Here is a 288,358-nt window from a genome sequence, read left to right as displayed (position 1 = left end):
TAGAGACCTAAAAAGAGATTTAGACTCCCACACAATAATAATGGGAGACTTTAACAACCCACTGTCAACATTAGACAGATCAACGAGACAGAAAGTTAACAAGGATATCCAGGAATTGAACTCAGCTCTGGACCAAGCAGACCCAATAGACATCCACAGAACTCTCCACCCCAAATCAACAGAATATGCATTCTTCTCAGCACCACATCACACTTACTCCAAAATTGACCACATAATTGGAAGTAAAGCCCTCTTCAGCAAATGTAAAAGAACAGAAATTATAACAAACTGTCTCTCAAACCACAGTGCAATCAAACTAGAACTCAGGATTAAGAAACTCACTCAAAACCACTCAACTACATGGAAAATGAACAACCTGCTCCTGAATGACTACTGGGTACATAACAAAATGAAGGCAGAAATAAAGATGTTCTTTGAAACCAATGAGAACAAAGACACAACATACCAGAATCTCTGGGACACATTTAAAGCAGTGTGTAGAGGGAAATTTATAGCACTAAATTTCCACAAGAGAAAGCAGGAAAGATTTAAAATTGACACCCTAACATCACAATTAAAAGTACTAGAGAAGCAAGAGCAAACACATTCAAAAGCTAGCAGAAGGCAAGAAATAACTAAGATCAGAGCAGAACTGAAGGAGATAGAGACACAAAAAAACCCTTCAAAAAATAAATGAATCCAGGAGCTGGGTTTTTGAAAAGATCAACAAAATGGATAGACTGCTAGCAAGACTAATAAAGAAGAAAAGAGAGAAGAATCAAACAGACGCAATAAAAAATGAAAAAGAGGATAACACCACCGATCCCACAGAAATACAAACTACCATCAGAGAATACTATAAACACCTCTATGCAGATAAACTAGAAAATCTAGAAGAAATGGATAAATTCCTGGACGCATACACCCTCCCAAGACTAAACTGGAAAGAAGTTGAATCCCTGAATAGATCAATAACAGGTTCTGAAATTGAGGCAATAATTAATAGCCTACGAACCAAAAAAAAGTCCAGGACTAGACAAATTCACAGCCAAATTCTACCAGAGGTACAAAGAGGAGCTGGTACCATTTCTTCTGAAACAATCAAACCCACAGCCAATATCATACTGAATGGGCAACAACTGGAAGCATTCCCTTTGAAAACTGGCACAAGACAGGAATGCCCTCTCTCACCACTCCTATTCAACATAGTGTTGGAAGTTCTGGCGAGGGCAATCAGGCAAGAGAAAGAAATAAAGTGTATTCGATTAGGAAAAGAGGAAGTTAAATTCTCCCTGTTTGCAGATGACATGATTGTACATTTAGAGAACCCCGTCGTCTTAGCCCAAAATCTCCTTAAGCTGAGAAGCAACTTCAGCAAAGTCTCAGGGTACAAAATCAATGTGCAAAAATCACAAGCAGTCCTATACACAAATAACAGACAAACAGAGAGCCAAATTATGAGTGATCTCCCATTCACAATTGCTTCAAAGAGAATAAAATACCTAGGAATCCAGTTTACAAGGGATGTGAAGGACCTCTTCAGGGAAAACTGCAAACCACTGCTCAACAAAATAAAAGAGGACACAAACAAATGGAAGAACATTCCATGCTCATGGATAGGAAGAATCAATATCGCAAAAATGGCCATATTGCCCAAGGTAATTTATAGATTCAGTGCCATCCCCATCAAGCTACCAGTGACTTTCTACACAGAATTGGAAAAAACTACTTTAAAATTCATACGGAACCAAAAAAGAGCCTGCATTGCCAAGACAACACTAAGCCAAAAGAACAAAGCCAGAGGCATCATGCTACCTGACTTCAAACTATACTACAAGGCTACAGTAACCAAAACAGCATGGTACTGGTACCAAAACAGAGATATAGATCAATGGAACAGAACAGAGGCCTCAGAAATAACACCACACATTTACAACCATCTGATCTTTGACAAACCTGACAAAAACAAGAAATAGGGAAAGGATTCCCTATTTAATAAATGGTGCTGGGAAAACTGGCTAGCCATATGTAGAAAGGTGAAACTGAATCCCTTCCTTACACCTTATACAAAAATTAATTCAAGATGGATTAAAGACAAATGTTAGATGTAAAACCATAAAAACCCTAGAAGAAAACCTAGGCAGTACCATTCAGGACATAGGCATGGGCAAGGACTTCATGACTAAAACACCAAAAGCAATGGCAACAAAAGCCAAAATTGACAAAATGGGATCTAATTAAACTAAGGGCCTCTGCAGAGCAAAAGAAAGTACCATCAGAGTGAACAGGCAACCTACAGAATGGGAGAAAATTTTTGCAATCTACCCATCTGACAAAGGGCTAATTACCAGAATCTACAAAGAACTTAAACAAATTTACAAGAAAAAATCAAACAACCCCATCAAAAAGTAGGCAAAGGATATGAACAGACACTTCTCAAAAGAAGACATTTATGCAGCCAACAGACCCATGAAAAAGTGCTCAGCATCACTGGCCATCTGAGAAATGCAAATCAAAACCACAATGCGATACTATCTCACACCAGTTAGAATGGCAATTATTAGAAAGTCAGGAAACAACAGGTGCTGGAGAGGATGTGGAGAAATAGGAACACTTTTACACTGTTGCTGGGACTGCAAACTAGTTCAACCATTGTGGATGACAGTGTAGCAATTCCTCAGAGATCTAGAACTAGAAATACCATTTGACCCAGCCATCCCATTACTGGGTATATAATCAAAGGATTATAAATCATGCTGCCATAAAGACACATGCACATGTATGTTTATTGTGGCACTATTCACAATAGTAAAGACTTGGAACCAACCCAAATGTCCATCAATGATAGACTGGATTAAGAAAATGTGGCACATATACACCATGGAATACTATGCAGCCATAAAAAAGGATGAGTTCATGTCCTTTGTAGGGACATGGGTGAAGCTGGAAACCATCATTCTGATCAAACTATCCCAAGGACAGAAAACCAAACACCACATGTTCTCACTCATAGGTGGGTATTGAACAATGAGAACACTTGGACACAGGGTGGGGAACATCACATACAGGTGCCTGTCATGGGGTGGGGGGAGGTGGGAGGGATAGCATTAGGAGATATACCTAATGTAAATAACGGGTTAACGGGTGCAGCACACCAGCATGGCACATGTATACATATGTAACAAACCTGCACGTTGTGCACATTTACCCTAGAACCTAAAGTGTAGTGATAAAATAAATTAAATAAAATTCACCTGTTTGTGGAAAAAAAAAAAGAACTACCATGTGATCTAGCAATCCCACTACTGGCTATATATCCGAAGGAAATAATATCAGTATATCAAATACATACCTGCCCTCTCATGTTTATTGCAGTATTAATCACAATTCCCAGGATATGAAATCAGCCTAAGTGTCCATCAATGGATGAATGGATAAAGAAAATGTTGTATATATATACATATATATATGTATATATATACACAAAGAAAATGTTGTATACATATACATATATATGTATATATATACACAAAGAAAATGTTGTATATATACGTATATATGTATATATATACACAAAGAAAATGTTGTGTGTATATATGTATATATGTATATACATATGTATATACATATATATGTATATATGTATACATATGTATATACATATATATGTATATATGTATACATATATGTATATATGTGTATATACATATGTATATACATATATATGTATATATGTATACATATATGTATATATGTGTATATACATATGTATATACATATATATGTATATATGTATACATATATACGTATATATGTATACATATATACGTATATATGTATACATATATACGTATATATGTATACATATATATGTATATATGTATATACACACGTGTATATACATATATATGTATATATGTGTATATACATATGTGTATATACATATATGTATATATGTATACATATATGTATACACATATATATGTATATATGTGTATATATGTATACATATATGTGTATACATATATGTATACATATATACACACACATATACATGTATATACATATATATGTATACATAATACACACACATATATACGTATATACATATATATGTATACATATATACACACACATATATATGTATATATATACACACACATATATATGTATATATATACACACAACATATTCCACCATAAAAAAGGAAGAAATCTTGTCATTTGTAGCAACATGGATGAACCTAGAGGACATTATGTTAAGTAAAATAAGCCAGGAATAGAAAGAGAAATGCCACATGATCTCTCATAAGTTGATCTCCTAGAAGTAGAGAGTAGAATAGTGGTTACCAGAGGCTGACGGGTAGTGGGGCGATAGGGAGATTAGAAGATTGGTCAATGCGTGCAAAGTTACAGTTATATAGGAAAAATAATCTCTGGTGTTCCATTGTACAGTAGGGTGACTATGGTTAACCATATTTTATTGCTTCTAGCAATTCAAAATTGCTAGAAGAGAGGATTTTGAATGTTCTCCCCACAAAGAAGTAATAAATATATGAGGCTGTGAATAAACAAAATACTTTGATTTGATTTTTATACAATGTACACATATATCAAACATCACACTGCACCACATAAATATGCACAATTATGTGTCAGTTAAAAACAAAAAGTTTAACAGAAGTCAGTAAAAAACGTGTAGTCAATGATTTCAATTATATAAAATTCTAGAAAATGCAAAACATACTACATTGACAAAAAGCAGATCTGTTATTTCTTGGGTATGAGGGAAGAGCAGGGAGTGTGGAGAGACAGACATGGATTTCATAGAGGCCCATGGAAACTTTTGGGTTTGGTGGATATTTTTATTGTCTTGATTGTAATAATGGATTTTGGATATGCACATACATAATAATGAATTATAGATTTTAAATATGTGAAGAGTATTGTAAGTCAGTTATACTTTAATAAGGCTGTTAAACATAAATAAATAATAATTTTTAAAAATGTTTTGCTTTCATCTCTAACAGATATTTTCACTCAGTTCAGAATGCTAGCTTTACAGTTATTTTCATTCAGTTTTTTGGTAAGTTTTAATTTTGAATGGGTGTACATTTTTTCACATTTTTTTCTGAATTGATTGAAAACATCATATGATTTTCCCTTTATTCTATTAATATGATGAATTACAATAATTTATTTTTGTATGATAAATCAATCTCACATTCCTAGTGTAAATCCTTCTTTGTCATGATACATATTATGCTTTCTCTGTATTAACGGATTTGAATTGTTAAGAGTTCATTTCTTTTCGTAGTCTTTTAAAGGTTACATTTATATTTGATATGGCTTAATATTCCTTTTATCATTATAAATTGTTTATTTTTTTATTTTTTACTGTGAACTGTGTTTTATATGATTACTCGAATGACAATTTTGTTTACATAAATTTTTCATTTGTACATTTTGTTACCCATTTACTTTTTTTTTTTTTTTTTTTGAGATGGGTCTCACTCTATCTCCCAGGCTGAAGTGCAGTGGTGCAATTTCGGCTCACTGCAACCTCCACCTCCCGGGTTCAAGCAATTCTCCTGCTTTAGCCTCCTGAGTAGCTGGGATTAAGGCACATGCCACAATGCCCGACTAATTTTTCTTGTACTTTTAGTAGAGATGGGGTTTCACCATGTTGGCCAGGCTGGTCTCGAACTTCTGACATCAGGTGATCCACCTGTCTCGGCTTCCCAAAGTGCTGGGATTACAGGTGTGAGCCACCATGCCTGGCCCACCCATTTACTTTTACCTTATCTGTGGCTTTATATTACAAAAATGCATCTTGATGGCAGTGTAAAGAAAGGTCTTGCTTGTCTGTCTGGAATAACATTTAATTAATTATTGATAGTATTATAAGAGACATAGGTCTACCATTTTTTTCTGTTTTTCTCTTCAGTATTTGGTTTCTCTCTGTATTCTTTTCTGCCTTCTTTTGAATGATTTGAATATTTGAAATATTGCATTTTATCTATTGGCTTCTCAGCTATTATCATTTGTATTTTACTAGTGGTTTCCATCGGGATTATAGTACTTATATCCATATTACAGTTAATGTAGTAGTTAATAGAGGTAACATACTAGCAAGGAGTTAATATAGTAGTTAATAGTAGTAATTAACAGAGTTAATATAGTAGCTAATACCTGCTTAGAGTTGTTATCATACCACTTAAGTAAAATGTAGAAACTTAGGAAGTATATAGGTCCCACTAACTCCCCTCCTCCACTAACCTTTATGCTATTGTGTTACATATTATAACCTCTTGCACTGTAAGCCCTTTCACACATAGTTAAAATTTTTATTTTCAAAAGCTTCATGTATATTTAAAAACTTGGAAGAGAAAAAATAGTCTTTTATATTTAACTATATATTTATCATTTCCATTCTTCTCCATCATCCCAGTAGGTTCAAATTTCCCCTGATATTTTTCTCTTTAGCCAGAAGAACCCACTTTGGCATTTCTTTAGAGCCTGTGATCTGAGTTGTTAGTATTCCCTCCTGTGAGAGAGCTTTTATTTTGCCTTCATCCCTGAAGAAAATTTTGCTGAATGTAGGATTCTCTGTTGGCAGTTTTTTTTTTCTCTCTACTTTTAAAACGTTGTTCCACTGTGTTCTGGCTTCCATAGTTTATGATGAGAAATCCATGATCATTGAAATAATTGTTTCTCACTATCTAATGTGTATTATTTTTTATATATTTTTGGATTTTTTCCTTTATCTTTGGTTTCCACTATCTTCCTGTAATGTACATAGGCATAGTTTTTGTTTAGTTTATTGTATTTGGGGTTCATAGACTTTGTTGGATTTGTAAATTATGTCTTTAAACAAATTTGCAAAGTTATTAGCTATTATTTTTTAGTTTTTTCTGCCCCAATTTATGTCTCTCTGGTTTTCTCTTTTTAGGGAAGATTATTCTTCAGATTGTATAGCTTGTACTGATTTCTATTGATTCATCCTTACCACATTCACTGACTCGTTCTTGTGTGGATCATTCTGTTACTGAGTTCATCTAGTGAATTTTAAAAATTTCAGATATTTTATTTGTTTAGTTCTAAAATTTTCATTAGTTATTTTTAAATACTTTTTATTTCTTGCTTAGTAATCCTATCTTTTCATTTATTTGAGCATATTTTCCTTTATTATATAGAGTATATTTATATTAGCTTCTGTAAAGTATTTATATGATCATTCTAGCAAGTGCGTCATCCCAAAGCCAGCTTCTGTTTACGGTATTTTCCCCTGAGAATTGGTTACATTTCTCGAGTTCTTTGAATTTTGATTAATTTGGATTTAAAACTGAGCATCATTAATATTATATTATATAGCCCTTGGGTCCTGTAATCCTTTGGAGAATAGCGATGTTTTCACTTATCAGGCAGTCATCATGCTTAAGTTCAGACCATAAGTTCTGTCTTGCCTTCTGTGAACAGTGGCTCAAATTTTAGCTCAGCTCTCAAAGATATTGATAAACTGGTTCAAGTCTGTTCAACACGTTCCAAAACTCAAGAAAGAACTTAAGATTTGTATAAGTCCATGAATAGTATTAGGAGATCCCCTTCTCTGATTCTCTCCCCATTTGAATTCTCCATCCACCTACCCTGAGGAGGTTCTTTTCCTAATTTATCTAACCACAAAGACTGGGTTTCTAACAGAATACATCACTTGTGCTACTTTGCCACTCAGGTATCAGGTCCCACCCTTAAGGTAAATGTCATGAAAGAGAGAGAGAATGAAAAAAGAAACTTCAATCCTGTGCTGTCACTTTTTCAAGTTGTGAATTGCCTCCCTGTAATCAATCTACTTTTGTTCAATTTTCAGAGATGTTTTGATAAATGCTTTTGTATTTAGTTCAGGTTTTCTGTAATTAGTGAGAAGTAGGATCAGGCTACCATGCTGGAACTAGCACTTCTATATTAATAATTTTTATTAAACTCAGAATTGATTTCATGTCCTTTTTTCATAACTCTAGTAATTTTTGATAGTTTTCTTTTATTCTGGTATACCAAGATGTGTCAAGCTTATCTTATAATTTTCCCTCTCCTGATTTGGATTCAAGAAACCCTGGTTTCTTTAAAGAAGTATATTATTAGAAAAACGCTATATATGTATTAGGGGTATTTGTACAAACTACATAGGCTATTGCTTTCAGGTATTTTCAGTGATTAGAGCTAGGAAACTGTTTCTGAGTGACTATAAACTGTGAGTTTATAGTTTCAACTTTAAGTTTGGATTACAAAATTTTAACTGAACTTCATTTTTATATCTTTTTGTCTTACACCAAAATATGGATTTGTAATTAGATTTATTTATTTATTATTATTATTATTTGAGACAGAGTCTCATTCTGTTTCCCAAGCTGGAATGCAATGGCATGATCTTGGCTTACTGCAACCTCCACCTCCTGGGTTGAAGCGATTCTCCTGCCTCAGCCTCCTGAATAGCTGGGATGCCGGCATGTCCCACCACGCCAAGATAATGTGCATACTTTCAGTAGAAATGGGGTTTCACCATGTTGGCTAGGCTACTCTCGAACTCTGGACCTCAGGCAATCCACCTGCCTCAGCCTCCCAAATTGCTGAGATTACAGGTGTGAGCCACTACACCCAGCCTGTAATTAGATTTAATATTTACTTATTTAGTTTAGTTTACAATGTGCATACATTATTATTAGTTAAAATATATTACTGAGTGATTTAACATTTCTTTGCAGTTTTAAAAATACTTTTAATGTATTCAACTAAGAATGAAAAATCAAAATATGTTTGAAATCACTTGAAAACAAATGAATGAGTCCAAAAAGATTGCAGGAAATGATTAATATACAAAATCAACTGTATATCTATGTACTAATAGTGAACTATCTAAAAAAAAAAAACCAAAACAATTTTCTTTATCAATGACATCAAAATGAATAAAATGCTTGGGAATAAATTTAACAAAAGAAGTGCAAGATTTTTACACTGAAAACTACAAAATATCATTGAAAAATTAAAGAAGACATAAATAAATAGACATTCCATGTTCATGGATTGGAAGGCTTACAATTGTTAAGATGTCAACACTTCCATATTGATATGCAGATTCAGCGTAATCCATACCAAAATTCCTGCTGGCTTTTTTGCATAAATTGACATGTTCATCTTAAAATTCGTATGGAAAGGCCAAGAACACAGAATAACCAAAAAATCTTGAAAAAAGGATAACAGTGTTGGAGGACTCATACTTCTTGATTTCAAAACTTAGTGCAAAGCCACATTAATTAAGATTTTCTCCTCATTTGAATTATTCATCCACTTACCCTGAGGGGCTTCTTTTCCTGATTTCTCTGACCACAAAGACTGAGTTTCTATAAGAATTCATCACTTGTGCCACTTTGCCACTCAAATATCAGGCCCCACCCTTAAGGTAAATGTTATGAAAGAGAGAGAGAATGAAAAAAGGAACTTCAACCCTTTGTTGTCACTTCTTCAAGTTGTGAATTCCTTCTGTAATCAATCTACATTTCTTAAATTTTCAGAGATTTTTGATAAATGCTTTTGTATTTGGTTTTGTATTTATGCATTAGTATAAAAATAGACATATAGGTCAGTGAAATAAAATTGAGAGTTCAAAAAATAAATCTTCACCTTTAGGTTAACTGCTATTCAATAAGGGAAAAAACTGCCTTTCCAGCAATCATACTGGGGTATCTGTATATCCAGATTAAAAAAATAGTTGGACTTGTACTTTCTCCACATTTTATTAAAAAAACCTCAAAATGGATTCAAGACCTAAATGTTAGAACAAAAACTGTAAAACTCTTGGAAGAAAACACAGTTGTAAGTCTTTGTATTGTATCAAGTGGTAGTTTATTAGCTTTGACACCAAAAGTACATGCAAAAAAAATAAATAAATAAAAATTCAAATTACACACTTAACTTCTGTGCTTCAAAGGACATCATCCAGAATGTAAAAAGAGAAACCACAGAATGGGAAAAAATATTTGCAAATCATGTACCTGATAAATGTATAGTATTCAGAAAATCCAAAGAACTTTTATAACTCAGCAATTAAAAGACAAATTAAAGTGGCTAAAGGATTTGATATATATTTATCCAAATACAATTATTATGTTCAAAAAGCACATAAGATATTTAATATCATGTTTCCAATATCAAATGGAAACATACGTTTTCACACAAAAATTGTATGTGAATTTCATAGCAACATTATTAATAATAGCAAAAAAGTAGGAATAATCTAAAAATCTATTAGTAGATGAGTGAAAAAATAAAATGTGATATATCCATATAGTGAAATATTATTAAACCATAAAAATGAATAAAGTGCTGATACATGCTACAACATGGATGAACCTTGGAAAATGTTAGGATAAGTGAAATAAGTCAGACAAAAGGCCACATTTAGTAAGGTTCCATTTATATGAAATGTCCAGAATAGGCAAATACCTAGAGACAGAATTAGCGATTTCCAGAGCAGGGCCAGAAAATGACAGAGATTGACTACTAATAGGTACAGGGTTTCTTTTTGGAACAATGAAAATGTTCCTGAATATTTAGTGTGAAACCATTGTGTGATGGTTTCACACAATAAAAATTTAGTTATAAATAACAGCAACAAAAACAAATAAAAGAAATAGTTATAGTCACAATTTATAGATGATACAAATAGAAAAGCATGCCACGCTCATAAATCAGAATTAATATTGTTAAAATAACCATACTGCCCAAAGCAATCTATAGATTCGAAGTAATACCAATTGAAATACCAATGTCATTTTTCACAGGTTTAGAAAAAACAATCCTAAAATTCATACAGAACCAAAGAAAGAGCCTGAATAGCCAAAGCAATGCTAGGCAAGAAGAACAAAGCTGGAGGCATCACATTACCTGACTTCAAATTATATTACAAGGCTATAGTAACCAAAACAGCATGGTGCTAGTATGAAAATAGGCACATAGATCAATGGAACAAAATAGAGAACCTAGAAATAAACCCATGTATTTATAGCCAACTGATCTTTAACAAAGCCAACAAGAACACACAGTGGGGAAAAGAATACCTATTTAAACAAATGGTGCTGGGAAAACTGAATTGCCATATGCTGAAGAATAAAACTGGACCTCTGTCTCTCACTGCATACTAAAATAAACCCAAAATGATTCAAGACTTAAATGTAAGACCCAAAACTATAAAAATACTAGATGAAATCACAGGGAAAACTCTTCTGAACATTAATCTAGAAAAAGAACCTATGACTAAGACCTTAAAAGCACAAGCAAGAGACAAAAATAGACAAATAGGACTTGGTTAATCTAAAAAGCTTATGCATAGCAAAAGAAATAACAGAGTGAAGAGACACCTGCAGAATGAGAGAAAATATTTGCAAACTATTCATCTAATATCTAGAATTTACAAGTAGCTCTAACAAATCAACAACAACAAAAACCAAATAATCCCATTAAAAAGTGGGCAAAGTGACTTCAAAGTACACTACAAGGCTACGGTTACTAAAACAGCATGCTACTGGTACAAAAATACACACATAGACTGATGGAACAGGTTAGAGAACCTAGAAATAAAGCTGCACACCTACAACTCTGATTTTCGACACAGTCAGCATTAACAAGCAATGGTGAAAGGACTTATTATTCAATAAATGGTGCAGGGATAACTGGCTAGCCATATGCAGAAGATTAAAACAGAGCCCCTACCTTTCACCATATACAAAAATCAACTAGAGATGTATCAAAGACTTAAATGTAAAATCTAAAACTATAAAAACCTTAGAAGAAAACCTAAGAAATACCATTCTGGACATTGACCCTAGCAAATACTTCATCACAAAAATGCCAAAAACAATTGCAACAATAAAAAATTGACAAATGGGACCTAACTGAACTATAGAGCTTCCATCCACCAAAAGAAATTATCAACAGAGTATACAGACAACCTACAGAATGGGAGAAAATATTTGCAAGTTATATCTCTGACAAAGGTCTAATATCCAGAATCCATAAGGAACTTAAGCAAATCAACAAGCAAAAACTAAACAACCTCATTAAAAAATTGACAAAAGACATAAACAGGCACTTCTCAAAAGAAGACAAAAAATGGCCAACAAGCATATGAAAAAAATGCTCAATATCACCAATCATTAGGGGAAATGCAAATCAAAACCACAATGAGACACTATCTCACACCAATCAGAATGGCTATAATTAAAGTAATGGCAACAAAAGCCAAAATTGACAAATGGGATCTAATTAAACTAAAGAGCTTCTGCACAACAAAAGAAACTACCATCAGAGTGAACAGGCAACCTACAGAATGGGAGAAAATTTTTGCAATCTACTCATCTGACAAAGGGCTGATATCCAGAATCTACAAAGAACTCAAACAAATTTACAAGAAAAAAACAAACAACCCCATCAAAAAGTGGGCAAAGGATGTGAACAGACACTTCTCAAAAGAAGAAATTTATGCAGCCAACGTACACATGAAAAAAATGCTCAGCATCGCTGGCCATCGGAGAAATGCAAATCAAAACTACAATGAGATATCATCTCACACCAGTTAGAATAGCAATCATTAAAATGTCAGGAAACAACAGGTGCTGGAGAGGATGTGGAGAAATAGGAATGCTTTTACACTGTTGCTGGGACTGTAAACTAGTTCAACCATTGTGGAAAACAGTGTGGCCATTCCTCAAGGATCTAGAACTAGAAATACCATTTGACCCAGCCATCCCATTACTGGGTATATACCCAAAGGATTATAAATCATGCTGCTATAAAGACACATGCACACGTATGTTTATTGCGGCACTACTCACAATAGCAAAGACTTGGAACCAACCCAAATGTCCATCAATGATAGACTGGATTAAGAAAATGTGGCACATATACACCACAGAATACTATGCAACCATAAAAAAGGATGAGTTCATGTCCTTTGTAGGGACATGGATGAAGCTGGAAACCATCATTCTCAGCAAACTATCGCAAGGACAAAAAACCAAACACCGCATGTGCTCACTCATAGGTGGGAATTGAACAATGAGAGCACATGGACACGGGTGGGGAACATCACACACCGGGGCTTGTTGTGGGGTGGGGGGAAGGGGGAGAGATAGCATTAGGAGATATACCTAATGTAAATGATGAGTTAATGGGTGCAGCACACCAACATGGCACATGTATACATATGTAATAAACCTGCACGTTGTGCACACGTACCCTAGAACTTAAAGTATAATAAAAATGTAAATAAATAAATAAATAAAAATAAAAAATAATAATAATAAAAGAAAATGTGGCACATATACACTATGGAATACTATGCAGCCATAAAAAAAGATGAGTTCATGTCCTTTGCAGGGACATAGATGAAGCTGGAAACCATCATTCTCAGCAAACTATCACAAGGACAGAAAACCAAACAGCACATGTTCTCACTCATAAGCGGGAGTTGAACAATGAGAACACATGGACACAGTAAGGGGTACATCACACACCAGGGCCTGTCAGGAGGTGGGGGCTAGGGGAGGGATAGCATTAGGAGAAATATCTAATGTAGGTGATGGGTTGATGGGTGCAGTAAACCACCATGGCACATGTATCCCTATGTAACGAAACTGCACATTCTGTACTTGTACCCCAGAACTTAAAGTATAATAATTAAAAAAAAAGAATTGCAAAAAAAAAGAAGTAAAAAAATAATGGATGCTGGCAAGATTGCAGAGAAGAGGGAATGCTTATGCATTGATGGTTGGAATGTAAACTAGTTCAGCTGCTGTGGAAAGCAGTCTGGAGATTTCTCAAAGAACTTAAAATAGAACTACCATTCGATCCAGCAATCCCTATTGTGTATATAACCAAAAGAATGTAAATCATCCTACCATAGGGACATATGCATGCGTATGTTCATTGCAGCGCGACTCACAATAGCAAAGACATGGAGTCAACCTAGATGCCCATCAATAGTGGACTGGATAAATAAAATGTGGTACATATACACCACAGAATACTACACAGCCATAAAAAAGAACAAAATCATATCCTTTGTAGTAACATGGATGGCATTGGAGTCCATTATCCTAAGTGAGTTAATGCAGGAAAAGAAAACCAAATGCTGCATGTTTTCACCTACAAGTGGGAGCTAAACATTGAGTACACATGAACTCAAAGAATGAAACAACAGACATCAGTACCTACTTGAGGGTGGAGAGTGGGAGGAGAATGAAGATTGAAAAACTGCCCATTGGGATATTATGCTGATTATTTGGGTGAAAATTTCTCTGTGCATCAAACCCCCATGACACACAACTTATTAATGTAACAAACATGCACCTGAAATAAAAGTTGGAAAGAAAAAAACTAAATAAAAAAATTAAAATTGGGCAGAAGACATGAAGAGGCATTTTTCAAAAGAAAGCGTACAAATGGCCAAGAGATATATGAAATAATACTCAACATCACTAATTATCAGAGATGCAAATTAAAACCACAATGAGATATCATCTTACGTTAATCAGAATTACTATTATTTAAAAAGTCAAAAACGAACAGATGTTGGTAAGGATGCAGAGAAAAGGGAACTCTTATACACACTGTTGGTGTAAATGTAAATTAGCACAGCTTCTGCGGAATACAGTGTGGAAATTTCTCAAAGTAGTAAAAATAGAATTATCATCTGATGCAGCAATTCCACTACTTGGTGTCTATCCAAAGGAAAACAAATCAATATATCAAAAAGATACCTGCACTCTTATATTTATTACAGCACTATTCACAATAGCAAAGATATGGAATCATTCTAAGTGTCCTTGAACAGAAGACTGAATAAAGAAAATGTGACATATATACACAATGAAATACTATTCAGCCATAAAAAAAGAATAAAGGTATATCTTTCGCAGCAACATGGATGGAACTGGAGGTCATTATAAATGAAACAAGCCAGACAGAGAAAGACAACTATCACATGCTCTCACTCATAAGTGGGCACTAAAAAATGTTTATGTATGTATGTAGAAGGTGGAATGGTAGAAAATGGAGACTCAGAAGGGTGAGGGAGTGAGAGGGTGTGGAGGATAAGAAATTACTCAATGGGTACAATGTATGTTATTCAGGTAATAGAGTCCTTAAAAGCCAGGATGTGACCATTATGCAGTCTATACATGTAACAAAATTGCACTTGTACCCCGTAAGTTTATATAAATAAAAAATTATGGGACATTGAGTATAGTACTCTAAAGGATATTGCCTCAGTAGTAAGGAACAATTAGTTGTGAAATAAACACTTCTCTGATCCCTGCCTAACAAATTTTAAAAGCAAGACCCAAAATTTGCCAACGGTTTCTAAGTAAATTAACTGCACCTCAGAACAGAGCTCATTTATTTTTATTGGAGTAAAAGAAATCAAGCACACAAAAAGGTAAAATTTACAATGTCTGTCATATAATAAAAACATGCATGAAAATAAGCAGAAAATAAGCAATAAAATATAATGCATAATGAAGGAAAAAAATCAATGGAAACTGACACAGATGTTAGAACTCATAGACAAGGACAGTAAAATATTTAAGTATATTTCATATGTTCAAAAAAGTAGGTAGAAGCATGGAAGATTTTTAAACATTTGAAATTCTAGGGATAAAACTCCAATAATGGAGATGAAAAATACACTGATGGGGTTTAGGGCAGATTAAAAGGGTTACTGAGTCTAGGAAAGACACATGTTTGAAAAAAGAACACAGTTACTCTCATCTCCCCTTCCTCTCCAGCAATGTGATGTGGCTTTGGACACATTGGGATTGTGTCACAACTGAAGACCTCTGAACTTAGGGACCTTGAATGTTCTATAAAATGTAGTAAACCTTCCTGATGTTTACCCAAAAAGAAGAAATTGTCTGTATTATTTTGGACAGATAACAAATCTGCCCTTTGCTATGAAGAGAGACACTGTCTCTGTTTCCCAAGGCTATTGGCTATACAAACATCCTTGAAAATATAGATGCCTTTCTGAACAAAGATGCCTTTTCTGATAAGATATCCAGAAATGTGAGAGTCATGTAGAACTGTTTTCCCGCAGATAGCTATATGCAAAAAAAAAAGAAAAAAAAGAAAAAACTTCAATCCATACCTTATACTATATGCAGATACTAACTCAAAATGGATAATAGACCTAGACATTAAATCTAAAACTATAAAGAGTATAGAAGAAAACATTTAAGTAAAAATTTCTTAACTGTGAAACCAGAACCCCTATTAATAAAAGTTGATAAGTTGGACTTCATCAAAATTTAAACCCTCTGCTCTTTGCTGCTCTTTGCAAAACGCTGATAAGATAATGAAGTGGCAAGCCACAAACTAGGAGAAAATATTTATGTAACATATACTTGATAAAGGATTTCATTCAGAACTTTTAAAAATAGGCAAAAGATTTGAATTTACACTTCACCTTTGAAGATATAAAGACAACATGGGCACAATAAGGCATGTTTAACATCATCAGTCATTAGGGAAATACAAATTAAATTCCTAATAAGGTACTACAATATTGTTACTAGAATGGCTGAAATTAGAAAGACTGACTATAACAACAAGTGTTGCTGAGGATGTAAGGAAACTGGAACTTTCATACATTGCTGGTAGGAATGAAAACTGTTATAATCACTTTGGAAAACAGTTTGACAATTTCTTAAAAAGTTAAATATATATCTATCTTATAATGTATATGATGTAAGTATTTACCTAAGCATAATACTGAATTTTTTAAAACTATAGCTTTCCCCTACTGTAACATTAAATATCTCTTCAGAAGTGTGGCCTCTGCCTTTACTGTCTTCTCCTTTCAGAATTCTCTTGGAGAATTATTATATGTAATACTTGGTTAGCCATATCACATACAGCTCAGTGTCTGAGAGGCATCCTGTTTTAAGAAGCACTGCCCCCAAATGAATTTCAACATTTATACATCTCTCCTAAACAATTAAGTGGAAAAAAGCACAGACCTCACAGCCTAATTTCTTAAAATACCTTGTCTTTTCACTCCTATTCTTTATCATGTTGAATGTTCTGGGAATGTCTCACTTTCCTAGACTCAAATAACCCCTTTAACCACATCAATCTATCAATGCCATCTTGGTCTTCTCATCGTTTCACCCCTCCGCTGTTCCATATAATGTGTCCCATCACATCAATTACCTCTTCCTCCATTAAAACTGTCTTTATTACTTAAAATAATCCTCATTTGGCTTTTGAGTCTTTTACTTCTCAGAAGAGTAAGCAAGGGAAAGGTGGTAATTTGCCAGGAGTCAGGGAACGGGAAACACTGTGAGCTCATTGAACATAAATAATTTTTATATAATCTCAAGCAAAAGTTGAGGAAAGGGTAGAGGAAGGTGCCTAAAGCTAGTGATTGCATATTGTTCAAAATAGACTTTAAGACAAAAATTGTTACTAGAGACAAAGAAGAACATTTTAAAATGGTAAATGGGCCAAACCGTCAAGATGACATAACAATTATAAATATAAAAGTACCTAACAACAGAGCTCCCAAATATTTAAAGCAAAAACTGACAGAGTTGAAAAGAGCAATAGATAATTAAACAATAATAGTTGGAGATGTTGATACCTTTACTTTCAACAACAAATGAAACAACCAGGCAGAAGACCAATAAGGAAACAGAAGACTTGAAAACACCATAAACCAACTACACCTAACAATAGCAGGATATACATTATCCTCAATGCATATATAACTTTCTTCATGATAGAAGATATGTTAGACTATAAAACAAATCTAAAATAAATTTTTAAGGATTGAAATCTTACAAATTATGTGTTATATTCATGATGGAAAGAAATTAGAAATGTATAACAGAGAGAAATTTAGAAAATTCAAAAATATGTGAAAAGTAAATAACACACTCCTAAATAACTAATGGGTCAAAAAATATCACAAGAGAAGTGAGAAAATACACCTAGATGAATGGAAATGAAAACACAGCACGTAAAAAGTTGTAGATACAATTAAAACTGTTCTTAGAGGGATATTTATAGCTATAAACACCTATATTACGAAAAAAGAAAGATTTCAAATCAATAACCTAACCTTGTATCTTAAAAAAAAAACCTAGAAAAAGAAGAACAAGCAGGTAGAAAATAAAGATGCACATAAATGAGTAAAATAAAGAGGAGAAAAACAATAGAAAGAATACATGAAATCAAAATTTGGTTCTTTGAAAAGATCAACAAAATTGACAAACTTTTAGCTTGATTGAACAAGAAAAAAGGAGAATATGCAAATCACAGTAAAAAGAAATGAGAGAGAAAACATTACTTCTGACCTTACAGGAATAAATTTAGTGACTGGAGAAATAAAGTTTCCATAAATTCACTTCTGCCTTGGGCCAGCAGTGCTTAGGTAAAGACCTGATCTGAACTTTTGAGGCAGATGTAAGGATTGGGGCATTACAGATCAGTGAGTTTGTAAACAGTGACCCACAGTCCAAACTGAGCTGGCAGATGTTTTTCAGCTGACTCACCTACTGATTTTTCAATTTTTAAAATAAGTTAGTGATATTAACAATCAGGAGATATCACACCGTAAAAGATTTCTGGCTTCTTTACAAAAAAAAAAATCTAAAGAATTGGTTGCCTACATTTCTACATAACAATATCAGGCATAGCTGAGAAGCACCATGCCCTTTAGAGGAGACATGTACTTCCAGTTGTTTACAGCCCCATCAACCCTTGTTGTCTTATATCTGGTCATTTCTCTCATATACTCAACCTTCTGGCCCTTCTAAGAATTATATTTCAATTCCTATTTACAGACCCAGATCTATGACCCATTCATCCCAATATTCAGCATATGAGAAAGCTCATTTCTCTTAATATCAACATCAAATATTAGTTTTAGAGAATATCAAACCAAATCTTTTATCTTACAGATGCACAAGTAATGTAAGATGCAAGAACATAAAATGCTTTACCTAAGGTCACACAATCAGCTAGTGGCAGAGATGGGATTAGATTCCAGTCATGTCTTCCAGTTCTTTTCCTCTGCATTCTGGTAAATTTACATGTATACCAAATCCTTTTGACAACTATTTAAGTATTATCTATACTAATTCTTTGAGCTATGAGTTCCATGTGGTTAACCTCCATGTAACAATGCCTTCTTATCAATTATCTTAAATTTGACTCTTTCTCATGGATGATATAAAAAGATTTGGATTTAAAATAAATCCATATTCATCCCTTCTCTATGGCTTCTGATTTTATAGGATTTAATCACTTCTCCCTCTGCCTTTGATTTTTGGGAAAAAGAATCCTAACTTTTCTATGGGGCTTGTCTTGTAAGTGTTGAGAGGCCAGTCAACTTCAGGATTTTCTGTTTTATTCTTTAGGGAGACTGAAGGGACCTAAGTTTATAAGATTGTTCTCCATATCCTTGGTGCCTCACCTGTAAAGACCACCCACTTGAAAGGAAGCCCCTTGTGAAGGGCAAGAGGCTCAGCCCAAGAGCTATTTACTATGCCATATCACACTCCATTGGGGTCCACCCTCATGCCCTGACATTTCTGTTCAATGATTTCTCTAAAGTTTTCATATTTAGGCCTTTAAACATAATTTTCCTTAATACTCCTTTTTCATATACTATATTTTCTACTTTTACCTTTGTATGTCCTAATTCCTGCTCTTAATCCTTAATCTCTCACATTTATATGGATTTTTGTCTAAAATTTTGTTTCATGGGCTTTTCATCCTTTATCTCTTTTGCTTTCAGGATTTTATTTTTTAATCTCATTGACCACTGGCCTTTTATACTTTATTCTAAACATCATGTATTTTCTTTTATTATTTTCAACAGTTAATCTCTTGTCTTCACTGGGATTTTTATTCTCCCATTTCAATTTGTACTTTACTCTTTCCTTCCCCCTTATTCTCAGTGTTTTAATGTTACTTTATTTCTAATCTCCTATTCTTCTTTAATTAGTAAAAATCAATCACATATTTTTCCTTAATTAATTTTATGTCATGACTGACAAGAAGTGTGATTATAGATGCGGTAGCCACAGGGGGGACCTGTGCTAGAAATAATAAGAGGAAGCTTTCCTCTCCTCTTGGTCAATCCTGTCTTCGCAGAGCCCCTCTTAGAAATGTCATTGCCCATCTTTCTACTATGCTATTTCTTTCTTATGATTTCATAAGAGTATTTAACATTTATTGATTATGCATTCATTACCGTGGAGTTATTCAGGTCTCTGGGGACCTGAATTTGGGGCATAGCAGTGGTCTGATAGGCCCCACCTAGAATCAAAGGGAAGAAGAAAATTGATTAGCTATAAAACATTCTTTAAGTAAAAAATTTCTCACAAAAGGCACCTATGAACTGAGATGATGGTGGTGTATATAGTTGCTTAGGAAAATATTTCAGATTATTTCACTCACTCACTGGGTGACTACATTGTAGAAGCTTCCAGGCTCTCTCCTAATCACCATCCTCAGTATGATTTTTTACCCCATGGAAAAATAAACACATTTTAATATGTAGCCATGCTGGCCCACAGTCCGTTACCCATACCCAGACCATGAGCTTAGGGAGCTGAGGGAAGTGGGGTTAACCAAACCTTTAAAACTCTCTTGTGACCTATTGCTAGCGAAAGCCTGTTTAAAACTTAGCTCCTGATGCCTCGATGGAAAGCTTATCCCTTCCTTTTCTGTCAATGATTTGAGCTTAAAATAGGTCCTTCTTCATTGTGTCATGCAAATGTGGTACTCATCCAAGTGCCTGCTTCAAAATAAACCTTGGCCAGTTTAGAGGGGAAAATGAGAACATGAAAAGACTATCCAAACCTTTTGCTTAAGTCAAATTTAAATATTATTATAAATTCCTTATCACCTTATAAAAACCCTCAGGTTTAATAAATTGATGTAGGAATAACTGAGTTTGGATAAAATGCTTGGCCATAAGGGCAGCCTATGAGAAGCAGGTACCAGATGTATGAAGCTAAGATCTTGATGGCTTCTTGGCAGGAGGGGTTCAGACTGTTTAGTTCTAGAAATCAAACTCAACACTCCAAACATTGAGTATCTAAAGATGCTAATCAGCTATTTAATTGCACAGCTGACCAAACGAGCAAACAAACAGAAAATCTTACAGTCCAGATGAAACATCTTAGGAAGATTTCTTTCCAATGAGTTCACCTTTGTCAAAGTAATGGCAGAATCCCATTTGGCTAGACCCAGAATGTGGTTATTTCAGTGTTTTTCAAACTATGTCCAGAAACATAATCTATAAAGTCCATATATTTTCTGTGAGAATTTTGAGTACTTTGTACTGATTTCAATTAAAATTTTTTAAAAATAAAATTAAACAAACCTCCAATATAAGCACTGTCTGGATTATCTGAATGGCATCCTGAAAACCGAGCATTTCCAAGACAGCTCAGCTCGTATGTTGGCAATTGTGTTAATGTCCTTGTGGCGGGATATTAAATTGGAAATTTATACTGAAATATCAAGAAATAGTAGAGTCAGATAAAAACAGGATGGGGAACCAACCTCCAGGATGTAGGTTTTCAAAGAGAATATTTGAGAATTGGTTATGACTTTTGGATTCTTCAACCATATGGGGGATAGTAAAGAATAGAAACACTGGAGATTCAGTGGGAATATTTTGAGGATTTATTTGGAGTAAGCTGTGCTATGTAATATTCACATGCACACATGTGCACATGAGCATGCACACACACAGACACACACACAAACACACAAGATAGAAGTGCTTCTTCCATCACTATGAACATTTTGAGGGATTAAGTCCAGGAAGGCTGTAATAGCCTACACAGCCTAGTATTAAAACGTGGATGCAGAGTGAGCTTGTGTATAACTCACACCCAAGAGAACCCTGCATTTTTTTTCTTTATAAAGAACATATATATTACTCAAGCTTTAAAGTAAAAATGTTTCATTGCTTGAAAGGACATCCTTTATTCTTTAAAAAGTAATATCTATTACCTTATTATTACACATTTATTTTACCTTATTCATGTAAAATATGTGCTTCTTTCTTGATTGCAGCTCTGGGTTTTGGGGGCTGGGAGCCAAATTAAAGAGCAAATAAATGCTGTTTTACTCATCATCACCTGGAGGAGAATGCTTTCAGGACTAACTGAAGCAAGCTCAGTGCTTTTATCCACTTTTCCTCAGCCTTTGATTCTAGGCACAGATATCAGTTGTGGGCTCAGTTGATGAGCTCAAAATAAACTCTTTGTTTCTGATACATGTACAGACTTAAAATGATTGCAAGTGTGAGAGTTGATCATTATGTTCTTTTGATTAATCACATAGCAATTTTCATCTCAGGAGTGTGTTCTGTCCATTTTCCTTTTAATTCAAAGCTCCCTGATTTGAAGCTATTTTGGTTAAGATAGAGATGCACCTCCTTTCCATAGCATGTAGAAGAATAAACATTTTTTATATGGAGATGTCATGATTTTATTATCATGAATCAGCAGTGCCCTCGATGGATAACCAAACCAGGCCTGTAATTACTGCCAAAAAAGAAGAGATTCAGATCAAATATTTCAATATCAAGGCTGGGCACAGTGGCTCATGCTATAATGCCAGTGCTTTGGGAGGCTGAGGTGGGAGGATTGCTTGAGGCCAGGAGTTTGAGACCAGCCTGGGCAATAGAGTGGGACCCAGTCTCCACAAAAAAATTAAAAATTAGCTGGGTGTGGCGGCCCGTGCCTGTAGGCCTCGCTACTTGGGAGCTGAGGCAGGAAGATCTCTTAGACCCAGGAGTTTGAGGTTACAGTGAGCCATGATTGTGCCACTGCCCTCCAGCCTTGGAGACAGAGCAAGACCCTGCCACACACATGCAAACAACATTTTAATATCGAAGATACTATTCCAGAAGAATGAGATTTGCCCTAACATTTAATTGTGTTGTAACCAATACTTGTATACGGCAAGTTTTAACTTACCAATTATGTCATATCATATTTTGCAATGGATCGATTTTGGAGGGTAGATCAGAGTGTACAGTTTAAATATTCTCTGGCTTTACTGACAGTTATAATTTTAATGGCACTGGTGGACATCTGATGCTTTAAAGGTTTTCCAGTATAAAACTATTTTCGCTATTAATTGGTGGTATGGAGCAGAGGCTCAACTTACTTTTTCATGTGTGTACTAAATAAGAACCCAAACAACCTGTTGAGGAGCCACCTGCTGGTGCAAAGGTCTTCTTTCAGCTCAGAGGCAAGAGTGATGCATTCTTGTCAGTCTCCATGTCTTTCATAAGAGAATATTAGCCTCACTGAATCTCTGTCGGTTGTTAACATCTACATTTCCACATCTAACAAGAAATTTTGAGTAACTATAGTCCAGGGCTTGACAGCAAGTACTTAGGCCATTTATTGCTTCGTCATTCAAGCCCTGCTTCCCTTTTCTGGTAGCAGCAGTTGTCTTCCTTAGAAAATCACTGACCCACCCTGTTATGTACTGACTGTTTGTGTCCCCAGCCACCAAATTCATATGTTGAAGCCTTAATCTCCAGTGTAGCTGTATTCATAGATGAGGGCTGTAAGGAAGTAATTAAGGTTAGCTGAGGTCATAAAGGTCACTCCTGATCTAATAGGATTAGTGTCCTTCTAATAAGAGGTACAAGAGAGCTTGCTCACTCTTTCTCTCTCTCTCTCTCTCTCTCTCTCTCCACAAAGGTAACAAGGAAAGGCTACGTGAGGACACAGCAAGGAAGTGACCATCTGCAGGCCAGGAGGAGAACCCTCCCCAGACACTGAACTGGGGACTGCTAGCCTTTGAAACGTGAGAAATTTCTGTTCAAACCACCCAGTCTGTGGTATTTTATGTCAGCCTGAGCTGACTAATACACATTCCTTACTCCAGCCAAGTTTTTCTTGTGGGCATTTCGTTGTATAATGCCCTCTTCCCCTGACCACAGTGTGGCCCTGACTCAAACTGAGCCAATCAGAGTCCCTCTTGAAGATTTTTCAAATTGAGACAAAAAGGAAGAGGGCACAGGGGAAGTTGAAGATGTCATTTTAAGAGTTGCCAGTGGTGAGGACTCAAGCAAGGCACAAGAAGCCAGTCTGGGAGAATGAAGCTAAAATTCCAAGAGAAGCAGAAATAACAGAGAGAGAGAAGGAGAGATTCCTGGTTGTGGTCAGGGCCTTGGTTCTAGTTGTTTTTGTGGCCCAACTGCATGTCTCTCCTTCAGTAATTTGATAATAAGCCTATTAATTCCTTTTAGCCCAGGCTAGCTTAAATTGGGTGTCTGTCATTCACAACTTAAAGTGTTCCTTAAGGCAGGAAGCATGACTCCTGAGCTTAATGTAACTCAAGACTCAGAGACATTTGGTAAGAAGCAAATTGCCTAATGGATATGCAGCCCATTCACTCTCCTATACATCTGCTTTCCCAAAATTGTGCTTCAGCATAGTATCAACATTCTACATTGGTGCTCAGTATTAGAAGCAAACCCATAACACTGTTATAATTTTTTAAGACTCCTGGAGATGTTGTACATGATACAGTGTCTTTTTTAAAGACGAATAAGATAAATATATTTCTAGTTGGAGGCTCTAAGTCTGTTTTTGAGGAATAACTTTAGTGAAAGGTGAATGGGATTGGATTCAGACACTAGATTTCAAGTCAGGCCCTGCCACTTAGAAGCAGTGTGAGTGCTCAGAAAAACTAAGGGCATTTGTGAAGTAAAGTAAATACTGTGTGTCCTACATATCTCACATTGTTGTTGTCAGCCAATGTAGGTGCAAAGTGCTTGGTAAAGTAGGAACCATAAATAATTGTGATTCATCGGTTCCAATCCTCCTTTGACCATGAATTTCAAGATAAATTTTTCACTGTCTTTTTTTTTTCTTTCTGTACAGGAGCTCCAAATATTGCTGTTTGGAGAAATGTGCACCTTAATAAGAGCAGTTATTTGTGAGAAAAAAAAAGACAAGAATATATATGAGATGGGTAAGCAATTCTATTGGCCTGGGGTGATGACGATCTTTTATCTGCCATCTAGCCCCAAGCTCTGGGCTCTGACTCCTTTGTGCAGGTAAATACCAAGTTAGGTTTTGAATGTTTATAGCAGAATAATTTAATTTGACTCACTCTAGGGTTGATTGATTATCAGCATGTTGTTCATTCCTATTTTAAGTCTATTTTGATTCAAACCTTGGATTTCTCTCTTCAGGACTGTATGTTTACATGTGGGGTTGGGGGTGACAGAGAAAAGGAGAAAGAAAGATTTTTATTTTTCCTTCTAATAAATACTCATTGAAAAAATCATAGAATGTAAAGGAAATAGTGATATAAATTAAAATTTACTCCATAACTCTCCTATACAGAAATCCTGTTAGCTGTGAGTTTCTTTTCTATATACATTTATATAGTTGAGGTTCTGCATATATATATAATTCTGCATCCTAGCTTTTCAAAATGATGTGAGAGCTAGATAATTTCCCAAAGTCATTAGAATTCATTGAAAATATAATTAATGGCTATAAAATAATTCATAATAGATGGAGTATACATAATATTGATTTCTATTTCATTATTACCTTATTTTTTAGGTGAATTACAAATTTTTGCTATTATATTAGGTTGGAGCAACAGTAATTTCGGTTTTTGCCATTACTTTTAATTCTGTGATTAATATTTTTGTTCATAAAAATCAGTACTCTTTAAAAAGAACTTCCCATATATTTGCAGCACTTCTTTTACTATGTGTGGAGACTCCTCTACTTACAAATAGATTCGTCCTGAAGATAGTGTGTAAGTCCATTTGTTCTCAAGTCTGAAGGGACCAGTAAAGGTATTACCATCTGTTGGTGGTAGGCAAAGATAAGAGTTCTTTTTCTTTATCTAGATTTCTAAATAGAAAGTTCATAAGCAGGCGAGCTTGAGTGCTAAATTCTTAGACACTGAGTTTGCTTCTAAACTATTACATAGAGCTAACCATTTATCTAATTTTCTATCTTATTTTTTATTCAAATAACATACTACACTGAGTATATAGACATATTTATTGCAAAAACATAGCAAATATATAAAATTGTAAGAAGAAAGTTAAAACTAACATTATGTATTGCCGTACTATATTTAACCTTTTGGTATATTTTAATCTCAGTGTGTATTTGTGTGTATTTGTATTTTCCTCCACATAATTAAATTTATACTATTTATGCATTTTGTTTGTTTATGGAAGTCATCCTATAAAAATCAAGCCTGGTGGTATGCATTTCACATCTGAGTATATGAGTTACTATGGTCCAGCTCTTACACTGTGTCCTCTCACCTTACACAGTCGTATGATCTTAAGGCAATAATAATGAAGGAGTTGGTGCATGGAGTATGTGTTGTGGTCTATGGAGAGAGCAGATGTGAGGTCAGACTCCATACTACATCTACTAACTCTGTGACTTTGTGCAAAGTTTAACTTCTGTGAGCCTTAGTTTCTAGACCTAGAAAGTGAAATCAATAATAATACCTACTTTGCAGGGTTGGTGTGAGTATCAAATGGAATAATGTACATGAAAAGCAAAATATGACCTATTACCATTGTTGACTGAGAAGAAAAAGATTTTGTTAAGTGGAAAAAATGGTGGGTAGAGCATGGAAAACAAATATCAGTACAGTCTTAAACGACAGAAGCATCAAATCCAATATCTGTTTGATTTCAGGGAAGATATTTACATGTTGCGGTACTTTGCTCATCTTTTACACCTTGCCAAATCCATGCTGGCTTAGAATCTTGTGAAAAATTTATCTTTGTGAGTAATAGCACTAGATTTACATAGTTATACTTTCACTCATTCATTAATTTGCTCATTAAGTAAAATATTAGTGAGTATCCTATTGTGTGTTAGGTACTGTGGAAAGCCCTAGGAATAGAATGTAAGTAAGACATAGAAATTGATCTCAAGGAGAACACAGTCTGGTATGGGAAACAGATGTGTAAGCACAATCTCATGACCACAGTACAAACAACTTACAGAGGGAGCAAAGATAGGGAAGAAGTTAATTCTGACTGGTGGTCGTGGTGGATGTGGGAGTCATGGAAGACCACACACACACACACACACACACACACACATACACAGTGGCACTTGAATAACTTGTGTATGCAATGAATGAGGAACGTTTCTTCTCAACTAGGAGGAAAACATATGCAAAGGCCGGAGAAAGCATGCTTGGAGAAGAAAGAAGGAATAATGGGTAAAGCCAGAGCAGGGCAAAAAAAAAAAAGATTTTGTAAGAAATGAGGAAATTTAGTCTGGGATTTGTCGTGGATGTGTATATGTCAGCCCAGCAACTTGGAAAATTCCCTTTCTCCCATTCTTAGTCCACATCATTTAAATAGAGCTGACTTTTTCTCCTGCCTTGAGTGCCAATAGATGTGTCTTTCATTAATTAAAAATTTAAAAAGTAGATTATTTAATAAAAATATCTCGTTGGATTGACAAAGTCTTGCAAAATGAAAAGGTCATGGAGAAAATTAATTAAAGGAACTCCTGACTTTGACAAAGTTTGAGAGGCACTAATCTATACGATCATGAACATGCCTCCAACTCTAATATTCAATTCACTGTCATATAAATTAGGAAATATATGTAATCCTGGCAGCCAAAGTGAGAAATTTAATTTGTGGAAGAGGAAGCATAAAGTCACACTGACTAGAAAATTAGAACGTTTGCTCTTGTATGAAAGAGTCATAAAAAAATAGGCCAACCCATGTCAACTGTGTGGTCCTCAAAGATCACATGTTTATTTTTGGTGTTAACTATTTAAATAAATCAGGTTAGAATAATTCTTTTTCCCGTGATATCTCTGGGGTCAAAGTGTATTTCTCTACCTTTTGCCCAATTTTTGGCAGAGCAGGTTAATAATTAGTTAACAGTGTAATATGAAATGAGAGAATATATTTCTAGCAAATACCCCGGATTCCCTTAGAGCAGAGTTGGATATTCCTATAAACGTTGGTTCTAATAATTTTGAAATAGGGACATTCTCAAATTGTGTCAGCTTTTTAGTGTTTTAATGCCATCTTGGAAAAAAACAACAGTATTGAGTAATAATTTACTGCTACTTTCTTAGCCTTGTCATCCAATTTAAAATGTAAAGCTGGCTTCCCATCTCACAACAAGGACAGAACAATGGTGAGAACAATGGCCAAAACAGTACCAACAGCTCCAGTAGTTAATGGAAGAAAGGATTTTGAGGCACAGAGTTCAGGCTACATGGGAATTCCCAATGAGCTACAATTAAGAGGAAAGAAAATCTGGCCCAGAATGCTTACTTTTCCATTAATAATAAAAGTATTTATGTCATCATTGTTACTGTTCTTGCCATACTTGTTAATCTTAAGGTTTCTCAACCATCTGTTGGGAGTGAGAAAATAAACGGAGTGGTTCTTTTTAGGCGGGATTGAATATAGGACTTAGTTCAGAGAAACTATTCCTAATGCCATCAATTTGAAGTTAAGATAAAAGATTTTCAAGGCATCTCACCAGCAGTGACATGGTAATGGAAGCGTTCCTTTTTTTATCCAAGAAAGGTATGAGACTAGAAATAAATGTATAGGTATAAAAAACATTTTGTTAGAGGTTCAGGTGGGAGAAAGGTTCTCTGGGTGTCTGAGTCACACTGTTTTGCTGATTTCTTTTAAACAGGAAAAAAAGGAGACATTTTAGCTTGACACAACTCAGTGAAATCAGCTTGATCCAGCTGTCTAAAGCAGCAGAAATGATTGCAGCTGGCTAATCTCTAATTATAGAATCTCTATTGCTGGTGATGTAAGTGGCTGAATCTGTGGTTTGACTTCTATGATCCCTGGCTTTATGAAAAGCTGGGATTTTTCGATAATGTTTTTTCCCTCTGCATAATAAACTAAACAAATTTAAATTAACTCTTGGGGCAAATATAATTAAGAAACTGCAGATGATATTTTTGTTCCTTTTGCTGACCAGAGTATGCCCTAACTGTGACTTTGGATGAAGCTATTAAGTGCTGTTTCCATGGGATTCAGTCCAGAGCCTTCAGCTCTGACGTCCTAAGGTATTTGGAGAGGCCAAGGTCAACATCGGCAATTATGAGTTTTAAAGAAAGTTTATTTCTTTAGTGGTTTGTATTTAGAGAAGATTTCAGACAGAATTATTGCATTTCAACTTTACTCTTAACTCTTCATCAATCATCTGCCTTTCTCATTCCCACTCTGTCCACCGACTGTTTTGCAAAGACTGGTTTAATGAGAAACAAGCATCAAGGTTCAATCTAGGTAAGTTATGAATATTAATATACTAGCCTGTGAGGTTTGCTATAACAAATATCATACACTGGGTGACTTAAACGCAGACATTTATTTCTCACAGTTCTGGAGGCTGGGAAGTCCAAGGTAAAGATACTGGTTGATTCATTTCTGGTAAAAGCCCTTTTCCCAGCTTGCAAGTAACTGATTTCTTGCTGTGTCCTCAGATGGTGGAAAGAGAGAGCTAGCATTCTGGTCTCTTCTTATAGGACCGCTACTTTTATCATGAGGACACACCCTCAAGACTTCATCTAAACCTAATTACTTACAAAGGTTCTGCCTCCAAATGCCATCACATTGGTGATTAGGGATTTAACATATACATTTTGGAGGAACATAAACATTCATTCACTCCGTAACAGGAAAACTTTAGTTAGCTTAGGCTTGTCAGACTATAATCCTCAACTTGTCACTTTGAGAGAGGAAGCAGAGCAGAGATTTGTTTGGTTAAAGGAATCTCGAGCACTCCCACAATGATCACCACTCAATGTCCCATAACATCTTTGTGTTTGGTATTACACTATCATAATTCATGTTGGAAATGTTGCTCAAAACACTGAAAAATTTTTAGATACTAAAGAGTTAATAAGCAGTGTGTTCTCCGTATAAATTCATAAACCTGGACTCATAAATTAAAAAGGTTTTCAATTTGTTTTGGAGTAAAAAATTTCAATTACAGGCAAGTCAGGAATTTTATATAATTGGTATGCTCTATTCCCTTAGTATTTTAGCAATACATCATCTGGCTATCATAAAATATACAATTTCTCTTTTGATTTTTAAAATAGCCAATTGTTAGATAAATTTAGCCATTCCTTGCCTCCCAAACCAATCTGTTGTTGAACAATCATCAATCCTAACTTAGGAAAAGTATCTTTTTCTTCATCCATTAGAAAGCAGAGACTAAGGCAAGGATTAAAGTGCTGAAACTTTATTTAGGAGGTATAAGCCTGGGATAGCTAGGGTAAGGAAGAAGGAAGTAAGTCATAGAAAGATGTGAAGCTATGTGATATGATGTTTCCATGCTGGCTACTGTGTCCCAATGAACCATGAAAAGAAATAGCTTGTCATTCAGCAGGCATGTTCACTTAGCACGAAGGATTTCTCCAGTAGGGCTTGGAGGACATGCACCTAAATGTAGCCCATGGAAATGGGAAAGGAGGGCAGAGGTGTCCATGGCTTGCTCCTGTTCCCTACTTTCCACTGGTCAAGCTTCACTCTGCAGGTATCGAACTCCCCCACACTTTGCATTGTACCATCAGACCCCTTGACAGCTTAGGAAGCCACTTAGGCATTTGCATCATGAGGCACAGGGGTCATTTGGCATGAGGAACATAAGGGCCATGGAGGCCCAAGAATTTAACTCACACCTTCCATCTCAAAGACCTTAGTGATAGCAGCAGTAATTGTGTGGTCCAGAAGGCAGATGTTGCCCTGAAAGCAGGGGGAGTCAAGTCAGTCCAAGTTAGCATACAAGGTTCAGTCTGACACAAGATACTTCTGCCTAATTTGAAACTTTGTAATATGAGAAATTTAGAAAATGTAAAAAGATAAAAGAGGCATGAAGTTGAGTATTGTGTAGGGAAATTAATCCATTCTGAAACATTTGGGGGAAGAGGATTAGATTAGTCAGGATTCTCTAGAAAAACAACACACATGCACAAACACACATAATGAGATTAATGATAAGGTATTGCTGTACACAATTATGAAGGCTGTTAAGTTCAACATCTGCAGAGTGGGCCATTGGTATGGGACACACACAGAGAACTGATATTCCAGTTTGAAGGCCATCAGGCAAAAAGAGCTGATGTTTGCAGTTGTCTGAGGGCAGTCTGTGGGGAAAACCTTTCTTACGGGGGGGAGGATCCGAGTTTTTGTTGTATTCAGGCCTTCAACTGGATGAGGCCAACCACATTATATAATAGTAATCTGCTTACTCTACTGATTAAAATGTTAATCTAAATTAATGTTAAAATCTACCGATATAAACGTTAATCTCATCCAAAAACATCTTCGTAAAATCATCCAGAACAATTTGTGACCAAATATCTGGGCATCCAGTGGCCCAGTCAAGTTGACACATAAAGTTAAGCATCACAGGGGTTTATTCATCTTGCTAAAAAAATTAGTGCGAAATAGTAGGAAGGTATTAAAGCTAACGAGGTCTGAATCTAAGCCCAGTCTCCACCAGTTACTATCTTTTTGATCTTAGGTAAGTCAATTGATACATTTGGACCTTAGGCTCCTCATCTATAAAATGTGGAGGATTTGCTGTCTAAGGACTTTACAGCTCTAGAATTCACTGACTATTTAATTCATAGCATTCACCTACCAAAAATGTGTTGTAAAATGATGAGAAGCCATATTCTACCTACAATTAAAGCTGAATAAAATAAATTGATGTAAATTTATAGCAAGATAGATTTATGCCAGACAGACATGTGGTAGAATCTCCTGATTTACTGAAGGGGATGAGGGAGACTGTAAAATGGTTAACTGGAAAAGATGAGGGAGACAATGATACCTCTACTTTCTGATTTCATATACTTTTTGCTTAAAGCAGGACCAGTCATTCCGGGATTGTGATTCAAGACACTGTAATTCCTGATGTCGTTCTACAGATTGTATATTTTATGTTTAAATGTTTGCTATTTTAAATATTATTTGACATTTTAAATATCTGATCTATGAAAAGCTGCTTAGGGGAGAGAAATGAAGCTACTACAAACAGTGGAAACGAAGATTTCAGAGAAAGAATTGGGGAGATAGATTTGAAAAAGTCAATTGTTGGAACATCAAGCAAAATGCAATTTGCCTATCCTATTTAGTCTTTTATGGCTAGACTGTAGGACCAATGGTATTTAGTTTACTAATTCTCTTGCTAGGTTTTGTGTGATGATTTTCTTAGCACCTTTTTCTTCTTGCCCCAGTTGCTTTCTATTCCATTGCTTTGTGTGGGAGTAGCTGCGTTAATACACAGAATCTAGCTCTAATTGTACTCAGCTCTGCCAGGCATAAACATACAGAATAAATCTTCTCTGTCTGGGTGCAGTTGCTCACACTTGCAATCCCAACACTTTGGGAGGCCTACGTGGGAGGGTGGAGGCCAGATTGAGACCAGCAAGATACCACCTCTACCAAAAAAAAAATTTAAATAGCTGGACATGGTGGCATGTAATTATAGTGCTAGCTACTCACGAGGTTGAAACAAGGGGATCACTTGCCCAGGCTTGAGCCTAGGAGGCTGCAGTGAGCTATGACAGTGCCACTCCACTGCATTCCAGCCTGGGTGATAGAGCAAAAAATAAAATAAAATAAGTCTTCTCAGATATGTAACAAAAGCTCTGAGAGTATGCAACAATTATATTACATGCTGTAGTATATACACATATAAATAAAAATAATTGTTAATATCCCAAGTTGGCTATTGTTATTCCAATATGAGCATGTGGAGGTTGAGAAGTTTGGCAACTTTGTGTAAAAAATAGTAAACTTGAGAAATAGAATATATTTGGTCATTTGGGTACAAAAAGTTGCTTTTTTTTTTTTTCCAAATATGCCTCCTTAAGGCAATTTAATCTTAGATCAGTCAATTTGCCACCATCCTGTAGGGGAAACCTTTGATGCCCAAACCACGTTATCTAGGAACTCCTCTTCCTTTTCACACACATGGTGCATGGAGACTTCTCTCTCCTTAGCTAGTTACTTTCTAATTGGGACTGAAATGACAATGTATGTGGCTGCCGTATTTCACAATGAACAGAGAAAGCCAAATTGGAGAAGGAGAGAGAAGAGGGGAAGAGAGGAAGAAACAGAGTCAGAGAAGGGCAGAGGATGAGGGGAAGGAGGAAGGAGGAAGGGAAGAGCAGAACACAATAACAAATACTCAGTGAGAACAAATGAGAAATGGAAGAAGAGTACAAGGCAAGTGTTAGTTCACATTCTTGTTACCTTAATCCATAGTAGAGATGGCAAAGTGTTAGTTTATCGGCTAAATCTAGCCTACAGACACATTTAGTTCATTCTACATAGTTTTACATTTTTATTTCAAACTGAGAGATTTTATACGAAAATATCCATATTTCTAGATTTTTTTGTTTTTAAAGCATAAGCTTTGGCAAGCCTTGCCCCACATTCCCGTGTGGCAACAATGGGCTGAGCCTGAGCAATAGGTGTCCCTATTTGATGCAGCACAAACTCTGCCCTGTTCGTCATAGTCACCACCACTCCCTAATCTCTTCCTCCTCACTGGCTGCACTTGTTGATGACACCTGCCTGGCCTCCTTGGCTTTTTGAGTTAAAGACTATTACAGAAGCCTCTTCTATGGCCTAATCACCTTTAAATATTTATTAGCTCCAATTTACTTGTCATGTCATGGGTGCCAATGAGTAATTGCTGTTAATGAATGAAGATATTGCTGGAAACAGGCCTGCATCTAGCATCTGAGAGTCCTGGAGTGAAAGTACAGATATTTAAATGTTATAAAGCAAGTTAACAAACTGTTAAGTAAAAATCTGTTCTATCCTCCTGCTGTGGCAAATATATCTTCATTATAACAAATCTAGACTACCTTTTAAATTATAGTTTTAATAGAATGAAATATGGCAAAATATCAAAGATGACTGAATTTACTTTTGCATTTATAAGGTTGTTCTTTGAATGGGCTAGTGGTGTTTGTACTAGTAGCAAAATATAAATTATTTTATATTTATCTCATAAGATTTTCATCTCTTGCTTTTACTTTAACCAAATAAATAATTGTATTGTTACAATCAAGATTTTTAAATGATTTGTAGTCTATTCTCAGCAATGCCAATTTTTTGAATCATTATAGTTTTTAGATAGCTTTTTATTAAGTTCATTTTAGAGAAACCTCATTCTCCTAAAACAATAGTAACTGGGATTGTCAAAAAAATTCTTAAAGCAATATTTTGATTTGGAAGTAATAATGAATTTTATGTATCATATCAAAGTCATGAATTTACATATAATGTTCAAATATTGCAATAGGATTGTATATGGTAAAACATGATTGCAGAAAATATTACAAAATACTTTAACTTAATTATATATATCCATAACACATAATCCTCAATTTTACTATCTCTTAAAGCAATTTTGGACCTATACAGGAATATAAAGGATTGTTATCAGGATTCATGCATGTTATGTCTTTTGATAAAAGATTGTGTGTATGTGTGTGTGTGTTTGAACCATGCAGGTTGACCTACAAAAAACTGGATACTTTTAAATGGTTCAATCTAATACACATTTTAGAGTTGTATGAATTGTTTCATATTGTAAAATATTCCTCAGCTGCAAATACCTTACTAATTTTTGAATACTTCTAGAACTATGAATAGGAAAGAAGAGCAGCAAAATGGATATTCAGCCCTCCTGGGAAATACTTCGTTATGCAAGAGTTTAGTGCATTCATGCTCTCTGAGAGGAAGGATTGACAAGTTAACTAATTTATCTTTTCTCTTACCCAAGCTGTTCTGTCATTCAAATTCTCCTAGCTCTCTGGAGCAATGCCACACAAACCACCAGGGCATTTGGACACAGTCACCTTTCTTTTCAAGTATATAAGGCAACGATGAGGATAAATGTCTCTCTGAGACAGAGGTGGTGTTAGACACAACAGTTGTGAGTCACACTCAACCAGTGCTGAGACCAGGTCCTGAAAGACAGCCACCATGTGTTTGCTAATGGTCCTTTAAAGCCTGGGGCCCAGCACAGAGCCCCTTTTGGGAGCCCATAAGTGACACTGGCAGTCAAAGTCATACTCCTGGAGTATGGTTCTTATCATTCTAGAATCCCACTCAGAAATATTCACCAATGCACAAAATACATCAGACATAGCATTGTGGACCCTAGATGATTGGACTCCAATACAACCTGCTGTTCTGCCCTTCTATTTTTGACATTTTGCAAAGTCTCCTCAAGGGCAGAGATTGCAGTTGAAACAATAATGCATTCTAGATGCCAGGCTCCATATGTGCATTTCCTCTTCCTGTCTTTAAAGGCCTGCGAGTTTGTGTATAGTAAATTTCAAAATTTAAAGACATTAAGAAATTAGATACTAAGTAATTTCTTCAAGATTCTCATGCAGGTATCATTTCAAAAGTGGTGATTTTTCCACCAAGACAGGCTTTTCTCAGAAACATTGACCTTTCCCTCTTTGCCCTGCATTTAGAGCATGCTTAATTAATGTTTGTGGCCTGAATACATTTATATTTTTACTAACCCCAAAGGAGTGGATGTCAAAAGCCATGATATATATTCTTTAAGGCATTTTTTTTCCTTCAGAAGAATGGCTTAATTTACTAAAGAGGAGCTCACTTTACTCAGCATGCTCCCCACAAAGCCCACATTGAACTTGAACTTGCTGACTCTCTGCTCCTGTTATCATGGCTTAGACTGGCTGTTTGCCTAATAAGGCAATGATTTCTGTTTAGAGCTCTTTGAGATTCTGAATAGTCCTCAGCAATTTTTTTTTTTATTCCAGAGCGTCCGACAGTGAATTTTTAGCATGAGAGTTATTTCCTTGGCTTTCCTGATAAAGCAAAGAACAGAACAACTGAAAATATAAGACAAAATAGAATGTATATGAGATTTCTGGTTATTAGAGATTTTACCTAGTTACAGAGTGTGTTTATAACCTGGATACCATTGGCAACTTTTAAAAATAAACAATAAATTAAACTATTTTAGGGAATAACAAGAACAATGAATGTGAGTGGGGGGCTAGATGACACTGAGAACCCAAACCACATACACCCAAAAAACTTAATGCATACATTAACATAACTTTACTATTTAGCTGCTACACTAATATGACTTTACCATTCCACTGCCTTCATCAATCCGATTTTACTATTCCAGAGTACTCTTGCCCAGGAAGATATGTGTAAATAAGCATATTGTTTGTTTCAGGAACTTCCCATAAAACCCTTTTAACTGAACACTAAACTCTCCAACAAATAGCACCAAGCCAGTATTTATACCCCAAGACTTTTCAAATCACTTACCTCAAAATCCTCACCTTGAAAATCTTCATCTTGTTGTGTTCAAAGGTCATAAATTATTTTATCTTGATCCTTACTTAATCCTAATCATGTTCCCCTTTCATTGAAAGATCCACCTTGAATCAGACTCCAAAACCTCATATATATGCCAAGTTTGCCATCCTCACTTCAAGAGGGTATTAAAACTCTGGCAAGACAGTATCATCCTTTATCAGATCGTAATAAACTCAGCTTTGTCTTATCAGTTGGCTTTGATGATATGTTGGGGCAGCCAGCAGTTGGCAAAAGAATGGCTAAATGCTGATAATTGTTGAAGCTAGGTGTTAGGCATATGGGGGTTTATCATATTATTCTCTAGATTTGTGTATGTTGGAAAAGTTTTTTTAAAAAACCTAAAAACTTTGATTTAAAACTTAGCTGGGCTGGAGGCCAAGGAAAGGAGCTGCTGAGTGAGTGATGAGAGCTCAGACAATGTGATAAGCGGACTGGAAAATGTAGCCCTGGCATCAGCTTCCTAAGGCCCGTGACATGGTCTCCTTCAATTTAAGGAGTATGAACATGAAACTCCCAACCCAATTTTTGACAAAATACAGCACAACAAAGTCTCCCTGGCTGCTCATGAATGGTGCAAGGCAGACCCCAGTCTACACCACCATTCTTACGAGCACATGCTGTCAGTCAGTGGTCAGTGTTCATTCCAGAGCCTGGATCATGTGAAGTGAATCCTTTTCCACTATGTTACTTCTTATGATGGTAGGAAGAAGGTGGATAACAAATAGGTAAGACCAGGGGATCCTTACTATATGAAACAACATAGGAGGCAGGCAGTTTGGAGAATCCCAGGGTCTGATTGGAAATCCAGATATCCAGATACCTCCATTGCCTCTTTATTTTATTACATATTATTTTTATACAATGATTCCATTGAACCCCCATTGCTTTTTAACCTCCACACATAATTTGCCTATCACTTCTTTCCTCATAGTCTTTGATACCTCTCAGTTTAGTTCCTTCTTCTGAGCCTTTTCCCTAATCTCAGTAGGCTCAAAACTCTTCTGCCCCTCCACTTCTACTTACAGACCTTCAGTGATTATAATGGAAGAGAGATGCCATGTTAGTCCCTTCAGCTCCCTCCCATAAAAATAACTTGTGGATATGGAGTCACACGTAGTCAGGCACCCACAGAAGCCAATTTATCCATAATGTTGCAGAAATTCAAGTCCCTCAGTGGAAAACTGAAGCAAATAGTACTGAAATAGTCCCATGTTATTTGCAAAAATAGAATACGATTTTTGATTGAATTATTGATGCTTCCTAGAAGTTCATAAGTAGAACTCACAGGCCAACATTCTGTATAATGAGCCAATGAATGTTTAGTAGTATTGTAAGGCCATCAGTTGAATGGCCAGTTCTTTACCACTTTCATTGAGTCATTTATTATGTTGATGTTGTCATTATCTAGACAGAGTTTTAACTTCAAAGGTTTTTCCCCATATACATAAGCAGTTTTTCTTAGTCTCCTCTCTTTTCCTTTCTTTTCCTTTCCTTTCCTTTCTTTTCCTTTCCTTTCCTTTCCTTTCCTTCCCTCCCTCCACCTCTTCCTTCCTTTTTTTCTTCCTTTTTTCCTTTTCAACATGGGCCATGTGACTTTGTTTTTATATCCCCTCACCCCTGCCACCAATAACAGAACTTTAAAGCTGGCCAAGTCATTAAAGATCCCGTTTAGCTGTCTCATATTTTAGGACACTGAGGTGCAGAGAAGTTTAGCCTCTCACCATGTAAGGTCAAGTGTGTTAATGGTACAGCTGAGGCAGCTTCTAGGCCCAGAACTCTCTGCCTTATTATTTCTCCTTATATTATGCTTCTTTCTAGGCTTTTACGATTTCAGCATTTTATTTATTAGATGAAATAGTTTAGAGATAGTTTAGAGATGAAAACTATCTCTAACAGGTTTTGCACATATTAAAATAATTTATATTTCTTTATAGCTTGATTCTGAATATTCTATTTTTGCCTAGGAGACTGACCATTTCTGACCAATTTTGTTGCAGTCATTTATGTTCTACTGCTTCTAGAACCTGATATTTACTATTTGATTGAAAGTCAGAACATCACACATGGATTTTTAATGATTTCTTGAGGATTATTAAGACATTAGTTGGTTTCTGTACAAAGTCAAGCCCAGTGACGGCAGGCCTAGCAGTGACCTGAGTTGAATCCTGCACTGAGGGACTGATGCCAAATATAGAAATGCAGCAGCCCCTACTGCTCCAGGGCCCAAGGGAATGATGCTTTCTCTATATGTGTGTAAACCACCTACAAGTGAAAAGCAGCTCACAAGGTCCATGAGAGACAGAGCCAACTCATCGTCTCAAGAAGGTGATAAGGGCAAATTTTATTTTACAGTAATATATGCTTAGTCATTAGAAATAGTTGTGGAGTTAGACATTATGCTTTTGGAAATATAAATACATCTTCTGTTTTCAGTATTAGGAAACAGTATTCCGGACCCAACCTTAGCAAAGTATGACTTTGAGTTATTTTTCCAGTATGATTGGTAGCTGGTATATTTCACTAAGTTTTGTTAACCCAAATTTGTGGACTCACTAGGGAAAGATCTGGGGGAAAGTGAGAAAGGCAGAAGACAGAAGGTAGGACAAGCCTATAAGATTTTTTTTCTATTGCTACTGAGCAAAACAAACTTCAAGATTGCTTCATATTTAGATTTTATCCAGCTTTTATCTAGCTAACTCATACTGGCTCCTTTGGTAATATTCTCTAAGCTATGAGCTTTTAATCTTTTCTTTTTTTCTTCTCCAAGTCATACAAGACAGATGACGGCTGGGTGTGAAACTTTTCCATCAGTACACCAGAGTTATGAGCAGTTCTCAGTGGAAGAGCTGCAACAACTCCACCCCTTAATATCCACTGAAGAATGCAGTTAGGAATGCATGTGAAGGAGAGTGATGCTCTTGTAGAGAAAAACATGGATCTGCTCTACTTTATTATTTAGATATAGAATTATCCACCATGCTAATATTTGACAAATGACTTGTAAGTTGTAATACACCTTTGAGCTAATCATGGCATGCCAGGGTACTGAAATAACACTGTTGAATACTGTTGCTTGAATTAGCCAAATTAAGTAGTCAGACTTAAATTCTTGGGGATATCAGAAATTTGCCTCTTTTCTTAATAACTATTTCTTTTATCCACTCATTCATCTGTACATACTTCCATACATGTACAGTCATGGGCCACATAATGATATTTTGGTCAATGTCAGACCATGTAAATAATGGTGGTTCCATAAGATTATAATGGAGCTGAAAAATTCCTATTGCCTGGTGACAGTATTTTGCAACACATTACTCATGTGTTTGTGGTGATGTTGGTGTAAACAAGCCTACTGCGTTGCTAGTCATATAAAAGTATAGCACATATGGTTATGTACAGTGCATAATACTTGATAATGATAGCAAATAACTATGTTATTGGTTTATGTATTTACTATACTTTGGATCATTATTTTAGAGTGTACTCCTTCTACTTATTAAAAAAAAGGTAACCATAAAAAAAGCTTCAGACAATTCCTTCATGAGGCATTCCAGATGAAGAAATTGTTATCATAAGAGATGACAGCTCCATGCATGTTCTTGCACCTGAAAAATTTCCAGTAGTAGAAGATGTGGAGGTGGAAGACAGTGATATTGATGATCCAGACACAGCATAGGTCTAGGCTACTGCTTGTGTCTGTGCCTTAGCTTTTAACAAAACTGTTTAAAAACAAAAAACTCCATAATTTTAAATAGAAAAAAGCTTATGGAATAACTATATAAAAAGGAAAATGTGTACAGTTGTATATTTGTGTTTTAAGGTAAGTACTATTACAGTAGAGTCAAAAGGTTAAAAAATTTAAAGTTAAAAAGTTACAGTATGCTAAGGTTAGTTTTTTATGAAAGAAAGAAAACTATTTTTAATAAATTTTGTGTAGCCTAAGTGTGCAGTGTTTAGAAAGTCTACAGTAGTGTACAGGAATGTCCTAGGCATTCACATTCACTCACCATTCACTCATGACTAACTCAGAAACTTCTACCTCTGCAAGCTCCATTCATGGTTAGTGCCCTATACAGGTATGCCATTTTTAAAAGTCTTTATACTGTATTTTGACTGTATTTTTTCTGTGTTTAGATACACAAACACTCATCACTGTGTTCCAGTCACTTGCAGTGTTTGGAACAGTTTCATGCAGCACAGGTTTGTAGCCTAGGAGAAACAGGTTACATCACATAGCCTAGTATGTAGTAGACTACATCATCTAAGTTTGTATGAAAACCCTCTATGATATTAATTCACACAATGACAAAATTGCCTAACAATGTATTTCTCAGACTATATCCCCATTGTTAAGCAATGCATGTTGGTATATATAGGTGACCACAATGTATAGATTAATTGTCCATTGAAATGAAAAGTGTAACTATGACTTTGCTTACATGACCCTTTGCTATCATGACCCTAAGGATAAGGAAACCAACAATAACAATTCCTAGATGCATCATTGTAGACTTCTGTAGCAGATTAAAAATAGTCACAAATTCTTTGACATTCTTCTCATCAGGAAGTTGGGTCTATTATCTTGCCATTGAATATGAGCTGACTTTTATCTGCTTTGGCCAGTGGAGTATGGCAGAAGTAATGTTACACCAGTTCTAGGTCAAGCCTTTAAGTAAAATGGCAGCTTCTGCCTTGGTCTCTTGTGCATCAGCTGCTATTTAAAAAGGTAGATTGCCTTAAAATCACTATGCTGTGAGAAGTTCAAGGCACATGGAGAGGCCCTGAAGGATGAGATTCCATGTGGAGAGACAGGCCAGGGAGCATTGAGTGATTGGCTCTTTGAGTGAAGAAACCCTTTTGGAAGGTGGTCCTCCGGTTCCACCTGTCCCAGATGTCACCACATGGATCAGAGATGAGGTGTCCAGCTGAATTCTCTTGGAATTCCTGACCCTCACAATCATGAACAAAATAAAATGGTTGTTAATGGTAATAAAATGGTAATTAATGACTTAAGGTTATTAATACAATATATAACAGGAATAATGTTCAGAGGTTGAGCATTTTAAAGAGATGCAGATTATCATATTGCAAGCAGACAAAGACATTTATGTAAGGAGATTACCAGTGAAAACATAGGCACATTTACTTAGGCCAAAGCTCAAATAGAATGTGTAAAGAAAGAGGTTGCTATCAAGATTTAAAAACAGAGTAATTAAATGCAATCGTGGAATGAGAAAGAAAAATTTAGAAACTTCTCTTTGAAGGTACAGGAGAAATTTGGGGGATAAATTAACCTTTCTCCTTCTTAGATTAGGGAATATTTGGCTGAATGGGGCCCAGACACCTAGGATGTGTCCTGACTTACACCCGCACAGGTGTGAGACTGTCTTTCAACTGCATGACTTGTTAAATTGCTATCTGTGTTAGACTAGAGCTTCAACTATTACCACTTTGCTGGGAGAAAGAGTATGATAAAGAGGATGGAAATGCCACTCCCACCTTGAGCCATTTTGTGCCATCATGATGTCACATGTAACCCTGCAGCCTCAATTTTACTCTCATCCTAGCAGCACCTCAGATATTGGGTTTAAGCCCCTTTTTCATTGCTTCTTCTCCCACCTACCACCCCTAAAGTAAAATAATTTTAAACTTTCTAAATTTTAATATAGTGGATAATTATGTGATATTTTCTGATTGATATAAGCAAAAAAACATTATGAATTGAATAAAAGTGTATTTATTGACTGGGCCCAGTGGCTCACGCCTGTATTTCCAGCGCTTTGGGAGGCCGAGGTGGGCAGATCACGAGGTCAGGAGATCGAAACCATCCTGGCTAACACAGTGAAACCCTGTATCTACTAAAAATACAAAAAATTAGCTGGGAGTGGTGGCGGGTGCCTGTAGTCCCAGCTACTCGGGAGGCTGAGGCAGGTGAATGGCGTGAACCTGGGAGGTGGAGCTTGCAGTGAGCCGAGATCTGGCCACTGCACTCCAGCCCGGGCGACAGAGCGAGACTCCGTCTTAAAAAAAAAAAAAAGTGTATTTATTATATGCCTGAACTTTTTGAAGGACTATTTTCATATAACATTGATTCTATGAAACTGTAAGGGCTAGCCGACATAATTTTGGCTAAAATGTGTATTCTAAAAGATCTGAAAAGTTGTATTTAATAGTATAAAATGTCAGATCAAACAATATAGAATTTCAAAGGAATATACGCCAAGCTGGCACTTAGGCTCAACAGACCAATTGCTTGCCTTCTGGAAGGCACAGGTATGGCTCTGGGGTGTCGGCGGACTCTGATAATCTGGGTCTGCCTTATGACGTAACTGCCCAAACCATTCACAATGATCTTGGGCCACATGGAAAAGTATAATGTTAAGAAGAGAGAGACACAAATTCTGTTTTACTCTTCACTGAACAGACCACAACCTGGAGTAATATGTTCAGTGTAGGGCTGCCCTTTACGAGGACATCATCACACTTTACCCGGGGCTACACAAGATGCTGAAGGTCTTCTAAGTGATGTCATATGAGATTCTACTGAAGGAATTGGATCTCTTTGGCTGGGATATGAGGGACATTCAAGCCACAGGTGAAAGTAACAAGAGATAGGGGAAGGTTTATGTGGATTTTTTTTTTTCAAGATTTGAAGGATCCAATAAAAGAGCTTCCAAAGTGTGAATTTTTGGCCTCTGAAGGTCTCAAGCAGCAGTTGGAGATTGTCCTGGAAGTTTAGGTATTAAAAAAATAAGTAGGCCGGGTGTGGTGGCTCACGCCTGTAATCCTAGCACTTTGGGAGGCTGAGGCGGGAGGATCACGAGTTCAGGAGATCGAGACCATCCTGGCCAACATGGTGAAACCCCATCTCTACTAAAAATACAAAAATTAGCTGAGCACGGTGGCATGTGCCTATAATTCCAGATACTCAGCGGGCTGAGGCAGGAGAATTGCTTGAACCAGGGAGTTGGAGGTTGCAATGAGCCGAGATCTTGCCACTGGACTCCAGCCTGGCGACAGAGCAAGACTCTGTCTCAAAAATAAAAATAAAAAATAATAATTAAACTAGATAACTCCCAAGGTTCTAAAGAATCACATCAGTAGCAAGGATGTATTTGATTATCTGAAAATTAATTCAAACCAAGGTGTTGACAACCAACTGTGCTTTTCCCAAGAAAATTTTTTCTTTTAATAGGGTGTTCTAGGTTGACAATTCCACCAACATGCCCACATTCTGCTTCCACTGCAAACATTGCTGAACAGTCAATCCCAGTACCCTTTCTGGCTGGACTGGGACCACACCTCAGAAATAGACAACATTCTGTGCAGCCAGTATCATCAATCAGGTTGGCACAACAGCAGGAGATCTATCTGTTATCCCTGCGAAGGAAAGGAAGGAATGTCTGATATAGGAGTGCATTACCTGAAGGTAAAGTGTCTTGGAAAAACCTCACTTATAATGAGTCCCTTAATCAGGAGCTAACATTTCCTAGATAATAGAAACAAAAAAAAGGGGGTGAATGAAGTATTATCTTGAAAATGAAACTAAATATTCACTCATTAATTTTATTCCGCAAATATTTATTGCATATCTACCTTGGTAGACACTATTGTTGACCATGGGGATATAGTAGTGAATGAGGCCCAAAAGTCTTTTTACTCAAAGAGCTTAACCAGGGGTGTCCAATCTTTTGGCTTCCCTGGGTCACATTGAAAGAAGAATTGTGTTGGGCCACAAATAAAATACACGAACACTAATGATAGCTAATGAGCTAAAAAGAATCACAAAAAATCTCAATGTTTTAAGAAAGTCTACCAATTTGTGTTGGGCTGGATTTAGAGCAGTCCCGGGCCCCAGGTTGCACAAGCGTGGCTTACATTGTAGTGGAGGGGGGAAAGTATACAACAAATAGAGAAATAGCTATTAAATATATGGTAGGGACAGATCCTATGAAGAAGATAAAGCAGAATAGAGTGATAGGAGAAACTAACTTAGGGAGTTAGTTTTCCCCAGGGGAGGACGTTTGTGCATATTACAGGTGGTGTTCCCAGCAAAGGGAACAGCAGGTGCAAAGGTCCTAGGGCAGGATGAGGTGCACCTGTTATAATAACAGGAGAGAGGCCAGTGTTTTGGAGATAAGTTCAGTAGTCTCCAGGGCCAGAGCACATAGGGCCTGAGAGGCCATGGTAAATGGTAAAGAAATTATAGAAATATTACTATTTTACATCCTGGGTATAATTCAAATAGTGAACCAATTCTTAAAAATTATAGAGACTAAATTTTACCCATTGAAGGGGTTATACATATTTTTCTCAAAAACATTAATAGCTCAAAGTGATAATCTTCACATCACATTTGATACTCATTACATTATTATAAAAAGGGAAATTACAAAATTAATTAAGGGCTCCATAAATTTTTCCAAGGGCCACTCTTAATCCTTTGATAATTGACTAATTCCCTTTGGAATTGGCATCTCAGCATCCTTGTCAATTTTTATTCTTTTGTTGTTACTGCCAATATCTCACTTGTCACTGGTTTTTAATGTGATTCAAGCTGTTCTGCAATATCACTTCCACTGGCTTCAAGAAATCCTGACTCTTTTGTAAAAAATTGAAATTTCACTTATCAATCAATTTACATTGCATCTGCATTTTATTGTCAGATAAATCAGAGAGAGATTGCCAAAGATGGACTTGATGTACACTAGCATTAATTGGGGAGGGTTGTTTGGATGAAGACCAATATCACAAACAGTCTGTCGCTAGTACATGTTTTTGGTATCACAACTTTGCTTCCCTGGGCACCTTTGAATCTTCAGGAGCTCAGTTACTGACCACTCAGATAATAAGGACTCTTGATATGCTGTCCTCATTGGAGCTGGTGAAGAAATAGATTAGGGGACAGGGATGGGAAGAAGTTTTTTTTTCTTCTTTTTTTGTGGAAAAAAAATTATCTCTTCAGGCAAGAGTCCTCTCTTTCACAAGGAAGCCTGGTCATTCCCAAGGGTACTGACAGGAAGCTACAAGTCACTCTGTCCAGGCCAATAGAGCAGGCCTCTGTTGATTTCCTGGCATTGTAAAGATTCTGGCTTCTTGCCCCAGCATCTTGCAGAAAGTGATTTCTCAGAATTGTCTGTTCCTCCAGGGATGCGCAAGTATTTTAAATTGAAGAGTTGTAAACTGAGCACAAAGCCAATCTGGATGAAACCCATTTCATCCGGAGCAGCCCATCCGCATTTAGTAAAGTTTTAAATTTTATTGTTCTTAAAAAAAAAAAAGCTGTGTAAACACTGCGCCATCATAGGAAGTAGAAAGAAAATATCATCTGTAAGCCTACTATTCAAGCACAGTGGCATTGTTCATCTTGTCTCAAGCTTTGTTTATATAGTCTTATTTATTATAATAATACTAATGAAAATAAGGATAATTAGCAGCATTTATTTACTATTTTTTAAATTTGTCAGGCATGTCATTTAATTTAATCTTCATAAGAACCCATAAAATAGGTCATTATTATCTTTATTTTACAGATGAGAAAATTGAGGCAAAAGAGGTTGTTCATGTTTAAACTATTAGTAAGCGGTGGGTCTTGAGTCTTGGCAAATCTGGAAATTTCTTTCTTGACCTCTACACTGTTGCTTTATATTTTGCATATAGTCAAGTCAATACATTAGAATTAACAATTTTACAATTAAACTAAACTATTGGTATTAGATCTGATATTCAGATATTGGTTTTAAGAGCACTGATAGAAAAATGAGCATTTAAAATTGAGCACTTTTAACATGTAAGTGAATTAACCATATTCAAATCTAGCATCTTCATTTTTCCTTTATTTTACTTATATTGTATACAATAGAATTGTACATATAATATACATTATGTATTTTACATATATAAATATGCAATATATTTATATTAAAAATGTTATGATGTCAGGGACTCTGTCTGTCTTATTCATAACTATGGGATAGTGATAAGCATGTAGAATCATTTGTTCATTCATTCATTTGTTTAATAAATATACCACTTAATTCCCTTTGCATTTTTTTCCTGATATACTCAGGAGTTATTTTCTCAAAATTCCTAGTTATACGTGATGCTAATTGATGATATATTTAACAAAAAATTATTTTGGTCGTCAATGAATTTGAGGAACACTGGTTTAAAACAGATGAAAAACTTCTCTTTGCTACCTAATGTGCATTGTGAATTTATAATATGCATCTTTTCCAAAACTTATTTTTGACCATGTAACTTCTAAAACATTTTCCTGGATTTTCTGGAGACTAGAATTTCACTGCCACTTGGGAAATACTGGCCTAGAACTTACTTCTTCATAAACTCAATATTAATTTTTCTGCTCCCCTTTTCAAACCCTCCTGGAATTGTTCTTTAGTAAAGCTGAGGGTCTCCAAAATAATCATATGTTGTACGATATTCATCAGTATTGTCCTATTCCAAGTTGAACAGTACAAAACATCATACAAGCCAGTTAAAAAGCCACTTATAAAGACAATTTCTAAACCTGATTTAAGATGAAAACAAATGTCATAAGAATTAATTGAGAAGTAAAAATTAAAATGGTTGATTTTGTTATATACTGCCAAATAATGTTTTTTCAGGGATGTTTTGGTTTTTATCCATAATCAACTGTATCAACCAGTTGTTTTCATTGTATGTGGGTACTGCCTAAAACCTAATTTTGGTCCTTCCTATTCACGAGTTGCTGAGAATTTTTATTTCTTTTCCTTGGACATTATTGAATACTTGCATTTATTGGGTACATTTGTTATTTCATTTTATTTTCAAAGGGCCCAATTCATTTCATAGAATGAAAAAAAAACCAGTATTTGGCAGTATATAAGAAAATCAACCATTTAATTAAGGTTGTTCTTAATTAAATGTCCAAGTCCTATTTCAAATTAAAAGCATTGAACATTTCCATTACAAGTGGATCACTGGGAGTATTTATAGGAGAAAAGTGTGATCTTTCTCCACACTGGAACACTTGGAATAAACACCATAGTCAATGAGTACAAGGGGTTTCTGGAAATTAACAACCATATGGGAAATTAACAACCATGTAATCTATGAAACCATAAGTCAGTCAGAAGGCTGAATATAGACTTACCTTCATCAGTCTGAATAAACAAAGAACAGATCTCACTTTGAAATGGCTAAATAATGAATACAGTGAAGCAGCGATGTCTCTTACTCCTGAACCTAGCTCAAATGAAATAGTAGGTGGCTTCGGAACAAATATGTACTGTATAGTTATACATACAAAGGATTAATATTCCTGAACTTATTTTAGTCCATAGAATTCAGTCTAAGACCATATTAGGTTTTTATTTAGCTGATTTTAAAAATATTTGGAGACAGGAAAGCAAAATTGCAAAGAACCTTAATGAAACCTGTTTTTCTTTGAAAACTCAATTTTTATTTTTCAAGGTATAAATTTAAAAAGTTAAAATACGACTCTCATACAAACATAGACAGGCAGCAGAGATCTATTCACTTATTAATGGGGAAAACTGTAAGATGATGAAGCTGGTTCCAAGAGCATTTTGAGGATCTGTGGATTTACAGGTATTTAGAAAGAAAGTTTCGTTAGATGCAAAATGATTATTTGGTTAGATGCAAAATTGGTTATCTTCCTATATTACAATAAAATCATAAACGCTGCGATTATCTTTTTCTCTGAACAGGCTGAATAAAATGTGCAAGTGACCACAGAACTTCACTGTGGCTGGAATCTGATCAATAGTGAAGAGCAAAGCCAAACACAACTGGAGAATTAACTGGCCCCTGGGTGGACTTGTTAACCGATGTCTCAGTTTGACATTGAAAGGTCATGCTTTTCCCCATTATTTCCAAGTTTTGGTAAAGTTTTTAATTACCCAATTAGAAAAATTATGAGTTTTTTGTTGTTATGTTAACTCATAAACTTACATAGGTTTGGACTAAAAACCACTATCCCAGCTGCTTCTGGGAGTAGAAAGATTAAAAGGGGGATGGGAATCTTATTTCAAAATTCAAATAAAATAATTCAAATTCAAATAAGAATCTTTAATAGATGCTACATCCCATATCCAGGTCAACATGGCAGGAGAAATGAACAATACAAAGAGGGCAGGACAAATATCCCCAAAGGAAAGAAGCCAGTGGGGGAACTGACAGTCTTTCCTTTCCCTAACAGGGCTGCCTTTATTCAAAGGAATAGCGTTTGCGGATTCCCGTCTCTCCATCCTTTGTAAAGGTGCTAGCTAGGGAGCCGAGCTCAAGCGGGCTGCTCTAGGCATAGCAAGCCCCACCTCTTGCACGGTGTCCTAATCACCAGCTAACCCCTGGAATAAATTCTCCACTCGCCCTGCGTGGGTTCATTCACAGCTCTGTAGTCAGGGGCTGGGCGCTTCCTCTCTGGGACTGAAATAAGAGCGCTCTAGACAGATCAGGTGTGATGCAGCTAGCCCTGCTTTAGAGCCTATTCTTTTTCCTAGGCAACAAAAAACATACACAAAATAAAACACCAAACAGCAGCAATATCCCCCTCCCCCTTCTTGTTCTCTCCTGACTTTTTCTGAACGATGGATGAATCTCTGCGAGCCTCCATCCCTGGGGGTGGGGTGGGAGTGTGGGGGTTGGGGTGAGCTCTGTAAAATTGGTAGGAGACATGTGGAAGAAAGCAAGTCTCCCGGGTATTTCAGCACTTCGGCAGAAACACTGGGGCATTCTCATTGCCAGCCTCGGGGGGTGGCTGGCACAAAGAGCCCAAGATTAAACGCGGCGCCTGGGCTGGCGAGGTCGGGGTCGTGCGGTAACTCTCCAGGTGCTCCTCGCTGGATCCCGGGGTCCCAGCCCCGCCGCCGCGCCCCGCCCAGCTCTGTCCCCGCAGCCTCGCGGGCTGCCGGGCTTTGTGGTTCGCCCGTGCCGCTGGGCCCCTGCTGGGGGTGTCGTTACGAGCATGTGCAGACAGCAGCCCAAGGTAGAGCGAGCGTGCCGGGCGAGCCCGGAGACTTGCCTTGCAATGCCATGTTTGTGTATGTGCTCTAACTCCCGGAGAGCAATCAGGGAGACGGCTCCCCGGCCAGACTTGGCTGATGTTTTCTTGTTTCTGTTTCAGCCTTCAGGATAATTCCTTCAGCAGCACCACTGTAACAGAGTAAGTGATTCTTACCATTAAAATTAGACTTGCATGCCTTTCTCTGGAAGCAACTATCGTGAAGGTATCCTCCACCGTTCCCAGCCGCTGTTCGTTTTAGATGCATTGTCTCCCGGAATCTGGGGCTGTGAAGACCGTGAGACGTGCTGACTGGTGGGGCCCAGAAATCTTTACAGGTTGAAACCAGCATTTTAGCAGCTGCGGGAGAGAAATTAAAACCAGCTGATTGCTTGCAGGAGCTCAGTGCTCCAAGATATGTGTTCTTGGAGCTCAGATTTTTAAAAATCCATTTGATGTGTTAGGAAGCTTTGTTGTATTTTGCCAACATTGGTGTCAGTTTTCATGGAGTGCACACTATATACATTTACAGCAATAGAAGATAGATGTGAAATGAGCTGAATTCCAGCATGTGGTAAACAGGCTAAACTTATCTTGGCCCTCTCTTGTCTACAGATTTTTAAGGCATATCAGAGTAAACTTTTTGTGCATGCCCTTTGTCATTTTTGTCTTCTGACTACAGAGATGTGACTATGGGACGAATGAGTCACCTGGTCCTATGGTTAAAGCTGTTGATTAGGGCAACTAACACCCTTCAAACATGGAATGAAGGAGTGTAAATGAAGGAGCGTGCCAGCAAGCACAGTATTTTTTTAAAGATATTTATATGCTATAGTTTTAATTTTTGACATCCCTTCCTTAATATGTTTTCCTAATATTATACTATATTTGTTAAAAATTAACAGGTAGTGTATTTTGCTAATACTGTATGTAATTTATATATACATATATATATGAATATGTACTTCATCTAGCATTCTTTCTCTAGGCTAATTCATGATGTTTACTTCCGGGACCTTTGTAGAAGCCACTCTAAACATCTTTTCAGGAAAAAGGCATGTGTAAAGTTGTATCCTCAACTACATTTAAAAAATGTTATGAGTTTGAGATAGAAGGCCTAACTAACTGGGGAGCTGTTTGCTAAAATTCCCTAAAAAGCAAATAAATGTTTTGCTTTTGGCTTCCAAGTCCTGCCACTATCACAATGACTTGGTGAGGGAGGGATAGGGTTTACAGTGCTTCCTAGGCCCTCTTGTTTTCCACATTCTTTTGTTTCTCTCTTTTGCTGTGCTGCTCCTTTAGTGTCCAGTTTTGAGCAGACTTAAGTGGAGTCACTTAAAAAAAAAAAACAGGATTGACTTTAGAAGAAGCAATGTAAAATACTCATTTGGACCCACATTCTGTTTATAAGATTGCTTGGTAACCTGTGCTGAAATGTTGCTTTTCTAAAGGCCTGAGAGAAGGGGAGAGAGGTGTGCCAAAGTGTGCATCTGCAGGCCGAAGATGAGGCCTGGACTTCCTGCTCCAGGTGCACAGGTACTGCTCTCCTCCCTTTGCTGTGCTTAAAGTACTAAGTGCTTTCTGGCCCCGATTCTCAGGAGCCCGGTGTGGCCAAATCCTCGGTCAGCCACAGGCACGGCAGGTTCAAAATGGAGACACTTAGCTCCAGATTTCACATGGACTTTTTTTTTTTTTTTTTCTGTAGAGGTTTCATGGTTAAATGCTGGGGAGAGCCTGATGCCTTGTCTTTGGACACTCCCCAGGGAGTTCTGATTGCATAAGATCATGTTTTTACTTTCAGAGGAGTGACAGTGATTTATTTTAAAAGGCACTGAGAGATAATTGGTATGCCATCTGGCTAATATAAAAATCTAAGGAGCCTATTGAGAACATACCAAAAGCTTCATAGGTATAACACATCATTGACTAGGACTGTTTAAAACTAGTCATTGTCCACAATAACATTTTCCCCTCACCTCAGTAATATGACCCATATCCCATGCTTCTCTGGGCATGACCCCATAGCCCTCAGGACCAAGGTGCTATATCCTGAGACATAGACATAGCAGGTTCTCAGGAAATGTTTGGGTGTGGTCTTGGCCTACATGGAGGAGGGACTTTTCTCCCCTTTATGTTCTGGATACAAGAAGAGCTCCTCTGCCTCCTGTCCCCACCCCATTCCTACGTCCTTCTACTCACACCCACTTATTTTCTTCGATGCCTGAAATTTCACCTAGAGATGATTTCTTTGGATGAAGGCCTCTGGTAGTGACCCTTATTAAATTGGAAATTAAAAAGTTTGTGCCCTTGGGAAGTGGATTCAAATTGTCATGAATACTTTAATATGAATTATTTTACCTAACCTATTTTCTAACCTGTTATGGTTATGGTTATGCTTGGCCAGCTGGGAGTCTTAGAAGAGTCAAGGGGAAAGGGAAATTGGGAGGGACTCAAGGACAGATTTTATTTTCTTCTTGGTTTTTCCCAGGCCTGGCACTATCTATGCAGCTCTAGACAAATTCAATTTCTTTTTCCACCCCAATGTTTTCATCATAATGGCTTTGGCCTTTTCTTCCCTATCTGTGGCACCTTTTCATCTAATATTTTTCCATGGTCAATTGTGACATTGCCCCAGCTAACTTGCTATTTTAAATGAAGCCTGCAATAATTCTGATTAGTTATCATTCAAACCAGTGGTTCTCAAAGCTAACTGATCATCAATATCAACTGGGGAAGGGGACTGCAGCTTGTGAAAATTGCAGTCTCCCAGGTTTTATCTCAAAGTGGGAACCCAGAATGGGTGATTGTATTGGTGTCAGGACAGTGCTGTTTTGGGGTTTGGAAACCTTTAGGTCAGTGTTAAATGTTTAGAAACATAGTAGTTCTATAGGTAGGCAGTCTGTTTTAAAAATCCACATTCCTGGGCTCTGCCCTCAGAGAGTTGATGTAGTGGGGCTGGAGACTTCTGTTTTGACCAGGTACTTCAGGTAGCGCTAATGCAAGGGGCCACATTTTGAGAAACCCCACAGGAGGCTGTACCTCTGCAACTTTGCCTTCAGGGAACATGGTACTATAGGGCAAGCGTAAATATCTTTATAGCACAACTACATTTTATCTAACAGTCAGTCTGAGGCCTCTCTTCTGTTTTAGGCAGCAAAGAGAACTTCTTGTGGGTATTTCTTTCACCACCATTATTCTAAGAAATGTCATGCCCTGTCTCTTGTGATCCTCTGGCATATAGACTGAAGAGAGTATTTGGTTCTTGCTTTTTGGGCTTAATGTGGTGGAGCAGAAACAATCCAGGCTTCACCGATTGAGGCCTTGGGATCTTGACTTACAACTTAGCCCAGGTGCAAAGGTAATTCCTACCTTGGAGCATTCTCAGGCTGGATTGAGATTATGTGAAAGAGCAGGTGAGCTGTGAAGTACCACACAACTTTTTCTTGTTTGTGGCTGATTGAGGGAGCAAAAGTTCAAATAGGAAGAAAAGTAGCAACCCTGAGCATTTCACAAAGAAATAAGGGGTTTCAGGGAAAGGACAGAAATGATTTATTAATTGAATAGAAGTTGATGGTCTTTACCAAGGTAAATGAGAACTCAAATGAACTAAAAGAGGTTGTAAACATGTGCCATGTAAGCCAGGAGGTAGCTCTATTTCAGTTGCTCTGTGAGCTTGGAATTGTGTTCTTTGAGTGGCAACTGGAGTTGTTTAGTAGACATGAATATTGGATCAACTAATCAGCTCCAGCTTCATACTTCAGAATCTTCTCCAACTTTGTATGTTTTGGTGCCAAGTTTCCATTTTTAACTGATTGTACTTTGAGGAGAAAGATTAATAAATCAAATGAGGGGGAAAAATAAGTTCTTGCCAAATCCCCAAACAATAGGTATTGTTGAGCTCCAGAATTGAAGCTCCAAAGCTCTGCTTAAGCCCTAGATCTTTGAAAGAAACAATTCTAGATTTTTGTTCTTCATTGATGTTGCTACTTTGCTATTGAAAAACATTTTTATCCACATTACAAAGCCCAGGTGATCTATTTGCTGAATGCTGCTAATGAAGGGGAACAAAGCAGTACTTGGGGATTTGTTTTCCCTGAGATGGACAGAGTGGACTATTGGCAAGAAAGTAAAGAAGATTGGTTTATTCTAGTCAAAGCAGCATTTTTTTTTATGAGACAGAGTCTCACTCTGTTGCCCAGGCTAGAGTGCAGTGGTGTGATCCCGGCTCACTACAGCCTCCACCTCCCAAGTTCAAGTGATTCTCCTGCCTCAGCCTCCTGAGTAGCTGAGACTACAGGTGTGTGCCACCACACCCAGCTAATTTTTGTATTTTTAGTAGAGACGGGGTTTTACCATGTTGGCCAGGCTGGTCTTGAACTTCCAACTCAGGCCCACCTTGGCCTCCCAGAGTTCTGGGATTACAAATGTGAGACACTGCACCAGGGAAACCAATTTTTTTAATTGCCAGAGGTAACAAAATATTTCAGTAAGTAAAAAGGGTTAGAGTCTGTGGGTGGCCTTTGTTTAACTCACTACAAAACTATAAATTAAAGATTTTAAGGGAAGAGGACTGGATTCATTCTGTGGGTTAATTATACACCATTGCCAGTAAAGAATACTTTAAAATGTTAAATTATTTCATATAGTATAAACAGTATATTATGGTTATATTTATGTATGCAGGCATTTGTTTGCTTTATTTTTGTCTGCTGATTACATTGTGAATTTCTTAGGGCAGGATTCAGATCTTTTTCAAATTCTGTGTCCTTTAGAAGCAGTGCTACATAAAATGTGAGTCTCCAAATTGTTTAAAACGTGTCTGAGACAAGAAAAAAAAAACAGAAATAGGGAGTAAGTATCTCATAACTTTAATAGGAATTTGACATTGCTGTGACATTTTTACCAAAGTGTTTGTCCACAGTGGTGTGAAAATAAAAAACAAACTGGTCTGTCCTAAACCCTGAGAGTTTGCGAAGCACAGTTCCAATGTCTAATGCAGTGCCTGGATTCAGTAAATACTCAATAAATGCTGGTTAAATTATTTCAGAGACAAGACCTCTTAGGGAACAAAGTTAATATTTCAATTCAAGTATTTTTGACTGTCTCTGGGGTACTCTGGCACTGTGGCAATATATCTAGAAAATAAATTACAGTTATTTCTACTCATGGAATTAATAACTAATCAAAAAGATCTCAGTGGTACAAAGGATTACAAAGTGATGTGTGGTGCGATATAGTTGTTTACCAAAACCTCAGAATGAAGAGTAAATGTTTATGAATTAAGGTTAAAGTAGGAACTTGGCATGTGTATTAGTCAGGGTTCTCTAAAGAGACAGAATTAATAGGATATATGTATGTTCGAAGGGGAGTTTAGTAGGAGAGTGGACTCACATGATCACAAGGTGAAGTCCCACAATAGTCCGTCTGCAAGCTGAGGATCAAGGAAGCTAGTTTGAGTCCCAAAACCTCAAAAGTAGGGAAGCCAACAGTGCAGCCTTCAGTCTGTGGCCAAAGGCACAAGAGCCCCTGGCAAATCACTGGTGTAAGTCCGAGAGTCCAAAAGCTGAATAACTTAGAGTCTGATGTTCAAAGGCTGGAAGCATCCAGCACAAGAGGAAGATGAAGGCCAGATGGCTCAGCAAGTCTGTTCTTTCCAGCTTCTTCTGCCTGCTTTATTCTAGCCGCATTGGTAGCTGATTAGATGGTGCCTACCCAGATTGAGAGTGTGTCTGCCTCTCCCAGCCCACTGACTCAAATGTTAATCTCCTTTGGAAACACCCTCACAGACACACCCAGGAACGACACTTGGCATCTTTCAATCAAATTAATACTCAATATTAACCATCATAGCACATGACTGAGAACATGGCACATGGGCGACCTTGGCTGGGAAGGTACAGAGCTGGGGAAACGTGACTTGGGCAGTGAAGGATGAGTAGGAGTTGAAGATGGAAAAAGTATTCCAGGCTTGAATGGGGCTGGGTGGGAATGGTTGGGAACAGGAACAAAGGCTTCATCCTATACAGTAGAGCGAAAGGATGGTCCTACTCCTGGTTCCTCTAGGCAGGATGGAGCACTGGAGATTTTTCAATATGGAAGAGACAAGAATTTTTCATGCAGTTAATCCGGAAGTTTTATGAAAAGGAACCCCTTCCTTTTCACAAGATCAAGAAAATCTGAGACCAATAGAGTAAACTAAATGGAGGCTGGTTTGGTTTGGGACTGCCTGAAGCAGAAAAAATGCAAAGAGGCATGTAATGGAATCTCTTTTGAGCCAACTACAGGCTACCAGTATTGGTGTCCAATGTCCCCTCAAGTGCTGTGAACGCTTAGGTCCTTGTTAGTTTAGGTGACACAGGACAGTGGAGGCAAAAAGGAGAGTCACATCTGGCTCTGAGCTTTTAAGCTCACATGATATGACAACATTTGCATCATAAACTGGGAGACATAGGAATCAGAACTTATTTGGGAGAGAATGATAGGGAGTGTTTCATCTTTTAGTTTTCCATGGTAATCTTGAGACAATTCTAGATTATTGCTGCTACTGCTATAGCAGACAATTGGATCTGATGTGATTTTTCTTCCCGCTCTCCAGGTGTGACGAAGATCCAGTCTCTCTACATGAAGACCAGACTGATTGCTCCAGTCTCAGGTACAAGCCACCATTGCTTGGTTCATATTTGTGAGAGAAAGAAACCATCTAGGTCTGGTGGCTTTCCTTTGAATTCTAGTCTCTTCTTTGAATTCCAATTATTTGTTCTCATGTCTCATATCTTCTACTAGATTTTTACCTCTTGACAAAATTTTTATCTTTTCCGCTTTTGGATACCACCCTCTTAGCAATCAGGACAGTACCTTACATATGGGAACACTTGATAAATGCCTATTGAACTGAGTATTGATTAGCCTATCTCAATATTCTCATCACACACCCTAAAGGAAGAGGCTGTAGATTATTCACCAAACATATTACTGAGTGTCTGTAGTATGGTCTTGGTCATCAAGGGCTTATAGTATCGTGGAAAAACCTTCACTGCTAATCATTTCTTCTACATTTACTTTGTTCCAAGCCCTTTCATCTACATTTTATTATTTAATCTAAACTGAAAGGAAGTTGATATTTCCCTTCTCATCCTGTAGATGGAGAAACTGACACTTAGGAATGATAGCTCATCCAAGATAACATAGCACTATGAGGCAGAATTTAGACCCAGGCCTCTCTGACTTTAAAGTCCACTTACTGGATAACAAATATTTGTTGAAGGCCAATTTTGTGGGCAAGGAGCCAGCCAGTTAAGATTTGGGATGAAGAAAGACAAACCAATGCTGCTCCTAAGAATTCAGTTTGCTAGAGGAGATAGGCTAGAATATAGATGTGGATGCTACAGTGCATTGAGTGCTACTATACTAGAGGTAAATAGTGGATTTACTTAGAAGAATCAAACAGCCCAGAGAGCTTTCTTGGATTGATTCCTGAAGAACATTATACAAGGCATATGGATTTTTATTTATTTTTTAAATTATTATTATTATTATTATTATTATTGGTGAGGTCCAAGGCTAAGAAAAAGAGAATGCCACCAAGCAGAGGGAGCAGCTTACTGGAAAGCCAATAGAGGGTAGAGAGAATTGTTTGAGTTGCAGGAACAGCAAGTGGTTCAGGATGGTAGGAACCCTGGGAACCTGGTGGAGTGAGGAAGTAAGAGGTAAGATAAGATGTGAAGCTCTAGAGGTAAACAAAGAACAGATTTTCCTAGGGTTTGTGTTCCTTGCTAAGGAGTTCAGAATTATCTTGGAGGCATCAGAGAAACCAAAAAGAACTCTCTCTCTCTCTTTTTTTTTTCCTTTGCAAATAACCACATGGCTAAGGCCCTGCCTGAGAGTAACAATAGCTTTCATTTATTGTGTTGCAGCCTTGGGTCAGCTTTCTATGGTAGGCATTTCAGAGAGACTGTATTATCTCTGTTAAGCAGATATTACATCTATTTTATGAATGAGGATCACAGAGGTGAAGTGATGTTGCCCAGGCCACACAACTAATAAGTGGGAGGATCTTTCAGACTCTGGCTTTTTTCAGGACACCATGCTTTTTCTCAGTCATGATTTATTCCGATAAGTAGTGGCATAAATTACATAACCTGTGCTTTTCTGTTTCGGAGATCCTGAGGAACCAATAATATGTGAGAAAATATGTTTCTAAATATGACTTTTGTAACCAGGTTTTACATTTGTGTAATGCAAGAAAGATGCTTTTGGCCCCCTCTCCCCTTTCCTGGCTTTCCAAGTCAAGGAAGTAAACAAAATTACATTTCTAAATTTTGATTGACTTGAAAACATGATATACAAACAAAGTTCAGGTATTATTTTGGGAATGAGTCTATCAAAAGAGTCATTTTAGATTTGAAAAGCTATTTTTTTTAAATTCTTGAGTGTTCTATAATCCTACTCGAATGAGGTCATTTAGGTAACTGTAAAGGCAGCTGTTCTTTCTTTTGTTTCTCATGCAGGATCATGGAGTGGATGGGTTTCTAGTGAGAAAAATGTGCTTCAAATGAACTAGTATAGTTTCCAATTCATGGTTTGATATTAATTTCCAAATCTATGAGTGACTTAGAATTTTTTTAATTGTAAATGATCTCACAGCTAGAATATTGACCAGTGTCATTGGCATTGATTTGTTTTTCAGTTACTAACATTAAATAATTATTGTAATTGTTGGATTCTCCTTTACCAGATAGCACTACGTTTGTTCTGGATTCAAGTTTAACTATGTCGCGCAGTTTTATTTTTATACCTTGTCCAACTGCACCCTGGTCATGTTCCAGACCACCTATCTTGATATTTGCTTTGCTCTTTTCCCAAAGACTACCTGGAACTCATCCTTCCTGATGCCAGCTCAGTGAATTTAATCTGCCTTTTATTTGTAAAAAGTCATCTTGAATGGTGGGCATTCCTTCTTTGCTGGTCTTGCTTCTTGGCTTTAGGTGTCCTTGAGCAGCTAGGAATTGCTTTCCAGGTGACTTTGCAAATGCTGTTTTATGGGTGCTTTTGGTAAGGAAGCATGAGGGAAAAACAACACCTGGAGGAAGCGGCCACTTCTCATGCATTTCATGTTCTAGTGACAGTGATTGTGGTAGATTAAGGTTAATGATATTGATTACATAGAGAAGGCCCCTTATGGTTATGTCTGTGTTGTTTGCTTGATACTTAGCAGAATGAAAAATAAAATGCATCTAGATTTAAGTGGGAAGAATGGCTTCAAATAAGAGTGTTATCATGTCAGTATTTTTGAGAAAATTGTAACTGGAGTGGGGTAGGGATACTGTACAGAATTTGATTGTTGAACGAAGAACACAAGTGCCATCCCAGCCCTGAATATATGAAGATAACATCACCCTCTTCCATCTTCTTCAGAACCAGAACCTGGACATTTGGATGTTTGACTTTGCATTCAGGGCATTGTTCAGAGGGCCTGGTTGGGTAAAATTTGGCCCATGCCTATCAAAATAGATCCTGTTAAATTTCTAAGTACCTCTGAAAGTTGTAGGGAGATGATTATAAACTGACATTGCCAATGAAGAGGAAGCATGGTGCCTTGAACCAAGAACACAGGTGTGAGTCTGGAGACCCACATGAGGCCTCTGGGTCTGTGTGGATTAGTCCTTCCATTAGGCATGTGATTTAATCTCTTAGAGTCTTCATCTATAAAGTAGAGATGATGATATCTCACCTGAATATGTCACATTATTGTTGTGAGAGGGAAATATGATATATGTGAAAGTTTCTTAAAGTGAAAATTAGAAAAATAATAATAATGATATGTGTATAGTTACAACTACACAAAGTATGTATTCATTAACAAAGATCAGAAGGGAAGGTGAAGTGATATAGAGTGAAATTCACATTTAAGTTTTTGTTCATGCAAAATTGTCTAAGTGTAGGCTAAAAATTTTGCGAGGTGTCTATCCTATAAATATAGCAGCAATGAATATCTCCAGCCCTCTTTCCTGCAGCAGTTTATTCATCTTTTTTTAAGGTACTTTCTAAATTGGGTCTTTCCTGTTTTAGAGATGAAAACAATAAAGAGAACTACCCCGACGCAGGGGCTCTGGTAGAGGAGCACGCGCCGCCCTCTTGGGAGCCGCAGCAGCAGAATGTAGAGGCGACCGTGCTGGTGGACAGCGTATTGCGACCCAGCATGGGCAACTTCAAGTCCAGGAAGCCCAAGTCCATCTTCAAAGCGGAGAGCGGGAGGAGCCACGGAGAAAGTCAGGTAGCAGCTCTCGCTTCTCAGGCTTTTGCCAAGACGGGTGATTCTTAGGCTAGGGCACACGGTTCTGGCAGACGATTTGAGCGCACTGTTTTGCGGCAGGGGATTGGCACGACTTGTCATTGCGTGCTCTGCCGACCTGAGACACGGGGAAGCTCCTGCAGGTTAAAAGTTGGGTGCTCTGAGCCGGCTAATAATTTGGTGCCCCTTAAAACGTGTTCTTAAATATTGGACTTTGATTTATTTTTTAATTTTTATTTATTTATTTTTATTTTTGGAGACAGAGTTTCGTTCTATGCCCCAGGCTGGAGCACAGTGGCGCCATCTCGGCTCCCTGCAACCTCCGCCTCCTGAGTTCAAATGATTCTCCTGCCTTAGCCTCCTGAGTAGCTGGGATTACAGGCGCCTGCCACCATGCCCGGCTAATTTTTTTGTATTTTTAGTAGAGACAGGGTTTCGCCATGTTGGCCAGGCTGGTCTCCAACACCTGACCTCAGGTGATCCACCCGCCTCGGCCTCCCAAAGTGCTGGGAACAGGCGTGAGCCACCACGCCTGGAGATTGGACTTTGATTTAAAGGAGCAGCTGCATTCTTTTGCGGGGAAGATGGAGGAGGATCTCTGTGTTGTCATTCATCCAGGATGTTTTCGTGCTTCAGACGTGGGGATTCTGCTCAGCAAAATCAAAAGTCTCAGTTTCATCCAGAGCTATTCTTTTAGGCTGAAGTTTAGCAGACTGGAATAAACATACTAGTATGTATGTGTGTGTAGTATCTGGTTTTCTGACGTCAATAAGTATTTAAATGAATAAAGGAAACATCTTTCCAATACATTTTGATAGTAAATGGATATTTTATTAATTAAAACTTTTTTGTATAAGAATGTAGCAAAGACTATTAAAATCCCTCATACATATGATTCATGATGCTTTTTTTTTTTTTTTTTTTTTTTTTTTTTTTTTTTTTTTGAGACAGGGTCTCACTCTGTCAACCAGGCTGGAGTACAGTGGCACAATCTCAGGTCACTACAACCTCCACCACCGCGTTCAAGTGATGCTCCCACCTCAGCCTCCCCTATTAGCTGGGACTACAGGTGTGAGCCACCATGCCCAGCTAATTTTTGTATTTTCTTTGTAGAGACGGGGTTTCACCATGTTGACCAGGCAAGTACTGACCTCAAGTGATCCACCTGCCTCAGCCTCCCAAAGTGCTCGGGTTGTGAAAGTGAGCCATCACGCCTGGCCTTTCTGATGCTTTTAAAAAAGATTGAATTATCTACTTTAACTCGTAATTACAAAGTGGTGAATATTTCTATCGTTGAGATTTTACGTGTAATGCACCTAACATATTTTTGGGAACATGGAAGTTCCATAAGTGTTAACTTTGCTTTTTTGTTAACATTTAGATGTTAACTTTAAAAATAATGTGGGAGGCTTTAAGTGTAATAGGTTAATTTTGTAATAGCTTTTAAGCCCAGTCCTGTTTAGCAAACATGCATCAGGAGATCTTCCTGTTATAACAACTTTGGCTGGGCAGGTGTTTTAACCTTGCAATTTTGTTATTTGCTTTGTGATTTTTATCTTCTTTCTTCCTTGGCATTGCAACCTCTTATTTAGTCAGTTAATTTCATAGTGAGATGAAAATGCCCTCTGCATTAATGAAGGTGTGTTGTGATGATCTTAAATAGAGGGTAACTCTTGTTGCAGCGAAGTGAGTGTGAAATACCATTTGAGTTATGATAAGCTTGAGATTATTACTGAATGCACTCCAGCACCTAACTAATTAGGAGAGTCATGCTGGGGAGGGCACAGGTTCCCCAAAGGCTGCCCCCAGGTCTGACTGATCCCAGGGATGTGCTGATCTTGAATCTCCTACCAGGAGTCACGTATGACATAGTAAGGTTCAGGGTGACCAGCCATCTCTCCTCAGACTACCCTCTTTCTTTTCATCCTGTAGTCTAGCCTCACAGAAATTACACAGTTGTCACTTGTAATAAGGTGCTAATGGGGCATGTAATTCCCAGCCTGTTGCTCATACACAGGTAGATTTCAGGGGAGAAATGTGCTTGTATAGTCTTTGCTCATAATACAGCATTGGAATCCTGGACTGCAGGTAAAATTCCCACTGGAATTTAAGTGGCCTGTTCTATCTGATACAATGAGTTTCATTCTCAAATGCCTTCCATTCCAAGCAAGACATTTGTTGAATAATGGAATTTTCCAATTATATTGGGGATAAAAGAAGACATTATTATTGAATGTATACAAATTATCCTATTGCCGTAAGAATGCAAGGACATGGTATAAGTTTCTGAACTCTGGGGATCAGTGAGACTCGGATGCCATTTTTAAATGTTTTATTTCAGTTTATATTAGCAGCATCTACTAAATTGTTGTGAATTACAGATAGTTGAAGTATAGAGAGGACTTCTTATATATTCAAAAATAGAACAATAAAAATAATATACTAAATAAATAACCAACATAAACTTTTCCTTAGTAGTCCATTCAATCTTATTATTATTTTTATTAATTGAGACAAAATTTCCCTCTGTCACTCAGGCTGGAGTACAGTGGTGTGATCATGGCTCACTGCAACCTCCGCTTCCCAGGCTCAAGGGATCCTCCTGCCTCAACCTCCCAAGTAATGGGGACTATGGGCACATGCCACCACGCCCAGCTAATTTTTTTTTTTTTTGTATTTTTAGTAGAGATGGGGTTTCACCATGTTGGCCAGGCTGGTCTCAAATAAGCTGCCCTCTTCAGCCTCCCAAAGTGCTGGGATTATAGGCATGAGCCACTACACCCAGCCTCAGTCAATCTTGTGTAATTAATTCTTGTTCCTCTTGATCTTGGGCTAGTGGTATCATGAAGCTCTCTGCTTCTCCACTAAAGTTCTACAAATCCTGACTCAGCCCACTGGTGTCATCAGATGCCTGTATCCAAGAGTCTGTCATTTGAAGTGTCAATTGTTTAAAGTGTCTGGTCCTTTACTATGAGGCTCTTGAGATTTATCTTTGCCAAAGACACAAACTGTAGCCTAAAGCTGAATAAAACCTCAGGCAACCATTGGAGGAAAATGTAACCATCTATAGATGACAGAAATAGGAATCACTGTGGTTAGTTTACTACCGATAATTTTAAAATGTGAAAGGTCTGATGAGAGTTTATAATAAGCATAGCACGTAATGTGACATGCAAAAAAAGACAGTAAAATCATTCCACCAAAATTAGAATGTCTTGAAGGATAATGAGTAAGCCGATTTTTAAAGAAGTCAAGGAATGTTATTTCTGATTTTATAAAAATGAATGAATATAGTTTTTACAGAGAAAAAAAACCTCAAGATATAATACTCTTAAAAGATTCAGCTGGGCATGGTGGCTCACGCCTGTAATCCCAGCACTTTGTAAGACTGAGGCGGGTGGATCACAAGGTCAGGAGTTCGAGACCAGCCTGGCCAACATAGTGAAGCCCCATCTCTATTAAAAATACAAAAATCAGCCAAGCATGGTAGTGCACGCCTGTAGTCCCAGCTACTCGGGAGGCTGAGGCAGGAGAATTGCTTGAACCCGGGAGGCAGAGGTTGCAGTGAATCAAGATCACGCCACTGCACTCCAGCCTGGGCAACAGAGCAAGACTCCATCTCAAAGGAAAAAAAGATTCATGAAGTCTGGAGTAGGTCATTAAACTCAATAGGCAAGTCTCATATACATCCCTGAGTAAAAGCCAGTGGCCTAGATGTAGCTAGATTCAAATGAAAGAAATAACTGTGGATAAGTCAACATTCTAAATAATAACTACAGTTTTCACTGATCAGTGTCATTCTCTAATATCAGGCAAAGCTCCACCAGGACTTGGACAAATATGGGAGAATTTGATAGAACTATTCCATAAGAGTTTTGATCGCAGGGTAAATGTCACATTAATTAGGTTTACCATGCAGTATGGTTGAGAGAGTGGTTCTGTTTGTAAAGGTGGATTTATTTGGGGCAACTTGGGCTTATGTTGCAGCTATAAATCTTACCTGATGCTTGCTGCCATCATCAAAACACTGAGTTCTAATGAGTGTGCTATGGGATCATCATTCCCCAAAATCACTTATAAAGGCCCTATGGGCACAACCTTTATAAATTTAAAGACAACCCTCTTTGAAACTGAAAAGCACCATCATAGATGTTGTGCTACTGCCATATTAGGGTTCTTTTTTTCACAAAGTTTGGATGTAGGACCTCAGAGTGGCTCTTCAGTCTGATCCTAACCAGGTTAAAAACAAAGGTGTAAATAATCCTACTATAAAGACACATGCACATGTATGTTTATTGCAGCACTATTCACAATAGCAAAGACTTGGAACCAACTGAAATGTTCCATCAATAATAGACTGGATAAAGAAAATGTGGCACATATACACCATGGAATACTATGCAGCCATATAAAAGGATGAGTTCATGTCCTTTGCAGGGACATGGATGAAGCTGGAAACCATCATTCTCAGCAAACTATCACACAACAGAAAACCAAACACCGCATGTTCTCACTCATAAGTGGGAGTTGAACAATGAGAACACATGGACATAGGGAGGGGAGCATCACACACTGGGGCCTGTTGCGGGGTGGGGGGCTAGGGTAGGGATAACATTAGGAGAAATACCTAATGTAGGTGACGGGTTGATGGGTGCAGCAAGACACCAAGGCACGTGTATATCTATGTAACAAAATTGCACATTCTGCACGTGTACCCCAGAACTTAAAGTATAATAGTAAAAAATTTAAAAAAAAAGGTGTGGGGCAGATAAAAGGAGCCAGATGGTAACTGTCTAAAGTTTGGCCTAATGCTCCACTTTTCTTACCTTTATTCTGATCGCCAAAGTCAGAATCAGAAGTTCTACTTCTGGAGGATCAGATTCAAATTTTAGTTTGAGCAACTTTCCTTTAATGTTGGCAATGACCACTTATATAAGAATGAACCATGGGTGGGGTGGAGGAATCTGAGATTTTGTGTGTATTCATGAATGAAAGATTCCAGTTTTGCACCAACTTTGAGTGAAAAAATGGAAAGGGGAGAGATTTAGTTATATTTACTGATAGAACAGAATACCAGGAACTGGAAGGCAATGCAAGAATGCCCTCAAATAAGTTAAGGTATTTAGAAGGAGGAGAATGCTTATTTGAATTGGAATCAGTTTTCCTTTCTGCTTGTTTATCTCTTTTTTCCTTAGACAATAGGCTTTGCAAAAGAATGCCTTAAATAAAGAATATTTAATGACCTGTCTCCTGGAAAGATAGGTTTTAGGGATGCTATTGCCAGAGTTCATTGAGATAATGAATCCTGAAGTTAGGAGATGTTGAGTTGGTTGGTGCTAAGCATAAACTCCTGATCAAAGTGGAATCCAGTGACAGTTTGCCCTTACGTGATATCTAATTAGATAGAAAACACCCTTTCCAAAAAGGAGAACTGATTTAAGGCACAGATTATATGTTGTAATAGTTTGTGAAAAATTAACAATGATCCTGTATTGATCACCATGTAAATCATAAAATTAATCCCTGACAACCAAATTTGGGGAGGATGAGACTTAACTAATGGAACCAACTTCCTGTAATGGACCTCATAACTGTCCAGAAGGCACTCATTTTTAGCAATGGTAGAGGCAGTCTTGTCATCCCCACTCCGTGCCATCTCGCATCATGCTATGCACTGTCCTGCTGCCCTCCCCTCTGGTGGCTATTTTAGCAGAAGACAAAAAGTAGGAGGCTATATAGAGCTTTTCTGCAGTGAGCTGTACACTGTGATCATACTGCTAATCCACTTCCTTGGGGAGACCAGCTGTTTGGTCTGGTGTATATCAGCATCAGGTTTCTTCCACTTGGCCCTGTAGACGTGTTAAGAGGCTGAAGAGAAATCTAAGTCTGATTGTGAAATCTTCATTTTTATCTTTCTACAGACACAAAGCTCCCTAGATGCTTTCAGGCAAAATAACCTAACTATAAAATATTTACTATATTTCTAGTATTGTAGAGCATAGTTCTTATTCTTACTGTATTACACTATGAATTAAAATAAGGACAATAGTTAATTCTGGGCCATTTCTTTTCTACCCTCCCCTGCAAAAGAACTAAGATTATGTTTTCAATTATGGACGTACTTTATATGCATTTTTTTCTTGATGTATTACTGATCCGGTGAGCAACTTCAAACAGTAAAAGCAAGAAAACCAGTACAGCTTATTGACTTTGAAAGCACTGGAAAGCTAAAATAAACCTTGAATAGAATTCCACTCCCTTTTCAGTGAGAGGAAGACTTAGGTTCTGAATATGGCTTTGAGGGCTAGCTTCTTGCAGTGTGTCTAAAGTATGAATTCACTGAGATCCTAAAAATTGGTCTTAGACAATTGTTTTGACACCTTAGTTCATGTTGTATTATTTCTCATGCATGATTTAGCAGCTCCAGTTTACATGTTTTACTTCAGTTTTTGATTAGGTGTGGGTTTGCTGGAAGATTTGTTCCTTGTCAGGAAGAAAAGTGGTCCTCTGGGTTTATCTTCCAAGTTCTCCTTCACTCTTCCAAGATAAAATGGTGAAGATTCGGGGGACAGGGCTCTGAGAAATGCAGCGTCCTTGAAAGTGAGATTAGCTGAGTCAAATGTTTGGGTTTACTGGTTTCCTGTGGTCTATCAGATTCTGATCCTCCTCTTTGAATTAACAAGTCTATTGTTAAGGCTTAATGATTAAGCCGATGAAAAATGGTATTCTTAGGAGGGAACCTGGGATGTCTGTAAAATCACTTTATCACTTTGTTTTTGGAAATATACAAATATATTCAGCTTAAATACTGACATGAAGGAATCTTAAAATGAAGTGATGTACTTAGTTTGCCTGGGCAATACATCTCAGAAATGGAAAATCCTAGTACTCAGACAGAATTTGCATTCAAAACAATGTAATTTATTTGAGACTTTTAAGTTAACCAATGGAGAATTTGATAATTTGATATTGTAGCACTCAGGGCCGCATTGCATAACTGATATTCCATCTGTGATGGAAGTTACAGAAGAATCCTCCTTGAAATAATAAACACAAGCATATCGATGGTGTTGGTTGAGTATAGCAATGGAGGATGGCAAGGACTGATCTCTGCTTACATGCTGCTTGGAATATTAAACAGAGTTGCAGGTGGCTGCCATACAGGATGACTGTTAAAATTGTCCATTTGCCACTTCCTATGCATCTTTTGCATACTTAAATAAATTCTAATTTAAAGAATTTATGGTTTTTCCTATATAGTTCCAAAGAGAGTTTCTAACATTATATAGCCATATAAATTCAGGCCAGTCAAGATCTACCGACACATAGAGAGAAGAAGAGTGTCCATGGGGCACCTTTGTCCTATTGGTACCTGTTGTGCCTCCATTGGGTTCCGAGACCTGCTGCCTCTACTATGGAGAAGTTTCCTTTAATAAACTCCAGAGATAAATAGTTGAGTAGCCGTTTAGTGATGTGGTAAAACGCATGGTCTATAGCTGCAGTTGGATATGAGTTCAAATTCCTTCTGCTACTTTCTTTCTGTGTGACTTTAAGCATCACTTACTAGCTCTGTGTCATTTTTCCTGTCTTTAAACTGGAGATGGCAATTGTATCTATCTTAAGAGGTTGTTGAGGATTAAAGTTAAAGTTAATGATATAAACGTAAACATTCAAATTTTAGGGGATTAGAAGTAGTTTACAGGCCGGGCGTGATGGCTCAGGCCTGTAATCCCAGCACTTTGGGAGGCTGAGACGGGCGGATCACGAGGTCAGGAGATTGAGACCATTCTGGCTAACATGGTGAAACCTTGTCTCTACTAAAAAAAAAAAAAAAAAAAAAAATCAGCCGTGCGTGGTGGCAGGCGCCTGTAGTCCCAGCTACTTGGGAGGCCGAGGCAGGAGAATGGCATGAACCTGGGGGGTGGAGCTTGCAGTGAGCCGAGATCGCGCTACTGCACTCCAGCCTGGGCGACAGAGCGAGACTCTGTCTCAAAAAAAAAAAAAAAAAAAAAAAGAAAAGAAAAAAAGAAGTAGTTTATAGAGGCCGGGCGCGGCGGCTCATGCCTGTAATCCCAGCACTTTCAGAGGCCAAGGTGGGCGGATCGCGAGATCAGGAAATCGAGACCATCCTGGCTAACACGGTGAAACCCCATCTGTACTAAAAACACAAAAAAATTAGCTGGGCGTGGTGACGGGTGCCTGTAGTCCCAGCTACTTGGGAAGCTGAGGCAGGAGAATGGCGGGAACCCAGGAGGCAGAGCTTGCAGTGAGCCGAGATCGCGCCGCTGCACTCCAGCCTGGGCGACAGAGCAAGACTCCATCTCAAAAAGAAAAGAAAAAAAGAAATAGTTTATAGAGTATTTTATAGACTCATTTGGCTGGCAAAAACACGAAAACCTCCTTAATTGCATATTTCATGTGGTGGGCTAGGCTGAACTCTGCTGCAATAACAAATAACCTAAATACTTAGTGATTTAAATCAACAAAAGTGCATTTCTCACACATGGTACATAACCATCATTGGTCACCAGTAGGTGTCTGTTCACCTCAGTCAACTAAAGACTCAAGTAAATGAAACAGTTGCAGTCTTGAATGTTACTAGTTTCCAAGTTAGAGAGCAAGATTTTTTGAGGGTCCTGCACCAACTATTACAAGCTCCAGGCCTGAAGTAACACACAGCATTTCCATTCTCTACTAATTGTCCAGAGCTGGTCATATGCTTTGCCGTAACCATAACCCCATAACTCAATGGACCAAGAAGTACAATTCTATAGTATGTCCTAAGGGTGAGAATGAAATACTGGACAATAGCACTAATGACTTCCACATCCTCTACTCAAAGTAGCACATAATCCAAAGCAAGATGAAGTTAATTGGTCTTTTTTCTTTTCTAGCCCTTCGCACTACTGAAGTAATGTTATTAATGTCAAGGACTAAAAGAAGAAAAAGAATATTAATTAGGTTAATTAAGTATCACCAAAGGATATACGTGCTATTGTATTATTGTTTTGAACAGGAACTGAAGTTTTGTAGAAGCATCCCTTCAGTGAAACACCTGCTTCATTATGATAGGGAACAAAGAAGTTGGTCTAGCATTGATTTCTTCTTTACTTCCAAATGAAACTTCAAGCTCATTAATTTTGCTATTTTATTTAGGAATAATCGTGGTCTTGCTCTTGCTATAAGATTGGAGTGACTTTGGGTTATGCCAGCTGAACCTGTGGTGCCATGATTTAGAGACATTTTAAAATTTGATTCAAAAATACTTTCTAAAGAAAGGGGATTTAACAATCTGGATATTGTCAGATATGGGAGCTGGGTTTCTGCACACACATACATATGCAAATGCACATCCTCGTGTTCTTTGTGATATTTATCCAAGAGCAGGGTGTTCTTTAGGCAAAGAAAACAGCTTATCAAGGACTTAGCCTGTTTTGGAGCTTAGAAGTAAAGCTGTTTGGAAAGTCTGGATAGCAGAAACAAAATGAACTGACATTTTGGGTAACTAAGAATTGCCCATCTTAACTTTATTAAACATGGTTAAATAACACTCAGGAACTGAGACATAACATATTAACCTCAAGTCTGCAATTTCGGGCCCCATAGTTTTCAAGAGATGTAGTTGCCAGATAAAATATGGGATGCCCAGTTAAATTTGAATTTCAGATAAACAACAAAGAATAGTTTTAGATTAAGTATGTCCCAAATATTGCATGGGGTATACTTACATGAATTACTTACTAAACATAAATTCATTATCTATCTGAAATTCAAATTTAACTGGGCATCCTGTGTTTTTATCTGCTAACTCTGGGAGACCCTATCAAAAATGAATGGCATGAACATTTAATCAAACGCACCTTCTCCTCCCAAGGTAGAAATAACCAGTTGTACTCATGTGGTCTGAGAGCTGCCAGGATTTTTTTTTTTTTAGTTCAAACTTTAAAGGGTAAAGTTTGAATGGAAAGGAAGTTAGCAGACTAAGTCTAGGAGGTTTGTTGCACTATTTATTTTATCTTTAGTGTTCAAACAGCACAAAACATCCTGGAAAAAGCTGCTCACTCTCTTGGGATAATAAAGCCTTGAAAATTTGATAGATGTTCTCAAAAAGTTTGAAAATCTGCCCTCAAAGTCTGCACACCACCTTCCCATTGGATACTGCTTGCCATGAGCAGAGGTTGTCATCAAGTCAATAGGAAGGCCGACTTTCATGAGCCAGCTTCTGTGTTAAAATGATCAAAAGTGACATCGCTCCTGGCACAAATAGACAGAACAATGGTGCCATGTTTTGAGTATTAATCCTGTTGGAGATAAGCAGTCAGCCAGAACACTGTGGCTTTGAAAACTGCTGCTCTAGACTGAGGCTAGTGTCACAGGTGAGGATAAATTTACTACTTTAAGCATCATTTTATTATGTAGATACCTCCAGGCACAGGTAACTGATGTGCTTGAATTATGAAGGAACTTTGCCTTCCCACCCAACAAAGCTCATCGTGTTTTGTTATTAATCATTTTTATTTTTGCTGAACCCTCTATACCTCTACTGCTTATCAGTTGTGGCCACAATTAGGGGATTTCTTTCTTTCTTTTTTCTTTTTTCGAGAAGGGGGAGTTTTGCTCTTGTTGCCGAGGCTGAAGTGCAATGGTGCGATCTCAGCTCACCGCAACCTCCACCTCCTGCGTTCAAGTGATTCTCCTGCCTCAGCCTCCCGAGTAGCTGGGATTACAGGCATGCGCCACCATGCCCAGCTAATTTTTTGTATTTTCAGTAGAGACGGGGTTTCTCCATGTTGGTCAGGCTGGTCTTGAACTCCCGACCTCAGGTGATCCGCCCGCCTCGGCCTCCCAAAGTGCTGGGATTACAGGCGTGAGTCACTGCGCCTGGCCGGGGATTTCTTACAGGAACAAAGATGTTCAGCACTGCCTCTTTTGTTCTTTAACATGCTGAGCTACAATATTATGATTGCTTGGCTTGGTAATGTTGCTGTGTGCCAGGGAAATTTCTAATAGGAAAGGTCATTCTGGTGTCAGATTTTTAGGCTTTTCAGCTGTAGGTAACATGAAATAACCAAAGGGAGACCGTGAAGGTTTAAAGGTAAGTCGATTTGCCAGCGTGGTAGGGGTAGCAATTGGCGTTTAGAGTGTTTAAATCCAGGAAACACTGACCCTACTAAAGGTGCGACCTACCAGATTTAAAAATCACCAGGAGAAAATCAGTGAATGTGGTGCTTGTGGATCCACAGGAGGGCATTACGCCTCCCACCTCTTCCCTCTGCCAGGTTTTTCCTCCCAGTTGCTTACTGTCTTCTCAGCTGTATTGAAACTGACATTTGATTTAGGAACCCAGAGAGCGTGGTCCTCTGAAGACCCAGATATTGCTCTCTCTGAAACTCAAAAGGTTGAAACAAAAGCCTGAACCAGTTTAACGCTAAATATTACATTGGTGCAAAAGTAATTGCGATTTTTGCCACTTGGCAAAAACCGCAATTACTTTTGCACCAATCTAATATAAAATAAGCAAATACTAATGGTTTAAGGCTATTTCCTTTTATATTTTATTTATTTTTTTTCACTGGTTACCTATAAAGACTTTGACAGCTGTGACCTTTTCTACTTGATGTGAAGCATCAAGATGGAAATAGAGAAAAAAAGTACAAAACCCTATTATATATCTCTGAGTACCCCACTCCCACTTCATGCTAAAAAACAGAATAGGGACTCAGCAGCTGGTTCTTGATGTAATGGAGAGTCCGAAGGAACAAGGGTCTGGATGTTAGAGTCATTCTTGAGCCAAGTGCCAGGCAGGAATCTGCTGAGCTACACTCTAGCCCATGCAGCCTTACTGTCTCCAGGATTTGGGGGTGAGTGAGGAGCCCAGGCAAACAGTTCACCAAGAGGTAATCAACTCTGTGCTGCGATAGGGATGGGCTCAAGGTAGACATCCGAATGAGGGAGAAAGAGGGAACTGGCACTAGAGGAGACAGGATTATAATCTCTGGGCAATGGAGATAATATTCTAACTCAGAAAATAATAAAAGTCTTAGCAGACTCTTTTTTAAAAGAAAGTTTTTTACTCAGAAAATTCAGTAACTGCAACAATTCTTGAGCATTATTTTCCTGTAATTGAAATGTTCATTATTTGGTTAAAATTTCAGAAATGACACACCTAGGGTTTATTACAGTATCTGATTGCAAGGCCATAACTGTGAACACATTTTGTTGTTGACTAAGATACTTTCGAAGTTGGTTTATTTTGGCTTTCTCTTACTTACTTGTGAACTAATTGCTAAATGTGATTTGTCTCAGAGCCTTTTAGTGTTGTGTTCTTTAGAAGGAAATGTTTTCATTGCAAACAAGACTAAAAAGCCTATCTTCAACACACACACACATAAAATAATCCTCTACCTCCTTATTTTGGAATGGATGATTTTAATCAGTCATCTTTTTTAATGCTATGCTGGGACCTCTGTTATACTTTGAAAACAACCTGCCCTATGCACACTGAGCTGGCCTTTCCTTTCACTTCTCAAACTATCAGTTTCACTAGCAATCCCTTTTGGGGCAAAACTATCAGTGAGTTTTGCTCAATTTGCCAAATTAGGTTTGGTAACGTGGTGTTTCATCAGTGATGCTGGGTTGACTGTGCCTAAGGGAGCCTTTGTTTTCCCTCTTGTAAGTTGAGGGGAGTAAAGACATGAGTGATAGTGGAATTCAAGAGCTGCCACCCAATTTATCATCCCTGTACTGTTGGATGTGGAAAGGATGGGAGGATGGAAGCTAGACAGGAGGTTTGTAGGGGCTGGATTGTAAGGGCCTTGGATTTCATCCTAATGAGTTTTCTTATTCTGATACTTCACAAACATTTTTCTATTTCTACTTTCTAACAGCTGAGGAGACTGAACTTTTACCATAAGAGGGAATTTCTTTGAAATCTCCCTATAGGGAATATTTTCCCTCTTGTATGTTGAAGGGAGAAGTAGGTCGAGTAGTGTCCCCCTTCAAATTCGTGTCCACTTGGAACCTCAGAACGTGACCTTTAATAGCAATAGGGTCTTTGCAGATATAATTAACATAAGAATTCAGATGAGATCGTCTTGAATATTTAGGGTGAGTCCTAAAGCCAACGCCTGGTGTCCTTACAAGAAGAGGAGCAGACACAGAGAGACATGCAGGGAATAAGGCCATGTAAGGATGGGGGCGGAGGCTGGAGTGATGATGCCAGAAGCCAAGGAGTGCCAGCAGTCACCTGGAGCTGGAAAGGCAAGGAAGGATTTTCCCCCAGAGCCTTTGGAGAGAGCATGGCCCTGCTGAAACCTTGATTTTGGACTTCTGGCCTCCACAACTGTGAGAGAATAAAGTTCTGCTGTTTTTAAGCCAACAAATTATGGTAATCTGTCACTGTAACCCTAGGAAACTAATACAAGAAGGGGCTTCCTGAAGTTAGAGTGGGCTGGCTCCTTGCTGCTCCAGGGGAACTGGCAGGAACTGATGGGATTCTGTTCCAGGAGGATGTGAGGCACTAAGTAGACTGGCAAGGCAGAGACATATGGGCATAGGGCACTATGACTGGGATCCAGTGACTACACAATGGTATGGAGTGGGGACTTCTACCTTGGGGAAGCTGAGGCAGGTTGATGACTAGTCATTTAGATTTAGTAGTTGTATCGAAGATGGAGAATTAGCTACAACATGGCTGGTAACCAGGTAGAACATATGATCTTATGGCCTGACTTTCTCAAAATCATAAATGTAGTTGACGCTTTGTGCAGGATGTTAGTTTTATTATCAATTTTGGCACAGTTAGATGGCAAGATGCAGAATTTATTGACCATCAGTCCAGGTTTTGAACTAATAGAATGATTCAGGACCCTCTTTCTTCATTCCTTTAACAACCGACATTGGGGGGTGCCTCTGCTTGAGAGGCCATGGACTTCCGTAGTTGTGGATGCAAAGAGAGATGAGCCCTGGTGTTTGGGCTTGGGACAGGCATGTTATCTGTCCTGGGGAAAGAGTGAGAGGAACAGGCAGTGGAGTCCTTAGCATGCACTGGCAAGAGCACTGCCTCTGTTGTCATTTTTTTCATTCCTGCATCCCAGTGAGGCATCTAAGGTTAACAATCTGAAAAATGAGGGATAATATGACCCACCTATTAGGTTATTTGAAAGATTAAATGAGATAATCCTTTTAAAGTATCTACTGTAATAAATAGTACATAGTAAAAGCTCAATAAATGTTAGAATGTTAGCTGTTAGTATGGTTATTGTATCCTAATACATTATGACAACAGTGAGAATGAAAATGAAAAGTTCAGGCTGGGCATGGTGTCTCACACCTGTAATCCCAGCATTTTGGGAGGCTGAGGTGGGTGGATTACCTGAGGTCAGGAATTCGAGACCAGGCGGGCCAACATGGTGAAACTCTATCTCCACTAAAAATACAAAAATTAGACAGGCATGGTGGCAGGTGCCTGTAATCCCAGCTACTCGGGAGGCCGAGGCAGGAGAATTGCTTGAACCCAGGAGGTGGAGGTTGCAATGAGCAGAGATCATACCATTGCACTCTAGCCTGGGTGACAAGAATGAAACTCTATCTCAAAAAAAAAAAAAAAAAAGAAAGAAAAAGAAAAAGAAAAAAAAGAAAATGGAAAGTTCCTATCCTGTCTGGAAAAGACTGATTGTTCTGTGGCCACAGTGACAAGTGACCAGTAACCATCAGAATGTGTTGTTTTGTACCTGTTTAACTGGGTCAATAACAACTTGCTCTGGCAATCATTTGTGCTTTTGTAAGCTAGCCAGTCACTTGCTTCTGAAAGCTAGCCAACACCACACACAGTTGTAAAGCCAGACAATTGGCAACAGCTAAACTCTAGTGCACATGCCCAGGCAAGTCAGCCAGTCAGCAACATTCTCACTCCAGCTTTACTTCTGCAGCTAAAGGTCAACTAATGCCTAAACATTCCAGCTTCTGGAAGTCTGCCAGTGCCTGCACTCTAAGGGTCTCCAAGCCCTATAGAAGATCAGCTCTCTCTGCTTTGCTCAGGGAGAATGCCTCTGAAAGTACAGTTCTTCCTTGCTAATTTAGCAAGCAATGAATTCAGTTTTTTGTTCAGATATTGGGTAGAGACCTCTTTCTTCAATGATAGAATTACAAATAAAGTGCTAAAAGATCACAAAAAAGAGGGCTATATGGAAAAGTTCACAGAAGAGATGATTTTTGGCTCAAGTAGTAAAATGGGAGTTATTTAAGTAGAGAAAATTCCAGGAGGAGGGAGGTTTTCTAAGCTGAGGGAACACACTGTGAGTGAAGACATGAGTGATAGTGGAACTCAAGAGCTGCCACCTAATTTGTCATCCGTGAACTGTAGGATGTGGAAAGGATGGGGTGATGGAAGATAGACAGGAAGTTTGTAGAGGCTGGATTGTAAGGGCCTTGGATTCCATCCTAATGAGTTTTCTTATTCTGGTGCTTTGCAAACGTTTTTCTATTTCTAAGTTCTAACAGCTGAGGAGACTGAACTTTTACCATAAGAGGGAGTTTCTTTGAAATCTCCCTATAGAGGATATTTGTCATTCTATTTTGGCTGCCAAGCATCTGAACTCTGTTCTTGCACTTGGAGAATTTCCCATTGGAGGGAGAAAAGCAGAATGCTTTATTCACTATAAAAGCTGAAAAGGCCACTGTTTTTCCAGCCTCCCTTTCAGCTAGGACATGGGCACAACTGGGGTGATACCAGTCAGAAGTACACACCCTAATCTTGGCTTGAGAGAAGAAGCCAAGAAGTCAGCTCTAGGAGTGGAAGTGAATGCAGCAAGAAATGAGATCTGAGCCGTGAGCGGTGGTCATAGTGGTGGTGCCCATTGTTGAGTGCATGGTGTGAACATTACACACTGCAGAATTGACCTCTTTTCATCCATCCTAAGATTCACATATTTCCAACACTTTAATATCACTGAAGTCAGGATGCTCCTTATAAACAATGCTGTATAGAAGCTGATAAGCAGCATTATGTTTTTCTTAAAAAATAAAAAACAATGATATTAGGGTCAGTGTCATTGAAGATTTAGAATGCAGAAGAGTCTGCATTAGGGTGGCAGAAGAGTCCATGTTGGATTATTTTTGAGCACAATTTTACTGTGCTCTTTGCCTAGTAGTCCCTTGTCTGGTTTTCCAACCATTTAAGTTATTCCATAAGCTTCTTAATAAATTCATCCTTTGGTTAAGTTACTTAGAGTTTGTTTCTATTGTTTGAAGCTAAGAACCCTGACTGGTATATGCTTGTCATCTGAAGAAGTCATGAGCATGCTGTAGTTTATTAAAATATCTGCTTTGATTCAAAAAAGCTTTTCTCTCTAAATCATCACTTAAATTTGATGTCCCAAGATACTATGTCATGTTAATGATTTATGCTAATAACTCATTCAAAAATATTTATTGAGTCTCTGTATGTGAGATTACGGAGAATGAGTCCTATGAGAGAGTGGCCTTCATGAAGCTTTTATTGCATTGGGCTTACCTTCCCCTGCAGAGCATTCCTGCTATTCCTATCCCCTGTGGACTTGACCCCAGGTAAACAAACACAATGTAGGCCATAGAAAGCTGATAGACACTTGAACTTAGGGAAGTGATGTTACTGCATCTGTTGTTAGGGACTGGTCCTTTCTTCAGTTATTCTCAACATCATTCACCTGGTGAAATTTTGTCTGCCTCCAGGGATTTCCTGTATCTTGAAGCTGTATGGAAATTAGTTTGAGGAGTGGCGCTGGTAGGGGGTGGGGTAGCCTTTGGGTTAGAGACATGGGGTATCTATTGGCCAAGCTGCAAATGCCTTTGGGTTCAATGTTCTAGGTATTAAGCTTTTCCTTTATTCCAGATAATTGCTATGTATCAAATTAAAGACTTCCTCAAAGTGAATGGTGCTAAAATTAATATTTGGGTCTCGTAGGTCCTTAGGCTTTTCCCAAGTCCACATAAAAACTTGCCATGTGTTACCTTTACGTAGAATATTCAATTCAGTCTGAATGTATTGTCTGATCTTATTGCATAGAAGGAAGCATGCTTTCTAAAGGGAGATCACCTCTGGGGGAATATATTCTACTTGTGGCTGAAGAGTCTGATTAAAGACTTAGCAATAAACAGCCCTAATGACTGTTAGTTGGGAAATTAGACATAGAGGCTATTTGAGCAGCATTTGATAAAATGAAAGTTGGCCACTGTAGAGTTTGTCCTGCTTTATGCTAACATTGTAGCTAGAGACCTTTTAAGAGGAGCTAATATTTTGCACCTTTGTGGAACCTCATTCCCCAAATCTAGCACCTTGGGTATTACTGAAGGTATACTGGAGTATTACTGTTTATCTAACATTAAAGTCCTTTTTTAATTATTATTATACTTTAAGTTTCAGGGTACATGTGCCCAACGTGCAGGTTAGTTACATATATATACATGTGCCATGTTGGTGTGCTGCACCTGTTAACTCGTCATTTAACATTAGGTATATCTCCTAATGCTATCCCTCCCCCCACCCCACAACAGGCCCCGGTGTGTGATGTTCCCCTTCCTGTGTCCATGTGTTCTCATTGTTCAATTCCCACCTATGAGTAAGAACATGCAGTGTTTGGTTTTTTTGTCCTTGCGATAGTTTGCTGAGAATGATGGTTTCCAGCTTCATCCATGTCCCTACAAAGGACATGAACTCATCCTTTTTTATGGCTGCACAGTATTCCATGGTGTATATGTGCCACATTTTCTTAATCCAGTCTATCATTGTTGGACATTTGGCTTGGTTCCAAGTCTTTGCTATTGTGAATAGTGCTGCAATAAACATACGTGTGCATGTGTCTTTATAGCAGCATGATTTATAATCCTTTGGGTATATACCCAGTAAGTTTTGACATATTTAAATTACCATTAACATGCAAGTGAGTCCTAGGCATTCACAAGATATCACTATTTTCAAAATGTCTATTCTCTTTAGATATCTTAGAATAATTTTCTTGTCAGGATTTGCTTTATTATAGTTGTTAATTTGTTTTTAGTTTGAGATAGCACCATACATAATATTCCATTTCCTCCTTATTTTTATCCCAGTTTTTAAAAGTTTCTTAAATTGGTTTGCATGAAAGTGAAATCCATGTCAGCATTTCTGGTTTCTGATACAATACTATTTTCCTTTCTCATTTCCCCTGCCATCTCTTGTCTCTCTCAAAGAAAAAAAACAAAACAAAATACAGAACCATGCATTCATTGTAAGATGGGAGAGCTCTGATGCTTCCACAATGTCTTTAAAAGGGGAATGCTGGAATGACATGATTCTCCTTTGTTAACTGTTCCACATTTTGTCAGAACAGTTGGACTTGCTCTAAAATCCTCAATGACTAGTTCAGCAGAAGGAAAGGCAGAGACGTCCCTTGTTGATACAAGAATATAAGGAGAGCCTAGTGTTGAAAGCTGTGGCATTAGTGCAGCAGCTTTAGTAGCTGAAGTAATATTTGTGATGGTAAATTTGGATTTTTCTCATGACTGCTTTGGAAATAGAAAAATAATTTGATTCTTGCTAAACTAAATAAAACAAACAAGGGAGCTTGAGAAATGAAACACTGAGGGATATTTGAAAGCAAAGAATAACAGACATACTTTAATAATTTCAGAAAATAACATGGTAGAGATTCCGTATCAACAGGCTGTTTGCCTTCTCAGCCCCCAACAAAGGAATAAAAGGTGGGCTTTTCCCAGGAAGGTAGTGCTGGCTTTTAAGTAAAAGGGTTTTAAAACTTATTTTTATTTATTTATTTATTTTTTGAGATGGAATCTTGCTCTGTCACCCAGGCTGGAGTGCAGTGGAGTGATTTCGGCTCACTGCAACCTCCCTCTCACAGGTTCAAGCGACTCTCCTGCCTCAGCCTCCTGAGTAGCTGGGACTACAGGCATGTGCCACCGTGCCCGGCTAATTTTTTGTATTTTTAGTAGAGACGGGGTTTCACCATGTTGGCCAGGCTGGTCTCAAACTCCTGAACTCAGGTGATCTGCATGCCTCGGCCTCTCAAAGTGCAAGTAAGAGGTATTTAAGGGATCTTAAACCTCAGCTCAGAGGGAGATGATTTAAAATATACATATTTTCTTAATTCATATTAAAATCACAGAAATTAAGCCTGGCATGGTAACGTATGCCTGTAGTCCCGGCTGTTTTGGAGGCTGAAGCAGGAGGATCACTTGTGTCCAGAAGTTGGAGAGTCCAGCCTAGGCAACATAGCAAGACCTTGTCTCTTACCAAAAAATAAATAAATAAATAAATAAATAAAGAAGTGACAACAATAACAAAATACTCCCCAGAAATTAGCATTTCCTATTTTTAATATCATAGTAACCCTTTGAAGCCAAAATAATTCACTTGCTTCTATACTAGACCTAACAGGCCATGTGGCTGAGAAGTAAGGACAGACTTGACAAAGGGGCTTTCTTGTCATACCTCTGCTCTGTGCATAGGAATAAGTTCTAGCAGAAAGGCTTAAGCTTGTGGTGCCATATTCATAGGTGCTGACTCACTGCTCCAGTTGTTCCATTTAACCATGATTTTTGATTGCTTGCTTTTGAAAATTGTATTCCCTTATGAAAGTTTAACACAAGTAGAACATAAGGAACAGAGGCACCTATTTTAAAGAACAAGACAGAAGTCATACTATTGAGTGTACTTTTACTAATATTTAATGTTTCTTTTATTGTCTTGCCCTGATTTTCCTTATGAAGTTAAAATTCTTTAGCATTTCATTGCATTATGAAACAAGTGGGTCAGGCAATGAGCTTCCTTCTTGAAGATTCCATGACAACCCACTCTGCATTTTCTTCCTATTTCTCTTTCTTGGTCTTCTCTGCAGTATCCTTTCCATCTGCCTGTCCCTTAAATGTTTTAAAATGAAATATTCTTATTTTAGATTATAAAAGCAACACATACTCATTAAACAATTCAAGCAATTAAGTAACGTATAAATTAACATATCCCACATAAAAAAACCATAACTGCACAGTAATAATACACACACACACACACACACACATATATATACAAACATATTGATCTACCCCTCCACCTCTCTCTGTGGGTTCTTACTATATATACATTATTTTGCAGCTTGAGTTTTGATTTAACAATATACCATCAGTGCTGTAAATATTGGCATTCCTCAGGGTTTTCTCCCAAGTTTTCTCTTCCCTCTCTGCCTACTCTGAATTGTGTTACCTGACTTGTGGTTTTGGTCACCCTCCTGATCGTTCTCAAATATGTGTTGCCAGCCCTAGTCTGTCTGTAAGATTCCAGCTCCTCTATTTATCATTGCCTACTTAGATGCTGCATGGGTCCTTCATACCCAACTCTCCCTGAACACTGTTTCTCTTCCTGTGTCCATCTCATGGAGCAGCAATCGCTTTCACCACATTTTCCCACTTAGAGATTTGGCATCACCATCTGTCCTTCTTTTTCATTCAACCACATCCTGTCAATCACCAGGTCTATTTTTTCTATCTCTTTAATATCTTTTTAGCTAATTTGTTATTCTCCATACTGCCTACCACCTCTGTCATCCAAGTGACAGTCATCTCTTGCTTGGGATGCTCTACCTTTCTAACTATCCTTCCTTCTTTGATTCCTCCTCTTCACCTTCTAATCCATTTGCCACACAAGTCCAAGAAGATTTCTTCCAGTGCAAATCTGAACATGCCTTACTTATAATATTCAGTGGCTTGCCATTGCCAATGGAATAAAGCCCAAACTCTTCAAGACTAGTAGGTCTTCATACTTAGAGGTTTCACATGATCTGGCTTCTGCCTGTCCCTCACCTGCCTGGTTGTTCACCATCCCCACCTTTGACTCTCACTCTAAAAATAGTCACCCATCCGGAGTTCCTTGAACATTCCATGCTCTCACTTACACATGTTTGCCTTGATACATTCTGCCTCCGCCTCATGCTGTTTCCTCCAGTTGATGTTCATTTATCCTTTAGGCCACTTCAGTGATACTTCTCCCAAGAACTAGGCTTGGTGTCATTCCTATACGTTCTCAAAGCATCTCACACTTTGTCCTTATCCTATCGTAGCACTGATCATACTATACTTCAATTGCCTGTTTATAGTTTGTGTCTTGCCACCTCTTCCATCCCCCACCACCATTGCCACTGCTAACTTGACTGTGAGCTCCCTGAGGGCAGGAACTAGGAAGAGCACAGAATGTAGCCCCTGATAGGGACCAAATATTTGAATGATGAATGAATGTCATCAGAAAACCAAGAATCCCATAAAGCTGCAGAGATGACCAGTTTATGAATCCTAGGAGTTACAGTGGTCAAGTCTAGGACATCTCATTAGCTGTGAGGGATCAGGCTGGTTCTAAGGTCAGGGTAGGTATATTTCAGGGCTCAGGCATGGTAGTTACAGATACTAGTGCTATGAGGGAGTGAAGCAATGTGATCATAATCAGAAACTGTTTGCCTTTTGCTTTCCTTCATGCTTTTTGCTGTTTGGAGCCTTCTGTAGTCTTAGCAATGTGTTGTAATTGGAGAGTTGGAGACCTGTGCAAGGCCTAACTCCTCAGTGGGGCAGGAGGAGAAATGCAAGGATTCCTAGAGAGGGGTAGCTAGATTTTGGTTAGCTGATTGTCAAAATACTCAAGGCAGCTATCTTACATCTCACAACTGGTAAATCCTGCCTCCCTGCCTCCAATCTCTAGCTCGTTAGAGAGAAGACTAGGTTTTTATGAATCTCCCTCACTTCAGAGTCCCTGAGTCCTTTAACCCACATGCTAGAGAGGAGAAAAAACAAATACTAGTGAAAACTCGCATGCCTCATGACTCTCTTTTTTACTCTTGTGTATACTCCATTGATTTTACATTTGAATACCACCCACCCCAGCTGTTACATTTTAACTGTGACTGTATTCACATTGACTTGCATGGGATATTTCTCAGTTCTATAGTAAATGTGGGTGGTTAGAATATATAATGGAAAGAACTCTGGGTTTGGGTTTAGGAGACTGGAGTTAGGAACTGGGTGCTCTAGCTCAGTCATGTGATCTGGTGTGGTCCTATTTTATACAATTTTTAATTAAGTATTGAATATAAAGTATTAAATCACTTTTAAGGCAAACAACTCGAATTAATGCAATTCCTCCCAAATCGATCAAGAACTGTATATCAAAGCTGTTTGGGCCTATTGAATTATAAGCTGTATTGATTTTATTCAAATATTTCCACACTAGCTGGTGAATGGAAATACTCAATATCCGCTGTCATGAGAATAGCCTTAAAATACACAAATGTCAGTCAGACTCTGCAAGGTCTTCAGAAAGGCACCTCATGTATAAAAGGCAATCTTTCTGGCCTCAGTAAGTCATCTGCCTTTTCTTCACTTCATTTTTCTCACTGGGGAAAACTGGGGGACTAAAACCTACCTCCTAGTAAATGAGAAAATGTACATAGAAGGTGCCTAGTTTAGTACCTGCTACAGAGCAAGCGCTCAGTGAATGTTATTAGATTTGGAAAATATATATGATATGATAGACAGCATAATTGAATGTCTGTTTTCTACTAGAAAGTCTTACAACAAAGCAGTAAACTGGGTAATATATATTACAGCTTAAAAAAATAGAATCAGTCCAGGCGCAGTTGCTTACGACTGTAATCTCAGCATTTTGGGGGCCAAGGCAGGTGGATCACCTGAGGTCAGGAGTTCCAGACCAGACTGGCCAACCTGGTGAAAACTCATCTCTACTAAAAATACAAAAATTAGCTGGGCATGGTGGTGGCACCTGTAATCCCAGCTATTCAGGAGGCTGAGGCAGGAGAATTGCTTGAACCTGGGACGCAGAATTTGCAGTGAGTCGAGATCGTATCATTGCGCTCCAGCCTGGGTGACAGAGGACATCCTACTTCATGGATATATGTGGATTTTGAGCCTATGCCTGCATTTTTCCATGATTTATTTTATTTCTTTGTTGAAATAATGAGTAAGATGGCCAGAAATGTTTTAAAAATAGATCTGAAGAAACTGCTCTCTTGGTTCCCTATTTCTTAAAGGGCCAGAAAATTTTAAATAATAGACACACATTTTTGAAAGGAAATTTAAATCAACTCGTACAGGACGCTCTTTACCCTAGTTACGACATGAATGTAATAGTCCAATAGCTTCTTTTATCCAGGTATAAACATCTTTAAAGTTCCCCAATTATTCAGAAGGACATCAAGTCACTTTCACAGATATGTGAAGGTTAAGAAAAAAGGGACTCTTGGGTGATGTAGGATAGGGTAGATTTACAACACTTTCTCTTGTTCACCTTAAGAACTGAAAATATAAGATTTTCCAAATTATAGTGCTATCAGATATATTAATCATGTCTTAATTAGAGATTTTGGGAAATACTTACTCTCATAAATGCAAGGCATTAACAATGGAGTGATTAAGCTACAGAACCATTTAATTTAAAATTTAATCCAGTAGTTGAAGAAAATAAAGTTTTATCAATTTGGGGAGAGTGGACACAGAGAAAACCTCAAGTATGAGAAGATGAACATTTGATGTTTTGATTGACCACATCCTGGAGGGAAGATATACAGGATGTGTACATCCTTGAGGCCCAAAGATACATTTCTGACTTTCAGACAGAGAAGATGGGCAAGATCTGGGATTAGAATGGTGGGATTAGAATGGAATATTGTTTTGTTTTGTTTTGTTTTGTTTTCTTGATGGCCATGGATTTGTACAAATAAAGGAACTTGGAAGGGCCTGAAGCAATGGCCATGCCATTTGATCAAAACTAGATGATCTCAAGTGCTACAAGAGTCAGCTGAACTCACTAAAATTGCAATGAGAACAAAATATCATATTTCACCATTCTGGTTTAGGGGCAGCTAATTTTTCCTTAACTAAGTTTGAGTTTTGAGCCTCTTGAGTTAATAGCTTTCCTTTTGTTATCATGCACACTCTCCTAGCCTCTGTACCTGGATGAGATAAATAGCCTAAATTATGTTTGCTTCATGGACAGCTTTCTTATGAACTGTCTCAGAATGTAGTCAATTTGATGGTCCCTGCATTTGGCAGAGAACCAACAAATCACCCCACTGAGGTGGACTTGGGACATACTAGGGGTGAGGTGGAGGGTAGATGAAGATGGCTGGGAACAGGAAAAGATGTGGGATGCCTTTTCTTCCAGGTGCCCATCTGGGCTACGCTTGGCCAGGTGGCAGAAAGACCAAGCATGGAGCAGAGGATTTTGGCTTCTTCCCTCAGTCCCCTTGGTCAGTTTGGATCTGACCATTTGACAGACACGTTAACACAGAAGTAAAAAGTTAGAATCTGCTCTCTTACCCTTCAGTCTGTGTCAAACAGTAGATTTTAAAGTTCTTTGGGGGCAAGAATGTCTTATTCACTTCTCTATAACCCTCTCAACTATAAAAGTGCTTGGTATATAATAGTGGGGTTTTTTTAGGTAAAAATATATCTTATTTATTTCAGAATACATACCCTACTTTAATGTTTTACAATTTTTGAGCTGAATGTTACAGCCGATTCTAAACAGAGTGATGAAGCTTAAATGGGCAAAGGTAATCAAATGTGTTATTTATTTCCTTTCTTGATGTTGTCACCTTTTTGGGGGGGGGGGGGTGGGGACAAAATGTTAACTCTCAATCTTTTACAAATATGTTATTTACTCTAAGGACTTTCTTTGGCAGCCCTAGTTAACCTTCACCAGGTGGTGGAGTCCCACTGGAGCAGAGAAATGGGCTTACCAAGGAAGTAAGCCTTGACTTCTCATGCATCTGGCTAAATCTCTTATAGAGGCAAATACATTTGATTGAGTACTACTATTCTTGTTTTGTACTCTTTCCTTTATAACTTTATGAATAAATGACAGCTGGCAGCACAAGACCTTTGAAAGCTACTGTTCTGTTAATTCAATAAGATGATATCCCCATTTCTTCTGTCTTCTTTCTTTAAGAGAAAACATGAAATTATTTTTTAAAGCTGGTCAACTAAGGCTTGGGTTTTCCTCCCCTATTCCCTGTAAGGTACTTGGGTCGGGACGTCTTGTGTTGTTACATGCCAGGCTGTCCTGGGCATGCTCTGTCGTTCCTTAATGCCAATGCACACATCTGTTCAAAATTTCACCTTTCTCATTTTTGAACGTTTCTTAAAATTGATGGATGCATTTAATGTGGCATTATTTTTTTCCTAAAAGACTGTTATGTAATCAAACCAATGATGGTTTATAATTGATGATATCTTAGAATACAGGAAAGGTAATGTGTTTTAGTTATCTATTGTTGCATAACAAATAACCACAAAACTTAAAATTGCAATAATCATATATTATCTTTCATGGTTTCTGTGGGTCAGGAACTTACCTAGGGCACACTAGAGAGGTCTGTGTCTGCTTCAGGCTGTCTGGGGTATCAGCTAGAAGACTTAAAGCCTAGAAATTAGAAGCATCTGAAGGCTCATTGATTCCCATGTGAGCTTTGCTGGGGCTATTTGCCCACAGGTGATCATTCCATGAGGAGATAATGGAGTAGAAGGAACTAAACTAAAAATCTTTATTCCTTTTCTTATGAGTGAAATATTTTCCAAGATCATAAGGATCTCTGGAAGGAAGAATAAATTCGGTATTTTCTAAGAAAGGCTGTACTTGGGTTTCTGATCTGAGTGGGGCTTATAGATCAGAACTTTCATGATCTAACTTTTGGCATTGGGAAGGGCAGCCTGTCATGACAATCACACATACATATCACATCAGAGCCTGTTCCATTCATCAGTATTCAGGATGATTTGTACCAGACTCCTTACTTAGTCTTCCCCAATTCTCCGTACCATCTTGAGGTTTGAAATTCTTGGTGGGGAAAAGAAACATAGGTGACAGTGCCACTCTTTTCCCAATTTGAATCAGGGACTTGATAGTCAGCTGTGTTCAAATACTCCTTATCTTCCCATTTTAGAGAAGAGTTCTTCTCTTGCAGTCCTTTGAGATCTCTGATCTAAGCATATTAAGGAGGCACTTTCTCTAAAGTTCTTGTTATTCATATCTAAGATACATCCTAGGGCCAAGAGAACCCAACAGTGTTTGGCCTCTCTAACCCTTCTCAACTTTTGAAGATTCAAAGAGTTAGATAAAATACTATTTTCAAAAAAAAAAATCAAACACTACTCTTTCCTAAAAGGATAAGGTTTTAATAAAATGGGCATTTTTGGTTTAAACCTTTTAGAGTTCAGAGGGGCCATTTCTTAATGCCTGCATCTATTGAGGCTTCTAAATATAATGTTTAAAATAATATTGCTATTAGTATAGAAATGTGAAATAAGCATTCCACCACAAAAATAGGCTTTCTTTTGCTGAACTCATTTGGGTTAATTCTGCAAGGATTACCTGAGCACTAGGTTCAGAATATTGAGCTTTAAGAAAATTTTTATAAAAGCAATATTGTTATCAGTAGTAGTTCATATCTGCTGTGTGCCTCCAACTGGCAGGCACTTGTGGAATTGATGGTATTATCCTCATTTTACAGAAAAGGAAACTGAGCCCAGATAACTTATGTAATTTGGCCAAGGTCATACACTGAGCAAGTAGCAAGCAGAACTCTGTCTCACATGAAAACCATTGTGTGGGAGAATTTGACCAGTATTTTGGTAGCTGTAGAATTTTTCTCAAGCAACTACTAAGTCTAGGGGACTAGTGCATACTAATGGAAACTTTTCATGTGGCATGTCTTCTTATCTGAAGCTGGAGGCTTCAAATAATTAAAGAGGGGATCTTGATAGGGCTAATTCTTTTCTTTCCCACAGCTCTGCCCAGCTGTTCCCATTTTACCCCTTTTGTATGAAGGCATTCATATGATTTTGTTGTAGAGGCTTGTGATGATGACTTCTTGGCAAAAAGCCTCACCATGTTTTTCTAGTGTGCTGGAAACATGATTTCTAAGACACCTGACACATTGACACTTGTACTGACTTCAACCCACACCCTTAATAGAGGAGCTGGCTCTCTATTGTGACCATAATATATTGCAGCAGAAGACCCAAATTCACTGCATTGCTTGAATAATTTGCCTGTATGATGGTAGCCACCTGGAGCTACTGAATTTCTCGCAGATTTTTGTTTTAGTATCTCATTTATTAGGTTAAAGAAGGGCTATTTTATTCTAAAGAAAGTTTTTCAATTAGAGGTTTGACATGGCTCAAAGATGATAGTAGTGGAACTGTTGGATATATATAAATCTTTCATTTTTGCTATGTATGCATGTCTTTGTATTGAATCCAGATTAGTTTTAGTTTTGGTGTGTTTATTCTGTAGAGTGTTTAGCACTCTGGAGTTTTTCTAAGTTAATGAGCAATTGCATCATGGATAACCCACACTGTGGTTTCTTCAGATGCAATGTGGCCAATGGCAATAGTGTGTGTGTATGAGGGGGTGGTGGCAGGATGAGGGGAGAGATATCAAGGACTCTTGAGATCTGGAATTCATAAAAATGATTTGTTCTTTAGTTTTTAGATGAACTTAAATTTTTCTCTTATTATACAAATAATGTTTATTGTAGAAAACTTAGAAAATATATATGGACTCCCAAAAATAAATAAACATGATGTCTCAGAGTTAGTCACAGTTAAGATTTTGGTTCAACTTATTCCAATCTCATGTGTGTGGGGGGTGTGTGTGTGTGTGTGTGTGAGTATGTGTGAACATTCATACATATGTTTATTCTTGCATAAATAAGCCTATAGTATAAATATTCTTCTATGAATTATCTTTTCAGATGTGTCTATTCATTCAATATTCTTCCATGACATCATTTTTAATGTCTGTAAAATTCTTATTGTATGGCTATACCATATCTTTTGGACATAAGATTTATTATTATGATTTTTGTCTTTATTCTGTAATCTTGCAGCAACTGACTGATAGAAGCTTTTAAAATTTTGGACCAGTGAATTGGCTCCCTTCCCACACTACAATCAGCAGAATGTGTTATGCATTGCTGCTTCCCTGCCCCGAGACCCACTTCCAGCATAATAATGCTATGGAACTGATTGCTGTTGACAGCTCATCTACTTTTGCTCTTTCTTCTTGCAGGAGACAGAGCATGTGGTATCCAGCCAGTCAGAGTGTCAGGTGAGAGCAGGAACACCAGCTCATGACAGTCCACAAAACAATGCCTTCAAGTGCCAAGAAACAGTGCGACTTCAACCAAGGTGGGCCCTTTGTTATCAGAGGCTATTCTGTGCTTGTGGTTCCTTTCTCAGAAATGCCAACTGTGTGCTTGCCACTCCCACACAAGAGGCAAGGCTTTCTGACTTTTGCTGGCATTCCTTATAGTCAGAAAAGCTGCTTAAAGGGGCCTAGAAGAGGAATCGCTGAGTGAGTTTAAGATAAATGTAAATGACCTACTTTCTCTGTCTTCCATTTGAAAATAATCTACCTTAAGGCTCAGGGGGAAGTGGAGACAGGTCCTGCCCTTGGAGAGGAATGCTGATTTCATCTATTCTTATTCTTTATTCTATGCTAGAGGGAATTAGATTTTCCTTTGTGATAGCGATAAATTTGTGATGACCATGTAGGCACCATAGCAACTGATTTTTACGTAGTCTCTCATTTAGCCTTCTCTACTTTCTCGTAAAGCTGTGTACTCATAGTCTGAAACATATTAAGGCACTTGCCTGATGTTGCACAAGTGAAAAGGACTGAGCCAGAATTTGAACCCACAAATGTCTGATTGCAGCATGGCAGGTGCAGATTCTGTGCTGACCCAAGTGTCTTCCAGTGACCTTAGCCCTGACATAGCCCCAGGATGGCCTCTCTAGCCTGCTAGACCTGCTGGAGACAGCCCTGGATCCAGGGTAAGGATGTGGGTGGAAAGCAGCCTGCAGAAAGGTTGGCATGACATTCTGATGGGAGCCTGGCATTGCAGCTGTCTATGGAAAGTCTCTTCTGGAAATAAACAGAAGAAAGAATTCAACCGCTAGTTGTGTCAGCTGTCTTTGTAGGATCTTGTGTACAGTGTAATCATAGCCCTCACTCAGTGGAAAGGGAGGGCTGTGCTTCTGAGCCTGACCTTTAGAATTGTTTTTCTAAGGCAGCACAGTCTAAATCAACAACTACAGAGAAGATTGGCTGTGCTATGCAGTTGTACTTTTAAATATCCAATATACTAAATTTAGAATAATAGAACCTCAAAAGGTTGGAGGGGACCTCAAAGGTAAGGTGCTTCCCTATCCAGGCGGATTCATGGGCACCTTTTATAACCCTCTTCACAAGCTGACTTCTTTTGTGTTTACTCTTACCTGACCTCAGGTAATACCTGTTGGATTCAGCCTTGTAATTTCCCCAGTAATCAGGACATTCTCCCTCCTCTTTGAGGTATTATTGTAAGAAAGCTATTTTTTGGCTACTGGAATCAGTTTAGTCAGTGGCCCACCAGCCTGATGACTGTCTCTCTCAGAAAGAAGAAAGTCAACTATTATTCCCATGCATATTTCAAAATAATATAAAAGCAAAACAAAACAAAACAAAAAAATAAAAAAAAAAGTCATTCATGCTTGTGTATGGAATGTATGGTGGTCCTGTAGGGGTAGATATTTAACAGAGACCAACAGGGGAAAATGGTGTTAGCAATTAACCTTCTCAAAGATGCTTGATGTTCAGTAAACTTAAAACCATTGTGTATCCCATTTTGTATTTCTCTTCCTCTGCCTCTTAGCAAACCTTCATAGGATCCTAAATACCTTGTTGTCTTTTTCGCCTCCCCATCTCCCATCTTTCATGTCCCACTTTCACAGAATTGAGCTTTCTGACCTAACAACATTCCAGACTGTTCTGTGCACCACTGTCAGCAATCGCAGGATCTGGTGATAAGTCACATATCAGGAGTGCTGTGAGGGCAGTTATGTCTAGTACTCTTAGTTAAGTAACCTTTAAACTACAATTATTTATCAGAACCATGGTGACATCACCAAGGGACATTCTAATGGAACTTTAAAAAAATCCATCTCAAAATATTACAGGGATTGTGAAATTTGATGAACTAGTGAAATGAGATCTGAGGCTAAAAACAACTTTGAATCAGGTAGCTCACATTCCTGATAACCTTCCTCTTCTGTTTTAAGCATCCATCTGGCCAGGTTTGGACATATCATGCCAAATAGAATCTTGATAGAGACATGATACTGTAATGGGACACTCCAGACCTAGGTCTGGTTCAGAGTGAAAGAATAAGCCAGGCTAAGTCTCAGCAGGTGTAAAATGCCACCTTCTTTGGGGCAGTGGGTTGGGGAGAATGCTATTAATTTAATGAACACTGTAAGAAAAGGAAGAAAGCTCTCTCTGTAGCAAGAGGCCACCTTACTCCTTGGGGTCACACATCATTTTGGTGAGACTCGAAGGAGTAGTCAGTCTTCAGAAAACGAATCCATGTTTGTAGAGGTGAGATTTTGGAGCAGATTGAGGTCATGAGGTGGGCATTGATCTTTTCACGAATGCCAAATAGTTTCATACCTACAGCTCTCAGAGTCCTCATGTTGTATATTGGGCTCTTTTGAGCACAAGGAACCTTTATGTATTTATGAGGATAAGACTCAGGAAGGTCTATGAATGTGTTTGCCCAAGTTTCTGTGTATATATACTCTATTATTGCTACTGTAATAACTGACCACAAACTTGTGGCTTTAAACACAAATTTATTATCTCATAGTTCTGTAGGATAGAAGTCCTACATATGTCTCCCTGGGCCAAAAAAAAAAAAAAAAATAGGTGTTGGCAGGGCTCCATTCCTTTCTAGAGGCTCTAGAGAAGAATCTATCCATTTCCATACCTTTTCCAGTTTCCAGAGGCTGCCCACATTCCATGGCTTATGGTCCCTTCCTCCATTTTCAAGCCACCAACATTGCATCTCTCTGATCATTCTTCCGTAGTCACATCTCCCTCTGATCATGTGGGAAACATTTTTTGATTTTAAGGATTCATGTGAATAGATTGGGCTCACTCAGATAATTTCCCTATCTCGAGGTCCTTAATTACATTTTCACAGTCCTTTTTGTCACATAAGGTAAGGTGGCAGAGGAGCGACAATGATGAAGACATGGACATCTTTGGGGAGCTATTATTCTGTCCACTACATGTATGTTTATTTTTTTCTAGTGAAAATCTCTAAAACATGTATCAGACTCTCATATGGCACATATAACCCCAGAAAAATATTTAGAAACCCTGTCCTAATGTCTTTCTACCTCCAAGTTCGAAAACACATGACTCCAGAGAAGATTCAGAACTGTTAAATCAAGGTTAGCCTAAAGCTGCCTCATTACATATTTTAAGTTCAGCCTAAAGGTTTCTCTGTACATTGTGAACTATAACCTAAATGGAGTTGTATACAAACTGTAGCCTACTTTTGTGCCAATTACCAAGTTGTGGCCAAAGGTGGCCAGCTGTTCAAACCATGTTCAAATAAGGCAAACGCCGAGCTGTAACGAATCCGGCTGTTTCTGCACCTCACTTCTGTTTTCTGTATGTCACTTTCCTTTTTCTGTCCATAACTCTTCTTCCACCATGTGGCTGCGCTGGAGTCTCTGAGCCTACTCTGGCTGGGAAGGCTGCCTGATTCACGAATTGTTCTTTGCTCAATTAAACCCTTTTAAATTTAATTCAGCTAAAGTTTTTCTTTTAACAGAACCCTCGTCCTAATGTCTTTCTACTTCCAAGCTGGCTTGCTCTTCTGATTTCCCTTAACAGAGCCAACCTCAGATACAGTAAAAGCCACTTCCATCTTCTTTCACTGCACCCTTCCTCCCATTTGCCATGCCCCGCCCTTCCCTATATTATATTCCTTGGCCTTACAGTGCCACACATTAGAGGCCTCAAATTTGGTGTCCTACAGGTGTATCTGGTGTGGAGACATATTTGGCTTGTACAAAGTTAAACTATTTTGAATCAACATTTTAAAATCAAGAGTTTTTACAGATTTTTGGCTTTCTTTGGAAGAGTCTAAAGGAGGGATAACCCAGGGCCTACATTCCTCCAAGGCAACAACTAGCTGGAGCTGAGGAGTAGATTTCAATTTTTTTCACAATTCCTACCCAGCTCTCCTCATTTATTTATGCTCTTTGCCAAGCTTCTATAGGCATTTGATTTATAATGCCTGCTTCAATCCTTTTCTTCCTGGCAACTGCTGCTCCTGGGGACTCTGTAGCTCCCTGGAGCTAAGTCCTCCTGGATGAAAATGTCTTATCATATGGTGATGGCTGATATTGTCTTAATGCCATCTTTTCCCCAGATGACATGTTTTCATTTTAATATGGACTTCCAGTGCATGAGTGGAAGGGTTGGGTTATTATACTACTCTGCATACTCCTCAATACCTGGTATTTTCAAAACATGTAAAATTAAAGAACTGCAGTTAGTTAGAGCTGGAAGAAACCTTAGTAATCATTTAATACAACTATCTTTTTCTTCTTTGACACCCAGTGAGTCTGTGATTTGCTCAAGTTCTCTCTTCCCTTAATAATAGAACCAAGATTAGTACCATCAATCTGTATTGAGTTGCCACTTAATGAATATGCATTAGTTTGACTGATTTTTCGAGCTAAAGCCACTGCCAATCCTATAAACCCTCAGATATGACAAAGGGAAATTTATGAATGTAAGAGAATATTAATGCAGTTGGGGAATTCTTACTAAGCTAAGTAAATTTACTTTTGAGAATGATTAACTCACTTATATTTAAAATATTATATTAAAATTTATGACGACATTAAACCTTTAATGTTGTTAAAGACCTTGTCTGTGTAAACAGGAGTTATTCTATAGCATTGTCTTACTGTTAATTAGGTTGGTGGTTACATTGTAAGTTCCAGTTCATTGGCCTCTTCATCCAGATTCCCATGTTACAGGAGGTTGAAGATCCTTAGCAAGGATAATGGCCTTGGATGGCCTCCACTATTTTTTGACATTCCAGATGAAAGAGAAAGCTGTGGGCTTTGTTGCTTTATAGAAAGAGGAAGTTTTGTTGGCAGCAACTTTTCTATGGGGGATAAATCCTTTCATCTTTTGTTTTTGAGATAGACAATGTGTGTGTGTGTGTGTGTGTGTGTGTGTGTGTGTGTGTGTGTGTGTTTGAATAGCTAATTGTTTCTTACTTAAATGTTTTTCATAGAAGTAAGCAGAGTCTTAATGAGTTCTGCTAAACAGAGACAGAATGAATAAGAGAATGAGCACTGAGATTTTTAGTATTAATAATACAAAAGACATATCTCCCTTCTTGGACTGTACCTGATCTCTGCATATTTCTAGGATCTTCTTCTCCTTCCTCATTAGTGTGTTCCTAGGGTTTTGTTTTGTTTCTTTTAAAAGGGGAGCAGGGATGAGGTAGAGATAAAAAACAGCTTGCCTTCACAGTGCTTTGAGACTCCCTGGTATACGGTTGGATAATGAGTGGGTATTGACCTAGTTCATGTTGAGTATCCCACATAGAAAGGGAGCTGGAAAGGACGGCTCTCCTTCACTGCCCACACCCACTGCCTCCCTCCGTGGATGCAGAAACAACCTGGTGGAAGGAAAGAACATTCAAATGAAGAGATCCAGGGTTTTATCTCACATCTCTCAGGTGACCATGTCATTTCACTCAAATTCCTAGGCCCCCTCCTCTAACATAAGGAATTTGGGTCAAATGATTTCTGGAGCTTCCTCTGGCTCTAACATTGAAAATGCTCAACACTCTAGATATTTAAAACATTAGACATGGGAAGGCTATAGCTTAAGAATACGAGCTCCTGAAGATACAGATAAAAATAATTCCCCCACCCCTGCTGTAGAGCACAAAAATCCCACACCCAGTCCGTAAACTGCTGATTGAAAAAAGAGCTCACACTTGATTATTTTGGAAATGAAATTCTCCTTTTTTGTTGTTTTTTAAAGGAGATTACCCTTGGTCATTTGATAAATTGTTAGCACTTTCACTGATAATTTGGCATAAGGATAAAAGGGAAACTTAGAAACATTCTCTCATTCAAAATGCTACTACTACCACTACTACTAATAATCAAATAAGTGAAACATTGGAAAATATAGAGAATCCCAAGGATGTAAAAATGACTTGTTATCTTACCTCCGAGATATAACCACTATTACCATTGTAACACACATTCTTATATTGTTGCTATTGTTTTAATGTTATAAAGAGAAATTGTGTATGAAAGGGGCTTCTGGATGCATTGGGCTTTAAATCTGCTAGAACACATGGACACAGGAAGGGGAACATCACACTCTGGGGACTGTTGTGGGGTGGGGGAAGAGGGGAGGGATAGCATTAGGAGATATACCTAATGCTAAATGACGAGTTAATGGGTGCAGCACACCAGCATGGCACATGTATACATATGTAACTAACCTGCACATTGTGCACATGTACCCTAAAACTTAAAGTATAATAATAATAAAAGAAAAAAAAAGAAGCACTATTTACTTCAAGCAGATCCTAGAATAGAAAGCTAGACAAGAATGCATTATGATTATACAATAATCATGTATAGCAGTGTGCTTTTCTACATAAGACCAGTAAGATGAGTAATAAGCAGTAGGTTAATTATCACAAGGTTGGTGAGTTCATTTATGGCTAAATTGAACAAATTTAATTTTCCATAGCAAATATTCTAACATACAATTTCTATAAGAAACATGTTTTGCAAGCTTTGGTATCATTATAGCCCTTTGTTAGAAATTATATTTCTAGGAGACCAAACAGGAAACTTTGTCCTTAACATCTGAACATCTTGGAAAGTTTCTTGGCTTAACATAAAATAGGTTTAAGAGAAATTTCAATAATGATTATAGGAGACAGAGAATGTATAAATTTAAACCTAATTTAGAACTTTGACCAGCTGGTTAAGTGTTCAGTGTGCCTGAGGCCACTAGAATGGGGCTAATCTTTAACTTACTCTTCATCTTCCCAATGAAGTCATGGCTACTCCCATATTTCTGTTATAGTTATTTGTCAATGAGGTATTCCTTTTCAAGATTTACATTAAATACTACACACACACACACACACACACGTTATGTATAGTGACATACACATACACACAGAGCTCCTACTCAACCCTCCATATGTATTTTTTCTTATATTATTAATGCTAGGTTAAAACATTTTTGGGATTGGATAGATAGATGTATACATACATACACATATATATAAATTTGTCTCTAAGAATATATTATACATAATTACATTGCTTTGTTACATTATATTATACATTGCTGTATGTTACATTGTGTTATATGTAATTATATTACATTGCTATGTAACTTGTTTGTCCTGCTTAATATTATATTTTCCATATCATAAAATACACTATAACATACGTAATGGCTATAAAATACAGTCATGTACCACATAATAACATTTCAGTTAACAACGGACATGTATGATGGTGGTCCTATAAGATTAAAATACCATATTTTTACTGTACCTTTGTATGTTTAGATATGCAAATACCACTGTATTACAGTTGTCTACAGTATTCAGTACAGTAACATGCTGTAGAGGTTTGCAGCCTAGAAACATTAGACTATACCATATAGCCTAGGTGTGTAGTGGGCTATACCATCTAGGTTTCTGTAAGTACACTCTGTGGTGTTTGCACAACAACGAAATAGCCTAAGGATGCATTTCTCAAAATACATCCCCGTCACTAAGGGATACATGACTCTATTTCCTTTTATGGATATACCATCATTTATGTAATGAAATCTAAAGTATTTGATATTGCAGTTACTTATAGGATTTATATTTGTGTTTATTGCTGTAGTAAACATCTTAAAAACAATATCTTTATGTGCATCCATTATAGTTTTCTTGGTTTGTGCTTAAAAGTCAAAGTTGTCTAGGCATAGGATTTGGAGTAGCTAACTGTAATGAAACTTAAGATATAAATTTTTAGCCAGGCACACTGAGATTACAGTTCACGCCTGTAATCTCAGCACTTTGGGAGCCTGAGGCGGGCAGATCACTTGAGGCCAGGAGTTTGAGACCAGCCTGGCCAACGTGGTGAAACCCCATCTGTACTAAAAATAAAATACAAAAATTAGCTGGGCACGGTGGCACACACCTGTAATCCCAGCTGCTTGGGAGGCTGAGGCATGAGAATCGCTTGAACGTGGGAGGCAGAGGTTGCAGTGAGCTGAGATCATGCCACTGCACTGCAGCCTGGATGACTGAGTGAGACCTTGTTTAAAAAAAAAGAGATATACAATTTTCAGTTGTCCGATCATGGAAGAAGATAGGAATATAATACACAACTAGTAACTTTGAGAGAACTAGATAAAAGTCATGTGGCTGGATTTCTATGTGTTAGAATCATAGGATGGTGGCTCTGGGTGGAATGCTGGAGACAATCCAGTTTAATCTCTTCCCCTTCCTTGTGTATTCACTAGATATTTCTGTTTCATCCACTAGCCTTCATGGTGTTCTAGTTCACATTGTGCTAAGGGCAAAGTGCTTCTGGCTCTAGCATTCCCAGAGGACATTTGGAAGTCATGTGGGGGATGGAAAAATTCTTCGTTGTGTGGGATGCCTCATTCATGTCAGGGACTCTGACACCTTTGGCTCTAGCCCACAGAATGCCAGGAGACAACTCCAGCTTCTGTAATAATCACAAATAGCCCCCAGATTTTCTACATGGCCCCTAGGGGACATACCATCACCCTGTAAAAACACAAAAACAAAAAAAAAACCCACTGAATTTCATGATAGATACCTTATCTAAAACCATGTTTTATGTGAGTCTTTATTAACATGGGGACATGATCTATTTATAAGTGGAAAAAAAGCAGTTACATAACAGTATCACAAGATGTTCTTATTTTTGCTTAATATATAATTATTTACAGAAACATATACTAGCAAGACAGAAATCCATATTTTAGTGGTGGTAATTTTGGGGGGAGATGAATTACAGGTGATTAAAAAAATTTTTTTTGTGCTTTTACTTTCCAAGTTTCCCTGCTAGCGATCCCCTATTAAGCTTGTAATTGGCAGAAAGTGATAAGTTTATATTATTTGCAAGACAAATAATAGTACCTACTGTTTCTCTGGCTTTATTTATTTAGTAACAATTGAATCTTACTTTGGGACAGACATGACTATTAGCAGAATATTAGGAGAAAACAGATTTATTTTTTATTTTTGTTAACTGGGAAAACTTAAAATGAATTTTCAGTGACACTTGCAGCCTTTGTGGTTAGGTCACTTGGGATCAGAAACCAAATACTACAGATGATTTTATAGGTTTAAATAATGTTTAAAGCCATAATTTGTATCATAGATGCCTCTTTTCTTCAGCATTTGCCTCAGTAGAGAGTCTCTTCTTATACTCTTGAGCAGCATGCCAAGCCTCTCAGGGGTCCAGTAGCACAGAATTCTTATCAAGAGCACTCTGATGATCCTGCAGATGCAGGGACAAGGGAAATATCAAGACCCATTTAAGTGGGGGTGGGGTCCAAGGGGAGAAAGATTGAGAAGGGGTAGATGCAGGAATAAGACAGCTGTTGAAGTCTTCTTAGTGCCTTAAGTTTAGCACCAACACAAGAAAACAGTTTTGACCAAACCCAGCCTATTGAATAAATCTAAAAACACATAATAGAGCCCCTGGGAAGGGCCTAGGAAATATCCAAGATACTGTAGTGTAAAGAGGAAAGGCCTTGACAGTATGCAGACCTGGATGCTAGTTCCAGCTTTGTTGCTTCCTTGGACAGATTCCCTAACCTCTCTGGGCTTTGATTTCTTCAGATGTGTGATGGAAATGAAAATATCTACTTCCCAGAGCTACTGTCGTAAGGATTAAATGAAATGCATGTTCAGCTTCATTCAGGGTCTGGCCCACAGCAGGGGCTCGAAAGATTAATGTTGCTATTCCATAAGAGAGGAGATCCTTCCTCCATGAAGGTTTTTGCTTAGCTCCACAGTATTGATCTATGGCTTGCCAACACATCTATCTTGCTGCTAGTGTTCTCTCTTCTCTCCACCATTTATCTAAATTTTAATCTCATCTCAGAGCCCAGCTCTCTCCCAGCTTTTCATGCACCTTCTCCTTTCTCAATAGCCCATGTTGATCTCTGTAGTTAGAACATATTCAATGTAACTAGATACATGGTACTAGTATTCAAAGAGTTTGGTTTATCTCTTCAAATAGGATATATGCCTATTTTCTGTAATTCTTTTGACTGTGCAGTTTTCAGCACAGTGCTGAACTCATAGGTTCAGTAGTTTAGTAAAGTTTCTGCTTATTGATTCTTAGGTAAGCAATCCCATGGAATTCTGGTTTGCCCTCCATAATCTCACGCCTCTCTTGGCCATATTTCATTATGGTCCTTTATGTACCTGGTCCTTTACAAGCTCTAGTTTGCTTTTGTGTACACTGGCTAAATTCTTGTGCTTCCATATCCATCCTGCACAGAGCCCAGGTTACCTTCATAGATCTGTTTTTCTGCACATCTTTAAGCTAGACCTTAACTTCCCTCTAGTTGAACCAAAAACTATGCATACCTTGGACAAGTTGGTTTCCCAACTCAATCTCAACTGAATTGCCAGTTGAGATTCCAGTGATTTGGACTCGCTTTCTCAACTTGGACATGTGATTCAGACAATTTCAAAAAGGTTTTTAAAGGGGTTGTACATGACAAAGTGGTCCTAGTTGGCCATGAATAGTCATGGTTGGAAAAGTGGGGATCAAGAAAGTGGTCATTTTCAATGTGTAATTACTGTCAGTCTTGCTGATCTTGCTCGTGTGCAACAAAGGAGACCCAGGCTATTGCATGACAAGTGGTTGTTTCTTGGTAATGTAGTTGGTATTCTCTGCAAACAATGGAAACTAACTGTGTTTGATTCAGGCAAGGAAAGGAATCTAAATGAAGGCTATTGCTTAGCTTTAAAAATTGAACTAAGGGCAAATATGCTTTGGGAAGGATAAGAACCAGGCCTGGTCCATGGATTTCTGGAATCACAATGACAGGGACATGTTTCTCTGAGGTGTTATCACTGGATGATCCCATGCTAATACAACAGCTTTTCATTCCCGCTCAAGTTTTGACTTCAGGGAGAAGGAACTAACTGGCCTAGTTCAGGCCACATGTTTACCCTTTCATGTAGAATTGTGGAAAGCTAGTTTCCCAAGGGAAAGGGAGGTTGATGTCAGAAGAAGTGGATTGGAGATGAAAAATGCTGAACAGATGAAATCAGTATAGTGTTGGGTGACTTGGGGGCATGGGAAGAACCTGGAGCTGATGGAGCAAGAAGACTAAGAACCAATTTTAAGGGTCAGAAAGGCTTGGTGTGGCTTGCCAAACTTAACTGAGTCAAAGGCATGGAAAGACCAGGGCTCCTCCGACTTGCCTCCCTGATCATTAACTCACCCTTGCTCCTCAGACCGACACTGATCCAGGTTCTGTTCATCTTGTGTCAAGTCGCATCAGCAAAGACAAGTAAAGCTGGAGTGTGCTGAACTGCAGAGAGAATGTACCAGATGATGTCAGAAAAGTTGGTGGTGGACACGCTGCATGGGGCCTGGTAGCCTGGTTGTTGATCCTTGGATTTTGTCTAAGTCTAGAGGAAAACCACTGGAGGTTATAAACAGGAGTGACAAACTCAGATTGACATTAAACGATCACTCTGGGTACTGTGTGTTGTACACTATACTGTGTGTTGTACTTAGGGGTACATCTTGGAAGCTAATATATCATCCCTGTGGGAGGTGCTGGTGACAATGAAGATGGAGGGAAGATGACAGGTGAAGGATAGAGACTCGTGACTCTTTCCTTTTGGGAGAGAAAGAAAATCTTGAATAGGGAACAGGCAGCATTTAGGCTTGATTAATATTAATGCCTACTCAAATCCCCTGTGCCTTGAAAAATATTCTTGTGTTCCAAGAGCTAACCTGATTGATACTTTAAAAGTTAAAGTGTTGCAAGTCTGAGTATCAGTTGTGATATCACAGCAGCCAGTGTGATACGTAGTTACAAATATTCATCAGCTATTCACCTGTCATTTAAATTCCGCACCCCCACCCCCAGCCCATCACTTGTGACACTCTGTGCCCTTCACTGCATCTGTCCCTGATCTAAATCTTCATTTGTGTGATGAGGTTTTTCTCTTTCCCCCAACTGTAAGCTCCAAAAGACAGAGATTGTGTCGACTTTGTCACAGCTTTCTTACTTGAGGTTCCTCTTGAAGGTGGATTCTGATAGATAGGAGGAGCTGGGTACAGGAAGGCGGTCCCAGGAAGCAGGATCTAGGGAAGGAGGAAGAGCCCACAACAGGTGTGTAACTTGGTAGGTTGCCACTCTGAGCAACTGGGGTCTCTCTGAGGAACTGTGTAGGCAGTATCTCAGACTTATCCCTCTGAAAGTTGAGGAAAGGGCTGCAGCATTTATTCACACACACACACCCCACCTTCTCTTCCGGCTGCGGGCTGCTCCCAGGGGAGTTAAATCTGCCACACATGCAGGCTGAGGGAATGAGCCCTGTCTAGCAAAAAACTTTGAGGCAGAAGAATGAAGAAACTTGGCAGAGGCTTGAGGTGGGCAGAAGTGTCCTTGGAGCTGAAGTATTGGTTACAACCACTCGTCTCCTGGGCTGAGCACTGCCTGGCACATGGAGCAGGTGTCTGATCATTGTTTACTAAGTGTATGGAATGTATTTACTAAGTGTATGGAATGAATGAGGTGATGAAAGCAAAGTGCCTTGTAGCCTGCTCAGCAAACCAGGTGCTGCTATAATTATTACTCCTAATAATGTCTTATTGGGGCCTCTGCTCTCACTCATTCACCTGCTGGATCCTGTGTCCTCAATATTCCATCCAAAATGTGTTCTTTATGGTTCACAGTGTCTTTTAAACCACACCCATGTCTACTTTACCTCCACTCTGCCAATTCTGAAGCTTGCCCTGTGCACCTGACTCACTGCTCACCCATTCTCTGGGCATTGCTGTGGTCTTGGCTGCTTCTGGTGTCTGTTCCAGCTCACCAAAGTGAGAAGTGGTACCTTTTCCAGGACAGCTGGGCTGCCCTGTATTTGAAGTTTTTCATGGTGTTTTGAGGGGCACAGCCTTTCTCTCTTTGGGAATGTGTTCCCTGGGGGACCAGGCCAGAAACACCATGTCACTCCTATACTCAAAGAAGTTCCTCACTTGCACCTTTTAGCCACTGGTGTCCTCCCAGGCTGTTGCACTTTGACCTTTAGGATAGCGTTCCCCAATTAGGAATCCCCTAGAGTGCTTGTTAACTATATGTCATCATCCTACTTTTCTGGAAATTCTGATTAAGTAGGTTTGGGTTGTGGCCCAGGAATCTCTGTTTTAATAATACTGGCTGATTCTAATCTTCAGAGAAGTACAAGGTGGGAGGTGGTGGTTGGGGAAGTTGGCTTCTGGGAGGGTATACCATTGGGGATCAGTGTTCTGTTTCTAGCTGAAGCATCCTTGGGAGTTCATTGGCCTGGACAAGTGGATACATGGGTTGGGAAGTCAGTTTCTGAACATCCATGGACTTCTAGTTTTGTTTTCTTTCAGTAGTCTCTCGGGGAATAATTTTGAACACTGTGGCTTGGTTTTTTTTTAGTCTTTGAAGTTGGCTGCTTAATATTTGACCTCAGTCCTTTAGCAGACATTTGGTAAGAACCAATAAGAGAATGTCTTCAATGTGGCTTCGACTCTCTAGAGAAAGGAACTTTCTATTTACTGGTATTAAGGGCTGTTATTGTTTCTAATAATATTACTGGAATCTATTGGCATCTTGTCTGTGTCTGCATATAGAGCTATTGTTTGTATATAAAACATGTTTTGCTCAGAGGGTTGTCCTCTTGGGATATACCTTCTGTTTTCAAAAGAGTTTCAGGAAACACCAGTCATACAGCCAGCCAGCAGTCATCCGGGTATACATTAGTGTATCCCAAGTATTGCCTTCTAATAGAGAGGCTCAATTTTTTATGCAGTGGAATATCCTGAATTCTGAAGATGTGATGGGAGTCAGCACTGCTCAGTTCTAAGGCTCTGATTCTATGTGAAGTATTCTGAAAAGTGTGTTGGATGCTCTCTTTTTACTCTTTCTGCCCAGGTTTTCTAGGTCATGGGTTCAAAAGCTACTAACTAATCTTTCATAGATCTCTTCAGGGAAGAAATGCATTTGTTATGGGAATGAGAGTCATTCCATCCTCTAGGCTCTGCTAGCATGCTATAGGTGGAAGAGGGAGCATCAGTTATAATTACTTTACACACTCAGAAATATATAAGAATTGGCAGCTGCCCATAACCCTAGGATGAATACGTTATTTACAAACATATGAGTGGCTACTGTGTGTCATATGCCAGACTTGGCCCTAGAGATAAAATGCTAAGCAAGGCTGCTATGGTCCTTGCTCCACAGTGCTCACCATCGTGAGAAAGAAACAATCAAATAATTACACAAATACATGATTAAGAACTGAGACCTGCTGCATAGCAGAAAGTAGAAGATCAGAAAACAGTGAGAACATATATAAGAAAGGGAGACCTGATTGGGAGCTATCTAGCATCTAAAGTGTGAATGAGTTACTTAGGAGAGAAAGTGGAGAGGGAACAGCATTACAGGCACATGTGAAGGCCTGTGCTGGAAAGGAGCATGGTGCATCCACAAAACTGAAAGAATGCCAGTGTAGCTGGAGTTCAGAGAGGGAGAATGATGCAAGCTAAGGTTGAAGAGTGGGCACATGCTAAATCCTTCAGGGTGTCATACAATACTCTCAGAATTTTGAGTTTTATTTTAAGTATAGTGTGCAGAAGGGTAGTGAAAGATCTTGTGTGAATGGTGGCCTGAGGAGGGTAGAGGGGAAGTAGGGAGACCAGGGAGAAACTACTGTCATTCAGGTAGTTCAGATGAGAGGTGCTGGTGGCTTGGCCCCAGATGGCAGTGGTAGAGATAGAGGGGAGGGGACAGACACAAACATTATTTGGGATAAGAAATTGAGAGGCTTGTTAATAACTTGGTTATTGGGCTTAAGGGAAAGAAAAGTGTTAGATAGCTGTCAGTTGTCTTCCATGAGCCATTGGCAAGATGGGGAAGCTTTTCACTGAAATAGGAAACACTTTCCTCTGCTAATTTAATTATAGATAGTTCAAACATTGGTGTAAATATACAACTGTGAGCTAAAATGTGGCGTTTTCACAAATTATCACATCCTGCAGTTTGACACTGTCCTTAGGCCAAGAAAAATATCTTAATGCTTAGTTGGGTTTATTGTTTTGAACTCCAGTACACCTCCTGCGAGGAGGCCACTAGAAGATGACCCTACAGGCTGACTCAGCACGAGCTTTAGGGTTCCAGCAAAGTGGGAACATCAAACATTTTTAGAAAAGTTGTATTTCAGTGGGCTATCCACAAGTTTGTAGTCATAGGCTATCCACAAGTTTGCAGTTTGAATCCAGGGAAAAGCTCTTTTCATATCAGCACAAAATTAAGTTTTGCATTTCTCTGTTGAGAAGTATTTTTTACTTTGAATTATACAGTGGTGGCAGCAGTGGCAATGGTGGTGCTGGTGGTGGTGATGGTGATGCTGGTTGGTGGTGCTGGTGGTGGTGATGGTGGTTGGTGGTGCTGGTGGTGGTGGTGGGGGTGATGATGGTGGTGATGCTGGTGGGTGGTGGCAGTGGTGGTGGCAATGGTAGTGGCAGTGGTGGTAGTGATGGTGGCAATGGTGATGGTGATGGTGATGATGGTGATTGTGGAGGTGATGGCAGTGGTTGTGGTAGTTGTGGTGATGGTGGTGGTAATGGTGGTGGTGGTAGTGGTGGTGGTGGGTGATGATGTTGGTGAATCGTGGTGATAGTCATGGTGGTAGTAGTGGTGGTGATGGTTGGAGATATCACATGCTCATCACTACTGAGGGCCATAATTGGGCTCTGAGGAGTGCAGGCTGCATTTCTCATTGCCAGGACCTGGGCTAGAGGACAAGGTTACATTGGAGTTAGCACAGTACTATGACTGGCTGACTCATTTTGGTCCCCTTTAAAAGCATGCATTTGATATATATTTGCTTAGTTACTTTCCTATTATTGTTTTGGACACAGGCGGCAAGAGAATTGGAGGGAGTGTTCAGTGTGACCGAGTTTTTGTGTGTAGGCCAGCTTCCAGGAAATATTGTAAATGGTTCAAGCAGTATCGTTAAGGATCTTAAAAAGAAGGCAGTTTGAGATGGCTAGCTGTTGTTCCAGTTCTCCATCATTCATTGCTAAACTCCAGTGAGAAGCTTCATTTATTTTTCCTCTTCTACTATGACCTTTATCTTTTTCAATCCAGTGGCCTTTTCTTTTCTCGCCTTCTGTTTCTCATTATCTCTAGGAGACTGACACTTTGTAGCAGTGTGAGCTTGGGCCATTCTCCTGCATGTCCTGTTCTTCTTGCCTTGCTTTCTTTTTCTCCATAATACTTAGCATCTGGTGCACCATAGATAGTCACTGGTTTATTTATTTTTGTTCTCCTTCCGTGAAAATATAAGTTCCACAAGGGCAGACTATTTTATCCACTGCTTTGTTCCCAACACCTGCAACAGTACCTAGCACATCTTTGGTGTTTAAAAAATATTTGTTGACTGAATGGATGAAGTATTTAACTACCCTTTCTCCTATTAGGTGAAATAGATATAATAATGCTAGTCTCATATGATGACCTTGAAGATTAAATAAAATAATGTAAGTAAACTGCCTGGAAGACCCACTCTGGGGTAGTAAGGGCTGGTGAATTGAAGTCATTCTTGGGTCTAGTGCTTTCTCTCATTTATCCATCTCTTGAAAAGATACATACTGAGAAGGTGCTAGGTCCTTTGCCTAGCACATAACGAAGCAAAAAGTGATGCAGAATCTGCCCACATGACCTTATCTGTGGCCACTGTACACCATCATAATTATCATCACCCCCCTTCTCTGCTGAACACACTTAGAGTGCCCCATTCTAGGGTGAACCCTGGCCAGACATTTTTACTTCTCTATTTCAGTCTCACCTCAAGCTTCAAATATCTAAATCTGAACTCATGAATTGCCTCTCTTTATGAAAAACATTACATGTTTTTCTGGCTTCATTAAAAAAAGAAACCTGCCATTTTCCTTGTCACACAGACTCAAGTTTGTAATAATTTTGATTACCGCATCTCTTTCACTCCATACTTTGAATCCACACCCAAGACTTCTTGATTGCTTTTATCCTTGAAAAATGTCTTTTATCTGTCTCTACCTCTCCAGTTTCTCACCACCATTATTCTTTTTTGTTTGTTTGTTTTAGAGATGGAGTTTTGCCTGTCACCCAGGCTAGAGTGCAGTGGCACGATCTCAGCTCACTGCAAACTCCGCCTCCCGGGTTCAAGCAATTCTCCTGCCTCAGCCTCCTGAGTAGCTGGGATTACAGGTGCACACCGCCATACCTGGTTATCTTTTGTATTTTAGTAGAGATGGGGTTTCACTGTGTTGCCCAGGCTGGTCTCGAACTCCTGAGCTCAGGCAATCCACCTGCCTTGGCCTCCCTAAATGCTAGGATTGCAGGCATGAGACACAACGCCTGGCCTCTCACCTCCATTCTAACATCAACCCTTTTGCCCTGATGCTTGATTTGCCGAAGTGGCTTCAAGACTCAGTGTTCATTAGCTTTATCATCATTTAAGTTTCACTAGATTCTAAGTCTCCTTAAGGCACTGCCTCTGATTGTCTATTATTGTTTCCACAACACTGGACCAGGCACACAGTAGACATTCAGATGGTTATTAAATTAAAGTACCTTTGATGCTCTAGACTACAGTTCTCAAACTTGTTCTGGAGGTTTATCTAATGGTTAAGAGTAGTTTCCTTGGAAGATCATGTGAGTATATTCTACGTAGGCTCTTCTCTATATCTCACTAATATATACCATATATTTTTAACAAAGTATATTTCTGCTTCCTTTCATGAATGTTTGCTACTTGGTTATTTGTTTTACCATCTGCTGTCACTCATCAACAGGGAGCTTGCACCAAAGCCCTAGAAAAACTTGTATTTGAAGAGTGTAAACCAGTAAATATTTTTTCTATTAGAGAATACCACTCTTCCATTTTGCTGGTGCTACTCTATAGAAACATAGTTTGAGAACTACTGAGGGTTACAAAGAAACTACGAGCCATTCAAAGTGTTAGGTGTTACTGAGTAGGGTGGATTAACCCCTGTCTCCAAGACTGCTTTTGCCTATTTTGTAGGAAAGAGCTATTTTGTATTTTCTGATGCACTGAAATCACTGTTTGTGGTTCAGGGGATTGATGGATATTAGATGTGTGAGCCAGCAGTCTTCCTCCTCACTCTCTTTTTCCCCTTGAGCTATCTAAGCCTGAGCTTGTGGTTGGGAGCCTTAGGCTGTCTCCCACCCAGGAGGGAAATGCTGGTTTGTTCAGGCATGGAGGACATTAGTCTGACCTTCACAATTTTCTTCTATTACCATCTCCTTAACTTTTCTCATTAGAAATTGTTTGCACAGTAAGCAAAGCTTGTAGAGTGAAAAAAAAATGGTATTCTTAAGAATATTTTAAAGAAGTTAGGCTCCTGGCATTTCTAAATGTGCATTATGACATTTAGATATTGACCCTGTTGCCCAGTTAGAGGACATATATGCTTTCTTCAGGATGCAAATTGGAGCAGAATAGTAACTGTAAATAATTAGGTCCCCAAAGAAATCTTTTTATAAATGTTAACACTGACAAATCTCTTATTCATTAAGATAACTGGCCTTTTTATAAGGATAATAACTATAAGTTAATATGTTTATTATATAATAGCATTCAGACTGTCTCAGAAAAACTTGAATTCTATTTAACAGATGACATTGGACCATAGAATTTGACAAATTATGATTTGGACCTAAGGATCTTTCAACAGTGGAGTTTTGTGTATTTTGTTTTTGTTTGTAAGCTACAGAAAATGACTTTGAGTAGATATGCCTTAAATTCATTTTCTTCTGTTGTCAGTCATGTAGTGGCAAAACCCAGCTTCGCCATGTGTCTTAGTCCATTTAGTGTTGCTATTGCAGAATACCTGAGGCTTCATAATTTGTAAGGAAAAGAAATTTATTTGGCTCACAATAATGGTCACTGAAAAGGCTAAGATTGGGTGGCTGCACCTGGTGTGGCCCTCAGGCTGCTTCTCCCATGGCAAAAAGCAAAGGGGAGTTGGCTTGAACAGAGATCACATGGTGAGAGAGGAAGCAAGAGAGTGAAACCAAGGAAGCCAGACTCTTTTCAACAAGCTGTTCTCTAGGGAACAAATGCCTTCCCTTTCCCTTCCCCTTCGCCTCCCCCTCCCCCTCCCCCTCCCCTTCCCCTTCCCTTCCCTTGCCTTCCCTTCCCTTCCCTTCCCTTCCCTTCCCTTCCCTTCCCTCTTTTTATTTATTTTAAGTTCAGGGTACAAGTGCAGGCTTGTTTCACAGGTAAACTTGTGTCATGTGGGTTTATTGTACAGATTATTTAATCACCCAGGTATTAAGCCTAGTACCCATTAGTTATTTTTTCCTGATCCTCTCCCTCCTCCCACCTGCCACCCTCTGAAAGGCCCCAGTGTGTGTTGTCCCCCTCTATGTGTCTCATAGATTGATGTGTTCTCATCATTTAGCTCCCACTTATAAGTGAAAATATGCGGTATTTGGTTTTCACTCAAAATTATAAAAACCCTGGAAGACAAACTAGGCAATATGATTTAGGACACAGGCCTAGACAAAGATTTCATGACAGTGATGCCAAAAGCAGTTGCAACAATAGCAAAAATTGACAAATGGGATCTAATTAAATGAAAGAGCATCTGCATAGCAAAAGAACTTATTGACAGAGTAAACAGGCAATCTACAGAATGGGAAAAAATTTTTGCAAACTACCCATCCCTCAAAGGTCTGATATCCAGCATCTATAAGGAACTTAAACAAATCTACAAGAAAAAAAACAAGCAACCTCATAAAAGAAGTAGGCAAAGGACATGAACAGACACTTTTCTGTTTTTTTGAGACTGAGTCTCACTCCGTCGCTCAGGCTGGAGTGCAGTGACGCAATCTCGGCTTATTGCAACCTCCGCCTCCCAGGTTCAAGCAATTCTCGTGCCTCAGCCTCCCAAGTAGCTGGGACTACAGGCACCTGCCACCATGCCCCACTAATTTTTGTACTTTTAGTAGAGACAGGGTTTCACCATATTGCCCAGGCTGGTCTCAAACTCCTGACCTAGTGATCTGCATGCCTCAGCCTCCCAAAGTGCTGGGATTACAGGCATGAGCCACCGCGCCTGGCCGAACAGACACTTTTCAAAAGAAGACATACATGGAGCCAACAAACAAATGAAAAAAAGCTCACATCACTGATCATTAGAGAAATGCAAATCAAAACCACAATGGGAACAAATTTATTTCTGAGTAAGAGCTCACTTCCTTATCCCTCCCCTGTCACAGATCCCATGACCCAAACCCCTCCCACTAGGCCCCACCTCCCAACACTGCCACACTGGGGATCAAATTTCAACATGAGTTTTGGTGGGAACAAACCACATCCAAACCATTGCACCATGGTACCCAGCATATATTATAACATTTATTGTGTAAGTTAAGAGATAGGATGAAATTTCCATAAGCTGTCTTCAGCAGACAAATGGTATCTTTCTGCAACTGTATCAGATCACATTCATTCAATCAAAACAATTATTGAATTTTTAATAGGTGAGGTTTTAGCAGTATAGAAAATAAACATAATCACTACCTCCTTGGAGCTTACACTTTACTGTGGACATGCAAATAAATGTATAATTTCAATAGGAGGAAGTGCTAAGAAGAAAATGTACAGGACAGTATGCTAGAGAGTGAGGGTGAGGGCATGTCTTGTCTAGTTAGGGAGGCCTCCTTGGGGAGGTGCCCTGTGAGCTGAGCCGATGCATACATGGTGATAAGAGTGAATTGTATGCAGATCCCAGGGGAGAGCAGTCTGGGCTCAGGCACAGCAAGTGTGAAGGTTTGAACAGGGAGCAAGCACTACCTGTTCAAGGAACAGAGAGAAGGCCAGGGTGGCTGGAGTGTGGTGAACAAGGGTGAGAGTGGTAGGAGAGGGGACCAGGGAGGCTGTCAGGATTCAAGTGCTATAATGTGCTGCAGGCCATTGTAAGGAGTCTGTATTTTATTCTACAGGCAGTGGGACACAACCAAGGGTTTTTATCAGGGGTACAGCCACCAGCTTCACATGTACATCACTGAAACGTTTCTTTTAAATGGAAATAATTTTTCTTTGTATTTTATAGAATAGACCAGAGGACTGCCATTTCGCCAAAGGATGCTTTTGAAACTCGGCAGGACTTAAATGAGGTACGTGCAATCATTACTGGTTATAAGAACATGAATTAGCCAATCATGAGATTTACTATTCTTTTTCACAGTACTAGGAATTCATTCTCATGAAAACTTAGTATTTTTGCTTTTAAGTGAACTTGTAATACTTATAGTTCTTTGTTCAATTGGTAATGTTTTTCCTTTTTCCGGAGCAAACATTTAAAATACTGTTTGTGAGGTGGCTTGCGATGTCTTGGCCCTAACCCAAGTCCAGCAGTCATTTTGTTACACTCTTTTCAGCTTTGCTTCAGGATTGTATAACCGTGGCGGTGACAGTTAACATTTGCAAAATTTTCTCTTAATTTTATTTTGTCTACATCTCTGTTTTTCCTAACAGCTTCTGCAATTCCAAACATAATCATACTTACTGTTTATCCACTAAGAATGATATAGTTTAGTGTTTGCAATGTGATTTTCTTAGTAGACTTCGAGACGTGAAGCCGTATTTTCCAATCCAAATCATTTCCCACCAAACTGGACATCATGATGTTAATTAGCTTGTTCTGGATTTTCTTTGGAATATGTAATTGAATTCTCCTGTATGAAATTAATGTAATATAATTATGATATCTATTATAATGAATGCCATTGTTTAAGACATTGGTTTGGAATACTCTGTCTGGCTCTTCTTGTCCTCATTGTAAATTAAGTAGTAGTGGGTGGTATTTAGTACGTCTGATTAAGGTCATAGCAAAGAGAATGAAAAGACCTGATGATCAGATGCCAAAAAGAGAAATGATGGACTTTACGCAAATTGTTTATTTGACGTTTTGAAGATGCATCCCTCCCTCCTCTTCCTCTCCCACCCCACAAAAAGGGTATTTCACTTAATTTAGGTGATTTTATTTTTCTTTTCTTTCTTTTTGGTAGAACTTGGTAGAAATAAATAGCTAAAGGTAAACCTGCTGCTTGGTTAAGCCAAGTTAAATAGCTAAAGTGGTAAAAAGTGTCCTGAAGATAAGAACACAGAATTGTTATTTTTGTGTGTGTGCATACAGACAGGCTCCAAATTCTACAATCTTCCTCATAGTAGTGAGTGAAAAAGAGTTTAAGAGAAAAGACGCAAGAGCCTGAATCAGTGAACGCAGCTGTCTGCCCCGCTGTGAACAAGCAAAATGCTAGTTGTAAAGGAGCAAAGCTTTGTTTTGACATAAGTGACTAGAAAAATGAGGTGATTATAAGAGTCAACTCACGATAACTTTCAAGTGTTTGGGAGAAACTGTTTTTTGAGCTGCAAATCCATGGGAATGCTGAGATCACTTGAACATTCCCAAATCTCAGTTGTGAAAAGCTATATTTGAAAACCTGCTTTTCTGTATTCCTTCACTACATTGTGTTTGCAAATGACATGAAGTGTGCCAGCTCACTGCACTGATTGCCTGAGCCTAAGAGCACTGGATGGAGAAGTCCATCTGAAACAGCAGGCATCGCCATATTTTAAACGTGTGCACTTCCATACAGAGGTGACGCTGCTGATCCAGACTGGTTGAATACAGTATGTGCTGACAGTGTTTTTTTTTCCATCAGGGGGTGAACTATATAGATTGACCCACATTCTTTCACGCAGTTTCTGTTATGGCCAAAATTTGGGAGACCAGAAAAGACCTTGGGGAAACTTGAAGGACGTGCAATATGAATGGGACAGAGATCATCAAAGAGGGTGGATGTGTTCACACTCATGGATTGAAATGTCCCATTCCCAGCATTTCTCAACTTATTGAACACCAAACTCTTTTATGGAAGAACCACCTAATAACATTTCTTTAGGCGACAGAGTCCCTATGGAACACAAATGGGAAACATTGCTATATTTTTAATGGGGATAGAAAATACATACAGAAAAGTGCACAGGTCATAGGTATACAGCTGAATGAATTCTTACAAAGTGTGCAACCAGCACATAAATCAAGAAACAAAATATTACCAGCATCCCAGATGCCTCTTTGTAATTCCTTCCAGTCACTACTCTCCTATGAAGATAACTAGTATTTTTTAGTGTTTTATTCATGGATTACATATGCTCTTTTGTGTCTGGCTTCGTTTGCTCCATATTATATTCATGAGGGTCATTCATGTTTGGTATATAGTCATAGTTTTCATTTGCCTTGCTGTAACTCATTGTATACTTGTTTCTGGTTGTTGACCAGAGCTGCTGTTATCTTTCATATATATCTTTATTACTATGAGCTGTTTTCTGGCCTCTTTGTACAGCTGACTTTTTACAGGAGTATGCCTCCCATCTCTAAATAAACATGTAAGGTAGAACTTTTTGTTATGTTAGCTCTCTTCATTGGTTTTTGTTCCTTTATTTTATTTATTCACCACCTCCCCACACATCCTTATAAAGAACCTACCAGTTCCATAACTGCACTCTCTTCCATACCAATTTGCGAGTCTAAAACCAAAAAAGAGTTTCTTGAGCCTCATGAGAATCATGGTCCAAAAGTGTTTTCCAGATGTTTCCATATGTTGTACATAGTAATAATTACAAGATGCTACCTACGTACCTTATACATTCCCCAAATTTTACGTCTGGTATTTCACTTCTACTATTTGTACTTCTTTGTCCACTTGCTCTGTGACTGACAGATGGGGCTCAGCTTGATTCCAGAGCTGGCACTTGACCCGAGGTCTTCTCCGCCTGGCATGGTGATACATGGTGTAGCGTATCCACGTATGTTGTCTCTGTGTGTGTTTCTCATACTTTCCTAGTGGGCTGAAGAGCTCACTAACTTCTTGTTTCCACTTGGCATGAGTATAGATTTGACACCTGCCAGTCTCATTTTTCTTCTGCCAGCCTAGAGCTCCCAGTTTTTGACTTTGAGTCTCTTGATAGGAATTGCATTTTTTATTCCACGGTTTTTGGTGTCTCTGGGACTAGAGTATAGGAGTTTTTTCCAGAAAAAAACTGATTAAATCTCTCTACTGACATTCACCTGAGCTGTATGACTCTGTCTCGGTAAGACATCAGATTTTGGGGGTTAGGATCTTTCGAATCCTGACTGGAAAATATTCTAGACTTGAGATCTGTCAGTGTCTCATCCACCTTAATCCTTGGTCTTAGTCAGTCTGCCAGTCCATGTAATCATAATCATTCAATAGATCAGAAAGGTACTTGAAAGATAAAATGAAGAACAATGATTGTTTTTACTCTCTGTATGCTTGTAGATCACATTCCTTGCTTCAGTCCCAATTAAGAAAAATAACATATTTATAAAGAAAACGAATAAATCTCTCCTTCCCTGAAAAAAAAAAGCCATATTGGGTCCTCAAACTACTGTTTCCAACTCCCAGACTATATATGAAAGAGCACCACATCAACTTCTTTTAGTTTCCTTTGTAAACTAAAACTACTGAGAAAAAAATTGGTAGACTCAACAGTGAGGGTCAAAAGGGGGTGATAATCTTTTCTTCCCACCTTGCTTCCGCATTTCTAACTCTGTAGGAAGTTTTGAATTGGGCTAACTCTAGGTGTCCTTTCAGAGATTTTTTTTAAGTTTAATTAGATTTTTAAATGACAAATAATAATTGTACATTTGTATATATTTATCGGATACAATGTGATGTTTTGATATATTATGGAATGAACAAATCAGGCAAATTTGCATATTCAACACTTTGAATATGTATCAGTTCTTTGTGATGAGAACATTTAAAATCCTCTATTTCAGCTAATATACAATATATTATTATTAATTATAGTCACTGTGTGGTGCAATAAAACACCAAAACTGATTTATCCTTTCTAACTGAAACTTTATACCCATTCACTAATGTCTCCCCTTTCCCTGTCCACCTCCTTCCTTCCCACCAGCCTCTGGTAACCCTATTTTACTCTCTACTAAAAGTTTGGCTTTTTTAGATTCCACTTATAAGTGAGATCTTATAGTATTGAGGCCTTTCAATTTTAACATTCATTGATTCTATCCTTCTTCCATTTTCCCAGTGCTTGCAGAGTGTAGCCATAGCTTCCCATCAGGGATGGAATAAGGAAAACCAAGTAACTCATGGTTAAGGCCTCCTCCTGGCCAACCCACCATCTGAAGCCTAGTTTGGGGAGTGAATAGTAAGTAGTGCAATAGCAGAGACATATGTGCTTAGCATAGTTATTTATCAGTCTCACACGAGAGACAGGCCACATTATTGTACGTGAAGAATTGTGATCAACTGGGGATCTGGAGTGGTATGGCTGGAGCAGGCTGAAGCTCTGGGTCACCATGGGCCTTCTTTTCTTCTTTATTATACTCACCCAACCCAACTCTTATGTCATCATCATACAGAAGGAAGTTATCACCTCAAAAACTGTTCACGGCCTCTGTGCTCAGGAAAAACACTTTATTTTCTTATCTGATAGATACTTTGAAGGTATTCTGCATTTACCTTTTGGATAAAACAATGTCAGTTGAGTGAATATGAGTTTGTTTACATTTTACTTCTTACCTGGAATTTCAAGGTTATATAGGTAAGGTCAGCCACAAGCCAATTGACCTTGAAGGAGAAGCTTTGGTGGCCTTACATGGATTCCTTATTTCCCTTGTCTTTGAGGCTTATTGGCCATGAAACTCTCTTGTGCTGGCATTGACCATCACTATCGTTTATCCTCTCCAGGCCTAAGATGCCAGCTTATAAATCTGAAAAAAATAAAGCAATCTTCTCATGGGTTAATGGGTTTACCCAAGAGAGATGTGTTGAGCACAAAGAAGCAGATGCTAAATCCTGGAATGCAAAAATGGATAAATGTTGCATGAGTCTTTTGCACACCAATAAACTCTATACCTCCAATGGCGAGGATTTCAAGGTAGCTAAGACTTAAGGCATCAGTGGGAGAAATACTAGGTGGATATACTGACTTTTTTTTTGTCCCCAGAGTAAAACCATAGAGACAGGTGTCTGTCTCCCCCAGGTATGTTTCCCACATGGTAAGGAGTCTAAGTGGGATGACTCACTGTAGGAACATAGAAAAATCTAAAACCTTAATAAAATTAGGAGGACAGAATAAGTTCAGTTGCAGGGAGTGAATGAGATAGAGGGGATGGGGACTATGTTTAGAAGGTTTGAGATCCTTGAAGTTTATTGCAACTTGCTGAGGCAGCCAGCCATAGTGAAGTGGAAGGAACCCTGGAACTGAGGGGGTTGAGGAATTATGAAGCCAGACAATAGCATGATTGTTAGCCTGGACATTGAAGTAACTGAATGTCAGGGGCCACTGACGGAGAGGAAGAAACCAACCCAGATGGAAGTCGCTGAGTCCTATAATATCCAGGTCATGGAATGGGAAAGGATGGTGTTGTCTTTTGTAGGGGAGAAGAAATTGGTAGACTCAACAGTGAGGGTCAAAAGGGGATGATAATCTATCCTTCCCACCTTGCTTCCCCATTTCTAACTGTGAGGTAGAGAGTAGGAAAGAGAAATGATTTTTGAAGGTGGAGAAATTTCAGTCACATTGTTACTTCATGAGGAATGTTAACACCGTCACACTGGCTAAGCCATTTCACCTGGTAACTAGCAGAACCTAAAACATCTGAAAAAGGCAAGCACAAGTTCTCTGATACTGCATTGTGCTCCCTTTATGAGTGCTTTGTCCATTTATGCCCAAGGTTGCGATGTTTTGAATTTTTGCAATCAGACCTTGGCAATGACTTTGAGCAGTAGGATATAAATAACTCCCACATGCTTAGCGTTCCAATAATGGAACACTAGGCATAAATGGGTTAGAGTGAGAGGATAATAACATCTCTTTAATGGAAAGAATATTACTGTAACTCTATTCTGAAGACTCCATTTTGAGTGCTGTGTTTATAGAATAAGGTAGAAATATTTTTGCTGTTAATTGACCCTACAGGGCATTCTAAAGGTATGTTCTGCCTCTGTTGTTGCTTTGAAATTTAGTATTGACTTTATCAAAAATAGCCAGGAGATTTCCAGATTTGTGTGTGTCCTCATCACTCTCATTGGTTACTGGGGAACCAGAGGAAGAGAAGATGCTCACAATGAGCATGGATTCAGACTTGTGTTATATTCTGACTGTTTTTCTACCAAAAGAGGACAAATTCCTTAGGAATACCATTAGAATCTAGAGGAAGAGGCTATCTTATAAGAAACAAATGTAATAAATTACTAGCATGCAACAGATGTTCAATAATGACCTAATATCAATATTAAGAAGTTTAACCTTGGATCTGTAATTGCAGTCTTATTCTACAAAGGAGATACCTATTTTTATTTAGCTTGGTATGAAAGAGATGATTTATTTACCTGAAATCAATATGAAAAATTAATTTTTCTTCCCATACTACTGTTAACTCTTATCTGTTCAATTATGCTGGTCATAATAACTAAACTTTAGCCTCAATGTCAAAGATATCTATGAAGAATCCATTAATATGTTAATTTTGTTAAAAGTAGGACAATTTGCACACATGCAGTGTCCCTCTTTGAGTCGGTATGCATGTGTCTATGCCTCTGTGTATCTCCATGTGAAGGACTAGATTGTGTTTTTATTAGCATCCACAGTTTATCATATAGGTATTTTGGCATCAAACCATGTCAAGCCTCAAGATGGTACTTATTGTTTTGTTCAGGATGTGTTTCTTCCTCAAAATTGTGTTAATTTTGTGAAAATGGTCTAGGAAGAGGCTTCTTAGGCCTTTAACATTCTTGAGCTGACTGAATGGTATTATTTCTGTAAGAATAGGCAGCTCTATTTTTCTATTCAAATGCAAACCCAGTCTATAGGGTTAGGCCTTAGTTCGGGATTGAGTGAGGATGTTTTAAAAAGTATCTGTGATTCTTTCGGTGTGACTGAAAGTCAATTCAACTTGGTTTTAATAAGAACAGGATGTTATTGACATATAGCAGAAAACTTAGGATCAGGATAGGCTCTATGCATGGCTAGGTCCAGGGATTGAAAACTCATCACTGGAGATGCCATCTATTTCTATCTCTGGGTTCTTCTTTTTCTATATTGGCCTCATCTTTATTTAGGTCAGCCCCTTTTTAGGGACAAATTATTTAGTAATTCCAGTGTATATTAGTTTTCTATTAATGGGTAATAAATTACCAAGAGCTTAGTGGCTTTAAACATTTATTTATTAGCTTACAGTTATGTAGGTCAGAAATGTGGGTGGACTCAACTGGGTTTTCTGCTTAGGGTTTCATGAAATTGAAATCTAGGCACTGGCTGGGGTAGTTTCTTATCTGGAGGTTCTGGAGAAAAGCCCCCGTCCCAGCTTCTTCAGGTCATTGCCTGAATTTAGTTCCTTGTAGTTGTGCAACTGTGTGTCCTGCTTCCTTGCTGGGTGTCACCTGAGGGCAGCTCTCAGCTTCTAGAGGCTGTCACACTCCCCCTCCTCACCCTTTATCTTGGAGCCAGCAACAGCGTGGCAAATCCTTCTTGTGCTTTGAATTTCTATAATGTTGTCTTTTGCTACCAACTGGAAGAAACTCTGTGCATTTTAAAGGCATCCCCGATTGGTCCAGGCTCAGCCAAGTAATCTGTATCTTTGGTCAGCTAAGTTAAAGCTTTAATTACATTTGCAAATCTCTTCATAGAAGTACCTAGATTAGTGTTTGATTATGTTATCAGGATATAGGAATCTTGATGGCTACCATTAGGATTCTGCCTACCACACAGTGAAATAACAGTCTCTCCTTCCCAGTTCTAAAAAGTCCCATACGTCAGTCTGATTTATCTGGCTTGGGGCATGTGCCCATTTCTGAACCAGTTCCTGTGATGTTGGTGTTTGGAATAAGCTGATTTGTTAGTCTTGGGCCATATTTCCCACTTAGGATCTAGGAGTGCTATTCTCAGAAGATAAGTAATTAGATGCTGCATAATGTTGGTCTCTGGAAGCATGATCTCCAAGGTAATTTTCCTCTCTGCTGGACCCCTGAAGGATGCCACTTAGCATTTTTCTGGTATGGCTTTCTGAGTTGAGGTAGAGTCACCTTGCTCCCCTACCAAGGTTTGTTCCTCAGCTGGAGCAGTATCCTATGATTCATTTAATTTTAGACAACTTTTGTTATCAGTGTCAATGAGGACATCCTGTAGCCAACATGTTCACGGTATGAATACTAGTTCTCATTCCCAGTTGAATGAACTGCATGGCAAAAAAGTTCTGAATGGCTTCCAGGCCTGGTTTATTCTGCCCCGTTGTTCAGATGCAGCTATCTAGCCTGCTTTCTTATTTCCAGGGAAACCAGGTCTGTGAGCCTCACCCTCAGGGGAATCCTTAGTGTGGTGTTGGCAGAAAAAGTGGAAGCCATGCCAGCAGCTGCCTCTATTTTTCCTTGTCTGGGAACTGCCTCGGAGAAGCATCAGAGGTGTTGGGCTGAGCAGAGGCATTGAGGCAGGACTTGCCTAGTTGACCCACCTGTGCTGCCTTTTGCCTGGCAGCCTACCCATCTCCCCAGCTCCCCTGTCACTTTGTCCCATTGGCTCCTCCTGTTTTCTCTGGCATGACATCTTGATCCTTTTTCTTGTTGCTCACTCTTTCATGTATATCTCTTCATACTACTAATTTCCTACTCTCTCATGTAAGGCTGGAAGGAACTGTGTCCAGTTCAGTGGCTCCCAGGGGCCAGCCTGTGCTGTAGTTTTTATTGCTTTTTGGCAAAAGTATGAACGTAAGAGCAATGAATATAGTGAGTTTTTTTATAAAGTCTATGAACAACCTTTCACTTAGAAATTGTTCTTAAAATTTTCATTTTGTGAGGAAATGATGGGGAGGGGATTTGTTTGTTTTCTTTCTTACATGCTCTCACTTGGTGAAATACAAAGTTGACAGCTTTCATAAATATATTCTGTTCCCCCTACCCCTGCTAACTTTTAGAAAATATTACTGCTGAACTGAAGACCAAATTTTTCCTGAGAGCTGTGACCTTTGAGATGTTTTCTTCTAAGGGTAATTCTTTCTTTCAACAGGATTTATTGAGAAGCAAATGTGTATCCAGCTTTGGGTCTGGTACAGGGGTGAGGTGAAAGAGCTGCAGTACAAGAGTGGACTTTGTTGTCCTCACTTCCCGGAGGTTTACAGGGACACATATCAAGTTGGGACATCTGGCCTTCCTAGCCTTGGCACCTATTGTCTTTTTTAGGACATTTTTGGCCTTCTGAAGGTTATAAAACTCAAGTTTATAGAGAGACAAGAGCTGAATTTTCTTATTTTCTTACAAAATATTAGTATTTGACAACCTAAGTGTCTATCAACAGACAAATGGATAAAGAAAATATGGTACTTATATACAATGGAATATTATCCAGTCATAAAAAAGAGTGAAATATTGTCATTTACAGCAACATGGGTGATCCTGGAGAAAATTATATTAAATGAAATAAGCCAGTCACAGAAAGATAAACACTGCATGTTCTTGCTCATGTGTGAATGCTAAGAAAGTTGTTCTTGGCCGGGCGCAGTGGCTCACGCCTGTAATCCCAGCACTTTGGGAGGCCGAGGTGGGTGGATCACGAGGTCAGGAGATCGAGACCATCAAGGCTAACACGGTGAAACCCCGTCTCTACTAAAAATACAAAAAAAAATTAGCTGGGCATGGTGGTGGGTGCCTGTAGTCCCAGCTACTCGGGAGGCTGAGGCAGGAGAATGGCGTGAACCCAGGAGGTGGAGTTTGCATTGAGCTGAGATTGCACCACTGCACTCCATCCTGGGCAACAGAATGAGACTCCGTCTCAAAAAAAAAAAAAAAAAAAAGAAAAAGAAAAAATGTTGATCTCAGAAGTAGAGAGTAGAATAGTGGTTACCAGATGCTGGGAAGGGTAAGGGGGAGAGAGAGACAGGGAGGGATTGGTTAAAGGATATAAAATCATTGCTAGATAAGAGGAATAAGTTCTAGTATTCTACAGCACTGTAGTGTGACTCTCGTCAACAATGATTTACTACGGATTTTCAAATAGCTAGGAGAGAAGATTTTGAATGTTCCCAACACAAGCAAATGGTAAATATTTGAGGTAGTGAATAATCTCATTATTGTGATTTGATCACTATGTATGTATCAAAACTCACCGTGTACCCTGTAAATATGTATAATTATTATGTGTCAATTCAAAATTTAAAAATATATAACTTAAAAATTAGTATTTGAGGAAATGGCCATGCTTTCCAATGTGACCTGCCATCTTTAAAGGCATAGATATATGTTATTTCATATGGCATGTGATTTTATAATTTTCAGTGAATACTTACTGATTTCTAATAAATATTCATTGAATTTTAGAAAATGAAGGAGTTAAGGTAGTGTTATCAGAAAAAGTAGATGGCCTATGTGCCAGCATCATTTGGTGGTTTTCCCTGTGACACAGAATGAGCCAGATTAAGGGCCCAGTGGGCCATCTCCTGTGCTACCATCTTACTAAGTTTAGTTTTGAAGGCGAATATTTTTCAGGGCTAAAATAAATGGAAACAAAGCCACAAATAAACAACCATATGGGCTACAACCCAGACTAGCTTTGGACTTCAGCCCTTGGGATTTAATTAATGTTCTGGGAAAAATGACTGGTTAGGGGCTTATCCAATTTAAGACCTGTGCTTTTGGATAATTTAAGTACTAGTAACTCCATTGAGAAACTATTGAAGTTCATTCCATGAGTTGTAAGTGAGACACATTGTATTTTCAGAAAAATCAGTCTTATTATCTAGAAAAGCTCAGAGTTCTACTTTAAAATGGGAGTTTATAGGTCAGGCGCAGTGGCTCACGCGTGTAATCCCAGCACTTTGGGAGGCCGAGGTGGGCGGATCACGAGGTCAGGAGATAGAGACCATCCTGGCTAACATGGTGAAACCCTGCCTCTACTAAAAATATAAAAAATTAGCCAGGCGTGATGGTGGGCGCCCGTAGTCCCAGCTACTCAGGAGGCTGAGGCAGGAGAATGGCGTGAACCCAGGAGGTGGAGCTTGCAGTGAGCCGAGATCACACCACTGCACTCCAGCCTGGGCGACAGAGCAAGACTCCATCTCAAAAAAAAAAAAAAGGGAGTTTATAAAATGGTATTATTCTCTCCCAAACATCTTGTTCTTATTGTTCATTTAATAAAGTGAACATAACAAGGATATCACAATGAGGTGAAATCAAGTATAGGATTCCCCCTTTCCAGGTTGAAGTCATTTAGCTTAAAGGAAACGTGGGTTTTATTATTGTATATTGTGGCTAGGTTGTCCTTGTTTAAAAAGAATTGCTGATAGGATCCAAATAAGACCTGGATTTTCTTGTCAACAGAAGGCTCCTTAAAGTGAATAGCTTGTTCTCCTACATTGAATTTCTCCTTTGGGAGGTGGCGGAGAGTGAGGGCTGAGCTCCTGAACAGAGGGAAGCTGGGGCAGGCTGAGCTGAGGTGTGCTGTGCTGCAAACCATGCTCAGACACAAGTGACGCTGTCCCCAGAGGGATTCGCCAAAAGTCCAATGTCTTTACTTTAGGGGAGGGATAAATTTGGTTTCTTCTTGTAATGGTCGACATTGGGAGAAGTCCCACTGTGTTGGCAAGAACATCCAGAAGTTCAGGAAGCAATACCTTCTTGCTTCTGAGCACTTCACACTTTATACCTCCTGGTAGGGGTGGGGGCAGCTTTCAAGGGAACCAACTGAAGGATAAAAAGGCAATGAGGGAGTCAGAGGGCTGGGGCTCAGAGAAAAGCTTTTGGCCCTGGGGCAAGTAGAGCTAAGTGGGCAACTGAGATATTTATAGTGTGTCAAGGCCCAGGGAATAGGGCCCTTGGACTTCTTGTGGTGAAAGACCCTGCCTCAGACCTACTGAACCAGAATCTCTGGAATGGGCACGTCCTGGGAGTGCACGTCTTTTATAAACTCCCCTGTGATTTTTAAGCATTTTAAGGTTTCTAAACCAGGGCAGCAGGAGGGGTCAATATTGGATACTCAGAGACCCCTGCCCCCCCTGCAAATACTGGCTAAAGGACCCAGAAAGACAAAACTCAGATACAATGGCAGCCTTTTTATTGGTTGGCTCTTTTCTACACATTGCGCTAGGATGCAGCAGTAAACAATGGAGGTACGGTGCTAGCTCTCATGGAGCTGATAAACAATACACAAAATTACATAATGTGGCGAGCCTTGTGAAGGAAATAAACAAGATGCTAAAAGAGACACTAGGGGGCCCCCTGCTGAGATAAGATAATCAGAACTGGCTCAATAATTTGATGGGATCTTGGCTGAGAAACAACTAGAGCTGAGTAGGGTCTGAGGAGGAGGGGGCAGAGAGCAGGTGAATCAGCAGATGGAAAGGAAGGGTGTTGTATGTATGTGGGTGGGCATATATTCAAGAAACATTGAAATTCAGGGAAGAAGAGTGGTAAGTAGAAATGGAGACATTTGGAGACCCAGTCATGTCCCCAATTTTGAGCAGATTTCCAACTTGATTTGCTTCATATCATCATAGGGAATCATATGCAATTCTTGGACAGATAAAAGGATGGGAGAGGAGGACTAAAGCCTTTCATACAAACTAAATGTAAGCTGTGCCTGCTCTGGGACTGGTGAATTGCAGACAAAGGCACCTTAAAATAGTATTTAACCATCCAGCCTGTGTGGGTGTTCTCTATTTCAACCCAACTAAAGTGGGACCTGAGTAATTGTAGAGGAGAGAAAATGAGTAGAGTATTTTCTAAAACAAGTAGCATATTCTCCATTATGTAAACGGGAAAAATTAGCTTTTTAAAGAAAACCACACCTACGTTTCACAGACTTCTCTCTGGCTTCTTTCTTAACCAGATGGGATAGTTGGAGCAGCAGGGGTGGTCATTGTTCTTTACAGGGTCTGTTAGCCCTTACTCAATTTTCCTGCAGATTCTAGACATTCGTTTGAGGAGACTTTGGATATAAACCAGGAAAAGCACTAGCAGGCTGGCCCTGAGTGACGGGCTTGGGGAGGCAGGGAGAGTGGAAGTCCTATCAGAGAGGGCTGGGTTGAGGTGGCACTAGGACTGTAGGGGTTTACTAGGACCTGGAATGAAGGGTCCTTCATCTTTCTGTAGAGGGAAAAGCATGTTCCTGCATTGAAGGTCACTAAGTCGGGCATGATGGAAGTGAAATGGGTGGTTAGTCACTCACTCCCTGGGCTTGCTGTTTCTTTCCTCCATAGCCCTATGACAATAATAACTGTCATGATTTTTTGATTTGTTTACTTGCTTATTAGTGATCTCCCACTAGACTGGAAGCCCCACGAGGAAGGGGCTGCTAATAGCCTCATACTGCAGAGCCTAGTGCAGCTCTTGCATGGAAAGCTGCCTGGCTTTCCATGTGGAGCTGGATGTGTGGCATCATGCCTGCAAGGTGGACACGAACTCTGCACATTCACTGCAAGCTGTCCTGAAGCCTTCTTGGGGTGGCTCTGCAGGGCACAGACCTGGTAGGACAGATCACCCATCCACTGGAAGGACATGTATGTGGCAGTGGTGTAGATCAGGGGTCTCCAACCCCAGAGCCATGGACCAGTACCAGCCTGTAGCCTGTTAGGACCTGGGCTGCACAGCCCGAGAAGATGAGCAGTGGGCAGCGAGCTTTACTGCCTGAGCTCCGCCTCCTGTCAGATCAGTGGTGGCATTAGATTCTCAGGAGCATCACCCTATTGTGAACTGCGCATGTGAGGAATCTATGTTGCATGCTCCTTATGAGGATCTAATGCCTCATGATCTGAGGTGGAACAGTTTCATCCCAAAACAATCCCTGTGCCCCAGTCCATGGAAAAATTGTCTTCTGCAAAGCCGGTCCCTGATGCCAAAAAGGTTGGGACTGCTAGTGTAGATTACTCATAGACAAATCTCCCCGTCCCCTTGTCATGGGTTCCTTGATCCTCAGAACAAGTATCTCTTCATGGACCCATCCCACACAGTGTGTCCAAGTCCCCACTCTCTGTTCAGGAGGACTTACAAGTGGCCCATGGTGCCAAAAGGCAGACTGTCCTCAGGTAATGGGTCAGTGAGGGGTGGGAAGGAATATTACTGAGGACAGCTGGTCTGCAGAGTTTCTTCCTCTTTGCCTTCTTGTCCTCCATTTATAACAGTTTGTTTTCCCTTCTACTTGGGGATCTTCTTGTTTCTCCAGACCTTCATCTTTTGTCTCCTATTCCATTTGCCACTTAATTTCTTCCCTATTACTCTAAGTTTAATCCTATCTAATAGCTGAAGAAGGAATAAACCAGCCACACAACTAGATCTCCTTTGACACTCAGAGTCTTGCTTAGTGTGAGTACAATGAGGGAGAAAGTGGCAGAGGAAGATGGATGAGAACAACCGATGGATACTTCTTCTTCTTCTTTTTTTTTCCCCCTGTTGCCCAGTCTGGAGTGCAATGGCATGATCTTGGCTCACTGCACCCTCCACCTCCTGGGTTCAAGGAATTCTCGTGCCTCTGCCACCCAAGTAGCTGGGATTACAGGAGTGTGCCACCATGCCTGGCTAAAGTTTTATATTTTTAGTAGAGAAGGGGTTTCACCATGTTGGCTAGGCTGGTCTTGAACTCCTGACCTCAAATGATCCACCCACCTCGGCCTCCCAAAGTGCTGGGATTATAGGCATAAGCCACTGTGCCCAGCCACCAATGGATACTTCTAGCCATAACTGGGTCATGGCATTATACCTCTGTTCCTATGGGAGACCAGGGATCTCTGAATGTGAACTCCTGTGCAGTGAAATTCTTTGAAACCTATTTGTGTTGTCTGGACATTTGGTTCCGTTCCAAACACAGTGTCTAAGCACCCACTCCATGCCAGATTCTGTGCATCCATCTCCAGTCCATGTGCCTGTTTGCTTTTCTCTCCTTTAAAGTTGTAAGGGGACTTAGAACTCATGTAGCCTAAGGGCCTTGCTAGGCAGGTGCAGAAATAAGACCCTGGGCGGTAAAGTGATGAGTCAAGGCCTCAGTGTCAGTGTAGTGTACAGCCTTGCCACATGGCCAGAGCTCTGTCCGGCAGCCTTTGGGGTTTGGAGATAGTCATACTAAACACAGAATCCAGTCCTTGTGTGTTTGCAACATGCTGGTGCTCTGCAAAGTGCTTTCCAGCTTTCCATGATTTCCCTTGTTTAATTCTGAGAGCATCCCTCAGAGCAAGTACCATTGTTGTTGTTAACACTGCCCCTTTATACAGAGGACATTAAGGCCCAGAATAACTAGGATGCTTGGCCAAAGTCAGACACATGGTATGTAGCAAAGCTGACATTCCCTCTCGTTCTGTGGGAACCTGAAAGCTATGCCCTCTTCTGCTTTGCAGAATATACAAGAGCACTTACAAATTTGAGACAGGCAGCTGGTTCTACAATTAAAAAAAAAAAAAGAATGAAAGGTAAAGTTAAAGAATGCTAGCCTTTCTTTTTACTTTACCTTTCATTCATTTTTAAAAATTCTTAAAATATATCTAACCTAAAATTTACCATTTAACTTTTTTTTTTTTTTGAGACAGAGTCTCACTCTGTCACCCAGGCTGGAGTGCAGTGGCATGATCTCCGCTCACTGCAACCTCCACCTCCTGGGTTCAAGCAATTGTCCTGTCTCAGACTCCTGAGTAGCTGGGACTACTGGCGCCCCCGACCATGCCCGGCTAATTTTTGTATTTTCAGTAGAGACAGGATTTCACCATATTGGTCAGGCTGGTCTCGAAGTCCTGACCTCAAGTGATCCTCCCACCTCTGCCTCCCAAAGTGCTGGGATTACAGGCATGAGCCACCACGCCTGGCCTTTTTTTTTTTTTTTTTTTTGAGATGGAGTCTCGCTCTATTGCCCAGGCTGGAGTGCAATGGTGCGATCTTGGCTCACTGCATCCTCCACCTCCTGGGTTCAAGCGATTCTCCTGTCTCAGCCTCCTAAGTAGCTGGGAATACAGGTGCGTGCCACCACACCCGGTTAATTTTGGTATTTTTTCGTAGAAATAGGGTTTCACCATGTCAGTCAGGCTGGTCTCAAACTCCTGACCTCAGGTGATCCACCGCCTTGACCTCCCAAAGTGCTGGGATTACAGGTATGAGCAACTGCACCCTGCCACCATTTAAACATTTTTAAGTGTGTAGTTCAGTGACATTAAGTACAGTCACACTGTTGGGCAACCATCACTACCATCCATCTCCAGAACTTTTTTCATCTTCCCAATATAAAACTCTCTACCCATTAAACAATAGCTCCCATCTCCTCCCTATGTCCCACCCCCCAGCACCAGCTCTTGATAACCACCATTCTACTTTCTGTATGATGAATATATATATATATATTTGAGATGGAGTCTTGCTCTGTTGCCCAGGCTGAAGTGCAGTGGTACAATCTCAGCTCACTGCAACCCCAAACTCCCGGGTTCAAGCGATTATCGTGCCTCAGTGTCCTGAGCAGCTGAAATTACAGGCGTGTGCCACCATGCCCAGCTAATTTTTATATTTTTAGTATAGACGAGGTTTCCCCATGTTAGCCAGCCTGGTCTCAACCTCCTGGCCTCAAGTGATCCGCCTGTCTCAGCCTCCCAAAGTGCTGGGATTTACAGGCTTAGGCCACCGCTTCCAGCTTCGATGAATTTTACTACTCTAAATATCTTATGCAAGTGGGAGTATACAGTAGTTATCCTTTTGTGATTGGCTTATTTCACTTAGCATAATGTCCTCAAAGTTTATACATGTTGTGGCATGTTGCTGTGTCAGAATTCCTTCCTTTTGAATGCTGAACAATGTTCCATTGTATGTGCATAACCACGTTTGGTTTATCCATTCATCCGCTCATGGACACTTGGGCTGTGTCCACCTTGTGTTAGTCTGTTAGTTCTTCCATGACAAATATCACAGACTTGGAAACTTAAACAACAGAAATGTATTTTTTCACAGTCCTGAAGACTGGAAGTCTCAGATCAAGGTGCCAGCAGGGTCAATTTCTCCTGAGCCTCTCTCCTTGTCTTGCAGACAGCTGCCTTCTCACATGGCCTTCTTTCTGTCCGTCTCCCTGGTATTGCTTCCTCATCTAACCCTAATTGCCTCTTTAAAGGGGCTGTCTCCAAATACAGTATCATTGGGGGTTAGGGCTTCAATGTATAAATTTTGTAGAGACATTATTTTATCCAAAACATAACTCTTGGTTATTGTGAGTAATGCAGCCATGAGTATGAGTGTATGAATATCTGTTCAAGTCCCTGCTTCCAATTGTTTTGGCTAGATATGCAGCAATGAAATTGCTGGATTATATGGTAATTCTATTTTTAATATTTTGGGAGCCCATCATTCTGTTTTGCATAGTGGCAGCACCATTTTGCATTCCCATGGCATTATTTGTTAATCTTCAGGGTAGTTTTGCTCTTTTTGAGAGGTCACTGATTTCCAATGTCCTTCAGTAGGAAACTTGCCTGGAATCTTTCTGCTTGCCTCCCAGCTGCTTGTTTACTAAATAGTAAATCCTCCCAGAAACTTGGTGTGCCTGCTCCTTCAGCAGCTCCTGTCAACAACCTCAATTCTTGCTTCCACACTCAGCTGCTGGGAAAACATCCCAGAATGGAGGAGGAAGTCAAAAAAATGGCCCAGTCCCACACAGGTACTTCACGTGAGCTATGGGCTCCCAGACAGCAGCCGCTGAGCTCTTAGGAGGTTTGCGCCAGGTCCCACCCCATCTCCAGGCATGGCAGAGGTGTGATCCTGAGCCTGCCTAGGCACCTGCTCCTTTCAGAATGGTGAAGAGACAACAGATTTTAGACATCCCTTGGTGGGCAGCTTGTAAAACACGACTGTAGGTTCATACTCACATCAACAGAATGGATCAAGGGGTGTGTGTGGGACTCGATCTTGCATGGAAGGGAGGAGTTGGGGTGTGAGAGATGTTGGATAGATGTCTATGTGAGGAAAGTTGTGAAGGTGTGTATGGAGCAGGTGTGTGTGTGTGGACAGTATGTGAAGGCATGGGAATTGGATGTGGGTGTGTGTGGGGTGGGTGTGCATGGGTATGTGTGGAGTAGGCTGGGAGGTTTCGGGGGCTGGATGTGAGGGTATGAGGTATGTGTGGGGTAAGGGTGTGTGTGTGTGGAAGGTGGGGTGTTTTTAGGTGTGGGGAGTAGGGATGAGAGTATAGGGGTTTGGTATGAGCGTCTGTGTGGAGTAGGAGGTGAGGGTAGGTATGAGAGTGCGTGTAGGATGGAGGTGATCACTAGGGGCTGAGGGTGTACATACGTGTGTGTGTGTGGAGTAGGGGGTGAGGGTGTGTATGTGGCAGGGGTGGGGCTGTGGAGTGGGAGTGACACTGTGTGGGGGAAAGGATATGCAGAGGGTAGGGTGTGAGTAGGTGTGTGTGTGCCTGTGTGTTTTGGAGGGTCCTAGCAGGGAAAGGACCAGTGGCTCTGCTCCCGGTGCCCACCCCTGCTGGAGCTGGGAGGACAGAAGAGCAGCTGAGACCTGCAGAACCTTCTCGTGGAGAGGGAGAGAGCCTGGCCAGGGACTCAGGCTGACTCACTTTCACCTGGTCGGGGGAATTAATTTGCTGGCATCTGCATCATGGCAGGATGCATGCGTCAATCTGTATGACTTTGTTCTTATTAAGAATCATGGGAGAAATTTTAAATGAGAAATGAAGAGAGTGGGTGGGAGGTTATGCTGAGGGCTATGAAAGATAAATTGCTTCTTCCTCAGTGGCTAGGCCATGCTAAATGACCAAGGTCATCTCCCTCCACCCTTTTCTTTCACCCTGTTCTCATGTAAGAGAAGTAACTTTAGAAGACACACACACACACACACACACATACCCCAGCATACCAATGTGGACTAGGGAGCCTCAAAGCCCCTCCCAGATGCCAGGCAGCCTCTGCAGCAGTAACTCTTTGTGCACTGCAGTTTGCTGCAGTCTTTGCTTTGGAGGGATGATGGCTTTTATGAACGGTAGCCAGGGAGGGACCTAATGTCTTCTGCTTCCTGATGTCAGCACAATGAATGAAACACTCAAAGCGTAAAGCCTCAAGCACCCGGGAAGCAGATATCTTCTCAGATTGGTTCTCCAGATGCAGCGTCTCTTGCTGATGAAATCACCAGTCCCATGTGTCACAGATAATCCATATACGTTAGGATTTAAATGAGGCAGAAACTGAGCCTGCATGTGGAATGATGCGTATATGATTCTGGCACAACCAGTTCTTTCCCTGAAGCAGCTGTTGCCACCACCCTCTTCCTGCCAGGCAGTGGAGGAAGGTGCTTGCGGGAGCTGCGGACACACTGTTGTGTGTTAGGCATCTACTTAGCTGGCCTCATGTTCTGCTTTTGCTGGCAGAATTCCTTGCTGAAGCTGCAAGCCCTCGAATCTGATCTGTGCTCTGCATTTTTAACAAACCAGGAAGAAGCTGCTCAGGTGCATGGAGTCAAGGACCCAGCGCCAGCATCAACCCAGAGTGTGCTTGCCGATGGGACAGATTCTGCAGGTAAGATACAGGGCTGGGGGTTGTCCCAAATTGTACTCTCAAGGTAGTTCAGTCTCTTGCTGGTTCACACTCAGCCTGAGCCCCTGAGGGAAAACAGTGCCTGGGGCAACATGAAAGCCCAAGAGGTGCTTCTGAGTTGCCCAGGAGTTGCTGAGGGGGAGCAGGAAGGATTGGGATTTGCTATAACATAGACCTGTCTAGATGTGGCCAAGAGTCACACTTACACAAATGGGTGTCATTTGTGTAAGGTGAAAGTACCCATCACAACTTCTAGTCTTCATTTTCCCATTTGGTCTCCTGGGACAAATGAGTGCTATGCTTATTTTATATTACTGGACCTAGATAACCTGTGCTGTCTTGAAATTCTTCTTTTTGATGTGTTGAGGATGGGGAAGTTTCCATACTGCTACTTCCTTTCCTGTTAACTGCTTGTAAGATGATCCATGCATGCAGGGAAAGTGGGGGTGAGTGGTCCACTGACAGCTCATTCTGATCCTGTATTGTCTTGTTTGGTTTCCATTTTTTTTTCATTAATTTCCTTGTCAAAAAGTCCCAAATTGAGTCTCAATTTTCTGTTAGTCTCTGGCTTTAATTCCGGGGATGGTAGATTGGCTAGCCAACAGCAGGCAAATTAATGTTCCCAGGAATATTTGGAGAGGAAAGAAACACTGATTTATATAAGTGAGAGCACAGCTTATGTTTTCTAACATAACGAAGAGGTCACAAGTTTGCAGACTGGTTTCCAGATAAATGGTAGAAATAGGCTTAGGGAGCATTCTTCATGAAAGGTCCTTAATCTCTAGGAGTTGAAGGCAAAGATTTACACAGGTAATCTGTTTCAGTACCATTAGCAATTGTACATTTTAGATACTCCTGTTGAAAGCAGACCCCATAAATATATACACCTACTATATGCCCAAATTAAAAGTAAAAATAAATAAACAATTTAAACAAATTTTAAAGAAAAAAGAAAGAAAACAGACCCACATAGTCTAAGCAGGTAAATCAGTAATCTCCAGTGCTGGAATGTGTACTAATAATGGTGGCATATAATAGCTACTAGTAGTAGCTACTGTCATTATTTAAAACATTCTATGATCCTGGCACTGTTCTAAGCACTTTTTGTGTGTTATATTAAATACTTAAACTGACCTGTGAAGTACTACCATTCTTCATAAGACACTGAAGCCTAGTATAGCATTGCTGGTGAGTGGTACATTGTTTCCCTATGGATGCAGGTGGCCAGTTGGCTGTCTTTGTTGCCCAGTGAGCTCTCCTGCTCTGTTGGCCATTATGTTTGGATGAGTGGCAAATAAAATTGAACAGGAGCCAATGTCAAGCCAATTAGCAATTTCAGTCAGATTATTTAGACAACATCCCTTTTCTTCCCTCAACACCATATTCCACTCCCTGCAAACAAACAACATATTTAATACAAAACACATAAAGAAGTCTCAAGCCAAGTACAAGTTAACTGTTGAGTTATTTGATGATTTGGATTAACTATACAAGTTTCTGACAAAGTGTTCAGTAAAATATTTGTTGCATGTTGGATGTGGATATATTTTTTCTTCTTTTCATCATGACTTTTATGTGTCTTCCCAACAATTAAGAATAGTTTTGGATTTTCTAATTCAGCATGGGCAAGATTTTGTACAAGCTTATTATTACTTGTTATAAAATGAAAATAAATACAGGGTTTATGTAGGGATTGCTCACATGGAGGAACTAGCAATGCATTCCATGTTAAATATCAAATGGCAGAGATGTGCAGAAGTCTCTTTAGAGAGGAGGCTTGTGGGTTGCATGCTGGATTTTCCAAAATGTAGATGAATCTGAAATGTCTCAGAGATCTCCCAAGAGAGTCTAGAAAACTAGATTGTAGAGACATCTAGAAAACTGATGTTTCCAGGGACCTAAGGAGTCTCTTCATTTGGCAGGGATATTGCCAAAGTGACAGGCAGTTGTAAGGTGCCTTTGTGACTTAAATTATGGGATGGTTTGGTCTCACTGGGTTCTTAGATGCACTCTTACAGGAAGACCATGCATTTTTCTAATCAATGAGTCACTCAGGGAAGAAATTTATGCTCAGATCCATGGTTCTTAACTCAGGGATGGATTTCTAGAATGATCTTTGGACACCTTAAAACTTTAAGTTTTTTCATGTTAGTCCTGGTGAGAGGATGGTTGTGTAAGATGAACACAGATGGCCATAGTCCATAAAAGATTATAGTAACTTATAAACAGTTTTCTCTTTCTTAACATCTAGCATTATCTCTGAGCCTTACATGTATACAAATATTCAAATCATAATTGTTATAAAAATTCAATTAGTAATTTTTGATGTCAATAACATGGACAAAATCCGTGATTTTGAACACGGATTTGAATATGTGATATGAACAAGTGATTTTCATAAGAATACCTGGATATAATATGCTGTCACTTAACCATAAATAGCAAACATTCATAAGTATAAATTCATGTGACCTAGTGGGTTTCAAATTCACTATAGACTTGATTGGCTTTAACTTGGGTTTATGGGTTGCCAAGATCAGTTCCACCTAGTAAGAGACTTGACATGCTCCCCTGTCCTAGACATCCAGTTGTAAACTGCATATGCAGCAAGAACGCATTTCATGGTACCCCTGGGGACACTGTATTCTAGATACTGTTCCAGAACCTTCTTACAGATCATAATTACCAGGAAGCTTTTCCAATGTGGAGATTCTCTGGCATCCTCTCTAGACAGTCTAGGATGAAAGTCCTGGAATCTGTGTGTTTCATAAACCCTCCTGAATAATAGAACCACACTATTCAAGTGGACAGTGTCTTGAATTGGGAGATAATGTCAAGTTCTGTCTGACTCTGCTGTACCTCAATTTTGCCAACGGGAAGAGGCTCACAGATCACATGGGACTTGTAACTCAGGGTCTGTGGCCAGTTGGCTCCATCTGCTTACTTATTTCAGGAGGAGAAAGTCCAAGGGTTGGGAGTGAGTGGGATGGGGATATAGACAGATTTGAGGAATAGAGGGCCCTTAGGGAAAAATTGATGGAGAGGAAATTGGCTGCAAGGCAGCTTGGGGCCATACAAAGGGTAACCAACTGGATTGGTTTGCACAGGATTGTCCTACTTTTAGCACTAAATATCCCACATGCTAGGAAATCTTCACTCCCAGATATTCCAGGACAGTTGGTCACCCTACTTGTAGGTTGCAAACCACAACCTGTAAGACAGAAGCTGTTATAGACTGAGTCTTTGTGTTTCCCCAACAACTTATTAAAATATATGTTGAAGTTTGGAGGTGGGACCTTGGGAAGGTGATTAGGCCATGGGATTAGTGCCCTTATAAGAGTACAGAAAGCTAGCTTGCCCTCTTCCCTCCATGTGAAGCTGTAAGAAGTCAGCCCTCTGCAAGCTGGAAGAGAGCCCTTATCAGAAGTTGACCAGGCTGGCACCTGATCTTGAACTTCTAGCCTCCAGAACTGTGAGAGATAAATTTCTGTTGTTAATAAGCCACTCAGTCTATGGTAATTTGTTATAGCAGCCAGAACTGACTAAGGCAGAAACCCACATAATAGGCTCAAAATACCTCTAACTCTATCAATATCTTCTTACAGCTGAAGCAAATATTTCCAGCATGGAATTAGGAAGCACCTATTCTGATGTGATTGAACGGAAAATAGAATGAGGATTGTCTTTTCCACTGCTTATGATTTTAGAGTGTGGAGAAGGACTGTTCATGTTCCACATGACTCAGCATAGTAGCCTTTGTTCTGTCTGACCAAGGATGATTGATGGTTTGGAGTTTTAGCAAAAACTGTCACCAGAATAACTGCACACCTATTACTAAAAATAATAATTCCATAGCAGTACTTTATTATATTTTTCTAAAATCTTGATCTTCAAATTGAACTTTCAATTTGGATAAGACACTAATGTAGTATGTCTATTTAGAGTCTACAATTATTCTCATGCAGAATTCTGCATAATCTATAGGTCTCTTCCAAAGTTGAAGTTGACATAGGTCAGAGTCAACCAGAACCTGACCTTTTCGCTCATATTTCCAGACACTGTCCACTTGACCAGAAGTTTTCATTTAATTGGAAATGCTTATCAAATTTACAGCTGTCTGAGATCCCTACCTTAAAATTAAAAATTAAAATATAAAGATGAGGCCTAAGAATCCCTACATTTGAAAAACTCCCTTGATGATTCTGAAGTGCAAGAAGGTTCAGTAATACTTTATAGAACACGGTGCCACTCCAGTGGTGACATGAAATATGTTCCTGCTGCAGGTGCGATTTAGAAATATATTTCTAGAATAGGAAAGCATTTCAGGTATCCTACTAGGAGCATCTGGTTATCCATAAAACTTGATATTTCAGCCTATGTGGGGGCAACCCCAGATAGTCTTTGAAAGTCAGTAAGAAGAGATTTTCATTCAACCTCAGAAGTGCACAGAATTTCCAAATATCTTTTAGAAACTTAATTCATTATGGTGTGTGTGTGTGTGTGTGTATGTGTATGTGACATCGAGACTTCTAAAGCCTTCTAGAGCCTTTGTATATATTCAGGATGTACCATCTAATGCTTTAACTGAAAAAATGGCTACTATTATGGAAAGTAGTACTTCATTTATTTGTCTTAAGTTGGTTCCTTTAAAATAGGGGTTTTCAATTGGGGTCTATTTTTTGCCGCCCTCGAGGACATTTGGCAGTATCTAGAGACACAACTGGTTACAATGAGGGGGTGGACATTCCTGGCATCTGGTGAGTAGAAGCCAGGAATTCTGTTAAACATCCTGAAATGCACAGGACCACCCTTCTCCCTCATCAAAGAATTATCTGGTTCAATAGTGCTGAATGGTCAATAGTTCTGAGGTTCAGAAACCTTTGCTGTAAAAGCTCTTAAGTGAATAACATCAACATTAGCTAACAATGACCTCTTTACTTGCATCAGGCATTAGTGAATGGATTGGGCATTAGTGGATGGATTTTCTTATTCTGCACAAGAACTCTATGATATAGTTTTCATTATCACCCCCAGATGAAAGATGAGGAAATAAACTTGGAGATGTAACTGGTGATATGGTTTGGCTTTGTCCCCACCCAGATCTCATCTTGAATTCCCATGTGTTGTGGGAGGGACCTGGTGGGAGGTAATTGAATCATGGGGGCAGGTCTTTCCCATGCTGCTCTCGTGATAGTGAATAAGTCACATGAGGTCTGATGGTTTTCAAAAGGGAAGTTTCCCTGCACAAGCTCTCTTCTCTTGTCTGCCACCATGTGAGACAAGCCTTTCCCTTCTGCCATGAATGTTAGGCTTCCACAGCCACGTGGAGCTGTGAGTCCAATAAACTTCTTTCTTTTATGAATTGCCCAGTCTTGGGTATGTCTTTATCAGCAACATGAAAACGAAATAATACACTGGCTGAAGGGCCCAAAGCTGCTGAGTAGAGGGTGGCTAGGTGGAAAGTGGGGAAGTGTTAGTGGGGCTTTCCCCACTCTGACTCCATAGCCTAAATTCTTCATCAGTATGCTATTTACCATCCAGCTTAAATGGTAAGTCCCCAAATTTCTAATATTCTAGAATTTGGAATGAAATATATAGCTGGTCTATATACTCTCTATATAATTAACATATTTTTAAAGTCATTTTAAAATCCATCCCTGACTTTGTCTTGTCAGACTGAAGAGATCTAGATTTGTGGTTGATTTATTTGCTACAGCCCCTCTGTTTCTGTAATTTTGCCTCCTCTGATCAAATCCATCTCTAGGTCCCTGTGCCTCTTTTGATGTATATTTACCTGAACTGCATAGCGTATTTCACATGGAGTCAAATACTACAATTTTATTTGTAAATATCAGCAGAGGTACTATAGTTTTACAGAATGTCACCACTGGAAGAAACCGGGCAAAGTATACAAGGGATCTCTATTATTTCTTACAGCAGCATGTAAATCTACAATGATCTCAATTTAAAAAAATGAATTAATATGTGAAAATGGGAACAAGGGCATTTTATAAAATAAATATGAAATAATTATGCCTGTGGGATTGTTTTCCAAACCTTTCCTAGAGATGCACATTATTTTCTTGGCTTTTTTGTCATATCAGTATATTCTATCAGAGCTCCCCAAATCCCACACCTGATTAAACTAATAGCTTAGTGCTTGTTATTTGTTAGGAGTAGCTGGCTTTGTTTTCTTTAATGGCATCATTACTGGCCCGCAGTGCAAGTCATCTGCCACTATTGAACCTCTGCTTCATGGTTTATGAGCTTGTTCTGTGGTTGCTTAGCATTTCACTCTGAAAAATGTTAACATCATCTGCAAATTCAGATTTATCATTCTGCACTTCCTTTTCCATGCCATTTCTGAAATGTAGAATAAGATTAATTCAGGACCCATTTGCAAGTATTGGTACTGACATGTCCATCATAAAGACAGACATTAATCTCTTCCCTTAGCTGCATATTGTTAAGTGAACTTTGCATCCATTGCAAAACATGGCCCAATCATCATTCAGTTTTGTTTTAAAACAATCTTTGGCGTGAAAATCTTGCATAGACTTCTTGAAAACCCAGATATATTTTCATATCAATGGTTGTTTAAAATTTCTTCTTCCATGTCATTTCTGAAATGTAAAACAAGATTAATCCAGGATGCACTTACAAGGATTAGAACTGAATTATTTTCTTAAAATATTAATTCAACTCTGCCCTTTGCAAAAGGTTCTGCCTAGCTCAGAAAGATAGTTCCTTGCAGAACTTTACATGCTACTTGGGTGATCTGGGACAGGTTATTTACTCTCTCATCCTCCTCAGTTTCCTTTTGTTTAAAATGGGAAAAAGCATACTATCTAATTCCTAGGATTGTTGTTAGAATGGCATGCTATAATATATATATGAAGCTCTTAGCTCATCTCCTGTGGTAAATGCTCCATAAATGTCAGCTGTCATTATGTTAAAAGCTGGGCATTCTTTCTGTACTCAGAACTCATATCTCCTTTCCTCCAGTTGATAATGTTTACATTTGTCTTTGAATATGTATTCTATCATAATTTCTAACTACTTCCAGGGATTGGAAATGACATTTCATATTGTTCATTCCCTAGGTCCCCTCTAGAATCTTGCATATGATTGACATTACACTTATTCTCCTAAGCAAACGGTATTTATAACAGCAATAATCTATAGAGCTGATGGCTGAATAAATACTACCTATTAAATTTGGAATTACATTTGTAACAATAAAATCTGTCCTGTGCTAAACCTATGACATAACTTGGCCAGAAAAGTTATCTACTATTAATAATTTTTATGTGATTTTGTAACCATCTTCATAATCTATGAAGAAAGGAGCTTTGCATTAACCCCCTGTTTTCTAAGGAAAGATTTCAAAATGTACAGATGACTGTAATTCTCTGAGGCCACTTCTCCAACTGCTTTATAGGAAGGAAATATCAGTCCTACAGCCCAAACTTCCAGGTAGTTATTTAATTTTTTTAATTCACTTTTTACATTAGACCAAGTACTGTGTTATTATACCTGATTGTATTTGTCTTCAACTGATTACAAATGAGAATTCTGAATTTGAAGAGACTTGCCTGGCCAAGGATATAACAACTGCCAACAAGTGGTATCACAGACAAAGCCCAAGCCTCTGACTCCAGAGCCCGGGCTTTTAACCAGTAGCCTATAGTCATTACAAAAAATGTTAATAGACTTTATTTTTCAGAACAGTTTTAGGTTTACAAAAAAACTGAACATACAGAGAGTTGTCAATTACCACTTTTCCCCTGCACACAGGTTTCCTATATATTTTAGTCACTTTAAAAATACCTTTCATTGTTGGACATTTGGGTTGGTTCCAAGTCTTTGCTACTGTGAATAATGCCACAATAAACATACGTGTGCATGTGTCTTTATAGCAGCATGATTTATAGTCATTTGGGTATATACCCAGTAATGGGATGGCTGGGTCAAATGGTATTTCTAGTTCTAGATCCCTGAGGAGTTGCCACACTGACTTCCACAATGGTTGAACTAGTTTACAGTCCCACCAACAGTGTAAAAGTGTTCCTATTTCTCCACATCCTCTCCAGCACCTGTTGTTTCCTGACTTTTGAATGATTGCCATTCTAACTGGTGTGAGATGATATCTCATAGTGGTTTTGATTTGCATTTCTCTGATGGCCAGTGATGATGAGCATTTTTTCATGTGTTTTTTGGCTGCATAAATGTCTTCTTTTGAGAAGTGTCTGTTCATGTCCCTCGCCCACTTTTTGATGGGGTTGTTTGTTTTTTTCTTGTAAATTTGTTTGAGTTCATTGTAGATTCTGGATATTAGCCCTTTGTCAGATGAGTAGGTTGCGAAAATTTTCTCCCATGCTGTAGGTTGCCTGTTCACTCTGATGGTAGTTTCTTTTGCTGTGCAGAAGCTCTTTAGTTTAATTAGATCCCATTTGTCAATTTTGGCTTTTGTTGCCATTGCTTTTGGTGTTTTGGACATGAAGTCCTTGCCCACGCCTATGTCCTGAATGGTAATGCCTAGGTTTTCTTCTAGGGTTTTTAAGAAAATGTGGCACATATACACCATGGAATACTATGCAGCCATAAAAAATGATGAGTTCATGTCCTTTGTAGGGACATGGATGAAACTGGAAACCATCATTCTCAGTAAACTATCGCAAGAACAAAAAACCAAACACCACATATTCTCACTCATAGGTGGGAATTGAACAATGAGATCACATGGACACAGGAAGGGGAATATCACACTCTGGGGACTGTGGTGGGGAGGGGGGAGGGGGGAGGGATAGCATTGGGAGATATACCTAATGCTAGATGATGAGTTAGTGGGTGCAGTGCACCAGCATGGCACATGTATACATATGTAACTAACCTGCACAATGTGCACATGTACCCTAAAACTTAAAGTATAATTAAAAATAAATAAATAAATAAAAATAAATAAAAATACCTTTCTTTGGGTTCTTTTAGTATTAGCTTTTCATGCATAGAAAGAGTGCCTGGAAGTGACCAGATGGCATGCCCAGAAGCTTGGTGTCTGACACTGCTCTTGATGCCTCCCAGGCCCAGGGCTAGGTAGACAACCTGTCCTGTCTCTTCGAGTTCCTTGAGAATCATACGTTCCTCTGGCTCTATCTGGAGCTGCTGGTCCAACTTCCCTGACTGAATTGGCTAATTCAGCCTAACTCATGCCACTTGAGATGAATCATTCTTGACTATACTTTCTAATTGACTTGGGATGAGACTAGTAAAGGTACCGCCCACATCGAAGGTTGGAATTTCCTTCAGTGGTCTTTCTGTTTGCTTTGTATATTCAATGTTCCCCAAATATTCTCCCCATAGTGCTTCTGCTCATAAATGAAAACTCCCATTTGAAAATAGCTTTTGTCATCTTAATAGCAGATTTTTATCAGCTGTACCACTAAGGTGATCAACTATTCAAGAATCGACTAGAAGACCTGGAGAGTCAAGTAGGCTGAAAAATGATAAGCATCCAGCACCCAGCTTTCTCTGTATCCCTAGAGGGCACTTCTGAATATTCCACACTATGATGGATAATTTCTCTTTCCCTAGCTCCACAGCTCAGGGAGAACCCTGGACCTGGGCAGGACATTGTTCAGCCTTGTTATCTGAGCAGTTGGCTCCATTTTGGTGACATAGGGAGAGTAAAAGATGTTCTCAGAGATCAGAAGCTGTCCATTGGACATTTCCCTTGGTTATTGCTCAAATTCAATGAGATTGAGAGAGATTAAATAATGCATCCCAGGTCACACCAGTGACAAAACTGGGACGAGAATCTGGGTCTTCCTGAGCCTGTGGCTCGTGTTTTTATCCATTATGGCAAACTGCCTCTTGGGTTTGCAGGGTGACTGTCATGAAGCCCAGCCCTGTTTTCAGGGTGACAAATTTCCCACCCCTCCAGCTCCCTAACACGTCTAGTGGCCATCTATAGAAACTGGCACATAAGACTGCTTGGAGTGCTGACCTCCTCACTGCTCAGTCAGTCTCCCCAACCCAGAGTCCCTTTTCATCTGCCCTCATTCCCACCTGACATGACGATACTGCATCTCCTTTCTCAGTGCTATCTACCCAAGGAAGCTCATCTGTTTTCTCGCCTTGGTTATTGGGATGACTTCAGGTTTACCCATGTTCTCTCTCCCCTAACCATATAGCTAACCCTTTAGTGCCTCAGGAACTCAAATGTGACATACCTAAAACTGAACCCATCATGTATCCATCAGATGTTTTCTTGGTTGTTTTTCATCTTTGTTTTTGTGGTCCTCTGTGTGTGGGTGATGCTATTATCCTCCCTGCTGTCTGTCCTGAGAGAGGCTGGTTGAGAATGCTAAGGCCTGAACCTCATTAGAATCACAGACATGCTTTTGGCTTATTTATCATTTGAAACCAACAAAGGCTGAAGTTTGGCATTTTGGAATGTCCCTGAATGCTATTTATGAGCCCACCATGATGGGCAATTCCAAGAGTGCAATTTTACGAATCTACACATCTCAGCACCCCATCTCAAGTTTTTGCAGATAGAGATTTACTTAGGTTTGGAATAGCTTTAAATTCACATTAGAAAGATAGATTTTTAAATCTGACTAACTCATTTAACCACTATAGTGTAGCATTTGCTTCTGCTTGGGGTTACAGCCTGAGCAGAAGTGGTCTCTTGGCCTTCACACACTGATAGTAACTACTTTTCTTCTGTATGTTCCCTTCTGCTCAGTGACTGTGCTGCCAGAAACACTCTGGCTTCCAAGTCAGAGATGTGGCATCCTCTATGTCAAGCACTGGTCAAACTCTCCCTGAATGGAGATAGCCTAGTTACGCAACATTTCCTAGTGAATTTAAAATGAAGAGCATATTACTACCAGCCTCATGTAGTTGTTATGAAGATTAAATACATGCAAAAAATCTCAGAATAAGATTGAGGACACAGTGAGTCACTTCATAAATATTAGATATGATGATTATTATGTTTTTATAAATAGGGACTCAGAGTAGTGACAACATGTTGAGGGATATATTGGTTCTTATTTTCCACATTAACCCTGTAGGGTTTCCAAATGAGGTTGGTGTTCAGTAAGAGAAGACAATATTCAACTTTCTTATATTAATAATAATATTTGTTAAAAATAATGGGTCTCATAGATGCTGTGTTCAGTAGTTTCCATGCTTTATCTTAAGATTTCACCAAATACCCTATACAAAGGATGCATGGGTGAATATTGTTACTTTTAAGAGGAATTTGTTTTAATGTGTATTAGTTTTTAAAAATGTAACTAGTACATCAAATTCATGAATTCTTGGTCCTTGCTTAGGATGAAGCGTAAGCATAAGTAACAGCATTGTTGCTACAGTAGTCTCCCCATATCCTGGGCTTCCCTTTCAGCAGTTTCAGGTGCCCACAGTGCAGTACAATAAATAGTTTCAGAGAGATCATATTTACACAACTTTTATTACAGTATCTTGTTATAATTGTCCTATTTTATTGTTAGTTGTTGTTGTTAATCTCTTACTGTGCCTAATTTATGAATTAAACTTTATCAAAGCTCTCTCTATATATAGGAAAAAACGTAGTATATATAGGGTTTGATGCACTCTGTGGTTTCAGGTGTCCACTGGGAGTCTTGGAACTTATCCCCTGCCAATAAGTGGTGACTACTGTATTGGCACAATGTTGTAGAGAGTGTCTCCTTTTATTTTTCTTATCACAGTCCTGTGAGGAAGACAGGCCAAACAATGAAAAAGAGAGGTGGGGAAACTGGCTGGAGCCCCACAGAAAGTATAGGCGCACCAAACTCCTGGCTCCCAGACCCTTTCCTCTAAAACATACTGCATCGCAGGATGAGTCCTGGCAAGCTGCCCCTTCCTTGGGGATAGAAAGTAATGTGCCCCTAGGGAACAAAGGTTCCACCTTAGTTTAATATTGCCATCAGCTTCTCCCTACTGGGAAGTAGGGTCTGGAAGCAGTGGCCTGGACTCTTCCCAGGACAGCAGCAGCATTGGCTCTGAATCTACACTAGCCTCTTCTGAGCAAAGAGCTCAGTAATTCTGTCTACACAAATACACACACATATGCATGCATCAGCTGATTTAATTAAGCCCCTTCTCAACTCAAATGGGGAGTTTGGACAAAGAACTGAGGGGTTACAAAATTACCAGTTTTTGACTGGTGTTGCTTTTCAATTGGTTGCTTTGGGATCTTTCTGGCTCACAGCTTCCTTCAATAGTGAATTGGAGGCAAGGAGGTTAGGATGTTAATTGGGCCACATGGTAAATTATGCAAATGCCCAAGGGAAAACAGATGCCATATAAATGGAGGTTTACAATTACTGTTGCAATGCAGTTTTTTAAAAAGCCATTTGTAGTGATGTGTGATTCTACAAAGTTATATTTTAGGACTCTATGGGTTCCAGAAACTGAGATCTTTCCCTGGCACTGCTTCACAGTCATGTTACTAGGATCCCAAGTATTTCCATTTTGGCATTATAAAACAGCAACCAATAAGAGACCTTGTTAGTTTTGACCCTGGGGCCACAAATGAGCTGAAGGGTTGAAGGTCTCAGACCTTTTCCATTTCAGTAAAAATATGGTGGTCCCAGGTGCCTGCTAAAGATTATTTTCTTCCCCATTATTATTTCCAGAAGATATTTCCAAGAAACTGGCAACATGAATAAAACACATTTCTTCTTAGAGCCTGGTGGTTTAAGAAAAGGATTTGATGAGGAACCCATACACCTACTGGTGTATTTTGAAGGTGATATTATATGCTATGAGTTATTGGTTAGTAACTCTTATTCCTGTTACTGCTGAGGGCTCTTTCCAAACTGCAGAGTTTTCTGGGTAAATTATTCATGGCAAGGGTGTTGCCTGTGGTGATGTGTGTCAGTCACACCATTACACCTTGTCTTGGGCTGGAGGCACTGCCATTCGCCTCCCTCCAACTCTTTTGTCATCACATCCATTTCTGACTAGCCTCAGCCACCGACAGTGCTGTCAGTGAGCTGCAAAGGCAAAATAGGAGGCGTTATCCATTCTCCAGTCTACAATCCACCAGGGGAGAAGCCAGCTGAAAACACAGGAGGACCTAATCAGACCTTTGATGTTACGCAAAGCAGATTGCATTTCAAGCTCTAGAGAAAAGGAGCCACTCTAAATCTGATTAAGATTCATCTGGTACCAAATTGTGATAAGTGTTTATTTTGGACAAGCAGAGCATCAGTGTTTTCTGATTCTGCTTATTCATCCAGAAAATCTTTTGTTTCCCCCTTTCGTTGGAGAAGAAGTAGTAAGAGAAAGCCTTGGCTGGTCCTGACTTGTCTGTTGAGCAAACTTGAGAAGGAGACTGGGCTGCTTCTTGAATAACTCTGTACAGAGCCTAGGGTGCAGAGCTCCTTCTTCTGGCCCCCTGACTCAGTTTCCTAATGATCTGATCCCCTACTGCTGTGCCTCAGTCGCCTGCCCTTACTTCCATAGCAGAGGGGTACTTACCTTCTGGACGACTGTGAGGTGGGGAACTAACTTAAAAGGGGATTGGTTCTAGTGAGAATTCAGGGACAGAGATGGCTAGCCGGGGAGAGGGTTCGGAGAAGGTTTTGTGTATGTTTTTTGTTTTGCCTGAAATAAAATTGTACATAAAGTTTTGGAGAAAAAAATAGAATAATTCCTGATTCTACCATGCTTTGTAGTTGCTATGTAACCTCTTTGATCTTTTAGTGCATTTATTTGTACATATAAACGTATGTGTTTATGTAAAACGGAATGTTTTGTTTTGAAATTTGTGGTTTCCATTTAGCATATTCTGAACATCATTCCTTGTTGATAAGCAGAGTTCTCCATCATTTTTGATGATTGCTGAATAATTTTCTTTCTGGGGACTCCTCTCCCCTCTTCCTCTTGTTTTTCTTTTCTCTCTTTTCCTCCTACTCCCTTCTCTCCCTTCCTTCACTGGTTGTTATACCTTTTCTTCCTGATAATCTATAGTCTTTTGCTCCAGCTCCATTTTATTGTTTTCTTTTTATTGCTCTAACATTTTGTAATATACCCTCGGACTTATGCAAATAATGTGAAATGAAAAGAAGATTGTTTTGTAGTTTGGGGTTGTGTTGATTGTATAACTCATACCAAACTTATTTGTTTCCTTTGTTTTGTTAACAGCTTTGTAATATTTTCTGTCCAGGTTCTGTGAGAATAAACATGACAATATTTTGAAAGCTTTTCATATCCCCAGAAGGAAGAAATGACAAAGAGGCAAGCCATTATAATGAATGCTTATGATCTTTATTTAGGAACACGACAGTCTCAAGCCCTCTGTCACTTCTAAGTCTTGATGATTTGTCTCATTTGCCCAGACCCCTCACCAGTCCACAAAGATGGGCAGAATGAGGCCGACAGTGCACCAGAAGACCTCCAGTGTGTGGGGACCAGCAGGCTGCTCTATCACATCACTGATGGTGATAACCCACTGCTGTCGCCACGATGCTCCATCTTCAGCCAAAGCCAGAGATTCAACTTAGACCCCGAGTCAGCCCCATCTCCACCCAGCACTCAGCAGTTTATGATGTGAGAAAACTGTTTTGTTATTGTCTTCATTTCATACAGTTTTTCAAATACCACATTTATAAACTACAATGAAGTGTGACTGAAATAGCACAAATGTGCCTGCCTAACGCAACTGCGAGACTGGAACAATAAATGACAAAAATTAGTGTACTTGCTAGTTGGGGATGCCATTGCAGGCCTTGATACCTCAAGAGGAAATGGTCATGAGAGACAGGATAGCCCAGCGGCTCACATGTTTGAACATTTTTGGTGAAATGACCAGAATCTTAAGTAAGTATATGTACATGCACATATCAGACATATCATTCTTGATGAACTCAATATTCTTTCCATGTCCAGTGGTAGCATCAATGGATGAGTTCTGGGAACACTTGGGAGTTGTCCATCTACATTTCTTGTTAGATTCTAGAAAAGTGGTAGCTTACAATAGCTACCCTCATCCAAATAATGTGTGTGTGTGTGTGTGTGTGTGTGTGTGTGTGTGTAATCAGATGCCTGCCCCCTACACATTCCACTTGGAATTTGCATTTGAGATTGAGGAACTATGTGTTGTTTATGTTTAAGTTCCACAAATAATTTTGATGTATAATTAAGATTAAGAATCCCTTGGCTAAAAATATTCCCAGGGAATCCCTGGTTTCTCCGTCAGAACTCCTGCCATTTTTTCTTGAATATATCTAACCCTGGGTCCATGAACTATCTATCGATGGACCTGAAAGAGTTAGTGAATTATTGGCATTGCATGTAAAGTGTGTGTTATGTGAGGGGGTGTATGCAATTTCTGGAAAAGAGGCCCATCCTTTCATCATATTAAAAAAAAGTCCTGTTATGTCAAGAAAAGTTAACCACTCATCTAAATCTTCCTTGAAAATGTTGGTAGGTATGGCTTGGGCAACCTACTGAGGACAGAACCTCAACAGTACTGTCTCTTTCGAGTCTTAAATTGGCCTCCTCTAAGCTTTACAAAACACATTTCCTGGACTAATATTTTGACATTTTACACTAAAGTCCAAGACAACATCCACCCATAACAGAGTTTTGTGATAGGGAGTCTCCATTAATGAGCAGATGCTACCATGGTGGCCTCATCAAATAATGAACTTCCCTCTGGACTTCTCTGACAATCCAGGAATTTTGGTTTGTAGATCAACAGAACTGTTTACTGGAAGCCCACTGTTTTTGATACTCCTTCCTCCTTGTAATCACTACAGGCCGCGGAGTTCTTCACGCTGCAGCTGTGGAGATGGCAAGGAGCCACAGACCATCACCCAGCTCACCAAGCACATCCAGAGCCTCAAGCGGAAAATTCGGAAATTTGAAGAAAAATTTGAACAAGAAAAGAAATACCGGGTAAGAACCCTGGGGTTTGACATAGGAGCGGATTGGTCAGAGGTGTCTGGATTCTCCTCAGCCTCTGTCCTTCCTTTCTGGGTGCCCTTCTTTGCCAGGGGACAGCTCTGTTCCCATGGGCCAACCTGGACCTATCATAGAGTCTTCATCTTCTATCTGTCTTGTTCTCACCTGCTGTCAGTTGATCTCTGCTAGGATATTTTCTAGTAATGGATTACAACTATTATTTCCAAACTTATTTGATTATTGATCTCACCTTTTTTTTTCTGAGGAACAAAATTTGGAAAGCTTTGAATTATGGTCTTCTTCTTCTTCTTTTTCTTTTTCTTTTTTTTTTACTTTTTCTCAATTGCATTTTGATAAAAACTTATTAAAGATCCAAGGGAGGGGTCTCCAATTGTGGAACAGAATGAGGGAGAGATGGTTTCTTTGACATTAAAGTATTTCCTTGTTGGTGAATGAGGACCTCTCAAGTGACATCTGTTCAGGCCACTCATAAGAACCAACCCTAAGCCTTCCTTTCCCCATCAGAGAGACACTAGTTTTCATGCTAGTACTGCACTGCAGCAAACATGAGCCTCCTTTCTTCTTATGTAAGAAACAATAGGGTCATAGGTAAGTGTCTTGATGGTCAGTGTTGCTTTTATTTTCTCCAGTAGTGACCATGGCATACAGAAAAAGCATATCCAAAGAGAACTGGACAAAGACATTGGGTCTTCGGCAGAGAGCTCAGAACAGCTTGTTATTAGAATAAAAGAGAACAGGGAATAATCTCTCATACATCTTGAAATATTTAAAGGTTCACTAAACACTTGGTACAGAGGCAATTGGAAAGTTCTTGTGAGTATGAGAGTAAGTACTGGGGAGGGAGGTGAGAGTGGATAATATTCCACTCTTCCATTCTTCCTGTCCTGCTTCCCACAGTGGCCTGAAATTCACTGAAGGAGGAGTTTTAAGGAGCAGATTTTAGCTTTGCAAAAATGGGAGAAAAATCAGTTTGGCTTTCAAGGCAACTTTAGTCAGGATGTTGAAGATTGTCTTCCCCAGAGTCAGGCAGTCACAGCTATTTATTGTCTTTTACAGAGCAGAAGGGAGCTCAACACATTATTAGTCCAGGATTTTATTTTACAGATAATGAAACTGACACCTGATGGAAATGACTTGCCTAAGATAGTTGTGTTCTATCAGGTCGCAACTTGGGTCAGTGGATTACAGATGAGTAGGTTTTGCAATAGAATAGAAGTAAAATTTTTAAGTGTCTGCTTTTTAAAAGATCCAGGTATCCTGGGAGAAGTTTATTTCACCTGTTTGCTGCTGGCGTGTTACTGGATCTATGATGTCCTCGTATTGGAAAATACAGAGTAACAACCAGGGGCTCCATTCCCAGCACCTGTTAACACTTCTTATCTGGCAGTTCTTGAGTCAGACTATTTTGGATTTGAATCCAGCATGGCTACTTAAGAACTCTGTGATTTTGGACTTGTTATCTTTCTGAGTCTCAGTTTGGTCATGTGTAAAATGGAGTATCAGGTAGCGACTTCTTAAGTTTGTAAGTAGTAAATAAGGAAGTACATACATAATGCTTATTACAGTGTTTGGTACAAAGGAAGTAAATGGTCCTAGATAACACAAACTTTTAAATCTATGAGTTATATATTTAAATAGGCTACTCCATGGCAGTCTCTGCCTTGTCAGAAAATAAAGGAAAATTGTACATGTTAATTCTCCACTGGAGTTTTCTACCCAGAGCCACAGATCTTGGATGCTTATTTTGGAAGAGAATTCCTCCTGGAAACATCTTCTGCCTTTGTCTAGAGTTTTCTGAAGCTAGAGCTCACATGCACATGCACACACATGTACACACACACAAACATAGACTTAAATACACATATGGAAGGACAGATCAGGGAGCAGTAGGGGAAGGAAGCTCCTTGGTCACCGCTGCTTCAGTGTCTATAGAAGTCTTTGTTATAATCAGAACCTCACAGGTCTCAGGAAACCCTTGTCCTTCCTGTCAGCATGCCAGGCTGTGCTTAGAGGTTTGACATGTCAATGGGCTTTAACTGGTTGCTGTGTGTAAGGCTCCCCTTCCTGACAGCCTGACTGTGGAATTCATAGCACCCATTGCTAATTTTTGAATCTGGGCTCCTGCTGGGCCTCTGTGCTATTTTGATACCCATGTATCACGTATATCTTTCCATCTCTGTTTACTGTAACCATTTTATATACCTACCCCAAATTCTCTACATCTGATTTTGCATTTGATTATTGGACTCTTGGGCTAAGAAAAGGCTGCGTCAGCCACACGTCCACTTTCAGTGGAATCAGGGAATGTTAGAATTGGAAAGAATCAGTCTTTTGTCTTATCTGACAACTGAAGAAACTGAGGCCCAGAAAGGGGAAGTGAGTTTCCCAGAATCACACAGCAAAGAATAGTTCTAGCCAGAACAGCAACTGAGGTCTTTTTATAACCCTCCCAGTAATTTTTCTAATGTGTCTTTTTGAACCATCTTTGGCAGATCACAAATCTCATACAATGGCACTTAGGAGGTCAATTTTAATTGCATTGAACAAAATCTAAACCTATGTAATTTCCGTGTGTATGACGTTTGGGGTCTTTTGAATCAGAATATTTCACTTAAGAAGTTAAAAGTCTTGAAGATCTACAGCTTGTATATGAGAACTTTCCATGTGATTTGAGAGCTGCCATCCATGTGAGTCTGATTTAACCCTTTTAACAGCTTCTTCAAGGGTAGGGAAATAAATTCATTTCAGAAACTGATTTCAGGCTTTAAATTATTTTGTCAGAAATTTAGCCTTAAATTTCTTCTAAGTTCTATGCACCGTAGTAAAAACTTATTTCTTTTGCAGTCACTGGCTTAAGGCCTTAGGATTTTTTTTGTGTGTGTGTGTTTGTTTTTACCATATTTCAAAAGATGGAAATAACTGTGTGGAACAGATGCAGTGAAGCATTGTTCAACAAGGTGTGTTCTCAGATCGGAGTGGAGAATTCTCTAAGGATTTTGGGAAACCAAATGTAAAACATTGACTTTCCGTGTAACCAGACTGCTACCCAAACCAAAGTACTAGACGATACAGTGCATCATTCTAGCAAACCATAGATAGGTAGGACTAGGCTAAGCTGTTTTAGAGAGCTGGGGATTGAGGGCCACGTGTCACTGTCCATGGTCCTGAAACCAGGATTTTTTTTTTTTTTTTTTTTTTTTTTTTTTTTCCCCCTCCCACCCCTTCCCTATCCCTCTGCCATCCCTCAGGGAAACCAGTCTCCTATTCAAGCTCTTCTAGGAAAGAAACATTGTCAATCTTCTTTTCTATTTTAATTTTAAAATGTATGGTTTTTAAATCACTTCAGAACTGACAGAATCATGCCTTGTGTTTTACAATGAGCATACCTAAACTCATGTACACGTGATGATCCTGTCACACAGTAGTTTTTTCCTTTGAGTTTTAAAAATCTGCCATCTTCCTGTGCCTCCCTCTCACCAACAACCTGCCATTGTTACATGGATTTAGTGGATCCTTAAGGAAAAAAAATGACAGAACCCCTAGATTTGGTCATTAACAATGCACATATTTCAGGCTATTATGTTTATGATCATGTCACCTTGAGCATATTTTATACTTCCTTGTACATCCTTAATTTAAAGTAACCATTAATTTTCTTCAGCCTGCATGTAAGTTCCTATGGTAGCCTTGACTTGTTTAAGATCAGTTTTTACTGATCTGTGGGGGTAGAGGGACAGTATGTTTGACTACCACTAGTGAAGATATTAGAAATCCGCGTATCCCCCTAACAGACTGACTTCTCGGGAATATTGTCAGGTTTTAGAGATTCCGGAGTCTCCTTTCTTTAGCTTAGAGGATATAACTGATAAGAGCTAAATCTTCCAGTTTTTCAGTATTCTCCCACGGGTTATGGTCATAAGCATGTGTGTGAGCCACAAGCAAGGTAGTAACCACTGGTTTGTATCAGTGCAGTCATCTGCAGTGCTACAGAAAATGGCCTGGCAATGGGGTATATATGGGCTGTGGGTGACCTGCAAGGTGATTGACAGTTTGACTGCAGGGGCACTGGCATGGCCAGGACTATGTGAAAAATGTTAGGTGACTAGGCACATTTAGAAATAGTGCCCATAGCAAGGATTAAAGAGTAGAGGAGGTCAAGAATATTTACTGTTTCCTAGAGGTAACTTCATCAGAAGCAACTCCATCAGAAATTTCACACCCGAATTTCTCTCCCAGCTTTATATATTCCTAAACTATCTTTGTGTAGCTCATCTGTTTAAAAATTTTGTTTTTCCTTTTCTCTTTTTCTCCCCCACCCTCTCCCTCCTTCCCTCCCTTCCACCCCCATTTTTTCCTTCCCTTGGTAGCCTTCACATGGTGACAAGACTTCTAATCCTGAAGTCCTGAAATGGATGAATGATTTGGCTAAAGGTCGTAAACAGCTCAAAGGTAAATCCCAGCCAAAGATCTTTTTTCCTCACAAAGGAAGCAGTTAAACTAGTGATAATGTGCTCCAGAGCATTTTAGATTCATTTCCACCTGTGCCCTCTTGCACCTTGTTTTCTGCTTAGACTGTAACTCCCTTTTGAAATAAAGCACCCTGTATCTCTGTCATTGTTTGGCCCCATGTAATAAACCTCCTTACAAAGAAACTGAGGACCTCCAGACTCCCAAGTGGAATGATTCACTTCAATGCCAGGAACATTTCAACATGTGGAGCACTAACCTCCCTAGGTTATTGGATTGTTGGATGTTAGAAACAGAAGAGGCCTGAGAAATCATTTACTCCACACACTTCAGTGCATGGATGAGGACATTTATGCTCATAGAGAGGGGAGGGTTACATAGCTGGAAGGTGGTGGTGGGCCGGCCAGGTGTAGAATGTGGTTCTCCTGCCATGTGGGCTAGTGTCCTTCTTTCTCTGTCTTTCTCTGGAGATGGTGGTGAGAGTATTAACTCTAAAATCCATTTAAAATAGACTATTGTAATTTACCAATAAAAAATTATTTTCTTCCTCTCTCCACACTCTAACTTTAGTACTTAGAGACATGGGAGTTTTTCCAAATTTCTGCAAGGAGAGTGACTAAAAAGAACTGGAAGGGAATACTAATTCAGTGGTATTAAACTGTAATGATGTGGCAGGTTTATAAAATATGCAATGTTTAAACATCAAGACAAAGTCTAACTAGGAAACAAACATCAAACAAAGAAAATGAGCTATGTAATTGAGAAATCAATATAAATGCCTCATTCAAACAACCAGTACCCTTGCATACTCTAAAATGTAATTCCTTGATAAGTCTCAGGGGGCTTTTTTATTTTTAATTATCTAGGTTTATATAAAGCCACCTTGTAATAATTCCTGGATCTTAAAAGCTATCATAAGACAAAATAGCAAAATCTGTCATGTTGGGGCTGACACTCCCATCTACCCTTTCCCATCCTCTCCTGTATTTCCTTGGGTGTCTACATGCATAATGTCTTCCAGAATTATTTGCGTTTCCACAGGAGCTCTTGATGAACCCACAACTCCATAATCTAAGTAAATAAATCTTTGTGTGTGGAATTTCGGGTGCTACAGTACATGGCAGGTGGGGCCAGGCACCACTGGTTTTCCTGCAAACTCTTCCTCCTCTGAAATCTAAACCACTGAGCTACTCCCACACATACCCTCCACCTCCATGAGATCCTAGCCTCTAGAGCCCTGTTTTCACACCTGATTGGGAGCTTATGCTAATGGCTCTGGTTATAAGGGTTGCCGTTGCCCTGTGGAAAGCCATCATTAGTGTTCATTTCTACAGATTTGGCATCAGGGGAAGGAATTCCTGAAAGTCTCTCCGTTCTTAGGACTAGTGGGTTCTCTTTGCTTATGATAACTCATAGCATTTCTCTTAGAACTAAAGCTAAAGCTGTCAGAAGAACAAGGGAGTGCTCCCAAAGGTCCACCTAGAAACCTGTCGTGTGAGCAACCCACAGTCCCCAGAGAAAATGGGAAACCGGAAGCTGCGGGCCCGGAGCCAAGCTCCTCTGGAGAAGAGACTCCAGATGCTGCCTTGACATGCCTGAAGGAGAGAAGAGAGCAACTTCCTCCCCAGGAGGATTCTAAGGTACATCACCATGTCTTGTTATATAGAGGGCCCCTGTAGTCCACACAGTGCTAATGAGATCATCCAATTTGTCAGAGCACTTTGCCATTACATCAATATTTTTATTAGCCTGGCTCCAAAATTTCAGATGAGTTCTTGATAGGTTACTGGCCACGAGCAGTAGTGCCACATGATTCCAGGCTATGCCACCATTCTGGAGGTTATAGTGTTGTGTGTTGATAGGAAGTAAATGGCAAAGACACCAGGGTATATCATATCCCTTTCTCCCCAACTCTCCCCACCTGCAAATTAGCAAATGAACCCAAGACTAGGAAATAGGCATATTGCCTAAAAGGAAAGGACTCCAATTACAGCCCCTTTCCTTATGTCTTATTAAAAATAATAAAGCAGGGATGATCTATAAACAGTAAGGAAATTTGTTTGGTGTTTATATAATAAGAATAGAGAGGTAGAGTTTTTTGGGAGAGTTTGGTTGAAATACAAGTCTTCAGCTTTGGATATCTTAGTTTTGAAGTCTCTGTGAGGCATCTAGATAGAGTTGTCAGGCATTTGAATATATGAGCCTGGAGCTCAAAGAAAAGATTTATTATATTTCACAAAGAAGAAAAGACTGATTAGTATTTACCTGGTTAATCTCTCCTTGTCGTGCATATCTATGCTTCCATTTCAATTATGCCAAGGAAGCTTTCTTGTAGTCCCCTGTCTCAACCCTAAGACTGGTGTGACTGACTTTCAGTGCTCGAATAACAGATGCAACTACCCTATCACAGCTCTAACTATCTTGTAGGCCACTTTCTGTTTCTTGTACTACATCTTGAACTTCTTACATGGAAGCACTATTTATAGGTCATGACCTCCCCTTTTCTGCACATAGTAGGTATTGAATAAATGTTTGCTGAGTGAATGGAAAAATGAGCAGATGAATGAACAAACTAGCATATTTAATTTTCAAATGAAGTCTTCTTGAGGAGAATGCTGCCTTTCCCTGTTCTATTGTACATTACCTGGTATTAATCATAAAGTGACAACATATTCCAAATCTCAAAAGGCTCAACATATGCCCCTGGATTAGTCATTTACATAAGGACTTGTGATCTACAAGTAGAAATGGGCCTGTGACCACATCTTTCTTTATGAAATACCTTTAGCCTTAAAACAACAACAAATACATGTTGTGAGGAGTGAAGAGAAGGTTTCATCCACTCAGCCATCCTATCCCTAAGCCTGCCAAGATTCTATACTTCTGTGACAGTCAGTGGGTAACTTCTGCATATATATACAGAAACTCTTAGGTATCTCTGTGGTTTTCCATCCTTCAATGCTTCTGAAGTTCTTTCCAGTATTTTAAAGTCACTTTGGCCACATCTATTAAAGCATCTTGGTCAACGTCTAAATCTCTGTTCTACTCAATTAACAAGGGTAGTAAGAAGAGAGCTGGGATTGATATAGTAGAGTTAGAACAGGATTCAGCACTTGAACCAGCCACTTTCTAACAATGGGCACTTGGCAAGTGAACTGATTCTCTGAGATTCAACTTCCTCATCTGTAAAATACAGGTAATACCTACTTATATAATTATCATGACAATAAGAGAGAAGCCTACTGACTGGTGGATAATAGTTCATTTGCAAAAAGATTTAAATGCCAACTATGTGTTGTGAAGTAGAATAGATGCTAGATATAAAAAATTAAAAGATATTGAAGCCATTGGGGGGTGGTCAATGCCCTCATGTAGTTCATGTTGTCCTGGGAGTGGGGATACAACAAGAAATAAACAACTCAATAAAAAGAAATCATTAAAAATGTTGATAAGTACTATGCAGGATATTTGACAGGTGATATGATAGAAAATATGGGTATAGTTTCTACTTTAGATAAAGTGATTAGGAAGGCCAAGAGGTGACATTTAAAGAAGAATCAGCAGGCCAAAGAGAGCAGCAGAAAACATTCTCAACAGATGGAATTGCAGGTATGAAGGCCGTGATGAAAGGAAGAGCTTGTTGTGCACTTTGAATTCTCAGGTTTGAGGGTTGGAGAACAGGATGGCATGAGATCAAGTCAGAAAGACAGATTAGAACCCATCACACAGAACCTTTAAAGCTGTGGGAAGTATTGGGAAGTTGTTGAATGGTTGAGAGCAGAAAAGTGACATGACATGATTACATTTAACAGATCCGTCTGATTGCTAAGTGGAGGATACATCACAGGGGAAAAGAATGAAAAGGGGAGATGGAATGGGTGGCTTGGATTAGCATGGTGGCCTTGGAGAGGGAAAGAAGTGGATACATTCAAAGTATATTTTGAAGGTAGAATCAAAAGGACATGTTGAAGCATTAGATGGGAGGAAATGAAGGCAAAAAAAAAAAAAAAAATCCGGGATGGTGATGGGTCCATTTACTGATACAGAGAAAACTAGAGGAGCACATTGGGGTTGTAGATAAAAACATAAACGGTCAGTTTGGGATATATTACATTTAGTATCTTTCAGGAATAGGGTGACCAATCGTCCCAGTTTGCCCAAGACTTTTTTGCTTTTAGCACTGAAAATCCCATGTCCTGGGAAATGCCTCAGTCCTGGGCAAACTGGGATGGTTGGTCATCCTACTGAGGCATGTAAGTCAAATAGACACATGCAAATGAGAGTCAGAAGATCAGAGAAAAATCTCCTCATGCGTGGAAGTCACCCTGTATAAATGCCAATCATTTCTATTATTTTTAATGAAGTATCTATTATTTTGTTTAATAAGTGTCAGAAGCCCCCTCAAATATACCTATAATGTAGCTCTTCAGTAGGCTAAAGTTAGGCCCTTTAAACAGAGAGCATCTGTAATAGAAAATGTAAATACATAAAGCTGAGTATTGGTCTTGAGAAAGCTTAATATAGTAAACCATGTAGTAGCTAGTCAGCCACTACACTCAGTGTGAGTCCAGAGGCTACAACGTAACCAAAGAGAAAACTTTGTATTCCCATAGCAGCTAGTGTTATTTCTAACTCCTCAATGAGCTCAATAGCATTTCAGATCATCTCATTAGGTCCCGTTTCTTTAAACTCGAAGAGACATATGACTTTCATCTGGGGTCCTTGCCTTACTGCTGAAAATGCATTAAATATTAAAATTTCAAGATAAAGAATGACGTCTTTTCTAGAGAGACTTTATTGTGACTCTTTCTGTAATTTCTGCATTTGGTATTTAGTCACAGCCCATACTAAGGCTGATAAATCCTATAGCATTGCCTTGTTGCTTCAGATACTGTCAATGAGTAATTTTCTTCCTGTTTTATCTATGGATGATTTTTGGAGATAATCACTTCTGGGTTACAGGGCATGGCTGTACACTGGAAATGAATTAATCATCCCCTGAGCTGAACTGTAGTGCCTATTTATGTCTTTTATGTCCTTTTCTTTTGGAAATACTGAATTGGTGCTGGCACATATATCAATATTGACCTTTCTAAGGACTGTAAGTGGGGTCAGGTGCACAGCTCAAATTACCAAGGGGATGAGTAATGGCAGTTACTTCTTCTGGCCTCTCATCAACTGTAGCATCTTTGAGGATGAAATCAGATTTTTAGAAAGTATACATTTTATCTGGAAAAAATCAATAAAAAATTAATAACTTATTAGCAGGTTGTTGTTGGTCGGAAAGACAGTAGACTTAGAGATAAAGGGCATGAAAAGGAAGATCCCATCAAACTTTCTGCTTTCCTATTTATCCTTATTTTTTTTAAAGAAATTATTGAATAGATAATACTTTCTCACATAGTTCAAAAAGAAAATATATAACAGAAAATGGTAAAAAGACTCCTTCCAAAACCAACTGCCATCTCCAGCTCTGAGGTCTCCCACCCCAAGCAGGTAACTATTGTTATTAATGTCTTATGTGTCTTTTTTGGAGTTTCTATGTAGAGCATATACAAGAAATTATCAATATACATTCCTTTTTATTTTAATTTTTTTAGAGACAGGGTGTCACTTTATCATTCAGGCTGGAGTGCAGTGGCGCAATCATAGCTCACTGCAGCCATGAACTTCTGGGCTCAAGCAATCTCCCCACCTCGGCCTCTCAAGTAGCTGGGACTACAGGTGTTCACCACCATGCCTGGTTGAGTATTTTAATTTTTTGTAGAGGTGAGCTCTCACTTTTGCCCAGGCTGGTCTAGAATTCTTGGCCTTAAGGCACGCTCCCACCTCAGCCTCCCAAAGTGCTGGGATTACAGGAGTGAGCCACCATACCTGGCCCCAGTATATATTCTTAACTTGCCTCTGTTACAGAAAAGGGAGCAGTCTATACAATTATGCATCCTTTTTACTTTGTATATTCTGGATAGCTTTTTATATCAAGACATAGAGAGCTTATCATTCTCTTTTATTTTTAAAAAATTATTATTCAATAGCACTGTGGCATTCTTTTTTATTAATGGATAGCATTGACATTAACATCAAGTCAACTAGTTTGAAAGCTCAAATAACATTTGATGTGCGTGTTATTAATCCAGAAACATTTACTTATAAAATGTATTAAAAGTGATCCTCATTCTGCATATTAGGAAACTGAGGTTCAAATATTACATATTTGTAATGTTAAAAACAGTTTATAAGTTTTGAAGCTGGTTATCTGAACTCATGTCTTCTGGTTTCAAGACAAATATTAATCTTCAATTCCCGGCTTGAACATCTAAATTGACCAAAACATTCTCTTTAGCAATTGCTTTCTATGATAATATCCAGTACTGACTTTCCATCTTGTTTGATTGTTTAATTTAAACGGTCAGACTTGCCTGCATATAGTGTCTCCCTCAATAAGGGGATGGGGATACTTAGACAGGAAAATCTTGGCAGGACTTCAGTCCCTAAAGCTAAGAAGCATGTTTTCTATTGCTCACTGACCAGAGAAGAGAATGTCAGTTTTACTTCTCTCCTTAAGAGACATCTCATTTATGGGGATAATTGGAATGATTTCATTTATAAATTTCTGTGGCTTACTGTGGAAGAATACATGGCACCACTCCCATGCGGGAAAGGAAAACAAGGTGGTAGAAGTGCTGAAGCTATGGCAGCTTTTTCCTAAACAACTTTCTGACCAGGACCCAGAAAGAAACTAATTTGGGCTGACCCCTCAGTAGCAGTTATGTCTCTTGGAAAGCCAGTTTATTTCCAGACCTTGATGATTCAAATCACCTACTTGATAGGGGGCCAGGAATTTTCATATGGCAAAGTTGCCAAGCTATAAACAAATCATATCAAATTGTGTCCTATATATGGTCCTCTCTTGCTCAACCTCCTCTTAGTTATACCCCTGATACTATAAAAATGGAGAAACTGGAAGAATAATCATCTTTTAAAGTTTATCTCCTTTTATTTATCTTTATGACAATCCATTCATAGCTCTCTTTGGCTGTTTTAGGTTATTCAACGTGTAACCGAAAACATAAAGGAAACCTTGTTTCCTTCATTCATAAAACAAAAATGAAAAAATAGATATATCTTGCATACTACAGCCAGCAGCAACTATAGAATTAGGGAGGAAGGAGGATGTACTTCAGAAAGAGAGAGCCACTGAATTCAGAGGAGAAAATTATCTGATTCTTAGCAGACAGTGGCTGAAGAATAACAGGAAAGTCTAATGTATTTCTGCCCCCTTAGATTTGGGGTATCCTGCAGAACTTACCTTGATTCAGTTTTCTTTATGAAGGTCACTTTGCAGGCCTATAGCTTTTCTGTGAGTAGAAAACAGCTCCTGGCACATAATCCCACTACTAACCTTCCTCAGGCAATCTGCTTTCCTGTCCTCTATCTGGGGATGAGCACTTGTAGACTTAGAGGTTTCACAGTGTTTTGTACTTACTATGCATGAGGGTATGGAACCCTCACGTTTCCTCAGGGATTGCTTTGATAATAATCTTAAGAGGAAGACAACGGAATCAAAGTGAAAAAGGAGTGCATACATTGTACCTGTTCCCAAATTTTTGTCTGGCATCTGTGGAAGATAGTTTTCTATAATGGCATTCATCATTCTAATATGTGTTTTGGTCACTTTTTCCTTTTAGAATTAAATTTAGCTTTTCTAGAATCTGGGGAATATATTCAAATCACAAAAATCAAATTGCAATGGAGAGATACCAATAATAGTTAAATGCATCATTGTCTGAAATACTTTCTATGAATTGTAAGTCCCAGTAAGATATTACATTTAAAAAACACTATTTCAATGTTTTCTGAACTTAGACTGAGATTTTTTCTGCTGTCATCTATTAAAATCCCATGGAATAGATTTTGATAGGAACTTGTTGGGTTTTTTTTCATGGAAAGATGTATTATGAATAAGAAAGTGTTTAAAGAATGATTGGGTTAGAAAATGAAAAGATCTTGAGGTTATTTAAACAATACTTAACAGGCTTCTACAGAGGGAGGTGAGACTTAGGTCACAGCGTATGGAACTTAAAAGAAGATTGCTAAAAATCAGAGTCCTTTTTGCATATAAACCTGTGTTGTTAGCTTAGTAGTAGGGATGGGGATGTATTGGGTACTGTGAGAATTTAAAGAAGTATGTGATATGATCTCTCTCCTCAAGAATCCTTTATTTGGGCAGACAATACTGAAACAAAGAAAACAGTTAAGGCCCAGATAATGAGATAAGAAGTTGAGAGGAAAGGTAGATCAATATGGGCGAGAATGGTTTGCAATTGGGATGGGAGTTGGGAGCATGAGGATAACTGGGAAGTGTAACACATGTTTGAGACATTTTCTTTTCGTTCAAGGGAGACAGATCTGGATGGCAGATGTATCTGGCATGCTTGGGTGTGTGTACTTTGATAAAAGATGCCTGGGTGATTATTCCATGAGTTATTTCTACTATTCCCTTCCCACTACTTGCCAAGTGTATATCACTGGACTAGAGTAAAAGGGAGGTTATGTGTACTAGACATGCAGAAAATTAATGCAGAATACAAAGCAGGAAAAAACCAATGCAAGCAGAGGAGTTCGGTCACTTTGGATAAATAGGCAGATACATAGACAAATAGATGGATAGATAGGAAGCTATTTAAACTTTTATGCACAGTGTGATCCAGTGAAAATAGTGCTTAGGGATGGGTCTTACAGCAGAGGGGTATAGAATATATTAGTGGATCAAGAGGTTACACATTTTTTTAAGGGAAGGATATTGGTAACTCCAACCTCCTTCTTGTATAGGTAGGAAATTGAGGATTCAGAGAAGTTACATGTTTTGTCCAAAATAATTTAGTTTATATCACAGCCTGTCAGTAACCTAGTATATAATACAAGCATGTAGTGATGAAGACCTGTATAAGGTTGGTATTTGTGACTACATATAATCAGGAAAGTCTAGATAAAATACATGTTTCAGAAGAAAAATCAATGTCTGGATTGGTTTTTTAAGAATGAAGAAGTAATTAAGGAAGAGGTTCCTTAACACTTACGCATTTCAGACTCCTCCAAAAATCACATTGCTAAACTTGGACGTATCCTTTAAGAAACTTCCAAGAAAAAAACTGGCATGTGCTACATACAGTATCTTATAAATGACTTTCTGGCCAGGCACGGTGGCTCACACCTGTAACTGGGGGCCGAGGCAGGCTGATCACTTGAGGTCAGGAGTTTGAAACCAACCTGGCCAACATGGTGAAACCCTGTATCTACTAAAAATACAAAATAATTAGCCAGGCATGGTGGTGCGTGCTTGTAGTCCTAGCTACTCAGGAGGCTGAGGCAAGAGAATCGCTTGAACCCAGGAGGTGGAGGTTGCAGTGAGCCAAGATCATGCCATTGCACTCCGCCTGGGTGACAGAGTGAGACTCTGTCTCTAAATAAATAAATAAATAAATAAATAAATAAATAAATGACTTTCCTTTTCATGATAACTGCTGCATTATAGTATAATCCTTTATTCTGAGGTTTTTTGTCTGCTAAAAATATTGACGTTTTCATTCTTGTCTGAGAGAGGAATAATAATTAATTTCATGTTTTTCAGGTAACTAAGCAAGATAAGAACCTCATAAAGCCGCTTTATGACCGATACAGAATTATCAAGCAAATCTTGTCAACACCTTCCCTTATTCCAACAATTGTAAGTCAGGATACTTGCATGCTGTTACTTTGTACTGATGTGTAGTTAACATGATGTCACATAGTAATACAAGAGTTATAAAAGACCCTTCATGGCAGTATATACTGCAAACAAGGCTAGTTGTCATTTCAAAAAGTGAAAATTTGGTCTTCTCTAACCCCATTACTATATTTAACAGTGGCTGATATTAGAACTATTGTAAAATAGGAACATATAGCACTTGTATGTCTAGAGCCAATTTTAACATTTGCTTTCATTATCTTGGGTGAAAAGAAATGATAGATTTCAGTTTGGCATTTTCTAATTTGTAACACAGCTAGACAAAACAGAGTCTTTCTGTTCTGTGTGTTGGTTAATTTTTTCCTTTAATCAGAAAATTAACAATATATTCTTGATATAATGCAACATTTGTTTTTGGTACCATTTGACCATACTGTACAAGATATGAGAAGATTTATTTCAATAGAAAATATAAGTACTGAAATTGAATTAGGCTACTTTTAATAAAGAATGATTTATGGGAATACAGAACTAGAAAAGCATCACAAATCCTACTACATCAATATCAAAACAGTTACTTGTTCAAGATATCAATATAAAAAGGAATAAATATTAACAAATATAAATTTAAGCATGCTTGAGTACATTTATACTTCCATTTTTTTTGAGACAAATTATACTTCCACATTTTTAAAGACATTAAGTGAATAATAATTCATAGTCTTTGGAATTTTCCCTTTATGGAAGCATAATTTAAAATGTAGTAAGGTTCTTATATTTCTTGCAAGAGAATCTTCTAGTTGTGATAAGAATTATCAGAACAGTTGAGGAGTAACCCCACTTTGCTTTGGCCTTCAAATAGCTCTCCCCTGAACTTGTCAATTTACTGAGTATCCTCTGTATCTGAATGTTGGTCCCCACTGGGACCTGACTTGGGGTATTTCTGGAGGATAAAAGTTGTCTGTAGTCCACCTTATCTTAACTCATATCACAAGTATTAAGCTGGAGCCCAGAAGGTCTGAGTGAAAGGGAGGAACCACTTGGTAGTATAGTCCAGACTGGACCATATCCTAATGGTCTGTGCCTTCATTGGCCCAGAAGACACAGATGAACTTGGTGAGTGTTTTAGCCCAGCATGACTGCTGCCTTTTTGCTCATTAACTTCTGTAGGTTTTTAATGAAACTGAGGAAGAGCTCCTCTTGATTTCTTCCATCCCAGTTCTCAGTAGGCACATGGGTCACCTACTGGTTTTCATGGCATTGATTTATAGTTCCCCTTCCTGTTTTTGTTTCCTCAAGAGGCACTGAGCATTACATGACTTTCTTTCTTTAACTCTGCCTGTGATAAGCAGGAGGAAGAGGACTCTGATGAAGACCGTCCACAGGGAAGCCAACAACCTTCTTTGGCAGATCCAGCATCTCACCTTCCTGTTGGTGACCACCTCACCTACTCTAATGAGACTGAGCCTGTTAGGGCCCTTTTACCAGGTGAAAAGAAAGAAGTAAAACCACCAGCTCTCTCCATGTCTAATTTACATGAGGCTACCATGTGAGTATGAATCCTAAGTGTGGAGTCTCCTCTTAACTCCTTCTGGTCTGATACCAGTATATGAAGTAGAGCTGGCCTTTGAAAATGCTGGACTCAAAGGGGTGGGTCAACAGTTCTCAGGGCCTTTATCCTAGTCTCTTACATTTAGATGAGATAGTTTTTCCACTAGAAATCCACTTGGTAGTAAGCAAATGACTTGCCCTTTGTCTCTTAAATAGCCCTTCAGATATAAGCCATTTGGATCTTCATTAATATTATCATTACCATTATTATTATCATTATTCAGTAGCTGGCATTCCTCATGATAATTTGGCCTTCTTTGGTTTGTATCTTACAGCCCAGATTATGAGATTTAATTTAATTTAATTTAAGTTGACAGAAGTGTCTGTCAGAGAAAGCAAGTAGAAAATCATTTTTTTGGTGGTGGTTCTAAAGCAGTTATTCCTAACTTTTCAAGGGGTGTTGGACTTTTTTGAAACCAATAGAATCGTTTTAAGAAAATGCCCATGTATAATTTCAAGTTCACAGAATCTCTGAAACCATACATGAGTTTGGGTATGCTTGTGTATATACCAGATTCCTGCTCTAGAGTATATGACTTTTCTCTCATCTTGGTAGAATGAAGTGAGTAGAGTTTGCAATGTAACTATCGCTTTCTTCTGGGTCTTATTTTCATTCACAAGGGTTTTGTTATTCTCCCAATATTCCCACACTTATTTCTCTAGATTAAGAATAGAATTTTCTTTAAAAGCTGTTCCTCTGTATCTCTTATGTTCAGTCTATCACCAAATGCTGATGAGTATTCCATCAAAATATCCCTTCCCTCATCCACCTATATTGCTGTTACCCTTTCCAGTTCCTTCAGTGGATTCAATCCATTTCCTTGCCTCTTGTCTGTCCTTTCCCCTATCCTGTGATATTTTTTCCATCAGGTAATTTTCCCTGCTTATGTGCTTGCCTATGGTCAGGCTCTATGTGTGTCATATTTACTCAAAAGATACTCTTATGATGGGAACACTTTTCAATCATAGATGCTTTTTTGGCTGAACAGATAAATCTGCTCATGATGATCTCTCAATTATGCCAGTGCCCAGTAATGACAAATATTTTACCTTATATAGGCCTGTACTTCTTGACCATCTCCGAGAAACTAGGGCTGACAAGAAGAGACTGCGGAAAGCCTTAAGAGAATTTGAAGAACAGTTTTTTAAACAAACAGGAAGGTATGTGTCGGCAGAGAGATTTTTAAAGCTAATACTTCCTAGAGAATTGCTGTTAAAAATGAGCTGCAATTTTTTGCAGGAACGGTGACTTTTTACAAAATGTATATAATTTCCACACTGGCTTAGACTCAGGATTTGTCCAATGCAACATTCTAATAGTGCCAGTATTAGGGATGTTTCATGGGACATGGTAGCTGTCAGGTATGACATCAATCTGTAAAAAATAAAGGATAAACTCTAAAAATCTCTAACTTTGCACAATAAATCTCATCATAAATAAATGAATTTATTTAAACCTTTAAAAAAATCTGTTGATTTTTTTAGCCCACATAACTGCTTTGTTGTTGGTTTCTTAGTTCCACAAGTTACTCCCTAATTTATTAAATAATAATTCCTTATTTGCTTTGAATGTCTTCCTTAAAAGTCAGGATCTGTCCCTAATTATTTTATTTCAAGACTTGATCAAAAATTCATAGTCATTCTTTCTACTTCTTAAATAAATGGTTAGCTGTATCATCTGTCCTCTATTTTTCTGTGTCAACCCAAGTCTCATTATACACTCTATTAGTTTCCTCCAATTTTTGGTGTATCATCAACAAAATTACATATATAATCAAGAGATAAGGTTATTGATCTAATTTGGAAGCGAGATAAATTGCTTAGCTATCTTGAACCTCAGTTCCCACTTTATGAGCTGAAATGGTTGGACTCCTGGGATACTTTGGGAAGCTACAGCTGTCATGTGGGATATCAATCTTTACAAAAATAAATAAATGAAGAGTGTAACTTTCCCAAAGCCACAAGTTATTAAGTAGATGAAATGAGATTAAACTCATTATTCAACTCATAAACTCATCATTAAACTCATCAGTGCTACATGGGCTCCTCTGTATTCCTCTCCATTTAGGTATTGTATTTGACTTTTCAGTTCAGCAGGTTGAGGGTTGTCCTGATGGAAAGGGACTATTTTCCAAAAGCAACTTGAAACTCTCATGCGTGGTCTACTTACCTCTTAGTCCTGGCAGGTTTTCCATTTTAGCCTACCAGGGATATTCTTTAGGACTGGACCTATTGAGTGAAAAGCTTTTTGCATTCAGCCAATACAGATGTAACAACTTATTTTCTACTTAGAATCTTCCTTTCAAGTTGATTGCTACAAGTCCAACTTACCTTTTTGGTGATGTTAAGTAATCTAGTGAGAAATGTTATGTGGCTCATAAATTTAGAATATAAAGCATTTGTTATTTTTTTCCTTTTCCATACTTTTTTCTTTTATAAAATGTTCATGTAACTTTCCTTGTAAAATATTCCTTGGAGTAGTAACTTTGTCTGTCTGGACTGTCTGCTCCTATTATACTTTGGGTAAATATGTGACTTGCACTATAAAGTTCCTGATCTCTGCCTATTTTGGATTAAAGGTATTCTATGGGAATTTTTCATTCAGGGAAATATTTGTGGAGATGTTACCACATATTCTAAATCTAAACAGTCATTACATATGAGAAATGACACTTTAAGATGTGCATACACTATTTTCATAAATTTGAGTTCCCTGAATAAATTTATATTTTTTAGCAATTTGAACTCAGGAATCTATCGTAAGGGGTTTGAGAACTTCCCAGTGTGCTACTAGTCCTGCCTACTGGATCTGCAGTGTCACTTGCTATGCTTTTTGTCATACATACAGGGAAGTTAGTTATGTTCTATGTATAGTGTTCCACTGCACCTATGAGTCTTAAACCCGCTTCAGATAAGTCTGTATTTGGCTATGAAGTTTTATGCCCCCTTGTGATGATATATTTCAACTAAATGCACAAGTGATGATCTTTTACAACTAAAATCAAACAGTTGAATGGCTAGGAAATATGGACCTTAATTTTGTTTATCTAAGACATTTTATTGGGAAGGCCTAAGCATCCATAAGTTAAAATAACCATGCAAATGGATTACTAAAATGTTTAAGGCACTATAAATGTTCTTGGTAATATTTGCCATACAAGAGGCATGAGAATCATGCAGATATTACATTATTATTAATAATTATGAGCCTGGAAGTGTGCTAAGCACTTTAGTATGTTTTATATAATGGAGAAACTCCTTCAGGAAAGACTTGGCAAAACTTTTCATTCTTGTCAAAGCACTTTTTTTTTTTTTTTTTTTTGAGACGGAGTCTCACTCTGTCACCTGGGCTGGAGTGCAGTGACGCGATCTCGGCTCACTGCAAGCTCCGCCTCCTGGGTTCACGCCATTCTCCTGCCTCAGCCTCCCAAGTAGCTGGGACTACAGGCGCCCGCCACCACGTGTGGCTAATTTTTTATATTTTTAGTAGAGACAGGGTTTCACCATGTTAGCCAGGATGGTCTCAATCTCCTGACCTTGTGATCTGCCCGCCTCGGCCTCTCAAAGTGCTGGGATTACAGGCGTGAGCCACTGTGCCCGGCCTCAAAGCACTCTTATTAGCCAAAATGGAATATGCAAAACTACGGAAAATTACATAATTGATTATTAATGTTTCTCTGTAATAATTAGACAATTTCTTTACTTAGATCTATTTATACAAATTAAGGTGGTATTCAGACATCCAGCCATGATAAGTTTGACTCATAACACAGAATGGAGGCAAAGATATATGTTATATAATTTAGACAACAGTTAAGAAGAATGCTGTCTATGGATTTGTATACTGTTCTGAGTTCTGTACTAGAAATTGCAGGGCAATAAATAGTGTTGAAATACAAGTAGATACTATATTCTTAATTTGTATAGATTAGCTTGTTTTTTATTTGGTAAGAGATAGAAATATCTCTTTATCACTACTGGGAAAAATAGAAGGGAGCTAAAGATAAAACATTAAATATATGCTATTTACCTGGTTTCAGCCATACTAACATTAGAGAATACTTGTGGTTATATTCAGTTGTAATTGTGGTGACTATATCTGTGTCCTCTACCCCTTGAATTTCAAAGTCATGGGTGGAAATGTTTTCAAAACGATTGGCTATCTTATTAACCAAGAAAACAAGAGCCTTCTGAGACCCTGTCGCAATTTTTCCCTTTAGAAAACGTTTCCTGACAACATATTTTTGTGGTAAGGCAAATGGTTTTAACTCCTGATATTACCAAGTTATTCTTCCAAGTAAACAGCAAGAGTATGCTGCATATGTATAAAAATCTATGCATTGTTACATGTCTAGCCTTAGTAGAATTAGTGTACAGAAGAGAACCACCACAATTTAGACTCTTGTAAATTACTTCAATCCAGGAACAGCTCAGTGGTTCTACTATATATTAGCAGAGATAGGTATTATAATTACAAGAAAATCTGGAAACGTTTCAAGTTTGTAAGACAGACCCTAAATGCTTTTCTTGTTACCATAAGTTTATGTTATTTTTATAATGAAATTTCTGTAGTATTTTCAGGTTAATATTTTTAACAACTGTATTAGGGCTAATCATTTTGTACAGCTGTAGGGGTGTGGCAAATAATGGAAGAATGACTGGACAAAGAATGCCTTGAAAGTTCTGTTTCTTGTTTGTTTGCTTCTCCTTAGATCTTTTCACTGACCCCTTTGTTGTAAGTCTAAGCACTAGACCACATATTTGCAAAACACTTATGACATTCAAGTTTTCAAAGGTTACTATTATTTAGAAACTTAGTAACACATGGAAGAAGGAGTGAATGAAGGTGAAAGGGAAGGAAAAGAAGACATGATGCAAAAACCAAGTGGAGGCTGTTACAGTATACTTTCTCATGTATGAATTATAAAAGAATATTTAAATAATGACTTGATTCATTGTGAACTAACAAATGTATTTTTGTTTTGCAGAAGTCCACAAAAGGAAGATAGGATACCAATGGCAGATGAGTATTATGAATATAAGCACATAAAAGCCAAACTGAGACTATTAGAGGTCCTCATCAGCAAGCAAGATGTGGCCAAAACTATTTGAGGTTCAGGAAATGTTATGATCACTTTCACCCATGATATAAAGTAAAGTTTATTTTCCTCTGCCATCCTTGCTAAGTAGTTTTGACACAATGAAAATGGAAGCACTTTAGTGGTAGTATTAGCTGTTTTTAAGAAGGAATAGCAAGTTTAATTATATACAAGGAGAAGGGATTTAAACGGGGGGAAGAATACAACAGGTAGCCATATAATTGGGAAAAAATTCAGTGTCCTCCATGCCAAGCAGAAAACTCATAGTCAATACAAATATTTTAAAAAACGTCTAATATTTTATCAAATCTAAATAACATAGCTAGGACACTTGTTAGGGAAAGTTTATTTAGTATCCAAAGACTGTTTATGTTGATGTATGGAAAAGAGCATGATTTTAAAAAATCAATCATAGGAGGAAAAGAAATTCGCTTTTCAAGTAGGAAGGAATACAGCTAGCAAGAAAGTAATTTATTTGAAACTTCTAATGGATTTTTGAGTGACAAAACATTTACTACCTTGTCCTTTAAGTCTGCTAGGCTCTCAGTACCCTAAAATAAACTAGACTGTGTTGCTATTTTTTTTATTTCTCTATAAAAATAACACATTATTTTATCCGTTATTTGAAATTTTACATTTCTGGTTACCAAAGTTCATTCTGATAGCATGTACTTTGTGAATTATTATCTTTGTCTATAACTGACAGATGTTTATATTAAAATAAAATATTGTATTAAAAATTTAAAATAGGTATTTTGGATAGATATGTGTCTGTAGTATATAATCTAATGTGTCCATAGTATTATTGCTAATCTTTTGGTTTACTATAAGATGATATAACTATTTTTTCATTGGGAATATACATTTTTCTTAATGTTCCAACATCTATACTTTGTAAAGTCAAAACATTTCCCATGAGCTGTAGTTATTCGTCCTTCTGTACAAAATGAAAAGTTTGGAAATTGTTTGCCCTGATACCTTGAAAAAGAAGCCAGAATATTTATTTGCTTCATCAACTTCAGTGTATATCATTTTGTGTTATTTTATACGAAAACATGTTTATTATTTTCATTTTTGTAAAAGGAAGTAAAAGGTCAACATTTTCTCTCATGTACCAACCTTGTTTGTATTTCTATTTTCTGTAATGTTTAAGTATGATGTTGAAGAAATTCACATTCTCTTATAGTTTGGATGGGAAGACTATTGACTATTTCAGAAACAGACTTATTTCAGAGGCTTATTGTTTTCTCTGTATTTACCTATTTTATAACTTTTATGAATCAGAATAATGTCCTTCATAAATTTGTTTAATTGAAGTCATCTACTTCTAACAGGACAGATACACAACTATTTGAGGTTTACAAATTACATCTTTGATAAGGGAAATGGTTTCGTGACATGTACACAGTTGCTATTAAAATGTAACTCTATATATTCTATATGATTGTAAATATTTTATACAACAATACAAATAAAATATTTTTCTATTATATTTATTATGTTGAAACACAGTAGTTGTTTCCTGTTAGCTAATATAAATAACATAAATAACACTGTCAAACAAGAAGTTGGAAGTGCTGACAATTCTAGGCTTCAAGATTTAACTCATGCTGCAATTACACCCTTTCATGCGGTTTGGAGTTATCCCAATATTTGTTCAGTAGATTAAAATGAATGCATATTTAAACACCATTTATAAGCCATTATTGTGTACTTTGCTAAAGCAGTCTATATAACTGTTTTGTTATGTTTGGCATAAAGGAAACATAAAAACATTGCAGCATCTAGGCAATAAAGTGTCAAAAGGAGAACTTAGGGTATTTCATCATTGAAAGTAGTGGGAGGGGTAGGGAATAGGAAAACACTAAAATGGCTCTGAATGAAATTTGGAAAGTGGTAGTTGTTTGTTTTGGTGACAGTGGCATGTGCATGCTTCAGTGGAAAACATCTGGTGATGAAAATGGACAACAGAGGACCAATGCTCCTAAGGGAGGAAAAGGGGCTGAGTAAGAATAAGAAAAGTGGGCATTAACGTCCAACACTGATATTACAGGTTTTGCAGCTGGGATCTTTCTTTGCATTTGCAGTAGACAAACTCATGAGCTGATGACCAGTGATTTCTGCCACGGTGCCCAGAGAAAGATCCACAGGGTCAGTGTAAATGACTTCTAAAATGACATCCTGGGCATGGTGGTAAACCAGCACCCCATCTTCTTCTGTACAGGTCAAAAATTTATTATCCTTAGAATTTAGTTGAGGAAGGCGCTGCTTACAAAATTCATCTCCTGGTGATCCCACAGGAGCAATAACAAGAATCACATAATGATAAGCAGTGTACATACAGTAGAAGTCCCCAAAGTATAAGTTAGTATTGGGGTTAAAAAGTTTTTCTGCGGCAATCTCAAACCTGTATCTTCCATAAGGTGAATCCTGGGGTGGCTTTCCAGTATTGAATTCAGTGCTGCAGCTGAAGAAGATGCCTTCTAATTTTCCACTGATAGGAGAGCCATGGCTACCACTGTTATCCTTGACAGATGGCTGCATAGCATTCCCATGATGTTCTCTGCAAGAGAAAACAAGTGGTCACTGCTTAATACAATAGTGGTAAACCCACTGATTTATATATTTGAATGGCCTAAAAGTCAAACATCTACTGTTAAAGGCCTGAATACCTCTCTTACTATCAGAATAAGGGGACAACATCTTTTGACATATTACCTATAGATGGCTGTATTCTAGCTTTGACCTTAAGGTAAGGATGAGCTGCTACAAGCCTTGGAGACTTTGTATTAAATTAACATAATAATGTAAATTTCCTGGCCAGAAAAATCAAACTGGAATTAGAAACCTTACAGGTAAAATCACACATACATTAAGTGCCAACTGGGTTTCAGAAGTGGCTTTCTGAAGAGAAAACTGAACTAAAGGTATTGGTTAGCTAAATATATTGAATGTTTCTTTAAAGCATGATAGATTTAGTCATAAAATGAGTGCTGTCCATTTATACTGGCACAAAAGCGTTGTGTTTTGTTTTGGCTTTTTTTTTTTTTTTTTTTTTTGAGACAGAGTCTCACTCTGTTGCCAGGCTGGAGAGCAGTGGCACGATCTTGGCTCACTGCAACCTCTGCCTCCCAGGTTCAAGCAATTCTCCTGCCTCAGCCTTCAGAGTAGCTGGGACTACAGGCATGTGCCACCATGCCCAGCTAATTTTTGTACTTTTACTACAGACGGGGTTTCACCACGTTGGCCAGGATGGTTTGATCTCTTGACCTTGTGATCCGCCCACCTCGGCCTCCCAAAGTGCTGGGATTACAGGCATGAGCCACCACGCTCAGCCCTTGTTTTGGCTTTTTAACCCAAGGACAGTAATCAGGTTATTTCTCTGACATTTTGCTTAAAACAGTGCTAGTTATTCTCACTTTACCTCACCCCCAAATCCATTCATTCTCCACCACAGTCCTCCACTGTGACCTGGGACTCTAGCATTCAGTTCCTTATCCCTTGGCCACTTCCATTTCAGTTCTACCAATGTGAGGCACCAGCATATATAGAGTAGGAGGAGGTAAAGCTTTGGGTATGTCTTCCTGTATTTCCTCCACGCTTCAGGGCATTGTGGTTCTGGCAGGGCTGCATTCTTCATAACTATGTATCTCTGACTACTGCTGCTGCTGGATGAATTCCTAGTCCCTTTCATTCCCATGAAGAGTAAAACTTTTCAAGTCTTGCTAGTGCTAGTTCTTGGTTCCTTTAGCATCCCCTATTTGTTACCGTAACCCTGACTACACCTCTATGAAGGGGTAGTTTTGTTAAATTCTCTCCAGAATTCCCCAAGTGTGCCGCCTTCTTTTTTTTGTTGTTTGTTTTTTTTTGCTGGGTCCCTGACCAGCATGACTTGGGAAGCAAAGTTCAAGCTACTACTCAAGTAAGGGAAAGTTCCCCCAGTCAACATGCTTCTTGAAGAGTTTATGGGTCAGTGAAATGCCTGGATATGCCTCTGAATTTAGCAGCAATGGGTCTCGAATTCTACCACCTGAAAACCACCTAGGGAGCTTATTAAAAATGCAACTTCAAGGAAAGACCAAAAAATTGTCACAGTTAAGAGACTGAGGAAACACAATAAATAAATGTGTGATATCCTGGATGTGACCCTATACTTTTACTTGTACTGTTCTTTTTTCTTTCTGATGTTCCAAGTTTCCTTCTTTTATTATTTCCTTCCTTCCTGTTTCAGAAACTTCCTTTAGGATAGATATGCTGTTGACAAATCCCCTTAGTTTTCCTTCATCTGAGCATATATTAATTCCCTTTTATTATTGAAGGATATTTTCACTGGATATAGGATTCTCAGTTGACAGTGCTCATTCAGCATTTGAAAATATTGTGTCACTTTCTTTTGCTAGGTAATTTCTGATGATGATGTCATTCAAATTGTTTTATTTTTCCTTATACATAAGGTGTCTTGTATCTCACCACTTTCAATGTTTTTTTTTTTTCCTTTGGCCTGCAGTTTTCAGTTTGTAATATATCTTGGCATGGATTTCTTTGGGTTTATCCCATTTAGGGTTTTCTCAGCTTGAATCTGTATGTTTATGTTGTTTGGCAAATTTGGGAACATTTCGGCTATTAATTCTATGAATACTTTTTCAGCCCCACCCTCTTTCTCTTTTCCTTCTTGACTTTAACAACATGAATATTAGATCTGCTATAGTCTCACATGTCCATAAGACTGATATATTTTTTCGGTGAGTTTTATCTCTGTTGTTCAATTTGCGTAATTTCTATTCTATCTTCAAGTTTACTGATTTTTTTCTCTTTGTCCTCTTGAATCTGCTGTGGAATCCATGGAGTCTATCCAGCTTTTGACTTTACATACTGTGTTTTTATGTTCCAAAATTTTCATTTAATTCTTTGTATCTTCTATTTCTTTGCTGCTTCCGTTTTTATGTGTTTCAAGTGTGTTAGTATGTGCTTCTTGAACCATTTTTAAGGTGGCTGCTTAAATATCTTTGTCAGATAATTCCAAGATCTGCATTATTTTGGTTTTTGTATCTTTGATTATCTTTTCTCATTCAGGTTAAGATTTTCCTGGTTCTTGGTGTGATACCTGAGTTCCATTTGTATCCTGGACATTTTAAGTTTTATGTTATTATATTCGGGATCATATTTAAATCTAGCATTTTTAGCAGGCCTCCTCCTGACTATCTACCAGTGGGTGAAGAGTATGGGGTAGTCACTTCATTGATGTCAGATGGGGATAAAAGTCCAGGTTTCCTACTCAGTCTCCGGTGACACAGGGTAGGAGGGTCAGTTACTACTTGGAGGAGGTAGGAGTTTAGGCTCCCACTAAGCCTGTGCTAACATACTCTAGGTCAGAGAGAGAAGGGGTGTCTCATTAGTACTTGACATGTGGCTTCACACACTATGAGGGCAAGCCTCATTTTCTTTGGGCAGTGGTGGAAAATCCAGGCTCCCTATTCAGGCTTCTCTGATACCACCCTAGCAGAGGATGGAAGGAGAAAGGTGTCCCCTTACAGATGTGAGAGGATAGAGGTCTAGGTTCCTCACTTAGCCTTGGCTGGTACATGAGGGACTACAGTTTGTTTGTTTTTTTCCTATACTGTTTGCCTGGGGTATGGTGGTTATTGTCTAAAAGGTTTCTGTATTCAAAGTCATCTCAGTCTCTTTCCCAATCCTGTGGGTAAAGGGAACATACTTTCTGGTGTTCTTTATTTCTTTTTTGTCTGTGCTCATTGGCACAGACAAAAGAGATATCTTTGTATCCCATTAACATATTGAAGTGCTCAATAATGACTGTTTCTTGAGTGAAGAGTAAACAATAGATAGATGTGGGCGAAATAAGGAAAAGAGTATCTACCCATCTTGTCCCTGTTCAAAATTTCTTGCCCTTGTTACATTCTCATTAACAAAATCCAAATATCTATGATATGTGTCCTACATGGATCTATAAGTGCAATTACATGAAATAATAACAGCAACATATATATAAACAGAAAATGTGTACTAGAACCTACACTTTGAGGATATACAATTTGACACCAGAGGTAGAGGAATTCCTACACATGTCTACCAATCTCAGTGAATTCCTGAAACCCTTCAGATATAAAAGGAGTTTTAAGGACAATTAGACTACCTAGTGAATATGAACAAGAGGTAAGAGAGAAAGTGGTGTTTTCATTTGGAGTATGGGAAAGCAATGTTCATTTAGGAATTCATTTCTAGAGGAAGAGGTCAAAATGAGTTGATTTCTTATGGACTGAGTAAGAATTTATCCAGTTTTTCATAATTCAAAATGGATTATAAACTTTGGAAAGTGTATCCAGTAATTGAAAGTTTCCTTTCTATTCAAGCATTCTGAATAACAAGATGATATTTAAAATGGATTTTAATCTAAGGAAATGTGTCTTAATTAGAGTTAATGACAAAAAGAAAATCAACATCCATGGAATTTATGTCTACTACTTTTTAATAAGGCTTCTTAAAAAAGCAATGTTGAAAAATTATACCACTCTGTGGAAAGTATATTTATTTATACGTACTGCACCAAGACATATTTTACATGGATTTTATAACTATCATTATGGAAAACTTAACAAAGGTAAATTTTCTTGTTAGTAAACACAGCTTTCATACTGGTAGCTGGGAGTAAAATCATGCAATATACACAATAATTATCCATTTTCTAGGCACTCTGTCTTTATTTATTTATTTATTTATTCTTGGAAGCATTTTTGAAAACAGATGAAGCAAACTTTACATTACTAAAGGACCTAAAAACAAAGGTCAGTTCCCATCTAAGGGACAGAGAAAAATCACAGAGAGATACTGCCCTCCAGTGGCCACCTAAAATAGATATTGGCAATGTTCCAGGAATATAAACCTAAAAATGTAATTATTTACTCTTTTGATGTATTTCTTACCAAAGACAACAGAAATATGGAGGGTTTTTTTTTTGTTTTCAAATTTTATGCGTAACAAATACAGACAGTCCCTGACTTATGATGGTTTGGCTTACAATTGTTTGACTTTATGATGGTGTGAAAATGATGCACATTCAGTAGAAACTGTACTTTGAATGTTGATCTTTTCAACACTTTTTTTTTTTTTTATAAAATAGACTTTCTGTTAGATAATTTTGCCCAACTGTAGGCTAACGTAAGTTATCTGAAAATGTTTAAGGAGGCTAGGCTAAGCTATGATGTTTTGTAAGTTAGGTGTATTAAATGAATTTTCAACTTGATATTTTCAACTTACAATGGGTTTAACAGGACATAACCCCATTGCAAGTCAAGGAGCATCTGTATAAAGAAACACCTTCCTTGCTAAGTCTATATGGTCATTGCCAATCCACAACTGACAAGCACAATAATTTATGTTATATCTATCAGTCTGTACTCTCTAAATTAGGTGAATGGTATCTACCAGGAAATATATGGACTCTAGGGTATATACCAATTGAGAAAATGAAGGACTAAACTCTGTATTTATAAGATATTCAAACAAATGGCAGGAATATTTTTTTCACCATCAAAATATATAAAAATACATTCTATTGCTAAGTACTTAATTTGAAGAACACAGATGCCTATGTGTGTTCTTCTCTCTCTGATTCCTGTTGCATTTTCCACAGCTTGAAGCTGATTTAAATCTGGAACCATGGTCTTCAAACAAACAAATACAAAGAACACAACAAAGTTTCCTAAATATTTTTCATACATAGTCCTGTCAACTTAAGAATGCTTTAGAGTCTGAAGTGAAGCTTTAAATATGATAAATTATAGGGAATGCTGTGTAAGAAGTTTTACAACCTATATAGCATTTGCCATTTTAAAAGCCTTAGTGAGACTAAGGCTTTTAGAACACAAAACAGACATCTGGCTATTTATTTTCTTCAAATTTTCTTCTAAAAATATGAAAGTGCTGTAAATATAAAAACTACCTGCAGGATAGAGTTCTTTTAACTTCTCAGGAACTGCTTCCAGGGATAAACATAGGCTATCTTAGAAATTCTAGTAAAATCACTAGAATTTAAAAGTAAACAAAGGAGATTATCCTCATGATAATTAATTCAAGATAACAGCTGATATGTTTTGGCTGTGTCCCCACCCAAATCTCATCTTGAATTGTAACTCCCACAATTCCCACATGTCATGGGAGGAACCCAGTGGGAGTTGATTGAATTATGGGGAGGGGGAAATCTTTCCTGTGCTGTTCTCATGATAGTGAATGAGTCTCATGAGATCTGATGGTTTTAAAAGGGGAGTTTCCGTGCACAAGCTCTCTTTTTGCCTGTTGCTATCCATGTAAGATGTGACTTGCTTCTCCTTGCCTTCCACCATGATTGTGAGGCCTCTCCAGCCATGTGGAACTGTAAGTCCAACAAACTTCTTTCTTTTTTAAATTGCCCAATCTAGGGTACATTTTATCAGCAGCCTGAAAAACACACTAATACAACAGCTAAAAGACTTCTACTTAGGTAGAAGTCTGCAAATCCCACCTGATTCACCATAATATTTCATTAAACAGTCACTCTTTTATACTCTCATTTTCAATGTCTTAAAAAGACCCATGAAAAGAGGAAAAAATTAGTAGTCAGTATGATGCAGACAGCAGGACGAGTGTGTACCTGAAATGCTCATCGATCTAAATACCACAGGTTTAAGATCCTCTAGTCAAATGGGCAGGAACTGGTATCACAAATGATTATGGAAAGGAATCTAAGTGAAATAGAAAAAAATCCCATGATCTTTTTCTACTTAATTTTTCTGGAAAATAAAATTCCGTATCGTTATTTTGAAAAGAAATCTAGAATTGCTATTCGACAAAACTAGAGTCAAGGGAAACCTGAGCCTAGAATTTGAAACTATATTTAGTAAAACAAATCACTATATATTTTTGAATCTTACCGAACATAGTCAAAATATTCTTTGTGCTGATTACGATAAAAAACAGAAAACTTAAGCATGCGTCCTGCAATCACTTCAGCCTTCTCCAACAATTGTGTTAGATGAACTTTTGAATAGTCTGGAAAAAAACCAAAAAGTCTGTTATTAAAAATATTGCACCAAAAGTACCAACCATATACTTAATAAATTGAAGATTATTAAAATTCACCTCTAGGGAATTCAACTTAATAAATAGGAAATTCCATTTAAAAAAGAAAATATTCATTGTCTGTGTGGCACATTTTTCTTCCTACAAAAATATTTTTGTTATGGTTTATGGTTGTTTCTTAGAATACCTTTGCTTGCATTTTTCCATTTTTTGAAATTAGAGATACTGAAACAAAAATTAAGTTAAATAAATTTTCATAACCCAAGTAATATCCATTAGCACCATACTAGCTTTTCTTCAACCAGTTGATAAACTGAATAAAAGAAGCTTATAATCTGCAATCAATAGAAAAGTTGGACAGCAAAAATAATAATGAGTACATAAGACTTGGGTACACAAGATGCTTGAAACTCTAAAGCACCTGTCAAAGTAAATCTGATTTTTTTTAACCCACTTTTTGTTTTGAAAGTTGTTTAAGAATTGCTGTTTAACTCCTACACCAGAAACTAGGGAAACATTTTGGCCTATAAAGATTAGTAAGAATTTCTAAACAGAAGAAACCTAGTTAAATTGCTCATGGCAACATAGTTTGTTTACTCACTGCTTCATTGGCTCAATAAACAGGTACTGAGATTAGAACATATGATGTAAAAGGTACTATGCAAAATTAGATGATCAAGTTAAAAGATAAAAAATATATTATTATTCCTTGCAAAGAACTGACAATCTAAGAGAAGAGATAAATATATGTACAATAATGATTTATTATGGTAAGTATTAGCATTTTAAGATTGGGATAAGCACAGGGTTTTAAACCCTGTCATAGGCTAGAAAAGAAGTAGATTAGCCTGTGGCATTCTATTTTATTTTATTTCCAATACATTGTACAGTGCCTAGCTCACAGTATGGGCTTAATTAGTTTTGAATGAATTCGATGTTCAGATTAAAAGTCAACTTACACAAAATAGCTTTATCAAAACTTAGAGTCAAGGTTATTGACAAAGCTTATGTGAAAAGTCTAAATTATTCTGATAAACAAGAGCTTTGAACAGCTTAAGTTTCTTATAGATTCAGCCTCTGTCTATAATTTTTTATAGGAAACAGTCATCTTGATGAACAGGAGGAAACAAAGTTTCTTTCTAAAAGACAAAAGGAAAGGATGACAGGAGTACTCAGGTAGAGATATGGTATCCCATTAACACTGAAGTGCTCAATAAATGACTGTTTCTTGAATGAACAAGTAAACAATAGATATATGAGTGAGATGAATGGTAATGTTTCCAATCTAATGGAATATTAAGGTTCAGTTCCACATCAAACCTCCCAAAACAATGGCTTTGAGGTACTTTCGAGTGAAGCAAAGACACACATATGTATACAGGACACTAGTTTAGATGCAGATTTTCTTAAGGTCTTCTAGTACTCCAGTGAAAAATCTAGTAACATTTCTGCTAGGGACAGTCACTGAGATCTGCCTCCATTCACCTGAAATAGAGAAGGATTTTCCTAGTTGCTGTCTTTCAGTACTGGTGAAAATGAAAAAGGAAAAAAAAAAAAAGGAGAAAAAAGCTCTGTCTCTCAAAATGAAGCTAAAAAGTTATGCTGAGTATATTTTCAAACTGCATACCTTTTTATTTGCATAGCTTTCATCTTGAAAAAATCAAACTATGGATATAGAAAAAAAATGATTTGAAGCCATTACTCAGATTTTTCTACTGAGAACTTCAGCTTCCTCCAATCAATACAACATTGTTTATTCTGTTACATAATGCTACTGACAACGCAAAAAATGACCAATGTCATATATATCACTTCATAATTACAAAAAAGAAATATTTTTCTATAATTAGCTTTCCCAGAACAATTAAAGCTTTTCTATATTTGTACCTAGTTCTCTTACCTGCGGTGCAGAATTCTATAATTTCGCTCCATTCAGACACAACATAATCACCATCAACTTGTTTTGAGGCAGTCTGCACTGCTACTGTATATTCAGTTCTTGGGCTTAAAAACCAGTGTCCACGGACAGTCATAGGCAAGGGAACAGCTTTTGCCACCAATTTTGTGGGAACATCCTAGGAATGAAATAAGGAAGAGAGAGAGAAAAATGAGGGGAGACAGAGAGGGACGAAGGAAGTGAAGAAAGAAGAAAAGGGAGAAGGGAGGAAGGAGGGAAGGGAGAAGGAGGGAAGGAAGAAGGGAAGGAGGGAGGGAAGGAAGGAGGCAAAAGGAGGAAGTTAATTTAGTAGTATAACTTTAATCAACTGTAAACAATGGAGAATAACTTATTAAGTTCCTGACTGACAATAGAATTTTTCTGCTTAAAGATACTTAACAATTATTATATTTAAATCTCTTATTTACTATATGCAAAAACTAAGGCCCAACTTTATCAAGAGACAAGTTCGAGGTCATACAGCTTGTTAATAACGTAAATGTACTTGGATTCCAGTTTTCTTGATTTCTAATATGGTGTTCTTTTCTGTATACTATATGCTCCTCAAAATGCAACATTCTTATACTAAATGACAAAACTTTAAAAAACAGAGACATAAAAGATAAAGTTCAATAGTATTAAAAATATTATATTTGGTTAACTTATACTACCCAATAATTTTACTAAAGCTGCCCATTACTTGATATTTTACAGGTTAAAGGAGAAAACACTAAAAATATGAATTTTTGCTTCACTTTCATTCAAATATAGAGTCTATGTGTCACAGAAAAGTTTACGTATTTCTAAAAAATGCTTAGTAAAGTGATTAATTAAATCTGCTAGTTGAATATTCACTACATTTCAAGGATATGGTATTCCAAGTGGAGAGTGAAGAAAAAGGGTCAAATCTCAAACAATTCATCATTTAATGTTTGAAATTTAAGATTTCAAAGCTATATCAACAAGGCAAATGTCAGCAAAGAGAATATCCATCACTGAAAGCATAATCAGAACTGGAACTCAGAAAAAATAATGACTGCTCAATCTTGCTCCCTCTTTCACACTTATCTGTAGTATGTATGATCCTCACTTATCTTTAGTATGTATAATTGCACATCTAATAAAAGCAATATTTCTAGGTAAGATAAGAAAGTTCCAAAGTATCCACCAAGTTAAAACTTAATATCAGTATTAAAAAATAGACCAGATTTTCATCATCAGTGAAAACACTGCAACATAAGAAAGAATGCTTAAAGCAGATAACTGTTAATTTCTCTATAGATACTTCTGGAAAGAGAGATATATCAGAAAAGATATATGATATGTGAATAAATATCAGAGAAGTGTTATATATCTAAAAACATTTAAAAGTTAATAATTTTCATTCTCAAAACTAAAAAGCAAAAGACAAAAAAATTTCATTATCAAAACAAAAAACAAAAGGCAAAAGACAGCAGACTACTTAAAGCAATTTTTAGCCCTAAATTGTTTTTAAAATACCTTGAAGTTTATAAACTGCATCAGATTCCTTGTTTGGCAGTTATAGAAAAAAAAGTGTGCTTCAGTGGAAAACTATGCATTGCACATAGCACCCTCTTCTGGCTATCTGTCTGTGTTATGGAAGCCATTTTACAATTCTGTAATTTGTGGAAACTAGTAACAATTCAGTTCTTCTTGTCTAAATACATACAAATAAATTATGTTCAGTGGAGGACAACCCTCCTCTTCACCCCTCCCATCAGGACTTCCATACCAGTTTACACCTGTATCTACAAATGAGTCTTTTCTTTGGATTTCCCTTTGAACTGGTTATAACACCTCATCGGTTTCCTCGTTAATAAGTTAAATAAAATCTTTAAGGTAAACTAATTTTTACATCTAGATGATAGTCATGATTTTACCTTTTTTTTGAAAATTATCTTCTAACAAAAAGCATGGCATTTCATTTTCTTACAAAACTTATTAGAATGATAGGGTTTTAGAGTTACATATAATCTTTATTTTTTCCCAAGTCAAATACATCACATAAGCCATTAATAGAATATTATTCATTCTTTTAAAATGTCCTCATACTTAGAAAGTTTTAAGATGCAAATGAGCATGAGTATTTGTTAGATTTTACCTTGTGTTTAAATTTATTGGAGTTCTTGTTCTCTTTCTTGTTGAGGTCAATAAAATAGTGTGTAATGCGATCCTTTGATTTTGAATCCATTTCCCATGAAATCTTGAATGAGTCACACGTTATATTGCTTATTTTGATGTTATGTGGTACAGGAAGTTCTTCCATCTCTGCTATGCCACTGTCTTGTGATTTGTTCCCTGCAAGAAAACAATGCACAGGAAGTTAATTTCCAATTAATGGATTTTCCAATTTATTTCCAATTAATGGATTTATTACCAATAAAAAGTAGAGATGACTTACTCCTTATCATCTTTACTTTTTCCATTTATGTTTCCAATTTGTTTTCACAGAGTGAACACAAAAACACTGACACTCTATCTTTCTAATCTACGACATGTTAGTTTTATATGGTTAGGTTCCCTCTAAAAAACCTCAAGAGCCTATTTTTCTACATGACCAATCAATTTTGCTCTAAAGTAATATCAGGTGTTTTAAGCCAGATAATTTCATAGACATGTTGATAATGAAAGGGCCCATCCAAATGAAGGAAACATTTCTTTAAAAGTCCATGACCTAGCAGTGACAGTCTATAAAAATTCCCCCTCCTCTTTCATTTTGGAAGCATTATATAGAGAAACAGCATGTAATGGTTTTACTACATATACAAATAATACTGAAGACCATTCACTTACAAGTTATTATGTTAAGGATAACTCTAGAAATGTTTTATCTGTGGAACCTTGATGAATTTAATTTTGAGAGCTGAAACAACAAATAAGGCTAAAAGAAAAAAGATGACTGCCATAGTGACTGATATTAAAATCTTGAAGAATTTATATGACAACTAGTTACTTTAAAGATTACACTTCCACTTAGGGAAAATGCTAACAATTTGGCTAACAGTATAGAGCAGGATTTGATGGATCATAGGACAAAAAGAAAATACAGACATGTCAAGTTTGTTTTACATATAGGAAAGACATATTAGAATCAAATTTTACCCCATTTTTTTCTACATTCCCTTTCCCCAGGCCAACATAATGTTCAATGCCTCAAGAGAGAAAAAAAAATGTTATTCAAATAAGAAAAAATGTTAGGCCATAAGTCAATTACTTAACTCGTTCCTTAACATAATAAAATGTTATTCAACAAAAAAACAACAGTGAATGTCACCTTGTGGTAATACCTTCCATTTCCAGATCAGATTGTTTTCTCCTCCCCTACATTTCCATGACAGTCATTGATACAAACTTTTTGACAGTTCCCAACTTCATTAAATCTTTGACCCATGTTGTCTCATCTCAAGCTGCGTTGTAGCCAGAGGAACTCAAAGGCAATCAAAAACTAATTTTAAAATAAGTTATTTGATTTTATTTCTTGAACAATACTTTTAAAAATCCTTTTTTCTTCTCCTATGTACTTTCTTCACAGTCCCATTTCTCCACATTTCCTCTCCACAAAACTCCTGGAAAAACTACTTCACCTTTACTTTCCTCCCCATCAGGTCGCATAGAATCCCCAAATTACTTCTAGCTTAAAGCTTTTCAAAAGTTAAGAGCAGGGAAGAAATCAAGTGAAATCCTTATAATGGCCTTGGGAAAAGGAAAGGCAAAAAACACTCAAACAATAGCAATGAGTAATTTTGTACTATTTTGAAAAGCTCACATTTCAACCCATTAATCTGTCCCACTTGTCTTTAAACATCAGTAATAGTAACGAAAAACTTTCTGAACTCTGATAGTAGAATTTTTGTAGAAATCATCTGCATTATAACTATGTCCACATAATTTCACAACTGAGTGAAAAAAAATAGTTACAATTGTTATTTAGGATCATGTAGATAAAAATAAAGCTATTTTGCATTTGATTCAATTTAATGGAAACACAACTTCAATATAGTAACACTATCTAAGATACTATTAATATTTTTTGCATTTAAACTTCCACTATCGTTATCTTCTTCAACCTTAAAGTCACAAATGATTATTTCACAGAACATAATACTTTGTCTTTTGGATTTTTTCATTCTGATTGTTAAAATTCGAGAGAAAAAATGTTACTGTTATTATAAGCGAAAACCTTTGCTCAAATTATATTTTTCCCATTGGGAACAATATAAAGCTCAAGCCTAGAAAGAATTTGTTATATTAAAAATCTTCATTTTCAAGCTACTCATCACAAAACCACTAGATTAACTAGTTCTTAACAAAACCACTAGATTAACTTTTATGCAACTTTCTTACTTGGGTAGTATTAATTTTCTGATTTTGATCATTATACTTTGGTTGTGTAAGAGAATATTTTTCTAATGAAATATACAATTTAGTGTTTAGGATTAAAGTGCCATCCTGTTCAGTTCCCACCTATGAGTGAGAACATGCGGTGTTTTTGCCCCCCATTGGTAATAAATGTTTAAACCTATCCTCTTTCTCTCACCAGTACTTTAGGCATATCTTAGATTCTAACACATAGGGTTTTCATAATTTTTAAAAAAGAAATTCTGTAATTTCAGTTTTGTTTCCTCTTACACTCAAGACTTTATTAATAGAACTTTTCCCCCTAAGGTGGAGGTACATTTTAATTTTTTTATTTTGCTATCAATTTCCAGCTTTACTTACTGCATATGATCAAAGTGTTGTCTGTAATTGTTCTACTTTATGAAATTTAGTGATGCTTTGTGAATTAATATTTGATTTATTTTTGTGAATGTTCCATATGTGGTACATTCTCTACTATCAGGGATTAAAGGTATAGGTATAAATGTAGATAGAGATAGATTTATAAGATCTATCAATTAAATTCTTTAGTATGTTTTCCTCATTTTTGTCCATTTTATCTGTCTCGGACTGAAAGTACTGTGTTAAATCTTTTATCACCATGATACTTCAATATCATGTGTCCTTCCATCTCCTATAGCTTCTGCTTTTAAATGTGAGTGCTTTTTAACTTGGTTCATAAATATTAAGTGCTGTACTTTCACTGTGAATTATGGCTTTTATCATTTAAAAGTGTCTTTCTTTGAGTTTTTGGCTGGAATTCTTGTCTGGTTATCAGGATGGCAACTCCTGATTTCTTATTACTTCTATTTGCTTTGCATAGCTTCTCTCCTTGACTTTTTTTTAGCCTTCTGAATCACCACGTTTTAGGTATCTCTATTTTATACAGCAAACAGTTGGATTTTTTTCCTTGAGGGCCAAATTTAAAAATGATTTTTCTACTTATAATAGGTGAATTAGGCCTGTCTACATTTACTAATATTACTGATGTTTGTTCTCAAATGTATCATATTTATGTTTCAATTACTGTGTGCATTATGTTGTGCTTGTGTGTCTTCCTCTACCTGGGTTTTCTTTGGTTTACTTTTCCTCTCATTTCTTTATTTAGGAAAAAAATTGTTTTTTTCTTCTAATGTTTACCATGTATTTATATTTTTTAAAAATGTGCTTTATCTCCTGCTTTCTTATTTAACCCTTTACTGCCTGTGACCTCAAGTCTGATAAGAAACATTTATAATCTATTCTCTCTGAAGCCTGTTACTTGGTGGTTTCATCTGCATGATAAAACTTTGGTCTCCACAACCCCTTAGTAATCCAGATATTTCTTTCTACAGATAACTCTTTCAACAAATTGCCAATAAGAAAAATTTTAAATCTACCTATGATCTGGAAGCCACCCCCCCCATGGTTTTAACTGCCCTTCTAGATAAAACCAATGTAAATATTACATGTATTGCTTGATGAATTATGTCTCCATAAAATGTATAAAAGCAAGCTGTACCCTGACCACCTTGGGCACATGTCGTCAGGACCTCCTGAGGTCACCAGGGCATCATTAACTTTGGCAAAATAAACTTTTTAAATTGATTAACACCTGTCTCAGATACTTTTGGGTTCACAGGTACAAAGCTTAAGATACAATTTCATTAAAATGTATCCCCTCACTCTCAGTTCAAATGTGACTTTTAAACATTTCAAGGAAGCAATTTTTGGCCAGCTCAGTGCCTCGTGCCTGTAATCCCAGCACTTTGGGAAACTGAGGCGGGCTGATTGCTTGAGCCCAAGAGTTAGAGACCATCCTAGGCAACATGGCGAAACACTGTTTCTACAAGAAGTGCAAAAAATTAGCCAGATGTGGTGGCACATGCCTGTAGTCCCAGCTACCTGGGAGGCTGAGGTGGGAGAATCACCTGAGTCTAGGAGGTCAAGGATACAGTGAGCTGTGATTGTGCCACTGCACTCCAGCCTGGGGGACAGAGTAAGACCTTGTCTCAAAAAAAAAAAAAAAAAAAAAAAGAAAGCAATTTTAAAATATTTCATGTATAAGTACATATCATAAGCTCTGTATCAAGAGAAACTTGAAAGGATTTAGACTCACTAAAACATTTTAAGTGTACAAAAGGATAATAAGCCCATTTTACACCTACCTTCAAAATCACATACCTCAATCTATGCATAAAAAAACCAGTGTTGTTGTGGTGAATTTATGAATTTCTACGTATCAGTAAATTATTGTCAATATTGTTAAAGCAAACTAAATATGGCCTGAGAAAGACTCCATAATTCTATATTTGAGTCCTTGTGGATGAACTGAAACCTAACTTAATAGGTAAACAAGACTGAAAACCTAACTAAGAGTATGCGCCTGTAACAATGGCTGAGTCTTGGCCAGTCCCAGCAGCCATACTTCAACCACTCACACACTGCTGAGTGTTCAAACTGTTCAAGTAACGCAAATGCTGAGCAGTAACCAATCCAGTTGTTTCTGTACCTCACTTCTGATTTCTGTATGTCACTTCCTTTTATTTATTTATTTATTTAGTCTATGAATTTGTTCTGACCACATGGCATCCCTGGAGACTCTCTGAATCTGCTCTGATTCTGGGGGCTGCCTGATTCACGAATCATCCATTGCTCATTTAAACTTTAAATTTAATTTGGCTGAGGTTTTTCTTTTAAAAATATATTCTATAAATTATCTATTCCGTAGTAGAGATTACTCACACTTCCATATTTTTTCTTTTCTTCCCCTTCTCTCTCAAGAATTAAAAAGTCGATTTTAAACAAACACTACTAATTACAATTATTATTCTAATTTAGGGCCATATTACACAATAGAAATCATTCACCATAATAATTCTCTTCTCGTTATAGATGTATACATGTGTATTTACCTGATGAATATACAATATACACATATAACCACATAATATTTCTCTTTTAATAGCTTCATACTGAGACAAACTAACTATCAAAGTTCTTATTTTAACTAAATTCCTTAGAATCTGAGATTTGTAAAGTATTTACCTCTATGAAAGATTAATCAGTAAAAAAAGTTACTTGGCTTTCAAGATTACTGCATGAAGTGGATACCCCAATTTGATTAATCCAAAAAAGCAGTTTTATCTGAAATAAGAATTAAAATAGTCTCTTAATAAACCAGATGTGCTCTGGCAAATACTGTAATAGAACATATCTAACTTATTGAAGTCTTCCTTGTTTTGATCATATTCTGGGCACCAATGCTCCTTAGTCCCACCAGTTTTGCCTTGAAAACAATGAATAATTTTTCTTCTACATAATATCTTTCCTTGAGTGCTACAATAAAAGCCAACCTAAAATCTTAGTTACAGTAGCTAAGAGGGCCTAAATGACTCCATCGAAATAAAGAGTGTTGGCAAAGGTAATGATGGTAGTTAGTTTAAATAATAAGCCTTAAGCCATTTTTCTAAGAAACAAATTGTAGGTGTTAGGTTCACCTCCCTTAAAAGTAGCAGTCAAGAGCAACTTTCTCATGTTTTATTTCCTTCCTAAAGTTTTAGTGATTAAAAAACCTCTAACAAAGAATAGATACGACTATTTTATAATTGTAATTACGTGTATGTGTGTTTAAACAAATGTATGTTTTAATAACTTCCATTACAAAGTCAGAGATGCAGTATGCTGAGGGAAAACTGCTTTCCTCTTCATTAAAAACAACTTTGAAATATTGTAATACTTTAAAATTCAGTGAAAGGAAAATTAAGATAGTAATAAAACTCAAAATAGTAACCACAACAAAACACCAAAACTATTCTCTGCTTTACAATAAACTCTCAAAATAAAAATACTCTTAGTGGTAACATTGAACATTGTTGTAACTTTTAGGAAAAAACAAATATCACTTTATTAATAACATTTACATATTGTTTTGTAACCTATTTTTTATTTAATAATTTATCATGCACATTTTCACATGGCTACATATAATTGCAATCTTTTTGTATTCTATTCTATTAATCAGTCATCCATTTAGATTGTTTCCAGTGTTTTCCTGCAATAAGACTTTAATCAACACTATTCTAAGTACATTTGGGGGCATATCTTTTTTTTTATCTTTGAAGAAATCCCAAGAAGTGCAAATGTTGAATCATATTGGTTTTTACCAATCTGTATTCCCAATTACAGTTTTAGGGTGTGCATTTTTTGCACCCTTACCAATTCTATATACTGTTATTTAAAACATATATATATATATATCAATAGGCAAAAATTAAAATCTTATTTTATCTTAGAAGAGCAAAAAGTGAATCTTGACCTAAACCTCCCATTTTACACAAAAGTTAGCTCAAAATAGATCAAAACCTGTAAAACATGAAGCAATAAAAGTTTTAGGGAAATAAAAGGAGAAAATCATTGGGAACTAGGATTAAGCAAAGAGTTCTGACTTAAAAGCATGATTTACCAAAAGGAAAACTATTCAGATACTCCCCTTATTTTGTTTTTGCCTTCTTGAGGTTTTCTTCTACCATTGTGTTTCAGCTAATTTCTCCTTATGTGTCTCAAATGTTTGCTTTACATATCTTGATGCCATAGTGTGAGGTATATGTACTTGAGAGTTATGTCTTCATTAGGGATTACAGCTTTTTAAATTAAAAATGACCAGTTTATCTTACTTAATAAGTATAATATATTGCTATGGTTTGTCCCCATCAAAACTCATGTTGAGGCTTGGTCCCCAAGGTGGCAGCATTGGGAAGTGAGGCCTTAGTGGGAAATGTTTGAATCATGGGGGCTCTGCTCTCATCAATAGATTAATGCCATCTCATGGGAGTGAGTTCTCACCCTAGCAGAAAGGGGACTAGTTTCAGAGAAAGAGTGTCGTTATAAAGTTAGCCCAGCCTCTAGTGCATGTTTCTTTGGATGTTTGCTTGCCTTGCTTCTCTACCACACTGTGACACAGCACACGACCCTCACCAGAAGCCAGCTAGGTAGAGGCCCTCCACCTTGGACTTCTCAGCTTCCTGAACTACAAGAAGTAAATTTCTTTTTTTAATGAATTACCCAGTCTTGGGTATTCAGTTATACCAACAGAAAATAGACTGAGACCTATATTAATTACATCTTGAAATACTTTTGCATCATGCTTTATTTTAATTTGTATGCATGTGGAATAATTGTTAGCTCTCCATCTTATTTCACTTTTTGCTTTAAATCTTTTTAAAGTAACTTTTTAGGTGCATCTTTTATATTGACTAAATTTGAGTATTTTTGCCTTTTATTAGGAGTATTTAACTTACATTGCTTCTTCTTGTCTATGAGATATTATTTTTTACATTCCTTGTTTTTCCTTAGTTTCTGTCTTTCACTATATGGACGGTATTTTCTTTGAAATCTCTTTTCTACCGTAATTTGGAAGTTATAAATCCCATCTTTTACTAGAAGTTATTTTTCTTCAATATCAAGAGTGAAAAAATACTTATCAAACCTTCCATATGTAAAATGAAGAAACTGAAATACTTTTACTTTTAATTTCTCATGGCATACTTTAAGATTTTAGAGCAATTTTTAAATTTTTATTAAAAAATGAACTGCATTCCCTAGCCCAGGTACCTCTACCTTATAGGACACCTCTGCCAACACTTTCTTAAAGCGGGGTAGGGTGGATTGGCTGAGGCACTTTTCTCCACTCTAACTCCTCCTTGGCAATGATTCCACCACCACCACCACCACCACAACCATTTTCATTACATCCACCTGACTCCTGCCTGGTGCAGTTCTGTGGGAAGAAATTAAACACTGGGGCCTTCTTTTTGTCTCTTGCTTGTATTGTTCCGATACATGAATAAAGGCTTGATTATTCAGTTTGGTTCTTTGGGAACCACCAGTATCTGTATATTGGATCTGTTTCTGTCCTCCATGTATATCATCATTTATTTTCATCTGTATCTTTTCCTTTACATTCTGAAAGAAAAATTCTAAGTGTTTCTCCCATCTCTCTGATTTTCTTCCAGTGTGGCTTCCACTCTTTGCTACTAATGGAATTTTAAAATTAGTATAACATTATTAATTTTCTAATGTTCTCTCCTGTTCTCAATTACGTCTCTTTATATATTAGTTTATTATCTTAACTAATCTTTCATCTTTGTTTCATTAAACCCAATCTTGAATTTTATTGAGAACACAAATCAGAATCTATAAAATTTAGTTTTACTGTTAAAAAACACAGAATTGTCATTTTTCTGACTCTTATTGGTAAATTTTCCTCCACCTATTTCTCTGTAGAATTGTTTCATAGATAGGTCTCATTTTGTTTTTTCTTAGGTAGGTCTCATTTTGTTTTTTCATCATATGGAAGACCTAGAAACTTCTTGTTTTTAGGTCTAGCATAGGATTGATGGATCCTACTTAAATCTCCTCTTTTCCTACAAGAGGATGCTATTAAAATTTTCCTCTTAGATTTTAATCTGAAGGGGTAGTTATATAAGTTTCATTTTTCTAGTTAAGAGACTTTAAAGTCTGTGAAGAGAAAAAAGAACTAGAGATATGGAGAATCACAGCAAAGAAACTTCATATTAGTTTATTCTCTTGGTTTGGTTAATCTACTAATCAGGGGCTGGCTTTCTACTACCAGTATTCTGCCTGGTCTGACTTTTTCTTCCAGTTACAATTTGTAACTAAGTTTGAATTCTTCCCTTGAATTGCTGATTCCCATGGAGAAGTGTCTTACCACTTTAGAGGTAAGCCTCATTACCACCAGGAGATAAAGCTTCACTTTCTGTGGCCCCTAGCATATCTGCTTTCAATAATTATTAATCCATGGCAACAAGGAAAATTCCAAGTGAAGTTGCTAGCTGTCCATCCTTCACTCTATCCAATCACAGGGTGACAGCACAGATCTTCCAAGAGCTTCTTTACTATTTTTCCTGCAATACTGTGTGGTTTTCTGAGGAGGAGGAGGAATACAAACTTTTACAATGGGATTCCATGGATAAATTATATGACACATATTACTCAGGGAGTATAATGTTGATGGAATCCTTACATAAGTTTTATTGTTAAGAAGAGTTTTCCTCTATTTTCATTTCTTACTCATTTTGGCCCAGGTCTTATGGAGGGGATAGTTTGATGCTTATGCCCAAAAGTACCATCTTACTTGGAAATTCTTTAATATATATTAAGAACAGTAAGTTTTTAATCAGACTTTTAAACTTTTCATCCTTTTTGGTTTTTTAACTTGACATTTCTGGCAGCATTCACCAGATTATTCTTATGCAGTTTATTATAATATTAGTAGATAAGAGTAAATAGCAGAGTTACTATTTTTATGTTATAGATTTATATACTCCTCTTTCTGAGTATGGCTTTAGAGGTCTAGTCAATATTTCTCAATCTTTTCATTCAACAGACTACCAAAATTTCAACAAAAATAAGAGAATTGTTTTGATTTTGTGAAGAGCAAAAAGAAAACCATATTCTATTATAATTACAACGTAATTTGAAAAATTATATTTTAACATCAAATGTAGAAATATTTAATTTCAGAATAATACAATGCGTTAAAGTGAATAAATTCAACTTTATGAAGAACTCACTAAATTTTCTGGATTTGTCTAATTTAACAGAAGGCCAATGAAAACTTCTCTATGACTTGGCACTAGTTCCAAGAACTGATATTTTAAACCCTTTTGATATACAGTTCAATTGCTCTTCTGTTTTGTTTTGTTTTTTTGTTTTGTTTTGTTTTGTTTCCTCGAGACAGGGTCTCACTCTTGCCCAGGCTGGAGTGCAGAGGCACAATCATGACTCACTGCAGCCTCAACCTCCAGGCTCAAGTGATTCTCCTACCTCAGCCTCCCTTGTGGCTAGGTAAGACTCTTCTCCATGGGCATCAAAATCAGCAAAGGTGTAGGTTAACATACATTTTTCTTAGAAGCTCATTCAATTTAACTTTAGACTTTAGGAATTAATGAATTAATTAAACAAGTCTAAGACCCAGTACCATGTGAAATTATACATTGAGTATTTATTATCCATATAACATAACATTCACCCATATAACACAATATTCAAACTAGAAGCCCAACAAGAAACTAAACTGGGAGAGAGCATGATATATAGTAATGGAAAAGTCCATGGACTTGGAAGAAAAATATAGATTTGCATGTTTCTTTAATTACCTACTTTTTATTCACATCATTTAGTCTCTCTGAGCCTTAGCTTATTTATCTATAAAAAAGGGCAATTGGGCTGGGTGCAGTGGATCATGCCTGTAATCCCAACACTTTGGGAGGCTGATATGGGAGGATCACCTGAACTTAGGAGTTCAAGACCAGCCTGGGCAACACAGTGAGACCCTGTCTCTATAAAAAATCCAAAAATTAGCTGGGTGTGGTGGCATGCACCCCTAGTCTCAGCTACTTGGGAGGCTGAGGTGGGAGGATCACCTGACCCCGGGGAGGTCAAGGCTGCAGTGAGCCATGATCATGCCACTGAACTCCAGCCTTGGTGACAGAGACCCTGTCTCAAAAAAAAAATAGTTAAACTGACTTATGTTTTTAATATCATTGAACTCAGTTATTTTTATTATTTTTATTTTATCATCGTTATTCATATTTATTTACATTATTCAGTGGTTTCCCATCCATACGTGTTTTACAGATTTAAGACCACTACAATTATGGATATCCAACTTTCAGAACTAAAGTAAGCTAGGAACTGAGGATAAGTATCTTAGGTATTGAAATAAACAGACAATAAGGTGTGGGACTGAGGTATAATGGAAAGTAAAGATTATGCTACCCTGCACAAGAAAGGTAGAAATAGGCTGGCATATTAAGATAGCACTCAAAAGAGGGCAAAACATAGATGTTATTCAGGAAAAGACAAGAATGAATTGCAAGACTGATCCAAGAAGGATCGAACAAAGTTAAAGAGCAAAGTAATAGAACCCCATGGGCAGATCTCTGAATTAAGCCAAAGGCCCGTACAAATTTTTAAGTTTCATTTACAGTAAGGTAAACTGCATTTGTTTGGAAACCTCTGAACATTTATCACAAATTACATACCTCCATTATGCTAATATCCCAATGAATTTCCTATGTTGATAGCTATATCCCACATACATAAGTACACAATGATTAGTTACAGAGTGGCTAAGAGCGCCTACTAGTCAGACAGACATGGGTTGGAATTCTAGCTATGCTACATGGAGTTGTTTGACCTTGAGTAAATGTTAACAATCCTGTAAGCCTGTTTCCTCATAGGGTAAATGAGTATGAAATGAGGTTATGCAGCCACATAAAACATCTAATACATCTGGCATGTAGTAGACAATAAATGTTATATGATTTAACAATGCACTAATATAAAATGCAATTATTAATTCACTGTATCCTTTGGTCTAATTAATGCATAACTTTTCTAACTCACTCCAGAACATCAGTGCCTCTAGTAATCTTTAATGAATTTTTTTCTTTTGAACCCCCCCCCACTTTTCTGACATTCATTAGTGTCCAGATATATTCAAGTATTTTTGAGTAAATCCATACATACTGAAAAAGGTAATAATGTCCTAATTTTTATGTGATGATATTTTAGTATAAATAATCTCTAAATTACCTCATGCTTCTCTCTCAAATATGCTCTCCTCCTTTTTGTTTTGTTGTTTCTTTTAACTAAATCACTTTGCAGATCACATCTAATTTCCTGCCTTTAAGGTCTCCTTTAACCTTATAGCTTGCCACCCTGCTTGGTGTATTATTTCTTTCCACAGGTCTCTCATTTTTATTTTTAAAGAATATTTCGCTTTTATTACCTCTTTTCTATGCATCTAATCCTTAAGTCCCGCTTTCTGAATTATTTCTCTTACAGTTATACTTACAGCACCTCCTAGTTACCTGCATTTTTTACAGTTTTTTAATCTCATTAATAAAGATGGTTTAAAAAGCAAAGTTCCCCAATAACCATAGTATCCAAATGGCATTTCACCCCGATTTTGGATCTTAAAATCTCTAATTATTCTGTGATTATAATTCCTGGGCTTGTTTGAAATTCATATACAGTACTTCTTTATTAAGGGCATTCCAATTCATTTTTCAAGAAAGTTTTATGAGGTACTATTTTATTCTTCACCAATGATGAAACTACATTTATTGAACCAGCTACAAGGGTACTGAAACCTCCTGATACTAACACTTTCTCACAGCTTCTCATTACTCCAAGGGTTAGGAGTTAGAAATAGAGGACATGGGGAAATTTAACTGTCATAATATTAGCAAAATAGTTCTATATGGAATAATCTGACACCTAAATATTAACGAAAAGTTTTCCTCTCTGGCAAACTATGTGGTCAATAGCAAGGAATATTACCATCCTGGAACTTCAGACTCTGAAGCCCAAGACACTAATATCTGAAAGAATCTAAATGCAGTTAATTCACAATCCTCAGGGATTTTAGAGTTTTGAGCTTTTATGAGAAGCCAGGAAAACTTGTTTATCTCTGTGGTGCTAATCCTTCACAATACAGCTCTAGATTTCCACAGTTCATAGAAGAAACACAAAATTCTGATTCCACTGACATGAGAAGCAGCACAAAATTAAGGCTTCACACTCCTATTTAAAAACTTATCTCTCTTAGCCATATCCAGTGTTAAATTCAAAGTTAAACTGTCTAATCAATTTTAAATGGATGTGATCATTGACGCTAAAGGTGAACCGAAGCACTTGTAAACAAGTAGCAAATGAAAAAGTGAAACTCACTGAGTACCTATTATGCAGTTAAATCATTCAAAATATATGTACATGGGCTAAAAAACAGTAAATAAAATGCTATTTTTAGTCATTGCTCTTAATAAAAGCCAAAACAGCAATGGCAATGATAAAATACAGCCACCTTGTTAAACATGTTTTAAAGATGAGGTAAATTTGTTTTTCACTTGCCTCACTAGTCAAAGAATATTAAAACTATCTAGCAAATCAAGTTGAAAAGGCCTTTAGCAGATGGTGACACAAAAAACATACTTTTTCTAAAGTTAAACAGAAATATGGAACAAATCAAACAATTATATGATTAAAAAAAGAAAGACTAGATGGTAATTTTAGACATTAGAGTCTAGTCCAGGCAAGTTTAGTCTAGTCTAGTCTGGGCAAATCAAGGCCTAAAAGGTTTCTTAGTTAACCAAAATAGATAGTATTTATTTAAATACAGCATTGGATCAAAGCCGTTTAGTAATAGGAACATTTATTAAGCACTTATTTATGCCAGCTAGACAGTAATTTGAGTGTTTTACAATAATTTTTAATTTTTTAGTTATCATATTTATCAATTACTAATTACTACCATCCCCATTTTAACAGATAAGAAAATGAGGTACAAAGAGGTTATATGACTTGCCCAATGTCAAATAACTGATGTAAAAGAGAAGATTTTATTCTAAGAGGCCTGGCATTCAAGTACAGGTTCCTAACCACTGTACTACACCTGCCTTACCATAGTTGCTCTAGAACTATTTGTATTGTTTGGGGGCAAATCACTTAACTAATCTTCATTGTTCTGTATTTGTAAAATAATAGAACTGCTCTGCATTAGATTTTCCCTAAAGTCACTTCCAATTCCAAATGTAGGAAAACTTAAGGCTAGCACCTTTTTTCTCAAGTGCAATTTTCTTAAGCTTCTTGAATTTATTATTATTAGTTAGCAGTATTTTCCATTACCTCATGATTAAATTAAATATATATTTACATTTAAGAATTATTTTCTGGTAATATTTCCCTGCAAGAAGACAAAATGAGACACCATGGTTTAGTGGAGTAGGAATAGAGAAGCTTGGTTTCTGGTCCAATATGTCTCACTGACATGTAACACAGGCTTACCTGTGTCACTCAGCTTCTCTTTAACTCAACTGCCAACTTTTTAAATTGAGGGAACTTGTCAATACCTCCCATTCTTTTTCATGGTGTTTTGTTTTTCTTGATTTGAAAAAACTTAAAGGATAAAAAACAGAATGGATCAACTTTAATTTATTTAATAGTTGACTATGCCAATCTTTTTATCATTTTATAGTATTAAATCCTCAACAAAGACACCCGGAGTAAATAAAAATAAAACAGGAAAAGGGGCATATCTATTCACTTTGTTATTAGCAATTCAGCACAATAAATGGTGTGAAAGGAGACAGAAGCTACATTGAACTTAGGGTCTGAACTGGTTTTGCTGCTCCTTTACTATTATAGAACAAATACAAGTTGTTTGCATAATTCTATTTGTCTGCTTTTTCATGTACCTGTCCCTTTGTTATTTTTACATGACTTCAGTAGGGACCTGTATTTTGTGTTTAATACCATGTAGTTAACTAGAAACTCTGAGGAAATCATACATTTGAAGTGAAATTACTACATGATTCTAAACCTGCCTTAGGGAAAATTATATCTGTCCTTACTGATGTCAACTCAAAGTTGTTCCCTTTTTCTCTCTCTAATAATGATCCTTGTTCACCTAATGTACTGAGTAATCTTGAAAATTTTTCCATCTACAAGCAAATTCATGTAATTGACATATATAAAGGTACTTGCATAAAATAAAATAACATCAATTATCAAGTCTAAAACTTCTTTCTGCAAAAAGTGATCACTATTCATATCAAAATAAAAATAAATTCTTACTTTATCAACAAATATATCCAATTAGCATAATGTTGTGACTTACAAAAGCTATTATTGACACAACAATTTTGGGTATGAAATAAAGCAGCTTCATGAACTCTGCAAATAGAGACTAGTCAGTGAACCTAATTTTAATTTATTTATTCCTACCTGAGTAACTACAGACACTTCTATTATAGGAAACTTATTGATGGGTACTTCATTTTTATATACCATATCACAGAATATAAATATCAAACTATGTAAAGAATATCTTCCATGTGCAGAAACACTACAGCAATTTATTCCTAACTCTACTTCTTTGGCTTCCTACTTAATCACTTAAATAGCACTTTCTTATTTTTATGAATATATACAGGACAATCCAAATATGATTATGAGGCATCAAAAAGTCTCTCAAAATACCTAGAATATTATTTTTCTGTGTGTGGCCAACATCAGCTAATTTCAAAGCAAACATATAATATGCTGAGGACAGATTCCACATCTCTCCAAAAAGAATAAATTGTGTACGCTTAAACCCAGGAGGCAGAGGTTGCAGTGAGCCAAGATTGTGCCACTGCTCTCCAGCCTGGGTAACAGAGTGGGACTCAGTCTCGAAAAAAATAAATAAAATAAAATAAAAATAAAAAAGAATAAATTGTGCACATAAAATCCATACTGCTACATTGTAATATGAGGTGGGTTATCATGAGATTAATGAAGCTTAATATTCAGGGCCCAACACATAATTTTTTATTTATAATTATGTATTCTTTTTTCTAAAGAGAGTCCCTCAAACTATATCAGACCAAGATCACTCAAAAATGTTTTTTAAATGAATATATGAATCCAGCCCTATTTTAACCTATTCTTTGAAGGTAATCTCAAGCCCCACCTCCCAAATGCCTTTCCTGATGACTATGGGGTCTACAGATAGCTCTTCTCTCAGAACTCTTATGGCACTCTATCAGTACATGTAAAGGCCACAGATTCTTCTATTCTACCCTATCATTCTACATTGTACAGACTTTAGAATCTGACAGGGTTTTGGGATCAAATATCTCTCCCACTTTTGGAGCTCTATGATCTAAAGAGATTACTTAAATTAGTAAAATTTATTTGTTCTCAAGTAATTCACCTTATAAATGAGGAGAATGATATCTTTTACAACAGGACGAGTGAATTTATCAGGAAGATAATGAAGCTTAAGCTTCGAGGACCCATCACTTGCACTTGTTCCTAGTACTTCATTTTGTATCCATAAGTTTGTATTGTTTTTCCCAAATATAGCATCCAAAGTTGTATAAACTTCAGGTACTATACAACCTGGATCCAGCCCTGTCTATAAGAAGAAAACATAATTATCCAGGCCCAAAATGTTCAAAACCAAAAACAGCTAGTTAGAACCCCCAAATCCTTAGCTCAGGGACTTGGATGACTCCGAGCAATGCCACTGGCACCTTTGGGTCTGATGTCAAGTATACGTATATTATTAATGTTAGAAATTTTTCTTTGGATGGTCAACTGGAAAGTAGCAATGAATGAATAGAGTATAAAAGTCTGATCTTAGTCCAAGGTGTATGCTGGCAGCATACCTGAATCCCTGGATATGAAAGACAAAGTGTTTTTTTCTGGTGAGCATCCTTAAAAAGAACTGTTTCTCAAAAAAGAAGGTAAGATTGAGAGAAGGCTATTACATCTACTTAGTAGGAAGTAATCTGCATTCAGTTTTCCTTATATTTGGTTATGAATCATCATAAATACATTAAAGTTATCCAAATTTGAGTTTTAGAATTGAGCAATAATTTACAAAATATAATTTATTATGGAATATATTTTATATATTTTCTTCACACTTGCCCTTTCATTGTGAAACACAATAAATTTATGCAAAAATATAAAAATGCAATATACAGTGGTAATATATGAATATTAGAGATATCAGAATACAGAGAAACAGCTAAAACATTTCAAGTACAAATCTTTATTTGAAATACAATACTATAATTGTATATTATAGAGAAAAATGAGCAAGAGGTATATTTTTTCTGCACTAGAAATTCAAAAATTTGCATCTTAAAATATATACATAATAGTTGTTATTGACAAATTAGTCATTTTATTTTATTCCCATTTTTATCAAATATGCTTTTAAACACTAGAGGATCTATTACATAGTAATGTTTTCTCTAAAATTGAGGCTCTATTTGTATTCATATCACTGCTTAAAAAATTGATCAGCACATTGAAGTCTATCTTCTTAAATATAAGGATCAGACCATTTTTCTCCACTTCAAATTCCCTTTACACTTGAAGACTAAAAAGTGTCTCTACTGCAAAATAAATACAGGACGTAACATGTTTTTGTAAAAGGTAGTCTAGTATACTATCACTTAACACCTCAAGGTTATCAAAAGGCAAATCAGTGATCTCCATATGTGAAAATATAAGTTTGGGGGATTAGTATCTCACTCCAAGAATAGTAAAGTAAAGAGAGTATTACAAACTATTTTCTCAGATAGTTAGAAGTATGACTGACTTGTTCAACAGACATGCATTATTGTTGAATGTCTAAGTGCAAGAAGATTCAAAGATGAATCAATGAGACTATAGTTTGCGCTTTCAAGCTTACATTACAATTTAGCAACATATATAAGCATGCATACATATGTAAATTTATAAAGCCCTTACTTCTATATCCCTTCAGAAAATCCATTTCTTTGCTTCCCTTCATAACCAAGCTTCTCCAAAGACCTGCCAAATGCTATCTCCATTTCTTCACTTACTACACACTCTTAAACCCAGTCAAATCTAGTTTCTACCTCTACCACTCCATCACCAATAAAGTGCATAGTAGCAAATCCAAAGGATACTTTCCAGCTCTCCTCTGCCTTTACCCTCGATGAGGTTTAGAACATGCTACCTAAAGTATGGCACCTTGACACTGGAAGAAATAGCAGAAGTAAGAAGGTCACATTGATCTTCTCCCACCTTACTCCCCTGAAGCAGTCCATGAAAAAATGCTCTAATTTTCCTCTGAAGTAGGTCATAAGACTGTCATTCCAGAGGATCCTCCCGATATCCAAAAGAAAGGAATGTTCTTATCTTTGAAGCCAAGAGTTACAAAGAAACTGAACAGGATCTAGATCAATAACCTCTTTCCTGACCAGTGCTGTCTTTCTAAACAAGCACTGAACTTTGTACAATAATGTTTCTCACAAGTGCTGAAATTCAGTGTGAGTGCCACTAGCCACATGAATCTACTGAGCACTTGAAAATAGGTAGCGTGACTAAGAACTAAATTTTAAACTTTATGTAATTTTAATTAAATAGCCATATGATCCTTGTGGCTAATGTACTGTAAATTCCTCTCTCTTCCCTATAAGTAATCTATGATCTTTTTTGCTGACAACCTCCAATTTTATATTTCATAATTTGAAATGTGTTCAACACCCCTACTTGGATGTCTCAGAGATATTTCAAATTTAAAATATCTAAAATAGAACTCTTGATTTTCCTTTCCAATCTTTTCCTCTAACCTAGTATTTCTGTACTTCAGTAAATGGCATCAACGTAATGCCCAGATGCTGCAACCATAAATTTTGGACTTCACCAACTAATACAGATTAACTGATCTTTTAAAAATCCTTCAAAAATCTGTTTTTTTTTTCTATGAAGGCTGGTTGTCTGTCTTATAATGCTTTACCTCTAGTTTTTAAAAAGCTACTCCTTCCATCCTTTAGCCTCAGCTTAACTATTACTACTGAGAGAAGCCTTCTAGAATATTCACATATTCTAGTAAATTTGTCCCATTACTACTGACATTCTCCATAAGTTCCTTATTTATTTCATTTACAGCAGTTCCATAATTTCTAAGTGTTTTTATCTATTTATTTATATCGTTATCTGTTTTTCCCACCAGAGTGTAAGATACATATGAATACAGGGGTCATGGCCGTCTTGTCGCAATTATTTCCATTGTGTCAAAAATAGCAAATATTTACTGAATAAATGAATGCTTAAGTAAAGGAACCAGTCTACTCCCTGACTTCAGAAATAGGACATTACTTCTATGTTTCTAAAAATATCACTTGATGATCTGGTAAAATAAATTTTAGTTATTATTCATTTGATTCATAAAGTCTCATAATGAATTATCCAAATGTTTCAGTTGACTCTGAACTACCAAACTGCATGTTTTTCTTTTACTACTCAGGTGATAACCTATTAGAAGGCAATGATCTTTTCTGTAGATTCAATGTAGAAGTTAATAACTATCATTTAAAAAATACATATGACAGTACAATGTTTTGCCATCACATTATATGGGTAAATCCTGTCAACTCCATCCCCAAGTAATATGCTCTTTCAGGCACAGACTATAACAATGAGCAAGAATTTAACTTTCCACATAATTTTTAATGATTTTGTTTTATCATTCTGAAGACAATGCATAATATTTAAAAAGGCAAAGGAGTGTAATGTGAAAAGTGTACTACTTACCTCAACACCCAGCCCTCAATTCTCCTCTCTACAAACATTCATCATCACTGTCAGTTTATCTGTATCCATCTAGAATATTCTATGTATATATCCTTGTTATCTGCCCTGTCTAGACCTGGAACCAACCATTTCTTCAAAAATTCCTGGTTGTTTCTGGCAGAAAATAGCATTTCAATACCATCATCTGGGCAATAAGGATGCTAATTCCTATTGGGTTGATCTTTGTCTCTAAGCCTTTTCATTTGATAGAAGTAGGCATTTCATTGTTTTATTTTTAAGTAGAAAACTCATCATGAGTTCCACCAATACTTCTAATTCAAATTCAGTACTATAGGATTTTAATTTAACACCATCTTGTATTCATATTTCCTTTCTCCCATGACTGGTTCTCAAACGCAGCAGGAATGACAGAATTAGGATACTACTTATTTGCTTGTTTTATAAAATCCCACAATACACAGATAACAGACTCAAAATAACACCACCAACATAACCGCCAATAATTATTACTGGAAACAGTTTTTAAAGTTTCTTATTTCAGATCTTTTTCTGTAGGGTACATGTCACTAGGGATGTACAGTATAATTGCTGTGTTTTCAAATCACTTGGAATACTTCTTTTTTGTGTGATGATGTCACCAAACAGATACATTGTTTCATTTTACTTTAAATTTTAGGGATTTTTTTTTGTGCTTTAATTATTTTACTGCAATCAAATTTATCAATCTTTCTTGTTATAGCTTTAGAGTTTTGTGTCATAACTAAGCATCTTCTGCATTCTAAGCATATATATTTTTAGATGTATATTCATGTTTTCCTTGTGCTTGTATGGTTTCACTAAATGTCTGAAACTATCTGTATGGAATTTATAGTATGGAATAGAAATTCATTTATCAATTTCAATTAAATTTTTTTTCTCTAGATGGCTATCCAGTAACCCCAACATCATTTATTGAATAATCCATCTTTCCCCCCATGGATCAGAAATATCACCCCACCATTTTAATTATTAAGATTCCAGAGGCATAGAAGGAGTTTCTAGTGGCAGAAGGGTCAATGAGAAAGGCTGAGTATCCACTGACAATGCCACTAGTGGTCGTACCCATAGTAACTAGTCCTGTGCAGAATTATAGCTATGCTTCATCCTTTGTTTTCTTCCCAATCTAGCTCCTCAAACTTTAACACTGATTGAGTCACTTAAAATCTTTCTGATATGTTGTAGTGGGTGTTTTTTGTTTTTTGTTTAAAATCAAGGTAGTCTTGGCTATTTTCAGCCAAGAACTCTAACTTACACAACATTATTTTTCTTCTACAATTCAATAGTGGGCATTCCCAAAATCTCAGCCCTTGGCTCTCTGCTGTACATTCTGTGGCTGGAGCTCATGTCCCTGATTATAATCACCAAAGTTTTGACTACTATCCCTAGTAACTGACTCCCATTACAAATCACTAGACATGAGTTGAGATCACCTTATTATTTTTACATTTTTCATTTCAGAGAGTAAATATACCCGTAGCTGGTTATCCTAACATATAAAGCTATCTTTTAAATATTATTTTTCTATAAATATTCTCAAGCTTTCAAAGACAATGGAGTGTTAAAGGCAATGCAGCAGAATGATTTGGTTAGGAAAAGGTAGGAAAAATGGTAGGAAATAAGGCTAGAGTATAAGATGGGGCAAAAATCAAAGAAATTTTTGTTTATATTAGAGTAAATACTTAACACAAACAAAAGGTAACCATTGAATGACATAATTGGATTTCTACATTAGAGGATCACTCTGGCAGCACTGAAGAAAGTGCATTGGAGAAAATGAGATTAGATTTTTTTTTTTAAGAAAGCCCTTTTATCCAAATATATTTACTGGCTCCTTATACATTCTAAATAGTCTTCTACAAATTATTAAGCAAAAGCCATATTTTGGAACCATATACAGAGTATGTCCGCCAATTAATTTATAAAATTTATAGTTATGAGCTGACAGACAATATGAATGTGACTTAACCAACTGTCACCTCGAAAATGAATTGGCAAATAAATATGGTTTCTAGTGAAGTCAAATAGAATCATTACATGAATTATACTTTATCATTAATTTATTATCTATGTTGTACAAATTGATAAGCCGATAAAATCCTGGGGTGACTGGGGTGACTATCATTAGTTATAAGAGGTCCCATAGCTTTCTGGGGATACACTTCAATTACAGTTTGGTTTTACCTGTATGGAAATGATAAATGAAAAACTTTAGACAAATTACATTTAACAGAGTTTAATTGAGCAATGATTCACAAATTGGGCAGACTCCCACCACTCTCTCCCCCAAACCAGAATAGGTTCAGAGCAGCACTGGTGCTGCTGAGTGGTTGAAGAGGATTTATGGACAGAAAAAGGAAAGTGACATGCAGAAAATAAAAATGAGTTACAGAAACAGCTGGATTGGTTAATGGTTGACCATTTGCCTTATTTGAACACAGTTTGAATGGCTGTCCACCTAGGAGTGGTTGAAGTATGCCTGCTGGGATTGCCTGAGACTGGGCTACTTGTTACACAAGTGGGTTACAGTCTGTTTATACATGCAATGAGATTACAGTTCACTATGAACGGAGAAACCTTTAGGCCAAACTTAAAAATATGTAAGAAAGCAGCTTTAGGCTAAACTTAATTTAACAGAAACAAAATAAATAAGCTCTTCATCTGTTTTCTGTTGCTTATAACAGAATACCTGACACTGGGTAACTTATACAGAAAGAGAGGCTATTTCCTACAGATACGGAGGCTAAGAGTACAAGGTTGAGGACAGCATCTCATGAGGACCTTGTTGCTGGTAGGGACTTTCTGCAGAGTCCTGCACCAGTGCAGGGCTGAGCTTGCTAGTTCAAGTCTTCTCTTCTTCTTCTTATAAAGCTAACAGTCCCAATCCCAAAATAACCCATTAATCCATTAATCCATAAATGGATTAATCCATTCATGAGCGCAAAGCCCTCATGACCTAATCACCTCTTAAAAGTCCCTCCTCTCAATACTGCAACATTGGGGATTAAGTTCCAACATCAGTTTTAGAGGGGATAAACATTCAAACCATTGCATTCCTTCTCTGAGAAAGGAAACGTAAAAATCAGAAATATGAGTTTCACTTTAAGAAATGAATTCCTTTCATTAGCTTTTACTAAAGCCAAATTATAAACAAAATCACTTGACCTAAAAAGTACTTCAGTTTATTCAGATGCTGTGCTGTAAGGCAGCTAAATTTATGCTTAATGAACTTAAAAAAGGAACTATTTGTAATAGCTTTTTTTTTTTTTTTAGAGAGTCCGCCTATAATCCCAGGACTTTGGGACGCTGAGGCGGGTGGACCACCTCAGGTCAGGAATTCTAGACCAGCCTGACCAACATGGATAAACCCCATCTCTACTAAAAGCACAAAATTAGCTGGCTGTGGTGGCATGCACCTGTAATCTTAGCTACTCGGGAGGCTGAGGCAGGAGCATCACTTGAAACTAGGAGGCAGAGGATGCAGTGAGCCGAGATCATGCCATTGTACTCCAGCCTGGGCAACAAGAGTGAAACTCCATCTCAAACAAAACAAAACAAAAACAAAGACCCTTGTTCTGTCACTCAGGCTGAAGTGCAATGACCTGATCACAGCTCACTATTGCCTCAAAGTCCTGGGCTCAAGTGATCCTCCTGCCTCATCTCCTGAGTGGCTAGGACTACAGGTACACAGCAACATGCTCAGCTAATTCAAAATAATTTTTTTTTTAGACATGGGGGTCTCACTATGTTCCCCAGGCTGGTCTCAAATTCTTGGCCTCAAGTGATGCTCCCACCTCGGCCTCCCAAAGCACAGGGATTACAGGCAGGCATGAGCCACCATATCAGGCCTTATTTGTGATATTTACTATTTTTTTTTAATTATACTTTAAGTTCTGAGATACATGTGCAGAATGTGCAGGTTTGTTACATAGGTATACACTGGCCACACCCATCAACCCATCATTACATTAGGAATTTCTCCTAATGCTATCCCTCTCCTAGCACCCCCATCCCCAAACAGGCCCTGGTGTGTGATGTTCCCCTCCCTGTGTCTATGTGTTCTCACTGTTCAACTCCCACTTACGAGTGAGAACGTGGTGTTTGGTTTTCTGTTCCTGTGTTAGTTTGCTGAGAATGATGGTTTCCAGTTTCACCCAAGTCCCTGCAAAGGACGTGAACTGTTCCTTTTTTATGGCCACATAGTATTCCACGGTGTATATGTGCCACATTTTCTTTATCCAGTCTATCATTGATGGGCATTTGGGTTGGTTCCAACTCTTTGCTATTGTGAACAGTGCTACAATAAGCATATGTGTGCATGTGTATTTATAGTAGAATGATTTATAATCCTTTGAGTATACACCCAATAATGGGATTGCTGGGTTAAATGGTATTTCTGGTTCTAGATCCTTGAGGAATCACCACACTGTCTTCCACAATGGTTGAACTAATTTACACTCCCACCAACAGTGTAAAAGCGTTCCTATTTCTGCACATCCTCTCCAGCATCTGATGTTTCCTGACTTTTTAATGATCGCCATTCTAACTGGCTTGAGATGGTATCTCATTGTGGTTTTGATTTGCATTTCTCTAATGACCAGTGATGATGAGCTTTTTTTCATCTGTTTGTTGGCTGCATAAATGTCTTTTTTTGAAAAGTGTCTGTTTACATCCTTTGCCCACTTTTTGATGGAGTTGTTTTTTTCTTGTAAATTTGTTTGAGTTCTTTGTAGATTCTGGATATTAGCCCTTTGTCAGATGGATAGAGCGCAAAATTTTTCTCTCATTCTGTAGGTTGCCTGTTCACTCTGATGATAGTTTCTTTTGCTGTGCAGAAGCTCTTTAGTTTAATTAGATCCCATTTGTCAATTTTGGCTTTTGTTGCCATTGCTTTTGGTGTTTTAGACATGAAGTCCTTGCCCATGCCTGTGTCCTGAATGGTATTGCCTAGGTTTCCTTCTAGAGTTTTCATGGTTTTAGGTCTTACATTTAAGTCTTTAACCCATCTTGAGTTAATTTTTGTATATTTTTGTATAAGGTGTAAGGAAGGGGTCCAGTTTCAGTTTTCTGTATATGGCTAGCCAGTTTTCCCAACACCATTTATTAAATAGAGAATCCTTTCCCCATTGCTTGTTTTTGTCAGGTTTGTCAAAGATTAGATGGTTGCAGATGTGTGGTGTTATTTCTGAGGCATCTGTTCTGTTCCACTGGTCTACATATCTGTTTTGGTACCAGTACCATGCTGTTTTGGTTATTGTAGCCTTGTAGTATAGTTTGAAGTCAGGTAGTGTGATGCCTCCAGCTTTGTTCTTTTTGCTTAGGATTATCTTGGCTATGTGGGCTCTTTTTTGGTTCCATATGAAATTTAAAGTCTTTTTTTCTAATTCTGTGAAGAAATTCAATGGTAGCTTCATGGGGATAGCATTGAATCTATAAATTGCTTTGGACAATATGGCCATTTCCATGATATTGATTCTTCCTATCCATAAACATGGAATGTTTTTCCATTTGTTTGTGTACTCTTATTTCCTTGAGCAGTGGTTTGTAGTTCTCCTTGAAGAGGTCCCTTGCATCCCTTGTAAATTGTATTCCTAGGTATTTTATTCTCTTTGAAGCAACTGTGAATGGTAGTTCACTCATGATTTGGCTGTTTGTCTATTATTGGTGTATAGGAGTGCTTGTGATTTTTGCACATTGATTTTGTATCCTGAGACTTTGCTGAAATTGCTTATCAGCTTAAGGAGATTTTGGGCTGAGATGATGGGATTTTCTAAATATACAATCATGTGATCTGCAAACAGAGACAATTTGACTTCCTCTCTTCCTATCTGAATACCTTTATTTCTTTCTCTTGCCTGACTGCCTTGGCCAGAACTTCCAGTACTATGTTGAATAGGAGTGGTGAAAGAGGGCATCCTTGTCTTGTGCCGGTTTTCAAAGGGAATGCTTCCAGCTTTTGCCCATTCAGTATGATATTGGCTGTGGGTTTATCATAAATAGCTCTTATTATTTTGAGATACATTCCATTTAATATTCAGGAGCATGTTGTTCAGTTTCCATGTAGGTGTGAGGTTTTGAGTGAGTTTCTTTTTCCTGAGTTCTAATTTGATTGCACTGTGATCTGAGAGACTGTTATGATTTCTGTTCTTTTGCATTTGGTGAGGGGTGTTTTACTTACAATTACGTGGTCAATTTTAGAATAAGTGTGATGTGGTGCTGAGGAGAATGTATATTCTGTTGATTTGGGGTGGAGATTTCTGTAGATGTCTATTAGGTCTGCTTGGTCCAGAGCTGAGTTCAAGTCCTGACTATCCTTGTTAATTTTCTGTCTCAATGATCTGTCTAATATTGACAGTGGGATGTTAAAAGTCTCCCACTATTATTGCGTGGGAGTCTAAGTCTCTTTGTAGGTCTCTAAGAACTTGCTTTATGAATCTGGGTGCTCCTGTATTGGATGCATATATTTAGGATAGTTAGCTCTTCTTGTTGCATTGATCCCTTCTTTGTTCTTTTTTGATCTTTGTTGGTTTAAAGTCTGTTTTATCAGAGATTAGGATTGCAACCCCTGCTTTTCTTTGCTTTCCATTTGCTTGGTAAATATTCCTCCATACCTTGATTTTGAGCCAATGTGTGTCTTTGCATGTGAGATGGGTCTCCTGAATACAGCACACCAATAAGTCTTGACTCTTTATCCAATTTCCCAATCTGTGTCCTTTAATTGGGGCATTTAGCTCATTTACATTTAAGGTCAATATTGTTATGTGTGAATTTGATCCTGTCATTATGATGCTAGCTGGTTACTTTCCCCATTAGCTGATGCAGTTTCTTTAAAGTGCCCATGGTCTTTAAAATTTGGTATGTTTTTGCAGTGGCTGGTATTGGTTTTTCCTTTCCAGGTTTAGTGCTTCCTTCAGGAGCTCTTGTAAGGCAGGTCTGGTGGTGACAGAATCTCTCAACATTTGCTTGTCTGTAAAGGATTTTATTTCCCCTTCACTTATAAAGCTTAGTTTGGCTGGATATGAAATTCTGGGCTGAAAATTCTTTTCTTTAAGAATGTTGAATATTGGCTCTCACTCTCTTCTGGCTTGTAGAGTTTCTGCAGAGAGATCTGCTGTTAGTCTGATGGGCTTCCCTTTGTGGTTAACCCAAACTTTCTCTCCGGCTGCCCTTAACATTTTTTCCTTCATTTCAACCTTGGTGAGTATGACAACTATGTGTCTTGGGGTTATTCTCTGTATTTCCTGAATTTGAATTTTGGCTTGTGTTGCTAGGTTGGGAAGTTCTCCTGGATAATATCCTGAAGAGTGTTTTCCAACTTGGTTCCATTCTCCCCGTCACTTTCAGGTACACCAATCAAATGTAGGTTTGGTCTTTTCACATAGTCCCATATTTCTTGGAGGGTTTGTTTGTTCCTTTTCGTTCTTTTTTCTCTAATCTTGTCTTCATGCTTTATTTCATTAAGTTGATCTTCAATCTCTGATATCTTTTCTTCTGCTTGATCAATTCGGCTATTGATACTTGTGTATGCTTCACAAAGTTCTTGTGCTGTGTTTTTCAGATCCATCAGGTCATTTCTGTTCTTCTCTAAACTGGTTATTCTAGTTAGTAATTCCTCTAACCTTTTTTCAAGGTTCTTAGCTTCCTTGCATTGGATTAGAACATGCTCCTTTAGCTCAAAGGAGTTTGTTATTACCCACCTTCTGAAGCCTACTTCTGTCAATTTGTCAAACTCATGCTCTGTCCAGTTTTGTTCCCTTGCTAGCAAGGAGTTGTGATCCTTTGGAGGAGAAGAGGTGTTCTGGTTTTTGGAACTTTCAGCCTTTTTGTGCTGGTTTTTCCTCATCTTCATGGATTTATCTACCTTTGGTCCTTGATATTGGTGACCTTCAGATGAGGTTTCTGTGTGGACGTCCTTTTTGTTGAAGTTGACGCTATTCCTTTCTGTTTGTTAGTTTTCCTTCTAACGTTCAACCTCCTCAGCTGCAGGTCTGCTCGAGTTTGCTGGAGGTCCACTCCAGATCCTGTTTGCCTGGGTATTACCAGCAGAGGCTGCAGAACAGCAAAGATTGCTGCCTGTTCCTTCCTCTAGAAGCTTCCTCCCAGAAGGGCATCCGCCAGATGCCAGCCGGAGCTCTCCTATATGAAATGTCTGTTGACCCCTGCTGGGAGGTGTCTCCCAGTCAGGAGGCATGGGGGTCAGGGACCCACTTGAGGAGGCAGTCTGTCCCTTAGCAGAGCTCGAGTGCTGTGCTGGGAGATCCACTTCTCTCTTCAGAGTTGGCAGGCAGGAACATTTAAGTCTATCAAAGCTGTGCCGACAGCCGTCCCTTCCCCCAGGTGCTCTGCCCCAGGGAGATGGGAGTTTTACCTATAAGCCCCTGACTGGGGCTGCTGCCCTTTTTTTTTTTTCTTGAGACAGAGTCTTGCTCTCTCACCCAGGCTGGAGTGCAGTGGTACATCTCGGCTCACTGCAAGCTCCGCCTCCCAGATGTCACACCATTCTCCTGCCTCAGCCTCCCAAGTAGCTGGGACTACAGGCGCCCACCACCACGCCCAGCTAATTTTTTGTATTTTTAGTAGAGACAGGGTTTCACTGTGTTAGCCAGGATGGTCTCGATCTGCTGACCTCATGATCCGCTGGCCTTGGCCTCCCAAAGTGCTGGGATTACAGGCGTGAGCCACCGTGCCTGGCCGCTGCTGCCTTTCTTTCAGAGATTCCCTGCCTAGAGAGGAAGAATCTAGAGAGGCAGTCTGGCTACAGCAACTTTGCTGCGCTGCGGTGGGCTCTGCCCAGTTTGAACGTCCTGGTGGCTTTGTTTACACTGTGAGGGCCCTGGAGGCAGAGACACCTGAGGGAATCTCCTGGTTTGCGGGTTGCGAAGACTGTGGGAAAAGTGTAGTATGGGGGCCGGAGTGCACTGGTCCTCATGGCACAGTCCCTCATGGCTTCCTTTGGCTAGGGGAGGGAGTTGCCTGACCCCTTGCGCTTCCCAGGTGAGGCAACGCCCCACCCTGCTTTGGCTGGCCCTCTGTTGGCTGCACCCACTGTCTAACCAGTCCCAATGAGATGAGCTGGGTATCTCAGTTGGAAATGCAGAAATCACCCACCTTCTGTGTTGATCTCACTGGGAGCTGCAGACTGGAGCTGTTCCTATGCCGCCATCTTGCCAGCCACCTCTGTGATATTCTTAAGTAATGTATACAGCTAAGGTACCTTACTTAAAATGTACCTTACATTAGCTATGTACCTTACTTAAGATTCTGCTTTAACTGAAAGATCTCTGTTGTGTTAGCCTATCATTCATTGAGAAAAGGGCCCTCTTACTGTATTGTTTTGCTAAAGAAGCCCATCTTTTCCTATTTGTAATGTTAAGTATTATGTTAATGAAGCATGTCACACTTTCCATAATTTGGGGAAGTCAAAAACATGACTAGTGCAGGAGATAAAGTGCACTTACAGTTAATCACTTAAAATGTAATAACTTGCCATGAACCAATGGTGCTTTTATCCTTTTCTTGTCTGTTTGGATTTAAGTTCTTCAAAAACAACTAAAAAATAAAAAAGAAATGCATAACAGCTTTTAGTTATGTACTTTTACAATTTTCTGTCTCCCTTATGTACCAATATACAAATTTGAATTAAATAAATGTGCTTCTAAATGTTTCTGCGTCTAAACACAACATGAGTTGTATTCACTGAGTTTGCTTGGTTTGTTGGATTTCCAGAACTAGGCAATTTCCAGAATTTCCAGAATTTCTAGAATTTCCAGAATTTCTAGCTGGCTACTGTAAAAACAGACTCAGTTAGACTACGTTGGGTTACACCATTAAGAGTCAGTTTGCAGAGATCCAGAGATTAGAAAGACCTTTGAAGCAGCGATGCCAATCACGAGAACTCCAAATAATAGGAAGGGAGAGATAATCAAGACAGATAGAGACCTCGCAGCCTACAAATGGCAGAAGTCCCATTCAGTAGACAAAGTATGACACGCAGTATAAGTAGTCTAACAAAAGGCAATGGGAAGGAGATCAGGCTATTAGGCTATTGTTTGTATCAAGGAGGCTTACCAGCAAGTTGTACAGTTCTACCCATGAGAAACCATGAAAGGCAAAATCCTGGTATTCAAAATAGAACCTTAGGCTGGAGGGACTAGGATTTGGGCAAGAAAATAAGGGATAGATTCATTTATAGATGAAAACACCAGGATTCAATTGCTAGAGATAGATATAAGAAGGCGCTTGATCAAAGAAGTTAAAATAAGAGTTTAATTACTAGAATTAATGTACTAGGACAAAGTAATGCCAAGAATTACTCAGTGCTAAGGCCATGAAATCCTGACCTTAAGTTCCTTACAGTATCTGTTCTCAGATGCAGAATTATTCCCAGTGACCGAAGACAGGCTAAACTTACAAGTAGTATTAAGGAATTTATATTACGAAAGCCAGAAAAATTATCAGGCTAAGACTTATGGCTTAATACTAATTCAAACCCTATTGTTGTTGCTGCCACCCCAGAAGTCAAGCTTTTTCTGCCTTTTTCTGCCTGAAAAATATTAGCTGAAGTAGCCATGAGGGACTGTGCCATGAGGACCAGTGTACTCCGGCCCACATACTACTGAAAAGCTTTTTCTGCTTTTTCTGCCTGAAAAATATTAGCTGAAGTAGGATGATGAACATAGGTTACACATAAAACTCTGTAATACTCTAGCATATTGGTAACTAGCATGTTATGTCATTCTTTTAACAGGGCACATGAAATAAATACATGAGAAAAATACTCACAAATATGCTTTACATGATGAGCTCACAAAATAGGTGACTACATTAAGAACTTTAAAGAATAAAAACAATTATTAATAATGTGAACAATTAGGAAATCTCATGGTTGGTGAAAGAAAAACATGGTTGTAATTTTCTTTTAAAGAGAAAATGCTGTGGAAAACAGATGAATCAACTACTTCCCTTTTGGTCCCATGGCCAACCCACACATAATCAATCTCACGTTCATGATCTAGAATGTCACATGGGAAAAAGCTGTTACATCAGGATAACATGAATACAGTGTCCACAAGGAACTGGGATTTTATCTTATTTTAGTGAAACTTTTAAGTATATTCCCTTGATGTTCTTTTAAAAACTTTATGAGGCCAGGAGCAGTGGCTCATGCCTGTAATCCCAGCACTTTGGGAGGCCAAGGCAGGCAGATCACCTGAGGTCAGGAGTTCGAGGCCAACCTGGCCAACATGGCAAAACCCTGTTTCTACTAAAAATACAAAATTAGGTGATAGGTGCCTGTAATCCCAGCCACTTGGGAGGCTGGGGCAGGAGAATCGCTTGAATCCAGGAGGTGGAGGTTGCAGTGAGCCAAGATCACACCACTGCACTCCAGCCAGAGCAATAAGAGCGAAAATTGTCTCAAAAAAAAAAAAAAAAAAAAAACTTTATGAGACTCCTTTCTACTGATCCTATCTAAATGAGCACCTGGTCCTAATAAATACTTGTTGAGTGAATGATAAACACATGAATAAACTGACATATGGAAGCATAAAAATATAAATATATGACTAAAAGCATAGTGGAGATGGCACTCCCTACCAATGTTGGCAATAAGTAATATGTTAAGAAAAAAAAATCTCAGATTAAAGCCAATGTTAAAAGGTCACACTTAAAATAAAAAGGACATACACACAAAAGGGAACAAAATCAACATAAACTGAGAATCTGGTCCTTGAGTTCTCCTAGTTGACATGGGAATGAAACCAAACTAAATTTGCACTAATCCAGGACTCTGAAATTCTCCTCCTCTTTCTTTTTAAAATAATTCTAGTTTGACTGACAGGAGAAATTTAAAGCTCCCACAAAAAAGGGTTCTGTTAAAAGTCATCATACACAGACTCATTACATGATAAAATATAACTTTATTTAACTTGTAATCACTTAGACTGTTTAGAATGGTTATGAACTGTCACCTCAAATTATACCATCTACCCTAATAGTAACAGAATTTAAATGGCAGCAGTCATCAATTTTCATAATATTTTAGTGTTAACTTAAGGTCTAGTCTCCTAGCAGGATAGAAGATTTTAAATTTAATATTTCTACATGCTGAAAACATACTTTATACTTTGTTTGTTTTACTTATAATAGTTCTTTATATAAAGTTTTCAGAAACTTGGTTTATCGGCCTAAACCCTACATACATTCTATAAATCCTTTATATTCTAAATCTACATAAAGACTTCCCATGGAATTTGATCTTGATGTAAATTCCCGTAACAACATGTAATCCTTTAGGCTTCTTTTACTCCCTTTCTAGTAAACGGAAAATAACCCTTATACATGCATCTAAATGAGCAATTTACCATTATCTATGGCCTTTTTTTAAAAAATTACATGTTAAGTTCTAGGGTACATGTGCACAATGTGCTGGTTTCCTACATATGTATGCATGTGCCATGTTGGTGTGCTGCACCCATTAACTCACCATTTACATTAGGTATTTCTCCTAATGCTATCCCTCCTCCCTCCCCCCACCCCACGACAGGCCCCGGTGTGTGATGTTCCCCACCCTGTGTCCAAGTGTTCTCATTGTTCAATTCCCACTTATGAGTGAGAACATGTGGTGTCTGGCTTTCTGTCCTTGCGATAGTTTGCTCAGAATGATGGTTTCCAGCTTCATCCATGTCCCTACAAAGGACATGAACTCATCATTTTTTATGGCTGCATAGTATTCCATGGTGTATATGTGCCACGTTTTTTTAATCCACTCTATCATTGATGGACATTTGGGTTGGTTCCAAGTCTTTGCTATTGTGAATACTGCCACAATAAACATACGTGTGCGTGTGTCTTTATAGTAGCATGATTTATAATCCTTTGGGTATATACCCAGTAACGGGATGGCTGGGTCAAATGGTATTTCTAGTTCTAGATCCTTGAGGAATCGCCACACTGTCTCCCACAATGGTTGAACTAGTTTACAGTCCCAGCAACAGTGTAAAAGTGTTCCTATTTCTCCACATCCTCTCCAGCACCTGTTGTTTCCTGGCTTTTTAATGATCACCATTCTAACTGGTGTGAGATGGTATCTCATTGTGGTTTTGATTTGCATTTCTCTGATGGCCAGTGATGATGAGCATTTTTTCACGTGTCTGTTGGCTGCATAAATGCCTTCTTTTGAGAAGTGTCTGTTCATATCCATCGCCCACATTTTGATGGGGTTGTTTGATTTTTTTCTTGTAAATTTGTTTAGTTCTTTGTAGATTCTGGGTATTAGCCCTTGTCAGATGGGTAGATTGCAATCTATGGCCTTTTTAGTAATCACTATATTCTGCAGAAGTTATGGGTGCTGCAGTTTACGACCTTCTAAATTATTATGTCTACATAGTAGGTTTTAAACCCTAAGTAAAAAATATATTAATAAAACAGTTTGAAAAATCATGTCTAAGGTACTTATTGATTTTATTTTGTAGAATGATATTAGTTAAGAGCATGAGCTTCAGAAATGGACAAACTGGTTCAAATCCTGACTCTGCTGTTTAATAGCTATATGAAATTAGACAGGTTATTTAACCTCAATAATCCTACGTATTCACAACTGGAAAACAGAAAGTTTGAATTAAATAGTTTTGAAGGCACTTCCTAGGCCTAACATTCTGTTTCCTTAATTCTGGTTATAAAATGTAATACTATTTAAGCACTCAAAGCTGTATAAGCACACCAAAATGGTATAAAAGTGGTATCATTCAGAATAAGGAAGCACAGACACACATATCTAAATTACCCAAGACATTTAGCAAAAGTTATTTGAGGTTTAATTATCTGAATAATAATTGTTGAAATTCTCCTCCCAACCATTCATGCGAAGACAATGTTACTCTAATGCTTCAAATTTTTCCTTGGCTAATCATGTAAAAAAGTTGACATGGAATAACTTTTTATATTTTTAAATTTTATTAAAACATTTTTACTTTAGATTCTGGGGTACATGTGTTTGTTACATGGATAATATATGCATAACGGTGGGGGATGGGCTTCTAGTGTACCCTATTACTGAAATATTAGACATTGTACCCGGTGGGTAATTTTTCAACCCCCACTCCTTTGGGATAATATTTTAAACTAGTCCTTCAAGACCTGGCATATTTTCGTCTCAAACATAATCTCATCTAACTCTCAATCTCACCCTAACCCCAGTCACTACTAAGCCTTTGTTGGAGTGATTCCTTATACCTGGTCTATTACTGCCTATGTAATCTTTCACTCACTGTTTACTACTATCTCCCAATAGCTCATATATTTTCTCAACTTTTCCTTCCTAACTTCTATTTATCCTTCAAATTCTTTTGCTTTACTCTTATGACCCCTAACTCTACCACAAGTCAGTTAGGAGAACTTCCTATATATTTCTCTAATAGATTATTTAAAAATAAATGATAAACCTCTAATCTTCAAGTAAGGTTTCAAATATATTTATAACTTTAAAAATATCAAGGCCCAGATTCACCTGTAATATTTTAATTCATAATTATGATAAATCATTAGTAAGCATTTTATTTTAATTCCAAATTTCATTATTCAATGGCTGAAACTAGAATTAGGAAGGATTCATTACACTCTGATTACTCAAAATCATCATACCACATTAGGATTGGTCCAAGAACTGACAGCCTCTAACAAAATGAGAAAGCAAATATTGAAGAGATCTTGAACTCAGCTCTGCACCAAGCGGACCTAATAGACATCTACAGAACTCTCCACGCCAAATCAACAGAATATACATTCTTCTCAGCACCACATCACACCTATTCCAAAATTGACCACATAGTTGGAAGTAAAGCACTCCTCAGCAAATGTAAAATAACAGAAATTATAACAAATTGTCTCTCAGACCACAGTGCAATCAAACTAGAACTCAGGATTAAGAAACTCACTCAAAACCGCTCAACTACATGGAAAACGAACAACCTGTTCCTCAATGACTACCGGGTACATAACAAAATGAAGGCAGAAATAAAGATGTTCTTTGAAACCAACGACAACAAAGACACAACATACCAGAATCTCTGGGACACATTTGAAGCAGTGTGTAGAGGGAAATTTATAGCACTAAATGCCCACAACAGAAAGCAGGAAAGATCTAAAATTGACATCCTAACATCACAATTAAAAGAACTAGAGAAGCAAGAGCAAACACATTCAAAAGCTAGCAGAAGCCAAGAAATAACTGAGATCAGAGCAGAACTGAAGGAGATAGAGACACAAAAAACCCTTCAAAATATCAATGAATCCAGGAGCTGGTTTTTTGAAAAGATCAACAAAATGGATAGACCACTAGCAAGACTAATAAAGAAGAAAAGAGAGAAGAATCAAATAGACGCAATAAAAAATGATAAAGGGGATATCACTGCCGATCCCACAGAAATACAAACTACCATCAGAGAATACTATGAACATCTCTATGCAAATAAACTCGAAAATCTAGGAGAAATGGATAAATTCTTCGACACATACACCCTCCGAAGACTAAACCAGGAAGAAGTTGAATGGCTAAATAGACCAATAACAGGCTCTGAAATTGAGGCAGTAAATAATAGCTTACCAACCAAAAAAAGTCCAGGACCAGATGGATTCACAGCCGAATTCTACCAGAGGTACAAGGAGGAGCTGGTACCATTCCTTCTGAAACTATTCCGATCAGTAGAAAAAGGGGGAATCCTCCCTAACTCATTTTATGAGGCCAGCACCATCCTGATACCAAAGCCTGGCAGAGACACAACAAAAAAAGAGAATTTCAGACCAATATCCCTGATGAACGTCGATGCAAAAATCCAAAATAAAATCCTGGCAAACCAAATCCAGCAGCACATCAAAAAGCTTATCCACCACAATGAAGTTGGCTTCATCCCTGGGATGCAAGGCTGGTTCAACATACGCAAATCAATAAATGCAATCCAGCATATAAACAGAACCAGAGATAAAAACCACATGATTATCTCAATGGATGCAGAAAAGAAAGGCCTTTGACAAAATTCAACGGCGCTTCATGCTAAAAACTCTCAATATATTAGATATTGATGGGATGTATCTCAAAATGATAAGAGTTGTTTATGACAAACCCACAGCCAATATCACACTGAATGGACAAAAACTGGAAGCATTCCCTTTGAAAACTGGCACAAGACAGGGATGCCGTCTCTCACCACTCCTATTCAACATAATGTTGGAAGTTCTGGCCAGGGCAATCAGGCAAGAGAAAGAAATAAAGGGTATTCCATTAGGAAAAGAGGAAGTCAAATTGACCCTGTTTGCAGATGACATGATTGTATATCTAGAAAACCCCATCGTCTCAGCCCAAAATCTTCTTAAGCTGATAAGCAACTTCAGCAAAGCCTCAGGATACAAAATCAAGGTGCAAAAATCACAAGCATTCTTATACACCAATAACAGACAAACAGAGAGCCAAATCATGAGTGAAATTCCATTCACAATTGCTTCAAAGAGAAGAAAATACCTAGGAATCCAACTTACAAGGGATGTAAAGGACCTCTTCAAGGAGAACTACAAACCACTGCTCAACGAAATAAAAGAGGATACAAACAAACGGAAGAACATTCCATGCTCATGGATAGGAAGAATCAATATCGTGAAAATGGCCATACTGCCCAAGGTAATTTATAGATTCAATGCCATCTCCATCAAGCTACCAACGACTTTCTTCACAGAATTGGAAAAAACTACTTTAAAGTTCATATGGAACCAAAAAAGAGCCCTCATTGCCAAGACAATCCTAAGCCAAAGAACAAAGCTGGAGGCATCACGCTACCTGACTTCAAACTATACTACAAGGCTACAGTAACAAAAACAGCAAGGTACTGGCACCAAAACAGAGATATAGACCAAGGAACAGAACAGAGGCCTCAGAAATAATACCACACATCTACAACCATCTGATCTTTGACAAACCTGACAAAAACAAGAAATGGGGAAAGGATTCCCTATTTAATAAATGGTGCTGGGAAAACTGGCTAGCCATATGTAGAAAGCTGAAACTGGATCCCTTCCTTATATCTTATATAAAAATTAGTTCAAGATGGATTAAAGACTTAAATGTTAGACCTAAAACCATAAAAACCCTAGAAGAAAACCTAGGCAATGCCATTCAGGACATAGGCATGGGCAAGGACTTCATGTCTAAAACACCAAAAGCAATGGCAATAAAAGCCAAAATTGACAAATGGGATCTAATTAAACTAAAGAACTTCTGCACAGCAAAAGAAACTACCATCAGAGTGAACAGGCAACGTACAGAATGGGAGAAAATTTTTGCAATCTACTCATCTGACAAAGGGCTAATATCTAGAATCTACAATGAACTCAAACAAATTTACAAGAAAAAAATCAAACAACCCCATCAAAAAGTGGGCGAAGGATATGAACAGACACTTCTCAAAAGAAGACATTTATGCAGCCAACAGACACATGAAAAAACGCTCATCATCACTGGTCATCAGAGAAATGCAAATCAAAACCACAATGAGATACCATCTCACACCAGTTGGAATGACGATCATTAAAAAGTCAGGAAACAATAGGTGCTGGAGAGGATGTGGAGAAATACGAACACTTTTACACTGTTGCTGGGACTGTAAACTAGTTCAACCATTGTGGGAGACAGTGTGGCGATTCCTCAAGGATCTAGAACTAGAAATACCATTTGACCCAGCCATCCCATTACTGGGTATATACCCAAAGGATTATAAATCATGCTACTATAAAGACACATGCACACGTATGTTTATTGTGGCAGTATTCACAATAGCAAAGACTTGGAACCAACCCAAATGTCCATCAATGATAGAGTGGATTAAAAAAACGTGGCACATATACACCATGGAATACTATGCAGCCATAAAAAATGATGAGTTCATGTCCTTTGTAGGGACATGGATGAAGCTTGAAACCATCATTCTCAGCAAACTATCGCAAGGACAAAAAAACCAAACACCGTATGTTCTCACTCATAGGTGGGAATTGAACAATGAGAACACTTGGACACAGGAAGGGGAACATCACTCACTGGGGCCTGTCATGGGGTGGGGGGAGGGGGGAGGGATAGCATTAGGAGATATACGTAATGTAAATGATGAGTTAACGGGTGCAGCACACCAACATGGCACATGTATACATATGTAAGAAACCAGCACGTTGTGCACGTGTACCCTAGAACTTAAAGTATAATAATAATAAAAAAAGATTACTGCTTTAGAAATACTTAAAAAAAAAAAAGAGATCTAAGTTCATCTTCCTGTGCCTATTCTATCTCTGTGCTCCATACCACAAGAGGACATAAATGCAAATCAAGCCTCAAGCACAACCCTGAGTAGCTGGCAATAAAAACACACAAATGAAACTTCATTATTTGACCTAGGTTAAAATAAAAAGTAATGAATATAAATAATATGTAAGAGGAGCACAAAATAGTTTGGAGATAAGGTAGATGTCAATGAAAACAGGTAGCAACATTTTGAGACCAAATGTAAAGGAAAGTAGGCCCTGGAATTGTTGGTAATTGTAACCAACATACACGATCCTAAATAAGTAAAAGTAAAGCGTTGACTCAAAGACAATAAATATGGTAGCACAGCCAGAATAGAAGAAGATGGTTATAAATGTTAAAGAAGAGTATAAAAGCAGGGAATGCTGGCCCTGGCACAAAGGTACAGACATGCATTATACATGGAAAAGCAGTTCACTTTGAACTTAGTGAAATTTTGGAAAGAAAACTCACAAAATGTAGGGAAAAAAAAGTAGAGCTTACTAGTCAGCCAGGTGAAGTTTTGCACAACAGGGTGACAGATGCCAAAACCAAATGACCCTAAAAAGAGGTTCATGAAAGTCCCTGCAATAAGGTTCATGAAAGTCCATATATATGTTGCATTTGAATTAAGGTTTCTTAACAGGGAAGACAGGTACTGAAAACTTATTCTCAAAAGATTATTTTCAGAGAAAGAATAAGATGGGACTGGAGGAACAGAAGATTGGTGATGGCCAGATCATAAAGGAAATTTTGTTACTCAGTTATAAAGTTATAAGATGTAAAATCAGATCAGACCACTGAGGAGATAGAATTCAAGGGATTTTTATCTTAATATTTTATGTGAAGAATGCCCCTGAAGGTCAATGCCTGAGAAACTGGGGAGGATAATGAGAACATCTTTTGGAAAACAGGACTATCATAGGTAGCAGTGAATAGCAACATGCTTCTAAATTTGTGGTGTTGTTTTAGCTCCTTGATGAGCACCTAGATTGAGATTTCATATACATAACTAAAAATTATCTTAAATTGTTTACCTCCAGAGCCCAGGGAATTCATCTAAATTGCTATATACAACATCATGTTAAAATACGCATTTAAGAAATCTTTTTGACAATAAATAGTATATAATTGTGTAATGAAATCCATCTTTGAATACATTGGGTGGATTTATTTATTACAGATATACCTTGCTGTGTAAAGCAAGACGTACAAAAATAGAATATAATACAAATCTATTCTTAAAACTTTTTTCATCTCATACCCCTGCATAAAAATTGTTGACAGTGTACTTGGCCGGGCGCGGTGGCTCACACGTGTAATCCCAGCACTTTGGGAGGCCAAGTCGGATGGATCACAAGGTCAGGAGATCAAGACCATCCTGCCTAACACGGTGAAACCCCATCTCTACTAAAAATACAAAAAATTAGCCTGGCGTGGTGGTGGGTGCCTGTAGTCCCAGCTACTCAGGAGGCTGAGGTGTGAGGAGAATGGCGTGAACCCGGGAGGTGGAGCTTGCAGTGAGCTGAGATTCACACCACTGCACTCCAGCCTGGGCAACAGAGCAAGACTCTATCTCAAAAAAAAAAAAAATGTTGACAGTGTACTCATAAGTGCAGTCATTTCTTTATAAATTATACATATATATATATATATATACTAATATATTATGTACATTATAGACTGGACAAAATAGTAATTTAAAATTATAAAATACAAAATAATTTTAAATTTTATTTTTATCTACTTCAGAATAAAAACATTTTACTAAAAATATATGAATATGTGTTATTTTGATAAACTTGGTTTAACATTTTGTGACACAGCAATTCAATGACCAATTCTAAATTCAGTTTATTTAGATACTTTGTTTTAAGGGCTATCACAGTTGGAAAAGGTATCACACAAGAATGGGTACATTAGGCTGGGAAAGTACATCACTATCTGTATGTACAAAACACTAAGCATATACCAATTATACACATGTACCTCATGCACATAGAGTATATGTGATAGTTTGATATATCAAGTATTAAGCTCTATAGCTAACATTAATAAAACTTTTTCTTATTCTAGATAATATAAAAATAAACATTAACAAAAGTTCTATTACTTTATTCCATGGTCCAATTGATTATCTATTATGCCCTCTGGAGTTCATAAACATCACTTGAAGATCATTACAATATAACCATGGCATTTACAAAGGATACTTTTCAAAGTCTTTACATATGTAAAAACAATTAAAGCATATAATTTACCAAGTAGTAGAATACAACAGAAAAATGTTAGTAAGCAATGGGTTTCGAGACATGGTACCCTAAAATACTTTCAGCTGAAGGAATTTGAGAAAACAACAGAAGCAGGAAGGTCACTCCTTCTCCTACCCTTCTCCCCTGAGGCAGGTCATAAGACCTTCACTGGAGAGATGGCCTCCCTATACCTGGAGGAAAAGAATATCCTTATCTCTGAAGACATAGGACACAGAGGTGAATCTGAAGAAACAAGTCTTGTGAAGTTCCCACCAGCTTATTACCATGAAATCATACGCTTTTGTCTTCCAATTATACTTCTCCATGACTGTCCACTCTTCATCAAACCTAACATTAAAAAATACATAGGTTTTACCCATTTCTTTGGGTTTTCATTTCCTTATGAAGGCTCCCACGTCATGCACAGCTTATCTTACATAAATTTGTATGCTTTTCTCTTGTTAGTCTTTTGTTATGTGGCCTCAGCCATGAACCTAAGATGAGAAGGAAAGACATTTTCATCCCCTACACAATGCATTCACAGACTCTTAATGATAATGTGAGATTAAAAGTCATTTTAAAAGCAATTAAATTCTAGCACCAAAATAAATTAAACAATATCTTAAATTACATAATTAATATAATAACAGTCAGTGCAAATATTTTGTAAAACACTTTTAACAAATCCTTTCCCCCTTTCTGTTTTCTTATATTCTACACTTTTCTTTCTCAGGGGTCATTTTTTACTTAAAAATAATGTTTTTGACATTTCACAAGAATTCTGTATGCTCAGATAAAATATAAAGAAACATTGACAGAAATGCTGGGCAACAAGCTTTCTACACTCACAGGTAAATGCCAGAAATTCAGCTGTCTAGCATGCTATTAAAATTGTCAATAAATTATCCAATTTAGCTACCTTTGACATGGCCTATAAATAGGTGAAGTTAAAAATGCTGGATCTTTGAATTTCCAATGTCTAGCATATACTTCCTCTCATAAAAATTTCAGAGATAACTTAAGAAACCATTGTTTTAAGACAAATTAGTTGGTATCACATTTCACTGCCATTTTGCCTTTCTGTCAAACCCTTCTGAAGGAAACAACGAAGAACACTGCAGAACTGACAGAGAACACTATTGCAGGGAAAATAATTATTCCCTGATTAATGTGTTTTCTAAGTTTAGATATTTCAGATATCCTTAAAATATGGCACATCAGCATTTCACAGTGCAATGAAAATAAGTAAATACACACACATTATCTGCACTAAATAGCACTATGCATGCATTCAGGGAAATATATTTAAAATTCTCATTAAAATATTATCATATTAGAGTGAAACTAGGTGGTGTTTCTGTGTCAGAAAATTAAAATAGAAAAGTATTAACACTATAGGAAAAGAAATTGGAAAACATTCTTGAAACTATTATGAGGGTAGCAAAGGAAAACATTCAATGGTGGATCCATATGAAGCTCTTAGAAAAATAAATATCTTAGAAATACAAAAAAATTAGCTGGGTGTGGTGGTGCACACCTGTAATCCCAGCTACTCAGGAGGCTGAGGCAGGAGAATTGCTTGAACTTGGGAAGCAAAGATTGCAGTGAGCCAAGATCGCACCACTGCACTCCAGCCTGGGCAACAGGGCAAGACTGTCTCAAGAAAAAAAAAAAAAAAAACATATAGGTAAAGAAATACTTCTACAATACATAGTGCAAAACAAAAGTTCTAGAAGAAGTAGCTAAATTGTATTTGGAATTTGGAACGTTTATCATTATTTTAAGCTTAATTTCAATTCTGTAAATTTGATCATTAGAATGTAAATATGTAAAGCTTTTAGCAAAACAAGTAGTATAAACAGCAAATTCCAGAACCACTGCTTTTTTAGTCATTAGGGCTTCCTTTTTTAATCACCAAAAATAACAGCCAAAAAAATTGTATCAAGCTAACAAGCACCACATAAATTAACATTGGATATACTGAATTATACCAGAAGAAAATATATAGAAATAGGCTCAAATATTCAGCCTTAGCACAGCTTGAAGATGTTATACAAAAACTAAAAAACCATATTTATTAAAATGGAAGGTTTATCTAAGCTTAAACAAAAAGAGTCTGCAAGAAAAATAAGTTTAAAAAAAGAGACTATGTCTTATTGTAGCCTAGCACTCAACAAATACCCTAGTAAACATGGAAATTAGTAGGTTCAAGGTCAAAAAGAAAATCTTGGACATATGTGTTCAATTTGAAAGCCTTAGACACAGATTTGCTGAAGATTTTAATTTTTCTTTAGGCTTCACTGTCACTGTTTTTCTGCTAATTTGAGTTCCACCAGTTCATTTATTTTATGCACTGTATTTATTTTATGCAACACAGATTATGTTGCTTAAGGGGAAAAAATTAATCCAGTGTATTTCTACAGTAAGCACAGATAATCATACACTTAGTTCTCTTGTCAGTCAAAATAAGGGGGAGAAATCTATCAAGCACAGAGCTTAGGTTAATTGTACTTCTTCCATGTTAACTGCCCCAAATAACCACAACCTACCAAATATAATTATATCTAAAGTAATTAATTTCCAAATGATCCTTTCAGACACCACACACGTACACAAAAGGCATAAGCATTCTAATGTACTCACTCTAATGAGCAGTTGAAAAACCTCATATGGGTCTCAAAGACTGACTGGAAGATGAAGGAAGAACACTTGATGAAGAAGAAATATAACAAGAGAAAATAACTCAGAGAGTACTACCAAATTTTCATCTTTATTCTCAAACTCTCTCCCTATGAGACACAGATGAAAATTTCTAACAGCCTTCTGAAAATTTCCATCTAGATATTCCACAGATATTGAAATCTAACTTGTCCAGAAAGAACTGTAATTGCTTGTCTTCAAGCCTACTCTTTAATATTCCCCCCAGTTAACAATTCCTATTTTATTTGCTGGTGTCAAAATGTACCCCATCTCCAAATCTAGCAAATTTAGTCATCCTCAACAACTCCTTTTTCATATGCCACACTTCCAGTTTGATCACAAAGTTAACAGATTTTTGTCTCAGAAATGTTGTTTAATTCCACCCCTAATTTTTATCTATCTTGTCTTAAAAATCCTACTTATTATCTATAATTGCCATTTAGGTAGTTACACTCTCTTGAGTTCAATATCCCAGTTCATTCATCCAATGGATGTCAGAACACTGTATCTAAACAACAAATATCCAATATCTCTTCCCCACCTAAGAAATTCTTTGGCCATGCTACCAGAAGCATTGCTTCTGTAAGTCTGGACCCTGGATCACCAACACCAACATCCCCTAGAAATTTGTTAGAAATGCAAATTCTTGGGCTCCATCCAGATCTAAGGAATCAGAAACTCAGGGGATGGGTCCCAGCAATCTATTTTAGTAAGCCGTCTAGGTGATAAATTTTGAGAACCACTGACCAATGACTTAAATATTTTTTAATAAAGAGGTGACTGAGAAGTGTATCAAACATTATCATTTAACTTCCTTTTTAATTATTTTAAAACTATTTTTAAACTGTAATACAAATAGCAAATATTAAATTGTCCTCTGTTATTTTGGGTAAACATCAAAAGAAGACTTTGCTACCTCAGTGCACAAAATGGCACCATGTGCTAATAAAAGGTGTAACTCTGTTTCATGTGTGTTTGTTTAAATTCAAGCCAGCAAGTATACGCTCAAGTAAAGTTTTACAAAGACATTATGTATTTGAATGCAGAGTTCAATTAGTTGCAAGTAAGGCTCTGGTTCAACTGTTTGGCCCTTCCTCTCTTAAACAGATTAAGAGTTTACTATGAAATTTGCATATTTCTTCTCTAATTGTATTTCTGATAAAGTTATTCTTGTTTGGGATAAAGTTATACTTTTTCCAGTATAGGAAATGAAATAATTATCTCTAAAACTAGAAATGAAACTGGCTGAAAACAGGAAATAACAGACAAATTTAAAATGGATATATTGTTACTTATTTGACTCAAGATATATTAAGTCTTACTATTAATTAGTACCTGTTGAGTTTTCAGCATATATTGACCACAGCGGCAACTATGTTCAAAATGAAATAAATATGCTGGAAGCTCTCAGGAATAGTCACTCAAGGCTAAAATATAATGATAGTCATCTATCATTAAGACTTACATTGTAGTGATAAAAACTGACAAATTTTCATTGGGTTTTTTACAACAAAGTTTGGCAAAATAGTGATATGGTTGCTGACAATTCCATAATTTTTCAGTAAAACATACAGTGACTGAAGTTACTGCAAATCTAATGACTAAAATGTAATCAGAATAAAGTTATCACCTATGAACAAAAGCATACACAATTAGAGAAAACCTTATCAAATGTTGCATTATTGATACTGCAACAAATGTTAAATGAGTGAGCTGCTGTCAAAAAACTGAAACAAAATATTGGTACATACCTGAAAATGTAATACAAAAAATATTCATCACATATACCTAGTTAATTCAAATGCTGAGATTATGTAAGATCTTTCCAATTTAACTCAATGAGAATATATATGGGTCAGATCTCTACATTTGCTTTTGCACAAGTTTTTTAACTAGGTAAATTCAGAAATCGTAAAACAATACACAATGGAGAAGAAAATGTTAATGTCTAAACCAATTTTTAACACACCACTAACTAAACTGTCAGAAATGTTGAGACAACTATATTGAGGAAAATAGATAACATAAGAAATCACAGGAATGGTAGCTCCTGTAAAAGTTGTTGCCAGATTTCATCAAGTAGTAATTATACACTAATAAGGATTAGATATTTAGATATTTAAAAAATAGTTTTGGATAATCACATTTAAACTATCCTTTACACTGAAGTTGGGGATTTTTTTCTGAGCTAATTGTAAGGTTAAGAACAGAAAATTTCAAAGCTCATTTTTCATACCAAACTTAGCTGGGTGTCCTGAATCAAGGTATAAATATTCTTCGAAAAACAAGAAACACTTTCTAAATGTAATTTTTAAAAACTCTGATAAGTATCTTTCAAATATAAGTAACTAGGGAAAACCAATTTGATTATCCAGCTCTTTAATAAGCTGAAGAAATTCAATTTGACAATATAGTCACAATATTACCAAGCTTATAATGCAAATAAATTTTCAGAAATGAAATTGATTCTTACAGTTAAGATTCATCATGCAAGGAAAATAAATCAACTGTTCTGAAATTTTAACAGAATCAGCAGAAAAGTATGAGTTTTAAAAATGTTATCAATAAATATCTCAGAATGATACAAGATACAGAATTTTATCATCAAACAATGAAAAATGAAATGACTGGTGAATCGATTCTGTCATTTACCCTCAAATGAAACATTTATTCTTTCATTATTCTACTTTGACAAAAATCTTAATATTTCTCTTTTTGGTCTTGATCAGTTTATTTGAAGAATATCCTGAAAAGGCCAAATGACTTAAAAACATTACAATTTGCCACCACTTATTTGTATGAACCAGAATTTTCAAAATATAATGCAATAAAAATAAGATACAGAAATATAGTGGATGCTGAAGCTGATATAAAATAGCAACTTTCAAGCATAGCTGCTAATTTAAATTCCCACTATACCACTGATTGACTATTTGAAAAATGCTGTACGTACAAAATTATAGTACAATTACACAATAAAATGCTACTTTTACTTATTACACAATGTTATATAATAAAATAAACGTTCTCCACAAATTAGAAAGTTTGAAATCTAAGATAATAAATCCAAAATCCTAATCATGGCATAACCTAGCTAGCCGCAACTAGCTTTCAGCTTAATTTTCCACCAGGCACACTTCTTTCCTCCAGCAATACCAAACGCTATGCATTCCCAGAATACATGATTTTAAGCCTTTGTTTATTCTCTTATCTCAGCCAGAAATGCCCCTCTCCTACTTTTTCTTCTGGCAAATTTTTATTTTACTTTTAACCCTCAATAAAATGTTGCTCCTTAGACTCAAGATAGAATTAACCACTTTCTCTTCTATACTCCATTATAGTATTTATCAAATATTATTATAATTATCTACTTAAATATATTGATTCTCAAAATAAATTGTCTTCCTAAATCCTTTGAACCCAGAATCCAAGTTATATCCATTTTTGTGTCCTTTTTTCCTGTTCTTAATTCAGAACCTAAAGTTGGAATGCATGTAAAAATAAATAATAAAAATAGTAAGTAGAAGAACAAAAGAAAACAAAGTAGACTCTTAACTGGCTAAGGGAAGTTCCTATAAATTAATCATTGAACAAGAATAGAATGGCATGGTCCTCTAGCTGGTGGTACTTAAAAATGTGGTCTACCCACAAGCAATAGTCTACAAACTATCAATCTGTGATGAAATTAAATATAAAAATTAGGATTAAGCATTTAGAAACTTTTAAAGGAATTTAACAGTGAATTTTACTTCTGTTGAATTCATTTGTATCATTTTAATTTCATTTTTCTAGAAATTCTTTTTCAATGTTCTTAATAAGTTTCAGACTGTAACAGATTGGAAATTAAAAAAGAAAAATAAGAGGGTCATTTACAGACAGCTTGAGATAGACTATGGAAGACAGAAAGATGAATATGATCTTGACTCTTTTTTAAGGAGAGTTTGGTTTCAAAGGAATAATATGATATTTACATAAATTTTTGTAATATGCATCAATATAATTATACATATTTCTCAAAGTTCACACTACATTTGACACTTTTTAAAACATATCTGTTGATAGAATTATAAGTGTACCTGGAAACGCATGTGCATATATAGCATTTCTTTCTAAACTTATTTATATGAAGGCTAGATTTCAAGTTAAAACTAGGGCCTGTCAGTGTGCTGTATTCAGGAAACCCATCTCACGTGCAGAGACACACATAGGCTCAAAATAAAGGTATGGAGGAAGATCTACCAAGCAAATGGAAAACAAAAAAAGGCAGGGGTTGCAATCCTAGTCTCGGATAAAACAGACTTTAAACCAACAAAGATCAAAAGAGACAAAGAAGGCCATTACATAATGGTAAAGGGATCAATTCAACAAGAAGAACTAACTATCCTAAATATATATGCACCCAATACAGGAGCATCCAGATTCATAAAGCAAGTCCTTAGTGACCTACAAAGAGACTTAGACTCCCACACACTAATAATGGGAGACTTTAACACCCCACTGTCAACATTAGACAGATCAACAAGACAGAAAGTTAACAAGGATATCCAGAAATTGAACTCAGCTCTGCACCAAGCGGACCTAATAGACCTCTACAGAACTCTCCACCCCAAATCAACAGAATATACATTCTTTTCAGCACCACACCGCACCTATTCCAAAATTAACCACATGGTTGGAAGTAAAGCCCTCCCCAGCAAATGTAAAAGAACAGAAATTATAACAAATTATCTCTCAGACCACAGTGCAATCAAACTAGAACTCAGGATTAAGAAACTCACTCAAAACCGCTCAACTACATGGAAAACGAACAACCTGTTCCTCAATGACTACCGGGTACATAACAAAATGAAGGCAGAAATAAAGATGTTCTTTGAAACCAATGAGAACAAAGACACAACATACCAGAATCTCTGGGACACATTCAAAGTATTGTGTAGAGGGAAATTTATAGCACTAAATGCCCACAACAGAAAGCAGGAAAGATCTAAAATTGACACCGTAACATCACAATGAAAAGAACTAGAGAAGCAAGAGCAAACACATTCAAAAGCTAGCAGAAGCCAAGAAATAACTAAGATCAGAGCAGAACTGAAGGAGATAGAGACACAAAAAACCCTTCAAAATATCAATGAATCCAGGAGCTGGTTTTTTGAAAAGATCAACAAAATGGATAGACCGCTAGCAAGACTAATAAAGAAGAAAAGAGAGAAGAATCAAATAGACGCAATAAAAAATGATAAAGGGGATATCACTGCCGATCCCACAGAAATACAAACTACCATCAGTGAATACTATAAACCTCTCTACTCAAATAAACTTGAAAATCTAGAAGAAATGGATAAATTCCTCGACACATACACCCTCCCAAGACTAAACCAGGAAGAAGTTGAATCTCTGAATAGACCAATAACAGGCTCTGAAATTGAGGTAATAATTAATAGCTTACCAACCAAAAAAAGTCCAGGACCAGATGGATTCGCAGCCAAATTCTACCAGAGGTACAAGGAGGAGCTGGTACCATTTCCTCTGAAACTATTCCCATCAATAGAAAAAGAGGGAATCCTCCCTAACTCATTTTATGAGGCCAGCATCATCCTGATACCAAAGCCTGGCAGAGACACAACAAAAGAAGAGAATTTTAGACCAATATCCTTGATGAACATTGATGCAAAAACTCCTCAATAAAATACTGGCAAACCGAATCCAGCAACACATCAAAAAGCTCATCCACCATAATCAAGTCGGCTTCATCCCTGGGATGCAAGGCTGGTTCAACATACGCAAATCAATAAACGTAATCCAACCTATAAACAGAACCAAAGTCAAAAACCACATGATTATCTCAATGGATGCAGAAAAGGCCTTTGACAAAATTCAACAACACTTCATGCTAAAAACTCTCAATAAATTAGGTATTGAAGGGACGTATCTCAAAATAATAAGAGCTATCTATGACAAACCCACAGCCAATATCATACTGAATGGACAAAAACTGGAAGCATTCCCTTTGAAAACTGGCACAAGACAGGGATGCCCTCTCTCACCACTCCTATTCAACATAGTGTTGGAAGTTCTGGCCAGGGCAATCAGGCAGGAGAAGGAAATAAACTGCATTCAATTAGGAAAAGAGGAAGTCAAATTGTCCCTGTTTGCAGATGACATGATTGTATATCTAGAAAACCCCATTGTCTCAGCCCAAAATCTCCTTAAGCTGATGAGCAACTTCAGCAAGGTCTCAGGATACAAAATCAATGTGCAAAAATCACAAGCATTCTTATACACCAATAACAGACAAACAGAGAGCCAAATCATAAGTGAACTCCCATTCACAACTGCTACTAAGAGAATAAAATACCTAGGAATCCAACTTACAAGGGATGTGAAGGACCTCTTCAAGAACTACAAACCACTGCTCAGGGAAATAAGAGAGTACACAAACAAATGGAAAAACATTCCATGCTTATGGATAGGAAGAATCAATATGGTGAAAATGGCCATACTGCCCAAGGTAATTTATAGATTCAATGCCATCCCCATCAAGCTACCAATGACTTTCTTCACAGAATTGGAAAAAACTACTTTAAAGTTCATATGGAACCAAAAAAGAGCCCACATTGCCGAGACAATCCTAAGCCAAAAGAACAAAGCAGGAGGCATCACGCTACCTGACTTCAAACTATACTACAAGGCTACAGTAACCAAAACAGCATGGTACTGGTACCAAAACAGAGATAGAGACCAATGGAACAGAACAGAGGCCTCAGAAATAATGCCACATATCTACAACTATCTGATCTTTGACAAACCTGACAAAAATAAGCCATGGGGAAAGGATTCCCTATTTAATAAATGGTGCTGGGAAAACTGGCTAGCCATATGTAGAAAGCTGAAACTGGATCCCTTCCTTACACCTTATACAAAAATTAATTCAAGATGGATTAAAGACTTAAATGTTAGACCTAAAACCATAAAAACCCTAGAAGAAAACCCAGGCAATACCATTCAGGACATAGGCATGGGCAAGGACTTCATGTCTAAAACACCAAAAGCAATGGCAACAAAAGCCAAAATTGACAAATAGGATCTAATTAAACTAAAGAGCTTCTGCACAGCAAAAGACACTACCAACAGAGTGAACAGGCAACGTACAGAATGGGAGAAAATTTTTGCAATCTACTCATCTGACAAAGGGCTAATATCCAGAATCTACAATGAACTCAAACAAATTTACAAGAAAAAAACAAACAACCCCATCAAAAAGTGGGCAAAGGATATGAACAGACACTTCTCAAAAGAAGACATTTACGCAGCCAACAGACACATGAAAAAATGCTCATCATCACTGGCCATCAGAGAAATGCAAATCAAAACCACAGTGAGATACCATCTCACACCAGTAAGAATGGAGATCATTAAAAGGTCAGGAAACAACAGGTGCTGGAGAGGATGTGGAGAAATAGGAACACTTTTACACTGTTGCTGGGACTGTAAACTAGTTCAACCATTGTGGAAGTCGGTGTGGCGATTCCTCAGGGATCTAGAATTAGAAATACCATTTGACCCAGCCATCCCATTACTGGGTATATACCCAAAGGATTATAAATCATGCTGCTATAAAGACACACGCACACGTATGTTTATTGCGCCACTATTCACAATAGCAAAGACTTGGAACCAACCCAAATGTCCAACAATGATAGACTGGATTAAGAAAATGTGGCACATATACACCATGGAATACTATGCAGCCATAAAAAATGATGAGTTCATGTCCTTTGTAGGCACATGGATGAAGCTTGAAACCATCATTCTCAGCAAACTATCGCAAGGACAAAAAACTAAACACTGCACATTCTCACTCATAGGTGGGAATTGAACCATGAGAACACATGGACACAGGAAGGGGAACATCACACACCTGGGTCTGTTGTGGGGTTGGGGAAGGGGGGAGGGATAGCATTAAGAAATATACCTAATGCTAAATGACGAGTTAATGGGTGCAGCACACCAACATGGCACAGGTATACATATGTAACAAACCTGCACATTGTGCACATGTACCCTAAAACTTAAAGTATAATAATAATACAATAAAAAAATTTAAAAAAAAAACTAGGGCCTGTTTCTATCACTGCCTATCAGATGCAATGGTATAGGGGACCACCCATCTTTGACTGACTCCATACAGAACTAACTTACTGCCTGATAACATTATTCAAGTCTCTACATCTCTCTGCCTGACTCGCCTAATCGCAAAACCCTGGAAATATATAAAAGTAAGATGAGTACACAGTTTTTTCCCAAAAACTCTCTTTGCAATATTTTTACTCCTATCAAGAGAGATTAACTCATGTCTCAATCTTCTGCACTAGGTGTCGGCAAACTTTTCCTATAAAGGTCTAGACAATAAGTATTTTAAGGTCTGTGGGCTATGTGGTCTGTTGCAGCTACTCAGCCCTGTTGTTGTAGCAAGAAAGTAGCCATAGACAGTATGTAAACAAATGAGTATGGCTGTATTCCAATAAAATTTTACTTACCAAAACAGGTAGCAGGCTTATGGATTTTGCCCAGGGAACATAACATGCACGCCCCTGTTCTGCATCACAGATATAACTCTTAAATGCAGCCATTAAGGACCTATTGGACCTATTGCACAGTAGATGATCAAAAGTTACATAATTCTTGTTGGCATTTATCAACAGCTTTTAAAATGTTAAAGACTGAGAGATTCACCAATATTCAAATTCATGGAAGATGAGACACTATTTCTCAAAAAAATCAGAGTATACTGAAAAATCTTTTATGCCTTGTTTTTATTGGCATATGTCTAAGGAAACTATAAGCTTTTCATACTATTATTAGAGAGCAACATTCCCACAGGCTATAGAAAACAAAAATACAGATCTATTTACACTAGTTGCCACAACCACTACAACAAATGGTGTATATGCACAATCCCCACGGAGCAGCCCCTTTTAAATGAGCCACTACATGGCTCAAATAGTCATAATATAACAAACAAAACTAACGACAATTCCAAGTATGACGTTCTTGGTTCAACTCACATCTGTTGAGCATCTTCAAAATACAGAGCTCTTAGATACATTTGTAACAAACCTGGTTGTAGATTTATTTCATCTTTGTTGTTTAAAGTTGGATGTGACCACCCCTTTCCCTCAAAGGGTGAGATACAAAGCACATTAAAAGTCACTGTAAAACTGAAGTTAAATCCTAACCTTTCCCTTTTCACTTAATTTCCAGTCTCCCTAGTGGAATATATGTTTCTATGAGCAATTCTCCCCATTCTAGAACTCTTTTCCCCAGAACACAAGAATTGCTGACTTTTTAAGTTTCTAAGGGTTCTCTTAATGTTAGATTTGAAACATCTTCATATAACTCAAAAATTCTTTTTGCTTTATACTAATCTCTCAAAAATGTCTCCTTAGATTCAACAATCTCTTTACGGAGATAGCTCAAAAATCACTATTTCACAATCCTCTCTAAACTATTAAGTGGTTAGTTTTATATTGTACTGATTCTCACAGTATTATCATCAGACCTTGTATAGCCTTTGAGGAGTGAGAATGAAGAAAAAAAAAGCCTTAAAAGAATATCAGTGGGTAATCTCATGGGGAAACACACTGAAACAATAATGACAAAGCAGTATATATAATATCATCCCGGTAAAACAATATCTATGAGAGAGATATGCCCCTAGAAAAGTGCTTAGGACATATTTGGATATTCACCAGCTCCTAAAATCTGAGATGTAAAAAATTAATGTCATCAGGATGTTTAAAAATTATTTTATTTCTCTTTTTCTCCTTTCCTGTCAATGATTCTTCAGATTTCCCAGACTTAAAATCCTGAAGTTACTCCTGATCACTTTCCATGTTGCCTGAAATTTCAATCATCATGAATTCCTCATGATTCTTTTTTGGTTTCTTATATACCATTTCCAGTCACTACCCTTAACATATACAGAATATGCTGAAGCTTTCTACCTATTTTTTTCTGCTCAGACTGTCCTATTCTTCTATACATTTAAGTTGTCTCCAAACACTGATTTTACTCTCAAATGTATGTATATAAAATATAGTCTGCTCAAAGGACGGTTTAACTACTGTCCCAGCACTTTGGAAGGCCGAGGCGGGCAGATCACGAGGTCAGGAGTTCAAGACCAGCCTGGCCAACATGGTGAAACCCCGTCTCTACTAAAAACACAAAAATTAGCTGGGTGTGGTGGCGGGTGCCTGTAATCCTAGCTACTTGGGAGGCTGAGGCAGGAGAGTCACGTGAAACCAGAAGGCGGAGGTTGCAGTGAGCCAAGACTGCGCCACTGCATTCCAGCCTGGGTGAAAGAGCGAAACTCCATCTCAATAATAATAATGATAATAATGAAATATTTTAAAGTTTAAAAAGGAGGTATAAGTTTTATAGTAAAAATAGAATTTAAATAATTAATAAAGGATAAAAAGATTCACATACAGAAATATAACAGAAATGGAAAATAAATCCAAGAAAGAGGCACATTCTACAAGGCAAAACTTATATTATGCATTTACTAAAGAAAAGCAGAGAAGGAAAACCAGAAAGTAGAAGGATTTATGCTTGCTGCAATGAGTGACATAGCTGCTGTTATTATCGAGGCCCAGGATGAAATATAAAAGTAATCAGGAAAGTATACTCACATAAGTTAGAGGAAAAAGCAACATTGGGCCTAATTTAGGAAGAAATATCAGTAGAGATAAAACCAAGTAATTTGAATGTTGTCTAAATAGCATTCTATAGAGAGTGAATTTCTGACCGGGCCTACCTAGGCAACAAAGTAAGTTGCCAGTGTTAAACATACAACACATCAGTCATTCTACCACTGGAGGGAGTCTGGTCACATATCCTTTGATGTAACTTTTGCTCTAGTAACTTCCTGGTCTTCCCTGGGAATGAATAAGAACCCCACCAAGAATATGAATTGGTTTAATACAATCTGATGGTTTCCAAATTTTTTGTTTCTTTTAGTTTTTATTTTATTTTTGTTTTGTTTCATACTCACTAATATCTCTATAGTCATATTTGGGCCAAAGAAATTAATCTACATGCTATGTGTCCTAGTACATGTCTATCCTTGGAAAAAGTTAATAAAGAAAAACATTGTAAATTAAGAACAGAGAAGGGCTCTAAGGCAAATACCTAAACAAAGCAACCATCAAGGTTACAAGCCACATGAAAAATAGCAAATGACAGATTTGAACTAGAAACTGAAAACAATTTTTAGGGCTAAGGTGATAAAGATATTACTGATAGGATGGTAAAAGAGAAGTAAAAGATAAGAGTACTATAATTGTGATTTCAAAATTTACTATTCTTTAAAATTCAGAATTTACAGATTATAGTAATTACTCATGAAGTTGAAGTGATTTCCTATAACATGTAACTGAAATTAAGAAAAACGACAAGGATCTAGACACTGGCAAAAAAGAAATTTTAAAAAGCAGTGGTTCAATTCAAGAAGTTACGTGGACAATATTCCATTCAGAATAATAATTATTACTGTCTATTTTGTATTAATATCAACACTGGTAAATTCTATGAAAGTAATGCTTTACTTATTTAAACAATCCTACAGGATTGGTATTATACCCACTTTACGTAAGAAAGCTTGAGGCTAAAACAAGTTAAGTAATTTAAGGTTACACGGCTTTCAAGAGCCAATATTCTAACAGGGGTGGTCTGATCTAAAATGGTATTATCACTATGCTACACTGCACGTCACTGAGACTGAGTAATGACTACCTTACATTCTTGTAATAAAGACTATTAAAGGTAACAGTTATGGGTACTCCTCTTAGATGTCTGCTTCAGAAAATGCCATTACGGATTATCTAACATCACTGTGCTATTAAGCATTTGTTACTTTTTATTTCCAAAGTTAAAATTTGTTTAATCCACATGCCAATAACATAAGTGAGGTCTTAATTGACTTATAATTTAAATAAATTTGATAAACTCAACATTCAAAGAAATTTATCTTTTTAAATATGTAAAAGAGATAAAATCTTTTTTTCCTCCATTTTTTCCACGTAAGTATTGTTAGAGACAAAGACAAGGAAATCTGTTAGCTTCTGTGTAATTTCTTTCCAATGTGTTTCCTTGCTGACTACATCATAAACCCTATGGTTTATACCATATCTGGACAGTCATAAAGTGCCCGACTCATGAAAATAATATTTTTTAAAGCCACGAAGCCTTGAGGGTAGATTTAAATGTTTTAAAACAAATTAATTATGTATTTTCTTCCTTACTATAACAAAGCTGGAGGCAGCTTAGATACATGTAAGGCAACATGTAGATAAATCTTTCCTGTTCAACGAGGAAGAAAAAGTATATATATATATATACTTTTTCTATATATATATATTATATATGTGTGTGTATGTGTGTGTGTGTGTGTATATATATATGATTAAAAGACGAAAAGCACAAGTAATATAAAATTCTGTGTGTGGGGTGGGAGCTGTTTTGTCTTGTCACAGGTCAGTGAAGGTCTGAAGTATCTATCAAACTGTAAATGGGCTCCCATATTATTGTTTCCAAACAAGAAATTTTCTCTTTCATTTTATTTGAAAAGTCATAATAAAAGTACATCATGTATGCAATTTGAGTATACTTCAGCACAGCAGAGATGGAGAAACAAAAATACTCTTCTACTTGCAATAGGAATAGAAACCTCTGGATTTACAGTATATTTTCAGAGTAATACCTGGGCAAGGACCAGGTCCTGGCAAACAAAGTACACATGCCTAGGGAAGACAATCCATGAGGTAGTGTGTGTGTGTGTGTGTGTGTGTGTATAACTGTCCTGCTTAATTGAAAAGCCAATTATATGACCATGTGGACTCTAACCCATATTCTTCAGAAACTATTAAATATTTTTAGAAACTATGAAAAAAATTGAATTATTGTTTATAATGTAATCATCAATTCATAGGAAAATAGGCAAGTAACAGACAAAAACAAAAACAAAAACAAAAAAACCAATGAAACATAAGAGAGATATACAGTTATGTTCACCAGCAGGCATAACTCTTGGTTGATACAGTATGAAAACATTATAAAATTAAAAATATCTCCGACTGGAGAACATAACTATACTTTCCCCTATTCTATTTTATTCCACTTCCAGGGAATTATTGTTTCTCTCATTTTTTTCATCACCAAATTAACAGTAGATTAAAATAAAGTGAGAAAAGAGCAAACAAAATAAATGTATTCTATCATAAATTATGAAATATAGCTCTTATTAGGTACTTAAACACAAAATAGATCTTCTGTCCCATATTCTGCCACATCCTTTTCTATGTTACATAGTTACAGAAGTAAAATAATGAGACTTGAGCGGAAAGAAAGTGAAAGGAGGGAAGCAAAGGGAGTAAAAAGCAACTAGCTGAAAATTTCTCAATACAAAATGATGCTAAGTAAGGTCTGTTTGACAAATTTAATGCAACATTTCATATGCTGTTCTATTAAAAACAAACGACATTATTCCCCCTAAATTTTCCTTTGAAGCCAACCAAGTTAATATTTTTGGAATTGACATGTAAGATAGGATAACAAAATAAGTTAAGCATTTAACAACATCTCTAAACAAAGTATTTCCAAATTTTATACATCTTCTAGTAGAAGAGTTAGCTCTTTGTATTTGTTGGTGTATACTATTTTATAAAATAAAACTCTATTTAATTAGTCTATGTAAATTACTTGGAAGTCTGCAAATAGTAATTTTCATAGATGTTACTTAGTGCCAGCACCCTCCCCAAAATTAAATGTTACATAATTTGTTCATTTTGTGGGATTCCTAATTTGAAAAGAAACAACTAAAAAATAATACCAGAATAAAATAGCTACTCCTCTAGGGGATCACAGTAAATACAGCATTAATTTTTGCACTCTCTTAACTCTGTGAACTTCATTAAAAAGTTTAAATTTTCCCTAATATCTTTGAAACACGTGGTAAATGCAGTTTTAAGTATTGAGATTACTGGGTTCTGAAGAGCAACAATGAATGCCTAATTCCATTGAGTACAAGAATGAGCTTTTGCTTTATCATTGCAATAAATAAAAATGAAGTCTACTTTTATTAGTCTTGTGTTTCTCTCAACCCTAAGAAAATAAAAATATTTACAACTTGCAATGGTTACATTACAGAAAGTCATTTCATAAAAGTCTAAACTAAAATCCAAATGACTTCCTATGCGTTATTAAAAATAATCTTTACAGTCTATAATCATGCAAGCTTACATATGGAATACCAAAATGATAAATGTTTTTAGATACCATAAATATGTGTAGTTACTACCATGGTGACTAAAACAGTCTAAGAATAAAGGAAATACAAGCTGTCTTTGCAAACGTATTTATTTATTCATATACTACACCTGTATCAGAAATTAAAGTGGTTTTGGTTTCAAAAAGTTTGAATTCTGGTTTCAAAATTATTAAATATAAATTTATATTAATAAATATAAAATTTAGTAATAAACAAATTCGGTGCTTGCTTGATATAAACGTGCTGAATAGCAATGCGTAACCAAGTGATTACCATTTAAATGACTTTGGAAACAAGACCTCTGCTCCCTATTTGGATTAGGCTGATAAATTTTATGACCTTACTGTGAGCGTATTAGTATCTGTACATAACTTTGGTTAAAGACATGTTTTACAATCATTACCTCTATATACAGTTAAACATTAATTTCATTTACAGTCAAAAGTATTTGGGGCCCTCTTAACAACATGTGAACTGTGTTTCCTTTGTCAGATGTAGAATTTTACAATTATTCGGCCAACCAATTACTAATCAAATGATTTCTTTACAAATGAAGTTTTGTACCACATTACTAAAGTAGCAGACTCTAACTAGTCCAGCTAACCCAGAAGCACTGTAACTAACCACACCGCACACAGCACTAGCTTATGTCTTCAACGCTCAGACCTGTATTCAATCAATTTCCTTCCACAGGAGCCTGCCAACTTCAACAACAGAATAAACGATATAATATCAACACGCAATGGTACGTACTCGCCACAAAGTCTGAATCACAGCACATATATTAGGCCAATATTTTCGACAGTCTGACTCAGAGCCCAGGAACCATGAAGATTGTGTCTGTCCTTGGTGCTGAAATGCACTGTTTTTCTGCGCCCTCACTGAAAAACTGTCATCCTAATCCCAATCCAAGAGGCTAAAAAGACTTGTTAATTTGGGGAGTCTGAGGATGGGAGGTTTAAAAAAGAAAATGATAAGTTTCTGGAAGAGAATGCCAACTAGTGTGTGTGTGTTGGGGGAAGGGGGTTGCTAGAAACATCCCGAGGGCATTTCCCCTTCAGTGCCCGGAGACCCAGGAAATCCGGACTGCGGCAAAGATCGGAAACGCCTCGTCGGGGCAGGAGCCGCGAGCGGGAACGTCGCCCTCGTCCGGGCCAGGCGGGCGAAGGCGGCGAAGGGCGCCACGGTTGTGGACGGCTACTTTCCGCGCCAAGGCGCGAGCCCCGGGGTCCTTTTGTTTCTGGGGTGAGGGGAGGGCGGTGGGCGGAGGGTAACCCACATCTGCATTTATTTGCACAGAGGGGACAACAAAAGACCCTGCCGCCCTGGCGAGCGGCGTCGGCGGAGCCAGAGTGGCCCCGGCGCCTCGGCGCGAACTCGGTCCCTTTCCTCGCGGTCCCGGCCGCTCTTACCGTCCCGGTCGCACAGCTGAATGGCCTCCAGGCTGAGGTTTTTGATCACCTCCTCACAGGGGCTGGTGGGGCTGTTGAGGGCATGATCCAGGCGCGGCACCTCCATTTTTCCAACCCACTCTGAAGCCCGCCTGCTTCGTATCCAGGCTCTCTCTGCCGGCCGGGTGGGCAAGAAGAGCGGGAAAGGGAGGGGGAGTGGCAGAGGGAGGGAAGGAGGCCTGGGACGCGGTGATGCGGCGCCGAGGCTGAGGCGCGGGGCTGGAGAGCCGCCGCGAAGGCGACGGCTGTGGCAGGAGCTCCGCGGAGTGTGCGGCTCTGAGAGACCGAGCAGGACCCGGCGCGAGGACGGGAGGCGCGCGCTCCCGGCGGGGAGGGGACGCGGCGCGCGGGGAACGTGAGGGAGAGGGCACGACGCGCGCACGCGCGCGGGAGAACGCGCCCACCTGCTGGCGCGCGGCGGCCCCTCCCCCGCCCTTCTGCGCGCACGCGCCCCCACCTGCCCTCCAGCCACTGCCAAGGCAACCTCGCGCGTGAGGCGTCGGGCGACCGAGCGCGCGGGAAGGGCGAGCGCCATACGCCGCGCGGCTGCCTCGCCCTCTCTCCTGGTGATAGCCATTTGGCGTCTTCTGTCTGCTCTCGGTGCCTGGCGAAGCCCGAGTTGGCCCTGAGGCGTCTGCACGGGGAGGCGAGGGCGAGCATGTTTGTTGTTTACCAAGAATTGGAAAAATAAGGGCCCGGACTCTTCGGACTCTCTGTACGGTATTGGGGTGTGGGAGCCACCTCCTCCCCTGAAGGTCCCAGGATACTCGCTGCCCGCACCCTGCGGGCTCGGCCGGACATTCCTCGGAAACAGCTGCGTCTGTGTGAGAAATGAGCGGATTACCTGAGGCGTGGAGGGGTTTAGAGACAGCATTTTGCCAGTCCACGACCCTGAAGCGGGGCAAACGTGGGAACTCCTTACTGCCAGAAAGGTGAGGGAATGAGGAGATGCGGCAAGCCTGCTGAAAAGGCAGACATGCTGCGGGGCCAGCAGCCACGGGACCAGCAGCCACGCTGCGGGGCCAGCAGCCACGGGACCAGCAGCCACGCAGTCTGCCTTCGCAGCGTAGCTTCATTCATTCATGCGCGTAGCAAATAAGTATTCAATGCTCACCCTATGCCATTGTTCTGGGCGTCAATGAAGGGAGTGTAAACAGCACCTGCTCCCATGGATTTGGAAGGAATCTTTGCTACAATAGCTAATGAAGATTGACTTGTGCTTCCTCAAGCTACCCTATAACTTGTATGCCCATTGATTTTAATTGCATTTAAGATTCTGCAGTGCACTTAGTGGATGTGCAAACGTTTTAAACATAAAATAGAGGTCACAGCCTATTGACCTCTGTTCCCGTTTGCTTCTTTGGAATAGTTTTTAGTTTTGTTGCTATCTTGGGATCAAAAATAGTGTCCCCTCTTTTCTTAATGTGCTTATAAATTAATATAAGTTCCCTTTTATTGATTTTCCATTTCAAACATAAATGTTAACCAACAAGTAACAGTTTACACATAGATGTCTGTATGCTGCTCTTTCTAGTCACATCCATTTAGCTATATCATGATGAAGTCTAATTAATTGAAGCTTCAATAAATGGAAGGACCAGCTTAAAGTAAAATAAGCCTGTGAAAAATCTTGGCACAATTGAAATTTCATAAATATCTGTGAAAGATAATTAGGCATCTTAAAGTGAAAAGTCTTCATTATGAACTTATTAATGAAGATGGATGTTTTTGAAGTTTGAAAGAATTCTTGTCTTAAGGTAGGGGTGTCCCCAAGGAGAGGGTAAATTATTACCTGTCAAAGGATATGACAAGAAAGTACTTACTGGTGAATTTTCTGTGTTCGAAAGCCTGGCTCTGTAGAACTAGAAATTGGTATTGTAAGCCCAACAGTGGGTTCATTTTTTAGAGTAGTCTCAAATTTATAAATCTCAAAAAAAAGGAACTGTGTAAACTAGAATAACAATTTACTGATTTTCAAGTAAGAAATACGACATGCATTTAATTCAAACTCATGCCAATATTTACGAAGTACCTATGTCCAGGACACTGTGCTATGTGTTGAAAATTTGGAGTTCAAATTTATCAAGAAAGATATATATTGAAAAAGTAAAAGTAGGATGGGTGTTAAGAAAGAGGAAGTATGGGAGCTTGTAGAAGCACACACGAGGTTTATAACCTAGGTTAGATGGTCAGGAAGATCTCCAAAATGATTTTATCTTAAGGGAATGAGAAATTATTAAAAAGGCTTTAAATAGGAAATTAGCATGATCAGATTTGTCGGCTAGAATATTTGTGTAATCGGAAAGGGTAATCTTTCAAGAAGTGTATTAATGTCACTTTCTGGGTATACAACTTAATCAATCCAAGGCACCTTTCTGCTGAGGATTTGGATTCTTGTATAAAAAATACAAAAGAAATATTTACTTTTTAACTTTCAATATTAAATATAGGATTTTTTAAATCGAGTTTTTAGGCTTCAAATTGAGGCATTGTCAAGACATAAAATGTAAATTTGTTTATGGTTCAACATATCAAGGCTAGGCCTGGTGGACCAAATGATAGGGTTTCTCCCATAGTAAAGACAAGGTATCTTAGTCCAGTATGAAGGATTTAGTCAGAGATTGATATAAGGAAGGTGGTGGCTATGAAGTAGGTAAAGTAGAAGAAAGTCCTATTCTCTTTGGCTTGGAGAATTACGGGAAAGGGGTAGAAGAGCTCAAGAAAGACACCAGAAACATTTTTACTGTTCCCACCCTGAAGATGTAGGGTGAGGGGTTGTGGCTTTAGAAATATCCAGATTGGTGTGGGAAAACTCAAGGACAGAGAAATTACTTTCCCAATTCTCAGATATCTGGGAAGATATCAGGCTGAGCAGGAACCACATTCCAGTAACCTTGAACAGGGCGGAGACAGGGTAGGCATTGACTTTCCAGAGTGCTGTAAGTTTCTATGTACTGTTGAGACTCAGAAAACAATACTCCCCTCCTCCACAAAAAAAAAAAAAAAAAAAAAAAAGGCCTCAGAAGTAAAAGTTTTTCCTCTCATCTTCTGACCTTCAGCCTCTCAGTCTCATTTTCCCCTGAGGCTAGCTATAAGAAACTAGAATCCCTGTTCCCCAACGTGGGTTATAGAAACCACAATTCCTTTTCCCCAAAGCCAGCCATAAAATCTGAAAATATTACTCTAATTTTTCTTCTGCTTTTCTGTGTAAAAACTGGCCATAAAGAAATTATCTTACCTACCTTGTTTAACTGAAGGTCATAAGATCCTCATTCCAGAGAGGGCCCTGCCACATAGCCAAAAGGAAGAAGTGCATGCTCAGACAGGTCAAGAAGAATCTAGACAGACAGGCCTTTCTGGGTTTCCCTACTCAATCTATTAGTATTAGGTCATATCCCTTTTGTCCAGTCATATTCATGACTGTTCATACCTTGTTGAACCTAAGGATTAAAATGGTCAATTTTCCCTTTGTCTTTGGTCTTCATTCTGAAGGCTTATGTTGGAAATGTGGTGTTCAAATTTCATGTAAAGCTATGATCAAATAAATTTGTATGCCTTTTCTCTTCTTAATCTGCCTCTTGTCAGTAATTTTCACCTAACCTTCAGAGGGCTAAGCGGAAGTGTTCTCTTGGCTCCAGCAGTACTCAGAACGTGGTTGAGTTGAGAGCTATCCAATCTTCCCTGAAGTTTTTTGTTAAAAGAGCAAGGTGACACTTTAGCAAAGGCTATGGAGTGGACCTTCTAGACCAGGGATGTCTAAAGTACCAAAGAGATGAGACCCATCCGTCAGAGATGGCCGCAAGGCCCTGAAGCACAGACCATGAGTTTCTCTAGCTACCAACTTCAAGTGAAAGACCAGAAGCAACTAGACATATGAGGAATGTCACCTCAGAGACCAGAGGAGGCAGAAGGACCTGTTCAAACCAAATGACCCTTTGTCCCAATGCCTCAGGTAATGGTATCTAGGGCTATCTGATATTTCCAGATACTATCTAAAATAGGATGTAGGGGAAAGGTGGAAATCTTAGAGACTGAGGGTCTTAACGTAATAAACTTGAACTTTAAGGAACTGCTTAAAATACTGAATGAACCCAGGTTTCTGGGTTAGAATAAAAACACATTATTTCCCCTCCCGTTTGTCAGTGACTGAGATTTCATGAAGATGATCGAATCAGTTTAGACAAAATGAAAATTCTACCTCTTTGTACCTAAATTGCAGTGTAGTTGCAATCCCCATACACTCAACATCACTTAATCATTAGCTTGAGATGTCTGCTATTACAATCAAAATCCTACCAATCATCCAAGCCCCAACTCGTATGCTACATTCTTTTGAAATGATTCCCTCTGTCAAAAACCTTTATGTTGTATTTCTGTGGGGCTTTATAGTTCTGTTACAGACATCATGTTATGATTTATAAGTTATTAATGTACATTAAGAATCAGAATCAAATTTTAGGGACTTAAATATATCTAATTCAATACCTTATCCAATGTCAAAGCCCTTGACAAGAAGTTATTTATCTCCTAATAAATGTTAAATTAAAATCCTCATGAAGTTATCCAAAGTCTTTCGCATTCTGAGTCCAAACATATCTCCTATAAGAGCACTACACTACAAAGGCCTTAATTTTCCCATTTGTTCATGATACAGAATAATAATCCTTCCTATTATACATATATATTCAAATATCTGCCTAAATACTCACGGTTTTTGCAAATGTTTGTGATATCCCATTGTTTTGAGTCCCTCTGTCACTCTACACACTCTCTTCTAGATAACTCCAATTTTTCTGAGTCCATAGGTAAACACACCAGGTGTGGAAATATAATAAGAATATAAAAGAAAGCACAGTAGAGTAACACCATCTTTGTTGTGTGTGCCAGACATCTTGTAATGCAGCCCAGGAGCCCATTAGTTTTTTTGACAATAATATCGCTCTGCTCACATATTCTGAGCTTGCAAAGACATAAAAATCCTGTATCTCTTCCGTGAACATTTCTTATTTCTCCTGTGATACTGTAGATTTTAAGCACATATTATAGTATTTGCAAAGAGAAGATACTTAGGACAATTTGCTGAATTATTTTAGTGAACTCCGATACTTCGAATGTATTTAGTTATATTGCTCCAGCTAGCCTAGGATTTTATCAAAGTAGGCTACACAGTCCTTTTGGTAGGCTAGTCCATAGGTCTATCTTATTCATAATAAAATGACCCACAACCCCTGGCACAACTAAGGATTTTATGACTCGCAGAGGGTGCCAAGAACCAAAACCAAACAGAAACAAACTCCACAAAATGCATAATAAATGAGTGCATCTTATTTCCTCTCATAACACTATGGAAACTTTTCCTAAGCCCTATTGTAAATGGAAGGGCAAAGGAAAACTCATAATCAACAGAAACACAGTTGAAAGCAATCCAAATATTCTAAATTGTTTGTCCTGACTCAAGAAGTATTGGGACTTGTGAAGATCAAGTAACATAATGCATATAAAAGTATTATTATGAACTATAAAGCACCCCCAAAAGTTAGGATATTATTACTGTAGGACACCAAAACGACATTAAGAAAGCATATTTGGTTAATTTTACAGTACAAATTTATGGAAATAGTTTCATAACTTCTTAAAAACTGAGAACTTTCATATTTAGAGTATCTTTATGGTTTAATGTATTGAGGATTTTAAAACACAAGGATGATTTAACATACAAATAAATAAATATGATATACCATATTAACAGACTATAGGACAAAAACCATATGATCATATCAGTAAATGCAGAAAAGGAAGTCAACAATGTTTAACATCTTTTCAAGATAAAAACCATTAACAAATTAGGCATTGAAGGAATGCATCTCAACACAGTAAAGACTATGTATGGCAAGCCCATAGCTAATATCATGCTTAATGGTGAAAAATTGAAAGCTTTTGGTGGTTCATGCCTGTAATCCCAGCACTTTGGGAGGCCGAGGTGCGTGGATCACAAGGCCAGGAGATCGAGACCATCCTGGCTAACACGGTGAAACCCCGTCTCTACTAAAAATACAAAAAATTAGCTGGACATGGTGGTGGACGCCTGTAGTCCCAGCTACTCAGGAGGCTGAGGCAGGAGAATGGCTCCTGAACCCAGAAGGCGAAGCTTGCAGTGAGCTGAGATCACGCCACTGCACTCTAGCCTGGGCAACAACAAGACTCCGTCGCAAAAAAAAAAAAAAAAAATATTGAAAGCTTTTCTTCTAAGATCAAGAATAAAATAAGAATGCCCATTCCCACCACTTCTATTCAACATATTACTGGAAATCCTAGCCAGAACAATTAGGCAAGAAAATGAAAAAAGGCATGCAAATAGGAAAGGAAGAAAAATTATCTCTGTTTGCAGATGACATGATCTTATATATGGAAAATCATAAAGACTCCACCAAAAAACTCTTAGAACTTAAAAATTCGGTAAAGGTGCAGGATACAAAGTTAGCATACAAAAATCAGTGGTGTTTTTATACAACAGCAACAAAACAGCAAACTTTTTGAAAATCAAGAAAACAATTCCATTTACAATAGCATCAAAAAGAATAAAATACCTAAAGTAAGTTAAACCGATGATATGAAAGATCTGTACAATGAAAACTGTAAAATATTGATGAAACAAATTGTAAAATACACAAGTAAATGGAAAGATATCCCACCTTGATAGATTGGAAAGATTAATAGTGTTAAAATATCCACACTGTCCAAAGCAACCTACAGACTCAATGCAATCTCTATCAAAATTCCAAAGGCGTTTCACAGAAATAGAAAAAACAATCCTAAAATTTACATGAAACCACACACACACACACACACAAACTGAAGAGCTAAAGTAGTCTTGAGCAACAACGAAGCCAGAGGCATCACAGTTCCTGATTTCAAACTATATTACAAAGTTAGAGTAATTAAAGCAGCATGTTACTGGCATTAAATGGACACATAGACCAGTGGAACAGAATAGAGACCCAAAATAAATCCATGTATTTAGTCAACTGATTTTTGACAAAGGTGCCAAGAACACACAATAAGGAAAGGACAGTCTCCTCAATAAATGGTTTTGGGGTAACTGGATATCCACATGTGGAAAAATGAAATTAGACCTTTATTTCACACCATAGAAAAATCAACTAAAAATGAGTTAAATACTTAAATACCTGAAACTATAAAACTAATAGGAGGAAACGGGAAAAGCTTCATGACATTGGTAATTGCAGGGGGGGGGACATAAACCCAAAGACACAAACAGCAAAAGCAAAAATAGACAAATGAAATTACATTAAACTAAAAGGCTTCTGCAGAGCCAAGAAAACAATAAACAGAATGAAGAGACAACCTATGGAATGGGGAAAAATTGTTTGTAGACCATACGTCCTATAAGGGGCTACTAACCAAAATATATAACAAACGCAAACAACTCAATTGGAAACAGTCCCGATTTATGAAAACAGCCCGATTTAAATAGACATTTGTCAAAAGAAGACGTACCAATGTTCAACAGGTATATGAAAAATGCTCAAAATCACTAAATGTCAGAAAAATCTAAATTAAAACCATAATATATTACCTCACACCTGTTAAAAGAGCTATTAATTGACAAGACAAAAGATAACGAGTGTTGGAGAGGCTGTGGAGCAAAGAAAACCCTGCACATTGTTGGTGAGAATGTGAATTAGTACAACCATTGTAGAAAACAGTATGAGGGTTCCTCCAAAAATTAAAAATATAACACATGATCCAACAATCCCTCTGTTGGGTATATACCCAAAGGTATATCCTAAATACATGTAATTTTTATCAGTCAAAATATTTTTTAAAATTTAAAATGATCCCACCCTCTCTTTCCTGGGGGGAAAAATGAAGGCAGCATGAAGTTGCTCATTTGCTCTTATCTTTAGCTCAGTAGATTCCGGTAACTTGTCACTTCTCCTTCCCTCATCTGTGCTCTTCATTCAGTGCCTGCATACTGCAGGATAGACATAGCTTCCTATTTTTCTCCCCTCTAGCTTCTTCAGTCTTTCTCTTTTTACGTTGCCAAATCTCCTTGATTTTAAAAACTATTTTACTTGAACCAGTTATTGTCCAATTTTAATATTCTAATGTATGGAAGGGGCCCATTATAAAATGTGAAGTGCTATAAACGTGGTATTCATTGCTTCCATTTACTTTTTATCCTCATACAATGTATCAGCAATCTTCAGCACCCTGCTTACTCTTCAAATGTCATTTGGATTTGGTAAGATTTTCATATCACCAAATGTAAAGGCCTTTTATCATCTGCATCCTCTTTGATATTTCAGCAGTTTATTTCTGCTGAACTTCTGTAGTGCTAAACTCTACTGGATCTCTTCTGATATGTGTGCTTCCTGTTTATCAACTCTAGCTTCTATGCTACCCCCTTGAGTGTAGGTGTACTTTAAAGTTCAACCTTTGACATTATGTTCTTTTCTGTATAAAACTGTTTCCTCTCAGAATTCATGAATTCTCATGAATTTTAATTTCCTCTTAATGTTTAAATTCTCACCTTTATTGTCAGATTCCTGTCTCAACTCCCTATCTCTAAACAAAAGCCATTGCCCTATTTCTGACTGTCTAATGAAAATTTTTATTTGCATTCCCATAATCATTTCTAATTAATCAATTACTTCCCCAAACTAATTTCTTTTTCTAATTTCACACATTATAGTTACTGGGAGCAGTATCTTCTTAGCTTATATTACCCAACTTTCTGATTTTCTCTTTTTCTCTTTAAATCAAACAATCATCAAAATCATTACAATTTTTCACTGTTTCTTGGATATGTGCCTTTTTCTGAATTAGTAACACTACTGTCATATTCTCACGATTTTAACATTATTGAAATTACCATGTATATAGTCTTCCTACCTCTCTTTATGCTGCTTCTAAGACCAACCCACTAAAACACTTTGTTAATCAGAACTTGCTCAATAAGTTACAATGGCTATTTGTGTACTGTAGTTAATACTGAGCTACCGAAGCTTTTAAGGCAGGTATGTGACAATTACAAAGCAGTAATATGAAGATTAATCTGCCTATGTCTCATAGAGTGAGTAAAATTGAAAGAAGGCTAGAGTTTAGGAGAGATTATTATCATTCCAGCAAGAAACTGTAAGATTATAAACCAGGATAGTTTAACTGGGTATGGAAAGAAAATGGACTTGAGAGAGTGATGTTATGCTACTGTGTTTCTGAGATTGTAAAAAAAAAATCACAAACATTAGTGGTCCTTTCTTTTTTTTGATATTTTAAAAGATTAAATTGTCATAATACTGACATGTATATACTATAAATATTAATAGTATAGTACAGTATCATATGGCACATGAAGAAAAATATATTGTGTAGACTTTCCCAGTGTTTAAAACACAATTGTTAGTTTCCAGTTTTACACAGATTATCCTTAAGAAAGAAAGCAACAACTTTAGTTGTTGCTGTTTTATGTTTGTGAATAAACAAAGCTAAATTAAAATGGCTCTCAGAGTAACCTGTCTTGGAATATCCTCTGCTGACAGTAGTCGAAATTTGAAAGGAGTTAGTGTTGAAGGGGCTGGGGTAAGAAATCTTGGGAAGGATAGAGAAGAAAGAACCTCTCTACAGACAACTACTCTGGGAGTTTTTCTCTTCTTCTCCTCTCTGGTCCTGCCCCTCCTATTCACTATCTATTAGAGTGAAGCATTCTCAAACTGTGTTCAAGTACACAGCCATCCCTAAGTACCTTCTCAGGTAATCTTGGAAATAAACTATACAGTGAGCAGAGCTATAAGGACATAGACACAATTAGTTTGCCCCATATTCCAGGTTGTTCTTGGCTTCACAGATATATCTTTCTAGTTTTGAGTTTTCCGCCAGGCTAAAATTAATCCTCTTAGCTCTTTACATTACTGACAAACAGGACCTCTAGTCTATTTCTCTGGCATGCAGTTCAAAACTGCTCTTTTGAAACCCTAATTTAGTTGGTATCTCCTTAAATATAACCACAGAAATTTCCTGATGGGTTTTTCTCAAGGATTTTTATCTCAGCAGAATTAAAGCTGTGACTTTTATAATGATGAACACATTTTAGTTTCCCAGAGTTCTTTCTAAGCTAAAACAAATGTCTATAGGACTTTGAAAAGCCTTTTCATTTTTCTGTACATTCCCCAACCCACTCTTAATTTGTACTGTAACAGTGGTGATGTTATGTATCTCACATCTGCCATACACTCATTAGTTTGATAAGAAAGTCTAATTTAACAGCAACATCTTGTCTGGAGACTTTCTCTGTATTATTTGTGTAAACAAAACTACCACACTGCATTCAATTGGAGTTAAACTTTCCAGATTCCATTCAAAGTAGGCCTGCTTCAAGATTCATGATGAGAGAAACTTCAGAGTGAGTAGAAGCTTATTAAAGAGATTAGTCTGCCAATAACATCTACTGAATGATGATTCAATACTATGTATGCATGGATGTATATGTGTATATATGTGTGAAGTTGATGTACCTTATTGAGTAGCCATTAGGTTTCTTGTTACGATACAATGAGAAACACTGTCCTTGCCATCATCTTACTCTTCTCCAAATGACTGCTGTTTTCTTAGACTGCATATAAATGGAGTTGTTTCTGGTTAACTATTCTTAGCAAGGGAAGCCGCATTATATAGCTCACTAGCTAATCATGGGAGGGATTTCAATTAAAATGTAGCAATAGTGAGGGCCATGGAGACAGAAGACTACAGTTGGCCCTCTGTAACTGTGGGTTCTACATTGGTGGATTCAAGCAACCATAGATGAAAATATTTTTTTCAAATAGATGGTTTCACCTGTACTGAATATGTACAAACAGACTTTTTTCTATCATGGTAGGTATTATAAGTAATCTAGAGATGATTTAAAATACATGGGAGTCTGTGCAATAGGTTTTACACAAGTACTACCCCATGTTATATCAGAGACTTGATCATTTGTGGATTTTGATATCCTCAGGGGGTCCTGAAACCAATTTCCTATGGATACCAAGAGACAATGGCATGACCTTCTGCTATTCTTAATAAAGGTTCCCATTATTAGGACACACAAATGAGACTTTATTGTTCCAATTTGTGTTTATAGTCACATATAATTTTCGTAAAGCTGTCAAATGCTCTCAAGAGTGGAAGATTTCTTTTACCACTGCCATTCATATGTATGAAACTTCTCCACAATAGCTAAGCCAAGTTGTATGTACGTCAATATGTCTAGCAACTAGAAAAGTATTTCCTCTTGAGGTAGCCTATTCTATCTACAGTGAACTCTAGTAGTCTCATTATATGGAACCAAAAACTTCTTCCCACTGTCAATGTTTCCTTGTCTCAAAAACACAGAGAACAGTTAATTCTTTGTCACGTGACAGCCATGTACATATATATATGTATATATATATATCTCTATATATAGATATATAGTATTTGCCTCTTAAAATATAATGTCCAGAACTAAAAACATTATAACTGGGGTGATCTGATCACAATAGAGCTGTTCTATCGCCATCTGAACTGTTTGATTGCAAGTAAGTACTTATAAATAAATTACCAGTTTATTCACATGCAAAAATGATCTTTGATTACATTTGAGTGTATAGCTATTCATATTCATAAATTTCTTCATAATAACTTTCATTTATTATTCCTTACAACAGCCTTCTTGAAGTTTTGTACTTCTAAGCTGAAAAAAATGCCTACAGGTCTCATTTTTACAGATCATGAATGATATTAAAGCTAATTATGCATAACACTGCAAATGAAATAACTGCTGCATTGTAGTTACATTTTATATAGTCTCTTGGTTACTCTATGATTACTTACACATTTAAATCAGGAATTGTCATGAAGCTTGATAATAAGATTTTCTATTTATGATAAGTGTCATATATCCACACAGTATCTATGGATTCACACATTTTGTGAGACAGATCATGGGGTAATCTTTCATGGTGTAGAAGATGTTGACAGTCCATGAAATGCAACAAATAAGCCTTAGTTCAGATGTTCACAGAGCAAAACTTAGAACTTTGCATGGATTTAGTTGATGCTTGCAGTAGTGATAAAGGAGATTATTTCTTTGGTCCTACATTTGATAGTTCTCTTATTACAGAACATTTCTATATTGCATTTAGTTTTTCCTTCACAAAAATGTTGTGCAGCTAAAAATACTGATTTGATTAAGATATAAAACTGAAGAATAAAGGGGCCTTAATTATACATAGACAAACAAGCTAAGTCTACCGAGACACTACATGGACACTAAGCCTACAGAAAAGGTCCTAATACTCCAAGGAACCAGACTAATTCAAAATTAAATTCTAAGCCATTGCCTGGCAAAATTGAGCTTTAGAGATAGACCATGCACATTTAGTTCATTCTTGCTACATATTACATTCCATTGCCCTGGTTTTTGTTTCATATTATTTTACTGTCTTACATTCATGGATAAATCACTCTTTCTAGTTCTTTTTCTTTTTTATTTCTTGTCCCATAATAGCCAAATGCCCTTGTGGGTGGATGGAGGCAGGAAAAGAGAACAATACAAAATAAATATGATACTCAATAGAACCATTATAGGCCCTCATTAGTCACCTTATATATTCTGTCTCTTAAGGGTGTCTTTATATATAGAACCCCAAACACATGTTTATTTTAGAAAATATATCAGTATGTATTCAGTCAAACCAGTTTGTCTGATGTCACATATACAAATCAAGCATTTAAATTGTTTTACACTTCTAAAATATTTTTACATGTCTTGTTGAAGTCACACTAGTTTCCTAATATACCACTCATTATGACTTTGCCCCATGTCATCATAAGAGGCTGTGAATCTACCATAGTAGATGGTATAACTGACACTGATCTTACCTTCTTATAGATGAGCAGCAAAATCCATATAAGCCAAAATCTATCATTGATTGTTTTTGCTGCCACCTCTTAGATAGATTTATATGTTTCTATTTCAAGGCTCTTTTCTTTCTTACTGCTAAAGCCTCAGTGCCTTTGTCAAAATAATGGCTCCCACCACATACCTACAGCAAATTGATCTTCAATAAAACTGACGAAAGTAAACAATGGAGAAAAGACATCGTATTCCATAAATGGTACTGGGAAAACTGGCTAGCCATAGGCAGAAAAATGAAACTGAACCCCTATCTTTCACCATATACAAAAATTAACTCAACATGGATTAAAGACCTAAGTGTAAGACCTGGAACTATAAAAATGCCAGAAGAAAACTTGGGAAAACTCTTTTGGACATCAGCCTAGGAAAAGTATTTATGACAAAGACCCCAAAAACAAATGCAGAAAAATTAAAAACAGACAAATAGGACTTAATTGAACTAAAAATTTCTCCACAGTAAAGGAAACAATCAACGGAATAAACAGACAACCTACAGGATGGGAGAAAATGTTTACAAATTATGCCCCCAACAAAATATTAATATCCAAAATCTACAAGGAATTCAAACAACTCAACAAGAAAAAAATAACTCCATTGAAAACTAGGCCAAGTACATGAACAGACATTTCTTAAAAGAAGAAATACAAGCAGCCAACACATGAAAAAATGCTCAACATCACTAATTATCAGAAAAATGCAAATTAAAACCACACTGAACTATCATCTCAAATTAGTCAAAATGGTATTTATTAAAAAGTAAAAAAAAAGACAACAACAACAGATGTTGACATGGATAAAGAGAATGCTCATCTATTGTTTGTGGGAATTTAAATTAGTTCAATCTCTATGAAAAACAGTATGGAGATATCTCAGAGAACTAAAAAGAGAACTACCAATCAACCCAGCAATCCCACTACTAGATAACCATGCAAAGGAAAAGAAATCATGTAAAAAGTATACCTGCACTCACATTTTCATTGCAGCACTATTTACATTAGCAAAGTCATGGAGCCAACCTACAGGTTAACCAATAGTTGTTTGGATAAAGAAAATGTGGTATATACACACCATAGAATACTAAATAGTCATAAAAAAGAATGAAATAATGTCCTCTGCAGCAACATGGATGGAGCTGGAGGCCATTATCCTAAATGAACTAACACAGAGGCAAAAAATAAAATATCACATGGTCTCACTTATAAGTGGGAGCTAAACCATGGACAAAAAGATGGAGAAAACAGACTCTGGGGACTCCAAAGGGGGTGGAATGAGAGTTGAAAAATTACCTACTGGGTACAATGTCCAATATTTGGGTGATGGGTGCACTGGAAGCCCAACCCCCACTGTTATACATGTAATACCCATGTAACAAACAAGCACATGTACCTCCAAATCTAAAATAAATTTTAAAAGATAATGGCTCCCAAATGATTTGAAAGGGTAAACTTGTGGAATTGTTTTTATGTCTGAATTATAAGGTAATTTAGAGTTTTCAGTTTCACCCTAGGCCCCTTGACCAAATATATCTGCCCTCCTTGTACTCCACAGGCTACAAAGAAGACAGCTAAAGCTAAATCAACTGAAAAATTTTTCTTTACTTGGATAGTTGTGGCCCACAGATAGTCTGCAGTTTGCTATGCAGCATTATTGACTTAAAGACTAGAATTAACAAATTTAAACTCTATTGGTTTGATTAATGCACTCTAACAAAGATTAATGCTTTTTACGTGTAAGGCATTGAGTACTAGGGCACAGAAAAAATATAAGACTTTCTTCTGAGAATGAATTTACCCATGGAAGGATAACAGTCTACTGCCATTGAGGGGCTATTAGCCTCTGCTTTTTATGATATGGTACACACTCCAAACCTTTTTTGGTCAGAAAGAAAGACGTTGACAGTTTTCTTGCCTACTAGTATCTAGACAAAATATATATATATAATATGACATTCTTCCTTTATTCTACGTCACTCTTCTATTTTCCATATTGTTTGTTTGTTTTTTAATGGTACCAATTGAGCTAAACTTGGCATTCTATGTAGTAAACATGTGCTTTACAGTATTGATTTAGAGGAGAAGAGTAAATGGGAAGGGGGGGAAAATAAATAGAAAAACATAAGCATTTTTATCAAGATATTCGTAAATATTGATGCTTCACCTTTTTGCACAAAAAGCTTAGAATAAGGAAAATGTAACAAATGCTGTAGGAGAGGAAGAAAGCCATGTGCTGTGCAAGCACTAAGAAAGGCGAGATTAATTTCAGCTAAAGGAAATGTATGTGAATAAAACACTTGTTCTGAGCGCTGCAAGTCTAATAAACTAAAGTGCCATCAGGTTACCTTTCTAGGCTCTACATTGTACTGAACGTGCTGCTGAGTAAACCATTTTAATCTGTAGATGGATCCTCAACAGCATTCATCTTACCCCTAAAAATACTTTTTTTTCCTTTTTATGTAGATATATCAGACAAAGATTGGGTTTTTTCAGTGGGCAAGGAGGATGAGTATTCTATATGCAATGGCCATTTAGCAATAATGAATATGATACCAGATAACTTTAATTTCATTTAATTTAATGAAAGTACATATGTGTACTATAAATACCTCCATAGTATTTTAAAGACTGAAATTCAGAGTCTTTCTTATTTTATATAAATATAAGAATCATTCAGGTTGGTCTAGCAGTATTGTTTGAAAATCTAGGCTTCTGGATGTTGATTCAGCTCTTTTGATTTTGAATGGTTATCTATCATACCATCAATTTCAATTTTTAACTAATTAAAATTAGTTATTTAATAAAACTTTCTTACAGTATATTCTGTGACTATCATATCAAAAGTGTATGAGACTGTTTCCTATAATTACAATAATTATATTTTTAATAATTAAAACCAAGCAATGTCCATGGTATAACCTCAATAATTGTCTTCTCTGCCCATGTCTTCAAATAAAGCCTGGAGAAACAAACTGGACCTGTTTTACAGAAGCTGCCCAACATTGACACAACACAGGTCCCAAACAGATTTGCAAGTAGCATCATTACTCCATACCTATTTTGCTCTACGTACAAGCACTGTATAACGAAATGACTTTATATAACTTTTCAATTGCCAGTTTTTACCTTAGTGGGTTTTCATTATTGAGCTATGCATGTATTTGTATGTGCAGCTTAAATTTCCAATTGTTCAGTATAATTAAGCTCCATGTGTACAAAATATAAAACAATCTTTGTATCTTGGTACATTATAAAATTGTAAAGTCCTCTTCCATTTTTTTTTTTTTTTTTTTTTAGAAATGAGTTCTCGCTATATTGTGCAAGCTGGAGTGCAGTTTGCAGGCGTATCATAATGCACTACAACCTTGAACTCCTGGGCTCAAGTGATCCTTCTGCCTTAGCCTCCTGAGTAGCTGGGACTACAGGTGTGCTCTACTATGCCCAGCTAAAATTGTAAAATCATCTTTTATGGTAATTAATATATTATCATCAGAACCATTCACTCTTCTCTTTTTCCATTATGACTTCTGGACTTTTGCTAGATATATAACATTGAGACATAATTCATACTTTTTCTTTGATTTTAGTGTGAAGTTATAATTATTAAAAGATAAAAATACAAATAAATATTTCTAACACTTCTAACACATTAATGACTTTTTCTAGTTAAAAAATACCTGAACAAAGGTAATTATTAAGTACACTTAGGTCTATTCTATCGTATGCTGATTATAACATAATATGTATTATAATCACAACATATATATTTTAATCATAACATACATGTTGTGACAGATGTAGGTGACACAAATATGTATTTTCCTTAGATCCTTTTAACCTATGATTCCGTATAGATTAAAATACATGGCTTTCAAAATGGAATGAAATGACTTTTTTTTTTACCTTGAGCCTGGACAGTGCTTGGAGGTAGACCAAAATAGGTATGGACTAATGATGCTACTTGCAAATCTGTTTGGAAAATCATGTGTTACGTCAGTGTTAGAGAGAATCTATAAAACTGGTCCAGACCCTCCTCAGACTTTGTCTACACACTCCTTAACTGTACCAATAAGACACACAAATTGTTGAGAAAGCAGTATCTTAAAAAAATGACAATTACTATGATTAAACTTTCTGAATAAACTGATTAATTTTTTAAAACTGACTTGAATGGAAATGGCTTGGGTATCATGAAATGACAGGCAACATTTATTGAGAATGAACAGGCATTTGTTCTAGATACTTTACATGTGTTAACTCTCTTAACAATCCTATGAAGTAGACGCTATTTTAATCCACATTTTACAGATGAGGAAAATGAGCATACAGAGTTTCAATACTTGCTCAAAGTGACAGAGCTTGGATTTGAATGTGAACAGTTTGGCTTTGGGGATAGTCTTTCCCTTTACATTTTACAAAATAACCGAAATAATTTCTACATATGCGAAGGAGAAAGAATGTGTATGTATATGTTCAAATTCAGTGTCTTCATTTAATAAGAAAGAAATATAATTTCACAGCTTACTACTATAGTTAAAATTTTCACAAAAAAGCATCACTTTATACTTTCCTTACACCAATACATAGTCATTTTCAACTCTTTCCAGTGCTACATAATTTCTAGAATCATGACCTATTGGTAATTTTGTTTTATGGTGACAGTGATGTGAGACTAGAGACTTGGGGAATTGGCTGAAAGGTTATAAAGAGTCACATATTTTGCATCTCCAGCTTCATCAGACTCCGGGTTATGTGAAATACATTTACTTCGATTTGAAATATAATAAATTTATATCTTCTTTTTCACAAAGCAAAGATACACTTATGCTCAAATCTTTTGAGTGATAGAAGGAACTCCCCATATGAGCTATTATTATAGGTCAGTCTAACTTAACAGCTTCAACTGTCTACTGAAAAAAATTCAAATACACTGTACCCTACTGTTGCCCTTGGGATTATCTACAGCAGATTTACTGAAAACACAGAATGAATGAGAATTAAAACACCCTTAAAAATAGCAAACTGGAATCTTTAGACTCATAAGTAATTTCCTTGATGATGTTTACTCAGTTACTGTTCTTACTGAACCTGCTCATGAAATGATCTATGTTTAGAACAATTAATTTTGGTCTATTTGAATATATAGAAGGTAACTAAGGAAAAGAAAGCAAAACAGCAACCTGATCATTATGCCTATATTATTTTCTTTGATGAAAAGTGGAAATGTAATTTGATCACACAGTCACTTGGAATTTTCTATACATAGGAGAAGCATTAGACTGAAAGTTTTGAAATGCATATGGTGTTGTACCAGTAAATTGACTCTAAAAAAACCCCTGATTTGTAGTGTTTGCCAGTTTTTATTGTTTAAATATTCCCACGATGAGCTGATTTTAAGCTACCAATGGTTTAACGACTGGCTCAAAAAAATCTCTGAGAATTTAGTAACCAGTTCTGACATACTGCTGAATTTATAATTCTGTGACTTTGTTACTTTGTCCCAATGATGATGGATGCAATACATTGATTGCATTAGTGACCCCAATTCTTTACACCTCATATATCCACATTCTGTGGCATTTAAGTTTGTAGTATACTCCCACTGATTTCCTGGACCCGGCTAAGTGATTTGCTTTGACCAGGGGGATGTTAGCAGACATAACACAAGTGGAAGGTTGAAAGGGACCTTCCATATTTTTACTCTTTCTTTTGACTTTTGCCATTACTATGAAAACACACCTGGGCAAGCAGAGCCAAGTTGCCCCTATCGTTGCAACTAATACCAGCTTAAATCAGTTGACAGCAAACAAATTCTGAGACACGTGAGTGAGCACAGTCAGGATCAGTAGTTCTATCTATCTGACCTACTGCTGAGTGCAGATGCATGACCAAGCCCAGGTAAAGTCAGCCAAGTCCAGCCTATGTAGAGTGTGCTACACATGTGAGGTAAATGCATTTTTAAAATTATATTCATTGAAGTTTTGTGGTTGTTTGTTATGTAAGATTATTTTGTCAATAGATAACTGATACAATGATGGTATTATTTGGCAAACTTTAATTAGGGTGAAGAGAATTTATACAATAGGCAATGAGGTTTGTGAAAAGTTAAGAAACTTTAGAGTCAGTCAAGCCTGGGTTTGAACACAAGATCTACCACTTATGGGTGATGACCTTGAGAAATTTATTTAACTTCTCTCTTCCTAACTTTTGTAATTTTTAAATTGTAGATAACTAGCTTGCAGAGTTATTATACAAATTAAGTATGTATGTATATAAAATAAATATATACAAATTGGTATGTATGGGTATATACATAATCTCTACAATATATACAAATTATTATGTATATATATAATGTGTGTATATATTTAATATATATTTATATATAATCAGATTATATGTATATATACACACTCTCTCTCTCTCTCTCTCTATATATATATATATATATATGTATAATCAGATTAAGAACACAGATCTGGAATCAGACTGCTTGGGGTTGATTCCCAGCTGTACCATTTTAATATTTCAAAGAACTTAGAATTGTATATTTTCTACTTATAGCATATATTTAAGAGCTACCTATACTAGAATTTGATAAATAAATTAAAGCTCCTGGCACACAGTAAGTATTCATTAAATAGTAAGTATCATGTGATATAGCTATTTCTTTACTTAGAAAAAAATGAACTTGATATTCTGGTAAAATTAGCTAAACCACTTAATTATTTTTTAATGCTAACAGATTCTTTGGGAGCGAAGCAGAGTGACCAGGCAATGTTAAGGCTATGTTTTGTAAGGAGTATCTTTAACCTCCAGAAAACAAGCCCATCAAATCATTCCTCTAATAACTTCCAAGAAGAACCTGAATTTCAGCTTGAAACTCATAGGTATAAATTTGAGAAATCTGTTTAAATTGTTAGCAGGGATATTACGTTTTTGCTTTCCTATTCAAAATATTTATGCCAGCTAGCTTTATTGCTAGGGGATAAACTGAAGGAATTGAGGAATGTCTGTCAACACTCTGGTTAATGTGTCAGGATAAAGGCTTCTTGGATAATACCCCCAAAATCAGACACAAGTCAGAAAAAAGGAGATAAAAGGCAATCAAAACCAGCACTAAGAGGTTAACATGAAGTAGGATCTGTCCTAGAGTAGAAAGAGGAGGAAAAATTCTATATTAAATTGTGAATCTGTCCATTCTGAAGATGACTCAGTATTTCTTCAGAGACTAAGACAAGGAGACGATGGTATCCTTGGAGTTTGCCATGAAGTTACCACTTTATGTAGGAAGATAAAAATAGGGTAATATGTGGCTCCTTAATGAGAAGTGGAGTGTGGTCTTAGACACGTATAGCCTGAAATCGAATTGCCATTTGGAATGTGTGCTTCCTTCCTGGAGTGAGCATCTAAGATACATCAGCAAGGTTGCCAAGGTACATTAAAACTACCAACTCCTCCATGGAGACAGATTTACATAGGAGGAATGAGAGAACCAGAAGAGACCTCAAACATAGTTTTAACGACTCAGAGTCTTGGGAGAGAAACTGGAAGACTAAGGGGGAACACAGATGGATTTAGATTTCAACTTGAAGGTTGTGACTTTGGCACAAAAACAGGATACAAAAGTGAAAACTGCCTATGCAGATAGTATTAGAAAACAGGTGTTTATTTCTTCATGATGGTTTATTATGCTAGCATGATTGATTCTTGGTAAAGCATGAAATAGTAAGCATTGAAAGACCAAGAAGAATATGCATTTTTAAAAAAGATCTAATTTAATTAGATCAAATTTAAGGACGAAATGAATGAAGAAAAAACTACAAACTCAGACACTTTAGAAGATATCAAGGAAAAACTATCATATTGCATCTCTAGTAATTCTTGAGAGAAAATAGCAGAGATGAAAATCAAAACCAAAGCTAGGTTAGCATGTAACATGTTGTCTCACATAATAGGTACTCGGTAACTGTAGATTGGATAAATGTACACACAGGGGTAAAGAGAACCTTTAAAATACTGCTCTTTTAAAAAGCCTATAAAAAACTAAACAAAATATTAAACCAAAGAAGGAAAAAACAGTCTTATAAATACCAAGATTTGGAGAGTTAAGCTTTTGACTGAAAAATGGAAATAGTTGGGAGAGCAATCTCCTGTGGGTCATGAGGATTCCTGCATTTTCTTGCTTGATGATACACCAAGAATGTAAGACTCTGACCTCATTTTACCTAGGCCATATCTCAGTATTGTGGTTGCAGTGAGCAGCCCTGAAGGATGAGGTGATATCTTTTCCCAAAGAGCAGAAGATTTACTTCTCCCTACTATAAAAGTAGGAAATTGGCTGGGCGCGGTGGCTCACACCTGTAATCCCAGCACTTTGGGAGACCAAGGCGGGCATATCACGAGGTCAGGAGTTCAAGACCACCCTGGCCAACATGGTGAAACCCCGTCTCTACTAAAAATACAAAAATTAGCATGGCATGGTGGCGCGCGCCTGTAATCCCAGCTACTCTGCAGTCTGAGGCAGAGGAATCACTTGACCCCCGGAGACAGAGGTTGCAGTGAGCCAAGATCACACCACTGCACTCCAGTCTGGGTGACAGAGCAAGACTCCATCTCAAAAAACAAACAAACAAACAAACAAAAAACAAAAAAAGGAAATTCCTCAAGCTCAGTGTTCCTTTTTTCAATGCAGCCCACTGCTTAAAGGCATCCATTTAGGCCCATTTGCATTACCCCTGTGGGTCTTAGAAGAGGATGGGGAACCAAAGTAAACCAACAGGAGGCTCTGGCTACAGCTTTGCCATAAGTAGCAAAGTCCTTTGTTTCTGATCCAGGAATCTTGAACCTTCTGCCAGCATCCATGAAATAGTAACAGATTATTAGCTTGTAAGTAGGGTGATATCTCAGACCTTTTATACTTTTTTATAATAATAGTAGGCAATACCTTGTTCATAAGAAACAGTTCTAATAGTAAAATGGAATAATTAAAGTGAAAAAGGAATTATTGAACATAATACCTGAGTAACTATGGTCAAAATAGTCGTGAAAGCTATTGTCAAATTAAATAGAGTGAGAGTCTTTCCAATTTTATTGGTGCCCTTTTGCTGTATGAGATTCTATTGAAACTCTGTCTTTGGTGATTTATATTTTTCAGTGCAGTCTTGCTAAATTATAACCAACTTTGCCTATTCTGTTTGGGTAAAAGTGAGTTTTAACATCTAGTTCCTGATTTTATAGTCTTTTAGTCAAACCTAAAAAAGATCACAATGCCCTTAACTACTCATTTGTAATAAAATTTAAATCACATGAGTTAAATAAATTATGATATTTATAAACTATGGAATGATGGGATAATGTTCACAATATAACAAATGAAAAAGGCAGCCTACAAAATTGTATGTAATATTAACTTCCAAATTTAAAAAAATCAGTTTATCTATTGATATAACACAGCCGATTGATACAGTTATAACATAGATGATACATGCCATACTATTAATGCCTTCTTTGTATTTTTCAAATTTTTGCAATAAACATATGTCACTTTTATAATCATGAAAGTTCTTAAAACTATTAAATTATTTTAACCCATATTTGCAACTCACCTGTAGTTACTATGCAGTATACTTGGCATGTATAATAAACAGAAGCTTCTAGATTTATATTTATATACTTATTTTATCATCACATTTATTATTTTATATATCTTGTTTGTCCTTTGTGCTGTATATTTTGTAAATAACTGCAAATTCCCTTTGGAAGAATTAGAATGTAAATAATAATTGGAAGTTTTACTTTTTGGAAAATCTATGGATTTTTACCATGAAAGCCCAGAAAAAAAATACTGGTTGGAGGAAAGATAATATGACTCAGAAACTGTTCATTCTTCAAGTAGATTGAGAAATAAATCTACTAGGTAGAACACAAAAAACAAAACAGAAATTTCTCATTGTGAGAAAGTAAGTGTAGGAGTTAAGAGGTGAATTGTGTCTCCTACGAATTCACATGAAGTCCTAACCCCAGGTATCTTAAAAGGATGGCCTCATTTGGCAATAAGGTCTTTGCAGATATAGTCAAGTTAAGATGAGGTCATTAGAATGGGCCCTAGTCCAATATGATTGGTATCTTTATAAAAAGGGAAAATTTGGACACAGATACAGACACCCACACAGAGAGAATGCCCAAAGAATATGGTTTATAATGTGTGGCTAGGACTCAATGAGATAGGGTTGATAGTGGAGGAATAAATCAGAAGAAATTAAGTGTCACAGAAACTGTAAAAAGAGTGTTTCAATAAATAAATTGTGATGAAGATCATCAAATGATGGACAATCATGGAGAAGCAGTGTTAAATATTAAAAAGGTACATTTAAGCTTTGGAGAAAGAGAGAATTGGGTTTAAATGTTATCTGTACTAACTAGCTGTGTCAGCTATGAAATTCATGTTACCTCACTAAACCTTATTTTTCTCACCTGTAAAGAAGGGCAATATGTGTCTTTTTAAAGTTTGGTTGTAATTAAGAGCAGCCACACTCTCTCTCTCTCTCACACACACAAACACACACACACACACACACACACACACAAATGCTTATCAAACAGGTGCTCAATAAATGGCCACTGTTGTTACTGCTGTAAGACAATAGAGAAAGGTGTGGGACTAGACTACTAGTAAAAAAAAAAGAAGTAGAAAAAAATACTAAAAGAATATATTTTCTATTCTTAACAGTAGGCAATTACTTAATGAGCACTTACTATGTGAAGGAACTATTCTCAGCACCTATATGTATTACCTTATTTCATCCTGACAATAATCCTTTAAGTAGATACTATTTTGATTCCCATTTTACCAATGAGAAAAAAAGGCATAAAGCTCTTACTTGCTCAAGTCCACGCAGATGATAAGTGCAAGAGCCAGTATTCAAAACCAGGTTGTTTAAATCTAATGTTGATAGTTTCCAATACTGTGCTACATTTCTTCTCTTTCAGAATCAATGGTGTGTTATCAGCTAGATATTTAGTCTGTGATAATGAATCTTTAGTTCTTTCTTTAGTGGCCGTAGGATTTCTTAATGCTGAGTTATTTCAATACAGGCAAGTCTGGAAAATAGTTTTCTACCAAACAGCCTCTTCTATGTTCTTAGCGATTTATTAGAATATGGAATTTACTTTTGGGATTCAGGGTAAGACAACTGGGAGATGTGTCCTACCTCCACAGTAATTAGCTACTTAATGTCAGGTCTGAGAAATTTTGTGGACTTTAATTTTTTTGACATTATGTCTGCAAATTCATTTAAACATTTTTGGGTAGAAGTGGAATGTTCAGGTTTGCTCATTTCAGTTTGCAAGACCCAATTATTAAATTTTCAGTAATTTTGCAAGCTGGTTACTAAACATAGCCATTATTAAAAATTAAACTATATAAACACAGAGATAAATACTATATAAACAAAGGCTATAAATACTCAAAATGCATTATTTTCTAATTATTTTTACTATATTTTATTATTATCTGTGCTTTTAAGGTTATTCATATTAATCTTATCTGTATGGAGAAAATACCGTATTTTGTGTGCTGTTACACATCTCTTCCAAACTCTGTGTTCAGCAACATCAAGTTGGTAGCTTGAAACTGGCCATAGTGGGAGTATTTATTCCACAGAAATTGGTTAGCTAATGCTAAAATTAGGGGTCCCCCAAACCCTGGCCAGTTGTTAAATCTTTATCAGCACACCACTGCAAAGCTGATAGACTGTAGTTGTACCCCACTGAAAATCCTCTATCCTGGCACTATCATTTAAACTGCCATTTGTAGAATTTCAGAAATATATTTAAAGCATTATTTATCAGTACTTGGTATAATTAGAAATTCATATTGCTTACTGGGCCATCTCAGTGATCTCAAATAGATGATTAAATTGTCCATTTTATTTTCTTTCAAATCCAGAGAGCTAGTGTTTTCCCTTTGGAGAAACTAATAATCAAACTTCTATTTTTGACTTCCCTACACTTTCACCATTTCAACTCTTTGAAATCTCTCTTTTTATTAGCTTTTTAATTTATAAAAATCATCTTTGATCACTGAGCTCATTTCTTCTCAACTCAAATATTTTCTGGTCCATCCTCACTCCATCCTGTGTGCAAAAGGCCACTTTAAGAAAGGGATAGCAGTGGCTAAAAGGCTCTTTGGAAACCAGAGTGATGCTTGAATTTAGCAAGAGGAAGAGTATAAGCAGGAGGCAAAAGTAAGAAGAGGCAATATAGCCTAGGGGGTGAGGAGGGCATGGGCTCTGAAGTCACTGTCTGGATCCAAATTCTAGCTCTGCCAATTACTGCTATGTGACTTCAAGCAAGTTACTTAACCTCTCTGAGCCTTAGTTTTCACTTCTATAGTATGGGGATAATAATTGGATCCATCGCATATAGTTGTGCATATGGTCAGTATATTTGTTGTTACTCCCTCTACATGTCAAAAGATAGGGTTTTCTCCCCCAAAACAGAAAGTCGGGTTGGTCATTTGTTATACACTTTTAGTCAAGACTTTGTTTAGCTGAGAATATCTAAAGTAGCTCATGTATTTATTCTATTGAAAAATGTAAACTTTTGGAAAAAAGTGTTCCAAACTACTATTCCTCAATTTTTAATTATGTACACATTGTATGAGCTATTGCAGTTGGAAAATGGACAAGCATAATGGGACTGGCAAATTGATTCAGTCTATCTAAATGTGCTGCATACAAATCAATTGTGCAGTGACCTACTTGGATTACTGAGAGTTAACTAAATGACATCCTGTGTGAGAAGGTAGCCATTTGGCCATATGTAGGTGAAGTCTTTCAGATGATCTACTTGGGATCAAAATCAAAAGGGCACAGTTGACTTGTGCTAAAGTGTATAGTACTATTATTCTGAAATATGATTAAAGAATTTTGAATCTTTACTTAATAGTTATTGCAGAATTAAATATATATAATCCCCATGGAGATGTCCCTATTTTTAAAAACATTTCTCTATTATCTAGTGATTCAGAAGTAATTATGGGTGAGAATAATTTGATTTGAGGTTTTAGATGTAACCAAAGTTCAAAAACATGAAAAACTGTATAAAACCAAGATTTAGACAATTATTCATAGACTTCAATGGAGAAATAATAGTCTTCAACAAATGGAGCTGGAATAATTTAAAATTTATATGCAGAAAAAGGGCGAACTTGAATCCACATATCACATTATATACCAAAATTAAGTCAAAATGAATCATAAATTTAAATGTAAAATTGAAAACTATAAACCTTCTTGAAGGAAACATAGGAGACAACTGTTGTGATTCCAAGTTAGGCAAATATTTCTTCAAGATAACACCAAAAGCACAATTCATAAAAACTGAACTTCATCAAAATTAAAAACTTTTGCTCTTCAAAAGGCACTATTAGACAAATGAAAAGGAAAGCCACAGACTGGTGTAAAATATTTAAAATGCATATATCTGATAAAGTATTTATATATATAGAATATATAAGTAACTTTCAAAATGTAATAGGAAGCAAACAACCCAGTAAAGATATACAGATAATAACTGTGCACTTAAAAAGATGCTCAACATCATTGTTGTTAGGAAAATACCAACTCAAAGCACAATGAATTACCACTACACTTCTATTAGGACGATTAAACTGAAAAAGAATGATTATACCAAGTATTGACAAGCATGTGGATGTAATGTAACTCTCATACACTGCTGATGAGATTGTAAAATGGTACAACCACTTTGAGAAACAGTTGGGCACTTTCTTGAGCAATTCACCACCCATGAACCATATGATCCAGCCACTCTACTCCTCCTATTTACACAAGCGGAAAAAAAGCATATGACCATATTAAGACTTGTAACAAATATTCACAGCATTTTTTAATAGCCCAAACTAAAAACAACCCAAATATTCATCAACAGGTGACTGGATAAACTGTGAAGTATCTGTAAAATGGGCTCAACAATACAAGCAATGAACTATTGCTATACATAACAACATGTATAGCATAATCCCAAAATAATTATGCTGAGTGAAAGAAAACAGGCAAAAAGAGTACCTACTGATTTAGTTTATATAATTCAAATTACACATTTATAGTGACAGAAAGCAAATAAGTGGTCCTCTGGGGATGAGATAGCAATGGGAAGGTGAGGAGAAGAGTAGGAGGGATGCATGACAAAGGATAATGAGGAAACTACTGTGACTGATGGATATGTTCACCATTTTGATTGTGTTGATGGTTTAATGGGATATATATACATATGTCAAAGTGCATCAAATTGTATACCTAAGGTATGCGCATTTATTGTATGTCAATTATAGTTCAAAAAAGTTAAAATTTGTGCATTTTGGTCTTGTCACAAATTTTTTACAACAGATTTTATTTGTAGGTGATAAACATTGGTTAGATAGTTCAATGGACTCCAGTTATAGAGCATTACAGATTTGTTTACATTTATAATTTTGAAAAAATAGAGATAATAATGTCTCTGAAAAGTTTATTGCCATAGAATAATTTTTACTTCAGAAAAATTTATGTTATCTCCCATTAGCGGACAAAGAAATGTCAGCTAGAGAGCAATTTGGTAAAACACAATGATTTAGTTAGAATTATGAAAGATAGATTTGGCTTATTGCCAGCTCTGCAGTGCACAATGTTAAATAGAATAAATGAAAATATAATCTAAAATGATGCTAAGCTTAAATTTGCATTCCAATTCTTAACAAGTTTACGAGCATAATGTAGTCCTTTGGACACCTGGGAAGATTTATGAATAAACTTAACCTGGCAAACATAATTATAATCTGAAACAAATGGGGCTGGGTCATGACCAACTGACTTAGATTTAATGATTGAACACAGGGGCCTATTATGATATTACTAGGAACTCAACCTAGAGAAATTTATTTTACTTTATTACAAGAAGAGGTTAAAGTCCCAATGGAGAAAGCTGAATGGGCGTATTTATATTTAACTAATGAGGAAACTCTGGGCAGGGGCCAATTTGTCTGAATCTTATCTGTGGCTAATTTTAAGGACATTTCCTTCTTATCTGTTCCCTTGAACAACCTCTGTTGGGTTGGCAATGATAAATTATGTAGCCTGGAGAATGATAATCCAATGGAGTTACTAAACTCTTTTCAGTAAATCTTACTATCACTTACTCTTCAACTGAAATTTTGCAATAAAAAATAATTATGACCAGCATTTGTCAGGTACATAGAACATGTGAGGCATTCTTATACATACTTTATGTCATTCAGATTTAATCTTCACAGGATCAAAGAGGTCTGTATTGTCGATTTGACTTACTTTATAGAGAAGGAACCTGGGCACAGAGAAGATAAGTAATTTGTTCTGGGACACAGAACCATAATTTGAACCCAGATCTCTGTCTTTCAACCACATGCTTTTTCCATTACATTATTCTCCATTTCCTGTATTTTAGTTACTGCCCTTTGATAGTTTGGGTCAATCAGGAAGAAATATACAAATAAATATCCATCAAAGGCATTTCTGAGCTGTGGGTAGAAAGCTAAAATCATGTCCACAACCTGAGTTGAGGCAGGTGTGAAACACCAGGAGGAAACTACAGGAGACATTAATGATATGGCTGAACTGTGTTCCTTTTTGGGGCAATTCCTTTCATTTGCACATTGAGGACAATTTCCCTAAGATTTTTTTTCATGAGATGACATATATTAAGTTATTAGTACTAGATTGGTGTATTATGTCATGGCAAAAAATAAGATCACTACTATTTTTATTAATAAGAAAGAAATGTACCTCAAAAAAGTGTACATATATATTCCACTCCTAGGCACATACACAAGAGAAATGAAAACATATGTCCATACAAACACCTGTATGCCAAAAAACTGAAACAACCAAAATGTCCATCAACTGACAAATGAATAAACAAAATGCACTATATCCATACAATGAAATAGTATTCATCAATAAAAAGGAATGAAGTACTGATACACACTACAACATGGATAAAAGTTGAAAACATTATACTAGGTGAAAGAAGCTAGTTACGAATGGCTACGTATTGTATGACTTTCTTTATACGAAATGTCCATAATGGCAAATCTAGAAAGATGGAAAGTAAATTGGTGATTGACTTGGGCTTGGGGGCAGTGTAGTGATGGGGAACAGGAGTGGACTGCTAATGAGTACAGACTTTCTTTTTGGAGGAAAAAAGTCATCTAAGCTTAGATTGTGGCGATGATTGGACAATCATGTGAAAGTACTAAAAATATTTTTACTCTACACTTTAAATATATGAAATGTATGTTATGTGAATTGTATCTCAATAAATCTATTTTTAAAAGACAATCATATAAAGAAGGTATGTGTAATCAATTTAGGTCAAAGTAATCTATAAAACAAAGAAATTCCTTTAAAATTAAAAAAGCAAAAAAAAGAAATTATATGTCAAGTTGGTGACTTAGTCACACAGAGAATAAATTTTTCAAGTAACTTGAAAGCTCAGTAATTTGAATGTATATTCCCAGAAGATATATCTTTAAGGCAGAAAAGCAAAAGTGAGAATGTAAAGAAAACTTAATAATCATATTGGCACTGCCATTTTATAATTAATATATATCTGTATTGGGTTTTCATGTTATTCATTCACTTAATTACTTATTTACTTTATCCATAAATAATTATGTTAATATCTTTAGGGATTTTTATTTCAGAGTAAGTGAAAAGAAATACAAATATTAATATCAAACGAGTTCAGGAAGAATCTTCTACTCTTAACTTTGAATTGTTAAGACCAGTATAAATTAATGGTGTATTTTTTATTTAAAAAATAAATATTTGGGTCCTACCTCTATCCACTGAAAAATTCCTGGAAGCAATATCCATACAGTAGCAATTATCACTGAGCCCAGACCAAGCTCTCTAAATCCCCTTTCTTACTAAAAGGAAACAAGGATTCTTGGAGAAATGGCTGATGCCACATCCTGGCAAGAAATATTCAAGATTAGCTTGCAATGTCTTATCTGGATGGAAAGCAAATGAGTAATCAAAGACTACTGTTGTTGTGTCAAGATGATGCAGGAGACAATTTTGAAAGGGCTCTTAATGGCCAAAGATGGGCATGTGTGCATCAAAAGAATAATGACTTCAATGGGTTGAAGGAAGCTCATGAAAAATTCATGAGTTCAAAGCAAAACAAAATTATTGGTCATCTTTAAAGATTGAATAATTTCAAAATTATTATTCTGAAAACTGGAAAATAAAAGGAAAAAATCAAGTATTTATTTTTCCCTTGCTCTATAAACTATATAATCAAATAGTTGAGAAAATGTTTTTAGAAGAATTTTAGCTAATAAATGCAGAAGGACAGAATCAGGAAATACTCAGCTTGTAACACCTAATGAAATAACGCATTTTGACTGCTAAAACAATTGAGAGAAAGATTCACGGAAACTTTATACTGGGAAATTAGGCTGACAGTATCTGTACCCACTGATGCATTTTAAATCGCCAAAATAGAGACAACTATGCATTATGTGCCTCTTGTCACAATGTGATCAATAGTATAGGGTACCACCTATGATGTATTCTTGCCAAGAAAAATGAATTTCCGTTCAATTAGGCATCAATGATCATTCTACAGGAAATACAGAGGATAGAGGAATATGCTAACCAACATCTCCAGGATTCAACAAGCCAATTCCAGTCTGGGGAAAATTCTATGAGATAAATGAGCCAGTTTCTTTAGCAAATAAATGGCAAGTGATGGAGAGAGGCAAAAAACAACGACAACAAAAAAAGGTTTTTTGTTGTTGATTAAAAGGTAACTGAGACATTTTTTGACCAAATGCAATTTGTAGATCTTGCTTGGATCTTAATTAAGAAAATCACAAGAAATTAGAGTGGTCCAAAAATGAATTGTTCCTTGAAGTGCTATGTTCTCCGTCACAGTAAGTTTTTGGACATAGAGCAGTTATATGCCACGGATGTTACATATAAGATTATTGATTGGTTGAGATGTTAGCTAGGCAGATTCTAAGATTCCTTCTTCCTGAAGAAGATGATTCCAAATTCACTCAAAGAAAACTACCCAATAGGAAATATACCCAAGTATGGTAGATTTGGTTTCTAAAGATTAGCACAACTGTATCTTCCATTTCACATGCTCTTTTGGAAGGAGACCTTGACATTTGCCCATCAAGAAGTGAAATCTTTCTCTGCTGCTTGAACCTGGGTTGTCTCTGTGACTGGCTTTGACAAACAGAATGTGGGAAAAATGAGGCTGTGTGGCTTGACGCTAGGCTTTAAGAGAATTTCTGCTTCCTCCTTCTTAGAGGCCTTGAACCACCATGTAAAGAGATCCAGCCACCTTACTGGAGAAACCATGCAAGAGAGAGTGAGATGCCCATCCAGCTCCTAATTGTTCTAGTTATACAGCTGAGCCACCTTATATGTCAGTGAAGCCATCTTGAACATTCAAGCCCCAGCTTTGTCAGTGCTACAATTGAGCTCAGGATCCAGCAGACCCATTAGCTAAATGCAACCATAGGAATGACTCCATGATGCCACATGGAGATGAAAAACCACTCAACTCTATCTTGTACAAATTTCTGAGCAAATAAAATGGTTGCTGCTTTAAGTCACTAACCTGTAGACAGTTTACTATGCACTGTTAATATGGTGAACACAGGATAAAAAATCAGATATTGTCTTGGCTTTACAAGTCTTTATACTTAAACTTAATTTTTAAAAACCACAAAAATGATGATGAAAACAATGGACACAGTTTATGTGCTAGACCAAAAATGGTTTGTTTCACCCTTCACTAGCTGCAGATATGTGAAAGAGCTATAATGCTGAACCCAAAGACATTATGCAAGGACTTACTGTTTGGGTTTCAATGGTGAAATGATTCCTAACTGGATGAAACTCAAGTCTTACACGATAGTACATAGTTGAGAGGAAGAGAGAGATTATTATAAAATAACTTCTTTTTCTGACATGCAGAAATAGTGGAACAACAGTGTTTTTTTCTTTTATTCTTTTCAAAGATAGAAAAATGTAGGTATTAAATATGATAGAATGTGGAGAAACTGACAAAAAATGCAGTTCTACAGATTTTGGGAACCATGACTATGTGTACTTTCATTTCCAGTACATACACCCTTATTATCCTAATGAAATACTACGCAATTCTGTATCCTCAGCTGTGGTGGTGTTATCTCATCATCATCGTCATCACTGTTTCAGGAAGGAGGATCAAGTGGGAGGTAACGAACAAAAAGGTAGCAGATAAAGATACAGAGAAAGGGACAGAGCAAAGGAAAAAAAGAGGAGAGGAAAGGAATGAAATGAGAACTCTTGGCAAAGGTTGAGATACATAATGGGGTTAGAGATTATAAAAATAATATGATAGCATATGATCTGCAAAGGAATTTGTTGTTTATAAAGAACTTTAGTGTATGTTATCTAATTTAAATTTTATGAAAGTTGTTAATGATGTTTTATTATCCAAATAATAAAACATTATGGATCCATTATGGATGAGGAAATATGAATAGGGCTGAAAGAATACAAGTTGATCATTATTTTTCCTTTTAATATATTTACTGAATGGCTACTTTGTTGCTAGTCAGTATGCTAAGTGCTGGAAATAGAAATGTTTGCAAAGTGAGCATGATGTCTGCCCTTATAACCTACAGTCTAGTATAGGAGAAAAGTGTATTCAAAATTATAGAAACAACTGTAAAATTGCAACAATTTAAGGAACATGGTACTATGAAAACATAGGATAAAAGGATTTGATATAGTCAGATCCTTTTTTGACAAACACATTGCACAGTTATCTTGCTTGAATCTGTTTTATGAATATGCTTCACTGAAATGTGATTCTACATTGAGGAATCAATAAACATTTTCAAGCCACTCTTGCATTTTTTAAATTAAATAAGTTTCCCAAGGTATAAATAAAAACCTTACTTTATTTTTACACACAGAACTCCCTGCCTTTACAGTGCGACCATTTATTGGATCAAAATTCTATACTTTGTAGTCTTTAGTCAAGAAATGGCCAACAAGGTCACTTAAGGTCTATTCTAGACATATTTTAACTACCACTTACTTCCCCAGCTTTGAAAGTATCACTCATAGCCTGTCAGCCAGATGATTAAAGTCTATGCCTCTAGTCCCTAGGGTTTTCCTTTTTTAGACTTCTCAGAGTAAATGCTAGCTTTATGCAACACCAGATATAAGAGACTGATCAGACAAGATTTGTACTCATAAACTTCTGCTCTAGAAGAAAAGCACACAATATAACTACTGAACATCCAATAGTACTTTTACTCTAAGGACTTAAAACCTAAGTGAACACCATCTTCTCAAATAACCCCTAATAGTTAGTTCATTAATCCTTCTAAGAGCCCATGGCCAAGGTTGATAAGAATAAACAGGACACTAAAATACAAGGAGTTTAACTGCTGTATTCTGGGTTCCCCAAATTTAATAAGACCTGGAGTCATGAGGCTCCTTTTTCTCAATATAGACACTCTACAAGGACTTTTGAATGAAATGACCAGTATTTACCTTTCCTAGAAATGTGGATATTACCTAAAGTGTTAATCTATTTGGTAGTTTCTTTCTCCACATTTCATATTTTACTTAAGAATCTTCACACTAAGGTAAACTTTGTAAGCTCTGATTATTACCCAAAATTTGGAGTTTGAATATTTTGTAATAATGCTTTTTAAAATATTATTTTGATAAATATTTTCCATGTAATAATATCTGGACTAAATTTCAACAGTACTATGTTTCAGTCCACCTTACAGTAAGTTTATCTTTTCATATCCCTCTAATTTGCCTCCAGTAAATTATTAGATATCTTACAGCTACTGATTTCTTACTTAATTCCATTGTGGTCAGAAAACATTCTTTGTATGGTTTGTTTCCTTTTTTGGTGAACATAGCATGTACACTTGAAAATCATGTGTATTCTATAGTTGTGTGTATTATTTTGGTTCAGGTGGTTGATAGTGTTGTTCAGATCACTTATGTTTTTTTTGAATTTTGCCTAGCTCTTCTATCAAATGCTGAGGGAAGAGTGTTGGTATCTCTATAATAATGAAATAATCTATAGCTGCCTTTAATTCTGTTCTTTTTTGCTTCATACATTTTGATGCTCTATTATTAAGTATACCTGTATTCATGATTTTTATGTCTTTCCTATGGATGGAACTTTTATCATTATAAAGTGTTCCTTTTTGTATATGGTTTTATTTTGTCTTGAAGTCTTATTTTATCTGATACTGATATTGAGTCCCTTCTCATTACTTTCTTATGCTTATTGTTTGCATAATATATCTTTCCCATCCATTTACTTTTAATGTATTTATGTTTAAAGTGCATTCTCATTGTCTATGAGCCTTTCTGGCTAATCCTTCATCAAAATCCTAATTTTTAATTTGAGTGTTTAGCTCATTAACATTTATTGCAATTATTGATATGATTAGATTTAGATATCATGTTTTATTATTTGATTTTTGCTTGTACTATTCTTTTAACCTTTGTTCCTCCATCTTTTGGATTATTTGTATTTTTTAGGATTCCATTTTGATATATCCATTGACTTTTTAGCTATATCTGTCAACATACACAATAAACTTTTTACAGTCTGCTGAGGGTTAATATTACTTAATATAAATTATAGAAACTTTGTATATGTATAGGGTCATTTACTGCAACTCTCCATCCTTTGTCATATGAATTACATCTATATACTTAAATCCCACAACATGATGGTATAATTTTAAAAACAATTATATGTATTTTAATAAGTAAGAGGAGATAATGTCTTTTATATTTACCAATATATTTGCCACTTCATATTCTCTCTATTTCTTCCTCAAATTCTGAGCTTCCAGCTAATACTATTTCTCATCACCCTGAGAACTTCCTTGAACATTTCTTGTAGTGCAGGTCAGCTAATAGTAAATTTTCGTCACTTATTTGAAAATGTCTTTATTTTACCTTCACTTTTGAAGGATATTTTTACTTGATGTAGAATTCTCGGTTGATGGATTTTTTCTTTAGCACTTAAATGATTTTATTCCACGGTCTTCTGGCCTCCATTGTTTCTGAGGAGAATCGAGCAGTCATTTGAATTATTGTTTCCTTGTGTTTATAGGTCATTTTCCTCTGGCTGCCTTCAGTGTTTGCTGGATTTCTCTTTTGTTAAATAATGCCCCCTCCTTTCTCTCAAAAACACACTTAAATTTCAGTGGCTGTGGTTGTACTATACATTGACCTCTGTTTCTTCATGTGAGAGAGACTGTGGGTTTTCTGTTGGAGTTTTAGTCGCTCCATGCAGTGCCTACTGTAGCTCAACCTCAGTCTAAAAGCCTTTCTTCACCTCGTTAATTCTCACTCATCAATCAAGACTCAGCTGATTAATCTGAGTCTCTAGATTCAACTAGATGTGTCCAAGTGTTGGGAATGCATTTGGTTGCATTTAACAGAAAATACTACTACAGTGATTTGAGCAAAACTGGGTTTGTTTTTCTCACCTAATATAAAATTCAGGGGTAGACAATTCAAAACTGATATAGCTGCTCAGACAGGTCATTAAGAACGTATTTTTTTCTATCTGCTCTGCTATTTGAATAAACCTTTTATTTTTATAGTTTCAAGTTGAAACATATATTCTTGGGCATTACATTCACTTCCCAGGTAGGCAGAATAGGCAAGGAAAATTAGTAGGATGATCAAGTCATCCTAGTTTGCCTGAGACTTCTTCATTTTTAAACTTAAAATCCCAAGTTCCATTAGTTGAACTAAAAAAAAAAAATCACATGGCCTGTCACCCATGATTTGTGTTTTTCATGCCTATAAAATATTCTGTGTGATTGCAAAATAAAAATTCAAGTGTATTCATCCTTTTGAAGAGATGGGATATGACCAAGCTGCAGTCACAGCTCACATTAACAATGTTGAATTATTATTAACTACGGCTAGATTCCTTGAATCATGGCATTTAGTCTTGTTGATTATCTCCAGAGAATGCTATTTCAAAATTTACTTAGATAACTTTATCTTAGGATCTTTCCAGACAAATAGCTTACTTAAATATTGATATCACTCTTGGTTATTTTATCTAGTTTTTAAAGTAATAGTTCAATATTTATGTTATAAAACAAAATGCATATAATAAAAAGGCAAAATCAAAATACATATTGCTGTAATGTTTTCAAATGTAAGTGCAAACAGTAAAATAAGGCCAAATAAGCTCAAAGAGATCTCAATGTTCTAATGAGAGATCTCAATTAATAAAACAATAAGTTAAAACATGGATATACTGAAGTTAAAACAGAATCATTTATATCTATGTTAAACACACTAGAATGAAATTTAAATATTGATGTTATAGAGAGTAAATATATGTCTTTTTGGTGGGTAGAGTTGCCTTAAACTGTTTCTGTTGTCAAAGGAGTTTAGGACATGCAACAAATCATCAATATTAGTAACAAATTCCAAGGAAATTGAAATTTATTTCTAGCCTGTCCATTAATTGCTTCCTTCAAGGCATAAAATAGCATTTCATAGCCTTAGGAGCAGAATATAGATATTTCCATGGTAAACATAAGACCGTATAATCTGACTAATAATTATGTAAGGTGTTTCTTATATAACCTGATATTATGTAAGCACAGTTAGGGATGTGTAGCATCTGCCTAGTGTTGTAAAAACACAAAACAAACATAATAGCCACTAGCATTTTCTTTTCCCTTGCTTCATTTTTCCCTTCTAATTTTTCCATAAACCAGTGACCACAAAGAGTGAATACTAATAAAGGATCCCTTACCTTTTAATGAAAGCACTTTCATACATCTTCTCTTATGCCTAAGAATTATTTGACAAAAATGCCTCTCAGCTGTGTTTCAGCAGTGTAAAATGTGTTTTTTTCCTACAAATGAAACTGAGCAATTCATTTTAATACAAATGGTCCTGTAGGCAAAAAATGAATTATATTTTTAGAAGTATTCCCTGACCCCAAGACTCTGAAGGAGCTACTCTTCTGACTTCAGTTGCCAAATTAAACTAAGTAGAAAGGTAATTGTCTTCCCTGAAGGGCTTGGAAATAAAACCTGCTAGAAAGCTTTGTTTATGGATATGGAGATATTCGAGTAGAATGTGGTTCTCCTCCATACATTTTAATAAATGATTAATAGAAGAGGAATGAGAGTTCCCAGTTATATAGCCTCATTGGTGACCCATATATCAAGTCCAGACCATCCCTTTATCTTAACCCTATAGTCACAGCCTAGTCCAGGACCTAGAGAACATTCTTTTTCCTTAGCTTGTTTATTTTGTTTGGAATTTAGTCCTTCATTGCCAAATACGTCTCCCTTCTTAGCCCATTATTTTTAATATAATGTATCTTCCCAGTTAGTGCTCTTAACCACCAAGCTATACTCTTCCCTCAAACTCCCAGTATTTTCAATTGTCTATCAATAATAAAGATAAATATTATTTAGGATGTGTTTTTCTAAATCTTTCTCATCTCCTAGTGTTTCAAAGAGCAGAAATACTGTGTAGCAATTATACTGGTACACTGCATGGTCAACTCTCAGCGGTCTAGCATGCAAAGAGGAGGTGATCATTCTATCACATGGAGACAGTATAATGTTATGAAATCTCCTTTAGTGAATTATTCTTATTTGTTCAATTGTTATGTTTCATCAGAACTTCTATTATGTCCACTATCGTTAGAACTTATTTGAGTAGCTGCTCATGCAAGCAAGACTTTATGTTCCATCCTTTTATATGTAAATTAAAAAATTATTCTTCAGCCAACCATATTATTCTATAATTAGCTTAGCAACACAAAGCAACCAGTTCTCATGTATCTGGACCAAGAAGCCACACACAGAAGTAATCATATCATATACTACACCTTCCCCTTGCAGGTTTACCTCTTGCCATGACTTCAAGTCAGTGCATAATTGTAAGTAAACTCTAGGTAATATCAAAGAAGGCATCTTCTGTCTGATAGTATATGAAAAGTGTAGAAATTAAAGAGGAGTAGAAATGAGTAAGGTGGGTAAATGGAAAATACTACAAAGTGCTGGAAACTTCAGTTTTACAAACATGTCTATAGATTCATATTTTCTTTCTAGAGAGGGATCCCGCAGGGACTTTGATTTAATTAATATAATGCCAAAGCTCAGCGAAGGAGTATAAATATTCAATAAATTCTTATGTAATACTATAATTGACTGAAGAATAATTTTTCATTTCCCATTAAAAAATGGTATTCGTGTGGACTGAAGAGTAGAATATACTATCAGACAGGTAGAGAAACAATACTGGATTTAGAGTCAAACAGGGCGATCAGAGTCTTATCCACTGGCTAGTGGTACAAGCTCAACTAAATCACTTCACCTGTCTTTTCTTCAGTTTTCTCATTTGCAGAGTGGAGACTGGAATCTTTCTCACAGGGTGTAATGCGAAAAAATGTTTTAGAGAAGGCGGAAGCAGTGGCGTCCGCAGCTGGGGCTTGGCCTGCGAGCGGCCCGCGGAGGTGGCGACGGCGCCCTTTGGATGCAGAGTTTGACGTCCAAGCAGCCTCGTCTCGGAGCGCAGTGTCTGTGTCCGTCCTCTACCAGCGCCTTGGCTGAGCAGAGTCGTGCGCCTGCCGCCTGGTTCGGCCGCCCTGTGCACTTGAGCGAGCAAGTGATAATCAAGTTACTATAAGTCTGCTAAACTGTGAAAACAGCTGTGGATCCAGCCAGTCTCAAAGTGACTACTGTGTGGCCATGGCCAGCTCCTGTAGCGCAGCAACAAAAAATGATAGTGTGGGCAGAACTGCCAGCACGGGGAACCTCTCCAGCTCCTTTATGGAGGAGATCCAGGGATATGATGTAGAGTTTGGCCCACCCCTGGAAAGCAAGTATGAATGCCCCATCTGCTTGATGGCATTACGAGAAGCAGTGCAAACTCCATGCAGCCATAGGTTCTGCAAAGCCTGCATCATAAAATCAATAAGGGATGCAGGTCACAAATATCCAGTTGACAATGAAATACTGCTGGAAAATAAACTATTTCCAGACAATTTTGCAAAACGTGAGATTATTTCTCTGATAGTGAAGTGTCCAAATGAAGGTTTTTTGCACAAGATGGAACTGAGACATCTTGAGGATCATCAAACACATTGTGAGTTTGCTCTTATGGATTGTCCCCAATGCCAGCCTCCCTTCCAAAAATTCCATATTAATATTCACATTATGAAGGTTTGTCCAAGGAGGCAGGTATCTTGTGACAACTGTGCTGCATCAATGGCATTTGAAGATAAAAAGATCCATGACCAGAACTGCCCTTTGGCAAATGTCATCTGTGAGTACTGCAATACTATACTCATCAGAGAACAGATGCCTAACTTTATGACCTAGACCGCCCTACAGCCCCAATTCCATGCACATTCCGTACTTTTCGTAGCCATGAAAAGATGCAGAGGAATCACTTGGCACGCCACCTACAAGAGAACACCCAATCAAACATGAGAATGTTGGCCCAGGCTGTTCATAGTTTGAGCCTTATACCCGACTCTGGGTATATCTCAGAGGTCCGGAATTTCCAGGAAAGTATTCACCAGTTAGAGGGTCGCCTTGTAAGACAATGTCATCAAATCCGGGAGCTGACTGATAAAATGGAAACTCAGAGTATGTATGTAAGTGAGCTCAAACGAACCATTCGAACCCTTGAGGACAAAGTTGCTGAAATTGAAGCACAGCAGTGCAATGGAATTTACATTTGGAAGATTGGGAATGAATTTGAAATGTTAAGAAGAGCAGAAACCTGTTGTGATTCATAGCCCTGGGTTCTACACGGGTAAACCCAGGTACAAACTGTGCATGCGCTTGCGCCTTCCGTTACCGACTGCTCAGCGCTGTGCAAACTATATATCCCTTTTTGTCCACACAATGCAAGGAGAGTATGACAACCACCTCCCTTGGCCCTTCCAGGATACAATATGCCTTACAATTCTTGATCAGTCTCAAGCACCTGTAAGGCAAAAACCACGAAGAGATAATGGATGCCAAACCAGAGCTGCTTGCTTTCCAGCGACCCACAATCCCACGGAACCCAAAAGGTTTTGGCTATGTAACTTTTATGCATCTGGAAGCCCTAAGACAAAGAACTTTCATTAAGGATGACATATTATTAGTGCACTGTGAGGTCTCCACCCGCTTTGACATGGATAGCCTTCAGAGGGAGGGTTTTCAGCCACAAAGTACTGATGCAGGGGTATAGCTTGCCCTCACTTGTTCAAAAACAACTACCTGAAGAAAACAGTGCCTTTCCTTGCCCTGTTCTCAATAACACGCAAACAAACAAAAATGCCACGGGAAAGATGTAGTATCTACTAGTCAGTTTTGGTTAGAGAGGTCACTTACTATTTCTTCCTCTTACAAATGATCTGAGGCAGTTTTTTCCCGGGAATCCACATGTTCCATGCTTTTTCAGAAATGTTAGGCCTGAAGTGCCTGTGGCATGTTGCAGCAGCTATTTTGTCAATTAGTATACCTCTTTGTTGTACTTTCTTGGGCTTTTGCTCTGGTGTATTTTATTGTCAGAAAGCCCAGACTCAGAGTACTAAACTTCTAATAATAATGAACTTTCGTTAAAACTTCAATCTATTTTTATAGCATTATATACAACATATTAAACGTGAAAATCACAAAAATGGGAGAAATTATGAAATGTAAATGGTACAAAAAGTAAAATGGTATTTTTAAGGTAGAATGTTTTTTAAAATGCTTAACATTTTATCTAATCAAAGAGTCTCTGCAGTCTTTATACTTAGAAGTTCAGTCATATAAAAAAGACATGTAGTCTCAAAATTCAAAGGAATCTTAAGATATCAGATTTTAATGTCCTCATTTTACGTTTGAGGAATTTTATGACTAGTGAAGCTAAGTACATTGTCCAAATTTATGAGCTATATTTGTGTTTGTGCTAGAGTTCCTTTTATCACATTAAAAAATCATTCTTTGTTAAAGTATTATATATTTTATTTCATTTCACTTTAATAAGTTATGGAAAAATATTTGTCAATACATTCTGTTACTCACACAATGGCGGGGTTTGGTCACTTGGTGAGTATAAGCCTAATGACACTGACCAAGGAGCATTTAGCAGGGAGATTTTATTACTTATAACAAGTAAGGAGAACATTGGGATAGTCCCTAAACCAGTGCCTCCCTGAACCAGGGGCTGGGTCAAGTTGTATAAGCATAGGGTAATGAGATGTGACCTGATTGAATTTTCAATGCAGTGATGCCAAGAGGCATGATCTGATTGGATCCTGCCATGGGGTGATGACACGACTGTATCTGATTGGCCCCTGGATCCTGCCATATGGTGTCTGCTTCTTAATTCAGTCCTCACTCCTGGTCAGAGCACTTAAGCTCCACCCAGGTTTGCACACTTGGTTCATCCGGACATGCTCAGGTTACCTGACCTTCAACCTGGAGTCCATGGAAACTGAAAAACAACTCACAACTTTTTTACATAAAAGTTGAACCAGATTAGTTTGATGCAGTTACAATTCTACATAATAAATATGGATGCCTAGATTAGGGAGGTTAAAATGTGCCATCTTAAGGCACTCCAGACATTCAGGATAGAACTGGGGAAATACACACACACACACACACACACACACACACACACGTCCTGATAATATGCCTTTAAACATTCTTCCAAAGCTACCTTCAGAAAATCAGTACATTATTTTAATTTGAATGTAAGTTTAGAAAGTTACTATTTCTCATATTTTAAAATACTATTCGTCTACTAGCACCGTCTTTGCGTCTGCTGCCTTTTGCCTAGTCCTAATCCTACCACTACATTATTTCCTATCATGTGTGATAGGCTGGTTCCCTAGGATACTCTATTCGTTTTGATAATCAGGAAGGTAAGCCTAAGGTACTGACACCTCTAGACATACTGCAATTAGTTGATTGCTTTTAGAAGATGTGTATCCAGAAGCTATTTTTTAACCTGTGGTTTTATATTGTTTTCTACCCGTTATTTGCATCAGAACTGTGGGAAATAAAAACTTCTAAAGTCAATGGTATTTTGTTATGACAATCCAAGCTGACTGATACATGAGTAGCTCTAGATATTAAAATATTTTCCTTGGTTGAATTACTGGTAATGGTAAAACAAGTTACTGTGTATGGACAGGAATTTGTACTGTGTGTATAATCTTATTACTGCTTCTTTGTTAGCCTCTTGATTGTGACTGTGTCCTGTTGGATCACCTGAATACAGCTGAATAGTTTTTTTTTTTTTTAAATTAAAACTTGGCTGGCTTTTTATTTTTTCTCAGTGCTTCCAACTAGTTGGCAGAGTTCATGCTATTTACTTGCTGAGAAACACAGATGCTGTTTCCTGGTATTCAGAATCAACTGAGTCTCTGTGCTGTTTTTATTTGTTCCTTTCCTCCCCTGCTAAATCGATGATGCATGGTTGCCTTTTCATTGTTTTGCTGAGGTTTATTTCCTTGCCTTGCACTTTTTGTTCATTAGACAAACATAGAGCAGTTGATAAATAGTCATTGGGAAAATAACATGTTAGACAAAAATGCAACAATGTGTTTCACAGAAAATGGCATGTCACAGATGCTTTGTGTCTAGAGTAGAACAATTTAAAGATCCTTTGTGTATAGGGAAAAAGCATCTGTTAAAAAAGCCATGGGAAAGCACTATTTCAGTGTGTTTCATAAGTGTTTAAAACTTGGTAAAAGAATGATTGAATGTGCATTTGGCCATAGTCCCAATGCCTTTCTTATACAATCCCATCAGACCCTATACTATACTTCTGTAATAGCAATTAACACACTGAAATTGCCTCTCTGCTAGGCTGTGTTGTGTCTTCCATAGAATGGACTCTCTTGGAAGTTAGGGATTTCATTTATCTTTGTTTTTCCATCATGTGGCTTGTAAAAGGCTTTCAATACATATTTGTTGTATTGGAGTATGTAAAAATGTTCAATGAATCTGTTTTTATTCAGCCAGCCAATATCATTCCTTAAACATTGGAAAAGCAGTATTTTCTTCCCCTACTGCTCATATACACCAAGACATCCATTTAATAGTCCACATTAGATATTTTTCCACCCAATTAAACTGAATGTGCATGGATAGGATCTTAGGAGGAACTGAAATTTTGAAGCAAGCTTGAAAAGAACAGAAATGATTAATTGCTGGATTAATTTCATTGATGAGAAAGGTTAAAGAGGAAACTTTTTGCTTCAGGAAATAGAATTGCTAAATCAAGAATATGAAAGGCTAAGTAAGGCATGGTCACCCAGGCATTTTTCTTTCCTTGTGGATGAAATGAAGCCTGGTAAAAGGGACCAGATTAGACACAAAGTGGGACTATGACAACAGGAAGACAAAATGCCAGGGCAGGCTGAGGAACCAGGTGAAATCTTTCTTTCAAAGCGGGATGGATTAGCACTTAGTTTTCTGAAACCACATTTGATTATTTAATAATGTATTCAAGATCTATTTTAATTTCTCTATTCAGGATTCATTTTTAAAAATGTTAACCTTTTGCTTTAAAATTATTTTAATGTATAGAAATGTTACAAAGATAGTACAGAGAGTTGCAGTAAACCCTTACCCGACTTCCCCTATGTCAGCATCTTACATAATCATGACACATTTATAAAAATTAAAAACTAACACTGGGACAATACTATTCACTGAATTATAAACTTTATTCAGATTTCCCCAGTGTTTCCACTGATGAACCATTTCTATCCCAAGATTCAATCTAGGATCCTACATTGCATTTAGCAATTCGTAATTCCTTAAATTTAGTTTTTGGGTCTTAAGATTTACTCTGTACAGAGTCCTTATATCAAATTGATTGTGTGTTTTGGCTATTTCCTGATTTTAATTGTCTGCACTTCCTATGTTCACCATTTATTCACCATGTACAGGAGGTTTCTAAATTTCTCTCTAATTCCTAGTCCCTCTCTGGCCCTTTTTCTCTCCGCCCTGCCTCCTCCAGCCTCTACCCTCTGTGCCCTGTTCTCCCTGAAGACACCTTGCCTCTGACTAGACAAGCAATCTACATAAAGTAGAACAGCTGAAATGCACAATTTTTATTTTCTCTTATGTAATTCGGGCCCTTAGAGAAAACACATAAGCAGAGGTTGTGAAGTCGATCTGACAGCCCTGCTAATGTTATATTTAATTTGTAGTATAACATAAACAGCGTGAAGATTTTAATTTTTTTTAGAGTTTGAGATTAAGTAGAAATTTGCTGTTCTTCCCAAGGCTTACCATTTGAAGATATCACTATTCTTTTCGGAAAATAGTGGTGTCTTTCAGATAAGCCATCAGTCAAATGAAAGTAAAAGATTTTATTTCAGTCTCTTTAACAGAGAATATTGGAGTCCATTAATACACTAGTGTGTCCATGTCCATAAACCACTAAAATTATCCAAGTAATATTTTGTTTATAAGTGCATTTTTTTCTAGGGGGAAGGGTTTACAACTCCTCATTAGATTATTAAGAGTGTCTTATGGTTCCAAAAAGCTGAAGAACTATTTCTCTGGGGCTGGAGGTATGGGGACTCTAAATCATCAGACAGGTTTAACATCCAAATTTTAGAAAATAAATTTTTGAGCATTAAAATAGCCCCAAATGTCTTAAATTTACAAATTAAATGTCCTTTCTTCTCCACATAATAATTTAGGAACTGAAAACAAAATTCACTGCAACCTATCTTTGAATTTGTTACTTTTTCTACCCCATGTTCTTTTTTTTTTTTTTAGTAAATGCTTTCTTTTCTCCCTTTATTCCAGAGTCTTTTCAACATGTTATTATTCCTCCTGCCTTTGCCAGTCTCTGTTTCACAAGTCATTCTTTCATAAATCATTCTGAACCCCATTACTTTTCCTGACAAGACTGCTTGCTGGCCGTTTTTCTGTTGCCTCCTCCATTCTGTTTCCTATAGCTCTGCTTGCTTGAAGGAAGTGCTCTGGCTAACAGAATGTGTAACCATAGGGACTATCGGTGCCAATAGCATACCAAAAACACAGTCTGGAAAAACATTAGCCTGACCCTTTTGTGGGATCTTCTTAACAGAAACAGCCCATGTCCCTGGGTAGAGTTAGAAATTTATGCATGGGACTAAATTTAAACATAAAACACTCTCCCTTCTTATTTGAGGAGACATACTTTACTTAGTCATTGTAAGGGGAAGGATGGAAGGTTAGGAGGATGAAGAGTGGAATATTGCCTCTCACCCATTCAAATTCAGTCAAATGCTCCCATATTGGTTCCCATAGAGTGAGATAATTCCTCTACCCATTCGTACCCCTACTAAAAGCCACATGATATATAAACAGCTTTGTTTCATTGTCTATGATTTCTAGCAGCTATAATCATCTCAAATCTTGTTTTCAAATGTAAAATGTAGACTGTGACTTAATAATGATGATATACTATGGTGTGATTATCATTATCATAGTTTTGTTTATTGATCTATATATACCTCTGTACCAGACAGTTATGTCATTATCTCTAAATCTCACAAGAGTACTATGAAGTAAATATTATTATTATTATTCTCATTTTTCTTATAAGGAAACAGAGGCTTAATAAATTGCCCTGGGTTACTCTGCTGGCAAGTGGTAGAATTGGCCTTGCACAAAAGCGTGCTTGTGGTTGAAGCTCAAGCTTGCAAACCGAAAACTATAGTGCACTCGATTGATCGGTCGAAATGACCTGCACTTGTCAGGAATTGGAGGCAAGAATGAGGATGGCAAGAGGCAAGAGAAGAGAAAGCAGAAATAAAAGGTATTGATAGAAGACTCTTGATTAAAATTGTATCAAGATGTCTGTGCTTAATTAGATTTCCTTTTCCTTCAGGTCAGTAATTTCCCTTTAAATGTCTTATACATAATAGGTGCTTTAAAAAAACTCTAAAAATTGGAAGGCAAAGGAGGAAGGAGAAAGGACAGATGGGCTTAATAGGAAATGGGGAGAGAATGAGGGATAGCCATGAAGAATGAAGAAAGGAGATAGCAGTAAATAGTAAAGGGTAAATAAGAGAAAATAGAAGACGCAGACAAAAATTGAGGCAGAGGAAGACAAAAAGAGAAAACCCCAGCTCGTTCTCACTTTCTGGCCTTGAAAACTCATCGCCTTCTTAAACTCTGGACTTAAGTGATAATCATTATGGAACTTAGCCCTGTGAAATATTAGCTAGCTGATTAATCTCTGAGCATAGCTTTTCAATGATTATTTCATCCTTCATGTCATTTACAATCAACAAATATCCTGAGGGCCCCTATGACTGTCAAAGCATTGAAGGAGAAACAAAGATGACCAAAAGTTTAAAACATATACATGGGTAACAACACCCCGAAGGGAAAGGTGTTGTAAGTGCTATAAGAGGATTGATGAGGAGAAATGACCTCTGGTTTGAATGGAGAAGAAAATGAAAAACTTGCTGAGTGAGGTGATTCATTACTTGCTAAATGGGTAAAATTATAAGGACAGATTGGGAGGAATGGAATTGAGCAGAAGATACTTAATGAAGAGAGAACATAATTAACAGTGGTACAAAGGTGGAAAATTTGGGGGAATCATTCATCTTGCTGGAATGTAGCACACCTATCTCTCCACTTGCTAGTCACTCCTCATTTTCAGTCACTCCCTTGCCTCCATCTTTCTAGCAGTTACTTCTTACCCATGTTTAGTCTCCTTTACCACTTCTCTTCCTTTGCCCATCCCATAAGTATTAGTGTTTGTCAGTACTAATACTAATATTATTACTAATACTAATAATATTAGTATTAGACATCTGATCTAGAGAATGCACTTACTTTTTATCAACCAACTTGGGCCTTCTTGGCTTTACCTATCTCTGAAGTCCTTTCCCCTTTGTTTCACTCCTGCCACTACCATGGTGGCCAGCTTTGGGTGGGCTTTGCTAGTGACTGCCTGACTAAATTCACATGGGTCTGACCAGCAGCGCCATCATGCCCACTGTAAGCCTCTTGCCTTCCAACTTGTGGCTTTCCTGTGGCCAGTGATTCATAAGATGCTACAGATCCTACTTGTCACCCATGCAAGGAGCAACTCAAAAGCAGAGATGTGTGTATTGAAGGGTGGGAAAAGTGAAAAAGTTAATGACACTAGGGCAAGTATTTGACCAATGGAGGATTTGGGGGTGATATAGTCTTCCTTTCTGACTCCTTCCCCACCCAGTTATGAGCTCACGTCTCTTGAAGAATGGTCCCACTTAATATTAAGCAGCATCCAACTGGGTAAAACGAACTTCTGTTAGCTCGTTTTTCTTCCTTATCTAATTCCCCCTTTTCATCCCTGCTTCCATGTGATTGCACTCTCTCTAAAAAAAAAAAATAATAAAATAAAATAAAATAAAAATTGTAGGACAGCAGCTTCAACCCAAGGGTCTGCTTTCTAGAGAGCTAAGTCTGAGTCATAAACACTCTTATTTTCTCATTTTGTTTGTTCCCTTAGCCATCTTATCTAATTCTTTTGTTTCAACTACCATCTATGTACATACGTGTTCCCCAATCTGTATCTCTAACTCAAACCTTTCTTCTGTGTTCCAGATACAACTATTTAAATGTCTTATGTGTATTTCTATTTGGATTTCTGACAGCTGCCTCAAACTTCTCTAAAATTGAACTAAACACTGTCTTCCATCATCCAGTTGCCTAAACCACTTATCTGGGAATCATTTCTAGCAAGTCCCTCTCCCTCACCCTTTGATTCTATTTATCACCAATGCTTACCAATTCTCTTTCCTGAAATTCTCCCCAGTTCATCCATTTCTCCTCGTTCTTACTGCCACACTCAAGCTCAGGTCACCAATATGTCTTCATCATATTCTTGCAACATCTTCCTACAGGGCTCCTGGCCACATGCCTTATCTTGTTCAAATCCCTACTCCATTCTAGAGCCAGATTATGTTTCCAAAAATCACGAATTTTATCTTCTTACAACCCTGCTGAAAGGCCTTCAATAGCTTTAAGATAAAGTCCAAACTTCTTAGTGTGACTTCCAAAACTCCTAATGCCCTTTACTGCCTATCTCCTGACTCTGAACTCTTGATTCTACTCTATCACCTTTTACCTTGCCATGTTGAATGGCTTTTGCACTCTCTTTTACTCGCTGTTGTTTGTTAAGACATGCTTATGTCTCTTAATATTCAAAAGGATCATTTTTCCTTTTTAAATTTTACTCCTCTCTAATTTTACTCATTATTTTCATCTCAACCTGAATTACATTTACTCATGAATTAGAGCTTGAGATTCAGGATACAATGCAATTTTGAATAGTTTCAATCTCTAAATTGGGGGTTACAATATAGATGGTTCAGGCTGCAGAGTTGGAAGAGTTATCGAAACGTATTATGAAGATGAAAGGGATGATGGCTGGCAGAGGGGAAAACTGAGCTACTTGCTGAAGGCATTTAAGCACAGTCCTTGGGATGAGTACACAACAAAGTGAGGATCCTGCTTTGATAAGGGATTGTCATTACGGATTACCATGGAAGAGGTTACTCCTTGGGCTGCCAAGTCAGTGACTACTATAGCAACTACATTTAAATAAGCCTGACTGTGATTCTTGGTATAATGGTCTACCTCCAACAGAACTTCAGCTACATCCAGAGGGAGCTCAACAGCTATAGTTGGAATCCCAGGCAGTTCCAGTGGCACAAAACATCAGAATTATGAAGGTAGACAGAGACTACTGTTATTTCATACTCTAGAAAAAATAGATACTTCCATATACAGGACTGATTAGAGGACCAATATTTAATAGAGGTTAAGTTGGTAGAAATGAGTCTATTTTGTTGATTAATAAATTCTGTGGACCTATCATAATTCAGACCTCTAATTTAATTTGCCTATGTAGATAGAGTCTTTTACATTTTTATACCTCAGGCCCAACATTTGTAGGCCAGTAAATAAATTCTACTTAGAAGACTCAAACAACAAAGCAAAAAACCAAAAAAATGATCTTTCCATTTATTAAAAATAAGAACCTCTTGAAAGATCTCTATCTGCCTGCACACACCAAATGGTGGTTTTCAGCTGTGCCAGCAACACATGACAAGTGGAATTGATTGTTTGATTCCTAAGTATCTCAAAATACCTGGCACAACAAAGTCCTGACATTGGTTTCATATTTAAATTATATTTTGGCTGTTTAACCAAAAAGTCATCTATTTGCTTATTTATTCATTAAACAAGTATATATTAAACACAGGGTACCATCTCTGCTCTGATGGAGCTTATAATCTATAAACAACTGATGGGTATTAAAATATTGGTTCATTAATTGCAGTGTCTCTTAGTGGTAAAATGAGAAATATCCATAAGTTCTTTTGACCCTGTGGGTTCAAGGCTAGAATTATTCAAAAATAATACTAAACTGGGGTAAAGCTTTTTTCCCTTAAGTTTTCATGTGTAAGTTCATTGCCCTAATAGACTCATCTGTGAGTTAGTTAAAGATATTTATCTAAGTTCCATGCATGAGTTCTTTTGGACAGAAGAATTGACTCACCTATGAAGGATGTGTGACAATATCCAGAGAGCTGTTTTCCTACTTCTTGGCTCAGGTACCTGACAATGGATGAGCTACAAAGCACAATGTGTTAGGTAACTGATTTAGCAACTTCTTCCACATCTGAAACCTGAGAGGCAGTTTGTCCTCACCTGACAGACAAGCACACTTCTAAATGGCTTTTCTGACGTCCTATCATGAGTCAACAACAGCATAAGGACTAGAATCTGTGTGTGACCAAAGTGCCATGCTTTTATCTTAACTTCTCTCAGGCCATCCTTCCTCTTGAAGAATATTATCTCTTATGTCCAGAAAGAATAGATAAAAATAATTGATTCCAAAGTGCTGTTCTGATACTACATCCCCAGAAACAGACCTATAATGAAGCAAATGGAAAATGTATTCTTATTGTGGTGATTATTCATTGATCAATGGGGCCATCAATTTAGAGTTGGACTTAAATGGCTTTAAATAAATAATTTACAGTGCGTATTGGGACAGAGGTGGTCAAAGAAAACAGATGGTATGAAATTAGTTAGAACAAGACAAATTGAAAACTCACTGGTATCTGGGGGAAAAGAAAGGTAACTCAAGCGAGACGTCAGTGTGAACTGGGGAGTTCAGTTAACAGTGCTGCCAAAGCTCAAAGTAAAGAAACGTGCTGTCAAGGCTGACAAATGGAGAAAAGAATTCTCAGAGTAGGAAGGGATAATTAGAGAACCTCTGTGGGAGCCTTCAGAGGCCACAGAGAGAAAAATGGCTCCTTCAATCCTGAGAAGCCTGTCTAGCTGAAAGAAGGGGAAGTGCTCCTGGCTAGAAGCCTGAGGTTGAGATTAGGGGAGAGTCAGAGGGAGGAAGAGACACAAAGAGAAACCAGGGACTGGGAGGCCTGTGCTTAGGAGTCTTTCAAGGCTCACTAAGAAGTAAGTGGGAGGGAAAGGTTCACAGTTGCAAAGAGCTGAGGAGAAACTAGAGAAGGCCAAAGGAACAGAGGCTTTTGGAACCCGTTGGGGAGGATAACTTGTAGGGGACAATTTCTTTCAGTAGGGTCTTAAGTCTATGGCTATAATTTCACCTCAAGTTTCTGGCACTTGCATAAACCACTGAAGTGTCTCAGCTTTATAGAAACATTTGGTGGGACTGATGCCCCATAACTCAGTTTCCCCTAATTTATCTGTATGTAACACATGTTTCTTTAGTGAAGGGACTGTTGAATTTTCAGACAGCACAGAAAAATAACACTTTTCACTACAAAAATAATACTTTTTAAACAGCTGTCAAAAATCCATTATTAGAAAATCAATTCTAGACCTGATTTCCAACAACAGATTAGAGATACTCAGCAAGTGACTTTCAGAACACTGTGGAGTATGTTTTCTTATTTTTAGACCAGGCATTCTTCCAAAATCTTTGTTGGAGCTGCTTTTTCCTATCCATAGGCAATATCTAGTTGAGAGTCTTCCAACATTACTGCACTCCCAGAAGAAAATATTTCTTATGTCCTTAGTATAAAACCTAATACCCTTTTTCTAAGAGTTTTAAGTGGTTGATTTGCATTTTCCAAGTGATTAATGATGTTCAGCATCTTTTTGTGTGCTTACTTGCCAGCCATACCACTACACAGTCATTACAGAATGCTAAGTTAAAAAAAAAATCAAAGAATCCAAAACTGGCAC

General features: G+C 37.3%; 2 protein-coding genes and 1 pseudogene across 8 annotated transcripts; 2 read left to right on the top strand and 1 right to left on the bottom strand.

Annotated features, from left to right (window-relative positions):
* Positions 1 to 49,152: 49,152 nt before the first annotated feature.
* Positions 49,153 to 166,956, top strand: FAM13C (family with sequence similarity 13 member C). Of its 5 annotated transcripts, none has more exons than XM_055092820.2 (15): positions 49,153 to 49,486; positions 49,625 to 49,663; positions 56,097 to 56,153; positions 59,570 to 59,774; positions 87,895 to 88,013; positions 109,107 to 109,170; positions 128,492 to 128,576; positions 142,973 to 143,183; positions 144,395 to 144,533; positions 148,928 to 149,009; positions 150,456 to 150,667; positions 158,659 to 158,754; positions 160,107 to 160,303; positions 161,425 to 161,526; positions 165,354 to 166,956. In XM_055092820.2, exons 4-15 carry the CDS (start codon positions 59,700 to 59,702, stop codon positions 165,475 to 165,477), a joined length of 1,506 nt encoding a protein of 501 aa, XP_054948795.1. In that variant the 5' UTR covers positions 49,153 to 49,486; positions 49,625 to 49,663; positions 56,097 to 56,153; positions 59,570 to 59,699; the 3' UTR covers positions 165,478 to 166,956. The 5 variants fall into 5 exon arrangements, with proteins under 5 accessions (XP_054948795.1, XP_008972897.2, XP_008972895.2 ...); XM_008974649.4 differs by having other exon boundaries at positions 160,104 to 160,303; XM_008974647.4 differs by lacking the exon at positions 49,153 to 49,486 and having other exon boundaries at positions 49,494 to 49,663.
* On the bottom strand, positions 166,942 to 238,087 carry PHYHIPL (phytanoyl-CoA 2-hydroxylase interacting protein like). 3 transcript variants are annotated; one of them, XM_055092822.2, is made up of 5 exons: positions 237,923 to 238,087; positions 178,595 to 178,791; positions 176,437 to 176,611; positions 174,389 to 174,506; positions 166,942 to 168,027 (listed from the first exon to the last, which is right to left on the bottom strand). In XM_055092822.2, the coding sequence occupies exons 2-5, from the start codon at positions 178,757 to 178,759 to the stop codon at positions 167,493 to 167,495; spliced, it is 993 nt and encodes a 330-aa protein (XP_054948797.1). In that variant the 5' UTR covers positions 178,760 to 178,791; positions 237,923 to 238,087; the 3' UTR covers positions 166,942 to 167,492. The 3 variants fall into 3 exon arrangements, with proteins under 3 accessions (XP_054948797.1, XP_003821225.2, XP_054948796.1); XM_003821177.5 differs by lacking the exon at positions 237,923 to 238,087 and adding an exon at positions 237,040 to 237,867; XM_055092821.1 differs by lacking the exon at positions 237,923 to 238,087 and adding an exon at positions 236,381 to 236,971.
* Positions 238,088 to 269,188: 31,101 nt separating this feature from the next.
* Positions 269,189 to 277,695, top strand: LOC100981785 (TNF receptor-associated factor 6-like; annotated as a pseudogene).
* Positions 277,696 to 288,358: the final 10,663 nt, after the last annotated feature.

The sequence above is a fragment of the Pan paniscus genome, chromosome 8, assembly GCF_029289425.2.
Source record: "Pan paniscus chromosome 8, NHGRI_mPanPan1-v2.0_pri, whole genome shotgun sequence".
Taxonomy (NCBI): domain Eukaryota; kingdom Metazoa; phylum Chordata; class Mammalia; order Primates; family Hominidae; genus Pan; species Pan paniscus.
This window is presented reverse-complemented; position numbering and strand designations above follow the sequence as displayed.

Excerpts from the sequence above, each read along its gene's own strand:
- FAM13C (XM_003821174.5), top strand. The coding sequence starts at position 49,602 with ATGTTTTCTTGTTTCTGTTTCAGCCTTCAGGATAATTCCTTCAGCAGC. Across the intron at positions 160,304-161,424 it reads AATTTACATGAGGCTACCAT|GCCTGTACTTCTTGACCATC; the intron begins GTGAGTATGAAT and ends TACCTTATATAG. Across the intron at positions 161,527-165,353 it reads TTTTTTAAACAAACAGGAAG|AAGTCCACAAAAGGAAGATA; the intron begins GTATGTGTCGGC and ends TTTGTTTTGCAG.
- PHYHIPL (XM_003821177.5), bottom strand. The coding sequence starts at position 237,655 with ATGGCTATCACCAGGAGAGAGGGCGAGGCAGCCGCGCGGCGTATGGCG. Across the intron at positions 176,612-178,594 it reads CCAATAAATTTAAACACAAG|GATGTTCCCACAAAATTGGT; the intron begins GTAAAATCTAAC and ends TTTCATTCCTAG. Across the intron at positions 168,028-174,388 it reads GAATATTTTGACTATGTTCG|AGAACATCATGGGAATGCTA; the intron begins GTAAGATTCAAA and ends TTTCTCTTGCAG.